Genomic DNA, 239,097 nt, shown 5'->3' with positions numbered 1-239,097 from the left:
GCATTCGGCCCGCGCTGTTATCCGACTTGGTGCAAGGCGTGTATGCTATTTCTCGTGCGTTTTATTATTTTAACAACAAAAGACAGGAAGGAAGTTGTGAAACCGTGCGATACACCGGAGAATTGGGGGCCCTTCAGAATGAATTGGCCAAGCAGGGACCTTCCCTTCCTTCCTTCACCTCCCCCCCCACCTCTTGCCCGCGTGTTATTCACTATTAATAGTATTGTGCAGGTACCAACTATACAGTACACGTAAACACAAAAGAGTTGGCAAACATCAAAACAATTCTCAATCGATTCATTTTCGTTTCTAATTACTCGTATTGTCTTGAATAAGTGCTATTTATTCGAGTAAAGTGGTGTGGAGTGGCGGTGTAGTGGATTGCGCACTGCGCCATCAAAACAGGCTACCTGAGTTCGATTCCCAGCTACAGCTAAGGCAAGTGGCGAGTGATATCTGAACAGGTCCTGGGCACCCACTTGTATGTATGTATGTTGAACTTCTTTCTCACCGTACGTAGCCAACCGTGATAATTGAACCAGCGTGGATCAGTATGGTTAAACATCCCATAGTCAACTGTGCGTAAAGAGTCTGCCATCCAGCAGCGGATTGACGACGGGCTCCGAGAAGCTGGCTTTGGAAGAGGTGGCTCGCTGTGGTAAAGCTGGATATGAAAGGACTGTGGAGTGGACGTGCAGATGGTGATCCAGGACAGGAATGAGTGGAGAAAGAGAACCAGCATACTCCACGTGCGTGGATACAATTCCAGGAACAGATTGGATATGAGCACCACAACACTTTCACTTACAGAATGAGAACATCGACTTGACTTTTTAAACATAAAACAACTATAGCCATTTGAACATCTATTACTATCTAGATTTTTGACTTTATATATTTTATACCCGACTGCTGTTGGTTGTTGTTGTTTTCCTCGCACTTTATGTTTATAGGTGGCGTTGTGTCGCCACTTTGGAAGGGTTTAGCCAGAAATCAATCGATTTAATTTTTGCTCCGCGTTTTGGGCAACTTAGAATATGGGAGACGTCTTCTGGCGTTGCTTGGCACGAAGGGCAGCAGCAGTTTGGGACGTTTGGGTCGATTCGATTTTGGTAATCGGCTAGCATGGAGCAGTAACCTGAACGGAGTTGAGCCATTTTTGTGCGAGTTGCCAGGGAAAGGGATTTTTCGTCGTCTGCTCTGGGTGGGGACCAATCCCCTAGCACGACATTGGGCTTGTAGGCGTTCAGGCAGTGCATGTTGGCAGCGGTGTGCAAGTGAATCCAAGCCCGTTTTTCCCTTGTGGCGGCTGCGGCAAGAACGTCAATGCAAATTCCATCCAATGCAACGGTTGTGAAGCTTGGTACCACAAACGCTGCACTACTTTAGCCCGCATCCCCAGTTCAAACTCCAGCTGGTTCTGCAAATATTGTGCATCATCCACTCCAACAAATACACCTTGCACAACCACACTAACACCACCACCTCATCCATCGCAACCACCGTTTCAACCACAACAAAACGTCCACAACAAAAACGACCTAAAAATCCTTCAACTAAACATCAACGGCGTCAACAACAAATCTCTTGAACTAAGCACCTTTCTACAACAAAACTCCATTAATATAGCCGCCATCCAAGAAACAATTTAAATCAACTTCTCGACCGCCCAACTTTCAAAATTTCACTTTCCTCCGTTGAGACCGACCAACAGTTGGTGGCGGTTTAGCTTTTCTCATCCATAACAGCATTCAATTTGAAGAAATTAAAATCCCAATGCCTCCTTCTGACATCACCACAGAAGTCTTAAGCGTCCGTATTGAATGCCATCGAGGCCCACTCACTATAATCAACGTCTACATCCCACCGACCAGTTCTTGTCCTCGCAACTATCAACTTTTGCCAAACGACGACTCAATTATATTCTTGGTTCTTTCGGTAAAGTCACGTTGAAGGGAAACAATAAAATAATAAGTTAGATATAAAACAATAAAATATCTAAGCAGTGCCTACTCGGCGCTGTGTCGTCTCAGCCAGCCAGCTACCTCAATTTGCACTTTTTAAAAAAAATACGAACTAAATAATGAGCAATGTACCAAACAATTTAGTTATCGTTTCGTTCACGGGTGGTCATGCGGTATATATGCCTGCCCACGTGGCGAATGATGATGCATCGGGCAGTAGAGCCAGCCAGGGTGGGCTTTTGGAAGCCCATCTGTAAATCCAGGCCCAACCCCCGACCCACCAATCTCTTCCTAAATAAACAAATAAATACAGCCAAAGCTGCGTCGAATAAATCTCTTAATCTGGAGATTATTACTGGGGTGTATTTTTTTATATTCTCAGCCATAGCGTTGCCCCCAATTTACCCGAATAATTTCCTTCGCCTGAGTCTAAGAGATCTCATTCTACCCTACAGATAGGGCCAATGCTGTCCGGATCTTCGTTGTATTCCTAGGCATCCCGTTGAGATTCATCGGTAACAAACGGAACATGCTTATCGGTTGTAATACTTTGAAACAGGGCCCATATCAAGTAGAAGGATGTTGTAAGTGGTGGACGAGACAGGCAACGCACCAGTGTAGTAGATGCGTTCCAAAAAAAACGGGTGCAAACGGAGCGAAACCGCACGAGACAGCTGCCTGCCGAGTAGCGCGCACAGTACACACGCTGTTGTCGCAGGTCCGACCGCAAGGCTGCATTTGCGTGACTTCAAACCGCATATAGCGAATTTTGGGTCGAAATAGGTTGGCCGCGTGTATATCGCACATACCGGACCCGCGTAAAGCGAGGGATACTTGTATGAGACAAATCATGATCAAAGTACAAATTTAAAAAAAAAACTTCATTTCGGCACCGTTTGCATAAACTGCACATCACAAAACTTTATCACGACTGGTTTGTTGAAATTTGTGGAGCAGTCTAGGAGGAGTGATCTGGATGACATAGATACATACAAACCATGCATACACGTACAGATTACGACACACTTATATAACTAAACATTCATGGTCCTTATTTGCAAAATAAAAAAGAAATTACCTACAAATTACTTAATGGAATTTCTATTTTATGTAGCGATCATCACCTGCAGCGGCAGAAACTTGCAAAAACACTCCACGAAAAGAATAATGAGACTCATGATGTTTTTGGGGGTGAACAAGTGTAACAGAAACAACAATTAAGCGTCATTGTATATGTTCATAACGAAATAGAGCCTCCTTCCCATATTTGTGTCTCTCCCATACTTGTGTCTCTCCTATATTTGCGTCTCTCCCATATTTGTGTCTGTCCGCGTACATTTTCTTACGCAACCCATCGGTCCACGGAATTTGGTTCAACACGAGCAAACTCTGGGACCGGTTTAGACATTCATCGTCTCATCAACAGACCAGGCTTGCTTGAACCAATGCTGGCAAACTACCTGATGTTTATAGGCAAGATGCCCTTTCATAGCAATGCATATTATTCCTGCTCTGGCGCAAAGATGCACAGCGTAAGTGCAAATCATTACAACCTGTCCTGTGCCACGTGGATGGATCGTGTGTGGTGCTACCCCCCCCTCCACTCACCGGCTCATCTATGTATTTTACTTGTAATTGATAGGTGCTTGCGAACTTACATTGTCCCAACAGTCTTGTCAGTGGACACACAATCAATCCACTGCTGGATGATCACCACCCAAGCTCGTCGCCATCATCTCACGATCCTGCGACGCGAGATGATTCCACGGCTAAATCAGCACGGTGGACGTCCTCTCGGGTGCGTTTTCCTCCTTTGACAGCCACTCTGCCGTTAGTCTCGACCACCGGCCATCGTATCCCTGCTCAAACCACTCGTCTCCATCTGACGTCTCGGCTTCGAGAGCTGAATGGAGTTCGAAAGAAAGCCACGAACAATAACCTTATTTCGATTTAAAGCTTTCGTGACTGCAAGGATTAATCTTCTTTGGTTCTTTCGGTAAAGTCACGTAGAATGAGAATAAAATAATAAATTGATAATTGATATTCTCATTCTACGTGACTTTACCGAAAGAACCAAAGAAGAAGCACCTTATTGTGAAAGACCCAACGCAGAAGATCCTTGAGTTTGATCTACCACGAAGCTCATGGTCCGCCATAAATCGCATCCGCACAAACCATGGCAGATGCGGATACCTGATGCACGGACGGAAAATTACAAATTTTCCAGTACTGTGCAACTGTGGTCATCTGGAACAGACCATATAGCATATAACGACGCAATGGCCTGATCCACAAATATACGAAGGAGACATCACAGGGATATACTCCGCTACTCCAGATGAAGTTATCTGAGCTTGACCACCTGAATGTGAAATTGTAGCTGTTGGTCTGTATCTACATCAGCCAGACGACAAGAAGAAAAAGATCTGTTGTCTCTAACGTCTGCGTGTTCTTTGATCATTGTATTTCTCTGTCTGTTTCTGAATGTAATTCCATGGTTCCTTTTTCGCTTTTGTTCTATAGTATTGGTCAAATGTTGTCCACCTTTAGTGTGTGTCCCGGACCCTAACTCTGCACATATATGTGCGTTTATGTGGTGCTGGCCACCCACCTCAACGTTCTTCGTGTCGGCCTTTAAAGGTGCTCGCTCACAGCACTTACCCCAACAGGCTGTTAAGGCTATACGGCGGATCTTTGCCTTTCTATGCATGATTCAAAAAAGGCACTTGTCTGTTATACTGCCTGTTACTTTTCTGCTTCTTTCTGTTATCTGTTATAGCACGCTGTTTAAAAATAACCCGTGACTTTGTGTATGTGCATCTATGCGTACGTTTGCATGGGGGAGCGGTGGCGCAGTGATTAGCACACCGGGCTTCGAACTGTGGCCACGTGGGTTTCCAAGATTCCTCGCCATGGCCAATATCAGTGGCGAGTGAACATCAGCACTGGTTTCTGGCCACACCATCCCCTCGTGTGCAGAATTAGCCTTCATAGGTGCTTGCTAACAGCACTTGCCCCAACCGTTTGTTAAAGGCTACAAAGGGGACCTTTACTTTGTACGAGTTTACTCATTGAACAGTTTGGGGGGGGGGGGCGGTGTCAACCCAAAATTAAATTTCCGCTCAGGACCTCCAATGGGCAAACGGCAACACTGGTGATGATGGTGATGATGGTAGTGATGGTGATGATGGTGGTGATGGTGATGATAATGGTGATGATGATGGTGATGATGATGATGGTGGTGATGGTGATGATGATGGTGATGATGATGGTGATGATGGTAGTGATGGTGATGATGGTGGTGATGATGGTGATGGTGATGATGATGGTGGTGATGGTGATGATGATGATGGTAGTGATGGTGATGATGATGGTGATGATGGTGGTGATGGTGATGATGATGGTGATGATGGTGATGATGGTGGTGATGATGGTGGTGATGGTGATGATGATGGTGATGATGGTAGTGATGGTGATGATGATGGTGATGATGGTGATGATGGTGGTGATGATGATGATGGTGGTGGTGATGATGATGGTGGTGGTGATGATGGTGATGATGATGATGGTGTTGATGATCATGGTGGTGGTGATGATGGTGATGATGGTGGTGGTGATATGATTGATGATGATGGTGGTGATGATGGTGGTGAAGAATACGATATTGGGGAAGGTGATGCACTGTCGAGGGTGGTCCAGATGTCTTGTGCACCCCCAATTAATTGACTCCCTAACATTTTTTTCCCATTCCATATTAATTTCTGTTTTAAATAAACCTTTCAAAAATATAAGTTTTAGATAATTAAATAGCGGTGGGGGTGGGGGGTAACAAGACATCTGGACCACCCAATCTATTGAAAAGTCTAAACACGTGACGTCAGAGCCGGTGGGATGAAACCCGTGGATGTGATGAGAAGCGGATCGCGAAGCGAGGGACCCCCCCCCACCCCTGCGCTGCGCCGAGTGATGTTGATAGGGGGAGTCGGGTGAATCGAGGGTGGAGCCACCACCACCACTACCACACCACCACCGCTACCACCATCAGCAGCATCATTTACGCCGCTGGGCAGAGACGCGCTCGCAGCAACAATAGCAGCATCAGCAGCAGCAGCATCAGCAGCAGCAGAATCAGCAGCAGGAGTCGTGTGTGGCAAGGTCGGCATCGTGCGGACATGTGACAATAACGCGGTACAGGCGTCTCGGCACCTCCACCATTCACGCTGCTGTGGCTGGGTCTGCGCGGGGCAGGTCGTGCTGCCTTGTGCTATGTGTGTAGGGTGTGTGTAGGGTGTAGGGTGTGTGTAGGGTGTGTGTGTGTAGGGTGTGTGTGCTGCCTTGTGCTGTGTGTGTAGGGTGGGTGTGTGTAGGGTGTAGGGTGGGTGTGCTGTGTGTGTAGGGTGTGCTGTGTGTGTAGGGTGTGTGTGTGTAGGGTGTGTGTGTAGGGTGTGTGTGTGTAGGGTGTGTGTGTGTAGGGTGTGTGTGTGTGTAGGGTGTAGGGTGTGTGTAGGGTGTGTGTGTGTAGGGTGTGTGTGTGTAGGGTGTGTGTGTGTAGGGTGTGTGTGTGTAGGGTGTGTGTGTGTAGGGTGTGTGTGCTGCCTTGTGCTGTGTGTGTAGGGTGGGTGTGTGTAGGGTGTAGGGTGGGTGTGCTGTGTGTGTAGGGTGTGTGTGTGTAGGGTGTGTGTGTGTAGGGTGTGTGTGCTGCCTTGTGCTGTGTGTGTAGAGTGGGTGTGTGTAGGGTGTAGGGTGTAGGGTGTGTGTAGGGTGGGTGTGCTGTGTATAGGGTGTGTGTGGGGTGTGTGTGCTGCCTTGTGCTGTGTGGGTAGGGGTGGGTGTGTATGTGTTGTCTTGTGTGTATGTGTATATGTGAAGGGTGTGTGTTGTTTTGTGTGTGTGAAGGGTGGGTGTGTGTGAATGGTGTGTATGTGTTGTCTTGTGTGTATGTGAAGGGTGTGTATGTGTGTTTCTTGTGTGTATGTGAAGGGTGTGTGTGTCGTGTGTGTATGTGAAGGGTGTGTGTGTGTCGTGTGTGTTGTCTTGTGTGTATGTGAAAGGTGTGTGTGTGTCGTGTGTATGTGAAGGGTGTGTGTCGTGTGTGTATGTGAAGGGTGTGTGTGTGTGTCGTGTGTGTTGTCTTGTGTGTATGTGAAGGGTGTGTGTGTATGAGAAGGGTGTGTGTGTATATGAAGGGTGTGTGTGTGTTGTCTTGTGTGTATGTGAAGGGTGTGTGTGTATGTGAAGGGTGTGTGTGTATGTGAAGGGTGTGTGTGTGTTGTCTTGTGTGTATGTGAAGGGTGTGTGTGTATGTGAAGGGTGTGTGTGTATGTGAAGGGTGTGTGTGTATGTGAAGGGTGTGTGTGTATGTGAAGGGTGTGTGTGTATGTGAATGGTGTGTGTATGTGAAGGGTGTGTGTGTGTTGTCTTGTGTGTATGTGAAGGGTGTGTGTGTATCTGAAGGGTGTGTGTATGTGAAGGGTGTGTGTGTTGTTTTGTGTGTATGTGTTGTTTTGTGTGTATGTGAAGGGTGTGTGTGTATGTGAAGGGTGTGTGTGTATCTGAAGGGTGTGTATGTGAAGGGTGTATGTGAAGGGTGTGTGTGTTGTCTTGTGTGTATGTGAAGGGTGTGTGTTGTCTTGTGTGTATGTGAAGGGTGTGTGTTGTCTTGTGTGTATGTGAAGGGTGTGTGTGTGTGTGTGTTGGAGGGGAGCGGTGGCGCAGCGGTTAGCGCACGGCCAACGACAGTGACAAATATCTGAAACCGGCCCTGCGCCTCCCCCAGGTCGACTCAGCCTTAAAACGAGTACCTGGTGCGGTGTGTAAGCCATCAAGATTCTGGATACAAAGGGGGGGCTGGCGTGTTGCCGGACTTAATAGGTGCTCGCTAACAGCACCTGCCGTACCGGGGATCTTTGTCTTGTGTGTGTGTGTGTCTAGCTGTGTGTTTTACCATTTAGAAACATCAGTCTCATTAACATCATCCGAATATTGAACATCAACCCTCGTCAACAGCAGCAGCACCACCACCATCGTCATTAACATCGCCCAAGTCCGCGGTCGATGTCACACCGACATCACAGCAAAGGGCATCATTCTACCATCATCGCACGTTCAATGTTCCCAAATTATATAACGATGCATCTATAATTAATTGTGACATTAACGATTCCTCTATTTGTTACGTCGTACCATTTTTTTTAAATGGTATAACCGTTACAAGTTGTACCACACCGCCTATGTGCACACACACATATATTGTGTGTGTATATATTAAGTGCTTCGCGAACAGCACTTGCCCCAACAGTCTCTGCTAAGGCTATACGGGGGATCTTTGTCTTTGTTATTGCATGGGAGGGGCAGCGAGAGGATACAAACAAAGGCGATGCTGGGATAATAGGACCACTCCATCATAGAGACACAGGCAAAGGTCACCCGTACAGCCTTTCACTGACTTTTGGGCCAAGTGCCGTTTGCGAGCCACCTATGAAGGTCGGCCCGGCACAACGAAGAGGATGGGTGGCCAGCACCACGCCCGGCCGCCTTTGTCTCCCCCAGTGGCGATGTTTACTACACGCACTCGCATCAGGTAACTCATTTGAGGCTGAGTCGACCTGGAGGAGGCCCCAGGACCGGCTGATGTTGGCCGTGAGCGGGAATCGAACTCGGGGACGCCGGGTTCGTAGCGCAGCGCGCTAACCGCTCCACCACCGCTCCCCACGTAACACAGGGCAGCAACCACACACAGACACACAAAGACACACACAAAGACACACACAGAGACACACAGACACACACAAAGACACACAGACACACAGACACACACACAGACACACACAAAGACACACAGAGACACACACAGACACACACAAAGACACACAGACACACAGACACACACAAAGACACACACACACAGAGACACACACACAGAGACACACACAGACACACACAAATACACACAGACACACACAAAGACACACAGACACACACAAAGACACACAGACACACACAGACACACACAAAGACACACACACACAGAGACACACACAGACACACACAAAGACACACAGACACACACAAAGACACACAGACACACACAAAGACACACACAAAGACACACAGACACACACAAAGACACACACAGAGAGACACACACAGACACACACAAAGACACACAGACACACACAAAGACACACACAAAGACACACAGACACACACAGACACACACAAAGACACACACACACACAGAGACACACACAGACACACACAAAGACACACAGACACACACAAAGACACACAAAGACACACAAAGACACAAAGACACACAGACACACACAAAGACACACAGACACACACAAAGACACACAAAGACACACAGACACACACAAAGACACAAAGACACACAGACACACACAGTGGGTTTCTTGGCTGCACTTATAATAGCCGAGCTATAACTCAGGCGAACTCTTGGAGCGTGAACATCGTGCCCTGTGTGTTGGGAGGGCACAGTCGATGAAGTCATCAATTGTTCTCTCTCTTTCTCGTCTCGTGTCATCTTCGGGAACACCATCACGTGCTCTCACAGCTCTCGTCGTCGGTGGCATGGACATCATCGTCACACATCCATCATTATCGCTTTACACACTGCACATCGTAATACAACGCCTAGCAGCAGCATCAGCATCATCAGCATCAGCATCATCCTCGTACCAGTTCGCAGTAAATATGCAATACTTTTATCGTTACGAATTAAATGTCATCATCATGCAAAAACATTGTCGTCATCACACAAACCATTTCATGGTGATCTTAATCCCATGACCTGTTTGACACGCTACAACACGTATCATCTGTATCGTAATCCCATTATGTGTTTAATTTCATCATCACTCAATCCAAGTTATCATCATCATCATCCCAGATAGAATTTAATATCATCATGATTGTGTTTAACAGAACAATAGGATCTTCATTCATTGCCTTCATCTGGCATGGGATTGTTGTTGATGGGGCTGATGTTGCTGTTACAGTTGTTGTAGTTGTTAACGATGTTGTCGATATTGCTGCTGTTGTTGCTGTGGGTTATGTTTTTTTTTATCCAAAGTGTTCTCACTAATACATCTCGAGTGCTCTTCCCTCCTTCGTTGCATGTCTTTATAACCTTACCGCGTTATACAACAGAGGCTACTGCTTGCTGCTATTGCTGCAGCAGCTTCTGCCTGACTCATCCCTATCGTGTTTGTGCATCATCATCAGCCGTACGCGGTTCGCTCACGCTCACGCTTTGGCATCTCCCTTTGTATATACATGATCATCATCATCATCACCAGCCATGACCTTTCCACTGCTGAATGAAGTCCCCCCCCCCTCCCCCAACATAACCCCACGATGTAACAATCCACCGACTCGCACCTGCACGCGAGCTCATTTCATCGCTCCGTCTCCTCGGGGAACGCGCTCCGGGACAAGTCTCATTCCTAGGCGTGTGTCCTGCCCACATCCCAGCGTGGTGGATTTCCCTGGCATCGGTCCTCTCGTCCATGCTGTGTGTTGCTCCTTGTGTCTCTCAATGTCATCACTTCCAAGCATCTATTCCCCACCCCCCCAAACCCACCTACCCCCACCACCTTACGGGACTGTATTTCTGCAAATGTGATTGCACTCCACTGTAAACGTATGTATGGTCTCAGTTCTGTAACAACCTCCCCACGTCGCTGGGGGTACTGGTGGTGGTGGGGGCAGTTTAAACAAAAGGCACGTTGCTTAAAATCTCACCACTCAGCAGTAGACACTGCCAAGACGTGGAAGAGTAGGATTTTTAAAAAAGTCCCCGTACGTGTGGCTCACAGGGCTATACCAAAATAAATAAATACATCTCCAGAGCTTCCTCTAGTGGAGGCTCTTCCGCCAGCAGTGGCTGGAACAAAATAATGACAGTCGGCTGCTTCTTGTTTTTTTATTGATTCATTTAAATGCATAATGTGGTGGAGGATCATTGTGTACGCAGTCTTTCACGACCATCATGAGTCATAATTGGTTTCTTTAGGGGTTGGATCATCGTGTGGGTATAATGTCTATTTTAAACGATTGCCTTCCACCATCCGACAGTCAATCACATACGGGGGCATATTGTACCAATTGATTTGGTTTATCAGCAAACCGGAGGAATGTTGAAGGGCAAGCAACATTCGACAGTTTTATAGCCGATGTTTCCGATGATGCTAGGGGTACATTACTCCTATCATCATCAGGTGGTTAACAAAAGCTCAGCTTTTTAATATTTACACGTCATTTTTTTTTCTATTTCATTGGACTTTTAAACAGATATCGAGACTGCCAGCTGCAGTCTCTACGCGCACACACACTCAGTGACAGCGTGATGTGATGTGAGCATGCGCGTGTGTGTGAGCATTCGCTTTCCCGTGCCCCTTTAGCAAAGTGACTTCATGTATGTTAATAATGAATGAGATGAGTGACGTAGGAGTGAGTTGTTGTTGTTGCGTGTGATGAGCATGGGGTAACGATGATGCTATGTTTATCTGCTTGTGCAGTGGTTGCGTGTGTTTAAAATACTAACTTGTGCACCTACTTATTCTATGGGTCTTTCGGTAAAGCCACGTAGGTAGAAGAAAAATAATAAAATATCACGATGTTTCGATCGCAACACAAGCAATCGTCTTTTGCTATCTACGTGACTTTACCGAAAGACCCATAGAATATTTATTCCTGCAGTCACGACAGCTTTAAGTCAAGATTGTGCACTTGCCTAGAAAGCTTTACCAATAATACCAAAAAACAGTAAACCTATTTGAGCGAATGTTGTTTTATTACAGTAATATAAAGTGTATTTCGTGCATACTCCTCTTTTTCCTTATTTAAGTAGATTTTTTCCAGCCAGTTATATTCCCATTTGCATCAGCATGGTATCATGAGGTTAATACATTGCTTGTCCGCAGTGAGCTGTGCACCACACCGTCATAGAATGGTCCCAAATAATTTTTAACATTTTTGTTCATCTGTTTCCAATCCCCCCACCCCCAATTGCAACAAAAAGTATAACGGTTAAAATCCGACCTTGCATATCCGCCCAGACCAATTAACCGATCTCACCCACTGCTGCATTTGTGCACGGTGTAACTGGCGTTTGTTAACAGATAATCAGAAATCCCTCCCATCTTTTGACCTCGATCTCCACCCAGCAAGTGCGATATGCCGCGTTGTGCAGCCACACCGGCATTTAGTCGTGGGAACAAGAATCTTCCATTCAGGACTCCAGCAACAAGCGGACAGTGTGATGATGATGTCACCACATACATACTACTGAAGTAGCTATATTAGCCCTCGCCTATTCAAGCAAGACAAGCTTGTTAATGTCATTTACGGAATGTCCGTTGCGTGTCAGTCAAACCTACAGTTTTAATTCTACGAGGGTTGGAATAGTCGCAAGTGAAAAAAATAGCATTTAATGCGGTGAGTTTTTATTGTTGTTGTTGTGTAGTAACTGGATGAGACCAATCAACTCTCGCTGCACTTGAGAACCCAGTTTAATCAGTTGGCAGCAGAAACACAGATTTAAAGCCAGGATCTCAGTGATGCCAGAGCAGTGAGTCAACACGGCCTTAACAAGTCCCCTGACCAACCCCGGCCGTCTTAGCTTTTTATTCTTTCGTGGTACTCTGTTGGATTCTTGTCGATGACTTGGATCGTGTTTAAACCGAGAGGATTCGTGATGGTCATTCTCTGCTGCTGTCCGCATTACCAGGAACTCCCTTCCCCCATACCATCTGTGCTCTCGATACCCGTCCCCTGTTTAAGTTCCAGCCTGGAGGCATTTTACATCTATCCTCTGCCTGGGCTGAATACCCCTCTCTATCTATAAATATAAATAATAATAATATGCCCTATGTTCCGTACAGCATCTTGAGACCGTTATGATGCTATATAAAATGCAAGTTTTATTGTATTGTTAATCTACAATACACTATTTAAATGAAGACAATTCTCAGAACAATCACAGAAAAATTAAAAAGCCCACGATATACTGGTATTGTAATTGTACCAAATTACATTCTTGGGAGTTACAAAAATTCGTCATCAGGGATCTAATATATGTACACCTTCCTGCACAGCTTAAGAGAACCCTCTGTAGGTCCAGTTAGAGTATTTCATTGCTGGAGTCCGGTAGTGTCTCATTCCAGACCTATTCCTTGGTAAGATGCGTCAGCTGCGTCTGTCCAGGACTGCGACCAAGAAAATATTTCTGCGCCTGGCACGCCACGTCCAACATCCCGCATCACTATATATGGCTACTAAAGACGTGCTTACTCCAATCGACCTGGAAAATATTCGGTGAGAAATGTATCGATAATACAGGTATTTTTTGGGGGGTTAAATCTCGTAAATATATAAATGTGTCGTTAAACCCGCCACCACCCGACACAGCCAACTAGTAAGGTTAGTCACGTTAACAGAACATGCCAATTCGTCACTAGTACAGCATACCGGTGTGTTGGAGAGCCAAGCGACAACATTTACTTTGCTCTCCAACACGCCGGTGTGCTGTACTAGTAACGAATTGGCATGTTCTGTTTACGTGACAATCCTTACTAATTGGCGATGTCGGGTGGTGGCGGGTTTAATGACAAATTTATATATTTACGCGATCCAACCCAAATAAAAAACCTGTATTATGGATGATATTGGTCGCAAAAGCCTACCACGTGTTAAACTCAGAAATGTATCCCTGGTCACAGTCGGTGGTTTGGGTTTCCGCTGATAGAATGGTCGTCTGCCCTACTGCAGGCGCCTGCTGAAGTTGACCTTCCACTCGTGAAGGTGCCCGGAGCAGTAGCACGTGGCCACAGCTCAAGAGAAAAAAAAAATGCTCAGTGTGCAGCCCAACCCATAAAACCACGCTTGGCTCACGAGCGGCTATGAAAACCCACGCATTCAAGTCGTAGAACGTAACAAATGGCCAGAAGCGAAATGACCGGTGATTGTGCCGCTGTGTTTCATTGCAGGAATGGTGCCGCGTGGCGCTGCATCGGACGCGGGTCATCGTGGCGCTCGGGGTGCCGTGATGTCCCATCTCGCAGAGTCACGTCTCTTCACAAACCCCGGCGAGTAGAAGTCATCGGGGAAACCGACACATCCGCACGTTCTTCTCTCGCCTCCCTTTCTCCCTGCTCGCCGCCTCTCGATGGCATCCAAAACGGAGTGGAGCAACGAGAGCCTGCCCCCGAAGAAGCGTGAGCTGCTGCAGGGCAGCCTGCCCCTCGAGGGCGCAGCCCCGCCGCTCCACGGCTCGCCGGGGCCGCCCTCCCGCGTCGCGGGGCACGGCGACGGAGGCCGCGAGGCGCAGGGCCCCGCCGCGTACGCGGACCGCGCCAGAAACAGCGACGCGGCCCACAGAGGCTTCGACTTCCCAGGCGACGCCAACTTCTGCCTCAAGCGCGACCGAGCATCTGGCGACTCGGCGTGCGCCTATGGGGGCGGCCGAGACGGCGGCGCGGTAGCGGCGCCGCCTCCGGATGGACGGGGTCTGCCGGTCGTGGCGGCACGGGGGCTCGAGGCGCAACGCGAGCAGAACTTTGGCCGGGGCGGCCCGGGCGCCGCGGAGGGGACGGGCGACCCTCGCGGGAACGGTGGGAGGAACGCCCGAGCGTCGACGGCCGCGGACGAGGGGCGACCGTCGCCGGCGCAGCGGCCCCTGTGCCGCGGTACGGTGCTCGTGTCGGCGCCCGGCGCCACCGCCCGCACTCTCTCGGCCCCCTCCTCCGTGGCCGCCCTCGGGGTCGTGACCTCCGGGCCGACCCCGAGGTCGCCGCCCGCCGACGCCGCCGACCTCGCCGGTGCCGCTCGGGTTCACCGCCGGCAAGAGGCGCGCCCGGCGGGCGTGGCTGGAGCCGCGTACGCGGGCGCAGGGCCGGGACAAGACGGGCGCGGGGCGGTGCAGACGCAGCTGCCGGACACGTCCGACTGCAGAGCGGCGGCACCTGCGCCCCCACCGCCTCCTCCTCCTCCTCTGCCGCCGCCGCCGCACCTGACACGCGGGGCCGTGATCGCGCTGGCGAGCGGGGAGCTGAAGCGCGTGGAGGAGCTGAGCACGGAGGACTTTGTGCGCAGCGCGCGTCTGTGTGCGAGCGTGCGCGTGCACGCGAGCCGCGTCGCCGCGGTGCAGCCGCTGCCCGGCGAGCCTGGGGAGCCCGCGGGAGGCCGCGTGCGGCTCCACTTCTGCCTGGGCGAGCGGCGCGGCCAGGTGATGGCGCGGCCGGCCCCCCGCTCGCGCGCACAACAAGAGGGCACGCGCAGAGGGCACGCGCAGAGGGCACGCGCAGAGGGCACGCGCAGAGGGCACGCGCAGAGGGCACGCGCAGAGGGCACACTCGCAGGGAGGAGACAAAATCAGTAGTTGTCTGACCTACCCTCTGCCCCCCCCCCCCACCCTTAAATCTTTAGTTGGCCATTTTAAAAAATATTTCATGATTGTAAAATTCTAAATGAATAATTCATAATCCTTGATGACATTTAATTTTTAATGCATTGAATATTATATAATATTGCGTATTCTTGGATGACAGTGGATATTATTTGCCTCTTAAGCATTTAACTGGGTGCGCCACTGTACAAAGACAAAGATCCCCCATATAGCCTTAACAGACTGTTGGGACAAGTACTGTTAGCGAGTAGCACCAATGAAGGCCGACACGGCGCACGAGGGGGTGGGTGGTCAGCCCTACGCCCACACACACACACACAACGTGCGTACCCGCACAAAGCCGTATGGTACCAGCCTCCACTATGGACGAAGTAAACTTTTATAAACTACATTTTTTTTCCAGCGACTCATGGAATGCAGTTGTATTGACGATGTTGGTTTAGAGAAGTAGCATAGTTGCTCACAGTTCAGGCAGCCACCTGGAAACAATTCGGATTCTCAAGGTCATTGAGTTGATGGTCACCAATTTGGATCTATGCCTAAATGACAATTTTACTCCCAAGAGATGTGAAAATCACTGTGTTTAGGTGTTTTAAGTTTCTAAAGGAAAGTAATTATTCTGAATGTATGTACTGATTGTTGAACTTCTTTAGCACCGTGCCTCGCCAACCGTGCTCATCGGAGGTGCTGTTCGAGTGAGCATGGAGCGGCGTTCATATTCGTTATTTGGCTGCTATAAATTTCCACGTGGTTCGCCACTTCGTTAAGCTATCATTTGTAGCCAGGTTGCTTCTAAAAATAGCTACATAGCTCAGTGGGCCTTATCTGGTAAAATAAAAAGTTTAAATAGTCTAGTTTATATAAAAGACGAAAATATCTTATTTTTTAAGAAACGCAGTTTGAGCAATTGTTGGTAGTGCGCGTTTACCATCTCCGTTTCCCTTCCAGTGTGTCTGTTGGTTCCTCGGTGATTGTGCGATGCAATTTGCATGAACGGCAGTGCGATGTATAAACGTGAACATTATAATACTGTCTAACATTTCCTGTTCCCCCTCGAATTATTCCCCACTCACGTGGGCAAATCCTTCCAGGTCCTCTTTTCACTCTGCGGGAGAACCTCGTGTGTTCTTCAACTCATGATCGGCAGCACAATCGATGTAACATTTCAGGGCAAGGGGAAAAAAAGAAATACCGATTTACATTTCGTTGCAGTAAAGTCTTTCACGTGATCTGCGCGCGTCGAAGGTAATGGGCGTGATGTCGTGCTCTCTGTAGGTGACGCTCGAGGTGCAAGCGGAGCACCCGTTCTTCGTGTTCGGCCGCGGCTGGGCATCGTGCGAGCCGACGCTCTCTCTGCGCCTCCTCGGCCTTGCCTGCCGACAGCTGTGCGTGGGTGACATGTGCGTCTCGCTCACGACGCAGCCCAGCGGCGCCGACGATGACACCGAGCACCACCACCACCAGCAGCAGCACGATGAAGAGTTCCAACAGCAGCAGCAGAAACATCAGCTGCAGCTACAGCAGCAGCATAAGAAGCAGCATGAGTGTCAACTCCATCAACAGCAGCAGCAACAGCTTTACCACCAGCAGCAGCATCAACTTCAGCAGCAGCATCAACTTCAACAGCAGGAGCGCCAGCTGCAGCACCAGCACCAGCTTCAGCAACAGCAGGAACGACAGCTTCAGCAGCAGCAACAGCAGCAGCTGCAGCAGTTGCAGCAACATAATCAGCAGCAACAGCAGCAACAACAGCAGGAACGCCAGCTTCAGCAACAACAACAGCAGCAGCAGCAGCTACAACAGCAACAACAGAATCAGCACCTCCAGCACCTGCAGCAGCAGCAGCAGCACTTGGGCTGGAGTCGCCGCGTGTCGCTGGGCGCGTGGGAAAGGGGTCACGGTGGGGATGATGTCCCGGACGGGCACGGGGAAGGGGGCGGCCGCGGGGGTCTCCGGGGCGGCTGGGCCGTGGCACCGCCGCAGGGGAACGGGGCCCAGCCGGAGCGGCGGCCGGGAGACCACGGGGCGCGGCACTCGGTGACGTGGCAGCAGCAAGAGGCCGACGACGACGACGAGGACGAGGAGGATGACGACGTGGAGGGCCTGGTGGAGGCGGCGGCCTCGTGCGCCGACGAGGTCACGGAGCTGAGCGAGAGCCGCAAGCGGCGGCGGTGGTCGGCGCCGGAGGGAGCGGGACTCGCCGACAGGGGCCTGGGTCCGCGTGCCGCACCGCGCCACGCGCCGCACCGCCCGGGGCTCATCCCCCACGCCCTCAAGGTGTCCATTGAGGGGCGCTCCACTGCCGGGATATGAAGCGACCTTCGTGGTCCGACGGGTGGGGAGGCCAAGGCAGTTGTCCAGGCTGCGCGAGGTAGAAGCCGGCGAAGGGAGTTAGATGCCTCGTTTCCATGACCGCTGGGAACTTGGGGCCGTGGTGGCTTCAGTTTGGGTCCCAGGGCCCCAGGCCCCGGTCCCCACACTCGATGATCCCGTGAGCTCAACCGCTCCCAAATTCGTCCATTACCTCCCCCGACTTTACACGGCCGCGCGACCGTGGTCAAGGTGCGATCTCACGGCAACGGATGTGGGTGTTCGCCGAGTTTTGACTCAGGTATACACAAGGTTCGGCCGTATCGAAGATGAAGTTTGTGCGCATTTTTTCTGCCGCGCAATTTTTTTTGACGCAGCCGATAAGTTGATCTGAGCGAGCGGTGTCACAGGACGCGCGTCGCATTCCCACGTTGGATCCCTTGACATCGCAGCGGGTTCTGGGGCTCGTCCTTCTTCTCCAAGCGAGTGACTCGGGCTTGAGAAGAGAAGGAAGTATTTTGACCCCCGTAGACTGTAATGCGCGCCCCCCGGGCATAATACTTTACGTGATTTGAACCTCCAGGGTACAAATTATATTCAAGCAATATGGGTTCCCCATCGAAAAATGTTCCTTCCCTGTCTGGGTCAGTGCTACGTACACTTGGGGTTAGGGGGTCTGCCCATTGTTCCTGTGCTGTATTCTGACCAGGCCAACTCCCAGCATTATTGCAGCCATGAGGATAGAAGGATGACCCAAAATGGCTGGAGGAGGGGTGGGGGGATTTAAACGCCTACATGGTGGGTGCATCATGGGGGGGGGGGGTTAAAATAATAGTATTCTGTGGGGAGGGGGGTCATGATCCAATCTTGCATTGGCACCGAATCCCCACTGGTCATGGAGATGAGGCTTAGGGCTCATTATCAGGGTCAGGAAGTCGGCTTCGGGGCTGTGGTTGCGGGGAGGTTTGGGCGAGCGATTTTTTTTTTTCCCCCTTTCCCCGTCGATGCCCTTTTCTCCTCGGACGCTCGGCTACTCGCAGAAGCATCAAGTCGCCTTATTATTATTTACCTCTTTTTGTAAAAACGCGGCGGCCGCGGCGACGCACCGCCGCCGTCACCGCCGCCGCCGCGCGAACGTCGATCTTCTTCTCTCTCGCCCGCCGCCGCCGGCGGCAGCAGCGGCGACGTCGACTCCACGAGGAGCCCCTCTGGAATCGTTCGGCAGTCGCGGAGCGCTCCCCCACGCGCTCCTCGCGCGCCGGGGTTTGTGTTGTACTCAGGTCAGCGTTGCTCCTCCTTATCCACGAGTTAACGCCGATTCATTCGTCCCCAGTCTCCAATGTGTGTGTGTGTGTGCGTTGAACTTCTTTCGCACTGTACGTAGCCAACCGTGCTAATCGGAGGTGCGGGGGGAAGGACAACAAACCATTGACACGGAACATCCCGACTTTCATACGTAGAGCCACGGACATAGCACTCACCCTCACCCACCCCTCCCTCCCCCCTACTTAACTGTAAAAAGTATAGATTAATATTCTTCATCGTAATCATGCATGATCTATCCGCTGCTGTACTAAGGCCTTCCCCCAACCTGTCGACATCCCTTCTCGCGTTTTTTTTTTGCGATGCCACAATCCAGCCAACGCCATCGCACGAGCCGATGTCGCCCTCTCCGGCGCGTTCCCTCCTCCCTCGGCTGACAATCCGTCGTTAGCCTTGACCACCGGCCATGTCTGCCTTCCAGTGGCGCATTCCGCCCACTGTCAATGCGTACGCTTCACTCGCGCAATATCGTCGGCTCGTAAGATTGGCGAGCGCTCAGTGGAGAAGACAATGTAGCTGAGTTGTGGGTAAAACAAAAATACTGAATCAAGAGTCCACATCTTTGACATCCACGTGTTAAACTGATCTTTGACCTGTTCGTTAAAGCTGCCTTAAGTCCTATCCCATCAGCTAAAGCTCCGCCACACAGTAGCTGCTCGATTTCCCCCCCCACCACCACACCACATAACTAACATCTGTGGCATAACCACAGCCCTTTTGCCCAGCCCCTACTCCCCCAATCCCCCCCTCGTCCCCCTACCCCCGCCCCTACCAACATTGCGAAGTCAGCGAGTTCAGCCCATCTTGGCTCTTCTCTTTCTTGGCAATTCCTTGTATCCGAGTGAGATGGTCACTCCACTCTGGAGTATGGTTCCCAGGACCGATGATGGATGGTGGTAGGTGGACGTGAAGGTCATTTTCATCCCCAACTTGTCAAGTTGTGGTGCCACTCAAGCGAACCTGTGCTGGCCATCATGAGCACATTGTTGTGCTGAGACTCCAGTGCCCAAGGCCACGTTTCTTCTTTGGTCCTCTGCCCAATGGCAGTGTCTTCGGCCCCAGCTCTCTCCATCCTCTTTTCTTTCACATCGAAAAGAAGATTAAAGATTCCCAACGTGCAGAGAGGTCCAGTAAAATGACAGGGGAGCTCCAGGGGGTGGGAAGCCACAAAATTATTATATTTTTAAATTGGGCCCTAGATAAATAAAATAAAAAAATTATATACATATTTTCTGGTAAAAAAGAAAATGCCAATTTTCTGTGTCTCAAGGGGATGGAGCAAATGCCCTCTTCGCCCCCCCCCCGCACCCCAGATCGGCCACTGCCACACCGGTTCGCTGACAGTGCCCACCAATAGGGTTCATCGCTCGGTTCTGGGTCCAAAATATTGTGCTAGCTAAGGGCCCAACTCTCCGTCTGTGAAGTGTGTTTCGTGCTTGTCCTGTCGGTGTGCTACGTGTCGCGGGCACTTAACTACCGCGATGCGGGAAAGCGTGAGTGCTTGCTTTGGGACCGTGTGCTTTAGAGACCACGTTTCGGTGTCGGCCTTCGCTGCAGCTGTTTATGGTGGTGGTGGTGTTGTGGCTGTCAGTGGCATTGCTGTAGTGGGATTTAAATGTGTTGAGTTATATCTGTGATTGAAGAGGCCAGGTGGCTCGGGGAGATCACGAAACTCGTGTCAGGGCACTGAGAAGCCAGTAAGCCACTCGAAATTTGAACCAAGATCTTGGGTGTCGGTTCATTCGCTGTGCAAGAAAATCCTACAAAATGTACTTTCGCACTTAATGCAGCCATGTTCAGCTGTGACAATTAAAATGTACATAGTCTATAACACTAAAATGAGGCAAATCACTCCCCAGTAAACATGCAACAATGGGCCAACATTGGTTCAATGGCTCCAACCACGTGCCAACAATTTGGCCCAATGTTGGTATGTTTATTTGGTAATTTCCAGGAATGTTTAAAATGTATATGTTGTATCTCATGGGTTAATGTGACCTCAGCAACCACTAGAGGCAGCTATCTTCAACAACTTATAGAAATACATTCTCGAATTAAATCTCGACCTACAATCGAGACAATAGATCATATTGCCTCGTGGTGTATTGTGAGAGAGCAGGGAGGAGCTACTGTAAGAGATACCTTTTTTTAGAGTGACTCAGAAGTAGTTCTATAGTTTCCGTTCCCTGACACGATATGAGAGTCGATCGACTGCGCCAGTCGTGAGGGTTTCTCCATCGCTTCACGATGCGATTCAGCCAGGAGCACATCATAATCATGTACGATTAGTGAATTCCTCCAAAAAGCGATACCAATGACACATTGCAGATGCACAACCGCCACGTTGCTGTCGAGCGTGCATGCGGTGCAAATGCACTGGGGCCCATGGGGGCCGGAGAGAGAGGGCCCAGGCTCAGACCCTACGAAGAAGAAGAAGAGAAGGCGGGAGAAATTTGACACAGAAGTTAGAAATGAACTCCTTGGACAAATGGGTCGAATGCCAATGACCGCTACGCCACTGACCACCGCAGAGCCGCCAGCAACAGCTAGGAGTCGTGTGAGAGCAGACTTGTCGTGCAATTATCACCGCTTTTATTTTGCATAGAAAACGTGCCGTGGTACGGCCTGTTCGTCAGCAAAGGCAAAACCAGCAGCGCGCGTGGTGGGGGGGGCGGGGACCAGCGAATCGTCCCGAGGGACAAAGCCGTCGCGTTGTTGCGCACGCGTCGAGCAGCTCGGGCAACAGGGTACATAGCCCGTGTGTGCGTGTGTGCGCGCTATACATATCCACGTGATAAGCCACTTCGTTGAGCTATCATTTGTGGCCAGGTCGTTTCTGAAAAATAACTAATATCTCAGTGGGCCTTACCTGGTGAAAAAAAAAGATGTAGTTCAGTTTCCGTGCGTTTATTTATTTATTTTAGTGGTGTTCTCGCCTTCCCTCCACGTTGCACTCCTACAGCTCTTTGGTATATTGCCGCAACTTTCTGGCCATGCTCCCACTGGACATCTGTGACAAAGAGCTTCATAACTCATCGGATTTCTCCATGATAAATAAAGATTCTGATTATGTAACGTGTTACTTAAGCGATAAAACGATTAAAAGTCTGCACATAGTTGAAATGTAAAGTGTACCTCTTGGCGCTACCTGAAATTCAGTAAATTATTATTATGATTGTTATATTGATAATTTTTATATTTTTTGTAAACTTTTTTTTTATTGTTGATAGTCCTGTATTATAAACGCATACCGTAACCAATGCCTCTGAGCCAAAGGCATTTCAATGTCTCATTAATCTTAACAGTGTCTTTGAAGAAATCCCGGTTTTTTTTCCCCCATTTCAAAACAAACGACACACACACACGTGCAAGCGATGCAGGTTAACGTGGCACTTTAAGTAAAAACGTTTAAAATGTTTCGTTCCGTGACTTTCCAAACCCCTCCCCCCCCTCTCCCTCGTGTAGCTCCCTGCGGAGCAGCAGTTCAGGCGACCAGGAACGGTCGCGCTGTGGTGCCTGTCTCGCAGAGCTCGGGAAGAGTAATCGGTCAAAACATTTCCACGCACGGACGCCTACTATTGGGGGTGCAGCCACCGTGGCTGTCGAAGGTGGCCAGTCACCCCGAACGTTTGCAGATTAATGCTAAGATATTGAGATACAGAACATTTTAGATGCGGCCATAAAAATGTCGAACAAAAATCGTGTTGGTTTTTTTTTGCTGGTTACTGTTGACGACGGAACCTTAAAACACGTGGTGGCACGTACTCAGTACAGCGTCAGTAGCCAGCAGCAGTTGCGTACACTTAGTATAATTATAGCGCAGTTCAACTCCTCTAATCTGTGACGAAGTGGGGGGTGAACTTTACGAATCCCGTCCGTAACTGGGCCAACAACCACCGGGAACCCACTCGCAAGTCGGGCACCACCAGCTTCCGCAGTCGTGGCTGCGCCCCCAAATCTGTCATCGTGGAAACGTTATTCAACCGTTCTTGCTCGGCATACCTCAAAAGGTCCTGTGGTGGTGGTGGCACGGTCTGCAGCGAGCACCGAGTGCGATTGGCTGTGAGACGACGGGTGGAACCTTTTGCGAGTTCCTGTCCAGTGACGATTAAAAATTCCCCGTACCTCTGAAATGTCATACTATATTCCAGTTTGTTTTTACGGCACAATATGCATTTTAAATAAACTTATCTTTAAAGGACATGGGATTTTTTTACATCTTAATTTTTCTGAGCATGCCTTTTTGACGGAATCACACGCACGGACGCATGGATCACCCCGCCTTGGAGCCGGCTATTGTGCGTGTGTGTGGGTAGCACAGACGTCTCGAACTAATCTAAGCCATGCTCTCAACCTGGATCCCTTCAGTGATCTGACTCGATCGCGATGCTCACTTCGTTAGGTATTAGAGATAGAAAGTAAAACATAAAGTACACGGGAAGACCAATTATTCCCAGAGTGTTTCAGAGGAATAAACCACCTGCTCGAAGTGGAATATTTCGCACGGAGAAAATAAATTAAATCGTCTCATTTGACCTAAATGCGTTTGCAGGAGCTCGGCGTGTAGCAATCCGCCAAGTCTTCGATTGCAATCTATTATTTAGATCGCAATACATTCATCAAGCCATGCGTATCAGAACTGATTATTTACAATGTATGCGAATGTTAATCGCACAAAACTGTAGAAATGGGATGGAAAAGAAAACGAGAAAATACAAACGAGACGGTAAAAACGAGACAAAAAAAATCGATTGTGGATTCAAATCACGACCATCCATCGTGACAGTGCACCGAGTCGCCGGGCGGGTGGGTGTGTCGGTTACATGGCCAGTCGTAAAGGTTATAACACTGAACCATTTGATTTTCTTCCGTGTTAGAAGAGGCGCAACGACAAGCGAGTTCACAGCTACGGGCCACCTTGACGAGCAGGGCTCTGTGTGGATAGAGGAGGTTCAGGGGTGGGGGTTTAGTAGAGCTGGGATGATGATCCGGTCCATTCGATTAATCGATGTGAACGTATAACCGACTTAAAGCATGTTTGTGGTCGATTGTTCGGGGCTCCTTTTCGAATGGCAGGCGCCCCCACAACACCCTGCCTCCTGAAGGTCGGAAACTCCCGACGCGCCACACCCGCCACGAACCGGTAAAAACACGCAACGTCGGGTCAACGTTCACGAGTCGTTGGAACCGCTGGATTGGCGTTGGGCCAAAGTTGGCTCAACGCTCCAAGTTTCCTGGGCACGTGAGCTCATGATGCCGAAGGCCATAACCTCCCGTCCAGCGGCATAACGGGTAGCAGAGGTGAGGCATTTGCTTCTCAACCGTCTTTCGCGCTCTCTCTCCGATTTGGTCGAGCAATGGAACCGACAACCGGCGGAATATTCGACGGCTTAAATCATCCGACGTCCCGACTCTTGGCATGCGGCCGACGCCCCGGGTGGCTCAGCTGAACATGCTGTTGAGCTGCTGCGTGACGCGGATGAAGGTGGTGCGTCGGCTCAGCTCCTTGAGCTTGGCGGCTCCCACGTAGGTGCAGGTGGAGCGCAGGCCCCCGAGGATGTCGCGGATGGTGTGCTCCGCGTCGCCGCGGTACTCGACCTCCACGGCCTTGCCCTCCGATGCGCTGCACACGCCGGGACATAAGTGCACCACGTGTGTATGTTGAACTTTGGGCGCGCGGTAACGTTGCCGTTCGCGTGAATCGGGGGTGCGTGCACTTGCACAGAAAAAAAAACGAATTCGACAAAAAATGTTTGGTTATTTTACCAGCTAAGGCCCACAGCTATGTAGCTCTTTTTTTCAGAAGCAACCTGGCCACAAATGATAGCTCGATGACGTGCCTTGCAGTGGAAATTTATAGCAGCCAAATACTCTGAAACTCATGTTGATTCTAAATGTGGGGGGGGGGGGGGGTAAACCAGAGGACACGGAGAAAAATCTACGCGACCACTGGTAGAACATGCAAACTCCAAATATACAGGTATCAGGGTTGGCATAGAACCCACGACCTCCTGTATACCAGGCGAGGTAGTTAACATCTCGTAGCCACCGTGGCACTCATTGACAAACGTCTTCCTCTAGCTTTAACAGACTGTTAGGGCAATTAGCAAGCATCTATGAACAAGGGGATGGTGTAGCCAGTACCACGCCCCAGCTACCTTTGTATTCCCCACGGCTCACGTTTACACAACCCCTCCTTTAGTTACGTCAACGCATAATCGATTCTTGAAGACATTTGTTGTGAAGGTCAGAATCTTTTTCCTGATGAATCAACGCACTGTTGCATGCCCAGTGTGCGGTGCGTGTGAATGCAGGAGAGGCAGCGGGTGGTGGAGGTGGGTGGTGGTGGTGATGGTTGTGGCAGTGGTGTTGACGGTCGTGATGGTGGCGGCGGTGGCGGCGGTGGTGGTGGCATTGGCGCTGTCGCTCACCGATACTCCGCCACTCCTCCTGCGTACTTCTTCATGGCCATGTCGGAGCTCATGCCGTAGAAGAGCTTCACCTTCTTGCCATTGCGTTCCAGGGTCTCCCCACCGCACTGGTCGTGTCCCGACAGCATCCCGCCCAGCATCACGAAGTCCGCGCCCGCGCCTCCACACGCGCGAAGCACGCAGAGAGAGCCAGGAGTTTCGGGGGACAGTGCTCGCAGAGCCAATGTGACGGTGTCACATTGCGTGCATTTAACAACAAAAAAATCGCCATGGAATCGTTGGAGCAAGGTTGTATAATATAGAGAGCAAGAAAAACACCCCCACTTGTTTTTCCGTCGTAAAACAATAATAATAATAACAACCAGTTTTACATCTGGGTGAGATGCTACAGAAGAGTGTGAGGTCAGGACAGGGGAGCCTCAGCCTGCTACGGTCAGTATCTGGTCTTTGAAGTGGGGGTGAAAAATTAAATGGGGACCTCACGTTTTAAAATATTACATTCCTACCTAACATGATAACTTTAGTGATGCAGGGAAGCCAAGTGGCATTGGAACATTTGTTTAAGTTTTTGTTTAAAATCACGATAATTTTTATATCGAGGCGAAACACGAACGTGCCCATTCAGAAACTGCAAACTAATGCATCACCACAAGTCAATCAAACTGATATACTGTATCCAGTATATGCCCATAGAGTATATAATATTTTTTTTTTAAACTGACATTTTATACAGAAAGTTAAAAACTAACTAACTAAAAGTTATAAAAATGAACTAAATTTATTTTTTGGTGCAAATACTTAATTTATTTATAAAGTAATTTCACGAACAAACGTCGATGTGGACCATGGTAAAATATAAAACGAACTATAAAAATAAAATTTATCCGGAAAAGGATTTTTTCAGGAGAGTTCTGCTTTGGAATGTTTGGCCAATTCATTTTGAAAGCGTTGTTTGTGTGAAGCGGAACACCCACCCCTGCAAAGGAGGGGACACAGATGAGTTTATAAACCACTTGCTATCCTGTCATTGTCTGACCATCTTACAGTCCAAGATGGTTTGGGAGTCACACCAACCCTTGCGTATAAAACGTTGGGCTTATAATAGATGCGTGCCACGATGTGCAGTTCAAATCTATAAACAAATAATTTGGCAATGTGAATTTGGAAAATTTAAAATTAACTTAACCGCTCCAGGTCATTGGTACAAATCGCATATTAAATGAAGAAAAAAACTATACAAGCTAATATTCTTGTAGAGAGTGGGAAAGCAGATGAGAGTGACTTAAGAGTTTAATACTTTCTATGTTATGATTTTATCATCATTCTGGCAGCTTTTATTTAACACAATGTGGTGGCTTCTGGCCTTTGTAAACCATGGTCTAGAGCCCACAATGCTATCATAATCCATCTGCCTGTGATCACAGCACTGCCAGTACCATCAGTTAATTACACACACACACACTTCATTTCCCAGAGAGATCGTGCACCTCAATTTCTACCCACAGTTTTTCCCCATGTTTCTTTGTCATTTATGTTGTGTTTTACCACTTTCATTACCGACACCAAATTACAAAGCAACCGGTTTGGGTTTTTGCGTGTGTGTGTTGACGCACTCATCGTACGCAGCGCTTTTGGAGGCCAGGGTTGCTGGATCATAGTGCGTAGATTTGAGACTTCCAAAAAACCCAGTGGGCTGCGAGCATATGGCGAAACAGCAAGTGGGCTCCGTGAAACCATCTGTGTGGACCTGTGAGTGTTGTTTCCCAACGTTGGTGGGGTTTTTTTTCTTTGGGCACCCCAGTTTTCTTCCACGTGAGAAATTGCATGACACGGAGGAACTGGCCGAACATCCAAGTGCAGGACTTTTACTGCGAAGACGATTGAGGCTTGTGTGGACAGAGAAACAGTTGTACGGTAGTCGTAACTATTGATTCTATAAAGTGGCGCGGTGGAATCCTGATGGCAAAGACGAGATCAATAGACATTTACGCGAGTCAATATTCACCCCCCTCCCCTTCCCCCACCCTTCCACCCCAACCAATGATTCGATGAATTGTCACGATTCTCCTCTATGGAATAAATGTAACTTATTTACCATCTCATTTGCGTCGCTTATGGTTTTTGCTGTCTCGTTTGTAGAGATGTGTTCGCATTCTACGACTGCACTTGCGAGTGGCAGCGAGTCCAGGAGCCAAACGCCAGTGTCGAGGTCTGCTCGCAGCCAGAGGGCTTCAGGAGAGAGAGTTCGCGTCGTTTGGCTGTTCCTCTTCCGTTGGAGGAGCCCAGACTGCAGCGGATTCACTAAATTCATATTATCGGCATAAACGTAGCATTGGCATTTTAATTTTCTTCGAATTTTCACAAATTATAAATAATCGGCTCTCACGTGCGCAACGCGATCCACGTATCGGGATGAGGCGTGCAACGCTTGCTTTGTAGAGACGGGTCGCTGCGTGCCTGCCAGGCAGCGCACGCCCGTGTCTGTCGCGGTGTTTTTTTCTCCCAAGAGCGTGCGGGCTTCCTCTGTGTCGAGAGGAGGTGGGGGGGGGAGGTGTGGGAGACGGCGGCGACCACCGCCTCCCTCTGTGCATGGGGGACGCGTGCGGACCCGGAGACACAAACGCTCACCGAACGCCTTGGCGACGTCTCCGGGACATGTGCAACCTCCGTCCTGCAAGGGAACGAGGGAGGGAGGGAGGGAAGAGCGCGGAGCGAGCTATGAGAGCCACCCTCCTCCCCACTAGAGCCGACTCGAGCAATCGAATCGATTACTCGACCGGACGATCGGTTCCGCTACTCGACCAGTGGGATAACAGGACAACAGTTGGGGTATTTTTTGTTTCTCCCTTCTGATCTTTGTACGCCCACCCACGTGCGCGCCGCTGGACGGGATGTGTCGAGCGGCGCTTGGTGAATTCACCCTCTTCCATTGGCGCTTGCTGTAGAGTTTCACGGTTCGAATTCCATGGGCCACCCTGGTTATTACTGCGGGTGTAATACCCGCAATAATACTACGTCTGCTTCACTCGTAGTGTACGTTGAAAATTCATTGATCGACATTCGCAAGAGGAGGTCGTTGCGTGCTGGTGTTCGGATCTAAATTTGCCAAATTCTAAAATGACACCGCGAATGAATCAATTCGGGATTATGCACAGCAAGCAACCATCGCCCCCTACTGGCAGATGAATGCCTCAGGTCACTCTTGCGAATAGGACTCTATCCTGGTCTCTTGAGTTCTAACCCAGTTAAAGAAAATAAACCAGAATGTTATCCTGCACACGTGCCCAACCCAATGTTGCTCTTTCTGATTTACGTCTGCATCACTTTCTCAACAAATACGTGGGACATGAACAGGGCGCAACGGATAGTGTCTGTGCCTCCACAGCATTACAATAAATTGTATTCGTGTGTGTGTGTGTGCACTTGTGCATGCGTGTGTATCCTGTGTGTGTATCATGATGTGTGCATGCATGTGTGCGTGTCTGTGTGGCTGCGCGCGTTATCTTTTTGTGTGTTTGTGTGGGCAGCGGCAGCGTGGTGGTCAGCGCGCCGCGCTACGAACCTGGCTACCCGAGTTCGACTCCCGCCCGCGGCCAACGCCAGCGAACATTATCTGAACCGGTTCTGGGCCTTCACTAGGTCGACTCAGCCCTCAAATAGCACCCGGTGCGATGTGTACAAAGACAAGGATCCCCCCGTATAGCCTGTAACAGACTGTTGGGGGCAAGTGCTGTTCAGCGAGCACCTATGACGGCCGGCACGGCACACGAGGAGGTGGGGTGGCCAACACCACGCCCGACCGCCTTTGTGTCTCCCCAGTGGCGATGTTTAGACATCACACCAGGTACTCATTTGAGTCTGAGTCGACCTAGGGGAGGCCCAGGACCGGTTCAGATAATCGTCACTGTTGGTGTTGGCCGTGAGCGGGAATCGAACCCGGGTGGCCAGGTCTGCAGCGCAGCGTAGCGCTAACCGCTACACCACCGCTCCCCCGATGTGTACGCCACCACTGGGAGAGACAAAGGCGGACGGGTGTAGTGGTGCTGGCAACGGGCACCCCCGTTGCGTCACCGCGCCGGCCTCCATCGGTGTTCGCGAACGGCAATTGGACCCACCAGTCTCTGCGAAGGCAGTGAGTGTAAGGGGTGGTGGTGGTGGTTGGGTGTCTCTGCGTGTGCGTGCACGCACCGAGATGATGTGGCCCTTGAGGCCGTGTGCCGCGTCCCCGCACTCGATGACGGCGCTCAGCTGCGGGTAGCCCACCCCGGTCTTGCGGCGAGTCGTGCACACCGAGCCTGCCACACACGCAGTCGCTTTCTCTCTCTCTCTACACGTCGTGTGCAACGTGCGCGCGACCGTTGACACGTGTACACTCACACACACGTGTACACTCACACACACGTGCGTGTTAACATGTGAGAGCTCACGCACGTTAATACGTGTGTATGAGTGTTAACACGTGTACACTCACACACGTGTACACTCACACACACGTGTACACTCACACACACGTGTACACTCACACACGTGTACACTCACACACGTGTACACTCACACACGTGCGCATTAACACACGTGCACACTCACACACGTGTACACTCACACACGTGTACACTCACACACGTGTGTACACTCACACACGTGTGTACACTCACACACGTGTACACTCACACACACGTGTGTACACTCACACACACGTGTGTACACTCACACACGTGTGTACACTCACACACACGTGTACACTCACACACACGTGTACACTCACACACGTGTACACTCACACACGTGTACACTCACACACGTGTACACTCACACACGTGTGCACCCTCGTGCGTTCGTTGATGTGGCTCCACGCGTGCACACATTCACCGCAAATACGTGCTGAACATTCTCTCAACGTCTCTCTGGGCATCTCTGTCTGTCTCCCTCCGCATCTCTCTCCATAGTTCTCCCTGTTTCTATCTTTTTTCACGTCTCTCACTGTGTATTTGTCTCTGCTTTACCTATCTCTCTGCTGCAGGCCTCTGTGTATCTGTTTCTGTGTGTTTGTGTCTCTCTCCGAGTATATATATCTTGTGTGTCTGTCTCGAGGGCTCCATGGAGGCATCTCTGCATATGCACGCACGCCAGCATGAATGTTGAAACTGGAAACACATATGCCGCCAGTACACACACACACACCCACAAACCCCCTTTGCAGAACAAACCTGTCATCCCAGCAAGCTCTCGTCTGATTTAATTAACGCCTGTGATTTTGTCAACAGTAATTGCACAGTCACGAGTAACAGAGACGGCTCACTGTTATTTGTTAGAAGTCAACAATGATGCAGCAGATGATATCATTGGCAGTCAGTGACCTTAACGGTTATCGACGATGTCTTTACCTGGTCCGATCCCCACTTTGATGATGTCAGCCCCTGTCAGAATCAACTCCTCCACCATCTCCCCCGTCACCACGTTCCCGGCCTGGGGGTTCAGATTAAAACTATTAAACTATTTTACGCTTTGGTTCTTTCGTTAAAGTCGCGTAGGTAGAAAAAATAATAGATCGCGACGTTTCGATCGCATCACAAGCGACCGTCTTCAGGTGAGAGGATTTTAAACTATTTTTTTTATTATTTTACTTGACCAGGTAAGGCCCGCTGACCTATATAGCTCTTTTTCAGAAGCGACCTGGCCACAAATGATCGCTCAACGAAGTGGCTCATAAATGTGGAAATTTACAGCAGCCAAATACTCTTAACGCCTGTTTATAAATGTGGAGGGTAAACCCGGAGAAGAATCCACGTGACCACGGGGAGAACAACGCAAACTCCATATATACATCACGCGTCAGGGTCGGGATCGAACCCAAAACCTTCTGTAGACCAGGCGAGGTAGTTAACATCTCGCTAGGGTGCTGAGAGAAGGAAGCTCGTGGGTTCTTGGAGTGTGGTGGTTACAGAGGCGGCCGATTGGGTCAAGATGTCAGAGCCGTGAGCCGACATTGCGGAGATCCTGGGATTGAATTTGGGTGTCGGCCGTCCGAGAATAGGACGGGTTCTCAAGTGATGAGAGTTAATGTGTACTCATGATCGCACACAAAAAAAACACAGATCAAATACGTACTCTTTGGTTCTATTGGGTAAAGTCACGTAGGTGAAAATAAAATAACAAAATTTTTATTTTATTTTATTTTCACCTACGTGACTTTACTCAATAGAACAAAAGAGTATGGATCCTAGCAGTCACGAAAGCTTTAAATCTAGAAAAGATCAAATACGGTTTTTAATTTACTCTGGCAAATTTGAGAATTAAATGTATTGGTTTGACTGCTATTGAATATGATCAGCTCAATAGCAGTGTGCATGGAGGAGTGCCCTATCCGTCTTGTGGACAAGATGCCACTTTCAGTGATGACGTCGTCCTGCTGCTCGATTTAAGACCGGAAGCAGGTGGATTGCTTCACTATTCCGGCAAATCGCCCGATGATGATGCTGGATGTAATTATCAGCGAAACGTCGTACTCAAATTGTAAATGTTGTGGATTTACTCTCCAACACACCGGTGGCCTGAAGTAGTAACTAATTGGCGTTTTAGTTGTGTGACAAATCCCTTACTAATTGGCTGTCGGGTGGTGGAGGGTTACAACACATTTATACTTACGCGATCTAACCCCAAAACCTTTATTATGAATCTCAGAAGTAGTTCTGCAATATGATCGTCCAAAAAATCCCTTCTCTGTGAGCGTTGTGATGGACACTTGCTCGTGTCGTGTAGGATATCGAACATTTGGAACACATTTTGGAAAACAACACGAGGTGAGAGTGGTGGCACCGTGCTACACGCACGGTGTACGCTAATTACAGAAATTGACCCGGAATTGCCCGAAGTCAAATTCAACTTTAAATGAGTACCAGGTGCGGCTTGTGTCAGCTGCAGCACTCGGTACGTGCGTGTTCATGCTTATAGAGTATCACGTTCCCCTGCACTGAGTAAATATTAATCGATGTTCGCTTACAGCACTTGCAACCTGTATGGCTAGACGGGAAACTTTGATGTTGTTTTCGTATGTACAGGGAGGGACCCCGGTTTGGCGGTGGTGTCTGGCGGTGTGGTTGCGTTGTGGTGTTTGGAGGTGGTGCGGGTTATCAGCTGTATGGGTTCGTGGTGGTTTTTGGCTGCGGTGTGGCTTAGCGGTGGTGTTTGGCATCAGTCTGGATTAGCGGTGGTGTTTGGCGGTGGTCTGGGTTAGCGGTGGTGTTTGGCGGTGGTCTGGGTTAGCGGTGGTGTTTGGCGTTAGTCTGGGTTAGCGGTGGTGTTTGGCGGTGGTCTGGGTTAGCGGTGGTGTTTGGCGTTAGTCTGGGTTAGCGGTAGTGTTTGGCATCAGTCTGGGTTAGCGGTGGTGTTTGGCGTTAGTCTGGGTTAGCGGTGGTGTTTGGCGGTGGTCTGGGTTAGCGGTGGTGTTTGACGGTGGTCTGGGTTAGCGGTGGTGTTGGGCGTTAGTCTGGGTTAGTGGTGGTGTTTGGCGTTAGTCTGGGTTAGTGGTGGTGTTTGGCGGTGGTCTGGATTCGCGGTGGTGTTTGGCGGTGGTCTGTGTTAGCTGTGGTGTTTGGCGGTGGTCTGGGTTAGTGGTGGTGTTTTGCGGTGGTCTGGATTAGCGGTGGTGTTTGGCGGTAATCTGGGTTAGCGGTGGTGTTTGGCGGTGGTCTGGGTTAGCGGTGGTGTTTGGCATCAGTCTGGGTTAGCGGTGGTGTTTGGCATCAGTCTGGGTTAGCTGTGGTGTTTGGCGGTGGTCTGGGTTAGCGGTGGTGTTTGGCAGTGGTCTGGGTTACCGGTGGTGTGTGGCAGTGGTCTGGGTTAGCGGTGGTGTTTGGCGGTGGTCTGGGTTAGCGGTGGTGTTTGGCATCAGTCTGGGTTAGCGGTGGTGTGTGGCGGTGGTCTGGGTTAGCGGTGGTGTTTAGCGGTGGTCTGGGTTAGCGGTGGTGTTTGGCGGTGATCTGGGTTAGCGGTGGTATTTGGCGGTGGTCTGGGTTAGCGGTGGTGTTTGGTGTTAGTCTGGGTTAGCGGTGGTGTTTGGCGGTGGTCTGGGTTAGCGGTGGTGTTTGGCGTTGGTCTCGGTTAGCGGTGGTGTGTTGGCATCAGTCTGGGTTAGCGGTGGTGTTTGGCGTTAGTCTGCGTTAGCGGTGGTGTTTGGCGTTAGTCTGGGTTAGCGGTGGTGTTTGGCGTTAGTCTGCGTTAGCGGTGGTGTTTGGCGTTAGTCTGGGTTAGTGGTGGTGTTTGGCGTTAGTCTGGGTTAGCGGTGGTGTTTGGCAGTGGTCTGGGTTAGCGGTGGTGTTTGGCGATGGTCTGGGTTAGCGGTCGTGTTTGGCATCAGTCTGGGTTAGCGGTGGTGTTTGGCGTTAGTCTGCGTTAGCGGTGGTGTTTGGCGGTGGTCTGGGTTAGTGGTGGTGTTTGGCATTAGGCTGGGTTAGCGGTGGTGTTTGGCGGTGGTCTGGGTTAGTGGTGGTGTTTGGCAGTGGTGTACGTTAGTGGTGGTGTGGGTTAGGCGTGGTGTGCGGCAGTGGCGGGGTGGGTTAACAGCGGTGTGGCTGAGTGATATTTGGCGGTGGTGTGTGATATTGGTGTGGGCTCGCGGCAGTGTGCGGTCGCCGTTTGGGTTAGCGGCGGTGTGGGTTGGCGGTGGTGCGGGTTGGAGATGGTGTGGGTTAGCGGCGGTGTGGGTTGGCGGTGGTGCGGGTTAGTGGTAGTGTTTGGCGGTGTGTGGCCATGGCGGTGTGGGATGGCGGGAAGGGGGCCCCACCATGATGGTGTGCTTGGGGAAGCGCTCGCGCACGCTGCGCACAAACTCCACAAAGTGCTCCGAGTAGCCGTTGGCCACGTCCAGGCAGATGTAGCGCACGGCCGGCACGGCGTCCAGCACGGCCGCCAGCCGCTCCATGTCGCTCGGGCCGCTCCCCGAGCTCGCCGCTATGTGCTGCAACAACAACACCACCCGCCATTCACTATTGAGTGGCGGTGACGTCACCACGGTGCTTGTACAAGGCTAGGTGCACTTTACAACAGGCGGCATTCGCCACCGAATGGCGGTGACGTCCACACGGTGCCTGTGCCAGACCAGGTGCACTTTAAGGCTCTCACGTGAAGCGCCGAAGGCTCTCTGGCAGGAGGTCACGGGACAGACCCAGATGCCATGGGTTGACTGAGATGACTGGTAGATTACTCCAGCCGCACGCACGTATGCAGACTCCTCTCCGTATAGCCTTCAACAGACTGTTGAATCAGGTGCTGTTAGCGAGCACCTTTGGAGGTCCACAGGGCACATTAAGGAGGTGGGTGGCCAATACCACGCCCGGTCACATTTGTCTCCCCAAAGCTGATGGTTTACACGCCACACCAGGTACTCACTTAACGCTGAGTTCACTTAGGGGAGGCCCAGGACCGTTATTGGTTGTGGGTGGGAATCGAACTGGGGTCGCCGGTTGTGTGGCACAGTGCGCTCACCAGAATCGGCATTTTTATTTACACTGGAGGAATCCGATGAGCTGTGAAGCTCTTTTCTCACAGACGCCCAGTCGGAGGCGGGTAAGAACGTTACAACAACAGCAAAAAGAACACAAACCGCGGGCATGGCTGGTGACGAGTCGTGTGAGTGTGGGGCGGTTGTAATTTTCGCTTACCTCCAAGCACTCTGGGTTTTTGTTGGCAAAGTCTCGCCACTCGTCCACGCTGTAGTGCTTGTGTATCGCTGTGAACATCGTGTGCTGCAACAGGGGTCACGACGGGGTAAGCATTGCCGGAGGCACCACACAGAAAAGACAAAGATCCCCCATGTCAACGACGACTATTTGTGGGTTTTTTTTACCAGGAAAGGTCCAATGAGCTACACAGCTCTTTCTAAGAAGCGATCTGGCCACAAATGAAAGCTCAACGGAGGCGACCACGCGATAAGCCACTTCGTTGGGCTGATGTTTGGCGATTTGGCCCTCAGCGTTTAGGCTGCGTGAAAAGTTCACGCTCCAAATCGGGCATTGGCCCTCGATTCCTCGTGTCAATAAATGCAACCTTTGGCTCATTGAGGGGGGTTGGTGGACGTAGCCATGGCAGCTCACATCGAGTAACAATAATAACCATTCACATTTTGTACGGCGCATTTCATCCGTAGCTCCTTTGTAGGCACGGGGGGGGGCAGTGGAGTCAATTAAAGGAGGCGGTAGATCGTATGGCTTGACTTCGACTGCAGTTCCATGCTTTCGGGGGAGGGGTGGAAGGGGACTGGAGGGGGCTGCCCCCCCCCCCTCTTTGTTGAAGGCTGCTCACACGCATGTACCAAGTGGCGGTGCGGTGCCTGTAGCATACTGCATGTTATAAAGGGGCCCGAAATAAAAAAAAACACATCCATATTAAAACACAAATGTTTAACTTGCATAGTAAAGAAATTGTATTTTTCCTTTGCTATACAGCCGGATAATACGACAAATCGCAAACCTAAAACACCCAGTCGTTTGTAAAAGTTGAAGGCGGTATAGTACTATAGTAATAGAGCAAGTGCAGAATCACTGAATCGGAATTGATAGCTTGAAAGCATTTAGCGCGGGGAACCATGAAAGTGCGGAGTCCATACTGTAGCTACTACATATGCTACATATGTAGCTGCTGCAAATGTTACATATGTAGCTGCTACATATGTAGCTACTTTTGCTCCTTGGATAATCCGGCACTGAGGCGAGGTGCTGCTCACACGAATGCCAACAACCGCGTTCATCGGAGGTGCGCGGGGCGGCGGGGGGGGGCAAACTAAACACAAACAGCAGTTTGAAATAAATGAGTTTTCATGCAATGACTGATCTCTTGCAGTGTAAGTAAAATGCAATTTAAATGTTCTGGCTTCATATAATATTTGCTGCCTTCGTATGAAGGCAGCAAAAATTATATATTTTAAGAACCTATATTATGGAATATACAAACCGCTTGCAATAGCTGAAGGGGGCCTGTACAAAACGCAAAAAAAAGAGAACAAATAAACGACGGCCGTTGCATCCTTTACTTTCTTGTGTTTGGTTTGTTGTCCTTCCCCCGCACCTCCGATAAGCGCGGTTGGCTACGTACGGTGCGAAAGAAGTTCAAGATACGGTGCCATGCACAGGGGGTGAGCGCTAGAGCTGAACGTACACCGTTGACAAGAGCAGGTCCGTAATATAGTTTTTTTTTTGGGGGGGGTTAGATCGAGTAAACATATAAATGTGTCGTTAAACCCGCCACCACCCGACACAGCCAATTAGTAAGGTTTGTCACGTAAGCAGAACGTGCCAATTCGTTACTAATACAGCACACCGGGTGTGTTGGAGGCCAAATCCAGAACATACACAGATCCCTCTCGTTACTCGATCTGACTCAGCGTTTAACACTTTGGGTTTAACCCCAACTGCGCCGCGTGCCCCAAGCCCCCCGTCCACCCCGACCCCCCTGCAGGACAACAAAACGCGATGTCACGAGCGGGACCGCTCCCGTTCCGTGTGCGTGGGATCCCCGCTCCGTGGGATCCCCGCTCCGTGGGATCTCCGCTCTCGCCGGGAGCGTGTGCGGGGCCGTGATCGCTGTCTCTCCCACGACGAGGAGGAGCAGGGGCAACGGCAACCTTGCTGAAGGCGCGTGCCATCTCGAAGGTGCCCACGGTGTCCATGTTGGCGGCGATGATTGGGATGCCATGGTAGGTGCGCTGCGAGTTCCGGAACGTGAACGTGCGCGTCAAGTCCACCTGTCCAGAGGTGGGGGTGGGGTGGTGGGGGGTTGAGAGATGAGACAAAGACAAAGATTCCCCGTAGAGTCTCAACAGACTGTTGGGGCAAGTGCTGGAAGCGAGCAGCGCCTATCAGTAGCGTAACGAGCGTGGGGGCAGATGGTGCCTTGCTCCCCCTCGGTTGCTAAAGCTACGAGTTGGGGCCCCCTTGATAAACACCATTAGATATGTTTTCAACAACAGTGTAAAAGAACAACAAATGAATTTAAAAGGCGATTTAAATGTATTTTTTTTGTTATAAAAATGCTTAATGATGTGATTTGGCAAGAGGAGCCGCGGTATATAATAGCCTCTAGGTGCGACCGTGCGAGACAAATCAAATATTGGGGTCTCACCTGGCCGATCGCCGCACCCACTTAGCTGATAATTATCGTCGTTACTAACGCCACTGGCGCCTATGAAGGCCGGGATGGCACGCGAGGGGATGGTGTGGCCAGGACCATGCCCGGCCGCCTTTGTCTCCCCAGTGCTGATGTTTACACAACGCAACAGGTACTCATTTGAGGCTGAGTCGACCTAGGAGAGACCCAGGACAGGTTCAAATAACCGTCCCTGTCGTTGGCCGTGAGTGGGAATCGAACTCGGGTCACCGGGTTCGTAGTGCAGCGCGCTAACCACTGCGCGAAAGGAGGTGCCATCCATCCCTGCAGAGCCAACATTGAGAACACATTGAAAAACAAACCCACGCGTGTTCACTCATGTTACATGTGCAAAAGTGGATGCAAATGGACAGTCCTTTTGAACAATCCATTGCTAATGAGGGCCTCCCCACGCCGTACGGGTTGTGAGGGACTATTTGACCATACTTCACCACGTTGGTCAGTGTGCATAGACGTCGAATTAAAACAACCGATTCTGCTGCACTGCCCTCCCCTGGCCACACACAGTACCCCCCTCGTATTGGCCTTTAATATCTGTTACAAGCCTAATGAATACATTTTTAAGATAACGAATGTTTTAAATTGTTCATTGTAGTTTTACAGAGTACATAACCGCGACGTGGGGAGGGGGTACGGAAATATTCACGGACAGAAGTCCCCAATCTCTACCCTCTGGGGTTGAGAGGAAGAGGAGAAATTGAGCTCACTGCCCCACCTAAGATAAAGATGATTATAATTGGCATCAGCCATGGTCTGTCCACTGCCATGCCGTCGCTACCATCGTGGTCCTGTGATGCCACCATCCATTTCATTCCTACACGTAGAAAAAAAAAACCCTGATCTAATGGCTCCATCTCCCGTGGTGATTGTCCTCACAGATATAACTCGACTTGCTGGAGTAACTCGACTTGCTGGAGTTACTCGACTTGCCAGAGTAACTCGACTTGCTGGAGTAACTCGACTTGCTGGAGTTACTCGACTTGCCAGAGTTACTCGACTCGCTGGAGTTACTCGACTTGCTGGAGTAACTCGACTTGCTGGAGTAACTCGACTTGCTGGAGTAACTCGACTTGCTGGAGTTACTCGACATGCTGGAGTAACTCGACTTGCTGGAGTAACTCGACTTGCTGGAGTAACTCGACTTGCTAGAGTTACTCGACTTGCTGGAGTAACTCGACTTGCTGGAGTTACTCGACTTGCTGGAGTTACTCGACTTGCTGGAGTAACTCGACTTGCTGGAGTTACTCGACTGCTGGAGTTACTCGACTTGCTGGAGTAACTCGACTTGCTGGAGTTACTCGACTTGCTGGAGTTACTTGACTTGCTGGAGTAACTCGACTTGCTGGAGTAACTCGACTTGCTGGAGTAACTCGACTTGCTGGAGTTACTCGACTTGCTGGAGTTACTCGACTTGCTGGAGTAACTCGACTTGCTGGAGTAACTCGACTTGCTGGAGTAACTCGAGTTACTCCAGCAAGTCGAGTTACTCGAAAAATCACGGAAGCGGCACTCTCTTTACCAACTCAAGTTTTTCTTGAGCTCAAAATCGGGGCTAAGCTTGAGGGCACTTCAGCTCCTTCGAGACCGCGGTCCATAGAAACTAAGTGCCGTGAACCCACTTACCGTTGTGAACAGTCAATATTCATGTTAAATTATCTTTTTTTAAATATTATCAATGTGCGTATTTTCTCTCACTCCAACTTCAAGCGTGACTATATCTCTACGCTTCTTTTCAGGTTTTGTTATTTTTTTCTTTATCGTTGGCGATGTTTCTGATCCTCACGTCATAGTTGGCAGTATGCCACGATGTTAAAACATTATTTTTGGGTCGGATTGGTATCCTGATATTCATCATCAATGTCAGTTTTTTTTTCACAAAGCACTCCAACCTGCTCGTGTTCACATCTTATTTACAGTGCTTTGATCCTGGTCCACCTGGATGAATTGCCCTAGGTCAGGGGCCAGCAACCTGCGTCTCCAAAGCTGCATGCGGCTCTTTACGGACTGCTTCGTGACCGTTATTTACTAAGGACCACCGTCTCTTATTCACGTGCATTGCTGCTCTTGAAATATTGAGGTTTTTTTTGTTTTACAGAATAAAAAAAGGGCTCTTCTTGTTATATTGATTACCAACTCATGCCCTAGGTGTACACGTTCTGCGGTGTTTTGCAAGTTCCGTCTCGCCAACAATTATTTTTCTTGTTAAGAGAAGTCGCTGTACATGGCTCTTGGTTTGTTCACATTACACATCTCGATATCTAGATCTGCTCAAGCCGCTTGTAAATCACGCGACTTCAGTGTTGTCACTCTCGCTCTGAATCCCTCTCTCCGCCCCCGATGAAAACAGACGCTGCCCAGCGCAGCTCACTTTTACTTCTCTCTTCCCCCTCTGATCACCCTCTAATCCCCGACATCTTAACGCAGTCATTCCTTCTCCCCCTCTTCATCTTCCTGCCTGTCATTCTTTATTTCTTCCTTTGCGTTGCTTGTCTTTGTGACGTCCGTGCCAGCATCCCTTCCCTGCTCATCTTGCCCTGTCTGCCCATTTTGCACAACTTACTGCACTCCCCTTTCTCTGGTGTGCCATGCTATAAGGACTTTTATATGAAACGGTAACTGAATTAATTTGCATAACGTTGTGACGTGTCTACATGAATCGGAATACATTCGTGCACATGACACACACACACACAAAATGTGTGATTACATTTATTCACAGTACACGTGTGAAACTTCAAATACGTACACAAATAATAACAGGAATAACATTGAGGTTTAAACAAATATAACATTGAGTTTTAAATAGCAACATCATTTCAGCAACTGTATCACATGACGCTGCGCGATCTGCAAACACGGAGGCGCGTACAGATCAAGACGTTTTCAGCCATTTATTGAGTGTTTATACAAGTGTGGGAGGAAACAGGAGCACCCGGAGAAACCCAACACGTGCAAGGGGGCAACACACTATCCCATGCAGACGGGGCAGACGGAGATGAGTCTACACTCGCCGTGCCGCCTTCTATTAGCGAGCCAGGCTATGGGCACCCCAGCGCCCCATGAGGAAGGGAGTTTCACAACGTTTGTGCGATTCACCAACCCTTGCCTCCACAGTCCTGAATTACAGGCGTGTTGTAGCCACCACTGCACTCAAGTAAATTGATTTATTATCGTCACCGTTTAAACTGAAAAACACGAACAGCTCAGTGCTGACAAACCTACACTCGCCGTGCCGCCTTCTATTAAGCTGGCACAAGCTTAATACACCTCTGTATGTTGAACTTCTTTCGCACCGTACGTACGTAGCCAACCGTGCTCATCGGAGGTGCACACGCGTACATAGTGGAATCGTGATATAAATGTACACACACTGGGTAATAAGCCTTTAGCTATTCACCCCCCATCACGATGAATTAATTTTCACATGTTCGATTCAAGAATAAATTATTTTTTGTTTAACATTGCTGTGGATTGTAGCGACTCTAGTGGCTGCAGAGGTCACACAAAGGAATTACACACAACGCCTATACACATACAGGTATACGGACTTGCGTGCAATGAATTGCATGTGTAATGATCAACGACTCAATGCCGGGTTCACAAATACAAAGGCGGCATCACGGCGATCCACCACTCCAATAGTCCTGACAGCATTATCTGGCTCAACCACCTCAGTGTAACCACCTCAATTGCCTGCTCGACATGAACATCAGCCATACTAATGACAAAGAAGAATAAGAAGATCATAAGCGATGGAGGGGTGTATTGTATGTATGTTGAGCTTTCGCACCGTACGTAGCCAACCATGCTAATCGGAGGTGGCACATCTGCAGGATCTACCACCATGGCATTGGTACCCAAAGCATAGTTCAAACTTTGTCAAATTATCTATCTGTAATATTTTAGATTTTTCAATGTTTTTATGTTTCCGTATCCTCCTTTTCCCCCCCGGGGTCACCCTTGAATAATATAGCTCAATGGGCACTTGGCCGGGCAAACAAAAATAAATAAAATCAACGAAACGTTTGTTACACTGTATATTTGTGTGATTAGATGATACGGTTCGAATATATAGCATGTACGAGTGGGGACACGTGCAGTGCCTTATCACGGGACGTCCAGTGCCAAGTTTTGCAACTCTGTACTCGCACACGGGTTAGTGGTATCAGGGCAGATGCCCCCCCCCCCCCCCCCAGGTACCTATAACATGACACGGATAATAGGATTGCAGTTATGACAAGTTTCTCTGTATGTGTGATGTGCTCTAATAACCTCGTACTTTATGTTTCGTGATGGTTCTGCCATTATTGACGTCTAGCCAAGTCATTCGGAACTTGATCGTGTACAGTTTTTGTTTTATTTTGTTGTTGCTGTAAACATGCTTCTGTAACCAGGTCCCCATTATAAAAAAAAGATCATGTATTGCTTACTGAGTTTTACATGTGCCAACATAAAACCTCATAATAAACCCTATAATACTGTGATGGTTTTGAATTCAATGTAGGAAACCCGAAGTGAGTTTGTGATTGAATATTACAGATTCATCATCATCACGATCAATGGGCAGATCGTCTGTAGGTGTCTACTGCACATTTCGCCATGTTTTCACTTTCCCCTATCTTGTGCCAACATGCTCAAGCAGCGCCACATATTTTTTGGCACCAATCTCTTATGTCGTCAAGCCATGCTCTGTTCAAGGCTAGCACGGCCCGGTTTTATTCATTCAGATTTTAATCGTTTTTTATATAAAACCGGAGCGCCTAGATACTGCCCAAATCCGGTTTTATTCGGTTTTATTAAAGTAAAGTCAGGATTTCAGTAGTACGCACCAATTAGTGGCGTTCGGGCCGGGGCCCGGGCTAAGCCGCCATGCGCATGAGTCATGTGGTGCGTTCGGCCCTCGCCCAGGCTTTCGTTAGTTCGTCACTCGTCGGAAGCCGCCATTCCAAGTTTTCCATACAATGTCCACCCACTCCATCCCCAGCGCCGACGACTCCAGCCCCGCCCTCGCCATGCCTAGCAGTGGTGGTGCGCACGGCGGCGACGCCCCTGTGCCGGTCCTCCACGAGCTCATCGACTTGGCGGCCAGCGGCGACGGCGATGTGGTGGAAGTCGCCGGCGTTCAGTCGAAGAAGCGCGGCCGCCCGCAGAGCAACATTTGGCAGCATTTCACCGACGCAAATAAGCCGCAGACCGCCAAGTCGAACGTCTGCAAGCATTGCAAGACGCTGATCAACTACCACAAGAAGAGCGAGTCGGTCAAGACGCACCTGAACAAATGCGCCCCTTTCCGTAAGCTGATGAACGGCATGGAGGACGCGGATTGCCCAGACTGGTACAACCGCAACAAGAAGCCGGCGCGCCAGGCGAAGGCGCCGTCTGTGTCCGGCATCAGCTCGAGCCGGCAGAGCTCAATCAAGCAGTTCGCCCTGCCGGCTGTCTCCAAGACCGATAAGGCCCAGTTCCAGCAACAAATCGCACTGCACTTCTACGCAACCGGGACGTCGTTCCAGCGCGTCGAGGACGTGCACCTGAAGGAGGCCATCCGCATGTTGCGCCCAGACGACAACTTGCTCCCAAAGCGAAAGCAGCTGGGATCAACGCTGCTCGACATTTGCCACGCCGAGCTCCTGACAAAGGTCGATAAGCGCATGTGCGGCGCAACGGCGTGCCTGACGACCGATGCCCGGAGCAACATCAAGAACGATTCCATCGTCAACTACATGGCCGTCTCGCCCGCCTGCAGCCTGTTCCTCGAGTCGGTGTCGACTGGTCAACAAGGGCACGACCACAAGTTCATCGCCGATGACATAGCGCGCGTGATCCGCCGCCACGACAAGACCACGTTCGCCGGCGCCATCACCGACAACTCCAGCGCACACAAGAAGGCGTGGAAGCTCTTGCATGAGATGTTCCCGTCGTCCTACTTCCAGGGATGCTGTGCACACGGCCTGCACCTGTTGGTCAAGGACGTGTTCGGAGCGACCAAGACCAAGAAATCTGGCAGCGCGGACGCGACCTTTCCCGACGGCTACTCGTTCGAGGACCTGCACGACTTTGTGGACGAATGCAAGGACATCGTCAAGTTCTTCCACAACCATCACGTCCCGAAAGCCCAGCTACGTGATCTGCAAAAGTCGACCGGAGCGCGGACGCTCGTGCGGGCCGCGCCGACGCGATGGGGCACGATTCAAGCAATGGTCCTGTCCCTGCTCCAGTCAGAGCGACACCTGCACGCACTCGTCTCGGCGTGCGACTTTGTGCAGGGAACGGCCACCCAAAAGGCAGATCGGACCTGGCTGCGCACCACGATCACCGACGACCTTTTCATTGAAAACCTGAATAAGACGCTGGCGATCCTGCACCCGATCGATTGCCTGATCGTCAAGTACAAGTCGGACAAGGTCCCGATCTCGGAGGTGATGCCGGACTTCCACGGTCTGCCAACTGAATTCGCTAAGCTCCACGCCGACAATGTTATCACTGCGGAAGAGAGGGACTATCTGTTCAAGCTCGCGGCGCATCGCTTTCAGTTCATGTACGGCGTGGCGCATGGCCTGTCCTACTTGCTCGACCCGGTTCTGCTCGGCGAGGGATTGCCCAGCGAAAACCGATGCTGCCTTGAGGACGCGCTGATCAACACGCCAGTCGACGACGCCCAGCCAGTCGACGACCCGCGCAAGGAGCAGCTCTACTTGGAGTACACACAGTTCAAGATCGCGGCGACGAAGGAGAAGAGGCACAAATCCTTTCGCTTTCAGCTCCTGGCCAAGCGGAGGAAGACCCCGCTAGAGTGGTGGCTGACCGACGGCAGCGACTATCCCGCGCTCCAGAAGATCGCCATCAAACTGTTCAGCATGGCCACGTCGACCGCTGCGTCTGAGCGAAACTTCTCGACGATGGGATTTATCCATTCCAAGTTGAGGAACAGCCTGGCGCCCAACACAGTCGAGAAGCTCGTCTTCATTAAGTCGAACCTCAACGCGTTCTACGACTACCCGACGCCCGACGACGGCGACAACGCCGAGTCCAGCAGCGAGAGCGACGACGAAGACGATGCGGCGGCGGACGACGATGACGAGGAGCAGGATTGAAGTGTGCACGAGACGCCGATAATAAAACCCGGTTTTAATCGGGAAAATTGGGTTTAATTCCATTAAAACCAATAACCCGATTTGTCGGGCAAAAAAATCGGGTTATTCCCACCCTTGTCTCTGTTAGGTCTTTCTCTCCGGTTCCTTCCATTTTCCCACTGCTATTAATTTTTCTGTTGTTGTCCATCCTACAGATGTGTTCACACAGTTACATTACAATTAGTAAAAACCACTCGGCCCCCGCTGGACATGAAAGAAGCTTGAAGTATGGTAGGCGAATCTTGACGTCCAGACCAGGCTTCATGAACATGACTGTGGCTACTGCTGTTGCGGGCTTGCAGGCTGCTGCTGCTGCCTGCAAGCCCGCAACAGTCCCTATCTGCGAGTACTTAAATCGTACACAATGGAATGATATGTGCCATCGCGTTACATTCCCGCTCATTCCTAGGGAGACCGAGCGGGAGTTCGGCGACCCCCGGTTGTTTACCGGGGTCGAAGGCGCAACCGAAAAAGGTGGGAAAATGAACTTCAGTAAAGACTACAGATGCCTGAAAGCTAACTTAAATTTACGATTACATTCACCCATTATGTTACTTTACATTTATATTCAGTCATACGATACTTGTAACACTTGGGTAAAGGAATACTATGGACACCGTGTACTGACACTGCACTGTCATTTGCGGTGCCAGCCAGAATTTGAACGCTGGCTCTTTCATATGTTTACACCAAAGCCATTGCGGTAAACAGTGATACAGTACTGTAGAAGATTCCAGCATGCCAATGCCTTTTAAAGCCTTGGGCAGCGATCCTCATCACCTCCACGGGTCAGACAAGTGGCAGGGGGGCGTGCAGCGGTAACTCGCGTGCGTCATGCAGCAAGAAGGGCCCCAGGGTGGTTTCTGACTCGGGGCGGGGGGGGCTTTTTTTCGTGGACTGTGTATATGACTTGACTTAAAAGCTTTCGTGACTGCAGGAATTCATATTCTTTGGGTCTTTCGGTAAAGTCACGTAGATAGAACAAAAAAATGATAAAAATGAAAATAAAGTGAAAACAATTTTTTATATTTTTTTTCACTTTCTTTTTCAACTTTATTTTCATTTTTGTTTTTATTATTGTATTGTTCTATCTACGTGCCTTTACCGAAAGACCCAAATAATATTAATTACTGCAGTCACGAAAGCTTTAAGTCAAAATAAAATAATAAAAATTATTTGATTGTTATTCTTTTTTATATGTGACTTTACCGAAAGACCCAAAGAATATGTGCATATGTCCTCCACCTGTTCTGCATGGGTTTGGGTTTAGCTCATAGCTAAGCACATACAGTGTTATTGGTGTTGACAAAATATTCGGATTCATAGACCCGCCTGAAAAAAAATCCTTTTCGATTCTGTGTGGCTTTCCTGGATGAATTCTCTTTCTAGTATAGACATCGCACTTGCCGAGACCATATGAGGTGGCAGACTTAGTTGTGGCTACGGCACTGATACTGTACATACAAAAGGTGACAGACAAAAGCATGATTGTGACCACAACATGGGCCCTCCCATCATGCCTTGTGTATCTTGGCACTCTCACCTCCTTCTATGTCCCCTCTCATCCTCTTCGTTCCCAGACTTCTCTCCCTCTCTCTGTCCCTCATTGTCCCTGTGCCCAATCCAGTTTTCAGTCCTCCCTCCTTGCGCCCCTCCACTGGAATAAACTCCCTCCTGTACATTATAAGCAGTCCTCCTCCTTAGCCTCCTTTCATTAATTTCTCAAAGCTTCACCTCTTCTCCATTGCCCATTCCCTTCCTCGTCCTTACCCTTTTGTGATCCCTAAGTACTGTACCTCTCTATCACTGTCGCTCATTCCTCAACCCTCGCACGCCATTGCCATCGAATTAATTATATTGTCACCGTGTTTTTTAAAGTATGCTAATCACCTTTCGTGAAGATGCTCTATAAATATTAGATTTATAGATGTGAAATCACCGTACTGCATGTACAATTCACACGGCATTGTTTTTAGACCACCGATTCAGAAGAGTAAACATTGTGACCATAGTATTCTTTGTTTTCAGTCTGCATTCACTCTTCTGTCTGTCTGATGAGTTTATCATCATTTTAATTAGTTTAAAACTTAGTTGTGTGTGTTTTTACATCTATAACCAAAGATGGCACTTGGATATAACAATATTTTTTTTTATCCATTGTCATGTAATAATTCAAATTGTGTTAATCTTTTAAGGACATTGCTGCCACTAAAAGTTTGTCACCTCGGTTTGTATAAATATTTGCTCTGGTTCATGGACTGCACATACGTGTTAGTGTCAATGTATTTGCTTGCTCGGGAAATCCTAGTAAACAAATGTAATATCAATGCTACCTGCACCACTAATTAACTGCATGGCTCCACTCCACTGTATCATCGTCACTACTATTATGATTAAACTTCAGGATAACTGATGCGCGGTGTTTCCAAAGGCAATTGCGCATGGATCCGACCTTGTCAGCGATGGCGTGGCTGGACTATTTAGAGAACCGCGTGCTCCTAAAACGAGATGCCTTGGCAGCTGCAAGCTGTCACTTGTGCGAGTGAGAGGGTGAGCGGGAATGCAATGTGCCGTATGTTGAGCTTCTTTCGCACCGGACGTAGCCAACTGGGCTCATCGGAGGTGCGGGAAATGGACACATAGCATTTGGGGGTGGAGGGGGGTGCTGGAGGGGACTGAGAACCCTCCCCACTCACCCACCTCTTGCTAAAGGCTCAGCCCACCTGCTTAATTATTATATTCAAGTAACAAAAAAGATTGCCACAAACATGAGTACAATTAGACAATGGACATCGCAGCCTCTTCTCCTGTACACGGAATGCACGAAAGAACAAAACCGATCTCATCTCCAGATTTATCTTTTGTTGCATCTATGATTTTCAATGTAATATTAACCATGTTGTGCCCCTCCCCCTGACTTTATGTATGCCCCCGCCCCCTACCACCACCACCAAGGTCACGTAACAGAGTTGAATGGTATCGAGGGATGGGGTGGCTCAAGAGAGCCACTGAGAGAGCAGGGAAGCTGGTGACAATGGGTGACGTTTCAGTGCTGTCACCACAGCCTGGCTCTGTCTGCCCGGGCTATCTAAGTGCTCGTGGGGCTTTTGTGTTTTTTTTTTACGCAGTGCAGGGCCACGTGGCTTTTTTTCCATTGAGATTCAACAGCGCCTGCCTCTTGCCGCATTAGATCGCTGCCAGTGACACTGTCCTGCACAGACAGATATGGCATTAGCTCGTACTATACTGCATTAAACAGTATATATACAGTTATACACACACCGCTTGGTGACACTGTTTTCATTCAATAGCTCAGTATACGTCGATAGAGTATATCAGTATGATTGGTAATATTAATGCTGACCTAAAATATATTGTTTGGCATCATAGCATCGATATATTAACAATGCATTGACAATGTATCGTTTTCATTCTGCCTAAACATTATTCTGTCTGTACAAATATTACTTTTGTGATGTTTTATGCAATATAATTTAGTCTGTATATCATATACTGGGGTTGGAGCGGTGGTATAGTGGTTCTAACATTCCTCGCTACAAGCCCAGTGACCTGAATCTTAGTCCTTGCCTTGGTTGATATCCACGATGAGTGGTATCTGAATCAGTTCTGGCCTTTCCCATTACCAACCCGTACTGACCAGTGTGGTGAAGTATGGTCAAACAATCACCCAGTCCTGACAAAAAGTGGGGAGGCCTTCATCCAGCAGTGGATTGACACATTAATATACATAATCTTCATTGTTAATACATTACAAAAATTATAGGTTGGGTTGTATTTAATCACAGTCACTATAAGAATACTAGTGATCTACCCTGAGACTTCTAAATAAATGCATTATCAATATCTGTAAGGGGCCCTTCACAGTGTTTCTCCGAACCACATTCACACATTTCTCAGAACCACATTCACACATTTCAAGCACACACGGGAGGCAGAGATGTGTATAGTGAAGTCAAAATTCCAGCGAGCTCTGACCGCGGTGAGTTGGAGTCAGCTGTTGAAGTTGTTGAGTTTATTATTAAACGCTGCCCCATTATCCACCGAAGCCCACACGCAGTCACAAACCGCGCCTGCCCAGAATAGCGTGGGCCATGTGTCCCAGATTGTCAAATCAGTCTAGAGGCAGAGACATGGACAGACTGCCAGAGGCAAACATACAAAACAGATAACAGGGGCAAGACGTGCATTTAAAGTGACAGAGAAGAATGGAGACCGTGGAGATAGACAAGGAGATGCGGTGCACACAGAGGAGACAGATGCGTGATGGACACATGGAACCAGACGAACAAGGCTCTAGGCAATAGTAAACGGACTCTAGGTAAAAGTTGGGCGATGGTGACTTGTAACAAGACCTGCTGTGGACGCCGATAGTCCACCTTGGCTCAGTTGCAGGTCGCTCATTCCCCTCTGCTGACCATGTATATTCTTGGTTCTTTCGGTAAAGTCACGTAGAAGAGAAACAATAAAATAATAAAAATATAAAACAATAAAATTCTCACGACGTTTCGACTGCAACACAAGCAATCATCATCAGGTGTGAAAACCACAACAAGAAATTTTTATTGTTTTATATTTTTTTAAATATTTTTATAATTTTATTGTTTCCCTTCTACGTGACTTTACCGAAAGAACCAAGAATATGAATCCCTGCAGTCACGAAAGCTTTAAATAAAATTTTTCCCTGCCCATGGTTAAGTCCATGGTCAAGTCCAGGCTCAAGGCATTTCAGAATATTTTCAGAATTACAATGTCTTTATACTGGAGGAATCCGATGAGCTATAACGCTGTTTTTCACAGATGTCCAGGGCAATTATTTGTTTGGTCGGCCAAGAGACTGCCTGCCTCTTTCACTATATAAATTAAATATGCCAACCTTTTTTCTGTACGGCGTATTGATTAAGGCGCGGCAAAAGTTAAACACCGCTGGATACAATCCACGTCGCTCTGCAATTGTTTCTGACAACCGGCGACACAGAGAGAGACACGAAAGACGTACAGACACACCGGGACAAATTTTTGTTTGGAAAAGCCAGACACGTTGTCGCACTGAGAAGGCAAGGGCCGGACCACAGAGAGACCGATAATTACAATTGGTGACAGGCAGAGAGAGAGAGAGAGACGGGGCCAGTCGTGGAGGAGACGGAACGGTGAGTGGGTGAGCGGAACGCACCTCTGATCGGCTCTTGAGGCTGCTGCGCTTGGGTCTGAAGAGAACATCCTTGAAGTCGAGTTTCAGGTCTGCATCCACACGCGGCATTTTGGCTGCGTCTATCTCAGTGAGGCTGCGAGGATGTGTGTGTGTGTGGCTCAGTGCGTGCGCGCGTGGGTGTATGTACGGACGTCTGTGTGTGTGTGGCTGTATAGGTGTGTGTGCATCTGTGTGTGGGTGGGTGTAGGTGTGAATGTGTGCGAGTGGCTGTGTAAGTGGATGTGTGGTTATGTGTTGGTGAGTGAATGGAGGTGTGCGTGGTTGCGTAGGTGGGAGTGTGGCTCAGTGTGATTGGGTGGGTATATGGCTGTGTGTGTGTGGATGAATTGTATTTATAGATATGTGTGTGCTAATTTAAGTAGGTGGGTGAGTGGGTTAGCGTATGGGTGTATCTGTGTGTGTGTGGCTGTGTATGTATGCGTCTGTCTCTCGGTGCCCCGTGAGAGTGGCTGTCAGCACCTGGGTGTGCGTGTGGTTGGGTGTGACTGGTGGTGAGATTTACATGCTGCGGTGCTGTTTCTCTGCAGGGCTGTGCGTATGGCTGCGCATCTGTAGAGTTGTGTGTGTGTGTGCGGATCTCTGCCTCTCCGTGCTAGTCAATGTGAGTACCCGGGTGTCTGTGTGTCTGTTGTGTTTCTCGCTATCGACGGGCTCCCTGTATCCGTTTCCAACGCAGCCTCTTACTCCAGTACCCCCGTCAAGGTTATATTTAGGGACGACAGGCGTCCAGGTTCAGCCTGAGTGTGGGGTTGAGGTTAATTCCTAAGCAACCCATGCACCCAACATCGCATACGCACTGCGCACTGCTGCCGATCGATGTGGGATTTTGACTTGACGAACTATTTTGCTGAGTAAGGGTCTTCGCGGTTGTGCTGTACGGTAGGGCACGATGTTCCGACGTTTCGCTCAATGTGCTGGGAGTTTCTTCAACCCATGTCCGACGTTTCGCCCCATGTGCCGAGAGCTTCCGTTAAAAAACGGTCGGGAACTGAAAAAAAAAGCTCCCAGCGCATTGGAGCGAAACGTCGGACATCACGCCGAACAACACGTGTGGTATAAAACCTGAAAACACGTGGACCGAGAGCTTGAATGCCCATTGCTCCCGGATTCTGCTAACCCCAGTATTCACTGCCCACCACGGCACGTCTGTTCAATGGTTACCCATTACAGGCAACACGCGCCTGATGATTGCCATAGTGACGTGGAGAGGTCTATTTCCAATTGAAAAATAGATCTTGTGTGCGTGTGTCTGTGTATGGGGAGCGGTGGTGTAGCGGTCAGCGCGCTGCGCTACGAACCTGGCGACCCACGTTCGATTCCCGCTCACGGCCAACACCAACAGTGACGATTATCTGAACCGGTCCTGCCCCCCCCCAGGTCGACTCAGCCTCAAATGAGCATCTAGTGCGATGTCTAAACATCGCCACTGGGGGGAGACAAAGGCGGCCGTGCGTGGTGCTGGCCACCCACCTCTTCGTGTGCCGTTCCGGCTTTCATAAGTGCTCGCTAATAGCACTTGCCCCAACAATATGTTACAGGCTATACGGGGGATCTTTATGTTTGCCTTGTGTTCCACGTGACGTACACAGCAGCTGATTCAAATGTAACAAATCATGTGCTGCGTTAGCGGTGGTGCACAACACACAAATAACAAAATAACTGCCTTAAAATGAAAGGTATACAGTATAATAGGCGACGTTTCGGGCAATGATCTTGTACTATAAAGGGTAATTGCCAGAAACATTGCCTTCTTCACAGCACATGTGCTATGAAGAAGGGCTATTGTCCCAAACGTTGCCAGGAGTATAGATTTCATTTTAATGCCACAGTGATATTGACGAATGTGTTGATCTTTTTATTTATTTTTTCTTAAAATCCGTGCCCTCTAATTTACGTGGGACGTGTGTTTCGCAATCATCAGACACGTCTAGCGTGTATCGACCCCATTTGCATTTTAACGAACAAGAGTTGTAAACTCGTATAGATAGATATACTGTGGTGATTTGTGAGGAATGTAGTTTGGGAGACGCTGGATATTTTTTTTTAATGACAGTTCAGCATCCTTTACGAAAAATATTGGCAGTTATTATTAAGCGTTGTAGTGCATACTGTAGTATACATGGCTAATTTGAAGTATATTTGTATGTGTATCATATACTGTATCATGGTTAGGTTATATATAGCATACTAATATTAGTATAGGCGTATTAATCCAGTTCACTCTTTATAGTAGATATATGGCATGTATTGATAGCCTTTATTCAGGAAAGCTAAATTGGGTTTCAAGACTTTTTTTCAAGAGAGTCGTGGGTTGGGATGTTTGGCCAAATTATTATTATGATGCATGTTTCATTCGGAGTGGTTTGCTCAAAATCAGCCACGCACACGTGGAGGTGAACACTCTACACTCCGCACAGATGGGTTCACGAACCCACCTTGCCCTGCTACTTCCTGGCCACGTCACAGCCCAGGTTTTGGGAGCTTCACAAATCTTTACGGGATCCACCAACCCTTGCCACCCAAGTGCTCGATCACCACGTGTGACGACTCAGTACTGCAGTATGCTATAGGACTGCAGTGATCAAAAGTCATAATTGACAATCGCAGTGATTTATTTTTTACAATATTACAAGATGATCAAGAACTTGCCGAGTTGCTATTATGTGTATAATTATCATGATCAATATGTACATCACAGCATCTCTATGTCGTCACCTTCAGTATGATAATCATCATAAGTATACGTTGATTAACGATCAGCATCATTTGTAGGTTCATTATGCCTCTTTTATAATTATCATATGAATGTTGTCACTATCCTCCACATCGTCATCGTTATCTGTATTAGTCAATCATCATCCTCTACATAACCGTCATCCTCAACATGATCATTATCAACTGTATGTTAAATTCGATTCGTCACATTCTCTACACCACCGCCGACATACATACTTGATTCTTATCGCATTTCAGAAATAAATCATTATTCCTCGCACGGAAATTTCTCAAGGTCATCCCGAGGTGGAATTCAAACGAAAATTTGTAGATTAAAGAGAATGCCTTGTCTTGTTAGCATGCTCATGTATCGCTCAGCCCGAGCTGATTTGCGCTTCAAGGAATTTTATATTTACCCTTGATTTACCCTTGATTTACACTTGTGCAATGTTTACCATTCCTCTAAGCGATATATTTGTTTTTGTCTGATTTCGATTTACGTCATTGCTGTGCTTTATTTGTGTTGCTTTTGTCATTTTGGTGATCTAGGTCACGTCCACACGGGACTACACTGGTCTCTTGAATTCTCGCCTGGTTAAACAACATTATACTTGCAACTCGGACTTGTCGTTTTGACTGTGGCTTCAGTTCTCTTTGCCTGGCATCTATCATGTGAAATCACCTATCTGGGTTGAGGATTGATGACCGTCCCTGATACTTTCCATCTTTTTGCGATTTTAAACATCTCTCTCCCTCTTAAAGAGAGTGCTGTCCAACTGCTTACATTGCTCTGCCAATCTATATTTTTTCATCCTATCCCCCGATTCGCTTACATTTCCCCTTGCAGGATCACCTTTCTCATATCTTCAGCAGATCCTCTTAGGGGATGTTTCACATGTGCGACGCATGTGATATGAAACCAATGTGTAAAATAGAACCCCTTTTCATATAATTATTTTATATTGTTTCTTAATTGTAGTTTCTGTACACCATGCACGAATAAATTAACCAGAAACAATGAATAGCCCATCATCAATCCATGTATGTATGTACTGTATGTTAAACTTCTTTGGCACCGTACGTAGCCGACCATGCTAATCTGAGGAGCAGGGAAGGGGGGTTGATTGACCATGCTTCACCATGCTGGTCAGTGGGGGTTGGTGAAGGCGTGGAGGAGAATAGGAAAATAAAATATTAGTATGTGTGTAGAACCGTTGTAGGAGTAGTGGTTGTGTAGTTGAAATACAAAATTCAACCCCACCCCAATGATTCTATGGATTGTCACAATTCTGGTTCCACGCTACTGTCAGATATTCTATTATTTTGAATCTTTTTTTCTTTCAATTTTGTTTATATTATTGTGTTGCTTTCTCTCTCGATTATACATTTTGTTCGCTTCTTCTTTAGCATAAAATAAACATTACCATCCCATTGTGTGTACAGATTTTGATTGTCATACAATCATTATCATAATAATTTCACACACTCACGATTTACTACGTGTTTCGTAAGCCTATTTATCGATTTTAATTGATGATGCATGGCTTTTAATGTTTACTGTGTCGTAACTGAACTTGAGGCACTGCAGGATTTGTAAATGGAACCATTAACAAAGACACAGGGTGGACGTGCCGTATCATTGTCCCATTTCTGTGTTGATTATCACGGTCAGTGTGGCAGTTGCTTGAGTTTGCCAAGTTGCCCAGGTTTCTGACTCCGTATCCAACAACACTGATGGCAAACTCTTACCTACTATGCTGCACAAGAAGGGACAGTGCTTGATTGTGTAGACTTGCAAGAACGGTCTCGTTTAATGTAAATGTGCGTCAGTGGCATGCGTCAAGCATTTCCTTGTGGCATTTTGGCCCAAACGACTTCAGCGTGGGAATGCAGTGTGATTATCCGGTCTCTCTGACTCCTAGCAGGCGCACATATAAACCCGATTTTGTAACTGGCACTAGCCTTTTGCCCATCAATAGTGTACAGTATATATTATTTTCTAAGCAGTTTACATAAACAATACACGTTTTGTACATTTAGAGGTGTCCGGTGGCTATGCACGTTGGTCGATCACACAAATGGTGTGAAACTCCATTCCAATGGGCGTCGAGATGCTAGAAGGCAGTCGAGCAAGTGGACTAATCACCATCTGTTTCCAACTGTACGGGGATAGAGTTTCCCCGCCGCCCCTCACTTACGTGGGGTTTCTCCGGCTGCATTTCCTCCCACTTGTATAAATTCTCATTGATTGGCTGTAATCGTCTGAAAATCAAAACCCAATGCAGGACTAGAAAAGAGGTCGTACGACTCAGTGTGGCTTTCCTGGATAAATAATGAAATTGTGTGCATTTATTATTAATTTGTATAATAATCAGTAATGGTTTAACATACAAAAATACAACGTTCATACGTAAACTCGCCTTTTTCCCGTCCAAGGATGGGTGTATTGCGGTAAATCTGAAACTTGCAAGCCAAAAGCAGACCGCGACGTGACATTCATTGCATCAATGCGTGTGCGATTTGTAAGGGCGCGGTGACACAGACCTATTTCATTTTAAGGTTATAATCCCTTGTTCATCGTGACGTCTTGCCTTAAAGCTTTCGTGACTGCAGGAATTGATATTCTTTGGGTCTTTCGGTAAAGTCACGTAGATAGTGGTGAAATGGAAACGTCGTAGTTTTTTTGTTATTTTCTTTGAACCTATCTACGTGACTTTACCGAAAGACCCAAAGAATAACATCGTGACGTCCTTTTTACTTTAATGTCTCAACAGCAGCGTTACGGAGATCACGTGATGACGTGAGGGTTCTGAGTTGACGCCACGCCCCCCGCCCATGTGGAGTGACGTCAGCCGCTAATTATTATGAATGGGGGGGGGTGTCCATTTGGAGGACGTCACCTTATAATGATTCTTAATTAGGGGGGCTGTTCGATGTGGAGTGACGTCACCTGATCATGATTATTAACGAGGGGGGCTGTTCGATGTGGAGTGACGTCACTTGCTCATGATTATTAATGGAGGGGGAGTGCTCCATATTGAGTGACGTCACCCGCTCGTGATTATTAATGAGTAGTGGGGGAGGGGTGTCCATTTGGAAGACGTCACCTGCTCATGAATATTAATTAGGGGGGCTGGTCGATGTGTAGTGACGTCAGGAGCGTTAAGAACACTCCTGGGTGATTATAGTAGGTATTCTATTTGAAAAGATTATTATTTAAAAAATACAATTAACTTTGTATACACGTGGTATTTAAAATAGCTAACGTTCAGTAATCATAACAATAAATAAGTAAACATTTCGCAATGTACAGGCCCCTTGTCACTCCACTGTTCGATGGACGTCTGTCACATCCTATCCGTGTTTTTTACATACTTCACCACTCTGCTCAGTGCAGGTTGGTGAAATTAGAGGAGACCTCGGACCGGTTCATATAACACATTCTACTGCTGAGGGAGCTGGTAGGAACGTTGGGTTGCTCGGTCAATGGCCAGGGTCAACGGCGGCACCACGTGGTGTATTCCGCAAATATGCCCGACTGTGAGGGCGGCCACAAGCCGGCGTGAGTAGGTTAAACGTTGAGTTTTATAAGGGCACCACGGGGTGACCAGCCCCTCCCCACCCAGCCCCTACCCACCCAGCCCCTCCCCACACAGCCCCTCCCCACCCAGCCCCACCTCTCCCCACCTAGCCCCACCTCTCCCATTTTTGGATGCACGACGGACGGACGGACACAATAATCCCCTGTGGGCTACTGGTGTAACCAGGAGGTTCCTACCAGTATAACTCCCCACTGACTGTGAGGTTAGCCGTGACCGGGAATTTAACTCACACTTGTTGGGTCCACAGCGTAGTTCGGTAGTCACTGCACCACAACTCCACCGCATATATATTTTTGATAAAAAAAAACCCAAGATAAAAACATATTGCATAAGTGTAGGCGAGCCTTGCTGGAGAGCAGGAAGGTTGAGTAATGGACCTTTAAGGTACTTATGTACATTGTGACCACAAACTTACATCATGGTTATTTGAATATTTGGAGTGAATTATGAAACACAACTGTGAACAAAGTCGATGACAAAATCACCGAAGGAATTCCCCCTCCCCACTCCCTGTTAGTGTCACATCTCGGAAGATAAGCTGGGATGAGCCTGGATAGTGCTTGGTGGATAAGCGACCACCTTGAATAAAGAGGTTGTCAATATGTGTGGATTTCGGAACGAGGTTGCAGACATTAAAGTGCAGACCATCACAATGAATTGTATTATACTGCACATTGATGGTCAAGTAACCCTCACAACCTGCACAAGTGAGGGGAGGCCCTCATCCAGAAATGGATCGACAACACGACTATGCACGTACAGATACAACATTGGGAGGTCAACATTTTAATACTGTTTTGTTTTTAACCTAGGTCTCTGGAAATGTGGAAGGTTTTCACGAGTGACGAGTCCAAGCATGAAGTCAAAACGACATTTTACTGAGAGTTTTGTCGTCACCTATCCCCAAATATTCGTCTGATTGCGCCTTTTGTTTCATGCCATGAGATGCAGCATGAGATGTATCAGCACAACCCTCTTTACTAGAGAAAGGCCCACAAAAGTGGTTATCAAAGAACTACCTCTGAGTTCCTCCCACACAGCTTAAAAGACGCTGTCAAGTTTGACAGGGTTCACTCAAGCGCTGTCTTCTGGACTTGTCCTGTTTCTTCACCTGAGGACGGCTACTTGTGTTGTGGCCGAAACGTCGTGAGAATTTTATTGTTTTATTTTATTATTTTATTCTCATTCTTCGTGACTTTACCGAAAGAACCAAAGAAGAACTACCTCTGAGGTCCACACATTGGACGGCGGCACTTACCCAACCAGCTCTGCACATGATACATAATTGTCAAACCCATAGTTATCAGAGCTGCGTAGAATTTAGCCAAAATTAAGCGGACATTCAAACGTAAATGTGATTCGGTGATTGTTTTGTATGCAGCCAATGGTGAGCAGGCAGAGACCACCATCATCATCATCTCACTCTGCTGGCATTCCCGTCAGCCCCTTATCAGTGCCCCTACCTTATTACAGACCAACTCAGTCCTTTTTGGTCACCCCCGTGCCCCTTATAAATCTCAACGTTCATCCTACAAAGTGCCACCACAAGGGTTATAAAAACACAAACAGACAACAAAAAATGTGCCCGTATTGAAACAATGGAGCTGAAAACTCAATTTCTCTGTTCAAGAATACTGGGTAAACCACATGGGCTGACATGTATGTGCTTGAGAAACTCGGTTTATGGACGTAAGGTTGTAAAAACCTGGCATTGTAACCCACCAAGGTGACGATGGTGGCCAGCTGAGAAGATATCTCTCTCTCTGAGTTTGTGCATTTGTGCATTTGTGACGCCACCTGCAGCATTGCCAACAACACTGCAACAAAAAGGCCCATTAGCTTCAGCAATTTAAAGCCGGGGTCAACGACGCAAATCGCAACTCGAACAATGAAAAGCACGGCGAGTTTGGATGTTCCAAGAAGGGTCGCCAAAGGGCGCTACTGAGTTAACTTTTGTTTGCTCTGGTGTCGTCGTCGCTTGCGTAACCGCGGCGTAAATTGTACACACATCTCGGCGCTAACCAAAATCAACTTAACTTTACCCCTTTCACACACGACACCGTAGCGCGAAACGGTGGAGGGGGGAGAGGGGGGTTGTTCCTGTTGTTGTTATTATTGTTGTTGTTGGTGCCGACCAAAAAACAACAATGTCACCGCTGTGGACGAGGTGCTGCTGCAGTAGCGGCGGCGTAAAGGCCGCCGCGGTGGCTCAGTGCCTCCGGCCTCGCGGAGGCCCCCTGCGATCAGGCCACGCGTGGGGGGGCCACCCCCTGCGATCAGGCCACGCGTTGGGGGGCCACCCCCTGCCCTCGGACATCGCGGGGGGCTCGCTGCGAGGCCCCGCCGCCGGACGCGCCCGCCCGGCGGCAGGGCCGTGGCGGCGAGGGAGCCACGCGGCGCGGGGCAGCCCGGCCGATGTACAGACGTGGTGGTGGTGGACCGTGTCGATAGCGCCAAGGTCTGTATATGTGTGTTATTGTATTATGTGTGTTATTGTACGTGTATTATTGTATGTGTGTTATTGTATGTATGTGTATTGTATGTGTTATTGTATGTATGTGTGTTATTGTATGTGTATTATTGTATGTATGTGTGTTATTGTATGTATGTGTGTTATTGTATGTGTATTATTGTATGTATGTGTATTATTGTACGTGTATTATTGTATGTGTGTTATTGTATGTATGTGTATTGTATGTGTGTTATTGCACGTATATTATTGTATGTATGTTTATTGTATGTTTATTATTGTATGTATGTATATTATTGCATGTGTATTATTGTATGTATTAATAATAATACTGCACGACATTTTTTGACAGACGCACACAGCACCACCAGGGTTGGCATGCGGCACACGTGGCATGAGATGGTGAATCCACTGCTGGATGAGGAGGCACTTTTCCACACTCCAATAGAAACGATTTGATTACTATTTGTAATAATAGGGTTTTTCCCCTTTTTTCTGGCAAAACTGAAACCTTTTTACAAGGATTCATGTCTGCATTAACCACAATATCTGCAGTCAAAATGCAAACAAAAAAAACATACTATGATAATATATGCATTGTCCTTGAAACTGATTGGTCCAGGATCATAACATGAATCCTTGTAAAAAGGTTTCAGTTTTGTTGCCAGAGAAAAGGGGGAAAAATCCTATTATTACATTTTGGTGCCGTCAAAGGAGGTCTAATGATGATTTGATTCATCTTCAACGCACTCGATAGGGGTTACTCGCGACGGGGTTACAGAGAGGTCCCGTGTCTTCGTCGGCTTCTCACGGCGAACTACTCGGGGCACCGACGGTGTACAATTGAAGTGCCTCGCTTGATGCACACATTGGAAGCAGTGTTCGGTGATTTGAAGCCTTTTTGCGTGACTTGAGGGCCGATTGCCCCCCCCCCCCCCCACTGAGTCAAACCCAGTCCAGCGTCTGGGCTGTCACATTTTTAGTTTGTTTGTTTTGGGCCCATATTTGACACTTTCCGTTTTCGTTTCTGCACTCTTATACTTATATAACGTGGCATGTCATCTGTTTTTTTTTGCATTCGGCTCTTGAATCGGGTGCAACCACAACACACACAAAATTAACACGAACAAGAAAAACATCTTAAAGTGACTGTGTGTGACTGTGCAAAACAGAAAATTCATGAAAAAAACAGCAAAATATTCCTGAAAAAAGCACCGTACACCAACATACATTAAGCTTTATGGCCCTTCTTACCTACATCAGGCACTGCTGGTTTGTTTGTGTGCTATTAGATGTGTACACGTTGCAAGTGCTATTTGTAAATCCACTGCTGGATGAGGGCGACCGTACGCCGTGTGGGTTGGTGGTGGTTGGTGCGAGAGGGGCTCGGAATCAGAAACTTTCTTTATCCTGGAGAAATCCGATGAGCTATGAAGCTCTTTTTGGATATGTCCAGTGGGGGGCGGGTCAAAAAGTTACTACAACAACAAACAATACAAAAACACGATAAGGGTTACTTGACCATACTTGACCAGGCTGGTCAGAGTGGTTCGATTGGTGGAAGCGATGAGCATAGGCGTGCAGCATCACTCCATCCTTATTATTCGTTTACATGTTCACCACTGTGTGTGGTTAATGCAGACAGGATTCCTTGCGAAAGGTTTCTGTTTGGTGTTTTAACATCTTAACAACAACTGTTTTATTGCCAGAAAGGGTAAGACCCTATTCTTATATGTCGATATTGGCAAGAAAGGTCCCATATTGTGCTGCACTGCACTCTGCATAGTTGGATTGTCCTCGGTGTCAGCATTTAGTACATCTACCGGATATTTGATAAAGTTTGTAAGACGTGGCTTTACACCCAAAAAATCTAATGTTGGTGACAATCACGCCTAAAAACACGTGTGGCATAATATATTACCAATTAGGTGCCCAATTACTCAATTGGGATTACACATGGGAAGCATTGCCTCCTGACTGCTAAAACTTGGCAGGACTCTCCTGGAAAAAGAGTCGTGAGACTCAGTGAGGAGGCTTTCCTGGGTAAACGTGCATAATAATACAATACATAAATATCCTAAGTGTGTGTTTTAACTGTAATATAACATCAAACATAGTAATACAACTGTCTGAGTATTCAAGGGGTAAAATGTTCATTCAATTAATATTAATTCCCATTCGGTAGGGAAGGTTTTACTGAAGCCAAATACTCTCTTGTTCAGAAGATTCTAAATTGAACTCTTGAGCAAATTCCACGAATGAGTGTTCTACCAGTGTGAGGACGAAAGTACCAGAAGACACCGTACGAAAATGAGGGGATGATGCTCGAAGCCCCACACAAATGGGTGCGATAAATTGCTCTACGACCATCTCTTGACCACCAATCGGTCCAAGCCTAGAACCATGGAACTGTATTCCCAAGCAGTCTTTTAACTAGGCTTACACTTATTCTCGGTTCTTTCGGTAAAGTCATGTTGAAGGGAAACAATACAATAATATATTATTGTTTCCCTTCAATAAAATAATATTTTATTGTTTCCCTTCTATGTGACTTTACTGAAAGTACCAAGAATATGAATCCCTGCAGTCATGAAAGCTTTCAATCAAAATTTAGGCTTACACTTGTTTAGCTTGCGAGTTTTTATTGTTTAATTGAAAATGTAAATACAGAAACAAATCTTGAAACCAGACTAATTAGGGGGGAGCCTTTACTCAATGAATTTATACTGTACTATGCAAAAATTAAGTCAGCAGTAGGCTGGTCTTATAATTTGCATTTGGAGTGGTGTAATTTTCCTGAGCTGATTGCCAGAGACTGCTGCTGGGAACCCAGCTACCAGGTTTCTGTGACACTGACCATGAATAATTTGGACAATATGACATGGTTTTGTGGGCTCTGTCTTCCCAGGATGGCAGGCCTTGCTGGCACACCCATGGGAGCCCAATCTCGGCTATGGGCACGTGGTTTCACCACACAGCGTGGAGAGGTGGCTGAGAAGCCAGCAGTTGGAACGGCCGCCCAACAGGTGATGGGGGTCCCTTTTGCATGGCTATCATGAATACCGTATTTGGCATACCAATGACGAATACAGAGTAATGTCTTATTTTATATTTCATTCCAACCAGGCTCAGGCGGCTGGGTCCACGAAGAAGCCAGACCCTCCCATCGCGGAGTCGGTTGGAACGCCCAGCAAAGCACAGCAGCTGAAGCGCGTATTCAAGGAGTATGGTGCAGTCGGAGTTGTGTTCCACATATCAATCTCACTCGTCTCTCTCGGCATCTGCTACCTCGCCGTGTCTAGGTGCGGTTGACGATTGCGAGCTCCGTTTGGAGCTCCCTCCGGCTGTTGTATGTGTGTCGAGTGTATGATGTTGCTATATGTGGTGGTGTTGTGTAGTTGTGTCGTGTGTGATGTGCTTTATAGTATTATTGTATGGGTGGTGTGTTATGTGTAATGGTGTTGTGTGCGTACAGTTTATTGTGAACGTACTGTTTTTGTGAGTTTCGTGGCCTTGTGTATGATTGTGTGTGTAGTGGTGGGAGCGTACTGTTGTTTGCATGTTGTTATGAATGCAGTTGTGTGTGTTGTGTTTCTGGTGATCCAGTTGTGTCCATATGCTATTGTGTGTGTAGTGGTGTCTCCCACCTTATGTTGTGTGCATGGTGGAGTTCAGTATGTACACTGGACACACATAGGCATCAAGCACCAAGCAAAAGGGCACTCACTACATGGTGCATACACAGGGCATACATACATGATTACATACTTATAATAGAATACAGAAATACTGACTAAAAATCCTCAACACATTAGTCAATAACACTGCCATAAAAGGGGAATATATATAATCGGAAAGTTTCAGGCAATAACCCTCCTTTATGGCCCTTAATAAAAGCTGGCTTTTGCCCAAAACCTTGCCTAAATTAATATACATATTTCCTTTTAGGTTACTGCATTTTTGTTATTCACGCTTGTGCATCACTGCCAACACATAAGTGAAAAACGTTTACTTTTTAGGATTAAAAAGACTAATATTCTGGCTAGATGAACACTGGATTATTGCGCCGCCGCTGCATGTGCATGGTGTGATGTTTCCGCGTGCAGTGGCTTGGACGTGGAGGCGTTGCTGCGGAAGCTGGGCGTTGGCGAAGCCTTCTTGAGCTCGCGTGCTGCCACGGGTACCAGCACGTTTGTGCTGGCCTACGCCATGCACAAGGTGATGGCGCCGGCGCGCATCAGCATCACGCTTGTGTCCGTGCCGCTGCTCGTGAGATACCTGCGGAGGGTCGGCCTCTTCCGCCCACCTGTCCCCAAGCCCTGAGGATGTTGCTCAACAGGCCCCCATCACACGCGTTGACCGACCGTCTTTTGCCAACCACTGTGATGGCACCTTAAGTATGAGGGCTCCCATATTTGTTGACTTTTGTTTTGCATTGCTTGTTTCTTTCTCACCGAGATGTAGGGTTACTACCTCTGAGGTGCGAAACACTGGGATATATCATGGAAGTAAGATATCTTACAGTACTGGAATAGGGGAGAAATAATTGTCAATTGATTATATTCGGTGGTGAATTATTAAGCAACTGACAAAAGCAGGGATGTTTAATGCCCTGGGAAGACTGTAAAATATTTCCCTGAACAGCTGCTTCAAAAATGGGATGATCCTGGGAAAAGCATGATAAGTGGCAACCCTACTGAGATTGGAGGATGTAGTGCATGGCTCATGTGCAAGTCTGTGTTTTATTAGTTAGATGCAATTGATTAATTATTTTGTAGAGAAGACTTTACAGATGGTGTAAAGAAGGTGCAAAGTAGGTCACTGTGTGGCCAATGTTTTAGCTAAAATCTTAATGTGAACATTGCCTGTAATTAATTTACTAAGCGGGCCCTCATATTGTTACAAAACTGTGGGTTTGTAGTAATAAAACAATGAACAGTGTTTCTTTTGCATACAAAAAAAATAAGCAGCTTTTAAGTCCATCAACCAATGGTACTTTTGGACAAATATATTCTGGCTGGTAAACTCTGGACTGGTTTTGACTTTTAATCTCATCAGCTGGGTGCGGCTTGCCTAATCAAACTAATATTGCAAAGTTGCCATGCGTCTTGTATACAAAACCTATCCATGACCAACCATGGGACAGGCCAACAGTGCGGTTATGCATGTCAACTTGGAAAACACATAAGACATCACACTGGGCCCCCATGGTTGATGAAAGGTGACCAAACAGTGGTCTGATCACTACCTTTAAAGTACTTTGGGGAAAATAGAACCTGTGGGCTGAGACAGCTCATGCTTGGTTGAAATGCACACTTGTATGTTTTATTTTATTGTCTTATAAATGATGGCAAAGGTGACAAAGAATAAACAATTATTTGTGTGCGTAACATACAACCTTCAAATTGCCCTAGCCAATTGAATTGAAAGCACAATAGCATTTCATATATGATGTCATCTGCCTGTAATATGATTACTTTTGATGGCATAAAAGCAAGGCATATACATTGTGCGTTAATATATTAAAGTACTCAAAGAGAGCTTTCGAGATAACGTTGGGTTCGCCAACGTTTATGGACTGGGCCTGGTCACCAATGGCTGCACAAAAAAACACCACGTGAATTTTGGCTTCATACTAATTTGGATAAATTCCTACTATGATAATTAATAACAGGGTTTCCTGTCATGTGACCAGCATGACTGGAGTGTGGGAAGTGATGCACTCTAGTGTGGATTAAAGGTCACTTGAAGAGATTTCTTAAGTAGTTCTATAATATGTCATTCTGCAGACTATTTTCTAATACACTGCTCCCTGACACCGATAACACAATTAGGATGACGTCGATGGAGAAAAGACTTTACAAAATAAAGACAAGGGCACATTGCATGCAATGCTGGCATGTGCATACTATAATTTAGTGGTTGATGGTCCACTGTGCACACTGGATTGGCCTGTGTTCTTGGGCTTGGTCCGCCAATTGAGCAAGCATATTGCTTCAGCTGGGACCGATGCAGTCAAATGTCGTTGACTTACGCGTGATATTACACAGCCCATGGACTACACGGCCCAAGAACAGCACACCCGCCAATGCACTTTGTGCGACCATTTCTTGGACACTTATTTAAAACATGGACACTGACGAAGAAGATGTATCAAAAGCTTTGCAGAGTGCCAAGAAGCGTGGAGAGATGGGATTACACTGAGATGGAAAGAGGAACACGTACTTAACTGGTAATTCTAAGTGGGCTTGAGTAAGACGTTATTAGAAGTGATGAGGCCATTGGGTGAAAATAGCCAAAAGAACAAAGTACATCCACCATGGAGATGGAGCAATAAGATTTCATTATATGCAAGTGTTGAGTGGGTTGTTGCATCACATGACCACAAAGGGTGGCGGTGACTTCAGGCCTTCATCCAGCAGTGGATCGATCATGGCTGAATATACATTAGTCTTTAAAGCTGAATTAAAACCACGCTTATGAAATTAAATTGCAGTGTAATATAATATACCACATTATATACCACGTAATACATATATGTATTGTTATGCTAAAACAGGCCCTTTGGTTTAAAGTGAATATGCCTGTTATTTAATAATAGTATATATGATTTTCCTTTGTGTATGTGGAATATCAGTGAAATGATAATGGATATAGGGTGCAATTATTACATATAGGTGAATGTTCTTTGAATCTTACTAGGACAAAACAAGCAAATGTACCCAATACCAGCAATGCAGGATAATACTAAAGTGATGTTTCCACCGTTTCATAGAAATGTGAATCTATCCCATTTTCTCCAATTAAAAATATCATGCAGTACTTTATATTGACAAAAATAACACATATTCTTGTGGTGATTTTTGACACCTCGTGCATATGGCTTGTAACATTTTGTGAAATGTGTCCTGCTGCACATTGCTGAATAATCCAGTGATCATGGTTTTAATGTTTAATGTTGGCTGCTTGTGCTTTCTCCTCAGTACTGTACTGAGCCATTTGCACTGCACCTGATATAGATATGTTCTTGGAAGTGCCAACTGTCTCCAAAGTAATGGGGAAATAAACCACGGAACCAGAGACACGATTTTTGTGTAATCACAGAATTTGGGTTTTAGTTGATGAATTATTACAGGTTGACGCTTCTTTAGTTTGCACGAGGGGTTAAGATGTTAGTGCTAACTCATAGTCTAGGGTTAGAGTTGGCATGTTTGGGTTATGGGTAAGAGGTTAGGGTTTAACATTCGGGTTTTAGGTCAGTGGTGTCCAACTTTGCTGGTCTTTTCAACCCTCACATTTCTCTCTCGGACCACCACGAAGTATACATTCTGGTGTTTTGTGAATGTTTTTGTATCTGCAACAGTTCCATGGACCACTTTCCACGATCTTGCGTGGTACCAGTGATCTGCAGACCACTGGTTGGGAACCACTGGTTTAGGGGTTAGCATTATACTTTAGGGTTAGCGGTTTGGTGTTAAGAGTTTCGGGGTTAGGATTTAGGGTTGGGGTTAAGGTTAGTTGACCACTTTTCTTGCTACGAATCTGCGATGACAATAATCTCAGCCGAATGTTCTTTGGTCAAGCTATGCCTGCAAGTAGTAACTGGACTTGAGTACTTGCAGGATAGATAAATGATGGAAACGACTCTTGTGACTTGTTACATCAGCATAATTTTTTATTTTCCATTCCATTGTGAAGAAATGTGTACATAAAATCAATATTAACATGCAGTGGTGAGTTATTGACTTGACAGTCATGTTAACACTGCAGTTATCGAATTTAAAATAAAACATTCTAAAATAATTACGTACATTTTGTTGTTGTTTCGTATATATATTACTTGTAACTTGTGGAGTGGTGTGGCTCAGTGGTTTGCACTTTGTGCTGTGAACCTGGATATTTAAGTTCGATTTTGGACAGGGCTAATATCAGTGACGAGTTATGTCGGAACTAGTCCTGTGCCCTTTCACTTAACATCTGACTTAACCAAGTCGCACTGATAAGCATAAAATATAGTCAAAGACCTCCATAATCATCGTGGAATGGGGAGACCTTTATCTAGGGCTATGTAAAATAGTGGGTTGCAATCAATTACATACTCAGTAGATGAATAGACTGGGGGATATTTTACCAATTAATTTGAAAATGTAGCAAAATGCCTGGAAAAAAAACCCCACGCAAAGGGGAGGAGAACACATACACAGCCGCAGACAAGTAACTTTGTTGGACAGAAGGCAGGTATGTGTCTTGTGTCACACTCGGTTCTGCAAAACGTATTCCAATGTGCTAATTTCTATGATGTGCAATTGTGACTTTCCATATGATCACTACATATTTGGGTCCTATATGAAGATTTTAAAAAACACTAATATTTGAGTGACACTAAATTATATTCTCCAATGTCTATCCAGTGTGTTGTGCGCGACATATAAAAAAAAATCACAAAGCATCACTCCGGTCATCACTTTCCAATCTCAAACACTGCAATAAAAGTACACTCTTATCCGATCCATGAATTGTCATGGTTTCGGGTAACGATTCCATGTTCCATGGAAGAAAATACAAATCGATGTTTTGTGTATGCTTTCAAGTGTATTGCAGATCGCATTTGTAGCATATGTAGTCTCGTTTATATTGGCTACTGTTATGTTGTCTGTAATATCTCGCTTCTAATTCATTGCACGAGTCCAGATGTAACCTTTGAATCACATTTGCATATATCAAACGTCCAGTAATTTGTCAATCCGCAGCTGAATGGTTTGTGGGGAGTTATTTAAACATACTTCACCATGCTGGTCATTGCAGGTTGAATCTTTATTAATATAATTTTTATGAATCGATTAATGATCTGGTTCAAAGCAATGCATGCATACATACATATCCCACACAACCTAGAAAATTTAGGGAATGCGTTGATAGTCGTGCACACGTGGTGCACATTGCTCTAAAGAGGGGCAATAGCATTTCAGAGCAGGCATCTTTAACAAAGGACCATTGCCCGAAACGTCGTCCCGATACATCCACCCAGTACATTCTAACAACGCGTTCATTTTGAGATTTGAAGCTTTCGTGACTGCAAGGATCCATATACTCTTTGGTTCTATTCGGTAAAGTCACGTAGGTAAAAAATACAATAACAAAAATCACGACGTTTCGGCCACAACACAAGCGGCCTTCATCAGGTGAAGGGACGAGACTGTTTAAAGGTCGTGATCTGAGCGTGGCTTTGTTCACTCCAGCGCTGTCCTCCAGACAGTCTCGTCCCTTCACCTGATGAAGGCAGCTTGTGCTGTGGCCGAAACGTCGTGATTTTTGTTATTTTATTTTTTACCTACGTGACTTTACCCAATAGAACCAAAGAGTATGCGTCTATGCAGCTCCACCACGCGGTCCCTCCCCTCCCCTCCTCCTCCTCGCATTCTTTCTCCCTTGCTGCTAAATGTGAGCACACGTGCTGCTGCTGCTGCGCAAAGTCTGCGCCCGCCTATGACGGACGCCCTCTGGGCGGGGGCTGAGCGGACTGCACCACTCACCCTGCAGGGCGAAGGGGGAGGAGAAGGAGGAGGGGAAATTGTCGAGATATTCTACACACGGGCGTGGGGGTGGTGGGGGTGGTGGTGGTGGATGGGTGGGTGGGGAGGACATTGCGTTTGAGGGCTTTTTATTTTTTTTCACGGACGGGACCGACTCGACTTGAAGACGCCCCCTCTCTCTCTCTCCCGCTCTGCCTTTTGTCACCGGATCCCTTTAATTGCCTTGGGAGACACGGTGAGCGCCATCGTCCGCTTGGAGGCGCCTTGCCTCCGCCGGATATAAGAGAAGAGAGGGAGAGAAAAAAAGTGTCCGTATTTGTTGGGGAGGAGGAGGAGGGGAGGAGGAGGAGTGCGAGAGATGGGCCAAGCCGGGCGGCAGAGGGGAGGGTGTAACTCTGAAAAGATGAAAACCCTAGTGCCTTGAATTCACAGCTCCATCCTCAACAGCCACCACCACACAACCAACCACCATCACCAGCTGCAAAATCAGCCAGCAGAAGCAACACGAAGGCTCATTTCCCCTCTCTATTTTCTCAGCCCTGGTCTGTCGGTGGTCTTTCTCGCAACCACACAGACAGACCACAAGAGACAGAGAGAGACACACACACACCAACAGCAAGCAGCAACAGCAGCATCACTTCGAGAAGCAAATCCAGCAGCAGACAGAGCAGATAGCCATGTCCCTGGCGTTTGTCGCATCCCGGCAGCAGCAGCAGCAACAACAACAGCAGCAGCAACAACAGCAGCAGCAGCAGCGAAGCAAGAGTGAGGTTAGCCAGGCGAGCATCCAGAAGGTGAGAGGCTGTGGGGGAGGGGATGTGAGATGTATGTTGCTGGAGGGGGTTGGGTGATAGGTTATGTGGGAGGTGTATATTGGGGGTGGTGGTGGTGTGGGTGGGTGATAGGTTGGGGTTTGGAGATGGTGGTGGATCTGGGTGTGATTTTTTTTCTTTCGATGAGAGGAGATGGATGGAGGAGGTGGGAGAGGGTTGGGTGGATGGTGGTGGTGGGGGTGAGATGTGTGGTGTTGAGTGAAATTCGGTTGTGGGATGTTGTTGGTGGGAGGTGGATGGGGGGGGGGGGGTGATGGGGGGCGATGGATGCATTGATTTTGTGATGTGTATTGTGGGGGGCAGGGAGGGGTATTGATGTAGGGAGGGAGGATTTTGTGATGTGTTTTGTGGGGGGCGGGAGGGGTATGGATGTAAGGAGGGAGAATTTTGTGTTGTGTTTTGTGGGGGGCGGGAGGGGTATGGATGTAGGGAGGGAGGATTTTGTGTTGTGTTTTGTGGGGGGCAGGGGGGGTGTGGATGTAGGGAGGGAGGATTTTGTGATGTGTATTGTGGGGGGCAGGGAGGGGTATTGATGTAGGGAGGATTTTGTGTTGTGTATTGTGGGGAGCAGGGGGGGGGGGGTGTGGATGTAGGGAGGGAGGATTTTGTGATGTGTTTTGTGGGGGGCAGGGGGGTATGGATGTAGGGAGGGAGGATTTTGGGATGTGTTTTGTGGGGGGCAGGGGGGTATGGATGTAGGAAGTGAGGATTTTGTGATGTTTTGTGGGGGGCAGGGGGGGTGTGGATGTAGGGAGGGAGGATTTTGGGATGTGTTTTGTGGGGGGCAGGGGGGGTGTGGATCTAGGGAGGGAGGGAGGATTTTGTGATGTGTTTTGTGGGGGGCAGGGGGGGTGTGGATGTAGGGAGGATTTTGTGATGTTTTGTGGGGGGCAGGGGGGTATGGATGTAGGTAGGATTTTGTGATGTGTTTTGTGGGGGGCAGGGGGGGTATGGATGTAGGGAGGGAGGATTTTGGGATGTGTTTTGTGGGGGGCAGGGGGGTGTGGATGTAGGGAGGGAGGATTTTGAGATGTGTTTTGTGGGGGGCAGGGGGGGTGTGGATGTAGGGAAGGAGGATTTTGGGATGTGTTTTGTGGGGGGCAGGGGGGGTGTGGATGTAGGGATGGAGGATTTTGGGATGTGTTTTGTGGGGGGCAGGGGGGGTGTGGATGTAGGGAGGGAGGATTTTGTGATGTGTTTTGTGGGGGGCAGGGGGGGGTGTGGATGTAGGGAGGGAGGAGTTTGTGATGTGTTTTGTGGGGGGCAGGGGGGTGTGGATGTAGGGAGGGAGGATTTTGTGATGTGTTTTGTGGGGGGCAGGGGGGTGTGGATGTAGGGAGGGAGGATTTTGTGATGTGTTTTGTGGGGGGCAGGGGGGTGTGGATGTAGGGAGGGAGGATTTAGTTATGTGTTTTGTGGGGGGAAGGGGGGGGGTATGGATGTAGGGAGGGAGGATTTTGGGATGCTGCGATTCGTATGGCGGGTGGAGGGGGCGAGGTTGTGGATGGATGCAGCGAGGATGTGATGGTTTATATATACTGTAGTGGTTAGAGTGGTAAGGGTTTATATATATACTGTAGTGGTTTTAGTGGTGAGGGTTTATATATACTGTAGTGGTTAGAGTGGTGAGGGTTTATATATACTGTAGTGGTTAGAGTGGTGAGGGTTTATATATATACTGTAGTGGTTATAGTGGTGAGGGTTTATATATACTGTAGTGGTTAGAGTGGTGAGGGTTTATATATACTGTAGTGGTTTTAGTGGTGAGGGTTTATATATACTGTAGTGGTTTTAGTGGTGGGGGTTTATATATACTGTAGTGGTTTTAGTGGTGGGGGTTTATATATATACTGTAGTGATTTTAGTGGTGGGGGTATATATACTGTAGTGGTTTTAGTGGTGAGGGTTCATATATATACTGTAGTGGTTTTAGAGGTGAGGGTTTATATATACTGTAGTGGTTAGAATGGTGAGGGTTTATATATACTGTAGTGGTTTTAGTGGTGAGGGTTTATATATACTGTAGTGGTTTTAGTGGTGGGGGTTTTTATATATACTGTAGTGGTTAGAGATGAGGGTTTATATATACTGTAGTGGTTTTAGTGGTGTGGGTTTTTATATACTGTAGTGGTTAGAGATGAGGGTTTTTATATATACTGTAGTGGTTTTAGTGGTGGGGGTTTATATATACTGTAGTGGTTTTAGTGGTGGGGGTTTATATATACTGTAGTGGTTAGAGATGAGGGTTTATATATACTGTAGTGGTTTTAGTGGTGGGGGTTTATATACATACTGTAGTGGTTAGAGATGAGGGTTTTTATATATACTGTAGTGGTTTTAGTGGTGGGGGTTTATATATACTGTAGTGGTTTTAGTGGTGAGGGTTTATATATACTGTAGTGGTTTTAGTGGTGAGGGTTTATTTATACTGTAGTGGTTTTAGTGGTGAGGGTTTATATATACTGTAGTGGTTTTAGTGGTGGGGGTTTATATATACTGTAGTGGTTATAGTGGTGAGGGTTTATATATACTGTAGTGGTTTTAGTGGTGGGGGTTTATATATACTGTAGTGGTTTTAGTGGTGGGGGTTTATATATATACTGTAGTGGTTTTAGTGGTGGGGGTTTATATACTGTAGTGGTTTTAGTGGTGGGGGTTTATATATACTGTAGTGGTTAGAATGGTGAGGGTTTATATATACTGTAGTGGTTTTAGTGGTGAGGGTTTATATATACTGTAGTGGTTTTAGTGGTGGGGGTTTATATATACTGTAGTGGTTTTAGTGGTGGGGGTTTATATATACTGTAGTGGTTTTAGTGGTGGGGGTTTATATATACTGTAGTGGTTTTAGTGGTGGGGGTTTACATATACTGTAGTGGTTTTAGTGGTGGGGGTTTATATATACTGTAGTGGTTTTAGTGGTGGGGGTTTATATATAATGTAGTGGTTTTAGTGGTGGGGGTTTATATATACTGTAGTGGTTTTAGTGGTGGGGGTTTATATATATACTGTAGTGGTTGCAGAGGGGCTGCGTGTTAGTGATTTGAGACGTGGGACGTCGTGTGGTGGTGGGGGGTGTTGGGAGATTGGCCCCATGTACGTGGAGGGGATGAGGTTGTGGGTGTGGGGAGGATGCAGGGATGGTTGGTGGGTGGTGGTGGGTAGGTTTTTGGTGGATGGTGGTGGTAGGTGGGTGGGTGGTGGTGGTAGGTGGATGGGTGGTGGTGGTAGGTGGGTGGGTGGTGGTGGTAGGTGGGTGTTTGAATCGTGTTTGGGGGGAGGGGACGCTGGTGAGAATGAATGGGGGTGTGCACACGCTGGTGAGAGAAAGAAGAGGATTGGTGGTGGTGGTGGGGGGGTGTGCACGGATGGCTTCTCTTCGGACGGGCGCAGCGGTGTTGCCACAATGAAATAAATCGTCCACGTGAAATCTGTGCGTGCGTGGGTCACCGCACGTGTGTGTGTGTCTACACCAGTAACGAGGGCCGTGTGTCTGTGTGTGTAGCTTGCCGCGCTATGAACGCCCTTGTACGTGCTGAGTGTTTTGAGAAGAAGGCGTGGTGGTTGTTGTTGGTGGTGGTGGTGGAGGGAGGATGTGTGAGCAATCGATGTGCATACAACCGCGTGTGTGTGTGTGCGTTTGCCGAGGCCAAAAGGTTGTGTGGCTGCGTATACAGTGAGGGAAAACTTAATTATTTGATCCCCTGCTGGTTTTGTACGTTTGCCCACTGACAAAGAAATGATCAGTCTATAATTTAATGGTAGGTTTATTTGAACAGTAAGAGACAGAATAACAACAACAAAAATCCAGAAAAACGCATGTCAAAAATGTTAATAATTGATTTGCATTTTAATGAGGGAAGTAAGTATTTGACCCCTCTGCAAAACATGACTTCGTACTTGGTGGCAAAACCCTTGTTGGCAATCACAGAGGTCAGAAGTTTCTTGTAGTTGGCCACCAGATTTGCACACATCTCAGGAGAGATTTTGTCCCACTGCTCTTTGCAGATCTTCTCCAAGTCATTAAGGTTTCGAGGCTGACGTTTGGAAACTCGAACCTTCAGCTCCCTCCACAGATTTTCTATGTGATTAAGGTCTGGAGACTGGCTAGGCTACTCCAGGACCTTAATGTGCTTCTTCTTGAGCCACTCCTTTGTTGCCTTGGCCGCGTGTTTTGGGTCATTGTCATGCTGGAATACCCATCCACGTCCCATTTTCAATGCCCTGGCTGAGGGAAGGAGGTTCTCACCCAAGATTTGACGGTACATGGCCCCGTCCATCGTCCCTTTGATGCGGTGAAGTTGTCCTGTCCCCTTAGCAGAAAAACACCCCCAAAGCATAATGTTTCCACCTCCATGTTTGACGGTGGGGATGGTGTTCTTGGGGTCATAGGCGGCATTCCTCCTCCTCCAAACACGGCGAGTTAAGTTGATCCCAAAGAGCTCCATTTTGGTCTCATCTGACCACAACACTTTCACCCAGTTGCCCTCTGAATCATTCAGATGTTAATTGGCAAACTTCAGACGGGCATGTATATGTGCTTTCTTGAGCAGGGGGACCTTGCGGGCGTTGCAGGATTTCAGTCCTTCACGGCGTAGTGTGTTACCAATTGTTTTCTTGGTGACTATGGTCCCAGCTGCCTTGAGATAATTGACAAGATCCTCCCGTGTAGTTCTGGGCTGATTCCTCACCGTTCTCATGATCATTGCAACTCCACCAGGTGAGATCTTGCATGAAGCCCCAGGCCGAGGGAGATTGACAGTTCTTTTGTGTTTCTTCCATTTGAGAATAATCGCACCAACTGTTGTCACCTTCTCACCAAGCTGCTTGGCAATGGTCGTGTAGCCCATTCTAGCCTTGTGTAGGTCTACAATCTTGTCGCAGACATCCTTGGAGAGCTCTTTGGTCTTGGCCATGGTGGAGCGTTTGGAATCTGATTGATTGCTTCTGTGGACAGGTTTCTTTTATACAAGTAACAAGCTGAGATTAGGAGCACTCCCTTTAAGAGTGTGCTCCTAATCTCAGCTCGTTACCTGTATAAAAGACACCTGGGAGCCAGAAATCTTTCTGATTGAGAGGGGGTCAAATACTTATTTCCCTCACCAAAATGCAAATCAATTTATAACATTTTTGACATGCGGTTTTCGGGATTTCGTTGTTATTCTGTCTCTCACTGTTCAAATAAACCTACCATTAAAATTATAGACTGATCATTTCTTTGTCAGTGGGCAAACGTACAAAATCAGCAGGGGATCAAATACTTTTTTCCCTCACTGTATGTTCCTGCACTGTCATGTGTGGGTGGTACCCTGTGGCACTGCCAAGTACACGTACAGGACCAACTCTCATACCTGTCAACCCATACGGTTTACCCGTATTCTTGTGCAGGGAAATTAAGTCTCAATTTTTTTTGTCTTAATTGTTTGCGTTTCTCCCTTGTGATAGGATTTTGTAGGATGCACGTTGAGAATTATAAGGGCACGGAGTGACCCATAAGGTCTGAATTGGTCTGTAATAAGTGAGGGTATTGATAAGGTGTTGACGGGTATGATGAACTCTGCTGTGTGTGAGGGTTGGTGCTATAAGGTGTCAGACTGTGACTCCCCACTGCTGGGTAAAGGCCTCCCCCAATGTCCTTCCACTCCTTCCTCTCTTAAGCCATTGTCCAGTGGTAGTGGGGTCAATGGTGCATCCCGAGTAAACAACGTTAACCAACGTTGGCCCAACATCAACCAACGTCGGTTGGCCAACGTTGGCCCAACACCAGCCAACGTTGGCCCAACGTTGCCCCAACACGAGCCAACGTTGGCCCAACGTTGCCCCAAGGCCAACCAACGTTGGCCCAACATTGTCCAACGTTGGCCCAACATTGCATGTTTACCGGAATGTGTTATTGTCTTAGAAAATGCATGGCTAATAATAATAAGTAATGGTTGTGTGTGTGTGTGTACAGGATATTTTTGGTGCATTTGTGTTGCTTGTGTGTGGTCAATTGTGAATGTATGTTGCCAATTTGTATGTTTAGCGTGCAAGGTGTGTAGCAGGGTGTGTATGTCGGTAGAACACATTCCTGCGGAGGGAGCTGGTAGGAACGTTGGGTTGCTCGGTCAATGGCCAGGGTCAACAACGGCGGCACCACGTGGTGTATTCCGCAAATATGCCCGACTGTGAGGGCGGGCACAAGCCGGCGTGAGTAGGTTAAACGTTGAGTTTTATAAGGGCACCACGGGGTGACCAGCCCCTCCCAACCCAGCCCCTCCCCACCCTCCACACCCTCCAGCCCCTCCCCACCCAGCCCCTCCCCACCCAGCCTCTCCCCACCCAGCCCCTCCCCACCCAGCCCCTCCCCACCCAGCCCCTACCAGTAAAACTGTTATTCGTCAGTATTGTGTTGGTTTGCTGTCTTGTGTGTGCTGCTAATTTGTACGGACTGTAGGTGTTTGTGTAATGTGTGTAGGCGCTGGGTGTAATTAATACTGTTTGTGTTGGTGGTGTGTATTGTTGTTGTTGTGTTACTGCCTAGCTTGTTGTGTGTGTGGCCAGTGTCAATAATTTAGTGTGTATTAGTGGTGAGTGTGGTTATACTACACGTGTATTTTGGCAGACTTTTTGGATTGTATGTAACTGTGTGAATGTAGATGTTGTAAATGAGTGTTCGTGTGTTTCTTTGTGTAAATGTGTTACGAGTTTGTATAACCTGTCACATATTTGCGGTGTGTACATGTGTTGATAGTTGCTAATGAACTGTCACCTCTGCATTGCATGTTTGAATATATTTTACGTGTCATTGTCTGAGCCAGTATTTGTTTTAATATCCAGTCAATGTGTGCGTTGCCAGCTTGTATAAACTAACTTGCGAGTTTCCATGACCTTCTTGTACAGTGTTTATATTGTATGCATAAAATAGTTTCGCGACAAATAACTCAACACACTCGTGCGGCCTTGCAAGGAATAAAATATATATCATAGGCGACGTTTCGGACAATGGCCCTTCATAGCACTGAAATAGGACGTAAAGAGTTGAAGATTGCACTTCAGCACCATGGGGCCTGATAAGAATTAAATTTTAAATGTTTTTTTTCCTGATGATCACTTTTAAATAAGCATATTAATAGTTTTAGCACTTTATGCCCGAGCCAATGCATGCATGTGTACTGTCACTACTGTGTATGTACATAGAGTATTTGCTTGTCCTAGCCAATGCCTGTGTGTATATATGTATGTACACACACAAGACAAAATACTACAGTACTTTACATATAGGACACAATAACAACGATCGCCATTCCCCAGTAAGTGGTGGTAACGTCAACACGGCGCTTGTACCAGGCTATGTGCACTATAGTACACATACACACAATGCATCTGGCCATAACATACAACAATCGTGACAACATGCACATGAATTCTCTAGGACAGGCACAGACAGTCACTTCTCTGTACGCATATCCTATGTGTAGTGCCTGTGTGTGTGGTGTTACTGTTGTGTGTGTGTGGTGTTACTGTTGTGTGGTGTGTGGTGTTACTGTTGTGTGTGTGTGTGGTGTTACTGTTGTGTGTGTGGTGTTACTGTTGTGTGTGTGGTGTTACTGTTGTGTGTGTGGTGTTACTGTGGTGTGTGTGGTGTTACTGTGGTGTGTGTGGTGTTACTGTTGTGTGTGTGGTGTGTGTGGTGTTACTGTGGTGTGTGTGGTGTTACTGTTGTGTGTGTGGTGTTACTGTTGTGTGTGTGGTGTGTGTGGTGTTACTGTTGTGTGTGTGGTGTTACTGTTGTGTGTGTGGTGTTACTGTGGTGTGTGTGGTGTTACTGTTGTGTGTGGTGTTACTGTTGTGTGTGTGGTGTTACTGTTGTGTGTGTGGTGTTACTGTTGTGTGTGTGGTGTGTGTGGTGTTACTGTTGTGTGTGTGTGTGGTGTTACTGTTGTGTGTGTGTGTGGTGTTACTGTTGTGTGTGTGGTGTGTGTGGTGTTACTGTTGTGTGGTGTTACTGTTGTGTGTGTGGTGTTACTGTTGTGTGTGTGGTGTTACTGTTGTGTGTGTGTGGTGTTACTGTTGTATGTGTTGTGTGTGTGGTGTTACTGTTGTGTGTGTGGTGTGTGTGGTGTTACTGTTGTGTGTGTGGTGTGTGTGGTGTTACTGTTGTGTGTGTGGTGTGTGTGGTGTGTGTGGTGTTACTGTTGTGTGTGTGGTGTTACTGTTGTGTGTGTGGTGTTACTGTTGTGTGTGTGGTGTTATTGTTGTGTGTGTGTGGTGTTACTGTTGTGTGTGTGGTGTTACTGTTGTGTTACTGTTGTGTGTGGTGTGTGTGGTGTTACTGTTGTGTGTGTGGTGTTACTGTTGTGTGTGTGGTGTGTGTGGTGTTACTGTTGTGCGTGTGATGTGTGTGGTGTTACTGTTGTGCGTGTGGTGTGTGGTGTTACTGTTGTGCGTGTGGTGTGTGTGGTGTTACTGTTGTGCGTGTGGTGTGTGTGGTGTTACTGTCGTGTGTGTGGTGTTACTGTTGTGTGTGTGGTGTTACTGTTGTGTGTGTGGTGTGTGTGGTGTTACTGTTGTGTGTGTGGTGTTACTGTTGTGTGTGTGGTGTTACTGTTGTGTGTGTGGTGTTACTGTGTGGTGTTACTGTTGTGTGTGTGGTGTTACTGTTGTGTGTGTGGTGTTACTGTGTGGTGTTACTGTTGTGTGTGTGGTGTTACTGTTGTGTGGTGTTACTGTTGTGTGTGTGGTGTGTGGTGTTACTGTTTGTGTGGTGTTACTGTTGTGTGTGTGGTGTTACTGTTGTGTGTGTGGTGTGTGTGGTGTTACTGTGGTGTGTGTGGTGTTACTGTTGTGTGTGTGGTGTGTGTGGTGTTACTGTTGTGTGTGTGGTGTGTGTGGTGTTACTGTTGTGTGTGTGGTGTTACTGTTGTGTGTGTGGTGTTACTGTTGTGTGTGGTGTGTGTGGTGTTACTGTTGTGTGTGTGGTGTTACTGCTGTGTGTGTGGTGTTACTGTTGTGTGTGTGGTGTTACTGTTGTGTGTGTGGTGTGTGTGGTCTTACTGTGGTGTGTGTGGTGTTACTGTTGTGTGTGGTGTTACTGCTGTGTGTGTGGTGTGTGTGGTGTTACTGTTGTGTGTGTGGTGTTACTGTTGTGTGTGTGGTGTTACTGTTGTGTGTGTGGTGTTACTGTTGTGTGTGTGGTGTGTGTGGTGTTACTGTTGTGTGTGTGGTGTTACTGTGGTGTGTGTGGTGTTACTGTTGTGTGTGTGGTGTGTGTGGTGTTACTGTTGTGTGTGTGGTGTTACTGTTGTGTGTGTGGTGTTACTGTGGTGTTACTGTTGTGTGTGTGGTGTGTGTCGTGTTACTGCTGTGTGTGTGGTGTTACTGTTGTGCGTGTGGTGTGTGTGGTGTTACTGTTGTGTGTGTGGTGTTACTGTTGTGTGTGTGGAGGAGGAGGAGGTGGAGGGGCGTTACACGGACAGGTTCCGCCTCTGTGGTATTTATACACAAACCCCAAAGCAAGTGGCCCCTGAGACGTTGTTGCTGTGTTGCTGCTCGGCCTTGAGAGTGCCGTGCCCCCGTTAAGATAGCAGAGAGGAGCCACAGCCCCAGACTCGCCCACAGCGGCGGCGGGGAGGAGGAGGCTTCGTGGTGGTGGTGGTTGTGGTTGGAGTGGGTTGGGGTGGGGGTAGTGGTGGTGGTAGGGGGTGCTGCTGCTGCTGCCTCATAGCAGCCTAGACAGCCTGCCTGACTGCTGCTGCTGCTCGGGGGAAGGAGACGGACAGACAGAGAGAGAGGAGGGAGCGAGAGACTTGCTCGTGTCTGTGTGTGAGTGAGATAGAGAAGAATAATAAGAGGAGTTGAGAGTGGACCCGGCCATGTTGGCTACAGAGTACGACGTGCGAAGTGTCCCTTCGGCCAACACTGGCCTGGGTCCTCCCGGAGAGCCGTACTACAGCAGTTCCATTCAGAGGGTAAGCAAGCGGGGCATGGGTGGTGGTGTGGGTGGTGGTGGTGGTGTATTTTGGAGGGGGGCTGGCTCGGTGTTGAATGGGGGGGGGGGGGCATACATGCTGCAACATCACTACAACAACAACAACCACCCCATTTGTTTCCCACCATACCCAACATGCCGTGGTCTGTGTGTGTGGGGTGGTCTTGTTGTTTTGTGTCGTGCTGGGCAGTGGACGCCATTGGTAATCCCCGTGGTGCGGGCAGATGGCTGCTAACATGGGTACAGTGCTGCTGCTGTAGTAGTGGTGGTAGTGGTGTGGGTGTCGTGGCCTCGGGAACGTGGGCTTACTTTTGTGCGATTGTATTATCGGACTTCGTGCTGTGTGTCGATTGAACGTCGTGGTGCATGTGTCCGTGTATGTATTGTACTGGAGTGTGTATGTGTGTGTGTGTGTACACGCACCGGCAATTTGTAACTACAGCGATTCGTGCGTTGGCATTTGCACACAACGCTCACACGTGTACGACTGTACACGGTGTTGTGATGTAGCGTTTACGTGTACAGTGCTGGTAATGTGTTACATATGCTAAGACTGAATTTAATTAACATGTGTTTCCATTTAATGTATAATACTTAACGCCACGTGATTACATATGCAGTACAGTACTAAACCTACATGTTTTTTTACATATAACACTACCGCACTAACACGTTATTTCATATATGGATACACGAACACGTGTTTACATAATGTATACCAATGAACTACTAATATTGTACTAACACGTGTTTACATGTACTAGTAGTGTACTAACACGTGTTTACATGTACTGGTGTTATACTAACACGTGTTTACATGTACTGGTGTTGTACTAACACGTGTTTACATGTACTAGTATTGTACTAACACGTGTTTACATGTACTAGTATTGTACTAACACGTGTTTACATGTACTAGTGTTGTACTAACACGTGTTTACATGTACACGTGTTTACATGTACTAGTGTTGCACTAACACGTGTTTACATGTACTAGTGTTGTACTAACACGTGTTTACATGTACTAGTATTGTACTAACACGTGTTTACATGTACTGGTGTTGTACTAACACGTGTTTACATGTACTGGTGTTGTACTAACACGTGTTTACATGTACTAGTATTGTACTAACACGTGTTTACATGTACTAGTGTTGTACTAACACGTGTTTACATGTACACGTGTTTACATGTACTAGTGTTGTACTAACACGTGTTTACATGTACTAGTGTTGTACTAACACGTGTTTACATGTACTAGTATTGTACTAACACGTGTTTACATGTACTAGTGTTTTACTAACACATGTTTACATGTACTAGTGTTGTGCTAACACGTGTTTACATGTACTAGTGTTGTACTAACACGTGTTTACATGTACTAGTGTTGTACTAACACGTGTTTACATGTACTAGTGTTGTACTAACACGTGTTTACATGTACTAGTGTTGTACTAACACGTGTTTACATGTACTAGTGTTGTACTAACACGTGTTTACATGTACTAGTGTTGTACTAACACGTGTTTACATGTACTAGTGTTGTACTAACACGTGTTTTACATGTACCAAGTGTTGTACTAACACGTGTTTTACATGTACCAAGTGTTGTACTAACACGTGTTTTACATGTACCAGTGTAGTACTAACACGTGTTTTACATGTACCAGTGTTGTACTAACGCTGATGCTTGAGACTACAATACTGTAACATGCACAGAACATTACACGTGTGAGCACAAATGATACAAACTGCATTACCCACAGTTGCATATCCTTTAAATGTCCACATTCACGGTGATTTTAAACACTTTGGACCCAGGCCATTACACGCAAGAGCCTGGATTTTATGCTTTTGTGTTTAATGTGTTTTGCAAGGATTCGTGTTATTTTTGGCTTGAATGTATATTAACGGGCTACTGTGTGTGTGTGTGTGGTTCGTGTGCAGTGGGTTTACGTGTGTGTGTGTCCTGTTTGGTGGTACCAGTCGTGATGTGTTGCACTTTGTCAATCCGCTGCTAGATGAAGGCCTCCCCAACTCCACGGATGAGTTTGTTTAACCCCACTTGCGTGATAGGCGATACTGTTGACGGATCAGAGCCACACAATTTGACGACGAGGAATGATAATTCGTATATTTCAACCGTGATGTATGTGGAATATTTAATCTTTCGTTTAAAAAAAACATTCTCGCGGATGGAGAACTTCATCCAGCAGTGGATTGACAAATGGCTGTTTACATGTACACATTAAACATAACATCCTTAGGCCAATTATTGTACCTAAACGACATAATAACGGTGCAACACCAAACATCGAAAGTATAGACGTGCATGCACGTTATTGTGGCTTGCAGGGGTTAGTGCCATTGGGGCACTGAAATTTACATCCCGGCTTTTGCTTGTTTTTGTACACGTGTGCTGCTACTATATAACGATTTCCAGAACCTGTGTGTTTGATATCGTTTAGTAGTAGTGGTATTTAACACGGTACCTTCATGGGTTACTTACGCAGTGGTGGGCACATTAAACACTGCAAGGTGCATCTTAATAATTCTAATGTAATGGAAGAGATTGATACTGGGTGGGTGGGGGGTGGGGCTGGGTGGGGAGGGAGGGGAGGGAGGGGCTGGGTGGGAGGGGCTGGTCACCCCGTGGTGCCCTTATAAAACTCAACGTTTAACCTACTCACGCCGGCTTGTGCCCGCCCTCACAGTCGGGCATATTGTGCGGAATACACCACGTGGTGCCGCCGTTGACCCTGGCCATTGACCGAGCAACCCAACGTTCCTACCAGCTCCCTCCGCATGAATGTGTAACGTTGCTTTGTAAAGGCACGACGTCACCACCTCTTCTGTCATGATGGACTTGGTGGCGATGATTGGTGGTGGTTAAACTCTTGTTAGATTTGAGGGTTTTCAGCCGCAGCAAATTTATGACTTGTTGTCCCCACACTCGTTTAACAAACATTGTCGGTGTAGAACATTTCGAATACAAGCGTCTACAACAGTATAAGCAGAACCACGTTTGGTCTCCACTGAATAAATAAAAGTGTTCAATCCATCAGCATATTGGATATTCAGACATATCAAGCAGCGTTTGGTTTGAGCCTACCTGCTGTGTCATACCTGTCAACCCCTTATCAGTGTCTACCTTATTGCAGAACAATTCAGACCTTATTGGTCACCCCGTGCCCCTTATAAATCTCAACGTTCATCCTAGAAAGTTCCATCACAAGGGAGAAACACAAACAAATAGACACATTTTTTACTACGTATTGAAATGGTTGTACGCCTTCTGTACCTGAAAACTAATTTTCCCTGTGCAGCAATACGGGTAAACCCTATGGGTTGACAAGATATGTGAGTCTCAACAGTCAGGCTTGTTAAATACATGCTGTTGAGTTGAAAAAATGTTTGTCAAGAGCACTCCATGTAAACATTTGGGGCTCTCTCCAACGCAATATTGATTGTATACAGACTCAGCCGTTAAATAATAATGGGTAACAGCGTATATGGTGCAGTACTATATAACCCGAACTGTTGTCTCCATACATCTGTCATCTGTTAGTTTACAGAGCCACTGCAATGACTTTCTACATCAGTAGTATCCAGTAGTGGCACCGCAGAGGCCAAGTGCAGATTAAAATGAAACATTCGTGTTGGTATTGTACAGGAGTCCCTTTTAGTGTACGTGCTGCTCAGCACAGCGTGGACACTTCAGAGCTGGCCATCATGTGTTGGTTGTAAATGTTACGTGTAATAAATGTTGTGCTCTCTAAAGTGATAATATATATTTTTTCTATTTCATTTCAGACATCTCTTGCAACAACAAAACACTCACTTGTAATGACACTTCAGAGCTGGCCATCATGTGTTGGTTGTAAATGTTACGTGTAATAAATGTTGTGCTCTCTAAAGTGATTATATATTTTTTTCTATTTCATTTCAGACATCTCTTGCAACAACAAAACACTCACTTGTAAAAATAGGCTTAAAACTTCCTTTTAAAAATATAAACTAATGTATGTACCTGACAACCCACCTATTTATGTGTGTATACAAGCGATCGTCATAACATTCGTTGACATGAATTTGAACTGACAGCAGTGTTTTCAGCATCATTTATAAATCTGGGGGGTAAAAGTTATCCTGTGCAGTAGTGGTTAGCTGCGTACATTAATCCCCCGTCCGCAGTTTGTGGCTTTTCTCCGGGTACTCTGTTTTCTTCCTGATACCGCAGTCTTGAGACTCGATTAGGCTTTCCTTGCTGTATGAATAAAAATAATGTGGTGTTATGAAATATCTTTAAAAATATATATAAACATAGGATGTAGTGTGCGAGTAGCCGTTATCAAACGTGTGGGTTTTCGCCACTGCCAAAGTGTTGCGTTCTGCCTTAGAGTCCAAGTTTTGTTGTAACAGGTAAAAGTACTGATCATAACTTTGTGTGCACGGCATGTGCGGTGCAGTGAACGGTCTGTGGTTTTGACTTACAAACACAACCCATGTTTTCGCTGTGCTCAGTACAGTGCCAAGTCCTTTGCAACCAAGTAGTTTGTGACCTTTATTTTAAACCAGGAAACACTCTGTAGACACTAAGGTTCCCTTTTCAAAGTGAAATGCAGTGTGCTACCATTGCATTTCTTTGTATTTACGAAGAGGCTTATCATGGACATATTTTTCAAAAATACATTTTGACCAACTGGACTTTTTGTGATCTGGTGTTTGCAATTACTTAGATACACTTACGGCCCTCTTTGTGTCAATCTACTGCCGGATGAGAGCCTGCCCTGGCTTTGCCTGTCCGCCGGGGGTTTTTGTGAAGGTTGGTCAAGGCAGGGAGCATAGACGGGGAGTATAGCAGCACAGTACCATGATGGATTTTGCCACATTGCCCTGTCCACAACATTGTCCCGTGGTAGCCTATAACATCTGTTAAGGACAAATGGTCATCTCCCATCTAACAACAACATCTGCCGTTCGCCACCAAGTGGCGTTGACGTCATCACGGTGCTTGTGCCAGGCTATGTGCACGTTGAGGCCACGTGAAGTCGTCGAACGCCCGCTGGCAGGAGGTCACGGGACAGATTCAGGTGCCGTGGGTTGACTAAGTACTTATGCAGGCTCAGCCCTGCTTGGCTGAAGTATGGTGAGATCGGGTGCATTCTAGGTGATTTGGTCACGGGTGCATATGAATGAAGGGCCCAAAATAACATGTTGGTTAACCTTGGTTTAAGTCCAGTTTTGGATGAGAATGTGCCGTTCTCCGTAATCAAATTGCCATGACATTGCATCTCGAAAAATGCGGTTTCGTCAACGCTTAAATTCGACCCTTAGAGGATGCAAGAGCTGTGGCGCCCCTGACGTCTGTTGTGAATTCTCTTTAGCATCTGCCCGCTAATATGAAAACGGGCGCTAATGTGAATGTGAGTCTTGTTCAACTGGCTGACCCTCGCCGCTGGAGAATATCTGTGCAGAGAGAGTGACAGACAGTTCGTGCCTCGACTCCTTTAAAATTAGACTTGCTCCCATAGCTCTTCATCTGCTTGTCCTAAATTAGGCCACAGACGAGCAGTGTAACTTAAAAAAAAGTTGTGCTGTACATTTTTTGGGGGGAACACAATATTACAGTACACTCGTTCATTCATTGGGCATCCGTCACATCGACAGTGACATCGGTGACGATTTGTCCCCATGCTTGTTTGGCGCGTCGGTGCAAGGCTAGCGCAATTCGGTGAAGAAAAGCTGTAGATATCACGGTTCACGACCGGAAGGCGATTGTTGATAGCAGGCTTCGTGTGATGCCACTCCCTGGGGATTTAGTAACTTTCCACCCTATACTTTATTTGCGCCATTGCTTGGTGAATTGCACTTCTCCACTAAGTGATCATGAGAGCTATGTCCTCCCATTTCCCCACGGAAATATCAGTATCTTTCAGACGATGCTTAAGCACGTCCTTAAACTGAAGGTGCTGTCCTCCATGGCATTTCCCTTGAGGGAGCTCTTCGTTGGTCGCTACGGTGGGGAAATGTTAACTACATTGCCTGGTGGTACAGGAGGTTGTGGGTTCGATCTCGACCCTGACGCCTGCTGTATATTTGGAGTTTGTATGTTCTCCCCGTTTCGTGGATTTGTCTCCGGGTCCTTCAGGATTTCCCTTCACATTTAGAAACATGTGTTGTATTTGTCTGCTAGAAATGTCCACGTGATCAGTCACTTGGTCGAGCTATCATTTGTGGCCAGGTCGCATCAATAAAATAACTATATTGCTCATAGGGCCGTACCAAGTAGACTAAGAATAGTTCGTTTTCGTATTTTTTCGAAGACTGCTTTTGGAATTTGCGCATCATCCATCTGGACGATATGTGCAGGCAATCTCAGCTGTTTGGCATCAAGGATGTTGCGCTACAGTACAATATTAACAAATGCACAACGTTAATGTACAAACTGGTTGTGGGCGTGGGCTATGTTACCGTTGTATTGCAAGATTTTTCTTTTCATTTATAAATCGAGAACCAACGGTAAGGACAGTACGTGGATAAACACTGCACCAAAATCAGTAACACGCCTCCATCTCGTTTTCACAAGTCCTACTAGTTCGTTTATTAAGAGGACATGTTCTGATTTGGATGGTGGATAACACACAGTGGATGTCATGAGTTGGGTTGTGATTGCTCAATTGACACTCGGTTGATTTATTAAGAGACAACCTTTGGTGTTATCCTCATCTAGATATATTCAGAGGTGTTTGTCTCTCATTCTGCTTTATAATACGAGCTGCCAAAGTAGGACAGGGATGATCCCTCCCTGTGTGTATGGTCACATTCCCGTGTACACTGCCGCAATTGTCAAATAACTTTAGGCCCTGCCAAAGCTGGTAGTTTGTGGTTTTTTTAACTTTTCGCTGTACGGTACATTAATTTTAAATCCACTACACCGTGTACATTTTTACATTGTCGGGCAGATGTAAGTGGCATTCCTGGCCAGACTGTTGCAACGCCTTGTCTTGGTTTCAGCCTAAAGCTTATTAAGGGGTGCTTGATCAGCACTCCTCAGTGAACTGTACCCAGGCGCGACCCTGAGATGGAGAGGAGAGGCGTGGACCTTGTTCCTGGGAGGGAATTCAAGGCTTGAAAGTGTTTTATTTTACGTTGGTTCTGTGCAGCAGAACGTTGCTGTGGCCCTCGGGTGATAACGTCACACTGTACAATAGTAACAGCCTCGTTTCTCACCGCCTACACAAGTGTTGGAAATACACACAAACGGATCTCAGTAATTTTTTCGCAAATCGATGAGGGTTTTTTTTGTATAAATCGCCAAGATTGATGTATTGCATCGCAGCATCCATGGCCTCAGGGTTTGGTCGGCTCGATTGTGACTTTTTCGGTCAACGGAATTGCCTCTCTTCATGAATGGACTTTTACATCTCGGCGTGGACCCTGAACTGCCAGTGCATTTGTCACCCTGCGGAAAGTAAAGGAATGACATGTCTGCTAATTCTCTGCGAATATTACTCATTCCCTTTGGGAATTGCCAGTGCAGTATTTAATATTTTGTCTGGTAAACACAATGATAAAATTTGTGTTAATATTATCCTAATCCTCTTGAGGCCATTTGATTTACAATATATTCATGTCCTTAAGAAATAATGGGCAGGCTTCTTAACCCCCCGCCAATCGCTGTTAGTCGATTGGCAGGTCGTGTGTGGTGGGGGAAAGTGTGCGTACTCCCATCGGGCAAAACTTTTTACCATAATGGAAGAGTAGGCCAAAGAGGGGTTCCGCGGTAGCGAGATGTTAACTACCTCACCTGGTATACTGGAGGTCGTGGGTTTGATCCCGACCCTGACGCCTGATGTATACATTTGGAGTTTGCGTGTCTCTCCTCTCCAGGTTCTCCAGTCTTTCCCTCCACTTTTAGAAACGTGCGTTTAGAGTATTTGGCTGCTATAAATTTCCACATTGACAGGCCACTTCGTTGAGCTATCATTTGTGGCCAGGTCGCTTATGAAAAAAGAGCTATATAGCTCATTAGGCCTTACCTGGTGAAATTGAAAGTGAGTTACTCGGCCCATACAACCTCTAGGGGGGGCACTAGAGTTTTCTCTGGTGGAGGTGCTGCTGTCAGCAGTGGCATGTACCGGTACTTGCAGAGCTGCACCTAATTACCTCGCTTTGAAGGAACACTGTCACACTCTTCGTGCGTTTTTGCCATTTGGTGGCTTCAGACACGCAGATTGAGTCGTGCTGAGCAAAAGTGAAAGAGACACAGCCAATGAGCCGCAACAAAGGATTAATAAACCGTAATTGTCCATTCCCTGGGGTGATTCTGCTCTAAGGGCAGTGTAAGTAGGAGCAGAACAACTGTGGTTATGTGTGTGGGGGGGGGACGACTCCTTGGCTCACGTTTCTTCACAGGCAACTCCTCTGCCATGTGTAAATTCGGAAAGTAGCATGATGTGGTGTTGCTCGCTGTGCTGAAACATTGGTTTCAATTGGGGACCAAAAGTTCGGAATGTTCTAGCTTCTGTCTGTGCTTAGTCTCCATGACCAAACTTACATGTGTTTCTTTTGCTGGTCTAACTCACCATCCCTGACCGGAGAGAGACCGTTTTATTATGCCTATCGGATATATGCACAGGCTTAAACACATTCTACTCAACAGACAGAAAAAAAAGAAAAACAATCGGGTAATAGTTACATCTAAAGTAGTTTCACTTTGCTGACCGCAATGGGGGTCTTTTTCTTACCTGAAAAGCATACTTCCAATGCCCAAATGCTGAAGTGAAAATGTTTTTTTTGTAGCATTTCCAATGGTAGATATAATGGACCTCAATACGGTAATAAGGCAATGATAACTGTAAAATATATTTTAACGTTCAAAATACGTGTATAGATTTGTGTGTAATATTAAAACACATGTAAGCCAAGTTTATACAAATGGCACTCAAAGATTAATACCACGACAGATTGCATCTGCCCCACAAGAGCAAGGAGAGACACCGAATACAATTGTGATCCTGAAACCAAGTTAATAGAATGGTGGAGCAGAATTGTATGAACGTTTGTCTCGCCGTATGTTACCAGCCATGCTAATCGGAGGTGGGGAATCGTTACATCCCTGCTCTAAAAAGTCTAACCTAGTAATTACCTGGTTTACATTTCACATTCCTTTCAAATACTGTAGAGAACGTGCCATTTTATTTGAATAAAAGCTACGGTATTTGGAAAAATTATACGATGGATAAACGTCCATCCGTAGGTAGGATACGTCCTACGAATGTATCCTATTTGCAAATAGGATGTACATTTGTATTCATTGTGTTGAGTAATTGCATTTAGAATACAGTTAATACATTTTAAGGAGAAGTAAGTCATATGTGATGGATTTTGTCCATTTACAGAGTTTTAATCGGGAGGCTGCTGTAAAAACAAGGCATTTATCACTCCACCACAGTAGTGGTGGCCATTAAAAAGAGTAATTCCCACTTTGGAAAATGGTAAATTGATTTTATTCGAATACATGTTGTTGTCATTAAAAAAAAAACATGGAAACTCGGTGAATATTGAACATTTGTTTTTTTAAGAGTTCTAAATGCACGCATGTATCCTGCAGATGTTGGATGAAAACAACCACCTCATCCAATGCATCCTGGACTACCAGAGCAAGGGCAAGACATCAGAGTGCTCACAGTGAGTCCCTCCCTCCACAAATCCAAGTTGTTATTTTTGTAACATGATGTTCATGTGACTTTTCCTGTTTTTTTTTTATAAGAGTGAAAGGAGTAGGAGAACGCAACAAGAGGGTGCTCATCATTACACATTTATGACAGCATACATTTAAATTTTGATTTAAAGCTTTCGTGACTGCAGTGATTCATATTTTTGGTTCTTTCGGTAAAGTCACGTTGAAGGGAAACAATAAAATAATAAAATATATATGAAACAATAAAATTATCACGACGTTTCGACTGCAACACAAGCAGTCATCATCAGGTGTGAAAACCAACGGCAAGATCATTTGAAAGAAGTGGCGGTTTGTATTTATTTTTAACGTTAGTACCACGGAGAGAGATTTGGCAGTTTGTTTAGATGGACGAGTCCATCTATGTTCGGAAAAGAGCAGGGGGGGAGACGAAAAATTAATGTATGCTGTCTGAAAGCCACTGTAAGCGTGAACAATTAATTAAGACCCGAAATGGTTTATCAAATCCTTCCAATGATTGCTAAGCCAGAATCCATCTTCTCGGTTGAAATTGTCTCTGTGTTTGTATATGTGGATAGCCTCATGAACGAATCTCTCATGGTAGCCAGATGGCTTGCAAAGAACCTCTGTCTTGGAGAAGTCAATGTCATGTGAGCCTACTTTCAAATGTTCTTGCTGTTGGTTTTCACACCTGATGATGACAGCTTGTGTTGCAGTCGAAACGTCGTGAGAATTTTATTGTTTTATATATATCTAATTATTTTATTGTTTCCCTTCAACGTGACTTTACCGAAAGAACCAAGACTATAACATACATTTAGTTTTTTTTCTTTCTCCTGCACCTCCGATTGGCACGGTTGGCTATGTACGGTGCGATACGAGTTCTACATACGTACACCATCTTCTTTCGTATAGTGAGGAGGGGTTTGATCAGCAACATTTCTCTGTTCATTTTACCAGGTTGGTGGGTGTGCCAGTGGATGGCTTAAGGGGTAGCCTGGTCAATATCTAAAATGCTGCCGGTGAATGGTCGAATTTGGCAGTGGTGTTGCTGTGTGGTCCATGATTTCCAATTGGCGAAAGAGATGACTGCATCTGCTGTGAGATGAGCATCACTGAGATAATGTACATGTACAGCTCCCTGTCTAACCACTGCTGAATGATCCTTCCCCTTGGGAGCATAGAGAGAATAGTGCACAGTGTACTTTGTTGCAATGCCCTCTGTTGCCCGCCAAGTATCACTGGTATAGTCGACAACCTTATGAACATGGGGATGTTCACTTATACAAGAAGTAGCCATGCACAAACCTGCTTAGCTTCTGAAATATGAAAAGATCGGGCATATTCCAGATGGTTTGGTCAAAGACAAATAGGGTTAGAAAAAAAACCGTTTCAAATTAAAATGGAGAACTTGTGCTGATTTGTGGGACATGTTTAACGATGTGACCTAATTTCTATTTGAATGGAAAAGAAGTTTGTGAATGTGGAAAGGCGTAGCGTGGTGTGGTGCTTGGGTTGAAGGGTGGGCAACCATGTGGCACTGCAGTAACTTCAATAGGCCTCTTATGAAGTGCCAGATGGGACTTCTTCACACTCTTCATAGTTTACCACTTGTCAATTATCCAATATATATTTATACAATGTAGTCTGCCGTGTTGAACTAATTTGAATTACGTGAAAAAAGAAACTTACAGGTTGGATTCAGTGAGTGCTTATTGATAACCAAACTGGAATCTTCGATGTGCTACCTTTTACGAATCTTCTTTAAACACATCCATCTGTCCAGATTTCAACCCACAATGTCGGTGGTGCTGGCTAAGTGCTCCAACGCGGGCATTGTGCACCTCCTGTTCCCCTCCAGTCCATAAAGCCGCCTTGATGTAGCAAGGCCAGCCTTTTGCCTCGATCGTTATCGTGTGAGACTTGCAACGCCTACGTCTGCTATAAAGGCAGGTTCAGAGAGAGCGAAAATCAGAGCTTGTCCTCAAATCAACGTGGACATAAATGGCATGTTCCGCATTGAACAGTGTTCTCTTGGTAACCTTTATATAAAATAAAACATTGGAAATGCACTCCTGAAGCTCAAAAAACGGAACCCACACGCAAAGAGATGCTGGCTTGTTGTTAACTGCGCCTCCACGCTGCGTGTAATAATTATCGAGTTTTATGAAGAAAACACATACTGGACCAGGGAACTCTGTCCCTGGAATTAGCGGGGTTTTTTTAGGACACGCTGTAGCTCCAATTGCTGCACTTAGTTTAATTAGCCTTCGGTTGTAGTGGTGGCTCAAAAGGCTCAACAGTGTGACGATGCATCGATTAGTCGATGAATAGATGCGTGTAGTTGCCTGTGTGAGAACGGATACATTTCATTTTGAGCAAATTGTGCGAATCTGATATGCCCCTGTGTGACATTTAGGCTCACGGAGAAAATGAAACTTTAAATGAGACGGAAAACCCCCTCCCCAAGATACAATACATATGAGATGGTTAAAACAACATGAAAATAATTCATTCTTGTGTGGAATTGTGACAGTTAAATCTGCTGGGGGTGGGATCAGGTTAGGGGTGGGGGGGGGGTGTTTGGTGGGGTGGGTGAATTGTTACGCCCCTTAGTCTGTTGGAGAGCTTTTGTTGAATCTGTTTCTTGTTGAACAGCTGTCCACTGGCTCCTATCCTAGGGGCCATTGTTTATTCACATTTTGCACCTGCACGGCTAGTCTGCCTTGATTTTCCCACCTCCGAGCTGTGGTTTTTTTAATTGATCCGGGCTTTGGGTGTGCCTGGATGTGCGTGTGTTCTAGCCAGGCCGACGCTGTGCTCGTGTTTTTACTGTGGTTTTTGTGCGAGTCTGTGAGCGGGCACGTATGTGTGTGTGTGGTGGGGTGTGGCGGTTCAGCAGTTAGCCCATTACCACGCAATCCCAAGGATACATATTTACTGTAATACTCCTGGCTTTGCACAATGCGGAGCTGTAGTGTAGCGGTTAGCACGCTACAAACCCAGCGTCTTGAGTTAGATTCCCGCTCATGGCCAACGCCAGTGACAATTATCTAAACCGGTCCTGGGCCTCCCCCAGGTTAAGTCCGCCTCAAATGAGAACCTAGTGGCAATGTATAAACATTGTATAAACATTGCCACTTGGGAGACAAAGGCGGCCGGGTGTGGTGCTGGACGCCCACCCCTTCGTGTGGCGTTCAGGCCTTCATAACTGCTCGCGACCAGCACTTGCGCTGACAGTCTGTTAAAGGCTATATGGGGGATCTTTGCCTTGATTTTTGTTGTGGGGGTGTGGCGGTTCACAGTTAGCCCATTACAACGCATTACCGAAGATACATAATTACTATGAAATTCCTGGCTTTGCACAAATGCAGCAGTTTGTATCTACTTTGCCATGGAACCCACCCTGAGGTGAAATTGGCATTAAACAAGAACCTAGTGCATTGTGGCAACACAAGTACTGTACTGGTGAGGCGGTAATCTCTCTGATTCCTCCCCTTCTCACATTACAGTTGATCCAAAATGCCGCTGCTAGACTTCTCACCCATAACCCCCAATACTCCAATCTCTCTCCACTGCTTCCCAATCATATCCTGAATTGATTTCAAGATTGCACTCACCGACTTTAAGTTCTTCCATGGATTCGCCCCTGCCTAACTCACCCTCCCCATCTTTCTCTACTCAACCCTGCACACTCTCTGCTCCAGCAGCCAAAACATTCTGTGTAAGAGCCTGGTCCAACCTTCACTATGTGGCAGGTCGCTCACTCTCCCCTGCTGTCCCCCCCCCCCCCCCCCCCCAAACAATGTGCTTTCAACTCCCTGACCCTGTTCAAATCCAGGCTCCAGACCTTTTTCATCTGCCCAAGACTGACTGCCGCTGTCTGTAAAATAAGTTTTGACAACTGTCTGTTCTTGCCTTGAAATACTGGCACTTGCAGACGCTCCATAAATATTATTTGTGTTTACAGTATAAGTACTTGTGTGACAATTGTATCTTGCTTGGACTGACTACATCCACCCCATTATATGCCATGTCGGCATAAATTGGTGTTCACGAACAGTGCAACACTTTTTCCAAAGGTCTTGACATGGATCTGTACGTGTATGTGTGTGCTTGCGGTGTTTACGTTTGACAGGTACCAGCAAATGCTGCACAGGAACCTGGTTTACTTGGCAACCTTGGCCGACTCGAGTCAGAACTCACAGTCCTTACTGCCCACGGTAAGCCGAAGGGGCACAGTGAGGAGCAACAGGCTCGTCACGGTGCATTGGGTCATCGTTTTAAAGCAATTCTTATCTCACACAATGTGTATGCATATCATCTGTATGTAACAACGAATGGTGTACGATTTATTTGAATTAGATTTGATTTATACAGACACTACAAACGAGACGGTACAAACGTGGTAGAACAAACAAGATGGGTGGTACAAATGAGAGGCACACAATATACAACTCGGTCCAAATGGGAACAAAAAAATAATTGATCCTGGGATTCAATTGTGACCCTGAATTGTGGTGATTAATCAAATCGCCGGTAGGGGAGGGGCGACAGGAAGGGGTGGTTGGTTGAGTGTGGTGGAGGTGGGAACTGTTACATGCTTGGTGAGCAATGTACGGCCACCAGAGGCATGACTAACGTCAGCAGAACGCTCTGTTTTTTTTTAAACGTTAAAACTCTGATCTGAAATCTTGAGTTGGTCGGGGCAAAGATTAACCTGAATTATACTACGAATGGAGCCAATTTTTTGCCTCTTGTGTGTCTCTCTCTACTTTCAGCTGCCAAACCAGAGTCTTGGGATGGGGGCTGGTGGAGGCCTCCCCCCCGGAGGAGCTCCCCATTCCCAGAGCCTGCCTCCTGATCCTGCGCCCCCACCCCCACACATGCAGGGCCCAATGAGCAACGGACACATGGCTGGTATGGAAGGCACCCCCGCGTTGCGCACCATGCACACCATACGCACAACACGTGCGTATTTGTACGCCGCACACCCACCCCCGCGCAGTCACCGCGTGAACTCGCCTCATATACACTTCCCACCACGCGTCCACCACGTGTCCACCACGCGTCCACCACGCGTTGTCACCGCACACTGCACACCAAGCGCACATCGCCATGCGCTCGCCACACATAGAGCACATGCACACTGTACACATCCACCATACGTTGCCAACACGTACCCACTGCACACCAACTGGACACTTGCTCTGCACACCATAGCACACCTACCACCACACACACCCCACATGCACACACCTCTGACAGGTGACTGCCCACAATTTATTCTACGATTTCATCGGTGGCAACTCAATGATTGAAAACTGGAATTTTGGTGCTGGTGAGCCACCCATCTGAAAATGACACTCAAACGAAAATTTTAAAAAAACAGCTCTGTTTGGGTTTTGTAAGAAACTGGTTGGACCAGAAGCTCTACACTTTCTCTTAAAGTTACGGTCGCTCCACCTCTTCTGCGTGAAGTGGCGGCTGTGACAGCCGGTCGCTCGTAACCGGGGCGGGTTGAAAAATAGAACGGTTTTCTCTTTCTGGTTTGTGTGTGTTTAAAAAAAATATTTCAAGTTGGCCCTATTTGGCCTCAGGATCGCAAACAGACTTGAGCAAGGGTGTAAATTACCTGCTCCCTGTGGGGGAGTGGCCCTGTATCCGGGTAGACAGGGGTGCGGCACGGTGCCGTCTGAAGAGAAGTCTTAAACCCACTTATTATTATTGGCTTGATCTTCATTATTGAGTCTTACTTTCTCTTGTTGGGCGTCTCTTTCAAATAGCGGAGCTGGTACTGAGAGTTTACGTCAAAGGGTTCTACATTTATGGTCCGTTGTATTTCTTTTTTTATTCTACCATGTAAGGCCCACTGAGCGATTTAGGTCTTATTCAGAATCAACCTGGCCACGAATGTCTCAACGAAGTGCCTTATGTGGAAATCTACAGCAGCCAAATACTCTAAATGTATGTTTCTAAATGTTGAGGGATAAATCAGAGAACCCGGATGAAAAATCCACGCGACCACAGGGAGAACATGCAAACTCCAAATATGCAGGCGGTCAGGGTTGAGGTCAAACCAATGACCTCCTGTATGCCAGGCGAGGTTAACATCCCGCCATCGCGGCACCCATCACTCGTATTGCACCCGATAATGATCTGGTAAGGTAAGCAGCCAGGATACTCCTTGGCTAAGCCTGGAGAGTATTTGGATGGGTGACTGCTGTGCATAACAGGTATTATAGCCTGCGGGGCTATGTTGTGAGCAGCAGAGGGCGGTGCAGCAAAATCCATAGTTGAACTATGCTCTGCTCCAGCGTATATGTTGCCTGCCCTTACTCTAATGCTCACTGAGCAGCTTGATTGACTAATCAAACAACCCCTATGACAGACTTGGTGTGGGCACACCTTCATCCAGCAGTGGATAGACAGGGGGCTGTGAAGTAATATTGTTAACCGGTGTAGATTTGCAAACTTTCTTATCATTGATGATGTCACAATCCATGAGAGGCAAATGACTTGGTTCACTGATGATGAGGATTGTGCTTTATTGTGATTATTTACTGAGTCAAAACATTTTTCACGACTAAATCTGTCAATGTTTGGGCCGTGATTTTTATGGGTCCAAATCTATTTAAACTTTATGTATCAATTGATTGATTAGAATGGCACAGCAGTCAGTCTCTCACTCAGTCACAATTGGCTTTATGTACATCGCTCACTAACAGCACATTCCTCTACAGTCCATAAAGGCTACACAGGGTATCTTCATGTTTACTTTGTGACATTACAGGACCAAACTCCATGGCAATGCAGCCTCCAAACCACCAGGCGAGCCCTGCGCTCAGCCTACCGGCCAGCAGCCATGCCACCATGGCCGGGTACAGCCATTCGGTGCCATCGTCTGGACCAGGAGGGCCCAGCCAGGCTTACAGGACCCCGCCGGCCAGCCAGGGCCAAGGTGAGAACGCTGGGAGTGAGAACACTGGGAGCGAGAACACTCGGAGTGAGAACACTGGGAGTGAGAACGTTGGGAGTGAGAACGCTGGGAGTGAGAACACTGGGAGTGAGAACGCTGGGAGTGAGAACGCTGGGAGTGAGAACGCTGGGAGTGAGAACGCTGGGAGTGAGAACGCTGGGAGTGAGAACGCTGGGAGTGAGAACGCTGGGAGTGAGAACGCTGGGAGTGAGAACGCTGCGAGTGAGAACGCTGGGAGTGAGAACGCTGGGAGTGAGAACGCTGGGAGTGAGAACGCTGGGAGTGAGAACGCTGGGAGTGAGAACGCTGGGAGTGAGAACGCTGGGAGTGAGAACGCTGGGAGTGAGAACGCTGGGAGTGAGAACGCTGGGAGTGAGAACGCTGGGAGTGAGAACGCTGGGAGTGAGAACGCTGGGAGTGAGAACGCTGGGAGTGAGAACGCTGGGAGTGAGAACGCTGGGAGTGAGAACGCTGGGAGTGAGAACGCTGGGAGTGAGACGCAGGGCAGCAGTATCCAACTGTAACAGGCATTCACTTAACACCACGTGAACTGGCGTACGACCACATCACCCTGAACATTCACCCGATTTCGTTAGATTTTGGAAGCAAAGTGGGGTCGAGTCTGGCTATTATTTGCATGGGAGGCTGCCTGGGAATACCAGGTGGTCTAGGCTTAGTGGCCAAGAGATGGCAATACAGCAATGGATTAATGAATCTATCCACGCAGAGCTTTTAATATTACCCTGTGGTATGCATGGGATTTCTATGGTTACTATTATATGCCAAATGTGCATAGAAAAAAGCGTGAGTCTCGGTAAGGCTTTCCTGAGTTAAGGAGACAACTATTGTTATTATATTACCAGGCCGCCGTGTGATTACACAATGCAACACAATTTTTGTTCCTGGGTAGTAAGTGTTATTTCATAATTGCTTATGCCTAAAAAGTATAGAAAATGGCTATTATTCCCCACAAACTTTGCTTTTGTGACCAGGAGAGTGATATTTATAAATGTACCTATTTTCAAAGTCAGAAAAAAAAACATGAATACAAATGAACATGTATTTATACTAAAGTAATACAAAAATGACTACAAAAGATTTAGAAGCGAGTAGTTTTTCGAGATTCTTCCTCCCCAAAGAGAACTCGTTCTGCTGTGGCCATTCCCGCCTGTGGTAGTGCGCCTTGGTGACTTTATGTGAACGAAAAGGCACAAATTTGCCCATTTTCTCATTGAAAATATGTATATTTCAAAATATCACTGTCCTGGTCACAAAAGCAAAGTTTGTGGGGAATAATATCCATTTTCTGTACTTGTGACGCATAAGCAATTAGGAAATAATACTTACTACGCAGGAACAAAAACAAAATTGTTACACAGTGTTATTGATCACGTGTGTGTGTGTGTGTGTGCGTGCTCCAGGCCACATGGTGTCTCAGCAACCGGCTCCATCCCAATACAACCTGGCACAGGGCTCGGGGCAGCACTACCAGGGCATGATGGGCGGTGGGGCCGGGCAGGGCAGCCAGATGATGGGGCAGCGCCAGATGCCCGGCTACTCACGGTCCGCACAGCAAGGTGAGTGCTGCGTCGCGAAGCGACCGTCCTTCCTCACCCCTGTCGTGGAAACGGGTCGCTGTGGTTACTCCGGGCCACGGGCAGTTGCCTACGCTTCCTGTTTTCCAGTTTCGTGCAACATGCGCTCGCGGTTTAGGTGTACAATGGAAATGGTGTTTACATGCCCCTCGTTCAGCCAGCTGAACGGAAAAGAGAATACCTGGAAAAGGCTCCAGTACTCTTGTTTTGGCAGGTGCATTGCATTCCAAGCCTTTTCAGGATTGCTTCCTGGAAAGTATAATTTTTGGCCTTTAACCATACTTCACCACGGTGGTTAATGTAGGTTGGTGAAGGTTGGGGACTTGGGACCGGTTTATATATTCCCAGTTACTAATGTTAGCCTTGGCTGGGAATCAAACTCTGGTTGCTTGGTTAATAGCTCAGTAAGCAAACCACATTGCCACCACCTCCCAGAGCAGCACACAATCGCCCATTGCTCCATCACACCCAGCTCTTCAACCGGTTGACTCTTAAGCAGCGATGTAGTCATTATAACATATGTTCCTTTAAATAGGCATCTACCACTGCAGTAGAGTTCCCGGAGGATGGAGGTGCGATGTGGAGTCCAGTGATGTTGTGACGCATAGCTCCTTTTTGGTGATAAATCAATATAAATACCCATCCAGTGATTATTATTTTGTGTGAAGCAAGTCGTGCATGTGCGTGTGTGCGGTGGTTAGCGCACTGCGCAACGAACCCAGCCACCAGAGTTCGATTCCCGCTCACGGCCACAGCCAGTGATGATTATCTGAACCGGTCCTGGGTCTCCCCTAGGTCAACTCGGCCGGGTGTGGTATCGGCCCCTCACAACCTATGTGCACCCTGCCAGCCTTAATATCCGCTAACAGCACTTTCCCAAACAGTCGGTTAAAGGCCAAATGGGGGATTTTTGTCTTTATTGCCGTGTGTCCTCGGCAGGGCCGCCGCAGCAGTTTGGCTCGCAAGACGACTATTACGCGGAGCAGTACTCGCACGGGCAGCCCCCCGCTGACGGGATGACGCCGCAGTACTACCCCGATGGTACGGCGAGCCCCGCGCACGCACTCAAACGCGCTCGCGCGCACGCACGGGCCTAGGCCAAAGCGCCGACCTCAGCAGCGGCTCCAACCGTAAACCCCCAGAGCACCTCGGCGACTAACAGTGACTCCAACAATAACGTAACCAATAGCTCGAACGCAAATCCCCCCCCCCGCTAGCGATGCCCACTCCAAAGACCGACATCGTCATGAGCCATGACCTATTCACTGCTGGATAAGGCATCCCCCCCCCCACCCGCCATGCGAGTCTTGGAGGTTATTTGACCATACTTCACCACACTGGTGAGTGTGGGTTTGCTTTGATGGGGTCAGAGATGTGCCAGTACAGAAGTACAATACCGCATTAGATTTTGCTTCACTGCCATCTGCTGCCCACCCAATAACCCTGCAGCCCTTTAACAGTCTCTTGTGTATGATGGTCTCCCATGAAAGCTCTATCCAGGTTCCTCCATGCTGCTTAGCTTCGAGTTCTGATGAGATCCCGGTGCATTTCGGATTGTTTTGGTTGTACGCTTTCAATGACAGAGCCAGGATTTTCTGGTAAGGGGGGCAACCCCTCCAGCAATTAAAAATGATAGTTGTTAGTAAGGACTTATCCCTTGCTTTTTATTTGCGTGTGCGGCGATGGCACAGCCATCGATCGAGGATCGAATTAGAACCGTGTTGTGTGATCGGCATTGCGCTCGCTGAAGGTGAATGCCTACAGGGAAGTCGTGTACTGTATACGCAACTGCGCACAATTATGTGAGTCACTTATAACTGCTTTGCCGTTACTTATTGCCAATTATGGACTCAGACTCTTTAGAGTCCCTGGCACATAATATGCTACACAGTGGCAGTGGGGGTCGCAAAATGCCAATTTATCACTAATAACCCCGATGATCCGATGGAAATTAGGGATTTCGATCAGATCATTGGGGGGGCACGTGCCACCCCACCTCCCCCACTGGCTCCGCCAGTGTACGCTGTAACATATGTTCGACATTAACTCAGACACCTCATATTTACATCACCTTTAAACATCTTTAACAGTATTTGCAGCTCTTGACGGACCCCAAACTTTATTTCCAGCTGCAAACTCTGTAATCCAGAGCAATACGTTAACGGTTTCTGTTAACGGGAGCCTTGAACCAAATTTTCAGTGGTTCTAACACCGTAACCCAGAATCCTTCGTAATGAGAAAAGCAGCTCTTGGCGCTATTAACCCTGATCTTCATAACAACGCAACTCTTACCACTGCAGCTCTTAACTCCTCTTTAACTCCGTCTCTTGCAGGAACGGGGCAGTACGGGCAACAGCAGGGCAGCTATCAGCCAGGCCCTCCCGCCCAGACTTACCCGTCCCAGCAGCAGTTCGGCGGACCCCAGGGATACCCCAGCCAGGGCCAGGGCTACGGTGAGGACGTCACGGGGCACTCCCAAGTGAGGGCGTGGCTGTATTGAGCCCACCCAGGGATAACACCGCCAAGGCAGTGCTGGAACAACCATAGGAACCTACATCCATCAGGGGTGGCTTGTGGTGTAGCACAACGAGTGATGCAGGTGTGGTGCAGTTGTGGTGCAGGTGTGGTGCAGCTGCGCAGGGCCCAACGAGCTGGAGGGTTATGCAGAGGGGCGTAAATTGGACAGAGGGCCCCATTTCATTCCTTGCAGAAGGATCCATCCCAACTGTGCGATGCCGTTTAGTGCTGTACACTCGACAGCCTGCTGGGGCGAAGGAGAATCGGCCCGACCTCAAGTACTGTACAGTGTGTTTTTGTTTCAGTTGTAGCAGTCGGATTGTGAAAACGTAATAGAAAAAAGTTAGAAGCATTCATCCGTATGAAAGTTTTCCAACATGCGCTTGTCTTCAGAAGTACTTAACAGAGGAGACATACCACCTTCATCTAACCGTGATGCACGATATGATTCTCCAACTTGCCTCGACCTCGCATTGACCTTCCACCACGCCCCCTCGTCCTGCTCGTCCGTAACCCCTCCAGCAGGCCCTGCTCAGACTGGCTCTGGGCAGTACGCGGGCTACCCCCAGGGGCAGCAGTACGGCGCGTACCGCCCCCCACAGCCCGGCCCCCCCACCCCACAGCAGCAGCGGCCGTACGGCTATGAGCAGGTGAGTGCTCCCCATAATGTACCGTATTCTCAGGATGATAGGATGCAAGTTTTTTCCGTGTATTTTAAATCAAAGGTTAGTAGGTGCCTCTGATAATCCGGTAGGTGTGTGTATGTTGTGTGGGATCAGATTGTCCTAACTTGGCACTATGCTGAAGTTTGGATTGTCTCACTTTCACTGTTTGGTCTGCAGTCAGATAATTACTGATCATCTCAAACTCCCCTTCTGGCACCTCGAGATGCACTGCATGGGAGGTGCGATATAAATAATAATATAAATGACGATGATAATTATGGTTTCACCTTTCTCTCTATGAGGCCAAGATCTGTGAATTGCCAATCATCAATGCCCTTGATTCACAACTTGATTTTTGGGTTGGTCCACATAAAGGTCCACCCACCATCCTACATGGCCAAACAAGTTAAATTCTTCACGCGTGCAAGCGTTTGACGTACCGGTTAGTCTTTCAGCTCACCGGAGAGTTGCAGAACAATTCGCACAGCCAAATTTAGCTATTGGATACAAACCAATCTTTTTTTCTTGCCTTGTGGCTGCGCGTCGTCCATGCAGGGCCAGTACGGAGCATATCAGCAGTGACGAGACCCAGTTGTTGTCAGATGCCCTCCCTCCGTGCCAACCTCTCTGGACCTCCACCAAGCGCCACCGCCGCCACCGCCACCACGACAAGGAGCAGGAGGCCCCCAAACATCCTCGTGCGCCACCCAACACTGGCGCGTGGCGCATCGTATGCGCGTGCGTGCACGTTGCGCATTCTCCTTTTGGAGCTTCTCACCGCATATTGCGCACACGCTCGCACGTACGAACAGGTGTGTGTGTGTGTGTGCGCATGACAGGGGATGCAGCGTTTCTGGAAAAAGTAAAACGCTGAAATAACCCCCATAAAATCCTGAACGGCGGACGTGTGCCGATGCTGCCACCCCTCCATCAGTTTTCGATTTGACCTAACACTTGCCTGTGGAAGTGTCTTCTTGGACGCATTTTTTTTAATCGGAAAAGGGTGTACCTCAAAATAACATGCCAAGGAATTCGAACAGTAAAGAAGTGTTTTTAATTTAAAATATCCTTTGAGTGTTGCGAGGTTTAGCCACAACTTGATGTCTGCGGCATTCGCATGTCCGCTTTCTGGGCGTCCCGATCCGATGTTCTCTGCTTTTGGGTACTCGGAGCCCAGTGACCATGAACCTCCAGCCCATATAACCTCATCTATTTGACCTCTTTCACCTCATCGGTTTAGTGCACCGAATCTTAAATTTCAACTTGTAACTCGATAAGTGTGTGGTGCCTGCCATCCCTCGCTCAACCTGACCTCAAACCCAGTATGCCAACTTTTACTCTTTGACCCCCCCCCAACCCTGACAAACGCGTGACTCTGACCCTTCGACCTCTTGGTCGCATAATTCATTTAACCGTGCGGCCGGCCGCGGACGTAGAGCTGTTCACAAGTCGTCGCCATCGCCGCCGTCATTAAGCTGTTACAGGCCGCAAGCGCCGTGGTCTGTAGCTCGGTGTTCACGCAGTGTTACGAGTTTGTAGAGTTCGGCGTCGCGACAGGTTCTGCTCGCTTCGCAGGACGCGGTTTCTCCCCCTCTTCCCACTGCCACTCCTCCCTGAGCATTCCATACGCGTAGAGGTTCACGCCCGTCGTCATGCACGACGGCCCGGTGTGGCTGAGGTGAGTCACAACCGTGTTTTTCTTCGTTTACTTTGCAGCACACAGGGCCTGTTCCCAGAATCTGGTGCCAGTTCCACGCCCTCCCTCTCCCAAACTCTGATCCAGCTTTGCACGTGTACCTATTGGCAAGAAGCATGTAGAGCGCATTGCAGCCAAGGGCTTGGTGTAGGCACTGTCCTCATTTGTTCCGACATGGCTTAGAGGGCTACATTTTCGAAGTGCATATGAAATGTAGCGAACCGCTGTTCCCAGACACGGTGGAATGCCACCAAGTGTTGGGTGACACGGGTCTCGTGAATGCACTCCAGAAGTATTACTGTGGCATCATCTTCCAGTGCCATTCCCACACATGTGATACTCTGCTCACTTAAGCAAGCCCATATTACCCGAATGGTAGCAATCAACTGCTGTTAAATTGGTGATACAATAAATAATAGTTCAGCGTGTCGGGTAGGGCGGCGGAGTGGAGTGGTGGCACAATAGTTGGTTAGCCAATGCTAACATCAATGGTGAGTGATATTGGAACCGTTCCTGGTGTCGCCCCCCCCCCACCTTTAGCGACCAGGTTGGTAAAGAATGACGTACATAGCTTGCAGAGGCTTTCATCTTGCAGTGGAATGAAAAAGGGCTGTAAATGATAATTGTACGATGGGTTTGAGGGAAAAGCTGGACCTTGATATGGAGACCGAGGGCTTAGGTTGGTGCAGATGCTTTAGGATGAGATGATTAAGCAGCATACCACTACGCATGGCATTGGTGGTGGCACGCGTGAGGTAGGTTTGAACAGAACCTTCGTTGACCTTTAACCCCGATGATAAATAAGCTGCTGCTCTGCTGGTAAAATGCGGCACCTGGCGTGCCGACCTGGCAATGGACTGGGCTCACATGACCTGTTAGTGGGTTTTTTAGTGTTTTACCGATGACGATTCTACTTTTTGGGTACGTACGACATTTCAGCGGCAGTGGGGAAGGGATCTGGATGGCAAGCAGATGGAGGGGAAGCTGTTGCCAGGGCGATGGTGAGGGTGGGGTGGGGGGGTGGGTTCGTCATTATTTAATAACCTTCCCTGGCCCTTGTGAAAAACTAACTCCTCTCTCCTCCCCTCCACCCGTGTTTGCGTGTAGCTAGGAGGGGTGTGTGTGTAGCTAGGAGGCCAGCTGTACGCGTCGGCTTGGTTGTGCTGAGATACTGCTCGCGGCTCGGGCCGCAGTATTAATCCTGTTCCCACGCTCGCAGTGTTCCGCTCGTCCACGTGGCGTGCGGCGTTGTGTGTGTGTGTGTGCGCGCATGTCCTGGTGTTCCCAGATCCAGGGTATACAAAAAAAACTAATAAAAAAACTTTCTCTGCAGGGGATGAAAATTTTTAAGACTTAAAAGTAAACTTCTAGATTGGTTTTCTATTAAAGACATACCGATCTTCGAATTAACCAGCCTGGCAAACACAGCATAATTGGCTAATTAGAGAAAAAAAAAAACCAGTTTACACCAAAACTACTGGAGTGACAGTGCCAAGCTCGGATGCAAAACCTTTTGATCGGGCAGCATTTGTTCAGGAGCTTGCTCATGTGAGTTTCATCGCGGGCGCGCTCCAGCCGCGCTGCGGCAGCTCCACGTCAACCAGTTCGCAGCTGCGAGGCAGTTACGCATCAAACGAGACGCGCTGTGGGAAATGTGATCCTGAAAAAATATTACTTTTGATTTTCTCGGCATAAAACGCGAGTGGCCGGGTCCGTCCCTGCCTGCTTCACTACCCCGCCCCCCCACCCCCCCCCACCCCCCCACCCCCCCCCACCCCCCCACATATTTGACGGCAGAATTTCACAGAGGGCTTGGAAGCTTTCCGTTGTTTGGGAGTTGGCCCATGAACGTGGTACATTGTCCCTCGACGTTCTGGGCAAGTCCGCGGTGCGATCATGTGCGAAGCCTGGCCTGTAGCGACGACACTCCTTGTCGACCACTGAAGATGTTCTTTTGACTACTACCAAAGAAAAGAATGACGAGTCTTAAAGTCTTGAGGCCGCGTCGCAGCAACACCCCAGGCCCTCTCGTGCCACCTGTGATGTTCAGCTTGCCCGTCGCGCCGTGCTGTGTAATTTATGGGACTCCGGTTACATCACGGTGAAAATTTGGCATTCGGTTAAACGCGTTGTGTTAAAACCGCTCAGAAAGTCATTGATGTCTGTAAGCTGAGTATTGTCCTGTGTAAGCTGAGTATTGTTCGGTTTTGTTTTATGTTTTTTTTTAATTATTGTATTTAGGACACACGGGGCTTTTGTTATTTAATTGCCCGCCCCCCCTTGTAAGCTCGGAAATCTAATGTGGCCGTGTACTCTGAAAATTAATGTTCTTTTTTTTAGTGGTACCAATTTTAAATGTGACGTTGACAATAAGCATTTCAATCACGTTAATGAGTGATGCCGCTGCTGTGTTTTCTTTCCCACACAACTCCCTCTTGCCATTTACTTTCACCGCATCTTACCCCGTTCATTATCTTTCAAAAGTGAAACCTGATTTTTACCCAGCCATTTATTTTTTGTGATTATTTGTGATCTGAGATTAAACCAGGTGTTTTAACTTACAATTAACTTACAAATAAAACAAACGAACTTAACATAAGTGTTGCGTACACTGTTGCATTCAATGTGTTCCTCGTGTAACCGTACTGCAAACGTTTCAGTGGCTGTGTCGAAAATGGCCCTTTTTCTTTCTCCTCCGCAGTAGTGGAAGGATTATTTCCGGGCCCCATCACGCACGCGCGCGCGCAGGGATACGGCGGGCGACTCGCCCACATGCCTCCAGTAACGGCCACAGTGGTTGGCATGGCAACCTAGGAAGTGAGCTCCAGAGCAGAGAGAGGGAGGGGGGACATTGGACCAAACCAACTGCACTTGCTGGCAGGGGGGGTAGGAGGTACAAATTTGCATGGGAGGGAGGGCACTTGTGTGCCGCAGACAAAGAAGGGTTTGGGTTCGATTCCTGGCTCGGGTGCCTTTGTGTGTGGAGTTTATATGTTCTCCCCTTGTTTTGTGTGGGGTTTTCCTCTGGGTTCTCTGGCCTCCCTCCCATAGCCAAACAAACATTTACAACGTAATTGGTATTGGCCAAACATTCCAATGCTGAAAGCTTGGCTAGGACCCTCCTGAAAGTCTTGAGACCTGGGGGAAACTAGTTGGGTAAATCATCATAATTGTTTTGGGACGTCTCCGGCAACGAGGTCCTCTCCACTTGGAAATCGGTGGCATCAACCTGACCGAGCTTATGCATTAAACGGGGTGAGTGTTTTCACAATTTCCACGTGTCAACTTTGGAATAAGTCCACAACCCCCTGTTGTGAACAACTCCCAATGGGACAGATTTTTTTGTTCTTGAATGGCGGCCACAGACATTCAAAGAAACAATCGCTGATGCTCGTACGGGGTGATTGCCTTTCCTAAAAATAAAAAGTGTTTAATGCAAGTGAAAGAGCAACACGACGGCAAACAAATCGTCTTATGAGTTATGTAAACAAGTATTAGATTGTTTTAAAAACAGCAAAAAATCTAAATATATAAAAAGAATTTCAAACTTAACATGAAGCAAAAGTACCGGTTATGCAAGAAGCTTTCCTTCACGGTGATGTGAATTGTGTGCAGTGCCAACAGGCATCTGCCAAATGCACGGTTAAGTTTCAGCTAAAAGCATTTCTTAATTTAGGTAAGGCTACAAATCAGATTTAAAACCCTACTTTTAGTTAACCGGATTCTCTTTTTAGCACTTGCTGTTTGAAGGGACAACCCTGTAAAAACAGTCTCTGGAAACTTTTAACATTTCCAACGACATTGTTGCAGCCTTGTGACCCGGCCAAAAGTCCCCATACCGATGCCCACAAGGATGTCAAACTGGGGCTTCAGAATATGCTCTGGTTCCTAACAGTCCTCCCAGCGCTATCTGCAGTGGATGGCGATTGGCCCTAATCATACCACATATACGCCCTCTCATTTCTGAACCCCTGGCTCTCTCATTGCCAAACCTAAGCTTTGCATTTATTGGGCAAAATCTAACGGAGATATGTTCAGCTCCCTGGTGGGATTTTACTCCACGTCCTGGGGAGTTTCTTCAGGAACTAAACAGTCTCCCAAGATGTGTAGTGAAACGTCAGATAATCATGCCAGAACTACAAACCTATACATAGGTGCACTTTGAAAACTCTAAAAACAACTTAACCTCGTCTCATCTTGGGCCTCCTGACACACTGGCCCTGGCTGGCCCCATGCTTTTCATGGCCCCCCGGAAGCCCAGTAACTCCGTGACCCGATCTCACACCATGCAGTTGAGGCACTGGGCGTGCTTGCTACCATAGTCCAGGCACTCGGGCCCCACACACTCACAGCACGCGTTGTGGAACCAGCGATACTTGGAGGCGCCCACGGACTCGCACGACATGCGGCACTTGTTGATGGAGAGGCACTCGTTGAAGAAGACGACGGTGCAGTTGGGCGCCGACGACGTGAGCCACGTCCCTGGAAGGTGGAGAGGAGGGTTGGGGGGGGCAGGGGGGGGCTCGTCAGCCGTGACCCATCACGATGGTGATCGTGGCTGCAGCCAGGATCAACCTTGTACCAAATGGAACCAATTCATTATCGCTCAACACTTGTACGGTGCCTCCCATGCAGGACATTGAGGTACCCTTTAGCAGGGGATCGCCGGTGGCAGCTGTCCCAGTTGCGCCACAAGGTGATCGCAGCACGGGCCAGCCAGCGTGCATGCGTGGCAGTACGGACTGATGTTGCTATGTGGCTTTTCTCATTTAAGTAATTTATCAAATTTACAAATTTGGACTGTGGGTACACATGGCCTCCTCTATTTCAATGCTGCCACAGTATAAGGGATGGCACACTGGACTGCAATTAAGAGGTCGCCTGAACATCCAGCGTTTCAGTTGAAACGATGGATGTTTTCTTAAATCTCTTCTGCCTCTGTCCATCTAGTGGTATAAATGGGTACACCGCAGTTAACTGACAGGTTGTACGTGGCGAGGTAAAGTGTCGGCACTCCCACCTCTTCCAAGACATCCATCTGGCCAGCATGGAAGAGTAGCTCAAAAATAAGCGTTAAAGAGCTCCCTTTTAAGTCCCTTCCGCCGACAACAGCATGAGCAAGGAATTGCAAGGCTGCACCTTCACCTCGAAGTGGAACGTTGCAATAAGATTTCGGGGGAGAGGAAAAAAAAATGACAAAACGAGAAGACACTGCCGGCACGTGCCACCCTCATCCCTCTGGGCCGTCGCGGGCACCGCCGCTCACCGGTGTCTCCGTGCAGGAGCAGGTGGTGCGCGTGCGACAGCTCCTCGGCCACGGGGAAGGAGCGCACGTTCCAGTTGAGCGTCGTCTCGCGCTCCGTCAGCGCGCGGAATAGTGACGGGATGGGATCGGAGAGCTCCTCCACGGAGCTCTTGGCCGTCGGGTGCGAGTCCGTCTTGTTGCGTGGTTTGCACATGCCTAGGTCGGTGCAGGGCACGGGCAGGGCACAGGCAGGGCAGGCGGGTAACGCGCATCGCTCTTAACCCGTTCTGATGACGTACATGTCCGTCATCAGTTTTTGCTTCTGATGCCGTTCCGATGACGTAGGTGTACCTCATCGAAACTGAACCGGAAGAAAAAAATGAATTAACGTTATTGGTACCGAGGCTCCTACAAAGCCATGCGGGAGGGCGTGCGGCACAGTTTGGCACCAGCTATCATAGTGCGGTCATGTCACTACGGTTCTCTGGGGTGAGGACTGTCTTTAAAACAATGGCGTTATTCAATTTGTACTTGTAAATATTTTTTTCCCTCCTTTCAAAATCTCTAATATTAATAACTGAGTACAATATCATGTGAACCTCCGATTAGCATCGTTGGCTACGTACGGTGCAATAGCAGTTCTACATACTGACTTGCTGGAGACTGAGGTATAGGCGGATACGTGAAAAGGTCGGATTTGTGAACTAAAGAAAGCGACCGTTACACCATTGCTGTGCTCAAATAGGCCACTGGACAAACAAAGTTCAAACTGTGTCACACAAGCGGCTGTACATGTTTGGTTATTACTATTAAGCACTCCCACTGCTCCGTACAGCAGAAGAATTTGAGCAGCTTTTCCACGTCACGAGAGATGTTGTTTGTGTGGCAGCGTGCGATGAACAAGAATGTACTCGCGTGTTGTACACAAGACGAGTCTGAGCAAATCGCCTGGAATGCGCCCAGCCCCAACGGACCTCGAAAGCTCAGCAGAGCTGAGCCTGGATCGTACTTGGATGGGCGATCATCATGCACAACAGGTCGGGCAGGGTTATTTTTTTTTTACCAACAATGTTCCTGCACCTCCCTCTCTCTTCCCATGCTCTTGTTCAATATCAATGAAGTGTTCCACTCTCTCCAAGTCTCTTCTTACAACTTTTCCGTGGATAATAATTAAAATGTATAATGCGCATTCCATCCTAGGATCCCAATGGGCAATGCATGAAAAGCAGGAAAGAAAAACAGAACCAGGGCAACCGACCAAACTAAAGAAGAGGCAAGGCTCGTTTAAAGAGACGGGTTTTCAAAGCAGACATATCAACCGACTCTTGATTGTCTGATTTCAAGTGGAAGGCGTTCCATGGCTTGGGTGCCACGCTAACAAAAGCTCGATCACTAAAAGTGCATATCCTAGACCTGGGAGTGCTGAGCAGTTTGAGATCAGATGATCTTAAGGTCCTTGATGGAATATATAAATATATTAGTTCCTGCAAGTAATATTAATTGCAGTCCTCTTCCTCGTCGTTCTTGCATCACAAATCCTCGTCTGGGCACTCTGTCCCTGCCCAACCTTCCTCCATGTGTCTCGGGGGGTGCCGTGGTGGCGAGATGTTAACTACCTGGCCCAGTACAGAGGAGGTCGTGGGTTTAATCTCGACCCCCGACACCTGTGTATTTTGAGTTTGCAAGTCTCTCCCTCCCCGTGGTCGCGTGGATTTTTCTCCGGGTCCTCCGTTTTTTTTTCCCTCCACATTTAGAAACATGCGTTTAGAGTATTGGCTGCTATATATTTGCACATAAGCCACACGTAGTGGAGCTATTATTTGTGGCTATATAGCTCAGTGGGCCTTACCTGGTAAAATTGTAATAGTTTATAGTTAAAATAGTTGAGAGTTTCAACCATCACAATCTCGGCCATTCTATTTTACCTCCCGAGTTTATCAACTTTTTCCTGATGATCGAGTTCATCCTTGTGTCTCTTCTCGTTTTTGGCACCACACTTGTGAGATAGCCTAATTTATGTTTCCTGTGTTTATCCATCCTCTCTTGCTCTCTCTGTTCATGTTTCTGCTGCATGCATGACGGTTGCTATGAAAAACTTCACAAATCCAAATCTTCTGGCATTGTATAGGAATCTCTTCAAATACCAAACCTTTCACACCGCTGTAGGCGTTGTAGGCTGGATTATGCTATTCACCTCCATTTACAATTGGGTAACCTCAAGTACTGAAAAGTTATCTACCACTTTTAAAGTTTTTCCATTCAATTTTATATCTTCGTGGGTGTTTTGCTGTGCTTTGTCTCTACAATTCGTCTCTACGTGATATCAACCTCACTCTTTGCCATACATAACCTCATAGCAGCCTCTTCAAAACCATCTTTGTACAGGTCCAAGTGTTTCTGGCTCGATCGCAACATCCTCTATTCATTTGACTAGAATCTGCTAATACGACTCTATCATCTGCCCATATAACATCATCTGTGAAACGGTCATTGACGTCACATCCCAATCTCAGTTTACTACTTGTGGAAATCATCCGTGACCACTGTCAACAGTCGGCGTGACGGCAAACCACCACCCTGGGCTTACCCTTGTGTGAAATTCAAACCATCCGGAACATCCAAACGGTTCTTATGTAACGTCCACACGTATGTTACCCTGTTCGTATCAGATTCCCATCAACTCGTGTGCTCACAGCACACTTCTCGTCATACCATCACCAGATTTTTCTTATCTTTTCTCACTCTTCTTCTACTCCTTGTCAATCGGATTTTGAACATCTTACCTCCACTCTGCAGATGTCATCGTCTCTGACTGTGCCCACTCCTGTAGGCACCCTCGAAGCAATTCAGGTGGAGTCACGCTTCAATTCTCTGTGCGATTCACCAACCCCGCCTCCAAGCATATCAGATTTTCAGGACGGGTCATCACTGGTGGTGTTGCATGCTTGGCATGGACCCTGGTGCAAAGGAATGATATGGGCAAGCACCCCCCGCCACGTACCGACGCCTGGGCCCCTTCAGCCCGTAGGCCCTTGGTGCAATAGCACCGCCTGCACGCTCGATAGCTACGCCACTGGTCATCGTACCGGACGGGGGTTACTCTGGCTCCTCCATGCCCCCCCCCACCCCATGTCCTTACCCACGCAGTCGCAGCAGTCGTCCCACATGGTGGACAGACACAGCATGCACTCGCGGCAGCACGAGCAGTTTCCCAGCGCCGGCTTGCACTGGCACAGCTCCTGAACGCGCGTGCAGGCACACGTGAACACACGCACGCTCACAGTTGTGTAACCCCTGTGACTGAACTCTCCATGACCTCTCACACTCACCTCCGATAACCTCACATCCATTCTCCTTGACCTCAAACTAACGATTACCTTTCACACCAACTTTCCATGACCTTTCAAACTCGCACTCCTTGACCTTCGACACACTCACTCCCCGTGACCTCTCACACTCTCCGTCACCTTTTCACATTCACTCCACGTGACCTCCCACACTCGTGAAATCCTCGACTGCCACGCTCCTCGCCATTGCGTGTCAAGCGAGGCCCCCTAGTGTCGCGCCACTTTAGCTACAGCGTTTCTCGAGTATTGGGACTTAGATTAAGATCTAATAACATTTTAGGTTTTAAATATGTCAAATAAGTGAAAATCCTAAGGGGTTCACAAACATTTTCTCGGCACTGTATGTCTGTGAAACGTTAACACCTTCTCGAGAGCCTTGCGATAGAAGAATGGCGCAATTACCAAATGATGTAACAAAGTTGGCAATGCCGTTTTGGAGCTTTCAATGAAATCTCGTTCACTGCATCAATATTTCGACACCATGGTGTTATTGGTGGCTGTTGGCTGGTTAGGGTTACCGACAGTATTCGGTCGCGCGAGCCAAATTTCGTTTCTGGTGGTCACATCACCGCTTACCTCTCCCTCCCCCATGACCCCTCGCGCTCACTTACCTCGGGTTGCCACCTTTACCACTCTCGATCAAACCCAGACATATGCCTCATTCAGTCTAGGCCTAATAGACTCTGCAGTATACCATAATAAAATACAAATCAATGCCTGCCACCCCAACTGCCTTTTTGTGTTTAGTTTGTCGTCATTCCATCCCCCGCACCTCCGATTAGCACGGTCGGCGAAAGAAGTTCATCATGCATACAATCACGGATGCCAATTCCCAAAGTGTCCGGGTCCCACCTGAACAGGTGGCAAACTCTACGACGCACACTCACCCCTGATGCTCGCTAGGGCTCACGTCTCCCCGTACTCTGCGGGGACCCACAACCTCCCCTTGATCTCTGGGGGTTCACGCCTCGTGTCCCCGTCTCACCTGCAGGAGGCACTTGCTCACATCACTGGCGCACAGCACCTTGTTGCAGGCCCTGGCTGGGGAGGGCGGCAGCAGCAGCAGCAGGGAGCAGGCCAGGAGGCTCAGCGCCACTGCCGGAATGGGCAGTCTCATGCTGCTTGCTGCTCGTCGCATGGGGAAAGAACACAGAGAGAGAGAGAGGTCTCCATTGGAGACATTGACACAGGCCAGCGGCTTGCAATCCGAAGGTTGCGAGTTCACATCCTGTTTGGGGGTCGACTCGGCCCAGCATCCCTCCGCACAGATAAAGTGCGTGCCACGTTGGTAGGGAAGCAAACAAGTGGTTGTCCTTTGGATAGACTCATCTCTGCCATAGGAATGTGGAATGTCCGCCACTTGCTCAGGGCCGCAAACAAGAGATGAATACGTGCCTCAACGGTCATCTGAGCAGGAAATCACTGCCTTTTTGAACATCGATGACAAGCGCACCCTACGTACCGTGTCTCCACATCAGACATGTGATCTTTTTGTATTAGTCTACCGGCCAATACAAAACGCACGTGCGTTTAAACAACCTGTGGACACGCACGTGGACACGCACGTGGACACGCACGTGAACACGCACGTGGACACGCACGTGGACACGCACGTGGACACGCACGTGTCCCGTGGGGAGCGGTGGTGTAGCGGTCAGCGCGCTGCGCTACAAACCCGGCCATCCGAGTTCGATTCCCGCTCGTGGCCAACACCCAGCGGCGATGATTTGAAACCGGTCCTGTGCCTCATCCCCTAGGTCGACTCAGCCTCAAATGAGTACCTGGTGCGGTGTGCAGTAAACATCGCCACTCGCGAGACAAAGGCGCTCGATAACAGCACTTGCCCCAACAGTTTGTCAAGGCTACACGGGGGATCTTTGTCTTTGCCCCGTGTTAGCGAGCACCTCTGAAGGCCAGCAGTGCACATTGAGAGGGTTGGTGGTTTTGTGTGCTCGAGAACCGCACCCTGGCCCGCCTTTGTCTCCCCAGTGGTAATGTTTATTCACTCGTAATCAATACACATCTACACAAATCGCAACGCGCATAAACAATATGCGGTAGATCCCATCAACTCGCTGTAACTTGTTGCGGGCAAACTTAAAATCATCGTTTCCATGTCCATCATCATAGCACGTTCATTTGCACATAAACCACATTCCAAGGCCGTAATTATAATATTGGGGGGGGGGGGGGGGTGGGACATCCTAACCCCAATATTCAAATATGCTCAGAATGTCCCCCCCCCCAAATTGCTATAAAATAGATTTATGTTTATATGACTGTGGTTATGGTTGTACTTTATTTATCCCTAATCTCTGCCATTACATACAATGAAACAAGAAAAGGTAAAAAATAAATAAAAACAGAGCAATGTAATACAATAAACTAATAGACATTATTGTAAAAATAAATAAAAAGTCCATCCTATGTGTTAGTTAATTTTTTTAAATATTTTAGGCAGGAAATTCGTTTTCAAATTTATATTTTTTTCTGGGGGGGGGTGGGGGCCCCGAGACCCCCTGGAAGATTTGCCCGCCCCAATGTTGACTCCATGGCTATGACCTTGCCACATTCCTAGGGTAAACCCACTGCTAGATGGAGGCATCGATCAGTGCGAATCGGCGAAGTTGGGGCAGTCCCAGATTTCGATCCATAAAATAATATCGGTGTTTTGTGTAAGATCGCGTCAATATACATGTGTCGTTGAACCCAGCCACCACTCGACGCAGTTAGTCAAGGTTCGCCACGTAAACAAAACATGCCAATTCGTGACTAGTGCAGCAATAGGAGAGCAAATCCACAAACATTTCTGTTTACGTGACAAACCTCAACTAATTGGCCGTGTCGGGTGGCGGCGGGTTTCACGACACATGTATTTTTACGCGATCTTCCACACACATACACAAACCTACATCGGTCGCGAAAGCCCACGAGTTAAACCGGTTTAGATATCACTCAAAAAACAACGTTAGCCTCGGTCGGGGAATCTAACTCAGGTCCGGCCCCCGTTCACAGCGCAGTGCGATGTTGTGAACTTTAAAGTTCACGCGTCAGGTACACAACCAACATCGTGGCAACGACACGGTGCGATCACCTGCACCAACAAACATTAACACGCACGTGTTTGGATGCACTTGTGTGGCTGTTTAAAAAGAATGTTAGCCGCGTGTAAAAAGCCATCTAACCTCTCCTCCCCCTCCACCTTGATCAGTGCCATCACGAGCCGAGCTAGCGAGCACCTTTTTTAACGTTAACTCGACTTGGAAGTTTTTTTTTTATAACACGACAAAAACATATCTAAAGCTAACAAACACACGGACGACGACGATGCTGCTGTTGTTGTTGTCGTGAACTTTTGCAGCGTTGGGTCAGAGGGCACAAGCGGCTCTTAAATAAAGACGAACCACGGGCGTTTGTCACCTAGCAGGTAAGCGCCACTTGTGTTTTGTATTCCGAGAAGACGACATTCCCTCCGGACAAGAAGAATTCGCGGAGCGCAGAAATCAAAACCAAACTAACTTTTTTTTTTGCTCATCGCTTCCCGGCCGCGGCGAGCGTTTTACGGGGTTTGTTTAAAAAAAAAAAGTTGCTTTCAAACGCTGGCAAGATACATCACCGTGCAGTTGTGTAAAACTGCGCATCTGTTTGAGCGTCGCATGGCTTTAACAACAGCAACGACGCAGAGAGACGAACTCGCGCGGCGCTAGTGCAGCCGCCATCGACTGCTGCGCGATTTTGTTTGAACGCGTGGAGAAGTCTCCCTCCATCTTCTACAGGCGAAACTCTCTCTTCCTTCACGCATTCTTTTGTCTCGTACTCACTTGTTCGGAGCGGGTGGTGGGTGGTTGGTGGTCTGGGAGCGACGCAAACCTTCTCCCGCGTGTCCCCCCCCCCGATTTTACGGGCTTCCTTCTCGCTCCGGATTTCACAACTGGGGGTGCCGCGCACCGCCACCGGAGCCCCCCACCCGGCTACAAGCGCAAGACTCCGGCCTGGCTCGTGGGAGAATGTGGTGGTGGTGGTGTGTGGTGGTGGTGGTGTGTAGTGGTGTGTGGGTGTCTTGCTCCCTCGCATCCCCTGCCGAGTTAACGAGTCTCGGGCTCTGGGCGAGAGAAGAGGGCGAGAGAAGAGGGCGCCCCTCCCGAGCACCACGCGCAGCAGCCCCCGGACGCGAAGGTTTTGTGGCAGGGCGAGAACGCGCGGGCGAGGCGGGGTTTTGGGTTTTGGGTTTTCTCACATGCGGGGCGAACGCGTTTTAGAGGGGAGGGGGGGGGGCAAAGCATTTTCCCTCCTCTCTCTCTCCGTTGAATGGGAGGGGGGGTCAGTGCCAGAATATCCTAGGAGAAAAAGTATCTACATATGTAGTAGCTACGGGCCCCGCGCTAAATGCTTTCAAGCTATGAACACCGGTTCAGTGATTCTGCACTTGCTCTATTACTATAGTACTATACCGCCTTAAACTTTTATTAACGACTGGCTGTTTAAGGTTAGCGGTTTGTTTGTATTATCTGGCTGTATAGCAAATGAAAAAATACAATTACTTTACTATGCAAGTTATAATTTTGTACAAACATTATTTATATTATTATTTAGGGCCCCTTTATAACATGCTACAGGCCCCTTACTAGCTTAATCCGGCACTAGGGGGGGGGGGTCCCATATTTTATACACGCGGTACTTATGGGGCTCTTCGCAGTCACATCTGGTAATCGCGTGGCACACGTTTAACAGATCTGAATGCCGATGAGACCCAGATGGGTCCAGTAAGTTTGCTTGCTTAGACAAATGAATTATTTGGCAGGACCCCGGGGTCCTGCAAAAATCAAGTCAATAATAATTATTATTTTTCAGTCCGCCCACTCGTGACCCCGCCAGCAACGCGCCGCCCGCCCAGACTCGCACCAACAAGCGCCACCAGCAGGCGGCGATCGACACGATGGGCGCCACCCCACCGGCCAAACGCGAGCCCCGGGGGGCGTCCGCCGCAGTCGCGCGCGGCGACGACGCCCTCCGGTCAGCCGTCGATCCTCAGCTTCTTTGCCAAGGCGAGCCCGCCCCCGCAGTGAATTTAACGTGTTTATGTAATTTTTCAACTTTTTTACTAAACTTAATGCCCCGAGTAGCTCTCGACGAGGCCAATCGATTGACACTAGTTTTGTTGTCGGTAAGGCAAGACTCGTGTCGTGACGCGGTTTTTCCCACCCCGGGGCAGTGATGGGACCCCGGGGTCCCGCCAATTGCTTCAAATGCTGCTGTATTAATATTGGTTTGGAAAAGGCAGTACAGTAGGCTTGTCTAATATGCAAAGACACAGAGCGTAGATCTGTTTATTGTTCTCTTGGCTGCGTTAGGAGCAGAAACGTTTGGATAACTCGACGTTCAAGGAAGGGGCGAGTTTAGTTTGTGTCCACGCCAAAAGACCATCTGCTTGTAAAACGCAACAGATAGATGAGTACATGTAGGCAAGAGACCACGGACAACATCACTCTTGTTCTGCTAGATGAAGACGGGTTTAAAACTTGGATGAATGTACTTGTTCACTGCCCACTTTAGTCATTCACTGGCAGCATTTGAGATATTCTCCAGACTACTTCTGAAGTCATATACTGGCTCACTCTCAAACCTTGATATGAACATGTGGATGTTCATTATCAATCCCCTCCCTGCCCGATAGTAATTTCAAATCATGAAGGTCAACTCAGGCATATCATGGTTCTGTTTCTCTGGCAGGCCGAGATTGGTAAAACGAGGACCAGGTGATCAGATGTAGTAGTGGAGAAGATCTGGTCCCTGTCATAATACCATGGAGTTTTCCCCACAGGCTTATGATGGTGCTGGAGCACAGACTTGGACAAATCCACGTTTGCAAGGATTGTTACTTCTCCTTGACATCTCAACCTACTGACTACATCATCACAAACTTCGTAATTATTGTGTGAATGGAAAGCCTCTGAAGCAGTATGTACCGGCTAAGTAGTCAAAAGTAATGAAGTTACGGTGCGCAAGTGTAGACATTGTAACAACATCAAGTATTCAGATTCAGTCCGGAGAATAAGAAAGCTGTGAGCTGCTTGACTGCAATTTTAATGTGTTGGTTTTAAATAAAATATCACGCATATTAAAAACATTCAATAACTTCAATCTCATGTTAACATAAAATATCGATTAAAGTAAAATAATTTGTGCAAAATAAATTTGATAATCTAAAATACACACTTTACAATATCATTTAAAATGTTTACAGTGCAAATTTCACGATTTTTTTCTGTGTACGGTGGAGAATGATCGGTAGCAGCAGCACCATGGACTGTAACGTCGCGTGACAAACGAGGAAGAGGTGATGTGAGCAGCCTCGCTTAACCTGGAAACGTAAGTTTTTACTTCAGAAAGCTTTGCAAGAGGTGTGTGAGGTCACTTCAACGCCGCCAATCCAAGATACTAAATTAATTGGCCAAACATCACACCTCCTTGAAAGCATCTCAAGACTCATGCTTGCCCTTAATAAACAATAACAATAATTAGGTATGTAACAATGCATCGATTGACTGCATCAGGGTTCAGAAACTTGCCCATTGGTTCAACTGCCACGCCCGAGACATCGGATCAAACTGATGACCTCTGGATTGCAAATCGAGTGTGCTAACCATTACACGATGGCAGCATACTTTTTTTTCCACACGCATCACAAAACGATTCCAACGCGCAAAATCACAGCAGGACAACAAACAAGACAACAAAGCGGCTTCGTGACTTCCCACATACACACGACCACGAGCACCACCCCCTGAACGAACGCTGCCCAGCGGTCGGGTGGCCCGGCAGGCACGCGTCGGTCACTTCTCGGCGGAGACCCCGCGCAGGTAGAAGGTCCAGGAAGAGGCGGGCTGCTGGGGGCAAGAGACGGTGAGGCGTGCCGTGACGGGGGCCGCCCCAGGGGCTCCCTCGAACCCCACGACGATGGTGATGGTGCGCTTGGGCCGCACCGCCTCGCCGGCCGCGCGCACGCTGAACGCGGGGCTGTCGACGGCGGCCATGAAGGAGGCCGTCTGCGCGAACACGTTCTTGAAGGGGACGGAGACGGAAGAGCCCGCGCGCACCGTGAAGGGGCCCTGGGGCCGTGGCGCCGAGCAGACGCCCACCAGCGGGATCGTGTACTCCCCTCCCTGCGCGTGCACACGCTCCGATCGGTTATCATCGGCGCCGCGGGCTTCGTACAAGACTTTGCCGCACTACCGCCGCGCTGCCCACGGCCACATCACGCCGGAATGCGACAGATTCACGTCAGATCTCGGAAGCTAATCAGGTCTGAAGTGAGATAATGCTCGGGTGGGTGACCACCATGCATAATAGGTTGCTACGGGGCTACGTGGTGGGCAGCAGAGGGCAGTGCAACAAAATCCATTGTATGTGTGTGTGTATGTGTTTTGAACTTCTTTTGCACCGTACGTAGCCAACCGTGCTAATCGGAGGTGCGAGAGAAGGACAATAAGCTCCCACATCTATGTTCCCTGCCTTCAACAACATGCACCGATCATGAAGTATGGCCAAATAACCCCTTATCGAGCACTGGAATGGCAAAAGGGCTGTACATGTACGCATTAACTTTCCAGACGGAATGTGGTGGCCTGCGGTGGTGTGTTGGAACTGGCGCGTTGTGTTGCGGCTTTGCTTATTGTGGCTCGGTGGTGCTCGGCTCACCTGTGGCGAGGACAGGGTGAGCAGTGCCCGCGTGTCGCCCAGGTGGCTGGGTTCGTACAGCACATCCACGCTGACCTCTGTGCCTCCAGCTGCCCCCGGAGCTGCTGTCACCGTCTTCTCCACGTGGAACTCCCCGCTGGTGATCTGCTCCCGAGCCCAGATAAAGCACGATACTTTTTTTTCCACTGCATAAATCTTATGGACATCGGCAGTGACGTAATAAGTGGTTAATTTATGTATACACTAGACAAGGACATTACCATCATATGCATCTTACATTACCCATCGCTTTAGACATGGTGTACATTCAAAACAACAAAGCAAGTATCCATATATTTGTCAAGCAATAAATCGTCCCCGCAATGATTTGGTGACATTTTATTTGGAGTTGGCATTTGATTCAAGAACGTAACTTTTTTGGTCTCGTTTTTTCTGTTTCAATGTGTTCGCCCAAATTCGCCTAAATATAGCATAAGCATATGCTTTGGGTATAATATGTAAATGATCAATTGAATTCATGCTTGCACAATTCGATGCATGTATCTATCACGAGCATAGTAATCAATCTTAATCGATGAAACGATGCATAATTACATGGCAACCGCATGTGATCAATTGCACGCCTCCGTTTATAGGCAGGAGACGGCAAGGTATGCACGTTGAACTTCTTCTTTTGCACGGTACGTAGCCCACCGTGCTAATCAGAGGTGCAAGGTAAGCGAGTCCTCTCCAACTAATAAACTCCACGGTCACCCAACCCCTTAATTCATAAAAGCCCTCCTTCCGCAGGGGGGCGGGAACCCCCAAAAAGCAACGTCAAAATCCCGCTATTTGGCGAGCGGGTTTTTTTTTTTTTTCTGGCGGCGGGAGCCCCGCTCCGACCTTGCAGGCGTATTCGGTTTTCTGGCGCGAGTAGTTGACGAAGCGCGCCGCCTGCACGTGGCTGGCGCCGAGCGAAGCCCGGAAGTGGAGGGGCTTCTCGTGAGCGGCGGGCAAGGAGCGTAGCTGCAGGTCCCACGTGAAGGCGCCCAGCTCGGCGCTCTGCAGCACGAGCCGCCCGCTCGACTCGCCCACGCGCAGCGGGAGGTACTCCAGCGTGAGCCAGCCCTCGTCCTGTACGAACACGGGGGTGGAGGCGTCGGGGATTTGTGACGCGCGCGCGCAACGTGGGTTACGCGGCAAACGTGCCGTTGAATGGACGTTTAACCGCCGGGCAAGCACATTACGGGCAAAAGGAGGGTTTATAAATCGCTTCTGATATGCTTTTGGCTCTGATGCACAGCTCGGATGGTATAACGTGGTCAGGAGCCTTCACAAAAATTATTTAATACTGTAGGCCCGATTAAGTGTTACTCCCAACACCATACTACAACAAAAAGATGATAATGGATTTCAAATGGAAAACTCTTAAGCTCAAGTGAAGCTTACTATCCTCCAGCTAAACCGTATACACAATCCATGAATCATATAGAAGCACAAGATATTGATATTCTCTCATCTTTGAGTTTTATGACTAAGGGCAGGTTCATGGTTACTTCTATCTCTTGACAATATGCCCAATCTCGATATTTTGCCTCTGCTAAAATGTTCCGATTAGATTTCTCCTGATCTGAACATTTTCTAGCACTTGCCTCGCTACTCCTTCTTTGTTTACATCCAGCAGATTTTTGTTTGTTCGACGTCCATCTCTAATCCAGCCCTCATGAAAAGGGACCAAGTCACTAGACTGGTGGATCTCATGCCCATTCCGTGCGATGACACTCGATCATTGCACTCAGGAGCAGGGACGCCGAGGCTGGTCGCTTGACGACCGAGCAGGCCCCCACCTTCTTCGCGTTGGGCGGCACGGAAATCTGCGGCGGCAGGCTGATGTCTGGCACGCGGCACTCGACGGAGAACGAGACGGGCGTGGGCAGGGGGTTCTCCACGCGCACGCGCCCCTCCGTGCTACGCCGCACCGGCGTGCACAGCTCCACCGTGCCCAGCGACCCCCCGGGCGTCGCTCGCATTGTCACCACGTAGAAGAGGAACTCCTGCGTCGCCTCGTTACAGAAGGTCACCTGTCGCCCGGAGAGAGTCCGATAAACGTTGAGTCACCAGCTACATCCAGCACCCTTAAGAGTCGATGATTACAATATATGTTGGGGTGCTGGTTTCCCCTGAACCCGTTTGTGTTAAGTGCAGATGCCACCGCAAATGCACCTAATGCTAGGTACTCCGTACTCAGAGCAAAGAACAGGGAATGCATTATTTTTCCAGGCCAGCCTCTACTGATGAGACTCAAAAGTCAAAGCCAGTTCAGAGTTTCGCTGCTTAAAACGAATGCTGCGAGAAAACATTGGTCCAGAATGCTTACAGAACTGATGGACTAAAATTATATTATAGTTTCAGAATATATTTTTAGGAGGTGAAACAGACCTTGTCTGTTTATAATTTGGCAAGGAAGAGTCTTGAGCCAAGACATCACAGGACATTTTCCAGTGTCTCATTCAACAAATCTTCATCCCTGCCCTGCAACTTTCATGTTTAACTTTATCTATTAACAACTTCAAAATAAATGGTGTGGTTGTGTGCCAAATACACAAATATAACCAGTTCAAACACTACTATGAAAAATAGGAAAATAAAAACATGAACCACTGCGGGCAGTGGTTACGATGCGGTGGAGATGGGATGACACAAGACTTGTAGGCCCATAGTGGTGGGTGCAGAGAGAGGCGGACCTTGGCAGTGAATTGCCCCTCCTTGTGCGAGTGGAAGGTCAGCTTGTAGTCATGCGTGGCTGAGCCTGGCACGTCGATGTAGTCCAGCCCCTTCAGGGTTGTAGAAGGATCCAGCCTCTCGGGGCGCACCATCTCCAGTGTCATGCGGAACCTACATCAACGCGTGGCACACTTTATATAATAACAATTGCAATGTATCTTCTTGGTTCTTTCGGTAAAGTCACGTAGAAGGGAAATAATAAAATAATACAAATAAAACAATAAAATAAATATGGTTTATTTTTAATAATAAAAGTAAAACAAAAGAAATATTTATTTTATTATTTCCCTTCTACGTGACTTTACCGAAAGAACCAAGAAGATGAATCCCTGCAGTCACGAAAGCTTTAAATCGAAATTTAATTGCAATGTAATTTAGAATTAAATTCAAAAGGGTTGTACTTGGGATGTTTGGGGGATAATATTCACAATTCTGTAACCAACTGGCCGTTTTATAGGCCCAAACATATACTCAAATTATGGCATTTAATCGAGTATATACATAGACATTTTTATTGTTAAGGCATTTTAAATAGGTCATGTCTGATTCAGTGCACTTAGTCAATTTAATGTGCAGTTTTATTGAGGGATTGTGTGTTGTCTTGCTGTAGTCTGGGACTGTTGCTGTTGTTTTTATGCCTTGCCCAAGCTTGAAATTATTGTTGAAAAATGGGCAGGAATTGATTTACTTATATATATTTTTTTCATGTTTTCATTTTAGTGACTTACCTTCCTATACTTTGCACTCCTATCAGTTTTTATATTATTGTTGTAACTTTCTGACTCGCCCCTACTGGACATCCGTAAAAAAAAGAAAGCTGCATAGCTCATCGAATTCCTCCAGTCTAAATAAAGATTCTGATTCCGATTCACAGTTACACTGATTCAACCCTTCAGGAACTCTGCCCAGTCCCGAAGCGTGCTCTGTGGTTGTGCGAGCGCCGTGCCTCTGTGGCTTGTGCAGCCAGTTGGCAACAGGCAGCAGCTCGGTGTAGGTCGTCTTGCACGGAACGTCGCGCGTGATGGTGTCGGTTGGCCGTGGTGGTTCAGCAATGCCCTGGAGCGGGTAGAGCAGTCCAAGCCCGTCTGGCAGCGGGAAGAAGATGGACCCCTGCGTGTGCCAAAACATGATGGAGAGCGTGCACGTGTGAACGAGTGGATGCGTCTATGTGTGTGGGCGCGTGGGAGCGGTAGTGTAGTCGTTAGCGCGCTGCGCTATGAACCTGGCGACCCGACTTTGATTCACGCTCACGGCCAACATCGGTGAAGATTACTTAAATCGGTCCTGGGCCTCACCCTAGGTCGACTCAGCGTCAAATTAGTTCCTGGTGTGGTGTGTAAACATCACCACTGTGAAGACAAAGGCGGCCGGGCGTGGCGCTGGCCACCCACCCCCTCGTGTGCTGTTGTGAGCTTTATAAGTGCTCGCGAACAGCACTTGCCGCAACAGTCTGTTAAGGCTCTAGGGGGAATCTTTGTCTTGTGTTTGGGAAGGTTTGCTCAGGGATTCATATGACACCAAGCTATACAACTGCCAATACCCAGTCTGTGTACGCAGAGTTCATTTGAGTGTAGCATATTAACATGTGCAGAGTGCATCTAGGTACAGAGTCGTTTTCCAATTACAACCGTGTCTGTGTATCTTGCCGCATATTGGTTTTAACTTTCTCTTTTACAATGCAACTCTACAGCATATGGAACAATCATTCCCTGCAAAGGCTCTACAGGCATGTCAATGCCTGCCTGGTTGTGTGTAATTCTGCGTGTGACTTTTTGTGTGCATAGGTGTGAGCGCAGGTGTGTGCGTTATTATATGTTGGTGTGTATACGTATTTGCCAGTAGTTCTTTGAATTGTTTGCATGGTTGCGTGTGTATGTTGTGTCCACATGCAGCACTGTATGTCGGTGAAGCGATGGTGTAGTGATTAGTGCACCATGAAAGGAACCTAGTCATCTGGTTTCAATTCCCAGCCATGGCTGACATTAAAACTGGTTCTGTGCCTTTCCTTAGTCGACTTGGCCGTAAATATCGAAAGCAATGTCCAATCATCAGCACTGGGGAAACAAAGGTGGCCGGGCATTGGTATGTGACCACCTCACCCCCCTGGTGTGCCTGGGCCTTTATAGGTGCTTACAAATAGCACTTGTCCTAACAGTCTGTAAAAGCCTTACACGGGGGATCTCTGTCTTCTGCCGTGTGCATGCGTGCGTGAGCCCGTGCGTGCGTGTTTAGCCCGTGCCTGGTGCTCCTGCCGAATGCTGGTCATGGTGAGCGGCTCGTAGGTGACCTCGTAGGGCCTCCCTTGCTGCTGGGCCTCCACAATGACAGAGTCGGCCCCCGTCCAGTGTTCTCCCTTCAGCACGGGCCGCAGTACCCAGCGCTGGTTGGTGCGGTTCGCCAGCGAGATCGTCTGCGTCTGCCTGCTCCGCACCGGGCATCTGAAGTTCAACACCTGCACAGAATGACAACATACATAATGAGGCGCACAGAGAATGTGTCCAACGCTTGATCTAATATGGAAATACACGATTCTTTGTTTGCATCTGAACTGACTCTCTTCTTCACAAATGCTAAATCTTGCTTATCTGGCCAAACGAACATGAATACGTTTGCTGTAATGAATTCTTATTGTCCTGATCATGGAACAGTCTCATCTGAAAAGGTCAAGGCCAATCATTTTTGGGCTGAGCTTTTACCAATGCTGGTAAAATGTCATCGGGTGTTTCAGGGTCACCAGGAACATGATTATTCACAAGTCAGGATATAGACGTCTGTTTCTAATTATGCAAAGACATTTGAATGCACTCTGGCACAGGATTTAGGAAACGCATTAAAACCTGGCTGAGCATAAAGGCAGAATCATTCACGATAGGGTTACTTCCAGCAACAAACGTAACCTGCAAACACAAGGCAACAAAATAAATAAGTGGACATAATGCCTCCTTTCCATATTTGTCTCTCCACCAAAAACTAAATAAAATTTTTACACATCCCGTTCGCCACATGACCTTCTGGGAGTGTATTTGTTTTAGCACCGTTGATTTAACACAAGCAAACTCTGGTCACGTCACGTCACATCAGCGAGGCGTGGGTGGCACTGCTCTGGCACTGCCAGTTCGGTGTGTGACCTCGCGCGAAGGCGGCTGGTCGATGCAGGAGCCCGTGAGCGTCAGCAGTAGTGGCGGGCTGCCCTCCACGCTGCACTTGACACCCTCGTAACGGATGTCAGAGCCGAGGGCGCGGGGGTGGAATGTGACGTCCAGTGGCACGTCCATGCCGGCCGCCGCGTAGCCCCGTGCGGGGCTCACGCTGAAGTCGGGCGCTAGGTGCTTCACGTCCCAGCTGAAGCTGTGGGTTAGCAACATGCAGATGAATGAACAAGTAACACACGTGAAACAAAAAAACTTACGATCAAGGGCATGATGGCCAGTTCTGGTTTGGCTCAATTTGATTATTTTCTTTTCGTTACAATGGTCGTGAAATATTCTAAAGTGTCTAACGAGGTGGGGGTGGAATTGGTGTTGCACAAAAAATTAACTCTAGTGGGAAGTCAATTAATGGCTCAGGAAATTGAGTTCTGCTTCAGAGTACTAAACTGATAACTCTAAATATTCTGGATTTAAGGACATAACCAATGGTATTTGTTTTACGGAAGCCTGCAGAGGGACGTGTCCCTCAAATTAACAACAGTACCCCTTGTGTGCTCCCCCATGGACATACAACTCCTTTGGGTGGCTGGGAGACACTTAAAGTAAATATCGTCATCGTGGCCAGCACTGATGATGCTATCATAACCTGCTACCATTTCCTTCCTTCTACCAAATCCCACACCCAGAACACAGTCGACACCTGCCTCCTAAAATTCTCATCTTACATATGTATGTCGAACTTCATTTTCACCGTACAGTCTCCCACTCACGGAATGATGTGATACCCACTCGCTCTTGTGACGATCAACCGCACGGATCGCGCAAACGTGGGAGCAGCAACAACGAGAGAGAGGGGGAGAGGGAGCGAGCGGGGAAATGACGTGGCCGCCGTCGCCGACCTGGCACCGACGTCGCCCATGTTGTGCAGGAGCAGCCGGCGTGTGGCCTGGCTGCGCAGCACCACGGCGCCGAAGGGCAGCTGCTCCTGGTCCAGCACCATCTCCAGCCCCTGGCAGCAGCCCTTGAGCAGGAAGACAGGGCGGCGCACGCCGGCGCTCTCGACGCACACCTCTGCCGTGAAGGCGGGTACCCTCGCACACGGGCTGAACGACACCTCCACGGCACATGTGCCGTCGCGCGGGCGCAGCGTCACCTCACCCGACGGAGACAGGATCAGCACCTGGGGGGCGGGGGGGGGGGTGGCGAGCACACGTTGTGATGCGTCAGCAACGTTCTGCCCCGGTGATCAGCCGTGGCGCTTTTCCACGGGGCTGAACGTGACCGATGAGACCACTTTTTCAACGCAGGGGGGCGGCAAATGTAATAGAAAGCACCGGGAAACCGTGAGAGTTATGGCCTAAGGTAGGGTTGTTAGCAGGCACGTGATGTCAAACTTTTTTATGATGTAAGTTGTATGTAATTGGTTCATGCGATCCCTGCAGCCACCACAGGCACGACATTCACAACAATACTCTTTTGGTCTTTCGGTAAAGTCAAGTAGATAGAAAAATAATAAAAAATCACGACGTTTCGATCGCAGCACAAGCAATCGCCTTCAGGTGAAAGAATACAGCAGGCGGACTGCTGAGGCAGGATGAAATAGGCTATATAGGAAGAAATATAGGCTATATTTCTCCCTGACTCAGCAGTCCGCCTGCTGTATTTTCACCTGAAGACGATTGCTTGTGTTGGGATCGGAACGTCGTGATTTTTAAAATTATTTTTCTTCTATCTACGTGACTTTACCGAAAGACCCAAAGAGTATGAATTCCTGCAGTCACGAAAGCTTTAAGTCAAGATTCACAATGTAAAATAAATCTTTGAGTCAAAATTGTGTCACTCTATTGAATCGCAAAGTGGGCGAAACATTACATGTCCAATTGTTTGTGCTTTTGAACTCGCTGTGGATTGATTGTGCTCTTACCTTGGGGTCCTGTAGTGCAGGCTGGCTGCTCTGCAGAGCCAGGGAGAAAGTGAGTGGGGCCCTGCTGTTGTTGACCAATGGCACAGTCTTCTTGCTGGTCTGTCCCACGCGCAGGGCTCCCAGGTTCACAACCTTCCACTTGGGATTGGCCACTTCAATCTTTAAAAACCAAGGTACACACACACACACAGTTTGCACCAACACACGTGAGTTTGTCAGTAATAATGACACCAAATTTCCAGGAGGCTCAACCAGTAAACATTGTGGTCTGGCAGCCCCTCCCCCTTTGTCAATCCCACTCACTTTAACATTTCCACTCCCACACAACCACTAGCAACACCGGCACAGTGAGTGACCTCGTTATTTATGATGTTGGCCCTATCTAGTGCTCATATGTCCCAGCCACTCCTATTCTAACCCCACTCACTACTCAGGTAGCCCCACCCTTAGCCTGAGTTTATGAGTGTGTAGCATGTAGGGGGTGTCACATTGACATCAAATGCCATGTAACATTTATATGACGGCATGTAGCCCATCAGCAAATGTAAATCTTATTACATGGCCCTTTGGAAAATATATTGCAGTTGAAGAACTCAAAACACCTCTATGTAAACTATGCTTTCCTTGCCGACGATGTCTGCCATTCACGGATCAAACCTTCATTTCAGTGCCCTCTCCACGGACTTCCAGCGTGTGCTGAGAAACGCCGTTCACGACGAAGATGATGTCGTCGCGATAGCGCGTGGCACGGCGTGGGTAGAAAGTGATGGGCACATCGATGGCGTCGCCGCGGGCAACCAGCATGGTGGGCTTGAAATCCACCTTCAGGTGTTGGGCATCCTTAAACAAGCATTCCAGACTGCCATGCACACATGCACAGATTCAGGCACTCAAGCCAATTTATACACGATAACTAGTATAATGGTTTGCTGTCATACGCAATATAATTATGCTGAATGGACCTAGTTATTAATACTAAGGCTCAGAGTATTACACATGTAAATATACATCTGACTCTGCTCACCTATTGGATAAACTACCAAAATAATATTGGGGGTTTTAAGATAAGTTGCCTAGATATTACGTTTCCTATGTCAATGTTTTGTTTAATTAGTCTAAGTACTGGCTGTGCAACAGCACTAATTTACTATCAGCAATGCTCAAAGTAACTTTTTTTCGAAATATATTGACATTAAAAACGAAATGAGGTTCAAAAGCCAGAACAGCATCAGCAATGCAATGTGAACCGATAACAACGGCACTTTGTCCTGATCTCGGCGCTCATACAGCCCACATAGATATGAAACCTCGGAGCGGTTTAACTCAGGTGTCGACTGTTGGCAAAGTGACATAGCTGAAGCACGCCACCCTCTGGGATGTATGTATGTTGAACTTATATCACATTATACGTTGAAAACCGTGATAATTGGTGGTGTGGGGGAACGGCAAGAAACTAAACACAAAAAGCAGTTCTAAAAGAAATTAGTCTACAACCTAGATTTAAAAGTGCATAGCTCCAGTGGCTTCCTAATATTAGAAGAGAAATGTAGATGGCTGCAGAAGCACATCTGAAAGCACGCGATGCAGCGACCATCTTTGTTTAATAGCTAGCCAAAAGCCACTGCGAGGATGACCAGAGTTTGTGTGATGATTTATGCTGCTTGACGAGATCAGCAAGGTATTGTAGTTCATTTGTGGCACGCGCTTTATGTGTAATGAGTGCGACCTAATCATGCATTCGTTCAGCAACCGGAAGCTAATGCAGCTCGACGAGCACTAGACGGACATGGTCAGATCTTGCAGCACCCGTGACGACACGTGCCAAAGAGTTTTGTACACGCTGCAGCTTGGTAATGTGGCTCTGATGCTATTTAGTGGGGCTGGCCGAGGGGCGCCCACCTGATATCGCGGTCCTCGCCGTTAGAGATGCGCAGGAGCGTGCTGTGGGGGTCCATGCCCGCCTGGTGGATGAAGCACGGCCCGAAGTCGAAGGTTGTCATGGAGAAGTTGACGGAGATGGAGGGGGCCTCACCAGAACCGTTCAGCGTGCACACGAATGTCGGCCCATTTTGGATCTGTGTGATAAATTGCACGTGGCCAAATCATCCACTTTGCCTCTGTGTCATGCAAAACATACTACGGCTGTCACGTGTTACTTATTTTCATAACCAAACTGGTTTAATTACATTCCCCACTTCCTATCCGATACATGAATGAATCTCAGCCATTATGGCCACGCCACACACAATGACAATGCTCTAACAAGATTGAATGTGCAAAAGGGTCTCAGTGTTATTATTTAAGCACTAATTTAAATAAGCAGGTATTCGACCCCACGTTACAATGGCCCTCCATCTGGACCGTTACCTTGAGGTGCAGCTGCACGTCCCGCAGGACGCAAGGCCGCGTGGGCTGGAAGGTGAGGGTGCAGCGGGTGCGCTGGCTGCGCTGCACAGAGCCGCTATTTGGCGACATGGTCACGCAGGCCCGAAGATCGCGGCGCGTCGTCTGCAGCTCCCACTCAAAGTTGAAGTCGAAGGCGCCCTCATTGTCGATGTCAAGCAGGCGGTATGTGCTCGAGTGGAGCTCCACCTGCACACGGGCACCGTTCGATCAACTAAACTGGCCATCGAGCAAAGACGGTCACTGTACCGTGCGCTTTCAGATGCGCTTCTGCCGCCATCTGGAACGCTCATGCTTCTGATATTAGGAAGCCACTGGAGCTATGCACTTTTAAGTCTAAATTGAAAACTAATTTATTGATAACTGTTATTTTTGTTTAGTTTGTTGTTCTTCCCGGCACCTCCAATTAGCACGGTTGGCTACGTACGGTGCGAAAGAAGTTCAACATACATACAATTGATCCATGACCTTTATTTGAAATCGGGTAAAATAGTTCTCGTGACCAGATCTCCCAGAAAATCCAATCTCATCAGATCTAAGACGAGCAGCGCCAAGCCAACATAGTGCTTGGATGGGTGACCATGCATATAACAAGTCTTACAGGCTGTGGAACTATGTAGTGCATAGCAGAGGGCAGTGCATACAAATCAAGCTCTTAGTCTATGCTACTACCCACCTTCACCCAGCACTGACCAGTGTGGTGATGCAAGTCAAATCACTCGGGCGGCCCTCATGCCACCAGTGGATTGAGAAAGGGCTGTACACTAGCACATGTACAACCGCGGCATATCATACTTGTGCACGTGTTACAGTACGAGATAGCCGATCGGGGCAGGATAGCTGTACCTGGCCCAGTGCCAGGTCATTGACAGCGGTGGCGGAGAGGGTGGAGCGCTCCCCCTGGGGTGTCTCGGCCCGCAGCGAGGCGCCCAGCGAGTAGCCCTCCGCCTTCACATTCAGTGTCAGCACGTGGCTCTTCCTCTTCACACGGCACTGCAGGTTAAAGTTCACCGGGCCCTCCTGGGACGGCTTGAAAGAAACCTGGATTGGAATTCTGCCAGGAAAACAGACATGCACTTCAGCAGTGTGTTATTCATAACAAAAAACAGTTGAAGAGAAATGGCAGCAGTTTAAATCCAGATCACCAAAAATAAACACTATGTCGTGAATACAATACAATTTGGATTCATTTCTCACATATCTCACGATGTTATATAATTAAGGGGTGGGAGACATGCAAATATTGTGAGCAAGGGAAATAAAATATTTATTTAGATTATTTTCAAATAGGAATCAAATAAAGGAGACTAAAGGTGATAAGGAAGGCACCTCATGGAGACACTCATAGCCAGGGAAGAGAAAAGTCTTGAGTCCGGGTCTCAGCAGTACTGAGACTCAGATGGAAAAAGTTACAGACCATGTGGAAAACATGGTCCGGTATTAGCACATGGCTGTCTCCTGGTTATTAACATACAAATGTTCTAATTTGGTCATTTCGTTGACTCGATTTTTGGAGCTTTCGACCACCAGTGAGCACCTGCTATTTGCTTGGATCGTGCCTTCCATGGGCTGCACGGCGAGGCTGGCAGTGCGGCCCTCCGAGTGGCACGACTCTTCCCGGAAGGAGAAGGAAAACGCCTCCGACTCAATGTTGCACAGGTCGACTACCTCCATGGCTTGCTGGCCTGCAGTGGCAGCACAATGTATTGCATGTATGTACATATGTATGTTGAACTTCTTTCGCACCGTACATAGCCAACAGTGCTAATCGGAGGTGCGGGGGAAGAACAACAAACCAAACTAGTAACCGGTGTTTGTGTGTTATGAGTGCCGATGTTGGTGTTATTTGATAGTGGATTGGGCGTGTGCTGTCTGGTCGTTCAGGGTGGCAGCGAAGAGAGTGAAGGCCCATGAGACGCACGGCCTGGGAAGGTTAGGCAACAAACAGAAGCGTGACTCCCTACGACCTGAAGCCCCCACTGCTGTCGTCCAGGTCATACACCTACACTGGACATGTCACAGTGCAACACGTCATGGGATTCAAATTGATTCTTGCGCTAACGATGCACGCAAAAGAGAAAAGAATAGCGTAAATGTGTGATGTAAGAATGATGTGAATACCAAATGTAAAAAGCTGATTCTGGTATCTATACTAGTAGGCTATAGCACGCAAGTATGTACGTGAAATTCTGTTTAACAAAGTTAGTGCACAGCAAACTACATGGAGGACAAGCAACATCAAGGGTGGATAGCTCTGCTTTTCTCATCAAGAACTAGCAACTCACAAGGGAGTACAACAATATATATAAAAAACAATTACTCAATTAAGCAATGCCATGCAGGTGCTGTAGTTGCTCTGAGGCAATACATTTTAAACGCCTGAATGAGCTGTGCGGAACAGCGTTTCATACTGCAGCGCCTTACCGACGAGCAGCGAGTGGAGGTTGAGGTGCGAGCGGTCGAGCGAGACGGCCGGCTCCCGCGCCTGCCCCACCAGCAGGAAGGGGACGCTCATGCCGTGCTCGGCCACCTCGAACTTCCAAAACGACTCGGCCAGGTTCAGCTGGGTCGGCGCAAACTCAAACACCACCTGGCAAGTGGATGGAATGCATGTGGATGCATCCGACCGTTCATGAAACTGGCTCATTTAATACCACATCCCAGATATTTTTGTTATTATTAGTTACCCATTAAAGCATCACTGAATTACAATACTCATATTTAAGAGGGCTCTGCTCTGACATATGTATCCAATAGTTTTTTTTTTTAGCATGATCGGCTTTGCAAACAATACTGCTTCCTACAGGAACCTGTGGGCGTGTCACACAGGCTGCATTTGTGCGATCCACAAATCCTGCCTTTAAGCCAGTAGTAGATTTTGGCAGAATCGTTTGCTACAGTTCATGTCCCAATTGTGATTGTCTTTTCTACTGTTCACCGATGCCTACTTTATTGAGGGTGATATTGGCAGGTAAAATAAAGATGTAGCATTTCGCGACCGATATTATCCATAATGAAGGTTTTTTTGGGTTAGATTGTGTAAATATAAACCCGCCACCATGCAACACAGCCAATTAGTAAGGTTTGTCATTTAAATAAAACGTGCCAATTAGTTACTACTTCAACACGCCAGTGTGTGGGAGAGTAAACCCACAACATTTACAATTCGAGTACGATGTTTCGCTGGTGATTACAACCAGCTTCATCGAGCGATAGCCATAATTGTGAAGAAGTCCTGTTTCGGTCTTAAATAGAGGGAGTAAAGTAAAACATACAAATAAAGATTTATTGATTGATTGATTCTCTTACGTAGCACTACCTGCGAACTAGGCCGTCTGTTTTTAACCCCAACAACTGACTCCCACCAAAGACCGGCTGCTGACATCACCTGCGATTTCCTCCCAGCCTCCAGGACACCCCCAGGGGTGCGGCAGGTGAAGGGGGTGAGTGTGCCTGGTGGATCCTCGGACTGCCAGGAGAATGAGTATGCGTTGCTGGAGGGGTTCAGGATGTAGAAGGACCTGCAGGTATGACCATTACAAACAATGAGTTACAGCAAGGTCAGTAGTTATTTCATATGCACTAATTAAGGCCAATGCATTAAAGGAGGACCCGATAAAATAAAACCCCAACTATATATTTTACATATGAACCTTGATCATCACTGCATTGACACTGCATTAAATGTATGTATTAAATGTATGTATTATTAAATGTATGAATTATGATCATCACTGCATTGACACTGCATTAAATGTATGAATGTTGAACTTCTTTTGCACCGTACGTAGCCAACCGTGCTAATCGGAGGTATGAGTGATGGCAAAGTGATGTTACTAAAGTGCTATAAAGATGCACTTGACTTAAACTCTAAAGTCTATTTTCTCATTACCGAAGCTTCAAACCGATTTTGGGCAGCCCAGGAAACACAATCTAGGTACATAATTACAGCTCTTACATTACTTGGGTTGCGTTTTCTCTTCCACCCCTTAGCCTGGCAGTGCTTTGAGTGATGAGTGGGAGAGGGGTGGCGGAGCGTACTTGGTGACGCACGTGTGCACGCCCAGTGCGTGCATCTCGATGACGCGCGTGTCTGGCGGCAGCGTGGACCCCGGAGGGGCTCCCAGCCGCCCCGGCAGCTCGGGGTTGCGGCGGCCACCCGAGAGGTAGTCCGAGTCGGCCACCTCGAAGTGACACCACGGCATGAGGCCGCAACCCGATACGCTCACGGACGGCTCAGCGGCCTGCCCTCCCAGGTTCGGGATGCTGTCACGATAGAGAAGAGGCCACTTCAATTGCTGTGCCTGTAAGTCTGCGAGTCGGTCCGTCAGCCACAGTGCTTGGATAACTTTCATTGAATAGAGTCAAGTAATACGCGCTCATTTTGACCAGAAGGAGCCAGGAATGCCTTCACAGTTTTCAAGACCTTTTTTAAGAGCCTCAAGTTGAGTTTTGTGGCAAATTCTTTCATGGGTATTTTGCATGTGGGAGAAACCTCCAGTACCCACATACATGAGGGGATGACACTCAAAAATCTAAAAATATATAATTATCAAACACTTTCTGTACTGCCATCTATTGTCAAGCTGTAGCTAAGCAGGTTAAGTCTCAATGACATGATACAATCTGAGTGATCCACCACCCCGTGGATGCTGTATAATGTCTCATTTTGTACAATGCCCTGCTTGTGCGATCTATGAATGCCGTCGTTATTCCTGCTGGTGGCGTTACGCCTCACACCTGCACACGAGCCTCGCCCGGAATTCACCGACATCCAACGGCGAGAACCGCAGCTGGAGTTGCTGGGTGGCGCCGGGGGGCACGGAGCCACTGGGGGGCTCCACGCTGAAGGGCAGGTCCTCCTGGGCCACGTCCACCGTCCCGTAAGCCAGCACGGCGTTCACCAACCCACCAGCCCGGCTCGCCGGCCGCACCTCAGTCCCTGGTGCACAGAGACAATGACCCCCAGCTTAGCCTCGAGGATGTCGCACCTTCGATGACAACGCTTTTGGCTATGTACGGTGCGAAATAAGTTCAATGTAAGTACGTACATATTTGTCAGGGAAACCGCTGTCAGCGAGCACCTAATTGTGTTGCCACATTTGCGATTTTATCTGCAGGTCTCGTGACTTTTTGGGTTTCCTTATTGGCAAAATTCCGACAAAGTGACTACTAACAGAAGTAGTGACTTTTTGGGATGAGGATATTTCGCAGATTTTGGAGTAATTATATTATAGGTATGGAGTTGACAACACTTAGCACAGTACGTGAGGAGGTGTGAGCTGCTCCACAGTTGGCCGCCGTTGAATTGTCAGTGCTGATGTTGATGCATGTACTCATTTTAGTTTGACTTCACCGAAGGGACGTAAATTTTCATGCCTGGCCAAGTTTCTCTCTCACCAGCACTAGTGCTGTGGATGATGATGACCAGTTTAGAAGGTTATCACCAGTATGAAATATGGAAATTGAACATAGGTGAATTTGTTGCACATTGCTTTTGTGGGTCTTCTGAAACACAGGGACCATAAACACATGTAATAATAAAGAAAAGACAATTTATGCACATCATATGCTAATATACCTTTGGGATAATGGATCAAATGAGACTGAACATAGAAGACAAGAAACATAAATTAGACCACTATCCGAATGGGCCTCACTGACCGACTGTATTCTTAACAAACACTCCACACCGAGTGAAACACGTATGAATGCTGAACATCTTTTGCACCGTCTGTAGCCAAGCGTGCTAATCAGAGGTGCGGGGGAAGGACAGTAAAATGGACACGATTCTAACCAAAGTTTATAATATCACGAGACCGCATTGTGTACTTTGATGTTCCTGAGGTTCGTCCTGGTTGCTTCTGCCGTCCTCTGCTTGCACGTGCCAGCTGAAGGGCAATGACACCAGGCCCGTGTTCTCCAGCTCCAGCCTGCGTACACCCGGATAATGTTACTAACACTTCGACCGTATTCACCCTAGAGGGCTATGAATTGCCAACTAAAAATCCCGAAACCGATGTTACAGCCTGTTAAAGCAGCATGGGAGAGCAACCGTGATTAAACTAAAACCGGGTTCTAAAATATGAAGAGTTGATGGTCTAAGCTCAGTTACCAATTGGCTGTACCAAACAAACCCATCACATTAAATGTATGTCTTGTTTAAAAATGTGTTATTAAGCAGACCAAGAGGACGGTCTCATACCTGTCACCAACGACTGTAAAAAAAAATCAATTTAAATGTAGCGTATTTCAGCTATGAGAATTAACATTTAGGTATACATGTATTTGATAACAACTTTTTTCAACGCTTATCAAAGCTTTGCCTCCAGTTTGGAGACAGAGACAAGTGAGGTTACTTTAAAAGTAGTTCTTTGATATCAACTTTCAAGGCTCTTCATTCTGAACGGAGAGTCATATAATGCTGAAAGCACGGATAGAACACATGAGGGAAAAACACCTCTTATTCAGTCAAACATCGATTATCCGACTGTTTCAGAGGGAAGGGTTTTTCAAAAACTCCGGATAATCACATCATTAATTAAAATAGCTTATTTTTGCATAACATTGTGTTTTAGGAATTGTGTATATGTTTTTAAGCGTAAATAAACATCCAAATAGACAAAAATATCTACTATAACCCTACTTACCACTCTAATCTCGAAGATGTATGTACTACGCTGTTGTTTCAACAACATGTGTTTGACAGATTGGCCCGGGACTGCTGGATAATGTTGAAAGCTGGATAATCGCACGCCGGATAATCTGATCGACTGTATCTTAAAAACACACCACAGCAAGGGTTAAGACTCACTGGTAGATGCGCGTCTGGAACATGAGGGTGTCTCGGAAGTGGACAGGCTCAGTCTTACACTGGGGTCTGCAAAGGTCAGCCACTGCGCTGACCGTCAGCACCAGCTCCTGGGGCACCGAGTCCAGCAAGGTGTGCGGAGGCTCCCGCTCTGTCTCAACCACCTGCCCACGGAGTTCGTGCCATACGCACGCCACGCAGAGCTCAGTGCAAGGCCATTCAGTCCCGTACGTTGACTCGTGCGGCCCCCTTCTTTTAAAAGAGCAAAGTGACAAGGAGGACACCTGCAAACAGCTAGAGGACTATTGTGTACAAGTCCATTCAGTCCCGTACGTTGACTCGTGCAGCCCCCTTCTTTTAAAAGAGCAAAGTGACAAGGAGGACATCTGCAAACAGCTACAGGACTATCGTGTTCTGAGAATTAGGATGCAAATATTAGACAATAATAAGACGCAATAGGAAAAAAAGTCGGATGTTACATCCAAACTGATTGCATTTCACTTTCAGAGATCTATTAAAGCGACCAGTTTTATTTATTAAATTGTCAAAACGCTTTCTTGTTATAACCTTAATCTTGGAGTTAAGGATCAATGCAATGCCAGCAAATCAATAACATGATATGGAAATCCCTTAAGTAGACCTGAACGCAAATAAATGGTACTGTCTGAAACAGACATAACGTAATCAGAGTGAATGGTGTATGCTTTATTAGGCATGATACGATTAATACATTTATCAAACAAAATCGATTCTTACTCTCCTGATTAAATTATGGGTGTCCGAATCACTTATTTATGATTTTGCTAAATATATATGAACATATTCTTGGTTCTTTCGGTAAAGTCACGTTGAAGGGAAACAATAAAATAATAAAATATGTATAAAACAATATATGAACATATTACCTTTAGGCTCATAGAAAAAATGATAAATAAGGCAGAACAAACAAGACAGACAATACAAGTTAGACAGCACAAATTTGACAAAAAACGATGGATTATAGAATTGAGAGAATTGTGGCACTTTTTAAATTGGGGATGGGGGGGGGGGACAGATGAATATCTACCACAGGGGTAGGAAACCTTTTCCTTCTTGTGGAAAAAAAGAGTGTTCAAATAACTTTGGTGGGACACACTTTAGTAGATACTCAAGCGTTATCATGCTAGGACTGTAAGCATTGGCTGTGTGCTCGAAACAAAGAGAGGCCACTTTAGCTCTCTGGCCTCTCAATGTGCTGCGATGAAGGGCCATTGCCCAAACGTCGCCTATTATATACGTTTTATTTGAAGGCAGTGTTAAAGATGAATGTGTTGCATTTTTGTGTTTGCTATTTGTGCTTGTGCACATATTATAAGGTTTTTTTCAGCTCAAAAATATTCCCCTCCAGTACCCGTTTAAGTGCAGCCAAGACGCATCCAGTGTTGGATAAACATTGCTAGTGGTCTGTCTCGAAGTGGTAGGCCTCGTGGAGCCGTGAAACCTTATGGCTGCGGGTTCGCCAACCCAGGTCTTGCACTCGTTATGCAGGACTTCCCGTCACCGCGCCGCGTCCACGTGCGCACCCACCTTGGTCTTGGCGCCCGTGCCAGAGTGCAGACTGGTGCTGCTGCGAGCGGCGTCCACCCAACGCACCGTGTGCAGCCGGTCGTCCCAGTCCGGCACGCTGTCGGGCCGCTCCTGCAGCACCATGCGCCACAGGCGGCAGTGCAGGGCGTGCCTGTGTGGGCCCCCGGGAGCGTGTGCCAGGAAGGTGGCCGTCACGTCCTTGGTGCAGGAGGCGTGCAGGTGCCCGACCTTAACCGCAATGGGGTGAAACATGAGCTGCAAGGTTCACCCGACATCGCGATGCAGTGAATGATCAAGATGATGATCGTGATTGAATTCAATCAGCAATTCAGATTGTAGAGTTGTTACAGCCTTGTTTGTATTGAGTCTTGATCGTTATTTCTTGTTTGTACAGTGTAGCTGCTCTGAAAGCCTAAATGTATTATTACTTGTCATATACATATAATAATCGTACATTTACATATTAATTCTTACACGACTCAGTGAATGTATTGTCAAAGTAAGAATACATGTTCATGAATTACATGATGCGCAGTTAGAAAGCCTAAATTCAAGCTATAACTAGGCCTTAATAATCATATTCAGCAAGGTCCTGCTCGTTGTATTGCTACGTAGAGGCATCTTGTTGCCCTAGAGAAGTGTGTATCAGGCTTATCGTCGAACCTTCCCTATATTATCCACCAATCCCACCTCAACGTTACAAATATAAATACTATAGTATATGTGCCACCTGGCAAAAGCAGGTTTTTGCATTCCAATCACTAGCCTAATTAATGTTGGTGATTTAGTTGCATTGTTAACTAGAATAATGTATATTCTTGGTTCTTTCGGTAAAGTCACGTTGAAGGGAAACAATAAAATAATAAAATATATATAAAACAATAAAATTCTCACGACGTTTCGACTGCAACACAAGCAGTCATCTTTTTATATATTTTATTGTTTCCCTTCAACGTGACTTTACCGAAAGAACCAAGAATATGAATCACTGCAGTCATGAAAGCTTTAAATAAAAAATAGAATAATGTACTTTATCCAGGAAAGCCTCAATGAGTCTTGAGAGTATTTTAAGGAGAGTCATGTGTTTGGATGGACCCCATTTCAAAGCATCACTGCTTTGAAATTCAAAGCAGTACTGCTTTGAAATTGGGTCCATCTTTTTAAAACACCCTGTATATATGATTGTTTAGCATGTGGGAGGAAACAAGAGTTCCTGGAGAAAGCAAAAGACAGATACAACCCAGAATCCATCTCTGCACTGCCATCTCTGGACCACATCGTAGACAATGTTTACAATACCTGTTATAACCATGCAATCTCCTATCCATGTATTAACCAGTTAAAATCACTTGCCACAGTTGTGTGCAAATAAAAAAAAAACATACGGACAACATCTTCACAGCGGTCCAGCTAAAAATGCTAATATGAGGCTGAACTGGGAATGTAATTATGTCGATGTGGGGAAAATGGGCTAAGGTTATGCAGATTGGAGCCTTGCAAACCTGCGGGGAGAATTTAAGCTGGGGCAGGTCGAAGGGCCACTCGAAGCGCACAGCTTCGCTTGTGCTGTGGTTGCTCATGGTGAAGGTGATTTGGTATGGCCGACCGATGTGGCAGTCGCCAAAATTCAGGTGCTCTGCTCGCGCCGCTGAAAATACATGCACACGTCCATACCCATCTTCAACGCTGACCAGGAGTCAGCTAGTTGGTGTCATCTCTATGAATAAAACTCATTAAATAATAACGCGGCATTTAGAAGGTGACGGTGATTATGACAATCATGATGATTATTCTGATGAGAATAACAATTATTATGACCATGGTGATGACAATAATGATGATACAAATATGTCAACAATTGTGATGATTATGATGGTGACATTATCGTTGATGATGATAATCATGTACATGACAACTATTGTTATGATGACTATTGCAAAAAATGATGATGGTTATGATGACGATGATGATTTGTACCCTGGACATCATCAGGGTCCGACGATGTCTCTTCAGTGTTGTCAGGCGATGCTGCTGGGGGGCTGGGGAAGTTGTCGAGCGTCACGGTGTCACTGTAGCCCTCCCCGACGAGCCGCACCATCGTGACCGCGTACGGGTTGTCCAGCACGGTGAGCCGCGCGCTGCCGCGGCATGGACCCACTCGCCCGGGCGAGCACCGCACCTCCAGATCCGCGCTCTCTCCCGGACGGACGACTAGCGACGCCGCATGCGCCCTCTTGGCCGGCTCTGCGCAATTTAATTGGCAAAGATTTACCGTAATGATACCAGCTAACATAATAATGCTACCCTGCTTTAGGTGAGTCAATTCACGAGTAGTGAGAATGTTAATGGATAAAATGTTCATAAATGCGCCTGTGTACTTTTGAATACATGAATTTGTAATTGTTGGTATCTAGCTTAAATCTGATTGGATGTTTCTGTGTGATCATGACATTTAATTAAGAAACCGGGCCAGGTGACACGGGTTCTTCTGACTTCCTGGGTTTTTATACTGAATTCCTAGATCTTGTGCTGTTGATGCTTGACAAAGTCTAACTCTAAATTTGGTTGTGAGAATTGTTCTTCTATTTACCGGTGAGCAGAAACATTAATAATTGGCTTGTTAAACACTTTTACACACGACAATCTGATTTGTTTGTCTATATCAGGTGGTGGAGGGTCTAAGTAATAAATAATTGGCTTGTTAAACACTTTTACACACGACAATCTTATTTGTTTGTCTATATCAGGTGGTGGAGGGTCTAAGTAACACAAATTTGGCGAGATCATTATGTGTCTAAAGCCAAAATAATCAACTAAGAATTATGATACCAGTTGGATGCAATTATATTTGTGCTTTATCCTGATCCAACTCTGAGATGTACTTTGCTTTTAGCTATCATCTTCAGCTGTGCTGACAGAATACTCCAGTCTCAGATGGCATGTTGAAGTGGCTTAATTGATCATTTGAATGCAAAGGCAATATGTGATAATGCACAAGTGCCGAGCGCCCACTAAAACTAGTTCTCATCGATGGCTTCAGAGACTTCATACACCCATCTAGTGGAGAAAATACCAAAGAAGATACTACCATCACATTGTAGTTCATTTATCCACCCGCATGCATAACCTGAGACTTGAAAGTCTCAGAGGGACTTTGTAGCGTCCCTACACTGGGGTTATGCACCGCACTTGATGTAAATGTTGCTATTGTGTTTCATCTTACAGGCAGTTTGCCGCCCAACGCCAACTCACGAAGCCCCTCCGAGGTTCACTTTACCTTCATTGGCCTCCTCTTCCTTGTCGAGAGGGTATAAGCACTTTGTTCCTGGTTTCACTTTGAGCTTGAATGCACCCATTTCATCCAACAGATCAACGTTTATCTAAAAACAAAAAAATATTTTTAGCAGTGTGGTCAATACCAATAAAATCTTTACACACATCAGTGGGTGACCTGCTATTCAATACTTGGCATATGAATGATATTATTTCATAATGACGAGGTGCTTTGTCATTCGTCATTTGTTTCATTACCTTGTGCACTATCTCTTTTAGAATTTTCAGGCCTTCAAATTCCTGTTTGATGGACTCAAATGCCTATCTATACTGTGGTGTAAATACAAAGTTGTTGTTCGTTTATTTATTTACCTATCATGTGTATATCTTAATAATGTGCCTTTGACTAAATCGCCCGAATGTGCCCGAGCTGATCAATCTCAATATGTTGTTCATGGGCTATGGGACTGCGTTGTAGGCAGCACAGGACAGTGCAGCACAATCCATTGTCATGCTGTACTTCTATGCTCTCACGTTAATTCTCGCTGCTTTTCACCAAACCGTACTGATCAGTGTGATGACGTATAGGAAAATAACCCTGACAACCGACACGACGCGAGGAGGCCTCCTGCCAGCGATGGAAAGGGTTCTACAGGTGGTGAAGTTCTTAAAGTTATTGTTTATGTTAACGCTGGAGTCAGCATCAAACGTCACGGCCATAGCGTCAGGACGCTCGTGGATCGCTACAAGGGGCTGTGCGCGTTACACATACTGAACTTCAGGGCGCGTCACCTGTGCGGGCAGGGTGCTGTCATTGCACAGCGAGAGCGGTAGTGTCTGGGCGCGGCCGAGCAGCAGGCGCTGAAACAGCATGAGCGGCGCTCCCTGCTTGCACCGCAGCGCGGGCCTCAGCACGCTAACGTGCGGCAGGGTGCCCTCCCCACACACGTCGAAGATCAGCCCCCGTGGCCTCGGGACGCCGCTACGCACAGTTAGCGCACGCATGCACAACGGGCACGGTTGTTCAAAGAGCAGGGAACAGCAGGGTGCAACTGCTATCACCTCGCACCTCCGATTAGCCCGGTTGGCTATGTACGGTGCGAAAGAGGTTCAACATACAAGCATACATCCTCAGGATGTATATGGCCATATAGGCTGCCCTCATTACTACAGATGTTGTGTGGTATTTATCGTTCTAGGGAAAGTTAGCCTGTGCAATAGTTTTGACTTGCCATCATTGAAAATAATAAAATTTCTCTAAGCATTGCACTGAAATCAGATGCTATAGGTCATAAGCACAATGATTTACTATGGGACTTCAAAATTCATATCAGCAATGGATTTATTGCATATTTCTGGTTGCCAAAAATAGCTTAAAGTACTTGGAATAAATAGATGTCAGCGATCATTCAAACTATGACTTAAATTAGCACATTTTTTTACGTGTTGGATTGTGTTTTAGAGGAAGGAAATGTTTAAAATAAAATTTGGAATTACTTTTACAAAAATTGTGTTGCTTTGGAAACAAAATATTTCTTAGCCTATACATATTACTCAGTAATGTGTCTAATTACTTTTAGAATTTTTTATTGTTTTATATTTTTATTATTTTATTGTTTCCCTTCTATGTGACTTTACTGAAAGAACCAAGAATATTACTTTTAGAAGTTTTTTTGTAAAAACGAATCACGTAAAGTATTCTTTGCCGCATGCTTTTTTGCATGCCTCTCGCTTGCTTGGGCCGGTTACACATTCAATCTTTATGAGCCACAGTTCAACTTGGTATATAGATGGTAATAAACTGAAGAAACGCACCTGGGTAGGCCTTCCACATTCGCCTCAAAGGTGCACTGGTAGCTTTGCATGGCTTGTGGGATGAATGAAACCTCCGCATACATGTGTGAGTGGCTGGGAACGCATGCTCGTGCTGGCTCCACGCTAAAAATGTCTCCGATGCGCGCGGCCGCCTGTACATATTACACCGGGACAGGAGCACAAGGACACAGGCACATGGAGACAGGGACACACAAGGCATTGGGGCACACAGCTTCATGGGTACACAGGCACAGCCACACAAGGGCATAAGGACACAAGAGCACAGAGATATAAGGGCGCAGAGGCAGACAGCAAAAGGACACGTGGGTACAAGCACACACACACATACACACACGAAGAACATGGAGACAGAGGCGCAGGGGCACGTGGTATTGAAATCTCACAGTAACAGGCACAAAGAAAGGCACAAGGTCACATGGGGACACAAAGGCACAACTGTACAGAGACATCGCCACAGGGGCACACGGCAACACTGACACATGGTCATAGGAGCACACAGGTATGAGGCACATGAAGACATAGGCACAGGAGCACACAAAGTCTAGCGGGATAGGCGTACATGGCAATAAGGACTCAAAACCACAATTACGAAATTTACATCTGAGCTCATTAGTCCATTTTGTCTGTATGTGTATGTTGAACTTCTTTCCCACCATACGTAGCCAACCGTGCTAATTGGAGGTGCAAAACATTGTGTGTTGCCTGTGCCGCAGCACCTTGCTCGAGACGGGCTTGACGTAGAAGACGACGTCGCACGGCACCCGTTTGCAGTTGAGGATCTTGAAGCGTGCAGTGGCACGGTGGCCCACTATGGTGCCATGGAAGACGAAGCGGCTCTCATCCTCCACAAATGCGCCGCTGCCGCTCTGCGCGCTCGCCAGCACCTGGCTCAGCGTGGCACTCCGGCACATGTGCTGCTCCTCAAATATGGCTTCAAAGTCGTTAATCACTATGCCTAGAGGATGGAAAAAAGGGTGGAGTGGGTTGGGCACTGTGAGTGAGGGTTCATCATTTCGGCAGGAGGAGGAGATGGGTACAGTTTCAAAATTGTTATCTACATTGTTTTAGTCATAACTGACATTCATGTGCCAAGCGTTGCAATGTATACACTTGGCCCACCTAGGATTGTTAATGTGACAAATTTTCACGAAAGATAATGTAGACAAGTACATTGAATTAAGCTTCAATGTTCCAAGGTATACACTTAGCAGACTGATTTTAGGGTTAAATAATAATGAAGCTTATATAGAATAACAGCTTAATTTCAAATCCAGAGGACAGAAACAGCCAGATAGTGGGATAGTGTACGAGCACAGCTTGAAATTCGGGTGCCAATTCGGGTGACAACCATTGGATATAGCAGAAGGAAGGAAGTGATGGCGATGTGGGGGTTACATAAAGGGCATTGGTCATGGTAAATGGCGGAGCCAGGATTTTCAGGTAGGGGGGGCAACCCCTCCAGCAATGAAAAATGATCGAGGAGTTGTTAGTAAGTAAGGAATTGTCCCTTGCTTTTTATTCGACGTGTGTGCGGCGATGGCGCAGCCATCGATCGAGGATCGAATTCGAACCGTGTGATCGGTAATCACGCTCGCTGAAGGGGTGATGCTTTCAGGGAAGTCGTGTACTGTATATGCAACTGCGCACAATTCTGTGAGTCACTTAAAAAAATGTTTGCCGTTACTTATTGCCAATTATGGACTCAGACTATTGTCCTATCATCTCATACAGTCCTTGGCACATAATAATATGCTACACAGTTGCAGTGGGGGTCGCGAAATGCCGATGTGCCACCCACCCCCCCCACTGGCTCCGCCAGTGGTCATGGTGACCTATTGAGTGTGACCTATTTTCAAACGGATTGTGTGCAGTCATTACTTTAAGCACAGAGTGCGGTGTTTAATTTTTCGCTTAATTATTAACGCCATTATTTATCTTATTTATTGCAGTGCATTCGCATTCAATTATTCAGGTTAACGAATGGGCATGTAAATTAATTCATCAACGAGTGAGCCGCGATGGCTAATTACAGGAACTAATGAGGCGATTATAAGAGTGCTCTGTGGTTGGTGTATGATACAGTGGGCCTGGCTGCGCGTACTGGGGATGCACGCATCAGCGAACAGGCTGTATGGAATGCCCGCGGGGTGGTCGCTGGGATCGCGTTCACTGATGTCTAAGGCCAGGGTCTCCGAGGTGCTGCCCGCATACTCCGGTGCACACTCCACCGTCACGATCTGCTGGCCGCCCGGCAACAGCGTGCCGAACCCCGGGAACACCGTGAACATGCCCAGCGACAGCCGGGCCTTCGTGACACGCGCACAAGACAAAAATAAAGATCCCCTGTGTAGCCTTAACATAATTTTGAGGCAAGCGCTGGGCACGAACACCTATTAAGGCCTATTGAAAGCATGGTACACGAGAGCGTCGGTGGCCAGTACCATGCCTGGCTGCCTATATCTCCATAGTGGAAATGTTTACATATCGCACCAGGTACTAATTTGAGGCTGAGTCAACCTAGGGGAGGCCCAGGTCTGGTTAAGATAATCATAATAGGTATTGGCCATGAGCAGGATTCGAACACAAACACCACACCCATATCATAATAGGTATTGGCCATGAGCAGGATTCGAACACAAACACCAGACCCATATCAAAGTTAAATGCCACACAAAATACACACATGTAATTGAGTTGAGCCACCGACATTTGGATATAGTTGGGTTAAGTTTGAATGTGCAGACACATGCACTAAATCAACAAGATTCTTATGAAATAAGTTTACATTTGGTATTCACATCATTCTTACATCACACATTTACGCTATTCTTTTCTCTTTTGCGTGCATCGTTAGCGCAAGAATCAATTTGAATCCCATGACGTGTTGCACTGTGACATGTCCAGTGTAGGTGTATGACCTGGACGACAGCAGTGGGGGCTTCAGGTCGTAGGGAGTCACGCTTCTGTTTGTTGCCTAACCTTCCCAGGCCGTGCGTCTCATGGGCCTTCACTCTCTTCGCTGCCATCCTGAACGACCAGACAGCACACGCCCAATCCACTATCAAATAACACCACCATCGGCACTCATAACACACAAACACCGGTTACTAGTTTGGTTTGTTGTTCTTCCCCCGCACCTCCGATTAGCACTGTTGGCTATGTACGGTGCAAAAGAAGTTCAACATACATACAATAATTTTGTCATCACCAATCCTTGTGATGATAATAATAATCCTAATAACGTATGAAGTAAACGACTGTGATTGTTATTAAATCTGCCGCTGATGAGACAATGCTTACCCCTTGCGCTGAGGTGCAGCCGGTGGGTCCAGTGCCAGCTTCTGGATGGAGTACTTGAAGTCAAAGTCGCCACGGTTCTCGATCGTGAAGGTGCACGTCTTGCGCGTGTTCACCACCAGTGGCCCGAAGTTGATGTCATTGGCAGGGCAGATAGCATACTTGCTGTAGACGGCGCATGCCGACAACTTCACCGGGATGCTCGCGATAGCCTCCCCGTGTCCCACGCTGGGTTCGATCACCTACAGGAATCACACAAAAATAAGATTGTCTGCCTGTCTTACTATTTCTCTTTGACTGACTGTCTGACTGCCTCTTTGTCTCTGTGTTCGTTTATCTGTCTGTCTCTCTGTCTGACTGTCTCTTGTCTGTCTGTGTCTGTCTTTACGTGTCTTTTGACTGGGTGCGTGCCTCTTTGTCTGACAGTTCATTTATTTTTCTTCCCATCAGTTCTACATCGTAATCTTCAACTGGTCAATATAAGGGAGTAAATATTTGAAGAACCTTACAGTGCCAACTTTACAGATACACTTTGTATATTATATTATTCTGGAATGTATGTTCAAGGAATGTGTTAAACTAGGTGTGTACTGGTTTATCCTAAGCGCTTGCTTGTGTGCTCAACGACACAAGAATTGACCTTCGCACCGGGCCATGCTCCCATCTGTTGTTTGTCCAGCGCACGGCCAGGTCTTGCTGCTGAGCATAGAGCCCCGTTTATGTAGGCCACCTACCTGGCAGCGCAGGATGGGCTGCTCAGTGATGGACACCTCCCGTTTGCCATGGAACATGATGGTGACGGGCGTGTGTCGCTCCGTGGGCAGGAGGCTGCCCTTCTGTGGCTGCACGGAGAAGAGGGTGCTCACGTCCGGCACGCCCGCGGCTGCTGCCTCCAGCCCGAAGCTGCATCGTTGCGGGAGGAAATCCATGAGCAAAAGCGCAGATTTGTGCGCAGAGATGTGCTACTGTGTAACATGGGAAATGAGCTCACCTAAATGAAATTTCATATTTCCCTTTATTCTTCATGGTGAAAGTCTGCTTAGCTTCTTCTGACACACGTATGACTCCAAAATCCAGTCCCCCGTCAGACCCTGGGGTTGAAAAACAATGCGGTACATGATATTATGATGTAGATCCCCCGTAGACTTAAATAATATACATTTAGTAAATCTAAGACAGTTGTGGTGGATTGTGGGTAAATAAACTGACAGTTGTCTGGTTGTCATCTGAGTCTCATCATCCCATTGGCCGATGGATTAAAATATCACTTTTTTCATGGTAAACACACTCTTTTCAATGTATTGTCTTATATTAACTTAATTGGGTTTTGATTTAAAGCTTTCGTGACTGCATGGATTCATATTCTTGGTTCTTTCGGTAAAGTCATGTAGAAGGGAAACAATAAAATAAAAATATAAAAAAATCAAATTCTCACATAGTTTATTGTTTCCCTTCTACGTGACTTTACCAAAAGAACCAAGAATATGAATTGGGTTTGTTTAATATGTGGTAATAAAGTAAGTTTTAATAGGTTGTAATTATTTGTATCTTTTCAGTTATGTCATTGAAAACTTATTTCTTCTATTTGTTGTCCTTCCCCGCACCTCTGATTAGCACGGTTGGCTACGTACTGTGTAAAAGATTGTAATACTATTAGCAATAAGTATGGCTCACTCTACTTTAAGTATTGGTTTTGAAAATGATTACAAACGTTCACACCATCCTAAAATACAGGCCATTAAAAATTACTGCTGAGAATTTTAAGAACTTCCGTCACATGTTTTTAATTTATCACGCTGTACAAAGCACTTTGTGAGATGCCCTGGCTTAAAGGGCTCTATATATTATTTTGCTCAAACCCTAGACATCTCAGGAGCTGCAGTAGGGTGTGGAATCGTTTCACCTACCTTTAGGCAACGTGAGGTCCAAAGCCACATCGTATGCTTCAGCAATCACTTGGATGTTCTCAGTATGAACTATGCCCATTATGTTCTCGACATCTGAAATCTGAAACGTGAAGAGGATTTGACATTCATCGATGAAACAAAGCTGTACAGACCCAGACTAGAAACATATTATGAAGTTAATTTAGTTTGCCTCCAAATGATCTTATTTGCACAAGGCCCTATCTTCTGCCTACACATTCTCAGTATTGCACTTGTAATCGCAACGAGCACTGCCTGACCTCCAGGCGAATCATCTTCTTGATGTTGACAGGCTTGAGGGCCCGGAAGTAGGCGTGCAGTGTATGCTGGGATCTGGGCGGCACGATGCCTTGGTCGGCGTCCAGAGAGAATTCATCTCCCAGGCTGTCCAGCCCGCTCACATGCCACGCCACAGGCGCCAGCGTGTTGTTCTTCAGCGTCAGCGTCCTTGTGTCCTTCCTTTTGAACGGCAAGCGTGCACGTATGCATGGTAAGGCTCTTGAAAGGACATCTACAAAAAACACTGCTGATACTGAACCCCCGGGGAAGAGGAAGTAACAACAGCATTGCTATATCTTACAATTGCATCTCTTACTGTGATGCATTATTACATTTTTCAGCTGCTTCTTATAGCACTGTAAATAAAAGTATTATTACTCTTTTATTCTAAATGCCTATGCAATTTAACTGCACTATAACTGTAGTACAATTTCACTGCACTATAACAACTGTAGTGCATCATGCTAACAACTGTACTAAACTCGGTTATCTGAGTTCAATTCCCAGCCTGGCTAACATCAGTGGTGAGTGACACCTTAACTGGTCCTGGACCTTCCCCTTCTCAATTCACACTGGCTAGTATGATGGAATATGGTCCATCAACAGCCATGACCAACATAACATGTGGAGGCCTTCACCCAGTAGTAGACTAACAAAGGGCTGTACATTTATATTTGATTTGTAAGTTCTCATGTGACTGTGAAAAGAATGCACTTATTCCTTTTCATGCCACATCATTTATTTTGTTTCCATGAAAGTATTAAATATAATAGGGGATGCATTTCAGAAGAGGCCTTCAGCATAGCGAATAATTGAGCATGGTTGATGGTGGATAGGCATGTAATGATTCACCCCCTCTATAATTCAATAAACTGTCACAATTCAGGGTTGCAATATCAAAAAGTTAAATATAAAAAATTATAGCAACTTTGTGTATTGTTTTCAATGGTGTAGTTTGTGCCATTAAGGCTGAATATAACATTGGCATATCGTTGGCATCAATCATAAACAGTAGATTATTCCACACATGATTTAAACATGTATCGTGTGTGTAAGAATGAATTATAATAGGGTAATTACACTTTGTTATATGCCTATGGTTGCCAGTGATGATAACGATAACAACAATCGTCTGTGAAGGAGAGCTGCCCCCTGAGGATTCAGTGAGCCTGGATTCTGCCAATGCATAATCCAGTGCCGCTCCAATCAGAATCGGAATCTTTATTTAGAATGCCGGATTCACCCGATGAGCTATGAGGCTCTTTTTTCAGACATGTCCAATATGGGCGGGACAGCAAGTTACAACAGCAAGCAATACAAATCAACTGACAGGAGTGCCAAATAGAGAAAATGGTAAGCAAGTCACGAAATATGATCAAGTAATGCATTATATAATTATATAAGTCAGATTTATCAAGATTGGACAAGGCAGCAAAAACAACAAACAAAACTTTGACTTAAAACTTCCGTGACTGCAGGAATTCATATTCTTTGGTTCTTTCGGTAAAGTCACATAGATAGATAGAAAAATTAATTAAATTAAAATAAAGTGAATACTAATATCACGACGTTTTGATCGCAACACAAACGGTCGTCATCAGGAAAAGGGGTGGTTATGTGGAAACCCTCCCCGTAGAGGCGGTTGAATTTTGACTTAAAACTTTCGTGACTGCAGGAATTTATATTCTTTGGTTCTTTCGGTTGCAGTAGGTTCCAGAAAGGGGGCGAGGCCGAGGCGGAGCAAGGCCACGCTGGGAGTATAAGAGGAGGCCCTGAGCGGGAGCTCAGGGCTGTTGCTGGAAGTGAAATCCCCGTCGTGTCGTTCAATATCATCGACGTCACCAGCTCCTCGTCGTCGTCTCAGTCTTCACCATCCCGGGGTGCTGTTAGTCAGACAGCCTACCAACTATTCTAACTAAGTAGTACAGCCGACAATAGACGGCCTTCATTATAATAGTCTGCACCCACGTAGGGTGTTGTGTATTATCCCGATGGTGCTTGTTATAAATAAAAGCAGTGCCTCCAAGTGTTACTGTCTCCGATCTGCGTCACTACACATGTATAATCCAGCGCCGCTCATATGCTCTCCGTCACCTGTGCAGCAGCAGCTTGTCAAAGTGCAGCTGCTTGCGTTCCAGCTCAAGTTCGGGTCTCATGCCGTGGCAGCGCACGCGGAACATGGCCGGCTCGGGGTTCTCGTGCACGCAGCACACCAGCACGTCCTCGAAACACCCCGGCGACGTCGGATAGGCCCATAGCGTCAGCGTCTGTAATGGTGCACACGACAACTGCAGCAACAACAACAACGGCCGCCATTCGCTGCTAAGCGGCGAAGTCACCATGGCGCGCACACACACACACACAGAAACCATTTTCCCGAACGCGGTTTCAAATTCGATTTGACTTTTGTTGTCCGATCGTCAGTCTGTTTTAAAGCGAATACACGTTTGTTATGGTCATGTATGAAAATATATCTGAGCCTGGCACAATGAATATAAAAAAGACATCATCCACCGATCTCCACTGAATGGAAAGTCAATTCATCTCCCCTGCTGCCCGCACTATCAAGAGCTATCTCCCCATTCCTCTTTCCACGTTTAAGTCAAGACTCAAAACTTTAATATTTTTCCTTTGTCTACAATTTATTTTATTCTTATTCCTAAACTACATTATTTTTGAGCGGTGATGTTTCCTCCAAGACCTGCTCCTGCTTGGGCTGAAGGGTCATGGTGGGCGGGTCGAGCAAGAACGTCGTCGCCTTGGCATCATTTTGGAAGCAGAAGGTGACATTGGCCAACATGGGCGAGCTGTTCTGGATGTTTAGCCTCTCCATGTTCTCTGGGTAGCGGCCGTCCTTGTACCTGCCAGTCACATCCATACAGAGAAGATCTTATGTTCGGCACGATCCACATTATCGTCGTAAACTCTTTACAAAATATCCCAGTGTAGTCCTTGCCCTGCAGCAATTATCACGACAGCTACCTACCTCTCTCTTGTTTTTCCACAGAGCAGGGGTCCAAACTCAAAGACGTCTGTGCTCAATACAAACTGCTTGTGCACAATCTCATTAGGTTGCACAGACTTCTTCCGGTGAGGGAAAACAATCCTGCATGCGACAAACAACGAGGAATGTGAACCATTGGTAAAGCGTTTATCCAAAACAGACTGGTAAGAGTTCACCGTTCCACACTGCAATGAATCGTCCCATTTCAGGGTAAATTTTTTAATCATGAACGAATTATACTTAACACTGTGGTGCATATAGCATCTCTAGTGGCCACAGGGTTGCCATGAACCAATTAGATACAATAAATATGAATGATAAAACAATAATTATTAACGTGCATAATTCCATACATGTATTCTGAATGTGAAAATACATTTTTACGAATACATTGTTGGATCGTCACATGCCTAAACAACAGTGTTGGTTGCGCCTTCCCATTTAAATGTGACATTTAATCAATGTGTTTTGTTTGTGTACTATAATATTTGGAGTAAAATAAGCTTACAATTTTTGTTACATTTACATAGGGGCTTGGTATATCACTCACTTCGCGACAGATAAAGTGGATTTAACAAGAATGCAAGCCTGACTCATTATGACAGAAAGCAGAATTCTATACATTTATTTTCAATGCTAACAGTAGACCCCATTACGACATCGGCTTTGCCCGGCTTATTCTTCCATTTCACAGCAGAGTCGGCACCTGGGGTTCTGGCTGATGCCTGGGAAGGTGCAAACGCCGCGGCAGTAGAGCTGGTAGCGGCGACGAGTGCCCAGCACCTCCAGGTTCAGCGTCTCGTCGAACTGATCCGCATCGTTGGCGGAGAAGCTCACGTGCAGCTCCACCTGACTGCCCGCGTCGACCACCCAGCGGAAAGTCTTCAACCTGCCGACAGCCCCCGTCAATGTCAGGACGTGCGATTACGAGCAGGCGTGTCTCACATGGTGAGTTGCATCAGCAACCGTGGCTATGTATAACTCCACCCTATGCCTACACCACAAATGCAGGGATCGTGGATGGAGATAGTGTCGCGTGTACATCGGCCTTGCTCACCTTGTTCCACGGGTTTCTGCTGCTAACGCTTCGCCTTGCGTGCTGCCCATCTCACCATCCACCTGAGCACTTGCGGGCCGGCCCAGAGGCTGTGGGGGTGACCGAGTGGCGCTCTTTCTCTGTGGAGATCGAACCTTCTCTCTTGCGCTGTCCAGTTTGTCCTTGCCTCGACCTTTGCCCCTGGTAGGTGTCGTGAGCTCCTCCTGTTACGACAGCCAATGATGTAAGTCACATCTCGCAGATGTCATTTGGTCTGTCCTGCTATTAAAAATAATGGTTCACTCCTCTCCAACTACAATTTAATTGTTTTCCACTGCAGAGTAGGAATTTGTCATTTCACTGGGCACAACGTACGTTAACATAGTCTGAGACATTTTTTTAAATAAAATGTACGAAAGCAACTGTTGTCCTGAATATGATACAAGTACTGTGAGAACTGACAGTGACGTTAAGCAGGTTGATATACAAACCCAGGAAAAAAGGATCAGCTTCAGTGACAATTTGATTAAATGAGCCACATCATGATTAATTAAGCATGTGTTAATCAGCTTATTAATTTATTAACACTTACTACCAGTTAACTTCCATTAGAAACAGTGCAAAGTAAAATTGGTTTGTGAATATGTAACATTAGTTTCAAGTTGCAGATGTACAAATATAATTTGATACGTGTACAGTATTTCACATTAATTAGGGCTTATTAATATATATTATTTACACGAAGTGTAAAACCTACTCTGTAACATTTGTATTGAAATTCTATAAACTATTTCATGCACTACTATGGCAGAAATATTAGTATAGGATGCCTTGAAAGAAATAAAGTATTGTAACGAATAAAGTAATATATTATTACATGATGAAAAATGCGGTTCTGGATGCTAAAACATAACTTTAGCTTTAAATTACCTTGTACTGTAAACCTACATTGCAGAGAGGCCAGTATCACAACAGAGGTGGCATGTTCAACATACTCCAAATATGGGAGCCTTGAAAGTCTTGGAAAACAGCTTTCCACTTATACCAGTGTTTCTCAAACTTCTGTCCTTGCGACTCCCCTCCGTGTAGCTTTCCATGATTTAGCTTACACCCCTTTGTATGTCCACTGTTAGATGAAGCCCTACCTCCACTGTGTTGGTCATGGTTGTGGTTTGACCATGCTGGTCAGTGCGCATTTGCGAAGAGGGGTGCAGAGGACTCGTTCGGATATCGCGCACCATTGACGTTAGCTGTGGTGAAGTCAGGTGGCCGTGTTCACAGCACGGTGCGATGACCACAGCGCTATTTCTCCACTCAGATATTTTCTATTCATGTGCAAACCAGTCCGCTATGTGTCGCATGCACCTGGCGGCTACTAATCACAGTACGCTGCACCTTGGGAGGTGACGAGGACTGGGGTGTGAGAAAAACCGCTGCATACAATGACGATACACCTACAATAATTGCAAGTGGAGGAGTAGGTTGAGTTGGGGCAATGTGTGCAGGGCGCTGCTTCCTCCAGCCACTTCGTTAAGGACGCCTCTCGGGCAGCGCAGCATCATCTTATCTTATATAGATTTGTATAGCTCCCTTGTCCAAGGTGCGTTTACAATATTTATAAAATTGTACGTTAGATGATAGTGGTTCACATAAAGAGTGGGGTTATTAAAAGTGATGGTGTAGTTGTGGTGACAGTTAGGAGGACAGGTGGGAGTAGTTAAGAAGGTGTAGGGGTAGGCCTGGTCATAGCTAGGGGGCTGGGGCAGGGAGTAGTAGTAGCAGGATGGGCAAGGGAGAAGAGATGGGCTAGTTTTAAGGGAGGAATGGAAGCAGGTCGGTGAAAATGATTGTTGTATGTGCAGTGGGCGTTTGTTCCAGTGAAGGGGAGCAAGAAGGGAAAAGGAACGAAAGCGAGACTGGGCACAGGGCGACGGAGACACAGAGAGGGACGGTAGATATTGAGGACAGGGTGGGACGTAGTATGATATTAGAGAAGCAAGATATGGTTGGGCAAGACCATGGAGGGATTTGTAGAATATCTCAATACCTTAATACAGGGCTCGGGCTCCGGCTCAACCTCTCCGTTTGGATCTTTTTCATCCGTGCCCGTTTCCTCCACCGCCTCCACAAACTGGAAGCGCTCAATGGGTTTGGGAGGTAGGCCCTTGCGCTTGCCAGGGAACGGCACTACTGACAGGGTGACCGGTGGTGGGATAGGGGGCCCACTGGGACCCAGGCCCAGTCCGTCCAGAACCTGTCAAGAGAAAAGTGTTAAATGCAAGTCATCATCATCATATCCGCAAGAGTCATTAAAGTGCAAATGAAAAATTATATGAAGACAAACACGGGAAAATGGGCTGAAATCCACACTTGTAGTATTCTTAAGATGACACTTTCTTTTTCACCTCTCAGTACTCATTCATTTGTAGTACAGTTACATATAAAAGAGGCAGATTTAAACAATATTTTTGTGCTGTATACTTAATACATTAAGCATCACCGTGGTGTGCATTTGGTGGATGTTGTAATTGACACTTACGTAGAGAGAACTAAACATGGTGTTTAGGGTTCCATTGTAAAGTAATTGTAATCACTTTTTAAAACAAATACAGTAAAACCTTGGATTGCGAGCATAATTCGTTCCGGAAACGTGTTTGTAATCCAAAGCACTCGTATATCAAAGCACTTGTATATCAGTTGTGACGCTCGGCAGACAAAGCGTATACGTACACTGCTCGTATTGCAAGACCTCGCTCGTTTATCAAATTAATATTTAATTTAAAATGTTGCTCGTCTTGCAAAACACTCGCAGACCAAGTTACTCGCGATCCAAGGTTTCACTGTAATGACTTTCATATTCGTGGAAATATGATCAAATCTACCAAATGAATGCAGTGACCTGTGTTGAATTTCTGACCATGACTAAAATCAGTTGCAAGTGATAACTTAACCCATGGTCATACAACCACAATGACTGACAGTATTACCAAGCTTTCATTCAGCAATGTAATGATGGAATTCAAATTATTGTATTTGTTATATATATATCAAATATGTTACACACGTTATTATCTCTGTGTTACAGATGCTCATCGGCATAGCACATTTTTAAGGGGTGTTAGGGAAGCTGCAGTGGGGCACAATCTGCCAATATGGCACCGGCGGTATTTTAATTAAAAGCAGGGGAAAGGTCAAAGGGTGTCTCTTTACTTCGTCCACTGAGGGCAGCAGCTCTTTCGCCAGCAGCCTCTCTGCAATGGGTTCACGGGGATCCGTGACCTCCAGCGCCACATGTGGGATGCCCAGCGCCGCCTTCCGTAAGCCTGGCCGTTCCTGCGCCACCCTGTCTGAATCGGCGGAGCCGGGCGCCGGCGACGGCTCGCCTTTCTCATCGCTCCTCAACTTCTCGAGCCGCTCCCTCTCGGCCTTCTCCCGCTGCTCGACTCGCTCGCGTTCACGCTCCAGTCGCTCCCTCTCTCTCTCCCTCTTGCTCTTCTTGCCCGACGGTGGAGGTTTTTCGTCCTCCGCTTCGACGATGTCCTCTGTCTCGGGTGTGGGTGGGAGCACGAGTGTGCCCTGCGTGCGGTCCCAGAAGTCCAGCAGCTTCTGCACGTCTTTCTGCGACTGCTCGTATGCCTGCGCACATCCATGTTTTATCTTTATTATCTACATTAGAATCAATGTAGCGGACCATACAATGTTTCCCAATGAAGTGAGTTTCGCTCTCTCTAATTATTAGGAGATCGCATTAAGTTCCCAATTCGGCGTGTCAGATCCTCTCCGGGTGAAACGATTTCAATAAAAAAATGCGGATAAGGAAAAAAGGGGGGTACAACGGGAATGTTTGTTGATTAAATCACTTTCCACTCTACAACAACACCAAGATAAAGGGACTAGCAATCTAGGTGAGAGTTAGACATGACCTTAACTGACGAATGAAATGGAAATCTCATTTTTTTAACAATTGAAGGACTTGACAAACATCGTGTAACTCGACTGTTCTCGGGATGCCGGAGAGACCAACATTCTTCCTGAGACTTGTTTTTGGTAATATAGTGCTGTGCACATGTACGTGCATCATGCAAAACTTGCACGATATTACGCTTTTCAAACCTCAATTTGTATATTTATTATAGAGCTCTACTCTTAATACTATGTTGTCAAGAATATTTTACTGGATGATGGCCAACAATGAATAATTCCAGCAGTTAGCATTTGAACTACAGTTGAAGGTATGTTATTCATATTGTAGTCATGGTAGCATCACTACTGTGTACACACGCACACGTGTGACGTCACTATGCGGGGGAGCGTCACGACCACGCGGGTCTACAGACACACATGACGTCATCCCGGCTGGAGGCGGGAATGACGTCAGGGCCGGTTCTGGACTCGGGAGGCCACGAGGGTGGTGTGAGGTCGTCGTCTCTGTGACCCCGGCTGGACACGTGACTGGACCCCAGTGGGGGTCGGGGGCCTAGGGGGCACCTCGGGGGGCACGTGGACAGCAGGGGGGGGGGGCTTTGAGAGGGTTCTCGAAGGGAGGCGTGGCCGGGGCGGGGCCCGGGCACGCCGAGGCCCATATAAGCAGCCTCCTCACGAGGTTCGTGGCTGCCCGTATCAAGAATGAAGATGCATCATGAAGACGCCAAGAAGAGATCCGTGTGTAGGTCCCAACCGGAGGACTCTAGGATAGCGGTAGACGTGTAAGGAAGTCCCACCAAGACAGGAGGCTGTACCTCCCTAGAGTATCTGAGAAGTGTGTGTTAGCTAGAGTAAGTCGGTGGTCACCACCCTATGCGTAATGTAAGAGTTAACTGTTGTGTTCATTAATAAAATAAGTGTTGCCTTCCAAGAAGTTGTGTGTGCACCTAATTCGAATCCACTACAATATGATTAAATTATGTCACTGAGAATGTATTGTGATTCATTTAAACTTTGTCATTAATGCAACAACCACTTGATGGATTTATTCCAGCCTTCAAAAAGCATTATAATGGACAGGCTTGACGTGAAATAATTAAACGCATTTCATAATCAATCAGGATGTTCTACTGAATGCTCCCACACTACAATGAATCAATCATTAGTGTGAATTAATTCAATAACTAAATGAATGGATGTACAAAAGAATGGACTGGACTCAAACTTAAATGAGATAAATGATATTGAAACCAGGGCAGCTCTAATCGCCCTGAAATTAGGTTTGATTTTTTTAGATAATTATTGCATATTCCAACAATGAGGTTCAGAACTTTCACAACTCTCAGCTGGAAGTGTATCAGCTTGTGTCAGATACGCATTTATAAGAAGATAACGCCACTGAACTATATCTTAAGTCATTTTAAGACCTCTTTACTCATGCTAAGGATAAATACACATTTTTACATGCCCTGCAAGGATTGCTCGTCAATTGTCAATCAAACTAAATATCTTTCTTAAGTATTAGAGCTGTAATAAACGCAATCTCGTGAAAATGTAAATTTATTATGGTTGTTTTTGCGTGTGCAGTCAATAAAGACTGGGTTGACACCATCAACTAACTACATTTGGGAACCTAGTTTAATTACGGGAGGTTGCCTGGATTTGTGCCCAGTAACTCAGCGGTGCTGGCACAGTGCTCTGACATGTCCTTAGTCCCTTCAGCCACTCAGCCGCCTCGATCTCTGCTCTCACCTTGAAGCGACGCTCAAGTTCCTTCTTCTCGTCTGAAGGGTCTGGCTCAGTGATGGTCGGCGCTGGCTGCTGAGCAGTGTCGCTCTGCAGGCATAGCGCAGCTCCCTTGTGCTCCTTCCCCTTGTTCTTTTTGCGTGTCCCATCCTCCAAGGCCTCATTTCGCTGGGACTCGGACCGATCCAGAACAGATGGCACCTGCTGGACAACAAAAGAAGAACCACTTCTTTCAATCCTTTGCTCACAATGTCATGTATACATGTTGACGCCCGTACGGTGTTTTGTGAGATCCGTACAGGCTTGAGAGTAGCTTGGCTCTTCTTCTGTGCCGTCTGATCATCCCGATTGGTGGTGTCTTTCTTTCCCTTGCGTGACTTTCTGTTCTTCTCCTCCTCCTCCCTCTGCCTCTCGAGCTCCTCTTCCCGCAGACGTTCTAGCTCCTGCTTAGCTAGCCTGTCAGCCTCCTCACTAACCACAAGGAAGGATGCGAAGAGGCAAAACGCATTTCAGCAGACTCCACAATCGGCAGTTTACACATGTACAATGACTGTCCCCTGCTGCACTTCCAGAGTTCCGCTGGTGACAAAAGTAGGACACGTGTCTAAATCTCAAAAAATATGAATGTAAATTAATAAACGACAACCAAGGAGGGGGTATTTTGAGGGATGGTGCTGACCAAGCCTTGCGCTCCTTGAGGGCGGCCAGATGCAAACTGTCCACCTCCATCCGCTTCTCATCTGATAGAGCATTGTACTCATCCTCGTCCAGCTCCTCCAGCCACCTCTTCTTCTCCTCCAGCCTCTGCACCAGCTCTGCCTCTGTATAGGGTCAAACATTGTGCAAAGTTGTCTACATGACTTCATTTTGACAGGAGGTGCTCCAATCAGGCACAACCAACTGCGTGTTAAGTGCAGTATAGTTTTACAACCAAAGTTACATTCGTCGTGCCAGGATGAAATACACAGTTACAAGCTTAAACTGAAAGCTGTAAAATGAGACATTTTATCATCACCGTCAGCAATACATCGATCCACTGCTGGATGAAGGCCTCCTCAATCCATAGCCAACTCTCACAGTTTTGCAATGCGGCAATCCGTCAAGCACCTACAAAGGAGCTGTTTTAACCTCTCCATCTCTGCGGTGGGCACCCCTTCAGGCACCTTTCCTCTCTGGCTGCCACCCCGATGTCAGTCTCGACCATCCACCATTATCCCTTCAAGCGACGTGTCCTGCCAAAGCTCACTTAATGTTGAAAATAAGATAATTATAATCCAAAAAACTATACAAACCGTATTTCCCAAGATGCTGTGTATAAGGCCAACAAGGGAAGACAGCTGTTCTTGTTGCACTGGTGCCCCTCACCTTGTTTCTTGAGTGTGGCCTGCTCGTTTGCCTCCAGTGAGGCCAGATCCTGTTTGAGGTCAACCAAGAAGATGAAGCGTCGATTGTTGAGAGCCTTCAGCACCACGTGTGCCGCGCTCGCGATGGTGGCTGCGTACAGCGTCTCCAGCCCATCCAGTACCACACCGCGGTGGCAGTCACTCAGCTGCGCGGGACAAACAGGAACCAGTTTTCAACGTACGGTATTCGCTCGTTAAGCTTGAGGGATACGTTCCGGAGATACTCGTGAATAGAAAATTTAGCGGATGATATTGGCCGACGAAAAATATTTTTAACGAATTACCTTAAATAAATACATAAGGTATTAAATACATGAAAATGATCATAATACAAAAAATATTAAATGTGATTATCATAAACATAAAGTAAATAAAATAAATATGAAGGAACTTACCTTAAATTATAATGATGCTAAACATCACTTTATCTCATCACTTTCTCACATCACATTCTCTCTCGTAACTTTATCTCATAACTTTCTTTCTCTCTCTCGATCCAGTCGTGTAGAGTACCAGATGCGATTCACGCATAGCCAAAATAGCGGAGAGCAAGTTCGTGAATAGCGAGAGAATACTGTACGCAGAAGCCACAATGCATAATTTTAATTGTCAACAACCATTGCAACAGAATGCATGATTAACGGGTGTAGCCACCGTGATCCAAACTATTTCAAAAGCGTGCATGATTAAACAGATCACCCGGATTTATGAGTGTTATAACTGGGCTGTGAGAAGGTTGATTGATTGATTGATCCTCCGCTCCTCAGCGATTAGATTGTCACAATTCGTGTTCACAATGTGATTGAAGTATTGATTATTTTGCCACTCATATTTACTATCTCACTTCTGTATTTTTAATGCACCTAAAAAAAATCCATATAATTTACATAAATCGAAAATAATTAATGTTTTCATGCAATGCACATATCGTGGGCATAAGACATTATTTCAATGATTAATCGATGCATTGTTGCAATCCTAAGAGAAAGGGTGCCATGGTGGCAAAATGATAACTCCCTTGCCTGGTATACAGGAGGTCATGGTTTCGATTCCGACCCTGACGCCTTTATATTTGGATTTTGCATTTTCTCCCCACAATTAGCAACATGCGTTTAGAGTATTTGGCTGCTATACATTTCCACATGATAAGCCACTTCGTTGAGCTATCATTTGTGACCAGGTCGCTTCTGAAAAATAGCTATATAGCTCAGTGGGCCTTACCTGGTAAAAATAATAGTGAGTAAAAAATAGCCAATAGTTAAGAAGGGTCAGCAAATTTGTGACTATGGATCAATATTAGTTTGGAAAGCTCAGACCGTCTTAGTCTGACGCGAGCCTGTAATTGCAGCCGCTTGCTACAGCCGACGAGTCTGCGATGAACCGGTGAGTACGGTTGGAGCGACCTGCAGCCTCTCGGCGAGGATGTCGATGAGCAGCTCCTCGGGCAACACGCAGCTCAGAAGGCCATCCTCTCCCGCGACGCTGGCGCTTACGCTCAGCCGACGCTGCAGCGGCGCGCCCACCATGGACACGCTCGGAGCCTGCGCGCATGGGGACACGGGGCGGCACACACCATGGCTGCTAGAGGGATATCTCATCTATCCCTGTTCCTGCAGCTGGGCGCGGGTGGGTGCTTTCCAGCCTTGGCCAACTCACCTTCCGTCGGGGAAGCAATTGGTTCTTAAAAGACATAGGCTAACACATTTATGCAGATGAGCTGCTAATTTGTTGATACAGCAAATTTATTCACATGCATTACAGGACAGCATATGCAACATAATTTGAAACGAAATTTTACAGCAGACCTAAAATTTTAATTTGAGTTGACATTCATGTTAATTAATAATGGACATCCCTTTTTCTCCACAGACAGTGTCGGTCATGGGGGTTGTTTGACATTGGCGATGGAGCTCAGGACCAGTTAAGATATCACTCCCCACTGATGTTAGCCATGGCTGGGAATCAACATCTGCTTGCCAGGCTTAAAGTGCAGTGCTAATAACTGCACTAACAACTGTGCTATTACTCCCCCCTACATTTATTATAAATATGTAATTAACCTACGCATATTGACTTCATCCAACATTATTTAATTTTACATTGTACATTGTTAAAAGGTGTCATAGACACCAGTCATAATTTTTTAACAATTAGTTCTTTTAAACACACATTTCCCAGAGCTGTACTGATACCCCAAGTGACTGCTAGAATTTCTTAAAAAGTCTGCAGCAAAAGAAAATGCCTCTCCTTAAAAAACAATTCCCATATTGACGTGTGTATTCAATGTCCTCCTCAGTGGCCGGATCCCTTACTCTCCTCTAATAGTGCCACAGCTAGATGAGCACCTCGCATCCAGACCTGAACCATGGCGAGTCTTTCCCAATTCCATATAACCCTAAATCAAACAAAACAAAGGAGACCTACAGTGCCACGCGAGTGTATGGGACTTAATAAAGAATTAAAGCTTTCATGACTGCATAAATTACTCATTGGTTTTTTTCGGTAAAGTCACATTCGGGGGTGAATTAATTCCCAGGAAGGATTTTTTGCGGGGGCTGTTTGGCATTATCGGTCCCCAACCTTCATATCCAAAGCTCTGGCCATGCCTGCCACCGGTCATTATAACCTCTATTCCCTGCTCAGCGCCCTTCTCTCAATTCCTTTTGTAGGCGGTAGCATATAATAGAACAGCACCGTGAACAAATATAGGCAAGCTGCATGTTCCAAGCACGCTTTTGACAGTGTATAAAATTGGACCGCATTTTACTACATATCCTAATTTGTTTAGGCCAAAAAAACTACAACACGAGTATGCAACATGACTGCATTTCGAGTCTGATTCACATACGTGATAAAACAGGTAAAAAAATATCACCTCCGTGGTTTATCTCATTGACGATGATGGAGACATTGGAATGTGTTTACCAGCAATCAGAAAAAGGTAAAATTCTCTCACCTGAATCAAGTCCTTCATGCAAAAATGTCTGGATGGCACAAGCGGCAAAATTCTTGATACCATGTAGCTGTATAAAATCAGTAATTTTTTTTTAAATTGTCAAAGTTTTGTTCAAACGAATACAATACGATATGGATTTATATAACATCTAAATGTGAGTTCATCTCACGTTGCTATATAGAAACAGTGGTATGGTATATTTTATACAGAGGCAGTCAGTCATATCGGCAGCAAAATAGGAACAGGAGAAGGGAGTTTCAGATTATGTGGACAGCAGAGGAGAATGAGCAACCTTTCACTATCAAAGGTTGGTTGGGGGCTTCATTATAAATCCTGAGTTTCTGGAGTGGAGAGTGTGTGGAGGGGAGAAGAGTGGGATGAGAATCACTGGTCCACACTGTTAATGTCCACAGTGGCTCTCTCAGTCGGCACTGCAGACAGTGGGTAACACGAACAGCACCTGTGATCCAGGAGGCTCAGAGGGCAGCTGTCGCGTGGCGACGCTGTGAGCCTCGGCGCGTGACTTTCCCGCGATTGTGCTGCCCTTATGCCGTATGGAGATGGAGGATGGTGCCGTGCGGATGTCTGCCCCGCCGACGCCAGACTCCATGCCATATGCAGAGTGCTTGGCCACCGCCTCCATGCTCAACCCCCCCATGCTGCCGCCCACAGTTGATAGTGCCGGGGTCGCTCTTGATGGTGCACTCGGATCTGTAAGGCCAGCTGCCAAGGCATTGCACACAACAGCCAATAGGAGGGGGTTCTGTACTATCTCATTCATCCAGCTGACTTCCACTCATGTGTCAGCTCATTTAGTCATCCGTCTAAACACACGACCAATTATTCATTTGAACACAAATCCATTCATCCATCCATCCATTCTTTCATTCGCCAAAAGGAAACAGACCAGTTAACTCATTCATACATCCACTCATCTATCATCGCTCTAAAACACTTCCATCAATCTAAATCTATATCTATACATAAAATCCATCATTTAAACCAGCCGCAAACCCTATGGTATGCTGAAAATGTACATGAGTGACCTTCAAATGTAGAATTTATAGGTAATTATTAAACATAGGACATGGCTGTAATCCAGAGTATTCGAGGTAGAGTTTGAGAAACTCCCAAACTTGATGGACTGAGGTAGACGGAAGATGGCAGGGCAGCATTGTGCAAAACACTCTTTGACAAAAAATCCCAATGCACTGCTATCCTGAAAGAGTCTTGAGACTCAGTGAGACTTTCCTGGACGTTATTATATATATACATTTTACAGGTGAGTGTAATGTATCGAGTTATGTTACTCTGGCCCAGCAATCCCATGAATTGCTACAATCCAAGGTCACAAAGTGGTTCAATTATGTATTATTTTTTTGACTCGATTTTACCATCTCAATTGTATTGTTTCTCATTTCTCTCTCTTGTCGGTGCAGTTTTATTTTCTTCGTTCAGTAAAATGTAACATTAGTATTTAATATCAATGAAATGTGTACAAATTGCAAATAGTCGATTCTTAAAAAAAATATAAATCTATATTTGTTCAATATGATGCATGCATCTTGGGTGTAAAAGTTTACTTTTAATAATTAATTAACACATCGTCTAATGCTTCTGAGTAAGGCAGGAAGGACATTCCGTTTGCCTTCGGGAGGACGGACCTTCTTCGGCCTCACGCACGGCCTTTCGGTGTGCAGCGTCGGCGCAGAGCTGTCGTGCACGCAGCCCGGCCACCGTGGTGCCGCTTGATAGACAATCCAGCACCACCCCATCCAGCGTGAGGCGTGCCGCGCCATAACGCCGCGCTAGCCACACCGCTGCGCTTGTCTTGCCTGCCACGCATGCACATGCGCGCACACACACACACGAATGTACGAAGCACTGCAGTTAGACAGGATCCGTCTTATCTTGGTGAATCACCGGGATAAAGTAATGCTGATGCTGGCATTGAACACTAAGGAATGATGTCTAAAAATTATAATTTAGTGCCCTTCGCGTCAATCCACCTCCCCACTTTTGTCCTTCCAGCACTGTGCTTAAAAAATGGTGCCAAGTACGGTGCGAGCCCCTACCAGAGCTGGGCGCCCCGTGCACCACAATGGCGATGCCACGCCGGTTCTGGGCGGCGCGACCTTCCGGGGACAGGTCGATGCCCAGGTGTCGTGCTAGAGCAGCGGCCACGGGGGTCAGCTCCAGCTCTCCCACTCCACCGTTCGCCCTTCCTTTCAATGCCTCCCGCTGCTTTCCTGTGCCATACAGGCACACACGTTGAGGAATTTTGTTAGTACGTAGTGATGGGCAGCTTTGATTGGGCTGGCTGTGGCCAAACTGATGAGTCCATAATCCAAACAACAACTGAACATATACTGATTCGTAATACATTTTTTGGGTTAGTTTACGTAATAATTTGGCCAAAATATTGTGGTGTAACCCTCTACCAGCTGACAGAGCAAAACAAATTAAATAGTCACACATACAAGCATTTAATGCGGCAATTATTATTTCTTCAGCTCACCAGTAAGTTGAATAATAATTCTCACGAAAATATTTAGCAATTAAATATGACATTTCACTTGACACTGCGTCAAGCATCCTCAGGTCGGAAACAAAGACAGAAGCAGAAAACATGCTGCTTATGTAAAGTGTCTTACCTATAAAAGGTTCATTTGAGATTTTCATTTAAGGTCAATGGTAGTTCAAGTCTGAGGATGGTTAGATGAATTTCTAATTAGATCTGTGCCTTTTAAATTAACTATTGATTATTTAAATCAGATTAAAAAGGGAATGGGGGGGGTAGAGGTTAAAATAGCTTATCAAACACACTATATATAAGCAGATGTGACTTGCATAGACTTTACAGTAATGAATGACAAGGGACTGAATATTATTTATACGTATTATTATGCGTATCAATGGTAGAATTAATTTCGAAGTGCCCTAGTTACCATCACTGTCCTCTAGAAGCCCTGGTGGGACCTCTCCGTTCTTGTCGCCCTTTGGCGAGCCGATCCCCTCCAGCCGTGGGACGACGCTCGCCTCCGTCGCCGGTGGGCCCGTCGCGCCATCCTGATCGTCCAGCTTCACGGTCGCCTCACTTTCATCCTCCTCTCGCAGTGCTGCCACACGTGCAGGCGCCATTGAACACTTATTTGGTCGTGTGCTCGTGTTTGCTGAAACCGAATCAGAGTCTTTCCGCTTAAAACCTAAGATATGTTTTCATCTTGTTTAAAATCTCCTTAAATCATTAATCATTAGAACAATTTTGGATGGCAGAATGATGTAAACAAAAATGTTTTTACACTCATCTTCATCCTATTTTATGGGTTTAATTTAAACGACTTAACTGAGCCTGCCACGGTGAAATGGTGAGCACACTGAACTTACAATCCGGAGGTCGGCAGATCCATCTGCGGAGCACGGCAAGTTTGAAACAGGTTTATTAAATCCCCCACTTCTTCCAAGATGTCTGGCCAGCGTGCAAGAGTCAGACAAACACATTCTAGAGGTACTCTCTGTAGCACCATCGAGTGGAGTGGCATGAGCAAGATATTGCAGCGCTGACCCTTTACCTTCTACTTGAGCCTTTCTTTAAATCTAGCAACCTCGGCAACGCTCTATAAGTATTGATGCAACATGACCATTGTGGGTAAAACATTAAAAACACTCCGATGTGAAATTATAGCTACAAATGAATCATAAGGACAATATAATTCATGTAATCATTGTCTTGAGGATTCGAGATGCATGTTGCTGATGTACGCACGCATTGCTGCTGCACCTGTGCTCGGCCACGTCGTTTCTCCGTTGGGCAGCTGTGTATCCGCTGCTGCTTCCCCCTTTTTCCGGAGCTTCTCCTCGTAGGCCTGGAGGATCTCGGGGGGCAGCTTCTCACCCGGCAACCGTGGGGGCAGCAACAACACTCCATCATGGTACCCCTTCACGTGACGCAGGATCTGAGCATAAGTGTCAAAATACAACAACAAAATAATAAAATTAGACGTAGCCAGGGGACCTGAGGGGTCAAAGCACTGAGCCCGGTAACCACTAAGATTGTGAGTTCATAGCTGGGTTTTAGCCAACTGTGATTAAACCGGGTTGTTCACCCTTTATGTACAGTGAGGGAAAAAAGTATTTGATCCCCTGCTGATTTTGTACGTTTGCCCACTGACAAAGAAATGATCAGTCTATAATTTTAATGGTAGGTTTATTTGAACAGTGAGAGACAGAATAACAACAAAAAAATCCAGAAAAACGCATGTCAAAAATGTTATAAATTGATTTGCATTTTAATGAGGGAAATAAGAATTTGACCCCCTCTCAATCAGAAAGATTTCTGGCTCCCAGGTGTCTTTTATACAGGTAGCGAGCTGAGATTAGGAGCACACTCTTAAAGGGAGTGCTCCTAATCTCAGCTTGTTACCTGTATAAAAGACACCTGTCCACAGAAGCAATCAATCAATCAGATTCCAAACTCTCCACCATGGCCAAGACCAAAGAGCTCTCCAAGGATGTCAGGGACAAGATTGTAGACCTACACAAGGCTGGAATGGGCTACAAGACCATTGCCAAGCAGCTTGGTGAGAAGGTGACAACAGTTGGTGGGATTATTCGCAAATGGAAGAAACACAAAAGAATTGTCAATCTCCCTCGGCCAAGGGCTCCATGCAAGATCTCACCTCGTGGAGTTGCAATGATCATGAGAACGGTGAGGAATCAGCCCAGAACTACACGGGAGGATCTTGTCAATGATCTCAAGGCAGCTGGGACCATAGTCACCAAGAAAACAATTGGTAACACACTACGCTGTGAAGGACTGAAATCTTGTAGCGCCCGCAAGGTTCCCCTGCTCAAGAAAGCACATATACATGCCCGTCTGAAGTTTGCCAATGAACATCTGAATGATTCAGAGCACAACTGGGTGAAAGTGTTGTGGTCAGATGAGACCAAAATGGAGCTCTTTGGCATCAACTCAACTCGCCGTGTTTGGAGGAGGAGGAATGCTGCCTATGACCCAAAGAACACCATCCCCACCGTCAAACATGGAGGTGGAAACATTATGCTTTGGGGGTGTTTTACTGCTAAGGGGACAGGACAACTTCACCGCATCAAAGGCACGATGGACGGGACTATGTACCATCAAATCTTGGGTGAGAACCTCCTTCCCTCAGCCAGGGCATTGATAATGGGTCGTGGATGGGTATTCCAGCATGACAATGACCCAAAACACATGGCCAAGGCAACAAAGGAGTGGCTCAAGAAGAAGCACATTAAGGTCCTGGAGTGGCCTAGCCAGTCTCCAGACCTTAATCCCATAGAAAATATGTGGAAGGAGCTGAAGGTTCTAGTTGCCAAACATCAGACTCGAAACCTTAATGACTTGGAGAAGATCTGCAAAGAGGAGTGGGACAAAATCCCTCCTGAGATGTGTGCAAACCTGGTGGCCAACTACAAGAAACGTCTGACCTCTGTGATTGCCAACAAGGGTTTTGTCACCAAGTACTAAGTCATGTTTTGCATAGGGGTCAAATACTTATTTCCCTCATTAAAATGCAAATCAATTAATAACATTTTTGACATGCGTTTTTCTGGATTTTTTCTGTTATTATTCTGTTTCTCACTGTTCAAATAAACCTACCATTAAAATTATAGACTGATCATTTATTTGTCAGTGGGCAAACGTACAAAATCAGCAGGGGATCAAATACTTTTTTCCCTCACTGTACGTCATCGGAATGGCATACGTGTACATAATCAGTTTTTCTTCCGATTCCATTCCGATGACGTATGTGTACGTCACTGTTGATGTATGTGTACGGAACGGAACCAGAAGAAAAAAATAAAATAACTTCCCGAAGCTCCCACAAAAACCACGGCGCTATTACGTTAACCACTTTCGCGTTCCGAGATTAAACAATCGAGTACTCTCTCCTAAATTAAACATCTCAGCATTGTCAAACTATTGCAAAAATTAACATAATGCGACCACCGTTTGCAGCAGAGGGGGTGTTAACACTATTCTTTGCCAAATCAGCAGTGGTGTTGACGCATGACAGATATGTGCGCACTCAATTTTTTGCGATGACATACGACAAGGCACAGATGCCAATATTCTCCAGACAGAATTTCAACGAGTACACAACGACGACACTTTTGCACACGAGGAAAGAGGCCCACCTTCTCCTCCTCCAGGTACTGCGTGTCAAACTCCAGCGAGTAGAACTCGATGGGGAAGGGACAGGGGTTGCGCACGGTGACGTGGTGCGTGTCCCCAGTGCTCTGCGGCAGCATGGGCGTGAACTCCAGCACGGTGGCCGACAGCTCCAGCCGCGGCTCCAGCCCACGGCCCAAGGCAACGAGGAGCACACGCCGGCTGCTTTGCGCGATGCGGAGTGCCAGCCGCTTGCAGTAGCGTTTCTGCGGCGCAGACCCAAAAAACGGAATATTGTTCAGAAACTGAAGAAGATTGTCCCACGTTGAGCAAAATGTCGGAAATGATGCGGAACCCGCAAGACAATACAAAATCACATCGGACAGCGGTATACAGCATAGCCGACGTGAAACTTCATAGTAGTAGTACATACATAGTACAAATCAGATGTTACCAGATTAGGAAAATGTCCTACTAAGCTATCAAGTTCAACCCACAAATGACACGTAAAGTTGCACCTGCGGTTTCTGCTAAGTAGAATGTGGAGCCATATTCACCTCCTGTTAGCCCTTAGCAGGTGCTGTAATTTCCACAATTGTACGAAGGCTATCCATAAGACACTGAAAACTTCCTCCAAAGCGGTATTAATTTTATCAACCACAGAGGAATGAATGCTGATCCTCGACCGGGATTTGAAATCACAATCATCCAATTGCTAGTCAAGCACCCTAGTCACTGCAGTGTCCAGCTGGTTACTTTATTTTAGATTTTATTTTTGGTTTTCATACAATACAAAACCAAACAGAATCGGAACACACATTTGCCGAAAGACACTTGCACACGTACATAATCACGGTGTCCTGGTTGATTTAGAATGGGCTCAGGGTTTATATGGAGAGACGCCAAGCAAACCATGACTGTGCAAAACCTGTGATTAATAGCGGAAGCAAGGGTGATGGTGCGTGATGTGAGCGAGCAAAGTATACCTCCTGGGTCGGCGTGAACTTGACCTGCACGTTCATCCTTTGACCTGGGGTCAGTGTGCCACTTGCAGGAAGCAGCTCAAAGACGCGTGGTGGCTCTGGGGGAGGAGGCGCGGTGGCACGCACCTTGCGGCGCAGCAGGGCTGCTACAGGTGTGTCAGCCTGTATTTTCCCGCCACCATGAGATACAAATTAACATAGTGGGCATTTAAAGATGCAACCTATAGAAAGCAATGGTTCTTATCTCATAGAGTCATAACTAGGCTGCTTTACCTCGGCTGTGCCACATTATATTGAAGCTTCGATAATGAATAAATGGACTTCCAAGTTGCAGTCAGACATGGTATATGGCAATCGAATAACATCCACTTGATATCACTCCCACACGTTGGGATGTAACATCACCGCAGTCACGGTGTATTCAAATATTCAAAAGTTGAATTTTCCGAACATGTCAATGTTGACTCAGCGAAGCTTTCCTGGTTAATCATATGATATAAATAGATTTTTTTAATTACATATTAAAAAATATATAACTTTTTTTTGGGGTTCCACCTTTTAATAGTCCACTCTGTGGGAGGCTGCCAACCATCCCGCACACCTTAAATTAAATGTAACATGCCAGCAAGCCGAGCTGTACGCTGGACCTGACCTGCTTGGAAGAGGTGTCGGGTGGCGTGAAGGTCCACTCGCAGGTGACAGCCTGCTTGTTGTGCAGCTGCACATTGACGATGTGGCACTGCCCGCACTGAACGTCGCCAAACTCGAGCTCCTCGCTCGACGCCTCCAGATCAGGCATGGTCACGATGGCGCGCAAGCGCAGACCCACGATCGGCCCTCCCACCACCTGTGCACGCGCGAGCAAACGATGCAATGCACATGTCTTCGGTGCAGTGATTTGGTCGGGGCATCAATGAGCTTTTCGTTTCTCTCAATTTCGCTATTATTTATATTACGCCATTGGCGTCATGACAAGAAAGGAATGCATTTCCGTTTGGAGGTATCTCAGAAAACTGAGCCTCAACAAATGTTAGAGAATGGCCTTTGGAAAATGACATCACATAAATTCTTCTGAGGTCTCTTCAATTAATTTTATCACACAAGGTGGCGTGCACCTTCTGACATGCCATGTTTGCTGAATGGCAGATTTTTTTTATTTTTACAAATGGACTTTGCTGAATTGAGTGAAAACTGAAATATAATTATGGGCTTTTTGTGCAGTCAATGGTACCTGGTTAAGACTATCAAGTTATTACACTTGGAAACCCATTTTAATCATGGACCGTTGTCTCCATTTGAATACAAGATCTCAGTTGTACCGGCTCATTATTCTGACATGGTATTAGCCCTTGAGACACCTTGTCAACTTCTGTTTTTGGAGGCCCCATTGGGATGCGGTGACAATGTGCAAGGCACATATTTTACTTGCATGCATATATAGTCCATATATTAATAATCGTGTATTGCATATGATGTATATCAATACATATTCATGTATATATGACATGCAGAAGCATAGTGTATATCACATTACACGAATTCAGCAAATATACACAAAATATGGAAACAGCTGTGAAATTAAAAAATGTAAAATAAATTAAGGCCTGCATTTGCATGAATCTGAGCGCGTATGTCACTCAAATTAACGCCATAGCCACAGATCACTTCCCAAATTCTGCTGTTGGGTCAGACTAACCCTGATTTAAATGAAGACACGATTAAAAACACAGCTCTAGTAGATACACACCTAGGCTGTGTGTGCTGAATTGTCTGACATGAGTTTGAAGCTATTCTGATGAGAAAATAAAAACTTGAAAATGATGGTCAGGTTCTTCATCATACCACTCTAGCGGCGTCACTGTGTTGACATTGTATTAAACAGTATGGGAGTTAGATCATTGGAGTGTTATAATAATGTGCTCGACTGCAACTTTAAGGTTTTGTGTCTCTGTAACAAAGTTTCTGCGAACACAGCCTGGATACACATCTACACGATGAGAGGTATTTGTTTTTGGGTCGAATCTCTCCTTTACACGAGCAATGCCTTAGGTCACTGCCGAGCGTGCAAACCTGGATGTTCAGGAGGACGTCCACTGGGCCTAGGCCCAGACTTGCGCCGCGTGGATCAAAGCGCACTTCGAACGTCTCCGTCTCGGACGGCGGGAAGTTCTTCATGCGGTAAAGCTCGGCACTGAATCCTGTCGCGGGAGATCCAACTTCCATGTTACCTACGAGTTCATTTCAGGCACAGCTCGACCCCGCTATGAGTGCGGCGGCAGTGGACTCAGCACCGTGGCATTGCTGTTGACAAACACTTTACCCATTCTCTCCAAATCACTTCAGTTAACTGTTGATAGTCTGCCCTCTTATACATATTTATCACTGCGACGTCACAATGCCGTATATCTTCGTGAATATATCCTCCGTGAAAATACATTTCCGTACTGTGCGCAGTTAATAAGTCTATATTTGTATTATTCGCAATGAAAATAAAATTGTGCGCATTGCTGAGTTTACATTTTTTGGAGTCTGCCATTAAAGATTCATTACTCACCTGTGTGTGCCAAGGCATTTCTTTCCACTTGGAAGGACACAGGAAAGCAGCCCGGGTTGCTGATCTTCACTATGTGCGTGCGCACGTTTCCCAAGATCACGTGTTTAAAGTCCAATATGTACTCTGGCAGACGGACCCTACAATGGCCACGGAAAGACACCAAATACCGAGAGATAATTAAAATACTATAACGATGACTTGTAAGCCAAAATGGCCACACAATATCACTTGAATGAGCAATATCTACTGGACAGCACCCTATGTCTCCTTTGTGACGATTGGTCATTTTGAGCAGTCACGGCAGAACTAACCTGCTAAGCTTTTTCCATGATTGTCTGCCGGGCAGCGTGTGCTCTGATGTAGAGGAGGCGGGCGAGGGCTGTGTGCCGAGGAGGGAGGCTTGCAGACGCGCGTGTTCGCTGATTATGAACCGCTCCAGCTCCAGCTGCATGCCATGCTCCAACAGCACCTCGGGCTATGAGCAGAAGGAGGTACGTGTCATGGCGTGAAACATTAGACACATGCGGCTGTCTTCATATGGGACCATCAACAGTGGAGCTCTCAACACATGGGGCCATTTCTGCAAAAGCCTGTCAACATGTAGCTTTTCTCTTGGTTTATACAGAGTAGTGCAGGACTTTTGTCTGTATTGGAGTTCAATGATCTGATGCAAGATGCTTCTTTACATTATTAAGTTATCACAGACAAATATCAAAATATGCAGACCAAGTTCCTGTTTAATGTGATTTGACAGTAAAACTATCATCTACCGGTCAATTGGGCAAAAAAATAACAGACAATGGGCCTCTCGGTGCTGGCCCCCGCACTGCTCTTACAAAATTGAAGTCAATTACGGAACGTGTGCATGCAAGAAGAATCAGAGTTCCCATTGAGAAGCATAGCTGGTCAGCAGGAGAGTTCTGATGGTGCAAGGGCTCACACATAGGCAAGATTCATCTGGCTGCTGCTCCCTCAGGGATGTGCCAGGGCGACTGGGGTGCTCCTCTTGGCTCGTTTCGCACTCTGCACCCCCTTTATCGGCCTCCTTCAAGAAAGCCTGGAACCTCTCGTAGCCTGCAGCTCAAGCAGTCACGGCCAAAGCAATTAGGACTACTGCTTCATGCCACTCGTTGGAGATCCAAAATTAACGAGGCTCACGTTCGACCACACTTCAATCTTTTAAACGTTTTTTTTTTAATTGCTCGTTTATGAATTACAACACGAAAGTATATGTCGGCGAGACCTTTTTGAAAACCCGGCCCATAAATGTCACAAGCAGGACTAATAAGCTATAACCTTAACTTTAACACATTTTTAGTTTTTTCGGTAAAGTCACGTTGAAGGGAAACAACAAAATAATAAAATATATATAAAACAATAAAAAATTCTCACGACGTTTCGACCATAACTCAAACGGTCATCTTCAGGTGTGTTGGTTTGCATAAATTTATTTTAAAATAAATTTATTTATTTAAAAAGTAAAATAAATTTATTTAAAAAGTAAAATAAATTTATTTAAAATAAATTTATTTATTTAAAAATAAATTTATGCAAACCAACACACCTGAAGATGACCGTTTGAGTTATGGTCGAAACGTCGTGAGAATTTTTTTATTGTTTTATATATATTTTATTATTTTGTTGTTTCCCTTCAACGTGACTTTACCGAAAAAACTAAGAATATGAATTACTGCAGTCACGAAAGCTTTAAATCAAAATTTAACACATTTATTTTGCTTGTAGCATCTTGAAACAGATATCTCTTGATTAAATACTCAGGTTTGTTTTGTTATTAACGGTAATCTTGGAATTGCCATGAAAAATATCAAAACATTACAATTTGAGTAAGTATTAATATATTTCCTTGTAAGAAAAAAATACCTGGCAATCACAATCTGTAACTATAAAAAACACTGCCAGTCAAAAATGCTGCTTGTGAAACACTCAACAAAGGGTTACATAGCATTCAACATATTTTTCCAGCAGTGGATAGATCATGGGTACTGCCGCTGATAAAATAATATATATTCATTCAATATGCCATTTATCCAAATATTTACAAACTAGTAAATCTGAAACTTGCAAGCGAAAATCAGACCGCGACGTGATATTCATTGCATCCATTCGTGTGCAATTTGTAAGGCTGCGGTGACACAGGCTTATTTAATTTTAAGGTTATAATCCCTTGTTCATCATGGCGTCCTTTTTACTTCTATGTCTCAATAACGTCACGGAGATCGCGTGACGTGAGGGTTCTGCCTTTGTAGTGAGGGTTGTAAGTTGACGCCGAGGAGGGGGGAGGAGGGGCCTCACCCCCCCATGTGGAGTAACGTCAGCCGCTAATTATTATTAATGGAGGGGCGGTGTCCATTTGGAGGACGTCACCTGTTCATGATTATTAATGAGGGGGGCTGTTCGTTGTGGAGTGAAGAGTATTAATGAGGGGGGGGTTCTCCATGTGGAGTGACGTCACCCGCTCATGATTATTAATGAGGGGCGGGTCCATGTGGAGGACGTAACCTGTTCATGATTATTGAGGGGGGCTGGTCGACGTGGAGTGACGTCAAGCGCGTTACACACTGACATTCTTGGGTAAATATAGTAGTAAATAACACTCTCATCATCCACCACGAAGCCAAGCTATTCTATTCAATCACTGGAAACATTCCCAACCACCCAGAGCAGCTTCATGACTTTAATCAGCCACCGCTGGGCTCCCCTCCCCCACCCCCACTGTGGCATCCATTCAGTATGTATATATACGTTGAACTTCTTTCGCACCATACGTAAGTAGTGTCGCCGCATTTAACAGAATGAAGCTGCTCAAAATGTGCCCGCTAGAAGAAAATGGGAAGGAAGTGACGTACCGTCCATGTTGCGTGGCAGATCGAGGTGGACAATGGGGAAGACGCCCTCCCCGTACACTTTCAGCACCTCGGGCTCAAAGTGAGCGATGCGCAGTGCCACAGCATGCTGAAACGGCTCTGGCACCCCGGGCAGGAGCAGTACCCTCACAATTTGCTCTGTGGCTGCCCCCACAAATCCCTAATGGGAAAACGGCATGAAATATCGCGCGGGTGCCGACAGATTGTGTTAGTTGATTAATGTCCGTGAGACCAGGTGTGGCTCTCCACTTATTTGGAAGGCAATTGTGAATTTTGTTTAAAATGTTTCATGCATACGCCACCTGGTTGACTGTCATTAATCCAGATGTCTATCAATTAATGTGTTCGTTTAATACACGTGTATCCATTTAAATATCACAATTTAGTATCAAATAAACAACGTAACATTTTAAGATTTTGATACTATTATTTTTTAAACGAGTAGCTTCAAATAACTCCTGCTGCAATGACGTGACGAAGAAGACTAAACGCCTTGAATACCTGAGGAACTATACTGAACAGGGGAACCCATAGCATTTTGGTACTCAAGTCAAAATGCCCGCCCTTGACCAATCCGCACTGAATAGTGTGGTGAAGCATGGCCCCAAAACCCCCATGACCAACATGTTTAAACCACGAACCCCAAATCCCAGCAGCTCAGCCACGGCATGTGCTATGCATGCTGAAGGAACAGGAGGTGCTAAGATTGCCTTCTAGATTCAATCACAGCTACGTACAACGTGCGGATTCTCCGAGGCAAATTAAATATTTTTTTTCCTTGAGACAGAATTGGGAGAAATAAATTGAATATAATTGGACTTATTGAAGTGCAGAGAAAAGGTGAGAAATCCATTGCTTTAGATAGTTTAAACTTTTTGTACCCTAGCGAAAATGACAAACTGAAGTGGGCATGGGATTCTTAGTGATTCTGGGAAACAAAGAGTTTTAGTAAAGTACTTCAGATGACATTTTCCAGCTGTTAAGTCTCCCAAAGCACGACAACTTAAGTCTAAGTTAAATGTTTCATGAACAAACGATGAAGCTGCATTAGTATATCAAATGTAAAAAGAGCCAGCTAATTTTAAAAAAATATGTTCGGAAAGACAGAGGAGATCTTTCCGTTACAGGCAACAAGCCTTGGTCAGATACATTTCCAGCACCGTGCTCTCTCATGCACCACTGCAGACTCGGGCTAATACAAAACTCATTGACCTGCACACAAGACCCCAGGCCTAGTCTGACTTGATGAATGCGGTTGCATGTGTGCATTGTTTCAATTTTCACAACATTCCAAGAAGGTGATATAGTAATTGTTTGTAACTTTTCATTGAATACCCATAACAGTCAAATAAATCAACAATACAATTTCTGCAAAAACACGATACATTATTGCACCAAACTTTTACTCTTTGGTCCTTTCGGTAAAGTCACGTAGGTATAAAATAAAATAAATCACGACGTTTCGGGTGCAACACAAGCGTCCGTCATCAGGTGGGAAAGCTTTCAGGTGGGAAACCTTTCAGGTGGGAAAGCTTTCAGGTGGGAAAGCTTTCCCACCTGATGATGGACGCTTGTGTTGCGCCCGAAACGTCGTAATTTGTTTTATACCTATGTGATTTTACCGAAAGAACCAAAGAGTATGGATTCCTGCAGTCACGAAAGCTTAAAATCAAGATTGCACTGAACTTATTTTTCCAAAATTATTACGCAATACATTTTTCCTTCATGTAACTATCTGCAAACTCGATAACATAACGTAATGATTTGCAAAAATACATTCAATTACACTCACGGCAGCTTCCCCATTCAGTGAGAGAAGATGGAGTGTAAGTTGACAGAACGTCAGCGAGCACACTTTTCTCTGCTGCCTAAAGATTTTACACTTTAAAATGTTACCCCCAATGCTGAATCATGACCAAAACAGTGCTCCTATAATGAACTACAAAAAAAGGCAAAAAAAAAGAAACGTGGTAATTTTCAGTGAAGAGCAATTGTGCAGAGTGAGTGATCGGAGCGAGTGCTGTGCGTGCTCACGGTGTGCGGGCTGATGTAAGGGACACCGCTGGCAAGGCCTTCCATGCCTTGTGCTTCCCCAGGTCCCGTGAACCAAAAGCCAACGCTGCCCGTGTTCCTCAGGGTGATTTCCACCTCGGCGACGCGGTCAAAGAGCTGCGACAACAGCAGCAGCAGCGGCAATCAGGCTGGTGATTACAGCGGTCTAGTGCAGCGTCCCAATCAGCAGTATGTCCTCCCACGCTTCACATCACCATTTCAATGAGGTTTTGTGATCAGATAGAAAATATCATGGGAAACGCAAACAACATTCAGGACCTATTGTAAGATTAAATCGTTTCAATAATGTGTCAAGGATACTTTGGGGTTAAATCTTGTTCATAACATGAATACTGGAATCAACATTTTAATGCAATGTATTTAAATGTATATCTAAGCAATTGTAATTGCCCCCTTGCTCCACTTGGCATATAGTCATCCCTTTTCCAACTTTACAAGTAATTTTCACATTTCAGTCTTACTCAAGAGCTTAATATATTTTTTTAAGAAGCAAGCTATCAATTGGACTTACTGCGAATTAAAAAGCCTGATGATCTCATTCATACCTTGGCACTGAGAAGCAATAAGGTCAAAGTGTACTGGGATCATGAAGATTACAACTGTTGGGAATTTATGTGCTTTAGCTTAATTCAGATTTTTTTTCTCAACTCATATGATTTTGAACTTGTGCAGACACAAGATATGTAGTGTAAATCAAGATTGTCCGCATCTGTTTGTGCAAAATGAGAAAGCCAGCGCAAAACTGAAGCTGGCTTTCGGCCACTGTCCACAGAAGAGATGATGGGCCTAAAAACAAATACTTATGCATTAAACTATAGCATTTCTACACGTAACTTTAAGAGCTTTCTAGAGCATTCTCGGATAAGAAATTATCACCTATTTCATAGGAAGTATTTTGAGAAAGTGTGAAATATATAGGAAATAGAATAATATGTATCTGTCCAACCATGCTGTTTTCAGTCGGTGCTGAATAGAGTTAATCTCAAAGTGCAGGGAAAGGCTCATTCTCAAACTGTGCTAAGCCAAGGGTATGGGAGGTAAATGGGGATTTATTTTGACCCCATTTCACCTCCTAGCTGTGTTATGAGATTTGTCTTTCTCAACAGGGGGGGGGGGTACTGAACACAAGGAATTAAACAAAAAACACATAAACCTCGTGGGCTCTATGACCAAAAACCAGACCTCAGTTCAGGTTGTAAAGAAACTAAACGTACAAAAATATTGGATTATCCCACGAATATCTGTTGGAATAGGCTTCTCCTATCCATTTCCACTGATCTCAGTGGGCTGAAAGGCAGCTGTCTAGCATGGCTCGTAGTAAATTAGACCGTTGTGGGAAAGGGTTTATAAGGTCTGGTACTGGGCAAAAAAAAACAATTATATTAAAAAAATCCATGCTTCTGTGGGCCTCTTAAAGAGACCCTACTTTCTGTGGTGAATTATAAACTGTCAATAAAAACCTTGATAAAAGCCACAAAGATCAGTAAGTGAATAGTGTCAATCATGTCAGTTGTGAATGAAACATTATAATAAGTTAATATATTAGAAGATATTGATTGGTGAAGGAAACCCACGACTTTTCACTTTCTCCATGCAGCCTTGTGGTCGATCCTGAGATCACCACATCCACTGCAGTGGTCACCGAGACACTTACCACCTTCCCGTAGTCCACCTCAGTGGTGCTGAGTTGGTAGCTCATGTCTGCTGCCTCTCCCAGCAGGCTGATCTCATAGGTGGGCCCTCCAACCACGCGGCACAGCGCGGTAGCCCGGGCACGCAGGCCCGCATGCCCAAAGAAGCTGACGGTGACAGCCTGGCTCTCACCCGGTTGTAACTGTCCGTAGAGTGGCAGGATGTCAAACACCTGGCGGTGAGGGGGAAACGTAAGCATGCACATGTGGGCATGCAAATGTGAGTACTGTGCACCATTGTCATGTGTCTATCTCACCACAGTTCTCCTTTTGAGCACATAATTGTCCATGCGTTGTTTAATGAGGTAATTGTTCTACTCTCCCCAGAGCACCACTGCCCTTCATATAAGAGAATTGCCCACAGGAGCAGACACCACAGAGATACCTCCGAGATCCCATCAATTGACCTCTGGTTAACACGGTACAGAGACGTATATTTCCAATCACTCTGCCACTGAGAGATTAGCATAGTTGGTTCCGTATGGTGTGAAAGAAGTTCAACATACATATATGACAGTCAAACCAATGTTTGTAATGCTCCAAGCTAGAAATAAGCCGAAATTTTGTTCGGAACCAAATTTAACATGTTTTCTTGTGTCGTTATCAATAGCCAGGCTGAGACCATTAACTCTCTACATTTCAGAACCCCGTTTAATCACAGGCATCTGTCTGGATTTACACCCAGGATCTCATTGTCAGCTCAGTGCTAACCTCTGAAACAACTAGCCATCTCAAAGGTGACAGTTTTCAACTTTAAACAGATTTAAAATGACCAAAAAACTGATAATTGTAGATGTAGGTGATACTCGGAATAGGGAGTTAAATTTATTGGACGATGGACAGACGTTGAAAGCTACAAAGGCGCATAAAGGCAGGACGGCAAATGCTTAAGGACAGGCAGATGGCGAATGACAGAGGTAGAGAGAGGAATGTGAGCTCTGAATGGACCTACCTCTTGCAGACCAGTAGAGGGAACCTTGCTCTCGTCAGGCACCGTCAGACGGTTTGAGACCCCGGACTCCGCTGATGTATTCACACCCTCCTGCAGGCAACACGTCTTAATTGGCATTTTGACATGACAACTGTCTGTGTGTAGATTTAAAGCACATGGTAAATATGGAGGCTTCAAATAAAAAAAAATAATACCATATGGCGTGTATTTACCTCCTCTTCATCCTGGTTTACATTATCACCGTCCAGTGATTGAAGGCTGCTTCGTTCTTTTAATAACCTACAGTAAACAAGGGGTGGCATTTTAAATTAAACAGTGTTGGTATAGTTACTACAGCAACCCATATTGGATCACTGCATTTGGGCTGCTTAGAAGTTAATGTAATATTGACAATGTGGGTTTAACATGTATTAAATACTCCAATATGAATTTAAATGAATCGTGATGATTCATGTCAGTGAGCATTACAATATGGCACCTGAATAAAAAAAACAGAATCACAAGCCAAATGGAAATTGCATCCACGGCAGTGTGGCCACTGCATTTTTCAAGCTGCCTTCATTTTTAATAAACCCAAATAGAAATACCGAGTGTAATGTTACAGAGGAACAGTTTATTTTTTGTTTTTCTACAGTTTGGTGACGAAATAAATATCTCACCAACTTTTCTCTCAAGCTTACAGCAGTGTCAGGCAGGAATATTAGTTGTGAAGGTAGACGATTGATTGACGTGGATCCCTACAGTATACACTCCAAATAAATGTCCATACTCGGAGAAACCACAGCATGCGTGTACAACAAACAAGTATATCAAGGGAAGTTTGAATGATAACCGTTTTACATGGAGTACCACTGCTCTTTATATTTGGAAATAATTTCTTATACAATGTGTATAGATAAGAATGATTTAATGTTTCTTCAGAAGTGAGGCTTGGAGCCAGATTCACATTTTGATCAATGTTAATTTTTGTCCAATATTTGGTTAAAATGTGCTGCTGATGTCTAATTCATTAGCAAGGGGGCAAATCACGAAAATAACGTTTTTTTCCATCTTGTCAAGATGTGTAGCTGGCACAATAGGTTTCACTCGTATGTGTGTTTTCTTCGTGGGTGCATCCTATATGTGAGGGCTGAGTCACTCAAGCCAAACACGTGGATCAGCATGACAACCAACTGTCTGTTTGCTTTGCTGTGAATCACCAATATGGCAACAAGCCGAGTCTAGATCAAGAAGGGCACTCACCAACATTTAAATATGATAGAAACGTCAGCATTGAAGGGCTGCAATTGAACCTGAGTGAATCACCGCATTGGATGCCTGGTCAGCAAGCCATAATAAATCCCCCTCACCCTATTGTCATTAGATAGTAGTGAACTATGGTGGCCTGGAAACAGGATCTCTGTCTGTTCACTGGAATATCCTCTGTACTTCAACATGACTAACTTGTGTGTATCTCCTGGGAAGGCGCTAACGAGTGCCACTGTGTGCAGGGCCGAGCGTCAGATTCCCCTAGAGGCCCTTCTAGATACATTACCATTGGGTGGAAAGTCAGACAGAATTAATGAATGCATGAGGCATGATGTTTTATTCAATGCCAATCACAAATTATTCATACAGGAGGTAAACTGTATACTCGTATGATGTCTCGCAATTAAATGGTTATTGTGAAAAAGATTGTATTCTGAGAAACACAATGAAAGGAAAAATAAGACTAATTTATTTTTATATTATTCGGTGTTCCATCTTAGTAAAAATTAACTTCACGCCGCATCGAACAATATTGCTACACAACTCATTACAATATTAGTATTCAATTTAGTATTGCACTCTATCAATACAGTACTATTCTGGAATGATATGCAGCAGATTTCTGAGGGATATTATGTAAAAGCAACTGATTTAGCTAGCAGAATTTGTCATTAAAGAACATGCCGCGGTATAAACCAATATACTGTAAAAATAAAACACAGAATTCGCAATATGTGGCATTCGCTGCCCACATGCTTAATCTACCCCATGTCACCGACTCCTCCGCGCTCACACATTGCATTACATTCACCAATCTTTGAATCGCTAGCGCGCTGGAACTCACGACAAATCTCCCCCCCAACTCCTTTGTTTTCTTTGTCGACCCACAACACAGCCACGCACACGAGCGAGAGCCAGGGGGACCCGTGGGTGTCTGCATTTGGCAGGAATGCCTGCGTGGCACGGAACTGTGCAAGCGTTGCCACTCGGCAAACAGTCTCGAACACCCTGCGGCCCTCCCACTAGCGCACCTGCTGACTGGCGTGGCACCGACTTCGCCCACATGCGGCCGGCTCCTGTGCTCATCGTACTCAAACAGCGTCGGCAGGGTGCTGCGCACGGCCGTCCCCTCTCCTCGGTGACTGATCCAAAAAGTCCACACACCGTGAAAAAAAGACAACAATGACATCGAAGCAATGACAAGTCGATTTATATATTATCACTAATATATAAATCTGCACAAAACCACTGGGAATGCACCCAATATCATCAAATCTCAGAATCTGAGCAGGATTGTGCCTCGATAGTGCTTGGATGGGTGACCAAGATGAATAACTAGCGTTATAGGTTGCACAGCTACGTAGTGGGCAACAGAGGGTATTGCAGCAACATCCATTGTTGTTCTGTACTTCTATGCTCTCACGTCTATGTGCTCTGCCTCATCAACCCACACTGCCCAGGGTGGTAAAGTATTCACACAGTGTGGGGAGGCCTTCACCCAGCAGTGGAATAACAAATGGCTGTACATGTACTATATGGTTTCCTGTAATACCACTTTTGATACCAGCTACCAGTGTTTTAAGCATTAATGTTGAACCCCAAGAATACTAAATGTGGCTTTGGCTAGCACTGTGAGGCTTGTCTTCACTGTAATTTCTGATTAGGTGAATTATTAAAATGCACTTTTAGCCAATTTTACATACATTTTGCATTATCCGAGGTTTTATTTTCACCTGGCCATCCCTTCTCCCATTACCCCAGATAATGGAATGGAGAGTTGACTGTATGGATGGGTTGAAGCTCCGTATTGTCCAAATGGTCCAACTGCACTTAAAAGCACTTCACACGGTGATAAACAGATATGACCTAAGCACTAGCACCCATGCATTGTAGGCACTAGAGTTATATAACTGATCACACCATCTGAATTGATGGTTGTTTTTTAAATCGTACTCATTTTATGTTTGTGTCACTAGGGTATAGACGTTATTATAAAGTGAAGTACCATGCAAACATAATTAAAATGTTCTATGCAAACCCTTTAATTTTGGTTCCTTATAGCCAGTGAGTTGCTTTCCAGTGGCTGGAGGTTATATTTATTGTATGCATTATTTTCAGATATGACCTGTGATAAAAAAAGAAAAGTAATTCATGGTTTCTTTTACACACCCTTATTGTGATCTGCAGCAGGATTTAAAAAAAGAACAGTGTAAGATATGGCCAAGAGGCAGCTGAACAGTGGGTTATTTACAGGACCTACTCTTGCCATAAAAATCTTAGATGCACATGGCAATGGGAATTTGTAAGGAGAATAGTGGTGGTTGCAGCGGTAATTGTGAAGGCATCAGGACCAGGCATTGTAAACCTGTGGCACATTTGCTCAATTCATTTTGGATTTATTCAGCATGAGCTGCTACCAACTTTGCAAATGATCTATACACTCAGGATATGCACGTGCCTGAAACTTGCCCAGACCACTCAAGAATTTGCAGCCCAGCAATTGACCAGTCCATTAAACAAAACTCACAATACCAAAGAAATGTAGGCCGCATGTTGAGGCACCTGATAGGTGTGATCCCGTCATGTTGAAGAAAGGACCAACAGAAGGACACGGGCAGTGGGCTGCAGTTGACCATTGTGATGCGCCGTTCCACCTCCGTGTGGTTGAGCACGCACCCAAAGTCAATGCTCGTGTGATCGAAGGAGAGGTTGGGGAAATGTGTGTGTCCGAGCAGTGCCACGTGATCACGGTGAGGGTGGTGAGCGTGCTCGATGGTAAGAAGGCCCGTGGCGACGCGTGACGCTGCGTCGTCCCGGTACCCTGGCTCAAACGCCACCGTCACCTCCTGCTCCTCTCCGATGCCCAGCTTCAGGGCCTGGCACGCGGCACGCAACAGCACATGCCATCAGGTTCCTACCAACCACACACAACACTGAATACATGGCACGCTACCAAAAATTTGCACCACCGACCACACAGCAAAAAGTTATTGAAGCGTACATGGCTTGGTCATTTGAAAATAATCACGTGCTGTAAAGTGACTTGGTAAATGGATAGGAAGGTTAACATAAATATCACAAATGACACACGTAAGTAATGATTTATACAAAAATATATACTGTATTGTACATATATATATCTGAATAGTAAACATGTAAAATCATCGTGGAATTTGCATTTTTAACACTGAAGTCAACTTGGACACATGACATTTACTTAAATTAAGTGACTGAAAAAGAGTGGAAAGTGTAACGATTACAAGGAAATGCATTTAAAAAACATTGAGCTCACATTGTTGTAGATGTTTATATTAAAACTTACCAAACGGTATTTAAAGGGATGAGTTAAACAGCCACATAATTTAGTTTAGCATGTCATGTTATGCAGGTCTTGAAGGAATGAAAACCGAGATGTAATCGAAAAATGATTCTGTTAACACAGTAAAAAAAATCCCTGGGCCACCAATGAATTAGAAAATTCCCAAGAAATGATCCTGATGCAGCTGCTCAGTCAATTCACAACCACGGGTGTGAAATATTTCTAAATATTGCACCATCTAGAATAGGTAAGATGAGTATAACAATAACTATATAAAGCCCCCTGATGCTGAACATTGACACGTGATACATTACAAGAAAAGAGCTTGCACCAAGCTTATATGTACAACATATACAAGCGCCCAAGCCGCTGTTTCAGTGAACCGATGTGAAAAATAACAGGGTTGATTAAAAATAATAATAGGCTCCTTTTAATACGGTCAATGAGAAGAAAGTAAGATCACGATGCATTGGATGACTGGCCTCCTCTAGGAATAACTTACAAAATAAACAAATGAACACTGACCCAATGACAAGGGTTTATAATGTCACTTATGAGAACAGATAGTGAAAGCTAGGGGCGATATGATTCCAAAGAAAAAAAAAACCTTGCTGGATATTAAGACGAATGTGTTTGTTTATTTCTGCAGCCGTGCAGATAGAGAATTGTTTTTGGTATGTTGACTGTGTGAGGTCTCATAGCAGAGGTTATAATTGGGTTATTATAATTTTGAGGACAATAAAAAGGGAGTAATAACAGCTGTCACACTATACCCTTTATTAAAAAAGATAAATGGCTATTCTATATGCATGTTCATTTTGTACCTTTCCCTGCTGTGGGTTTTGCCTTGAACAAGTGGGAAACTGTCTGTTGTAAGACTCTCCCTTGTGTTTGTATTACACTCATAATAAAAATGCGCTCTTTCAGAGCAATACATTCAGAAAAATACCGTATCATGTTCCCCGTATCTTTTTCACTACATTCATTTTAGTAGCTGTATATTATTATATTGCATCATAACATAGTATTGAAAACCACAAATATGTTGTTTTTTATATATAAAATAGAGCAGCAATAAAAGCATGCTTTCCTGAATGACACAAGCATTGATTATTTTATTTGTTGCTAGATCCATCTGGACACAGCTTTGGTGCAGGTGGCTTTGGAGAAAATAATGACACATGCATAATTGCATACATTTATAAACATGAGCAATAATTTTCAAATAACCATGCGGGTAAGAAGAAAATATGCATGCTGTATACCACAATAAGATGAAAAAACACGTTGTAAATCACAACGTTCAGCAACGCTAAAAAGAACCAAATTTTAACTCGGCTGTGATCAATACCTCATTCAACACAGATTATTTAAGTCTATTATAGTAAAAACAACTGCATTTTAAAATCAGGTAAAAATTATAGCAGTGTTTTGTAATTTAAGAATAACAATGGCTATCAATTGATAAGACTTTGGCATCATATCACACTGGTCCTTCATATGCTGAAGATGGTTGATTTCCATCAGACAATGCTGCCTGATGAACAATTTTGCAAGATTAAACATTAACCAGCGAATATGTATTAGTTTCTATATTACAAATCATTCTTACAACTGATATAAACAAAAATAATATTTATGCTGTGGTAGAAACATACTGTACGAATACAGTGAGGGAAAAAAGTATTTGATCCCCTGCTGATTTTGTACGTTTGCCCACTGACAAAGAAATTACCAGTCTATCATTTTAATGGTAGGTTTATTTGAACAGTGAGAGACAGAATAACAACAAAAAAATCCAGAGAAACGCATGTCAAAATGTTATAAATTGATTTGCATTTTAATAAGGGAAATAAGTATTTGACCCCTCTGCAAAACATGACAGTACTTGGTGGCAAAAACCCTTGTTGGCAATCACAGAAGTCAGACGTTTCTTGTAGTTGGCCACCAGCTTTGCACACATCTCAGGAGGGATTTTGTCCCACTCCTCTTTGCAGATCTTCTACAAGTCATTAAGGTTTCGAGGCTGACGTTTGGCAACTCGAACCTTCAGCTCCCTCCACAGATTTCCTATGGGATTAAGGTCTGGAGACTGGCTAGGCCACTCCAGGACCTTAATGTGCTTCTTCTTGAGCCACTCCTTTGTTGCCTTGGCCGTGTGTTTTGGGTCATGGTCATGCTGGAATACCCATGCACGACCCATTTTCAATGCCCTGGCTGAGGGAAGGAGGTTCTCACCCACGATTTGACGGTACATGGCCCCGTCCATCGTCCCTTTGATACAGTGAAGTTGTCCTGTCCCCTTAGCAGAAAAACACCCCCAAAGCATGTTTCCACCTCCATTTCTGACGGTGGGGATGGTGTTCTTGGGGTCATAGGCAGCATTCCTCCTCCTCCAAACACGGCGAGTTGAGTTGATGCCAAAAAGCTCCATTTTGGTCTCATCTGACCACAACACTTTCACCCAGTTGTCCTCTGAATCATTCAGATGTTCATTGGCAAACTTCAGACGGGCATGTATATGTGCTTTCTTGAGCAGGGGGACCTTGCGAGCATTGCAGGATTTCAGTCCTTCACGACGTAGTGTGTTACCAATTGTTTTCTTGGTGACTATGGTCCCAGCTGCCTTGAGATCATTGACAAGATCCTCCCGTGTAGTTCTGGGCTGATTCCTCACCGTTCTCATGATCATTGCAACTCCACGAGGTGAGATCTTGCATGGAGCCCTTGGCTGAGGGAGATTGATAGTTCTTTTGTGTTTCTTCCATTTGTGAATAATCGCACCAACTGTTGTCACCTTCTCACCAAGCTGCTTGGCAATGGTCTTGTAGCCCATTCCAGCCTTGTGTAGGTCTACAATCTTGTCCCTGACATCCTTGGAGAGCTCTTTGGTCTTGGCCATGGTGGAGAGTTTGGAATCTGATTGATTGAGTGATTGCTTCTGTGGACAGGTGTCTCTTATACAGGTAACAAGCAGAGATTAGGAGCACTCCCTTTAAGAGTGTGCTCCTAATCTCAGCTCGTTACCTGTATAAAAGACACCTGGGAGCCAGAAATCTTTCTGATTGAGAGGGGGTCAAATACTTATTTCCCTCATTGAAATGCAAATCAATTTATAAAATTTTTGACATGCGTTTTTCTGGATTGTGTTGTTGTTATTCTGTCTCTCACTGTTCAAATAAACCTATCATTAAAATTATAGACTGATCATATCTTTGTCAGTGGGCAAACGTACAAAATCAGCAGGGGATCAAATACTTTTTTCCCTCACTGTAATTAGGAATCAGGCAATGTTACTGCATTGACTTTCACGGTTATTCTGTATAGCTCTGATATTTTTGGGTTGTACCGCATGTTGTTTGGCCTGATGTCCGACTTTTTGCTCCACGGGGCGGGAGCTTCTTGAGAAGCATGCGTTACAACTCGAAAACACATCAGAGAGCTATCGGGTAATGTGCTGCATTGCCTTGTGCGTGTAACTGACCCCACACAGGTGTAGACACGCTGGCCTCTAGCAGGGGCACTCACTGTGGCGCTGGGATCAGCAGGGCAGTCCTCTGGGAGGATGATACTGAAAGGAAACTCCAGGCTCAGGTTCATGGCCAGCGGCAGTGATGACACATTCTTAAGTTTCAGTTGCTCGTACTGTGGTTGTAGGGTGTCCTCTGGTCGCTGGCACATAAGGAGACAAGGTATATTAATATGTATATATTAATGATGACTCATGCTCTATGATGCAGGGATTCAATATCGTGGCAAAAATGGCATGGACATAACATAACAAATGTTTGTATTCAAAGTATCTTAACAGTTGGCTATAGTTATAATAATACACTCTATTTGTATATTTATATGTGAGATATAAAAGTTTCAAATACTGGATGAGGTTTATTGTTAAATCACATTTTTATGCAAACACCATGAACTGTATGGATTATATTTGTAAAAATTATTTTAAAAAATAACATGCGAGTCTATCCTTACAATAAATAATCCGATCTCAATATAGTATCACCATGTATATACATAGCGTAAATAAATATACAGTAAAACCTTGGATTGCGAGCAAAATTCGTTCCGGAAACGTGTTTGTAATCCAAAGCACTCGTATATCAAAGCACTCATATATCAGTTGTGATCACGTGACGCTCGGCAGACAAAGCGTATACATACTACTCGTATTGTAAGACCTCGCTCGTTTATCAAATTAATATTAATTAAAAAATTTGCTCGTCTTGCAAAACACTCGCAGACCAAGGTACTCGCAATCCAAGGTTTTACTGTATATAGTTATACGCATCCATGTTGTGACCAGACATTTTAATAAAGCGGGTGACAATTCCACCTGGGTGAATTGTCAGCTCTTACATTTGTCACTCAAACGCAACAATTAGAAAAACACCAGTGATATATCTTAGGTGTGCTTTTTTTCCACAACACCTACTTTTCATCTTATGAGTGGCAGACAATTATAGCTGAGAAAGCCAGCCCCTCACAACTGTCGCTGAATGTGTATGAACAATCATCCACCTTTCTGAAATTAAACAATCCTTTCTAAATTCCCTCTCATTTCATTATCTATCCATGTGCTGCTGGTGGGTGCGTATTATCCTCTAGGATTATATGGCACAAACCTTATGTTCATGTAATATATTTTGGAGCCTAAAGGTGACCTTGTCACAAACATGTGCTGTAACCAAATCTGGAGACTGCTGCTTTAACAATCCCAAAGCCAAAAAAAAGCTATTTAATTTAATGTAACAAACATCCCCTCTGGCTACATCATAGAGAAAACCAATTCTCTTGAATTCGATGATATGCCAGAGTAATATGGAGCAAGTATGCTAATAGATGACATTGGGTGCAATTTATATAGCTATTTTAGCCATTATTCTGACAATTTTTGGTAGAATGATGGTCGTTTTTTCAGGAAAATCGGGACAATTCAGCACTTTCCAAATTCACATGTGGCCGATACAACACAAAAATTACAATAATCCTGCATCTCCTTATGCCAAATTTATTAAATGGTTCAAAGTAGGCAGGGTTAGAGTGGAGTTTGGGAGGAACAAATGATGGTGAAACTATTATAAATGTGGAAAAAAATTACCATTGTGGAGAATTATGAAAATCACACTATGGGGAGTCCACACTGTGGGAGTGCTGACACAACGCGGTGGCCCATGTCGCACAAACTTGTATGCATGTTTGGCACCTCCATATCACGACATTTATTTAGCATTTTGACGCAAAATATATAGCAGTTTTTTGTTGCCCTAGACGTTGCTGCAAATGGCACAATGGAGCAGAGCAGGCATATGAAGACTATGAGAGTTACCATAAAGACAAAGACGATGTGGATGAGGATGATGTCCCTATGGATAACAATATCATTGAGAATTGCATGCTAAGTACCTTCTCCACCACAAAGCTGATTTGCCGCGACGAGAGTTCCAACAGCGGCTGGATGAACTCGCACCTAATGTTCATTCGCATGATCCTCTCTTTGCCCGACTGCTTACCAATAATGGCATGGCACACCATCTGCTCACTTACCACCTGATGGTGGCCAAAGGGAGAAAAAGAGGCATGTAATGTGAGTCACTCTGTGCTTGCAACATCAATGTAGCACCACCACGCAACATTTGATGAAGGCATGTAACATAGAATAATCTGTAAAATTATAGATATGAACTCATTTACACCATAGCACTGTCTTGACTTTTTAATTGCCAAATTAAAGCTTTTGTTAACAAGTATTGAAGATAGGCATTCTAAGTTTCAAATAAAAATCGAGAAGATCCGAATAAACTCACTTTTGAGTTACTCAAATTCAAACAATAACAATAGGCAGAATATAAGTATGCACGGACAGTAAACTATACCAATATATATGATTAATAGACACGTGATTATGAACACATGCAGAAAAGCATATGAAGTACATAGCATATTACACATGTATCACATGTAGGAATATGATTAAAAAAGTTATTTACTCATGTACATGTACTGTACAGCCATGAGTCAATTCACTTCTGGAATAGGGTCTCCCCATCCTGTGCGTTTCAAGTGGGTTACTTAAAAAAAAAATCATACTTCATCATGCTGGTCAGTGTAAGTTGGTGACGGTGGGGAGCAGTGGCCCAATCAGTCTTGTTGTAATACCTTCTGCTATCACATCACATAGCCTATAAAACCCTGCTGTGCATGGTGGCCACCCATCCACACACTAGCCACGCTCAAACCTGCTTAGCTTCTAAGATCTGACAGGATCAGGTGCATTTCGGGTGATTTTGTCAGAAGCTACAGAATGCGTATGTATATTTGTTTTCTTGATGTACACAACATTTGCAACCCGTTTGAAGCACTCATAATGACATTCGGCCAAGCGAATAATGTGGCAGAGGCCACCGGGCAGGTGTACACCAGTGCACAGGGGCAAGTATTTACGTGGCTATTGCGGTGGGCACTGGGTCCAATTACTCACCAGAGAGCCATGTTAATATCGGTTGCTCTGCCTAACAAGAATAGTGCTGTCAAGTCCCACCCATCTGATGGGGCTTTTCAAACACTTTTTCACTCTCCCTAATCATTGTGATTTAGACCTTTAACTTCCGTGACAGTCATCAAAGGAACAGTTGCCATTGCCATCATGCACTGAAATACATCAGCCTCTGCTAAAAATAACCCACCCACCATCTCCAACTTTGATTTACATCTCACGTAAAAGAGTGCAGTAAGTTTAATATTATACATCATTTGGTGAGTATATCACATCTGTGCACATTACATGCACATACTTCTACTACAAGATCGTACATATATAATTTTAATACGCAAGACATATCCATTCAATGAAATTAAGTTTGAATGATGTGTCAACTATGTCCCTTTGTCAATTCCCTCCTGGATAAAGGCCTCCCCCATTGCCGTGGTTGTCATGGGGTTGTTTAACCATACTTCACCCTGTTGGTCAGTGCTGGGGTGAAGGGTGAAGGAGGTGGGGGTGTTGGGGGCGAGAACCAGTTTCGATATTAATTGCCAATGATGTTAGCTATGGCCAGGAATAATACTCAGGTTGCCAGGTTCATTGCACAGTTTACGAACCACTATGCCACTCCTTCACCCCCAAAAATGATAAAGATTGTAAAATATTAAATGCTGATTGCAGATTCAAATGTCTTACACTGTGCTCTGTGCAGGAAAAGTTCACAAATTGTGTTGTATTAAATAATATTAACAAAGGGAATGCATAAACATACATGGAAGTAATAATGATCATACTCAAAGTAAAGTCATCCTGACATTCTTTGCAAAAGTCAAAATCAGAGCCTTACATTGCCCCAGTGTCAGGCTGACTCTGCAACAAGCATGAAAACACATGTGCCCAACCAGCACGCAGGCCCATTTTTAAGCAGTATACCATGCAAGTGGAAAAAAGAGCCACGTTATAAGGTGTTTAATTATATCAAACTAAAAAGTTTAAACGTAGTGAGAAAAAGAGGTCATTAGTTAAAAAGTTGGTCCCAAATTCCAGTCCAAGAGGCAGGAGTATTGATTGTGTTTTCCACGTATATTCATATATGTCACCGTGGTGGAGCTTGATTCCCCTAAGCCCTTGGGCATTCAAGCGAATTCCGCAAATGTTATTGAACTCAATAAACACAAATGTCAGCCTGGAGTGATGCGGTAGAGCCAGCTGGTTATCACCAGCGCCCACCTTCGGGACGTCAGAGAAGCCCTGCAGCAGCACGTCTATGCTCTCCCCAGGAGCCAGCTCCATGCGCGTTGGGTGCAACGAGAAGGCGGCACGTGTTGACGGCGGGGGGCCCACGGTCGTGCCGTCGTGGGCCCAGCCGCCCCTTCCTGTGGCGCGATGGCCCAGCTTTTTGGCATTCGACCGAGGAGCGGGGAAGCTCTCGCTCATCCAGTAGAGCTGGTGGGCGCGCCGGCCCATGTTGGTGAGCGTCAAGTGGAACTGGCACGGACTGGAGCTTTAGAGACGATAGGATGGTGGGTAAATTAGTTAATGGAACCCATGAATCCACACTGGAGAAGAATTGACTGCACTGTTGTTCCCCTATGTACAACAATGGGGCATTTCAAAACAAACCTCCCACACCTCTGCAGTCGTGCTGATCCAAATACAAATAATTTGGTGATACTCCATTGGAAGTACACACAGTCAAATAAAAAAAAATCAACACATTCAACAATAACACTGTCTTAAAAAGGACAATTATATAATTGTTGATGTTTCGAGCAGTGGCCCTTCTTGATAGTACATAAAAATAATGTTTACGTCTCATACCATACGGCAATTATATTGAAGGAATGTGTTGAGTTTTTCAAACACAAAGCAATTTTAAGGGTGTTCATTAATAAAAATGTAAACCCAAACAAAGCCTAAATTTCATTTGAACATACATTATTTGTTTCCATTGTATTATGTCATAGAAGGTAATATACACCGATGAAAAACTTTCTTATTTTGCCAAATTGGTATGTTGCTTTTCATTGAGATCAGAAACATGGGCATTTACAAAAAACAATTTAGAACAAGTGCTGTAAGGTGTGCTAACAAGCATGGAGAGGTGCATGTTTTAATTTTTTAAAATAATTACCAGGTAAAGGCCACTGAGCTATGTAGCTCTTTCCAAGAAACTACCTGGCCACAAATGAGAGCTCAATGAAGTGGCTTATCACGTGGAAATTAATAGCGGCCAAATACTTTAAATGCATGTTGATTATAAATGTGGAGGGGGAAACTGGAGGACCCAGAGAAAAATCCACACGACCAAGGGGAGAGAGACATGCAAACTCCAAATATACAACAGGTGTCAGGGTCGGGATCAAACCCACGATCTCCTGTACACCAAGTGAGGTATTTAACATCTTACCACCGTGGCACCCTGTTTGGAAGTACGCTGAGACAGGAAGAGGAACATGCACTAGAGATCAAATACAAGTTAAATACATCCTATTGACTGGAAATAAAAGTAAGTGGGCTTAGACTGGACACATCTTTGGAAGGGATGCTGGCTGATGGTTGAGACTGACAACTTAGTGGCAGCAAAATGAGGGAACGTGCCCAATAAGAGAGTGTCTATTATGGAGATGGAGCGGTGAAATCGGCTTGTGTGTGAGGTATTTTGATTGTTGCATTGCGTAACCATGAGCGATACTGATTGCTTGGGGATGACTTCATTCAGCAGCAGATTGATTATGGCTGATGAGTTATATTTCAAAACTTTTAATGATATAACACAAATGTTGAGTGTAATTTTACATGTTATTATCCAAGTATAAAGAAGTGAGGCTTTCATGCTTGCATTTTAAATGTGCTCATGTGCTCATGTTTATAACACTCTCTCTGGGGATTTACATTGAGAGCGAGTCAAAGTATAAACAAAGAATTGCCCAGGGTGGTAAGAAAGCCCTGAAGCTCAGTTTACAATGAAATAAGTTATAAACATCGTGGCTTACCGCAGTCTTGTTGCCAACGAGATTAGCTGCTAAAACACCAGGGGTACTTTGCAACAACAAGAACACAGATGGCCTACAATTTCACCAAATACCACTTTTATAATTTGAGGATGTAATATTTTCTCATTATGATGCCCTACTATGTGCTTGTACCTTGCTGCCATGGTAACAGGGCTTCTGGAAAGGTTCATTCTTGAAGGATATCACAAGACCCCCTTGTGGAGATTATTATTTACTGCACATTAATTATTCATCGCAATATCCTTTAACGATGTGAGAGTTCACTGACATTCATTAGCTTATTTGTTTTACAAGGAACAAGGATGCCTATAGTTAGCCTTGGACAGTGTTTATTATTTAACTCTTAAACTAAAAATATACGATGCTGAAAGCCTTAATGCATTGCCCTTGTTGGCATGTCTCTCCATCCATTTGTCTGCAACAAGTGGGCACAATCACTCTCAATATGAACACAACTTTAGAAGAGAGCTGTGCTGCTATTAGGGACTTCCTACACGAAAACTGGCCGAATTGTTCTAAGGGTTGCCAGTGCCCTTCTGGGCAGAACTGCTATCCGTGTCCCATTAACTTATAATGGGGCACTAGACGCACTGCTTACAGTGTTTGGTGCAAAAGCAACCGTTATAATCACTAATTACATACGTCCGAGAATAAACCGATGTTGATAAGCTTTACATCTTATCCATGCGTGCTCATGATTTAATTTTGTTGTATGTTGAAATTATTTGGTTTGGCACTGGCAAACTATACCACAATTTTAAGGATGATATCACAGGGATATTAAGGACCACTATACACCAGTGTGTTTGGGTTGTTCTCCACAAAATGATCCAGCAGACGCAGCAATAGAGCCAATGCCTGTGTGTAAATAGGTTCAGTTGGAGCATGATGGCCGCTGGGCTATCTAGCCACCAAAGTTATATCCTCAAATTCATGTCTACAATTATACATTAAAAAGGACACCCATGAAAGCTCCAAAATACTGCAGAAGTCATTTAGGGGATTTGACAATTACCCAAGTCTCAAGCGGCAAGAGTATTCGTTTTACATTGGATCCCAGCTATTGTAATGAGTCTGACAGTCAATCTGGGAAACGAAGACAAACGGTGGGATGAGAAGACATTGGAAGGGAAAGGATGAGACTGGGATGGGATGAAATTGGATTGGACAGGACGAGATTGGAAGGGTTGGGATGGAATGGGATGAGATTGAATGGGATGGCATCTTTAACAGCTGCAAGAAGATGGACCTCGTGGCCAAATGTCCTCCTAAACGACAGCACACTAACTCAGTTCTACACTTTTTAGAGTATGTATGTCTGTTGAACTTATTTCGCACCGTATGTAGCCAACGGTGCTAATCGGATGTGTGGGAGAAGAACAACAAACTAAACACAAAAAGCAGTTCTAAATAAACGATGAGCAAGCCTTGCGTAGGGCGCTGATAGGCAGTCTGGCTTTTGCCATATGTGGACATTTTAATTTCGCGCTTTGCATGGCCATTTGCTTGCCAAAAGCATGTGACCACCTGAAGTGATGTCCGAGGTTGACGGTGGGCGTGATGGGCGGCCGAGCCACGATGGTAGTGCCAATGCCCACGGCCTGCAGAGGCACTATGCATGGCTGCCCTTCCTCCACTACGATGTGCAACTTGTCTCGGAAAGCCACCGTGTCATCCAGGCGAACTGCCACGGCGAGCTCCACAACGCCTTCCGGTGGCACGGAACCCTTCGCTGGAACCACGCGCCACAGCGAGTTGGCTCGTGCCTGTGTGGGAGGGGCACACAGCAGTCAAGCAATGCCACAGTTGGAGATATTTCGCACCAAGAGCATAACTGTTCCGACGGTGCACTGCGGGCAGCCACTGAGCTCCTACAGTGTCGCAACTAATGAGAGCCCCGTTGGCTAAGATCTACGAGACAACAAATCGCACCGATCTCTCTTACCCCTTCCAGTACCTCCCCAGGGCCCTGGCTTCACAACCAAACAAATGACAGTGCTGATTAAGAGACCTGCCTTGCCCTTTGTGAGCAACTGGTGCCCTTTTTGTAACTTTCAGCCATGACATTTGTGCATTTCTGGGAACTGGATGGAATTATTGAAAGGCAGAAAACTGAATTTGCCCAAGCATGCTGCTGCTGCCATCTTCACATTATTATACTGTATTTGCATTTGTTTCATCAATATCAACGCGCAATATTATGCAGTGACAATATTTTTTGCCAGAAAATGCGTTTGTTTGCAAGACAAATGAATCTCAGATAGAACCTCAGATATATTGTGATCATTGCCACTGAGAGATAATTTAAAATATGGGTTGTCAATACATGAACAACATATTCTATAGCCTGCATACTTTGTAATACGAATCATACATTTCAATACTTTCCAAGCAGCTAGTAGTTTGCAATGGTTTATAATAGTTTTGAAACTCACATGTTCACATTGTCGGGTTTTGGGAGAATTATAAAAATATTGAGACAAATTTATACTTATTTGAAGTATTAACAATGTTTTTTTACATCTTGTGCAAAACTTTTAATCAATTACTTTGCCGAATAATTGTCTTCAATAGGTATCTAATTACAATATTGTCCTATATTTACACACTTTTAAAACATATAACTGGCTTTTTAAGAAGTTTAATGTGATATAGCACTTTCATTGCATTTTCAGTATTATTAATGCTCGCCTTTAAAATGGAAATATATCTGTCATTTATTCTAAAAAAACCCTCCAATTATACTGTGGGTTAGTACATTAACTAAAACGCAATATGTTTCCACTTACAGTCTTACCTTTAAAAATAAACATTCGACACAAAATCTCTCCCGGTTACTGGACAGTGAAAAGTGTCAGTTACTCATTCTGAAACTGGGCTTTTTGGTTAATATAAAAAAAACTGAGCATAATCCTAAATGCTAATCTGAGCTTTTATGCGCTACGGAAGCTCATTAACTTTGCACTATAATCCAACATGCTAATCTAAGTTCAATTCCTTTAACATGCCACGCTATTTATTGCCTTTACACTATAATACCCCATTAACACTACTTCGGCTACCTTTGTTCTCAAAAACGTATATAAACTCTTGCTGGTAACAGCTTCTCTTCACAAGGCAGCAGACATCGTGCTGCACGCAGCAGACATCGCGGCTGTCGCGATTTTCACATGAAGACGATGGCTCGTGTTGCTATCGAAACGTCGTGATTTATTTTGTTTTATTTCTACCCACGTGACTTACCGAAAAAAACAAAGAGCATAGAGTATGAGCATGAAGGTATTTGACTGTGTATAATACCGTCACGTTCTTCTCCGTCTAAAAAAGAAAGCAATTTTGTCAAAGAAAAACGACGCCTCTGCACATTTCTATTGGTCGTCTCCATTACCTAAAGGCCATACCACCGGCATCTAGGTCTAATCCCCCGTGACCCAAATGAATGTGGTTCAGCTTTAGGCTCAAAATCACTGAACATATAAAATCTGTAATGGGATTTCAATCTTCATCTTTGCAACAGCCTGGAATTCCCTTGCAGGTTGCTCATCCACTTATTAGCTATGCTAGGCCGCTGTTTGCAAGCGTTCTGCAGCGTGTTTATCCTGGCTGATCAATCTCATTTTGGTGAAACACATTGTCAAGCATTTGCTGCTGGAAACTGCACTCAAATTAACTGGTCATGCATGCACAAAACACTACATTTTGCGATAAATGCTGGAGCAAATGCAGTCAAGTGAAATTAAAGTGCAGAAGCCCTTGCTTGTTTAGCCTGGCTTTAATTTTGATTGGGTAAAATGTCTTGTGATGTGAATTATTAACCATGTGCAAAATAAGTTAACTATAATTGTCCTCTTCATCACCTTTGAAAAACACATGCAAATTAATAATAATCACTTGGACCTGATTCGAAGCTTTCGTGACTGCAGGAATTACTCTTTGGGTTTTTCGGTAAAGTCACGTATAAATAAGAAATAATAAAATAACATAATAGCATACGACGTTTCGGTTGCACCACAAGCAGCCATCATCAGGTGCAGAAGAGCTAAATTTACGAGAGAGAGGAAACACATAACCCCAGATGTATATACAGACACCCAAGTAGGGGGGAACTAACACAGATACAACAGGGGACACAGAGAGAGAAGCATACCAAACAAACAGGGTTTAGCTAAATTTGGAAACCATATAAAGCAACACAGACGGTCAGTCAAAACACAATTAACGCATAGTCTGGTTGAAAAAAACCAAAGAGTAATTCCTGCAGTCACGAAAGCTTCGAATCAAGTCTGAACCACCTCTACGGGGAGGTATGAGGTTTGTGTCTTTGTGTTGTCTCTGCTTATGTATCTGCCTTTGTGTCTTGGCTTGGATTTGTGTCTCTGTGCTGTCTCTGCCTGTGTGTGGGCCTTGGTGTTTCCGAGTGTGTGCTGCTGCGCCCCCTTTGCTCCATGCATACCTCATGCTAAATTGTCCCATTGTCTCTCAGCCTTACCTTCTCTGCCTATTTAAGGCGACTTCACTGTGTGCGTGTCTGTGCTGGTTCGCTCTACTTGGATGTCTATGTGTGTGTGCGCGGTCTGTATTTTAAATTTCATACTTAACTTGCAATTTAGCAATCTTTGAAATATCGTAATCAACCAGACTATGCGTTAATTGTGTTTTGACCAACCGTCTGTGTTGCTTTATATGGTTTCCAAATTTTGCTAAACCCTGTTTGTTTGGTATGCTTCTCTCTCTGTGTCCCCTGTTGTATCTGTGTTAGTTCCCCCCTACTTGGATGTCTGTATATACATCTGGGGTTATGTGTTTCCTCTCTCTCGTAAATTTAGCTCTTCTGTACCTGATGATGGCTGCTTGTGTTGCAACCGAAACGTCGTACGCTATTATGTTATTTCATTATTTCTTACTTATACGTGACTTTACCGAAAAAAACAAAGAATAATCACTTGCTTCTGGTAATGCAACCCATGCATCGTATTGTTATATTTTGGCAACATATTTAACAATTATAATGCGATTTCATTAGCTTTTCCAGATGTAATGTTTAAAAATGTTCTCTCAGTTTTCTGGCCCTATTTTCAAACTGCATGTGTGCAACATTTCAGTCAACTACAAACAATCCCGTAAATTATTGGAATCAGACACATTTTGTGAACGTAACGCTTAACATTTAAGGGTGAAAACGTATTCATTGCAAGTGTTCAGATCATCTCCCCATGTAAAGGGCCAGGAGTCAGTGCCAAGTCTTTTTTTATTGCTGAGAGTGAGGGCCAGAAATGAAAGAGGCTTAATTTAAACAAGATAAGCAGCAGCAGTCAAGCAACAACATCTATTTTTTTATCTGTATATATATTTTAAAATATATATTGGTAAATAAAGTCATGGTTTGTCAGTAGAGCAGAAAACAATAAGATCTATTTATATCTGCCAACCGTACACTCGTTGAGCACACGTTTGGCTGATTTATACACCAGTTCTCTTCATTGCAATTTAACTAAATCACCGAGGCGATACAAAATTTAGATAACAGCGTATGAGGATCTGTGCACTTGATGTTGCCCATTAAAGTGAATTGTTCTCGTCTTCAAATGATCAATGAGTGTCAGCCTCCGATCAGTAGAACTATAGGTAGGCATCACCTCAACTGAGCACATCAACAAGATTATGGAGGAGTGTGATATCACCTGGCTTTGGGGTGAGCCTACAGCTGCGTGCCAGCTCATCTGGCTGTTCATCCACGTTTATATGGGGCATTGTTCCCGAGCATGTCCAGTCACATTATAATGGAGCTGAATTTGTTTCACCATAATGCCAAATGACACGTGTGTACGACACCATCTGGCCAGCCACAAATCTCTTCCATGCTCTTCGTTGTGGTCGTGAGGTCATGGGTGTTTGCAAAGAGATAGCCCTCACCCTAATAGAGAGCGGGGATCACAACACCTTCACGTGGCCTTATCAAATGCACAGTCCTTCATTCTAGCCTCCGTTGGGCTACAGGCACCTCTGCAGATTACCAAAATCCCAAAGGATTGCCAACGCTAACAAGCTCCGAATTTATTTCCTGTTATCGGCACACATTCATCCGAGGCTGCAAAATCCCCTGTCACCATTTACCATGACGTTTTGTTTGGCACATTTGTGGAGCATACTGGTCTGAAAAGCTGGTGTTACAGCACTGAACAACGGCAGATGTTTAAGTCATCATATGACAAAACATACCAAAATATATGGCATGTTTCCCTTTAATAAAAACTTTCAAAATCAACTATAGTCTCACAGTTCAGACAGCTGCCAAACGTTATAGAGAACCCATAACCAATGAAAATGACATGAACATGAAGGCTGACAGTTTTCTTGATGTTTAATCCAAACCATTTCTCTAAGTTCAATACTCGCTTTGGTATACCTCAGGGGATCTATGCATTAAGTATCCAAGCCAATGCACAAGTATTCGAGTCAACTCATTGCACACAGCTTCTTGCCTATTTATTGAGTAGAACAACAGTAAAATTATACTTTTTATAGTAGTTAAACAATTTAATGAAGATATACCTGTTGAACGTTCCATCTCACTCACTAACGTTACGCGATATCATTACCAATCATTTGTGTCACTTTAATCCAAACATTATGGAGAAACGGGTCTGCAAACCAACCTGTGGATCATTAAACACACCGGTATTTTCTCAAAATCATGCCATTGTGTGTTGGTGCAAAATGAAAAGATGCATGCAAAATTACTTGCAATTATAAAGTTGAGCACACAAAACTCTTCATGGAAATAGGAACCCTCAGAGAGAATAATGGCACAACCCTGTGGTAAAGGTCTGGAATCCTATGTTGCTAGATACAATACCAAGCCACTGACTATCATTGCTGGTCAATTGCACTGTGTAGTATTGTGAGCATCGTAGCAACGGTTGGCTGAAGCTATTTAAGGGTCTCCTTTGGCCAAAGTCTTTGTGATTGATAATGTCAATCCGTGGAGGGTGTATGCTATTGACACAATGTTTAAGTTCAATTTAAAATATGTATCACATCCTACAATTAATTGAAAGCAGGGATGATAAACGATGCATCCTCCCTAAAGGAAGCGATACGTTTAACATTTGAACCTTATGGCGGGACCCCGGGGTCTCATGAGCCCCCGGCTCTCGCATAAATTGCGTTGCGACATCATTTCATGTCTGTTGAAGGCGAATGATACGGCAATCTATTCCGCTCGACGAGCTCTACACGATGCCCTAATCAAAGTTTAAAAGTTTTATTTATGACTACGGCAATTTTGGCAACGACGGGTGCTTGGTGTAGAACGAGGAGAGGATTGATTTCTGGTGCGTCGCGGCGTTTATGTGCGAGGTGGGATGGAGTCGCCAAAAATAAATACATTTATTACGATTTTGACTTCCGTTTATTCAGGACCCCGGAGTCCCGCCATAAGGTTCATTTGCCAATGAATTATGTGCCTTCTTGAACTTGTTATATCTGAGTTTCTCCTCATAAGCAGGGTGTAGGGCATGGATATATAATTTATGGGCCACTACTCCATTTAATACAGTTCCCAGCCACATGAGGCCTTCCACTTTGAAACAATATTTATCTGTCCCTGCAAGCATCTCAGCCGTGTGCCTACTTAGAAAGAGCGAGCTAATATGAATGTGTTATGGAGAGGAGAGCAGGTGCAGGAATAACCCTTTGTGCTCTAAAGGTAAGCCATAACAATTTTTCGCGCTATCATTGGAAAACACTCAGGTCTATGTAAATTCGTGGCTGCCGCTAAATGCATTTGACAGTCTCATTGAGCCTTGAGCCAGATACAAAGTTCCCCACCCATTGTGCATGGATTTTCGAAGGCAATGACTTTACCGTCTTGACGCTGAAGTGTGCGGGTATTGGCGACTGGTTGGAGAGTTTGAGCGTGCGCGTGTGTTCATCCAACACGGACACCGGGCCCCACGACACATCTGCTGGCGTCACGTGTACCACCGGGCCCTGGCCCATGCACAGGAGTCTAACTCGCTAAAGATAAAAGAAGCACGAAGGTGGAAATGTTAGTCTTGTGTGCACAATGGACAAACAAAAAAAACGTTTTTTATATATATAAAATCACTGCAATTATTTTCCGCTTTTAGAATTTAAGCACATGTAAACATGCCTCAAGATAAAAGGGAGCAGCACTGAAACATGGAAAAATGTGAAATTTAAATGCTACATATGAATGCATTATGCTTTTTTAAAAAAATAATTATATGGAACTTGTTATTGCTAGGATTCCGCATTTGTAATTTTATCTGTCATGGAAATTGCTATTTTAGTTGATCTAATTTTGATATTTTTCTGCTTTGAAAGCATTCGCATTTTTTCAATAATATCAATGCATTACAGTAAATATAAAGAGCGTCTAGGGACATGCACACATAAACCACTTTCATTAGCAGCCCGTGGTGCATAACAATGAGTTATGAGAATGGGAGGAGGGGGAATTAGTGACCCCCAACCTTTTCTGTTAAGACTTCTTTATTGGGCTGTGGTTTGCTGATGTGTTGACCGCTGCTTGTACACACAGCCAGAGTGACTGCGAAATGGACAAGCACTAATAAGTCTGGATATGCCACCGTTCACACCGTATTACTGAAACTCCTTGAAACTAAATTAACTAATGATATATAGCTCACTGGAGGGTACATGAACATGAGGTTTCACTCCTCTCTGCATATAATATGTATTCACTTAAATGATGGATATTTCAATATATCAGTAGACTGTATACTTTGATGCAATTACATGCCTCAAGGTAAGTTCTGTGGCAGCTAAACAAATCAAACTTAACCCTTTCATATACCCTTCAAAAATGATCAAGTGCTGCCATTGGTTTAATGCCCTCTCCTGGTAAACCTTACCAGACTGTATGACCACCAATGACAGGTTTTAGGAGTAAGCATATGCAATTTAATGAACCAAGGGAAACACCTTGAAATTGTAAAACATTAAATTATGCGAAACAGACTTCACCTAATATAATAACAGCCCGGTGCAGTTAGCAATTGTGACACAAATTGGTAAAAAGGGGGTGACACTTTTCATTATCTAGCCACGTAATAGTCTACTAATTATGATAATCATGATCCATCACTAATGGGTGACACCTTCCGACCATCAATAAACAATTTTTAAAATGTATCTGCAATGGTTGAAATAACATGTTAAATGAGATAAAGATCATCATGTCCATGCCTTGGGATAGTAATGTAACATGACAATTAGACATTACCTCTTGACAATATTTTCAATACTGTTAAATGGGAAAAATATATGTTTAGTTCAGGCAGCAGCTAACACACAATATAATACAATGACATCCACTTTTGCAGAGATCACCATAGTCCTGTGTCTTATGTCTACCAATCAATAGGTGTGTGCAGCCAATACTACCTAATTCACAATTGAATGGATTAATATGTAACACTTGAACGGCTAAGATAGGAAAGCTGTCCCATGGTAAAAGCCAGAAGACTGATGCTTGAAACTCACTGCAGAAGGTAAATCATTGGCCATAATATATGTATAATTAACAAAAAATTCCTCTCTATTAGCATGACCTGTGGATAATAAAAAAAAGTCAAAATGCAATAAAAATTGTATTATGTCAAGTAAAAAATACATCATTCTGTATTTTTGTTTTGCAATGTAAGTGCATGCTTGTGTGCACAACATGTCATAGACTAAAATGATGATGGTAAATAGATTGTTGAACATTTGCTGAGGTATTTTTGTGAATACAAACCCTTAGATTGTGTGGCATAAATGTAACATTAATGTCCATCGCAATATCACTCATGAGGACAGCGTTAGTTATACTTATACTGTAATATCCCTGCAAAAGAAATAAAAATAGGCAGTGGGATTCAAAGCACTTTGCCACTATGAAATGTTCAAACAATTAGTAATTTATACGTGAGTTTTGCTCTTCCAATGGTTTGTATTATGGACCTTGTATTTCTTAGCGTGCTAAGGAAAATAATTGGAGTGAAGGCTCAATGCACAGTACATACAGGAGTAAGAATACATGATGGTCATGTAATGTAATTTAAATAAATTTTGTTACTAACCATATAATAGCTTGATGAGATATATCTTAAACAGGAAACTTTTATGGCACTCATGACTAAGATAGCTCTTGAATATTTCCAAATTTGGAAAATGATGTGGAATATATTCGCAAGCACGGCCTACTGTTGTGTTTCATCTCACAGGATCTACAACATTCACATTATAGCAGAGGGCATACTTTGGTAAAGCCCTACAGCCCAACTGGGCATCTGTGGGAATTAAGTCATCAATCCTACCCAGACTGGTGCAGTGACAAATACATTAAGAAACAGGCTTATCCCAATGCCTAGCAATGATTTTTCATAGGCTATCACATTGAGTCATCTTTCTCTAAAATTAAGCACACTTCCAGTACTCAACATCAAAACTTTTGAACCTCAAATCAATCTCATCCATCGGTGGCTCCTGCTTAGCACCTTGGTACTCAAGCATATAACAATGCCATGTCTTCATCAGTTAAAATCAATTGCTATGCTCACGATACAAGCCTAACATTGTGCAGGAATGTAAATTGTGTATACAAATTATATACCAATAGTCATTTAGTTGAATGAAAAAAACAAGACAGAACAAATAAAGCAGCAAACATGAGATATATAACAGAAACAAGGCAGTACACACAAGACAACATATAATATAGACAGTACCGATAAGGCAGACAGTATGTTACAAGATAGAGGAAACAAATTAGTCAATGCATAAGAGGTGTGCAGCATATAAACCAAACAGACAATTACAATGGGACAGTACCAAGTAGGCCAGAAATAATTCATGCGCAAATGCAATCATGAGCTCGAGCCACAACGACTCATGAAACTCCTGGGAGAGTCAATGGTTACATCCCTCGTACTCACCACAGGAGGCTCTTTGCTACCAAAGACGACGATGTTGGCGGTGACGCTTTGCTCCCCCAGCTGCTGTGCATGCACCAACAGCGGCAGTTCTGTCTGCGAGGCAGGCTCCAGCACGCCGAACGCAGATGGGCTTCCAAAAGTTATTCCATGCACTTCATCTGGGGACTGATGCCAAATTTGTTTGTTATATACCATGCTGTGAAAAAGGGCCGAAGGTGGACGGCAGATTTGCGCGTGTGTACGTTTGTTTGGGCATCAAATAAATACGAGATTCTAAAAATGTATATGTAATTTCCAGATTTTGTCCATTCACTATGAGACAAATGCCCCCATGCCATGTCAGTTGACCATATTGATCAGTTGATGAAGGCAGCCCTGACGTTGCCTAGGAATAGGAGTTGACAGAGCAGTGTATTAACCACGGTATCACTGTTCCATCCCTGTAAGGTATAAAGGGACTAGAACTGGCACATATTTTAATCATAATTATAATGGAAATCTACTCGGGTATCTCTCAGTCAGAGGTCCTTAATATTTGCAATCATAATTAATGTAAAAAAAATGTATACATACTTTAACATGATTATTGTAAGGTGCTACAAATGTATTATTTTAACATGCTATAGATTAATCAAAGTGTGTTCCGTAACAATAGGTAAATGTAATGGAAAATATATTGTTATAAAGCTAAACGTGTCAGTAAATTTACATCAAATTGCCTTGAAATTATTAAATATACAATTGTCTTCCTTGTATAGAAAGTCAGTTTTGGTGTAAAAAATAATAATATTGTAAGTAAAAAGCAATAGGAGCAGGACAATGACCACTTAAAACAAAAACGTGTGATAGTCTAAAATGTGGTAGGCATCCCGTGGTGACCGCTACACTCCGAAGAGTTTGCGACTGATGACGATGATTATCAGCAGGTATGATATGATAAACTGGCCACAGAAAATGCTCATTCTGCATGTTTTTAAAAAAATGGTGTTCATTGACAAGCTGAGTACTGGTTTGGGGTTGCATACAAAGGCACAAATCTTCCAGTGCTACGTGTTATTTGAAGTTAAGTACAGTACTTCCAAATTTGACTTAAAACGTTCGTGACTGCAGGAATTCATATTCTTTGGTTCTTTCGGTAAAGTCACGTAGATAGAAAAATAAAAAAAAAGTGAATACAAATTAAAAATAATAAAAATAATAAAAAAACAAAAAACACTAATGTAGACTGTAGCCTGGTTTATATTCTTGGTTCATTCGGTAAAGTCACGAAGAAGGGAAACAATAAAATAATAAAAATACGTGACTTACCGAAAGGACCAAGAATATGAATCCCTGCAGTCACGAAAAGATTTGAAATCAAGAAGTAGCCTGGTTCTTAATCGGAGTGAGTGTACTGGCAATCTATAATGTAGCCTGTAGCCTGGTTATTAAGTTTTTTTATTTTTATTTTATTTTTATTACTGAAATAATCAATAAGTCTACATTTTAGACTGCCAGTATGCTCACCGAGGTTAAGAACCAGGCTACAGTCTATATTATAGACTGCCAGTACACTCACACAGCTTAATGACCATTGCCACAGTCTACACTATAGACTACCAGTACACTCAACAAGGTTAATATCCAGGCTACAGTCTACATTATAGATTGCCAGTACATTCACTCCGATTAAGAACCAGGCTACAGTCTACATTCGTGTTTTTTGTTTGGTGATATTTTTATTTATTTATTTTTATTCACTTTATTTTTATTTTTCTATCTACGTGACTTTACGGAAAGAACCAAAGAATAGTACTACCAATGATTTGTGTTTTTTCAAGACAATCGAGGTGGCTGGGTAGTTCAGAGGTCAGATGATATATGCAAAACATTAGTCGAATGGCATGGCTAGTGCTGCCCCCTATTTCGTGGACCAGAGACCACTTGAGTGGATGTAAGAGGTGACATCCACTTCCATAGTCAGTTCTCTTACACAGATGGGTTGCAATCTTCTGCGTGAAATTCGAATGGATGCCCACAGCAACGACTGGGATAACAATGTAGAATGAGTCAGAAAAAAAGCAGTTACAAATTTCACACCTGCAATTGCAGGTCGTAGCGGGCAGGTAGTGACGAGGCGTTGGTGAGAAGCAGCTTCCTTCTGTACGAATAGCGAAGGAAACAACGGCCAAAGTCCAGCTCTCCCTCGCTGGGATCAATCTGTGGTACCACACAGCTACACACAAAAATATAAAATAATAATAAATCGCCGATTAAGCTTTGTACATTATGAAACATCATTAAATTAGAACGAGGATATTAAACATACTTATTTTACAACAATGGGTCTCAAAAATGCAAGGTGTAAAACATAAAATGTGGCATTAAATTAGATAACACTATGTAATACGATTTTTGTTCCTGGGAAGTGTTATTTTCTAATTGCTTATGCCTTGAAAGTATAGAAAATGGCTATTATTATTCCCCACAAACTTGGCTTTTGTGACCAGGACTATACGTGAAGGAATGATACAAATGCACACCACGTTTTCTCATTGAAAATAGGTAAATGTCAAAATATCACTGTCCTGGTCACAAAAGTGAAGTTTGTGGGGAATAATAGCCACTTTCTGTACTTTTGAGGCATAAGCAATATGAAAATAACACTTACTACCCAGGAACAACAATTAATTTTTTGTTACACAGTGTAATGTAACAGCAATGTACAATACATAACAAACAAAACAAGGGGTTAAAATACTCATAGCAAACACAGCCTGTAAATGTATAGCCATGTGTGGCCTCTGTTTTAAACAAGTTTCAGATTTTTTAGCATTTCTAAAGCTTACACAACACGTAAAGCCAAAAATCCTGATCCATAAGATTAGAGTGATGACACTTCTCCATTAATACGAAGAGGACATATCTGATTACCATTAGAGCTATTGTGATAAAAACGTGGCATTTGGTGATAAATCACAAGCTGCAATGTTCAAACAAGCTAAAATGTGGCTCCATTTTATAAACAACTATGGTTTACCTGTGGTCCATTTTTCACTCGTGAAAACCAACTGGTTAAACGTACGGTAAAGTCCTCTATTTACATTGGGGATGCGTCCATGGTAAACGCGACGTTAGGTGAAACTATGTAAATCAAACCCTTATTTTATTATTGACTTAATTATATAAATTTAGGATACATTCCTGGGGTAATTTTTTGTCAACATTTTCTGAAAAAACACGTGACATAAGTACCCAAAAAAATGTCAAATAACAAGTTTGGGTCACCGTGGTGCGTCGTCATGCACGCTGCCGAAACGACTGCTTTCATTTCTTTCAATTAAAAAAAACCGTTGCAGTGAATCACTGCGTTTTAAACTTAACTATAGTCCCTAATTCGTTGGTGACATTTTAATGCAACCATGTAAATAGAGGACTTACCGTAATGCAGAGTCAAAAAATTACGTTTGTTAAACTGCACAATGTTGCGGGTCATACTTGGCCGAGATGGGCAGTGCCAGCACCTCCTCGCCCACCCCTTTCACGTCCACAACTAGGGCTCCTTCATATAACGTCACTGTGTTGGAGCACAATGTCACCTGTTTGCAAAGTTGGGAAAAACATTTGGTCATTAACAGCAAATTACCACGAACAACTTGCTGCATCAAAATGAAATATGCCACAATAATAGAAAAAAGTGCATACAGTGAGGGAAAAAAGTATTTGATCCCCTGCTGATTTTGTACGTTTGCCCACTGACAAAGAAATGATCAGTCTATAATTTTAATGGTAGGTTTATTTGAACAGTGAGAGACAGAATAACAACAAAAAAATCCAGAAAAACGCATGTCAAAAATGTTATAAATTGATTTGCATTTTAATGAGGGAAATAAGTATTTGACCCCTCTGCAAAACATGACTTAGTACTTGGTGGCAAACCTTTGGTGGCAATCACAGAGGTCAGACGTTTCTTGTAGTTGGCCACCAGGTTTGCACACATCTCAGGAGGGATTTTGTCCCACTCCTCTTTGCAGATCTTCTTCAAGTCATTAAGGTTTCGAGGCTGACGTTTGGCAACTCGAACCTTCAGCTCCCTCCACAGATTTTCTATGGGATTAAGGTCTGGAGACTGGCTAGGCCACTCCAGGACCTTAATGTGCTTCTTCTTGAGCCACTCCTTTGTTGCCTTGGCCATGTGTTTTGGGTCATTGTCATGCTGGAATACCCATCCACGACCCATTGTCAATGCCCTGGCTGAGGGAAGGAGGTTCTTACCCAAGATTTGACGGTACATGGCCCCGTCCATCGTCCCTTTGATGCGGTGAAGTTGTCCTGTCCCCTTAGCAGAAAAACACCCCCAAAGCATGTTTCCACCTCCATGTTTGACGGTGGGGATGGTGTTCTTGGGGTCATAGGCAGCATTCCTCCTCCTCCAAAAACGACGAGTTGAGTTGATGCCCAAGAGCTCCATTTTGGTCTCATCTGACCACACCACTTTCACCCAGTTGTCCTCTGAATCATTCAGATGTTCGTTGGCAAACTTCAGACGGGCATGTATATGTGCTTTCTTAAGCAGGGGGACCTTGCGGGCGCTGCAGGATTTCAGTCCTTCACGGCGTAGTGTGTTACCAATTGTTTTCTTGGTGACTATGGTCCCAGCTGCCTTGAGATCATTGACAAGATCCTCCCGTATAGTTCTGGGCTGATTCCTCACCATTCTCATGATCATTGCAACTCCACGAGGTGAGATCTTGCATGGAGCCCCAGACCGAGGGAGATTGACAGTTCTTTTGTGTTTCTTCCATTTGCAAATAATCGCGCCAACTGTTGTCACCTTCTCACCAGGCTGCTTGGCAATGGTCTTGTAGCCCATTCCAGCCTTGTGTAGGTCTACAATCATGTTCCTTGGAGAGATCTTTAGTCTTGGCCATGGTGGAGAGTTTGGAATCTGATTGATTGATTGCTTCTGTGGACAGGTGTCTTTTATACAGGTAACAAGCTGAGATTAGGAGCACACTCTTAAAGGGAGTGCTCCTAATCTCAGCTCGTCACCTGTATAAAGGACACCTGGGAGCCAGAACTCTTTCTGATTGAGAGGGGGTCAAATACTTATTTCCCTCATTAAAACGCAAATCAATTTATAACATTTTTGACATGCGTTTTTCTGGATTTTTTTGTTGTTATTCTGTCTCTCACTGTTCAAATAAACCTACCATTAAAATTATAGACTGACCATTTCTTTGCCAGTGGGCAAACGTACAAAATCAGCAGGGGATCAAATACTTTTTTCCCTCACTGTAGGTACAGCAAAAATGCTCTGCACCCATGAGGAATGGAGGGTTACCAGTTAATCAAATATGCCGGTTATCTGAGAAATATACTTATGGTTCACCCACTTTTCCAAGTACATAAAACTTTCCAAGAAAGAAACTAAGCCTACATTTGAACTATGATACAAGAAATAATATGCTCTTTTACAGAAGTACTCACCAGTCAATTGTAGAACGCTCTAAGTTGATTGTAGAGAAGCAATGTGGCCGTTTAAAGTACAGTATACATGTATTAAAGTACATTATGTACAGACTGCCGCTAGCGCCACTACTCGGCAGCATCCTGAAGCTTCCGTAAACAACAAGGGATACATGAAAAGTGCACGGAAAGATGCCGGATGGCTGTTGAAATTTTTCTGCATACGTGAAGGAAGATATATATTTCCGTCTATGACAGATGCCGGTTAATAGAACATTCTGGATGGTAAAGCGCCGGATAACAGAGCTTTTGCTGTACTAATATCGTGAGCTTTCTGCAAGATAGTCAATTCAACTCATTTAGGTCTGCATTCGGCTTTTTCCACTGAACCCTCATTTTTTACGTCTTGCACATGCAACTTCTAGGTATACACCTCGTATACAAATGTCCGGAGGATATGAAATCAGCCACATATTTGATCTTTTTGTAAATAAAGGCACACACATTAATATATGTATGTTGAGCTTATTTTGCACCGTACATAGCCAACCGTGTGAACCGGAGGTGTGGGCAAGGACAACAAACAAAACACGGACTAAACACATGTGTGTGCTGCACTACAAGATCTATACAAATACATTTCTCGAAAAAGTATATGCACGTGTTTGATGGTGCCTTGAGATGTGGTTACATATAGACGCTATATAAATCTAAATGATAATTCTTTGGTTCTTTCGGTGAAGTCATGTAGAAAGAAAATACAATTAATGATAGAATATGACGTTTCGATTTTAACACAAGCAACCGTCATCAGGTGTGAATGCAAGCTCAGAGAGTGTCTCGGAGAGAGACACATATACAGAGAGAGAGACAAACACAGACATGGAGAGAGACACGTACACATTCTTTCTGCGTTACATTACCGAAAGAACCAAAGAGTAATTCCTGCAGTCACGAAAGTTTCAAATCAAGTTTGAACCACCTCTATGGCGAGGATTTCCACACAACTCATACTTAACTTCAAATTTAGCAATCTTTGGAAGAACGTCATCAAGCAGGTAAAGTGTTAACTGTTGTGTTAGCCGACTCTCTGTGTTGCATTTCATTACATGTCTAAGTTTACTCGGTTTGTTTTCTCAAACTTCCAGTTTCTCTCCCCCTGCCGCTCTTATTGACATGCTAATTTCTTTCCCCCCTCCCCCCTCTCTCTCTATATAATACCTCGTCACAGAGGTGTTGTTTCTCTGTGTCACTCCTCTATGTGTGTCTCTCTCTCTGTGTGTCTCTCTCTCTGTGTTTGTCTCTCTCTCTGTGTCTCTCTCTGTGTATGTCTCTCTCCGTGTCTGTGTTTGTCTCTCTGAATGTGTCTCTCTCCGAGCTTGCATTCACACATGCTGACGGTTGCTTGTGTTACAATCGAAACGTCGTATTCTATTGTTTATTTTCTTTTCTTTCTACGTGACTTTATCGAAAGAACCAAAGAGGAATTCCTGCAGTCACGAAAGCTTCAAATAAAGTTTAAATTATAATTGTATTGACAAAACGCCACAGCTACTGAAATTGCAAAGCGTATGACAGTGAACCAGTCCTTCATTATATTTTTTTAAGGGAGGAAATTACAGTATTTCTATAAACTATGGGAGATCTCATTAAATTACAATACACTGTAAGAGAGACAAAACATGTTTTTTGAACGTTGTTATTCAAGATGCAACAATAAAAGAGGTATTATTTTACAAATAAACACAGAGGTTGTACGTTATAGGCTGGCCGCCATAACTTTAAAGTATCATTAATGATAAAATAAAAAAATACCTTTAAGCTAGATAAAAAAAAGTGTTCAGGTAATGTCACTGCAGTGAAATTGTAATCAACAGTATGGAAATTACAATTCTGTGATACTGCTTAAAGTACCACGTTTCTATTGAAGTATTTTTTTCTCAAGAACAAAGCTTTAAAATAACTGATTTGTGAAATCAGAGAGATATTTGTCGTTTTGTATATTTCTTGAACAATAAACACTTCTACAACAAACATAGTAACAATACTTCAAAGAGAGGGCAATTCTTCACATGTTTTGTACGTATATTAAACTTATTTTGCATCGTACGTAGCAAATTGTGCTAATCAGAGGTGCAAGAAAAAGGTGCATCTTATGTCTAAAATAAGTTGATTATTTAACTGTCAAAGTATTTCTGATGTTTACATTCACAGCAACATCTACAAATTATATATTTTTTATTTGCGAAAATATAAACATACACACTGTTTTCCTATGCTACTCGTATAGCACGTTCATTGAATTCCCTGAATGTGGCTGTGGACTGACACGAGCTTTCAGTCATCACGGCGCTTAACAGACACAGACACTCACCTGGATGACAATTCTCTCTTGGGGTTGCAGCTTGCCACTGGAGGGCGTGATGGAGAACTCACGTGGCTGTCGGGATGTCAAGCCCTGCCTGGTCATGTGCTCCTTGCCATGGCTGGACACGCTGGGGCTGCCAGCACCATCACCTGGCACGCGAAGTGCAAACTCCATGGCAACCAGGGATGTGTTGATGAGTGTACACTGCTGCGTACCTGGAAACCCTACGCACGACAACAATGATGATGATCAAAGAAAAATGTTTAGACAGAACATTTCCACATAACGTTCCCCCATATGGTGTTTTTTTTGTGTGTTTAGTTTGTTGTCCTTCACCCGCACCTCCGATTAGCACGGCTGGCTACGTAGGGTGCAGAAGAAGTTCAACATACATAGATATGTAGTGACGTTAAGGGTGTCACTCTGGAGTCAGCGCCAGGCACTGTCACAAGAGTGCTACTGTGCGTCTGGAACCTCCCTCTGGGGCCAGAGTGAGTACGGCATGCGAGCGGGCCCTAGGGGACATAGTCCTGGTGACGGCGTGAGAGTGGGCAAGTCAGGACACGGTAGTCTGGGTGAACCCGGGAGGGCACGTGACCGGGACAGGGTAGTGAGGGGGGCCCGAGGGGGGCTTGAGGGACACGTGATGCTCGGTCGAGATCCTTCGGGAAAGGTCTCAAAGGGGGCGTGGTCAAAGGCGGAGCGAGGCCACGCCCAGGGGCATAAAGGGGCAGGCCTGAGAGCGTTCTTGGCTGTTCTCTGGAACCAACCCTCAGGGCTACGTCTCTCCGACCTTCGGTCTTCGCTCGGCATCATGGGTCAATCAGAGAATGTTACTGACTGACCCGGTTACGTAGTAACCCTGTTGGGGTCTAGTGTAGTGAGTGTATGTTATGTAGTTAGCCCTGTTAGGGCTGTGTTATAAACGTGTTGCCTCAAAGTCAAGTGTGTGCCTCTGTGTTCAACACTACACATGCTTAGAACTCGAGTGTAATTGCAAATACGATTCTTAAATATTATAAATATTCGTGTCCCGGCATAAACTAGTGTGACTTATGAATAATAAATCACTTCCTTTAAAAAATAAAAAAATCACATTTCAATATGAGTGAGTATTTCTTACCAAAAGATACATCTCCAAAATCGAGGCTTGGAACATCAAAGTTAAATGTAGGTCCAATCACGCGGCCACTGTCAAGAAACACAGGCAACAGTTACATTACAATGGTGATACAGATAGAGGGTTACATAAAAATGCCCAAGCTGTTTGATTCTCGCCCACAGCTAATATCAATGGCACATGATATCTGAGCTGGTCCTCGGTCTGCCGTCACCAATCCATGCTGACCAGTATGGTGAAATATGGTCAAACTACTGTGACAGAGCGGGGAGGCCTTCACCTAGCAGTGGATTCACGAAAATATGGAATTTGTTAAATTATCTAATTCATAGTTTTGTTTGAAAAAAATATGCATAAGTAATATAATTTTTCGGACCAACCTGATGGTCAATTTAATCTTTTCTGAAGAGCCGTCAACAGTGAACAGGAGATCTTCGCTGAAGTTTCCAATGGCTTGGCTCTGGAAGGAGATGACAATGGCCTGGTGGCCTCCAGGTAGAACAATGCCCTCAAAGGGCTCCAACGTGAAGCAGCGTCCAAATAGGGAGAGTGTAGAATCCAGGCTGAAGATGCCATCAATCTCCCCTTTGTTTGCCAAGATAACCTGCACGAAAAGGCCACAGCCCACCTTAGCACATTACCAAAGTTATATGTATATGGCCTTATGGCAACTTGACAAGCTATTCTGCAGATTCAAGTATAATGTTTCATCAATGCTAAGCGCACTATAAATCAGAGTAGCAATATATATCATAATTGTTAACATCACATTCCCCACGATCTTAATCTATATGCTAAAATGTTGGTTTCAGGATGTTTGGATCAATATTTACAATTCAGCAAGGGAATTTAGCCCAAGCAAGCATTCGGGAATGGCTAATTTAGTCATTTATTTATTCATAGAATTCTTTAAACTTGGTCACCTTATCAACACACAATGGCCGGCCTGTCACGATTTCCATACAAAGTGGCAGACGGCGCACACACTGCCTTCTCGTTGAGTGACACGTAAAGATGGCAAATGCTCTATTAGTCCAACTGTGTCTGTTACAAAGAGCACGCAAGTGCCCCTACGGAAAAGCCAGTACCTCGTATGAATGTTGCGATGACATGAACACGTTGCCGATGTCCAGCTGGTCACAGTTAAAGAGGAGGCAGGGCCCTATCCCCTCGCCTCGAATCCGCAGAGGGAGACGAGTTTCCCGGCCTGCAAAACAGGAGACATGGACTGAGCAGGAAGATTATAATTGTCTCTCAACCACCTCATAGCCATCACTTTTATATATCCAACTGATGAAATGTGCAGTGGATATCTACAGGCTATCTGATGACGATAATCATGATTAATATATCGGTGTAAGTGCAACACACTACAATGTTTGAGTACATGGTTCTTGTATTTCTGACATATGAATGTAATTGTTCATATATCTTATTCTGCATTGTAGCAATTGTATGCAGCCATGCTTAAATAGATGTGGCCATGTTTATTTTTATTTTATTTATCATTGGAAAAAACCCACATAAAATAACAATGACAACAGTATATATAAAGCAATGGTTATTTTGACTTAAAGCTTTCGTGACTGCAGGAATTCATATTCTTTGGGTCTTTCGGTAAAATCACGTAAATAGGTTCAAATAAAAAAAAAGCTACGACGTTTCGATGACAACACAAGCGATCGTCATCAGGAGGAAAACAGGGGGAAAGCTGCTAAGAGCAGACTGTTTTAAAGGTTTAAAATGGGTGCAGACCAAGGGTCATAAACGAAGTGGGCAGGGCTAGTTATGTTAATGTTTATGACCCTTGGTCTACACCCATTTTAAACCTTTAAAACAGTCTGCTCTTAGCAGCTTTCCCCCTGTTTTCCTCCTGATGACGATCGCTTGTGTTGTCATCGAAGCGTCGTAGCTTTTTTTTTTTATTTGAACCTATTTACGTGATTTTACCGAAAGACCCAAAGAATATGAAAACGGTTATTTTATTATTTACATTCATGCCGTAACATTGTGATCCTGTGAAGAAACGAGATATACTGATGCTGCAAGAGAAGCACTGATATTTATTTTGAATGAAATGTTGTTTGGTCATGTAAAGTACCTAAGAGTAAAACAACATGCTTCACTTGCCAGGGGATACATTGCTTGCTTTATTTAATAATTCACTATTTCATTTAAATATGTAGGTAGATGTACAGCAGCCTGTATTGTTCAGGCTGCAAGTCTGGGTGCTGAATAGCACTGGATTATTGTAGCAATACATAAGCATAAAGCTTGAAAATTATACTAATATATCAGCTGTATAAAAAAAAGATGGAAAAATAACATTTAATAAGACTGAATATGGTAAAAAAAATGTTTAAAGCATTATCACAAGCATGATATTAAACCTGCATTTCCCACATGTAATACAAATACTGTTGAATAAAGCTTAATAATGCTTATTTATTTATACTCCTACATTGTTAACATTTTTATTACCATCATTCATTGGCAAGAGCTTTTAAAAAGCTGCTTCTCCCTAAATGATTTAAATGACATTGGAATTGAAATTGAATGGCATCATTTGCACAAGCACCATGTGTGTCATTGAAATTTACATCAAAACAACTTGAGGAGAGAATTGTCCAGGGGGTACCTGTAACGTCACAGTAGGCTGTGTGCTGATAAACTCTGGCCTCCTGTGGCTTAAAAATAACAGTGATCTCAGCTGACGAGTTCGGCCAGATATCACCTTCCTAGGGGAATTGGGAGACAGAGAAATATCACAATGCTCACTCACTTACCCATCTCTAGATCTCTGTGTGCTTTATTGGGAAAAGTGTCCCCGAAAACTTTAAACACAAATATCCCATCGGCACATATATTACTATTGTCACGTATTTTTATATGCTTACCAAACTAAACATTTCTACAAAACGCAAAATGTAAATGGTCACATTGGTATAATTTTGTTCTCACATAAATGTAAGCTACATTGTTATAGATACATTTCCTTACATATGCCCTTTATAAACATGTTTAATGGGTCCTACATTCAGTGGTGTTTCACCATATGGCATTACATGAACTACAACACAAAATGGGATGGAAATCACAATGAGTTCTGGCAAAAACAACATTAAATAAACAGCTGTAAAATGTAATCGTTTTCTAAGTGGGTGCTCGTTTATGAACATATTTTGCCATGTATTTTGAGCCATAATGACCACTCATTCTAAAAGTGAAGCATATTTAAAGTTATTTCATCATTCCTGCTCCATGGACAATTTCCTCCACCTGCCCATGAAGTAGCCATGTGGTTCAGCAGTGTAGCGAGCGGCTCGCAATCGGAAAGTTGCGAGTTCAAATCGTGGTCGTGGTTAGGAGTTGACCCATCCAATCGTCTCTCCGGGGTAAATAAAATGAATGAGTGCCACTTTGTGGGGAAAGTCAACAGTGGTTGTCCGATGGAGAGAATCACCCCCATCATAGGAATGTGGAATTTCTACAGCTTGTACAGGGCTGTACATTTAATTAATACCTTGCATGAACAAAGCTTTAGTCACAGCCATATTGTAAACCTTAATTTTTTTAGAATTTTAACTATGCATGCATTATTAGTAACAACCACGACATATACAGAACATAATTCCTCATGAAAATTATTTTCCATTGTCTATTTCACAATAAACCAAAACAATAAATATGATGTATCAAATGTTTATTAGTCATATTGCCAAAGTGAATTAAAAAAAAATGCTATAGAGTACTGTATAAATTCTGCCTATTAGGAACTATAGAAAATATGTTCTCAGTAATGTTGTTTGTCAGACTTTGAAGATACACTTCATTACCTGCCAGTAGAGCAATATTGTCGGAAAACCTGAGGTTGGAGAGACTAACACCCTGCTACCAATTCCATCACCATCTCCAGTGTAATGTGACATTTCCCGACATCCTTTTGCTTGGCAACATCAGAGGAACAAGGACTAAAGAATATGTGAGGAAAATAGGATCAATAACATCAAAGAAGATTGTCTGGAACTGGCAGTCATACAGACACAGTTGGATGTTGGCTATTAGTGGGCTGCCAGCACTTGCCCAGGCATTAAGTCAAGTTAGTGAATTTTGTCTGGAAAACTGAAGTGCATAATAACAAAATATCATGCAAATGTGTCTAAGAACTTTTTCAATGAGTGTATATTCCTGTTTTGCCAGAAAAAAATCATATCTATCCAATGGTAGATATGATTGAGCATATTGGCACAAGACAGAGGAAAGTGGAAACAAATAACTAAATGTGCAGTGGACACCTGTCCAAGGATCGTGATGATGATGAAGCACTGATAGATGAATGCCTCTCCCAAACTTTTGCCAATCCTCTTGTACATAAGGTGAACTCATCAGTCCATCTCTGAGATGGTCTTCTTCTTGGGTGTGTTCCGTACTTTGGCTGCAATTCAATTTTTAGTCTTAACTGCTGGCCATCATCGAATCTATCGACATACCTTGCTCAAGCCTACTTTACCTTAAAATGCAATGTTTCAAAATCGCATATGTTCTCCAATTCATACTCTTTGGTTCTATTGGGTAAAGTCACGTAGGTAAAAAATAAAATAACAAAAATCACGACGTTTCGGCCACAACACAAGTGGCCTTCATCAGGTGAAGGGACGAGACTGTCTGGAGGACAACTCCAGCGCTGTCCTCCAGACAGTCTCGTCCCTTCACCTGATGAAGGCCGCTTGTGTTGTGGCCGAAACGTCGTGATTTTTGTTATTTTAATCTTTTACCTACGTGACTTTACCCAATAGAACCAAAGAGTATGGATCCTTGTAGTCACGAAAGCTTTAAATCTAGAATTCTCCAATTCATGTGTTGCTTGTTCTATCATTGTGATTCCAGGTATGAATCTCTCCATGCTCATTTGTGTACTTTCCAGCTTCTGTTCCTTTTTATTGGCCAAGTGCCCATGTTTCTGATCCATGTCATAGCTGGCAGAATACTTTGTTCAAGGTAACATTATGATTGCTCATGATATAATTCCAAGGACAAAAACACGTTAAAAAACGTTACAGAATGTAAGTACATACATTATATATCTTCCTTGTTTTGTTTATTCAGTTATCTTTTCTAAATATAAAATTTACGTAGGCTTTGGTTTGTGCGAGCTGGGATGAATGCATCAATTTCCAGAGTCAAATGCAATTCATAGTCAACAGTAGCTATGCAGAATGGTATATGATATTCATTTGTCTGATTTATCAAATGTATTCGGTTGGTTGGGATGTAAATTGTCCATTATATTGTTTCCAATGATCTTCGTGAACAATGTGTATCCACGAGAGGAAGCTAATAGTTCTGTAATTCAAGTTAGCATTTTGTCTCCCTTTTGGAATACAATGAGTTAGGCTTCATGCCATGCTTGAGGTATTTCATTTCTGTGTTAACATACATATAATCGTTTATTCACACTCATCCTCACGTTCGTCAGAGCAGCTGACAAGCCGCGGCTGCGTACATCATTTCAAAGAGGGGAAAGTTGGTAAGGGCTACAACACATTGCCAAAGGGGGGGGAAGGGAAGGGGGGCCAGATAGTGCTATTCTATAAAATACAATGCAAAGATCAATGGGTGTAGCCACAATCAAGAAATTGAGATAACAAATAAAATATACTAGTATAGACGTCTTACGTGGTAAGGCACGGTCATGCAGCCGCGAGCACAAGTGCTAAGTTTTTGTTTTAATTTTGGGTGGGAGTAAAGGGTTTAGAACATAGTCATGGTCAGAAAAAATAGGGGTGAAGAGGGATGAGTCCGCGGCTCTGCAGGTCTCCTCAAAGAGTGGCGTACTTAGTGCACAGAACCCTATTCTTTTGCTGCGGCGCAGAACTGACTCAAGCCGATCACGCTAAGCTGAGTTGGTAAATCCCCACCATGCTGGAGAGCAGGAGGTCATCTTGGCGATAATTGTTGAGGCGAAAACAGTATATTTGCAGCTTTAAGGAATTCCACACGCTCGTAATATGCGTAAGGCATAAAACGTACACAACTATAGAGGCAATGTGGGGTGCCATTGAAAAAATACTAGTGATGACCACACCCGAACTTTCATCACCACCTCTCTCTTGATAAATTGAAGGGGGAGGTGGATCAGGGGTGTGGTTGATGCTGCGGTTGCCTTGGTTAACCCTTTGGCCTGAAGATCAGTTCTGTTGACTTTCCTCGATCGAGTATGAGGTTATTACAAGTGGCCCACTTCTGAATGTGCTCAATTTCTTTGGCAGTTACATGCAGAATTGGATTCTGGATAATTAAAAAGGTGCTGTCTGCGTATGTAACTCGTACAGTGCTAGTGGTTCTCAGTTGTAGGTCAGCTGGAGTGATGATAAAGCCTGCAGGGCCAAGCACTGACCTACTTGATTACACTGACATTGCTAATTTTTACCATAATGGTGTCCATAGTTATTCCATCTGAATCATATACTTTCACTGCTTTTAGAAATCTGCACAAAGGGCAGTGTCTCGAACTCCACCATCTTCTAGATTTGAAGTTTTCGTGACTGCAAGGATTCAGACTCTTTGTTTTTTAGGTAAAGTCACGTAGGTAAAATAAAATCAATTAAAATAAAAGAAAAAATTCAATCACGTTTCGGAGGCAACACAAGCTTCCATCTTCAGGTGGAACAGTCACAGCAAGATGGCTGCATCAAGTGGGGAGGCTCTGAGAGCCTCGAGCTTAAATACAGGTTAAGGGGGGGGGGGGGGAGGAGGCAAGTAGTGCACATTGATGTTGTGCGGAGCTAAGTTAATCTGTCTTTTGTTATGTTGAGGGTGCGGGGGATGCAGTGGCTCACTGCACGGTGGCAATGGAAAAATGGAAACAAAAATGGAAAAGTTCGGAAAGAATATGTTGTGTGCTTATGAGGGGAAGTTTTGACTTGGTTGATGACATCTTTCCAGTGGTTGCTGAATTTAAAACCATCCTCTCGGTTGAAGTTGTGTCTATGTTTGTATATCTGGATGGCTTCGTGGACAAATCTTTGGTAATAACCAGGAGGTTTGCATAGTACTTTGGTATCGGAGAAAACAATCTCATGAGAACCCGCTGTGTTGAGACAATGATCAGCTACGGCCGACGAATTCGTTCTGCTGTGTTTAAAATCTGATTTGTGCTCACGAATTCGGTCAGAAATATGTCATTTTGTCTCCCCGATATAGCAGTCACCGCAGATGGACTAGACCCTGATGTACCTGCGCTGGTTAGGCACTGCCTCACCAACACCTACTTTACTTGGAATGGCACCTTCTACAAACAAAATGAGGGTACCCCTATGGGTTCCCCCTTGTCACCAGTGATAGCCAATGTTTTCATGGAGAAATTTGAATCAGACGCCGTCCAGACATCCATCCTTAGTCCTGCCCTGTGGAAGAGATATGTGGATGACACTTTCGTCATTTGGCCACATGGCCTCCCAGCTTTGAACCATTTCCTAGACCACATCAATTCCAGACACCCATCCATCAAATTCACCATGGAAGTGGAGAAAGATGGCAAGCTGCCATTTTTGGATGTTCTGTTTGAGAGGAGGACTGATGGGTCTTTGGGACATTCTGCTTACAGGAAGCCCACCCACACAGATTCCTACTTGAAGCCTGATTCCCACTACCACCCGGCTCAAAATAATTCTATCAAAACATTATACCATAGAGCTCATTGCATTTCTGACCAACACCACCTGACCAGTGAATTAAAACATGTACATCTAGCCCTCAAGATGAATGGTTACTCTGACCGTATCATCCGCCAAGCTGTTTCTCCCACCATACAGAAACAACCACTTGACACTCCGATCAAAATCATCACACTGCCATACATAGCAGGCGTTACCAAAAAGATTTCCAAAATTATAAACAAACACAAGATCCAGGTTCGATTCAATACAGTACACAAAATTCGTGATTTGATCCCATCCGTAAAGGATGTCATCCCTGACTTACAGTACCCCGGTGTTTACAAATTCAGTTGTATCTGCGTTGACTGCTATATCGGGGAGACAAAACGACATATTTCTGACCGAATTCGTGAGCACAAATCAGAGTTGAAACATGGCAGAACGAATTCGTCGGCTGTAGCTGATCATTGTCTCAACACAGCGGGTTCTCATGACATTGTTTTCTCCGATACCAAAGTACTCTGCAAACTTCCCGGTTATTACCAAAGATTTGTCCACGAAGCCATCCAGATATACAAACATAGACACAACTTCAACCGAGAGGATGGTTTTAAATTCAGCAACCACTGGAAAGATGTCATAAATCAAGTCAAAACTTTAGCTACCTTATAAGCACGCAACATATTCTTTCCGAACTTTTCCATTTTTGTTTCCATTTTTCCATTGCCCCCGTGCAGTGACCCACTGCATCCCCCGCACCCTCAACATAACAAAAGACGGATTAACTTAGGTCCGCACAACATCAATGTGAACTACTTGGCTCCTCCCCCCCCCTTAACCTGTATTTAAGCTCGAGGCTCTCAGAGCCTCCCCACTTGATGCAGCTATCTTGCTGTGACTGTTCCACCTGAAGACGGAAGCTTGTGTTGCCTCCGAAACGTCGTGATTTAATTGTTTTCTTTTATTTTAATTTATTTTATTCTACCTACGTGACTTTACCGAAAAAAACAAAGAGTATCCACCATCTTCTTTGGTTCTTTCGGTAAAGTCACGTAGAATGAGAATAAAATAATAAATTGATAAAATAAAATAACACAATAATATTCTCTCATATTGTGAGAATATTATTGTGTTATTTTTCGATTTAAAGCTTTCGTGACTGCAATGATTCATCTTCTTTGTCCTAGGACAGCGCTGTCCTACCAGACAGTCTCGTCCCTTCACCTGATGAAGGCCGCTTGTGTTGTGGCCGAAACGTCATGAGAATATTATTGTGTTATTTTATCAATTTATTATTTTATTCTCATTCTACGTGACTTTACCGAAAGAACCAAAGAAGATGTGTTATTTTATTTTATCAATTTATTATTTTATTCTCATTCTACGTGACTTTACCGAAAGAACCAAAGAAGATGAATCCTTGCAGTCACGAAAGCTTTAAATCGAAAAGTATCCACCATCTTCATCTGAAAAAGAGTTTGAGTCCCAGGATTTGTGCGATTTCGCGTATATGTGGCAACCTATTACTACCAAAAATTTGCTATATGCAGTTTGAATTCACTCATATGCGGCTATGCGGACAGATGTGAGACAACTGTTTATGTGTACTGTGTGCGCTACTCGGCAGGCAGCTGTGTTGTGCGGTGCATTGTGAATTGGGTCTATGCTACGTGATTTAGCTGTATGCCATTTTTTGGAATGCATGTACCACATAAAGCGAGGGGAACCTGTACTGTGTATTCTATTTTTGTTTGGAATTTTCATAGCTCGCCTTTTAAAAAATAAATATTTAGTGGTTTCAAATCATTTCCTCTCTGCTGTTTTACCTTGTTTACTGCTTCAGTGTGCAGTCCATAAAAATGCTAGTTATTTCATAATTTTAATGGTGATATCCATTCAATAATTTTGCTTATGCAGGCATTTGCATTTGTTGGCTGCTACCGCCTAAACTAGACTTGTGCCGTTTACTGCCTTGAAATTGTCTATAATTAGCTCTTCGGCAATGTTGAAGTATAACTTGAATTACACCAACCTGTCATCACTTCCCGTTCTCAAATTCCTTGGGATAGAGATGTCTCTGACAATCTGTAGATTGTCGGTTCGAATCAAGTAAATTCGAATCAAGTCACGTCTAGTTTTTTTCCATTTGAGTCCTTCTATGTACGGTTCCCAGATTCTATCTCTCTGGAAAGGTGTTCATTATTTTCATGTCCCTGCTGGCTGCAAACTCTAATAGATGTTCTCCTCTCTCATTCCACATTCCAGTGTCAAACTTCCCAATCAGCCTCTTATCTCTGTTCATATTACCTGCTTTTGTATCAAAGTTACCTGTTATGATTTTGAAATGTGTTCTGCCCTCAATTAGAAGTTCTTATTTTCTTTATTCATTTGGTCTACTTGTATGTCTTCAAAGGTTATGTTTGAAGCACATTTGCACCTCCGATTAGTACGGTTGGCTACGTATGGTGCGAATGAAGTTCAAAATATATTTACATTTGAATTATCTTCAAGTTTTAGTGGTTTGAGAGCCTTAATGCTAATTGGACAACTCTAGTCGATGCATGCTTAAATTTGAAAACTGTTTCAATCCGCAGGGGCTTAAGAATGTCACTCCATAATTATTTCATCTCTCCCACTAGGATAGAAAAAGTCGAGGTTGCCACTTTGTATGCACATTATATGCAGCAATGGTCAAATCAAGAAAGCATCCTGTTCGTACCCAGTGATTTTTACATCACTGGGTACGAACATGATCAATTTGGATAATGGAAAGAACGTCAACACGTCTAGGCATTCCTCTTATCCACACTTAAAATCGGGTGATAGAAAACATTTAGCACTTCCTGGAGAGCAATTCTGAATGACTCATCCATGGATAAGTGCTGCCATTGATAGGCCCCCACTGCCTTCTGGGAGTGAAACATTTGTAATAAGTTTTCACTGATAAAAATATTTTTCACGGAGCGATTTGAGGCACAAGTATTGGGTGGGTTGTAATAATAGGGTCGTGGATGCAAGATGTTTCACAGTGCAGTGGTTGCGAAACATGCTGCAATATCACCAGTGGTTCTATGCTGATGACGTCACTGGAGAAGTGCATGGGGTTGCTCTTTATCATGTGCCGGCGCTGTTGGAAGGAGCGAGTCAAGATGGAGAGTCGGTCTCGCAGGCCAGGCTCCACTGCGTACTCCGACAGGAAGGAGTTGCGCTCCCTCGCCTCCTCGGCTGAGAGCTCGGAGCAGAACCTTTACGGCACACCACCATCGCAGCACACAATATACACCACAACCACATTTAACCATTAGCGATACTGGTGATGCATTTAATAAAACATTGCCGGGGGAATAGCTGGGTACACTGGTTGATCAGGATTTGCTGGCGCTTCAATTCTAATCCCTTGTGCTGAGAATGTATAATATTTAAAAATGAGCTATGGCAGTGCTGACAAGAATTAGCTCCTGTTTTCTGGTATTGTGGCTATATTCTGAGAAATTACCTTCACTTGCTAAATAATGAATGCTTCTTGGGAGCATATGGCATTGTCGTAGCAAGAATATATTAGTTTGGGCCAAACTGTGATACATAGGAGGTATAGATGATGATTTATCACTCTACTAGAAAAAGCAATTTACTTGCTTAATGGATAACATAGTTTTTACTGCTTTAATTATGACTTTTTTGTACAAATTCATTCACCTCAATAGCAGCTACCATTTAACCAGTGTCATCACAATCCACACATTCTGATCAAACCATAGCAATCGCGGTAGCCTGCCTGAGATGCCCATATCCGCAGTGATAGCATCCCCCATAACGTCTAAAGATCGGATCTAAAAACGTGTGCAGATAAAAAAAATATTACCGCTGCCTAGGGAGGCGATAGAGATTCATCGCTTAGTGAGTCACACAAAAAAAAAGTGAAATGAATGTGGTCATCGAGCACAATCCCCGAGGCCATACCGCAGCTTCTGCTGTTCTTCCTCTTCGGCGGTTGCGTAGGGCCTCCACTGGAAATGAGCAATCGCATCCATCCTGTTGCTGAGCAGCACGCTCCTTTGGCTGGCCATTGATATGAACGTCCTCTCCATGACCACGGAGTTCTTGTCCAGCCTCACGTTGACATCTACTGCAGCCCCATGCAGGTCCACGCAGATGTCTTCGCCTGCATGAGACACACAAGTTTATCAGCTGTGTGCAACGGTTTTATTTGATGAAACAAAGGGTGGACATATTTTGACATGGCGTTTTTACTAGTTTTGGAAAGTTTAACTTGATAATGATGAAGGCAATGATGAAAATGATAAATATGGTTATGATGGTAATTACAAAGATGGTGATAACGATGAATATAATTAATATGAAAAATGATTATATAAATGATTTGCTATCATTGCATTTTGTCTAAATGTACTATGTAGAATTATCATGCACATTTTTTACCTTAAGTGGGTGACTTCCATGATTTACATTTAACTTCATCCAACAGTGGATTCATAAAGGATTGAATATTATCAGTAGACTAAAATACAATTTTTTTTTTACCTATATATGAAACAATTAGGTTATTTTCTCTTTGGTTCCTTCGGTAAAGTCACGTAGGTATAAAATAAAATAAATTAAATCACGACGTTTCGGGCGCACACAAGCGTCCCTCATCAGGTGGGACAACCACACCAAGAAACACTCTGCCCACTTCAGCAATTGTTTCTTAGTGTGGTTGTCCCACCTGATGACGGACGCTTGTGTTGCACCCGAAACGTCGTGATTTAATTTATTTTATTTTATACCTACGTGACTTTACCGAAAGAACCAAAGAGTATGGATCCCTGCAGTCACGAAAGCTTCAAATATAGATTGAATTAGGTTATTTATACAGTCAGTATTAATGTTTGCGCTGTTTTTATTTTAAATAACTTTTTTAAGGGTACTTCAAAGTAAAACCAAAAATACTGTATGAAAAAAGTTAAGCTGCAAGTTATAGGAAATGTGAAAATGCTACAGGGCAATCAAGGCATGGGAGGCCTTTAACCGGAGGAAACAACATTATATTCTTGTATGGCAATAATTTGGGTGTTAAAATATATTTTTTAAAATTGTAGTGAAAACTAGTAACCAGCATATCCATGCAACCTATTGCCTTCACTCTCTTCCCATCCCTCTCCTCTCCCTTACTCCCTCCTTTGCCTATAAATCTCTCTCTCCTCTATTGCATTTGCACAAGATACACAACCAGGGTAGAGGGTGGGTTGGGGATGAGGCGTGACGTCAGCGTGCAGATGTGGCAGTGACGTCACCCTCACACACACGCATACTTGCCTGCCCGTGTGCCAGCCAGTCAGTCAGGAAGCCAGCAAAATTTTTTTTCGAATATAGTATGATTTAATGTGTCTATTAACATCTATTATTCATATGAAAGTAGAATAATGTAAATCAAATTAACGTATAAAGCGATGTGCATTACTTACATTTATATTAAACGTGGAAACTAAAATGGAAAATAATCAACACACTGCATTTGTAAGCAATTCTAGTCATATCAAATGTGTCTACTTTTAACCCCCAAATTAATTACATTTTCCGGGAATAAAACAGCGAGCCCTCTTGTGCCCTCTCCATCATAATGCCCAATTGGCTATTCTGCTTCATTCCAGCACACCGGAAATGGTGCACTCAAGGGTTAACCTTCATCATGGCGACTGAGCGAATGGAAACTGACTGACAGGCAATTAATGATAAACAAAGCACTCTCTCGTGTTACACGGTGGCCTATCATGGCAACGTTTTAGCACTCGTTTCACAGTGGTTTCCATGGCAACACACATTTATCTCCGAACAATGCAACTCTAACCGGCATTAACCATTTGTAGTCTGGTCACCATGGGAACATGGATTTGTCATGATTTCCATTTCTTTGCCAGCAGTGGCTTACCAAATGAGAAACACAACTGATACTAATCCAACAAGCACGTGACGATAATCCACTGACACAAAAAGGAGGCTAAATATACCATCATGTAATTTACTTGACAATCAGTATCTAAGTGCTAGCTAATTGGACGCACGTATTAGAATTTTCGACGCTAAGTATGGGAGACCTCTATTTTATTTGGATAAAGTTTATTTTCATTGCCGCATTGAACCAAGTGCCCATGCAGATGTGCATGGGTGATGCTCGCAATCCTAATCAAATGTAACACTCTTCCTGTCACGTTTCACCATATTGTGTGTATGTATGTTGAACTTCTTGTGCACCGTATGGAGCTAACATGTAAATGTACATATGCAGTATTGTGGGAAACGGTAGAAAAATGTAAAAAAAGTTGCATATTGTAGTTGGACTCTAAGTTAAATATGAGCAAACCAAAAAGCCACGTTCAACAAACTTGAAACAAAATATAATAACCATTGGAAGGAGGCCATTTGACAATATTGCAATAATTGAAGGCCAACCCAGACCAAAGTAACAAAATAACGAGGTAAACAATAGCAGGAGAGAATGATATATTTAAGCTTCACTTAATAACAAAAATTAGCATACGGATGTGCCTGAACAATTTTTTTAATTGAGTGCATACTACCACACGTGAATCAGAGACATAGACAAACATTGATGAGAAATCTAACAAAACCACAAAGGTTTGAGAGTCACATGTTCAGAATTGCACTGACAGGAATAATAGCACGTAAATTAGGGAACACATTCAAATCAAACATCATATTGACTATACTCTTTGGTTCTTTTGGTAAAGTCACGTAGGTGAAAATAAAATAACTAAATTGACAACTAATTTTTTTTTTTCACCTACGTGACTTTACCGATAGAACCAAAGAGTATGGATCCTTGCAGTCACGAAAACTTCAAATCTAGAATCATATTGACTGTTAAGGAAAGTGAGTGGGTTTGGGCAGAATGCATCGCTGAAATTTATGATGGCCAACGGATGAGACTGACAACTGAGTGACAGTCAAAGAAGTACACATACTGTGAGGATAATCACAAAAGAGATAAGACTGATGAAAGCAGTGAATTTGCAAGAGTGAGATGGTTTGTGGCATTGCGGGATCGCAAGGGATGGTGATGGTATGGGGAGTCCTTCATCTAGCAGTTGATCGACAATATTTAATGTCGCATCATACATCTTTTCATATGTAGATATATAATTTTTAACTAGACCTAACATTATCTACAACCAAATAACCTCGAATGTTCCCCGATCTTATTTGATCTCAGAAGCGAAGTGGGAATGAGCCTGCAGAGTGTTTGCGTGTATAATCGCCATGCACAAACAAGCAGGTTGTCATATGGCTGCAGGGATATAATGTGGGCAGCAGGAGGCAGGCCATAAAACTCCATGTCTATGCGCCCGCATCAACGCTCCCCATATTCACCAACCCGCACTGAACAGGATGGTCAAGTATGGTCAAATAATCCCTATTTCCCAAATCACCAGAACACTAGAATGATAAAAAAGGGCAATATATGTACACACCTAACATTATGTCTATGCAAAATGTATTTATTACGCAACACACACCACACCGTTTATAGATATATTATAGTATGTGAAACCACAAATATTATGCTACCAATAGGAGTAAAATGTGTACAGTACACACATTCACATTTTAACTCAAAGGCCACATTTGGTATCTCTCCACAAACAGCAACTAAAAATGGAGGCTTCTAACATTAACGCTGGGATGTGTACACACAAACGTATTTACTTTTGCTATTTATAGCGCGTTATCGCTCACAGGTTTGCTCATGTTGGCATACAAATCAAAAGGAAGACTTCCCTGGGGATGGCAGCGTTGGTTTTGACTGAAAGCTATACAGTAGCCATGTGGGTGTGCCGTTCGCTTTATAAAGAGCCTTCGGAAGGTAATTCAAGAGCTATGCGGTTGCAACTGCAGTGTAATGTATATTATACGTAACTGCTGCACAACGATACTTGGATTTTTATTTCGATTTAAAGCTTTCGTAACTGCAAGGATTCATCTTCTTTGGTTCTTTCGGTAGTCACGTAGAATGAGAATAAAATAATAAAATAACAATCAAATTCTCACGACGTTTCGGCCACAACGCAAGCAGCCGTTTGCGTTGTGGCCGAAACGTCGTGAGAATTTTATTGTGTTACTTTATTATTTTATTCTCATTCTACGTGACTTTACCGAAAGAACCAAAGAAGAGGAAAACGTTACTTGGGTGTCCCTCCGGTGTAACGTGCACCTTGGTGGAATATAAACAGTGATCATGAGATCATACCTGTACACTATTATAAACCTTAGTCTTGCACTTTAGAGGACACTGATATTTTTATGAGTAAGAGAAGCTCACGCTACTGAAATTCCATCTCTAGCCGTGTGCATTTTCTTCATCATTATTATCATCAGCCGTCTTGCAGAACATATAAATGAACAAACGGCTGTTTTTCAAATAATGGCAAAAATGTGATCATTTTCAATCAGCCTCTGAGTCGTCCAGACCAATGTTTCACAGCAATGTTTATTGGAGCAGCAAAACTCTGAAGCTAGTGTGCTAATTCGCTTCCCTTAATTTCTGCAATATGATTCCATATACAGTTTCTAGCAGCCTGCAGGTAAAATAAGTCATTTGCAAAACAGCAAGAGGCTAACTGGCTGATTATTATTTGGACATGTGAGTAAACAACATAACAACATTAAACTATACAAAACCTTACACTTAACGTTATATTATAAAACAATTAGGAGAAACCTGATACCTCAGTCAATAAGAAAATCACAGTATAATGGCCATTTGGTGTGTGGTACTCTTCCCCTGATGAAGACTGCTTGTGTTGCAATCGAAACGTCGTGGGTTTTTTGCTTTTATTATTTTAAATGTATTATTTTCATTTCTTTTTTTTTCAATCTACGTGACTTTACCGAAAGAACCAAGAGTATGTGGTACTTACCTATAAATGTAACCCCCGAACACTAGTTTTCATTTATCACTGCAAAATGACAATGCTCTACAGAACTGCTGAATTTTAAGTTATAATAGCGATCAATTTATCGATAGCCCATTGATTTCTAATGATCTGCTTAGTTTCTTCTCAACAGGTGATTGAATATGGGAAAATGTTAGCCCCCATATCTTTCAGAGGAGTGTTACAAGTGTATAAAGATTGATTGCGAGACACGTAGAGGTTTTGAAATTAAATTATGCTTTCTCTACAATGTCTCGTTATTACTTTCGTGAAGCATAGACTGCTTGGCAGCTCACAGAAACTGCACTTCCTAGATTCAACAGCATGGGAGAGAGTGATGATAGACGTGCACATCTTGAATAAAGGACACCGCTTGAACCACAAATATTCATGTAAAAAAAAACAACACAAAGTCCACAAGCAAGCGTGACTGATGCAGAACTCTCACCCGTATCGTAGTGTATCCAGAGCTCAGCCGAATGGTCTCCAGTTGTCTGCGGTGTAAAAGCCACAGTCACCTGCATGCTTTCACCAATGACCAGCGCTCCATACACCGGCTCCACGGAGAACGGCCTGAGCACAACACGCATGTACAAACACCTATTATTGCTGGAAAATAATACAAGGAAAGCAAATCTTTATGGATGTATATATATACAGTTAGGGGAAAAAAAGGTATTTGATCCCCTGCTGATTTTGCACGTTTGCCCACTGACAAAGTCTATAATTTTAATGGTAGGTTTATTGAACAGTGAGAGACAGAATAACAACAAGAAAATCCAGAAAAACGCATGTCAAAAATGTTATAAATTGTATTGCATTTTAATGAGGGAAATAAGTATTTGACCCCCTCTCAATCAGAAAGATTTCTGGCTCCCAGGTGTCTTTTATACAGGTAACGAGCTGAGATTAGGAGCACACTCTTAAAGGGAGTGCTCCTAATCTCACCTTGTTACCTGTATAAAAGACACCTGTCCACAGAAGTAATCAATCAATCAGATTCCAAACTCTCCACCATGGCCCAGACCAAAGAGCTCTCCAAGGATGTCAGGGACAAGATTGTAGACCTACACAAGGCTGGAATGGGCTACAAGACCATTGCCAAGCAGCTTGGTGAGAAGGTGACAACAGTTGGTGCGATTATTCTCAAATGGAAGAAACACAAAAGAACTGTCAATCTCCCTCGGCCTGGGGCTCCATGCAAGATCTCACCTCGTGGAGTTGCAATGATCATGAGAACGGTGAGGAATCAGCCCAGAACTACACGGGAGGATCTTGTCAATGATCTCAAGGCAGCTGGGACCATAGTCACCAAGAAAACAATTGGTAACACACTACGCCGTGAAGGACTGAAATCCTGCAGCGCCCGCAAGGTCCCCCTGCTCAAGAAAGCACATACATGCCCGTCTGAAGTTTGCCAATGAACATATGAATGATTCAGAGGACAACTGGGTGAAAATGTTGTGACTAGATGAGACCAAAATGGAGGTCTTGGGCATCAACTCAACTCGCCGTGTTTAGAGGAGGAGGAATGCTGCCTATGACCCCAAGAACACCATCCCCACCGTCAAACATGGAGGTGGAAACATTATGCTTTGGGGGTGTTTTTCTGCTAAGGGGACAGGACAACTTCACCGCATCAAAGGGACGATGGACGGGGCCATGTACCGTCAAATCTTGGGTGAGAACCTCCTTCCCTCAGCCAGGGCATTGAAAATGGGTCGTGGATGGGTATTCCAGCATGACAATGACCCAAAACACACGGCCAAGGCAACAAAGGAGTGGCTCAAGAAGAAGCACATTAAGGTCCTGGAGTGGCATAGCCAGTCTCCAGACCTTAATCCCATAGAAAATCTGTAGAGGGAGCTGAAGGTTCGAGTTGCCAAACGTCAGCCTCGAAACCTTAATGACTTGGAGATCTGCCAAGAGGGGTGGGACAAAATCCCTCCTGAGACGTGTGCAAACCTGGTGGCCAACTACAAGAAACGTCTGACCTCTGTGATTGCCAACAAGGGTTTTGCCACCAAGTACTAAGTCATGTTTTGCAGAGGGGTCAAATACTTATTTCCCTCATTAAAATGCAAATCAATTTATAACATTTTTGACATGCGTTTTCTGGATTTGTGTTGTTATTCTGTCTCTCACTGTTCAAATAAACCTACCATTAAAATTATAGATTGATCATTTTTTTGTCAGTGGGCAAACGTACAAAATCAGCAGGGGATCAAATACTTTTTTCCCTCACTGTATGTTGGATTTCTTTCGTGCCGTACCTAGCCAACCATGGTCATCGGAAGTGTATAGATCACTCTGTCAGTTCATTGCAGGATGAGGACCTCCCCAAACAGTGCAGGTTTACGGGGGTTATATGCCCATACCAGTCAGGGGGAGCATAAACATGGTTGCACAGTACAGTTCAACAATTAATGTTTCTGCACTTTCCTCTGCAGCCGATAAGACCTGCTATGCTTGGTAGTCGCCCATTCAAGCACTATCTAGGGTCAACTCTGATTAGCTTCGAACATGTGATGAAATCTGGTGCATTCCGGGTGACAACTTTTGACACATTTATCCTTGCAGAAGTGCAGCCATGTGCAGTGTGCAAAGCGAGTATCCACAAGGGTGTTATATACTTCAGTAGATGCTTAATGTTTTCCAAGTTAATGGAGTCCTGGTAATAAAAGTGTGCAACTGGTGAGGTGTGTAATTCAACGATCATTGTGTAACATCATGCATGTCACTTCACTCCAAGAACAAAATGTTGTATTGCAATATAACAAACAATTTGTTTCATGTATTTATGATTTATGATCCGTCTATTGATTTAACCAACCGATAATTCCTCTCAATTTTTTTATAAGAGTCATCATTTTTTATAGGTCTGAAAGTGATGGTTTTAGCTACTCTGGATGAAAAAGCAAAAGTAATCATTTATTTATAAAACTATATGGACAAAACAATTAATACATTTGCACCTGCCGGGTTTGAAAGCACGTTACAAACAAACACCCTTTTGAAACTTCAAAAGGGAAGGCAAGTGAGAGATTGTGGCAACAATATACAGCAAAGGCACCCTTTAATATGAGCATCTAGAATGTTTCATTACAGCTTACTCAGACTCAGTACCGTACTGTTGTTAAATCAACCAGTTAGATTTCGGGTTGAAGGTTCAGGTTTACATGGCAAAGGTTAGTGCTGACAGTAATCAACTGGCTTTGGCTTAACAGTGCATCAGGCTAAGAATCCCTATATCAATTAATATCGTCTTACAAGCATGGACTCTTAGCAGTTTTCAACCTCAACATAAAATGACTATTAAATCTTGACTTAAAGCTTTCGTGACTGCAGGAATTCATATTCTTTGGGTATTTCGGTAAAGTCACGTAGATAGGTTCAAAGAAAATAACAAAAAAAACTACGACGTTTCGATCGCAACACAGGGGTCATAAATGAAGTGGGCGGGGCTAGTGATGTTAATGTTTGAAATTAGCATGTTAATGTAAGATCGGAGGGCGACATCACGAGTGCGCGGGTGGCTATGTTAATGTGAGAGATTAGCATGTTAATGTAAGATCGCAGAGCAGCAATGTCGAGCTCGATGAGCGAGGTGGCTGTTATGTGGTAAATCTAACCTGTTAATGTAAATCGGAAGGTGGTAGGATGGGAACATCACAGCCAGTTATGACTTAAACTGGTTGATAACGTCCTTCCAATCATTACTCAGTTTATACCCATCTTCTCGATTGAAGTTGTGTCTGTGTCTGTATATGTGGATGGTTTCATGAACAAATCTTTGTTGATAGCCAGTAGGTTTGCAAAGTACCTTCGTCTTAGAGAAATACATTTCGTATGAGCCCACCGCATAAAAACAATGATCAGCCACGGCCGAGGGATAGGTCCTACCGTGTCGCAAATCTGCCTTATGTTCACGAACACGGTCCGAGACATGTCGCTTAGTTTCCCCAATGTAACTACTGCTGCAGACACAGCTTAGTTTGTAGACGGCGAGGTATTGCATGTCAGGAATCACATCCTTCACATATGGGATCAGATCACGAATTTTATGTACTGTGTTAAATCGAACCTGGATCTTGTGTTTGCTCATGATTATGGAGATCTTTTTGGTGACCCCTGCTATGTATGGCAAGGTAGTAGTTTTTTGTTATTTTTTTGTTATTTTCTTTGAACCTATATACGTGACTTTACTGAAAGACCCAAATAATAAAAATGACTATTTTTCAGTCCTGTGCAACAATCCTACAGTATTTTAAACATCTAGCTTATTGCATTGCCATCTTTCCCTGCTGACACTGACAGCAAACCCACTTACTTGAAATTTCTCTCAAATTATCTGCCATTTTCTTGTCAAACTGCACATCCCTTGTGGCATGCCTCAAGGTGATGAAAATTGGCTTATAAATGAATACAATGTGTGCACAAATGAAGAACCAGTGCATTGTGGGATACCATAGTACACCAGCAAATATTATTGCATTGTGCATTGAGCACAGCTGTGATGTACTGATGTTCACATCAGGCACTTTAAATAAGCAATTTTGATTTAGAATATATCAGTGGAAGACCCTGCAATATTTAACAATTTAGTGTAAATAACTATTGAAATCAGTCACCTATGGACATACTATTTGACTACAAAAAATAATAAGCTGTGTTGTGATTTCTCGGATGACCACAATGTCTTTGTGGACATGAATTAGGATTGTCGATTAATATACCAGAGTAACATGTGTGCTAAATGTGCCATAAATGTCCAGAATGAAGACAACAACTCTGCTGTACCCATGATTCTATAGTTACTTATACAAAGTGTGAATGATAATAATGTCAGTGGCTCAATGTCATTGTCCCGAGGCATACACCTTTGTGATGATTCAGCAGAGGCACCTCATGGGCTTTGTACGAGTTGCCTCTTGATGCTCCCACGTTTTATTCAGTTTCACACATCACACGCAGATGATATGATTACTATAAAACAACAATGGAATTAAACGTATTCCCTGCAATACAATTCCAACTGTTTCATCACAGCTGGTTGCATTGCACATATTTAACTGAAAAAAATGGCCACCTGAGCGAGAGACTGTTCATCACGTAGGCCTGACAAACTTTAAAGGGAACACATTGTAAAACTAAAAACACTAAACTTTTTATATTTTACCAGTTAAGGCTCACTGAGCTATACAGCTCTTTTTAAGACGCTCCCTGGCCGCAAATGATAGCTCAACTAAGTGGCTTATCATGTACAAATCTATAGCAGCCAAAGAACGAGAAATGTGTGTTGAGAAATGTTCTTCTTGATAGGCAACATTCTCCCTTGTACACGCATTTACGAGTACACGCCCAGCTGGGCTCACCTCTCCGTCTGCAGTGAGAAATTGGCGTGGCGATTGCCAACATTGCGTACGAGCAGCGTTCGCTCGGAGCGCAGCTTGACCGGCCGCTGGGAGAATGCCACCACATCCGGGAAGTCTAGGATGGCGCGGGACCCGATCGCGCGCACCGGCACCATAAACTTTTCTCGCTCGGTCACACAGACCACCTGGTGCGTGTAGTCCTGACAGATAAGCACACAGGTCAATGTTATACAGGTTGCCTGGTCTTTAAAATTGTATGCTTGCCATTTAAATTATATACAAATTCGTGAGGGAATTACTTTGTATCGATTTGTGTTAACTTTTTTTTTTTCTGAAAGTGTGCTGAAAATGTAAAACGTGTTTAAAAGTGTTGCACCACTACGATAGTTAGGCACGTCATTAATTATAGTCATCATCATACGTGGCTTTTGCAAGGAATTTACAAAACGGATCACGGATTTGCTGATTTCGGCTATTTTTAAGAATGTAACCCCCGCGATAGGCAAAGTTTGGGTGTCTTGCATGTTAGAATCAATTATTCAAAATTCAACCTAATGATATGTACATGTTTATTTTTGGCTATATAATTGGTCATGACAAAATAGACCAGTGAGACAATATATACAAGTAAATAAAATGGATCGATTATTGAATTATAATCTTAAATTGTGACAATGTCAGGTGTGGCTAAAGACAAACCTTTTTCTGCTCAGGTGTGAACACAATGCGAAATGTCGAGGCCATGCCTGGAGCCACTTTGGTGCCCACGTCATTTGGGCTGATGATCTTAAAGTATGGCGAGTCCTCCTGGCTCACCTTAACCAGTCGAGGCACCTGTGGCAATCAACACCCATGTTTACCGCCTGACTTAATATTAAGAGCTTAACAGAAATATTACCATCCATACACCCATGAAAATAAAATCGTACTCATATAATCAATTACCATTCAGGACAATAAAGTAAGGAAATAGAAAGTAATAAGCAAAACACATTAGAAAATGTGATTGATAAGGCATACCCGGTCATTGTTCCTGAGATTGAGTGGCACCTCATATGTCTCACAGGGCTCAAAGTTCTGGAAGGTGATCTCTGAAGGAAAGGGCTGGAACATTGCTTGATCAATGTCCACCAGTGAATACTACAAACAAGGAGACACAACACACAGTTGCAAATGAGTAGACAAGAAATTAAGGCTTTTTAAAGTACATTTCTGCATACGGAATTGTAAAATATTTAAATCAATGCACACATTAAAAACCAATGAATATTTATTTTACTAAATGACTAAATTATGTGCAACGGGAGGTGTCTAAATAACTATTTACCTTTTGGTGGGTAGTCTCATTCATGTCCAGCAGTTGTATAATTTTGGGCAAGTGCATCTCATGAGTGCCTGCCAGCTTTTCTTCTGTGGTCAGTGCCATTTCTTTCATGAAGTCTGATGGGGTCACCTAGTGTGAAAGGAAAATAAGCAAAAAAGATAGTGTCGCAAAACCATGGCCCTCAATATCACCGCATGGGGCAAAATAACGAAATATATAAGAAACTCATCAATATCCACGACTGGATAAAAAACCTCTCTATGTTGGAGCCATTGCCTGAGGTGCTGTAAAGCTATACTTCATCTTATTCCTATATGTCTTGATTTATTCATTCCATTTAGTGCCTTGGTCATATATATTTTTATTATTTTCTGATTTCCATCATATCTTATGTAGCAATGGTTAGTAATTGAAAGATTTGTTTTATTTTTACAGTTAAATATACTTGAATAGCATTATGTAAAAAATGCGAATATTTCACAAAGAATGACATTTCATTTTTTGTGATGATGGAAGTGGCATATTTGTGCTATGACATAAGCCTATCCATCAAAGCTAAACGTATTATTTCGCATCATCAATTTAACACGTACTATTTTTTCACTATCAGTTTAATGTCATTATATTTTGATAGCTTTGACAAAGGCTGACAAAGCAAGTGCAAGTATGATCATATATAACAGGAGAGGTGAAACAACTCATATGAAGGGTTGGATCTAGTCTGATGCTTTATAAATACTCACCTTCCAATAAAGCGCCTGTGAATGTGGCAAAGCTCAATACAATCAAAATACAATTTAATCTTTCCTTTGCAAAAACACTCAATTGTTCTATCACAAGTTGATTTTTTTTGTAAAAAAAAATGCAAAGGCCAAATAGCTCAACTTATAATAAGCACCATTCCATATAACTTGGCCACGCACATCATAAGTGGCATTTTTACAGCCTTATTACCTTGGAGGGAAACTCTTCCCGAGGAACGAGTTTGGGGTTTCTCGGGGCCACCACGCGGGACTGAAATCCTTCTGGAAGCTTCGAGGGGCTGTACTGCAGGCAGCTGATAGCTGCCTGCTCTCGTCCCAAGGGCATCCTGCCAAATACGCCCGCTACCCCTCTGTAGGCGCGCTCACACACACGCGCACACGTCACACACACACGTGCACACAAGACACACGCACAAAATGGAAACATTAGCAGCTTCAGAATGAGAACATACCCATCTGCCTATGGAGGTCGTCGTCGTCTGCGGCAGACTTATGCCAGATTAAGAATGTAATTTTAGAATGTAATTTATTAATCGAGAAAGGATGCTGACGTGGTGCAACGGTTAGCAGACCGGACTTGCAATGCAGAGGTTGCCAGTTCGATCTCGCGGCGCGGCAACTGAAATTGGCGAGGTTTATTGTCTTTCTTTCTAAGCTTCACACCGCCTCTGTCCATCCAGCAGTATAATTGGGTCACACCACCAGCTAATCGCTCGGCGGGTCGCGTGTGGTGGCTATTCCCACCTCTTAACAAGAATGTTGACGGACAATGTCACACTTCATTGAGTGATACTTTCGTAAACTTTAATATTTTCGCTCTGATTTCAATAATAACAATGGTACTGTAGTCGTACTAGTAATAATTACGATGCAGTGCATGTAACAGTACTGGTATTATCGATCCGCCCACGCGCACAAGATTCGGTTCTCGCGAGACGATGTTTTGTCTCTTATTCTGTCTTGATAGTTAAAATCACGGCAACGGTAACATTGGCATATGATTTTGATAGATCTAAAATTAATCCAAGTACACGCGCGAACCTATGAATGTTAAGGGATAAATTCACGCGATTAATTTGTATTGATTAATCGTTACATGTCTAGAAACTCAACACAAATCAAATGCCTCACGAAGCTATCACACGCTTACAGCACGTTTACACCTTAACATTCTCAAACATTAGTACACCGTGTTAATTGCAACAGGGATAACCAATACACATGACAACTGGTATGACCTAAAAAGCGTCGGTTGTTTTCACGCTCGTGTTTTCGTCAACTCGATAAAAAAATGCATACGAATAAAGCGGCAGATTTACAGAGCGGCTTATTTTTAGAACTTGCGATTTGCACGATACCTTTTACTTTCTTTCAAATATTTACGGGAGGCCACAAAAAAAAGTATAAATTATTCAACTTCCACAAACACGGAGCGTCTCGTCTGGCGTTATCGTTACCATGACGACGCGAGCTTCCGGCTGGGCGAAACCACCCACCCATTTCAATACAGCACTAACAATTAACACGTACGATATTATGTTTCTTTTTTAAAAAAAAATACATTGTACGATTTAAACCGAATAACATTTCATACATATTTTGTTTCAATAAGCAGACGAACGACGGTACGTCTACAATCGCATTTGGCGCTGCGTCTCATAACAATGGCACGCGTCACTTCCCCCCCCCCTTCTCTCACCGTGATTTGGTACAGTCCGTCCTGTTGCCGGGCTTCTTGTTTGTAAACACGTGCTCAGCGCCATGGGCAAGCGGATCTCATTCATTCAATCGCATACACACATACACAGAACCCCTGATGCCAGTGATATTCTTTCATAGCTGTGTCTATACAAGCTGTGCGCGTGGCTGTGAATGTTAAGCCCTGTGCCTCTACAGCAGTGCATGTAGCCCCTA

The 239,097-nt window shown here is 45.2% G+C and overlaps 6 protein-coding genes and 1 long non-coding RNA gene across 17 annotated transcripts; 4 read left to right on the top strand and 3 right to left on the bottom strand.

The window, feature by feature from the left end:
- The first annotated feature begins 5,787 nt into the window (after positions 1-5,787).
- On the top strand, positions 5,788-23,227 carry LOC116944040 (uncharacterized). 3 transcript variants are annotated; one of them, XM_076068269.1, is made up of 3 exons: positions 5,788-6,119; positions 13,976-15,213; positions 16,669-23,227. In XM_076068269.1, exons 2-3 carry the CDS (start codon positions 14,155-14,157, stop codon positions 17,704-17,706), a joined length of 2,097 nt encoding a protein of 698 aa, XP_075924384.1. In that variant the 5' UTR covers positions 5,788-6,119; positions 13,976-14,154; the 3' UTR covers positions 17,707-23,227. The 3 variants fall into 3 exon arrangements, with proteins under 3 accessions (XP_075924384.1, XP_075924383.1, XP_075924385.1); XM_076068268.1 differs by having other exon boundaries at positions 5,788-6,152; XM_076068270.1 differs by lacking the exon at positions 5,788-6,119 and adding an exon at positions 11,611-13,304.
- LOC116944168 (GMP reductase 2-like) lies at positions 21,596-50,831 on the bottom strand. 2 transcript variants are annotated; one of them, XM_032957657.2, is made up of 10 exons: positions 50,482-50,831; positions 49,941-50,008; positions 37,075-37,194; positions 35,117-35,200; positions 34,240-34,413; positions 30,842-30,923; positions 29,646-29,752; positions 28,086-28,128; positions 25,458-25,617; positions 21,596-24,649 (listed from the first exon to the last, which is right to left on the bottom strand). In XM_032957657.2, the coding sequence occupies exons 3-10, from the start codon at positions 37,117-37,119 to the stop codon at positions 24,469-24,471; spliced, it is 876 nt and encodes a 291-aa protein (XP_032813548.1). In that variant the 5' UTR covers positions 37,120-37,194; positions 49,941-50,008; positions 50,482-50,831; the 3' UTR covers positions 21,596-24,468. The 2 variants fall into 2 exon arrangements, with proteins under 2 accessions (XP_032813548.1, XP_032813547.1); XM_032957656.2 differs by having other exon boundaries at positions 49,941-50,830.
- A 6,277-nt stretch (positions 50,832-57,108) lies between these two features.
- Positions 57,109-66,576, top strand: FAM210B (family with sequence similarity 210 member B). Its single transcript, XM_032957658.2, has 4 exons — positions 57,109-58,754; positions 61,675-61,792; positions 61,893-62,068; positions 62,873-66,576. The coding sequence occupies exons 1-4, from the start codon at positions 58,444-58,446 to the stop codon at positions 63,087-63,089; spliced, it is 822 nt and encodes a 273-aa protein (XP_032813549.2). The 5' UTR covers positions 57,109-58,443; the 3' UTR covers positions 63,090-66,576.
- Positions 66,577-68,573: 1,997 nt separating this feature from the next.
- LOC116944170 (protein SSXT-like) lies at positions 68,574-104,859 on the top strand. 5 transcript variants are annotated; one of them, XM_032957661.2, is made up of 10 exons: positions 68,589-69,093; positions 88,719-88,795; positions 92,947-93,031; positions 93,590-93,728; positions 95,602-95,769; positions 97,209-97,364; positions 98,322-98,423; positions 99,716-99,835; positions 100,422-100,549; positions 101,120-104,859. In XM_032957661.2, the coding sequence occupies exons 1-10, from the start codon at positions 68,977-68,979 to the stop codon at positions 101,144-101,146; spliced, it is 1,119 nt and encodes a 372-aa protein (XP_032813552.2). In that variant the 5' UTR covers positions 68,589-68,976; the 3' UTR covers positions 101,147-104,859. The 5 variants fall into 5 exon arrangements, with proteins under 5 accessions (XP_075924382.1, XP_032813552.2, XP_075924381.1 ...); XM_076068266.1 differs by having other exon boundaries at positions 68,595-69,093; positions 100,425-100,549; XM_032957662.2 differs by lacking the exon at positions 68,589-69,093 and adding an exon at positions 78,836-79,082.
- Positions 104,860-105,656: 797 nt separating this feature from the next.
- Positions 105,657-115,059, bottom strand: TWSG1 (twisted gastrulation BMP signaling modulator 1). Its single transcript, XM_032957665.2, has 5 exons — positions 114,674-115,059; positions 111,838-111,977; positions 110,645-110,744; positions 107,527-107,721; positions 105,657-106,742 (listed from the first exon to the last, which is right to left on the bottom strand). The coding sequence occupies exons 1-5, from the start codon at positions 114,924-114,926 to the stop codon at positions 106,540-106,542; spliced, it is 891 nt and encodes a 296-aa protein (XP_032813556.2). The 5' UTR covers positions 114,927-115,059; the 3' UTR covers positions 105,657-106,539.
- Positions 114,912-122,186, top strand: LOC142925360 (uncharacterized). The gene is made up of 2 exons (XR_012942339.1): positions 114,912-115,028; positions 115,704-122,186. It is a non-coding gene; the product is annotated as an uncharacterized LOC142925360 (long non-coding RNA).
- HYDIN (HYDIN axonemal central pair apparatus protein) lies at positions 116,909-238,712 on the bottom strand. Of its 4 annotated transcripts, none has more exons than XM_076068263.1 (88): positions 238,641-238,712; positions 237,374-237,533; positions 236,423-236,548; positions 236,116-236,235; positions 235,795-235,929; positions 235,096-235,295; positions 230,169-230,293; positions 224,730-224,931; positions 223,831-224,014; positions 215,750-215,849; positions 214,200-214,318; positions 213,492-213,715; positions 213,115-213,182; positions 211,998-212,215; positions 207,653-207,753; positions 206,255-206,390; positions 204,176-204,340; positions 201,078-201,230; positions 194,739-194,977; positions 191,425-191,698; positions 189,117-189,260; positions 187,230-187,373; positions 182,945-183,258; positions 181,414-181,524; positions 179,347-179,413; positions 179,135-179,224; positions 178,146-178,355; positions 176,453-176,587; positions 174,401-174,578; positions 172,474-172,607; positions 171,845-172,008; positions 171,534-171,670; positions 171,050-171,177; positions 169,632-169,826; positions 168,983-169,141; positions 168,023-168,262; positions 165,612-165,801; positions 164,794-164,964; positions 163,921-164,094; positions 163,510-163,680; positions 162,306-162,568; positions 160,293-160,430; positions 158,852-159,035; positions 158,166-158,307; positions 157,786-157,957; positions 157,493-157,690; positions 155,027-155,452; positions 153,864-154,070; positions 151,838-152,040; positions 151,487-151,669; positions 150,763-150,882; positions 150,478-150,637; positions 149,871-150,043; positions 147,758-147,956; positions 147,480-147,579; positions 146,564-146,663; positions 146,307-146,475; positions 145,576-145,814; positions 145,194-145,302; positions 144,377-144,581; positions 142,992-143,230; positions 142,255-142,406; positions 141,232-141,421; positions 140,444-140,546; positions 139,144-139,410; positions 138,669-138,814; positions 137,167-137,394; positions 135,604-135,764; positions 134,622-134,722; positions 133,530-133,731; positions 132,831-133,055; positions 132,178-132,310; positions 131,214-131,379; positions 130,327-130,474; positions 129,636-129,843; positions 128,754-128,978; positions 128,286-128,461; positions 127,044-127,245; positions 126,387-126,545; positions 125,362-125,642; positions 124,442-124,661; positions 123,553-123,765; positions 122,260-122,423; positions 121,274-121,424; positions 120,377-120,610; positions 119,433-119,663; positions 118,551-118,694; positions 116,909-118,015 (listed from the first exon to the last, which is right to left on the bottom strand). In XM_076068263.1, the coding sequence occupies exons 2-88, from the start codon at positions 237,506-237,508 to the stop codon at positions 117,686-117,688; spliced, it is 15,369 nt and encodes a 5,122-aa protein (XP_075924378.1). In that variant the 5' UTR covers positions 237,509-237,533; positions 238,641-238,712; the 3' UTR covers positions 116,909-117,685. The 4 variants fall into 4 exon arrangements, with proteins under 4 accessions (XP_075924378.1, XP_032813560.2, XP_075924379.1 ...); XM_032957669.2 differs by having other exon boundaries at positions 238,542-238,643; XM_076068264.1 differs by having other exon boundaries at positions 157,493-157,687; positions 238,542-238,643.
- Positions 238,713-239,097: the final 385 nt, after the last annotated feature.

Source organism: Petromyzon marinus, chromosome 20, assembly GCF_048934315.1.
Source record: "Petromyzon marinus isolate PM22_M1 ecotype Great Lakes invasive population chromosome 20, UKy_Petmar_22M1.pri1.0, whole genome shotgun sequence".
Taxonomy (NCBI): domain Eukaryota; kingdom Metazoa; phylum Chordata; class Hyperoartia; order Petromyzontiformes; family Petromyzontidae; genus Petromyzon; species Petromyzon marinus.
The sequence above is the reverse complement of the archived record's forward strand: the minus strand, read 5'-3'. Positions and strand labels throughout refer to the sequence as shown.

What these genes read in the sequence shown, in the direction of transcription:
- LOC116944040 (XM_076068269.1), top strand. Translation starts at nt 14,155, where the DNA reads ATGGCATCCAAAACGGAGTGGAGCAACGAGAGCCTGCCCCCGAAGAAG. An exon ending in TGGGCGAGCGGCGCGGCCAG is followed by an intron (nt 15,214 to 16,668) that starts GTGATGGCGCGG and finishes TGCTCTCTGTAG; the next exon opens with GTGACGCTCGAGGTGCAAGC.
- HYDIN (XM_076068263.1), bottom strand. Translation starts at nt 237,508, where the DNA reads ATGCCCTTGGGACGAGAGCAGGCAGCTATCAGCTGCCTGCAGTACAGC. An exon ending in TGCTGCCCTCAGTGGACGAA is followed by an intron (nt 154,071 to 155,026) that starts GTAAAGAGACAC and finishes TTCTCTTGACAG; the next exon opens with GTTCTGGACGGACTGGGCCT. An exon ending in AGCCCATCCTGCGCTGCCAG is followed by an intron (nt 145,815 to 146,306) that starts GTAGGTGGCCTA and finishes TGATTCCTGTAG; the next exon opens with GTGATCGAACCCAGCGTGGG.
- TWSG1 (XM_032957665.2), bottom strand. Translation starts at nt 114,926, where the DNA reads ATGCGAGGGAGCAAGACACCCACACACCACTACACACCACCACCACCA. An exon ending in TGAGCAAGTGCCTCCTGCAG is followed by an intron (nt 110,745 to 111,837) that starts GTGAGACGGGGA and finishes ACGCGCGTTCAG; the next exon opens with GAGCTGTGCCAGTGCAAGCC. An exon ending in CGACTGCTGCGACTGCGTGG is followed by an intron (nt 107,722 to 110,644) that starts GTAAGGACATGG and finishes GCACCGACCTAG; the next exon opens with GCATGTGCAAACCACGCAAC.
- FAM210B (XM_032957658.2), top strand. Translation starts at nt 58,444, where the DNA reads ATGTCACCGCTGTGGACGAGGTGCTGCTGCAGTAGCGGCGGCGTAAAG. An exon ending in ACCGTGTCGATAGCGCCAAG is followed by an intron (nt 58,755 to 61,674) that starts GTCTGTATATGT and finishes CTGTCTTCCCAG; the next exon opens with GATGGCAGGCCTTGCTGGCA. An exon ending in TGCTACCTCGCCGTGTCTAG is followed by an intron (nt 62,069 to 62,872) that starts GTGCGGTTGACG and finishes TTCCGCGTGCAG; the next exon opens with TGGCTTGGACGTGGAGGCGT.
- LOC116944170 (XM_032957661.2), top strand. Translation starts at nt 68,977, where the DNA reads ATGTCCCTGGCGTTTGTCGCATCCCGGCAGCAGCAGCAGCAACAACAA. An exon ending in GCCAGGCGAGCATCCAGAAG is followed by an intron (nt 69,094 to 88,718) that starts GTGAGAGGCTGT and finishes TGTATCCTGCAG; the next exon opens with ATGTTGGATGAAAACAACCA. An exon ending in GGCCGTACGGCTATGAGCAG is followed by an intron (nt 100,550 to 101,119) that starts GTGAGTGCTCCC and finishes TCGTCCATGCAG; the next exon opens with GGCCAGTACGGAGCATATCA.
- LOC116944168 (XM_032957656.2), bottom strand. Translation starts at nt 50,027, where the DNA reads ATGCCGCGTGTGGATGCAGACCTGAAACTCGACTTCAAGGATGTTCTC. An exon ending in AAAACCCAGAGTGCTTGGAG is followed by an intron (nt 34,414 to 35,116) that starts GTAAGCGAAAAT and finishes TTGTTGTTGCAG; the next exon opens with CACATAGCGGCGAGCTCGGG. An exon ending in TCAAGGGCCACATCATCTCG is followed by an intron (nt 28,129 to 29,645) that starts GTGCGTGCACGC and finishes GTTCCCTTGCAG; the next exon opens with GACGGAGGTTGCACATGTCC.